The 208,141-nt window shown below is 39.5% G+C and overlaps 3 protein-coding genes across 4 annotated transcripts; 2 read left to right on the top strand and 1 right to left on the bottom strand.

The window, feature by feature from the left end:
• Nucleotides 1-4,776: 4,776 nt before the first annotated feature.
• On the top strand, nucleotides 4,777-188,737 carry LOC131676646 (M-phase inducer phosphatase-like). Of its 2 annotated transcripts, XM_058955859.1 has the most exons (4): nucleotides 4,777-4,939; nucleotides 46,783-47,011; nucleotides 185,146-186,552; nucleotides 186,681-188,737. In XM_058955859.1, exons 1-4 carry the CDS (start codon nucleotides 4,816-4,818, stop codon nucleotides 187,003-187,005), a joined length of 2,085 nt encoding a protein of 694 aa, XP_058811842.1. In that variant the 5' UTR covers nucleotides 4,777-4,815; the 3' UTR covers nucleotides 187,006-188,737. The 2 variants fall into 2 exon arrangements, with proteins under 2 accessions (XP_058811842.1, XP_058811843.1); XM_058955860.1 differs by lacking the exons at nucleotides 4,777-4,939; nucleotides 46,783-47,011 and adding an exon at nucleotides 181,663-182,108.
• LOC131676648 (lateral signaling target protein 2 homolog) lies at nucleotides 107,453-138,338 on the bottom strand. The gene is made up of 3 exons (XM_058955863.1): nucleotides 138,183-138,338; nucleotides 128,629-128,797; nucleotides 107,453-108,004 (listed from the first exon to the last, which is right to left on the bottom strand). The coding sequence occupies exons 1-3, from the start codon at nucleotides 138,244-138,246 to the stop codon at nucleotides 107,962-107,964; spliced, it is 276 nt and encodes a 91-aa protein (XP_058811846.1). The 5' UTR covers nucleotides 138,247-138,338; the 3' UTR covers nucleotides 107,453-107,961.
• Nucleotides 188,738-190,674: 1,937 nt separating the features above from the next.
• On the top strand, nucleotides 190,675-196,539 carry LOC131676645 (uncharacterized). The gene is made up of 7 exons (XM_058955858.1): nucleotides 190,675-191,024; nucleotides 191,309-191,444; nucleotides 191,711-191,818; nucleotides 194,153-194,292; nucleotides 194,349-195,441; nucleotides 195,700-196,069; nucleotides 196,139-196,539. The coding sequence occupies exons 1-7, from the start codon at nucleotides 190,834-190,836 to the stop codon at nucleotides 196,255-196,257; spliced, it is 2,157 nt and encodes a 718-aa protein (XP_058811841.1). The 5' UTR covers nucleotides 190,675-190,833; the 3' UTR covers nucleotides 196,258-196,539.
• Nucleotides 196,540-208,141: the final 11,602 nt, after the last annotated feature.

The raw sequence follows: 208,141 nt of genomic DNA, 5'->3' as shown, positions 1-208,141 counted from the left end.
CAAAGGCAGATGTTGGCTAGGACAAAATGGTTGCCTAGCAGGGGGCTGTTTAAACCGCAAATTGTGTTGTCAGTTAGTTGCCTGCGTAGCAAACACTTTTAAGGTGAAGCGATGCGAAAATCACAACAAAGGTTCGGTTATGTTCGGCTATGTTCGGGTTACGTTCAGCATCCGTGTGCGGCTAGAAAGTGCTATACCGATATGAGATGGCACGCACACAATCGTATCGTTCAGCAATCAGCTGACTGATTTTTGCACCACGTGTTTCATTTGTTTTGAAAAATAAAAAGGTACAAATTTCCCAAATGAATAAAAATTCTGTGAAAAGAATCTATTCATTAGCTTGTGCTAACATGCCTGCATACAGTGATACAATTTCTAAGCAATCTGAGATACGACATTCAAGTTACAAAAGATTTTGTCTTGCGCGCCAATGCAATGTTTTGATTTTGACGATGAAATAAAAAGAAGAAGCAGAAACGACGGCAGCCATTTTAGCTACCACCTCGTGACTCTATTCAGCATGTCCTTAAGGAATAGTTTCAATGATCTAAATTTGGTTCCCTCCTAGGCCCGAATAGAAATGAACAGTAACAAAACTACGATTTTCACTGTGACAGTACAGTAATTGTACAATAATTTACAGTAAGTTTTAGTGTTATGCTACAATACAAAAACAATGAACTTTTTACAGTAAATTTCAATGTAAAATAGACTTTTACAGTGACAAAGGGGGATAGTTATGCATCTTAACATTTAAAAAATCAATTTTTCTCCATACATTTTTTTCTCGAAAACAGTAAAATTTAATGTGAATGCACTGTATCAGTTTTTTGCTGAACAGTAAAATTTATTGTTACATGAAATTTTTTTTGTAAATGTACTGTGAGAACTTGGCATTGAGCAATGTTGAAACAGTAATAACTATAATATTTATTGTTTTATGATTGTTTGTAGGGTAAATGCTATTGTAAAATTCTATCCGGGGGGGGGGGGCATATCACTCCAGGAATAAATAACAAATTTGCAGCAAATTTAAAAAAAGTGCATTTAATTTCCATTGTAGCATCAATTTCGCACTTCCTCGCAGAAAAATTTGATTATGGTGGGGGGAGGGGTAAAGGTTTTAGCATAAAACAACTTTTGCGACGACTTTTTTTTACAAATTTGGATGAAGCGAAATTATCAAAAATCAAAATCCTATAAGCAAATTATTGAAAGATCTATTCACAGCCGCAACATGCCTTTTAACCTCGTGACTAACACCGAACAGAACAGAAAGTTTAGAATTTCAGTCACATTGACTGTATAACCGGTTCTACACACAGAAAAAAAAATTATAGTAAAAATTAGAGTGATTCGCTCTTAGCAAAAAACAACCAACGCCTACTATTAGGTTGAAAGTAAAATTTTTAAATTAATCCAGAATAATAAAAGTTTTCCTTTTAAGCTAATGAAGAATAGTAATTAAAATAAAAGTTTTATTGTCAAACTAAGAGTATGCGTTGGTTGTTTTTTGCTAAGAGTGAAAAACTCTTATTTTTACCTATATTTTTTTTTCTGTGTAAAGACTAATTTTGAAAAATATGCTATAATTATATCCAAGCTGCTTAGAGTTATAAGATGATTCGTCTTTGGCAGTAACTAGGTGAGGAGTGAGGTAAGCGTGCAGCATACTGCGGGGAAGAAAAATGACAGCGAACAACTTTGTTTACCGCCTGAAATCTAAGCAAACATATGGAGAGAAATAGTAAACAATGTTGTTAGCTGTCGTTTCTAAAACCAACATGGCTGATCGACGTTTTTGAGGATCGTATCACCTGAGAATAAAAACTCCTTGATTATATCTTCAACCGAAAAGAGTAAATATTACCTTGAAGATTTTTTTTATTATACTTTTTGCCTATCAAAAAAGCAATAGACTTATCTAGCTGCGTTGGTATTGTGCCGTTTTGACGTTTAATTTGGGAGGAAAACAAATCATTTGCACGGCGAATTGGGAGGAAAACAAACCGCTTCTGGGCTAAAGGGGAGGGCAGTAGTATAAAAATGCGAGATCTCAGTGTGCGTATTATACCTACCTCAATAGAAGTTAATCTAGGGTCGAGGCCGTAAGGCTGAAAATCATAAGGCCGAAATTACATAAGGCCGAATTCAAATGGCTGAAAAATCAAAAGGCGGACTTCCAAAAGGCAAACTTTCTGGAAGGCGGAATTTCAAAACGCAAACTTTTCAGAAGGCAGAATTTTGAAAGGCAAACCTTTTTAAAGGACGAAACAAGACAAACAAAGCAATGATAATAATGTGCTATTATCCATTACCTGATACTGATTATATTTCAAGTGAATACATTTGATAATTGATTTTGCCTTCTTTTAAATATGAGCAGTTCTTTTTAGTTTTATTTTTGAAATTTTTATGCTTGTTCACTTTTGCAATTATGAATACACCCAAGTTTTTTTTTACGCGGTTTTTTTTTGCGCGGTATTTTTTTACGCGGTTTTTTTACGCGGATTTTGAAATTTACGCGGTTTTCATTTACGCGGATTTTGAAATTTACGCGGTTTTCATTTACGCGGATTTTGAAATTTACGCGGTTTTCATTTACGCGGTTTTTGAAATTTACGCGGTTTTCATTTACGCGGATTTTGGAATTTACGCGGTTTTCATTTACGCGGCTTGTATCCCCCGCGTAAAAAAAACCTGAGTGTACTTGGCTATGACTTACGTTTTAGTATAGTATAATGCAAAACTGGGATCCACCAGACGTATGGTTTTGTTTTGACCATTATTATTATGATCGCCAGTGGGTTTTGGTTTTCCATACAGCGCTTCAATAATTTAAATTATCCTTATTATCTTTCTTTATGTCATGAGCTGTTCTTTTGAATTATATACTTCATCATTTGTGAATTACGCTAAGTTTTTCAAACGATGATTTATGGAATGAACTTACATATATTCAACCATCGGTTGTTACACTGCTCTAGCACTTGGGGCGCAGTTTTGCCGCATAACCGAGACCAAGGATCCGAAGCGGCGCAAAGCCGCTGAGGATCCGCCGGGCGAGGTGGCCGCCGACCCGCCGTCGGAAGCGGCGGCCCCTCGCAAGCAAGCCTGTGATCCACTCGTTTGCCAGGATTACTCAAACATAGTGACTATAAATTGGTTTAGGTCCGACGGAGCGACAGCGATGTCGGACAGCACGCGACTCAAAGCCATGTGGCGTAGCCACATTAGGCGTAAATGTTTTTTATTAATTAATTTTATTAAAGAAGAATAATCTAATTTTTGGTTCAAGTACAATATTAGTACTATTAGTAAACAAACTCATTTAAAGTTATTTAAATGTTTAGGTAGTTGCCGTTATGCTCAAACATTTGAGCTACATGCCAGCTGCTTACAACTGCATAACTGTTCGTATTCCCGGTTTACTCGAACATAGGGATTGATTCCTTCTTTCAAATATGAGCAGTTCTTGGAATCTGTATGCCAAATAACTCTTGCATGCACACTTGTGATCACTTCGGCTACCCGGTTTACTCAAATATAGGGGATGATTCCTTCTTTCGAGCATTCTTTGAATCTCAATTAAAAACGCAATGAATGCACAATTTGACAAAGGGTTTGGTGGATTTTTAGAGCATTAATTCTTCTTTTGTATTGGATAGGTTTCGTATGTAAACGTGCGATCCTCCCGATTTACTCAAACATGAGGCGATTAATCAATCAGGAACAACACAATGTGAAATAATCGAATAATAAAAAAAAGTTTGCCTTATGAGATTCAGCCTTTTGGGTTTTCGGCTTTTTGAGTGTTCGCCTTTTAAGTTTTCGGCCATTTGATTTTTCGACCTTTGTAGCATTAGGCCTTTCGAATTTTCGCCTTTTGAAATTTCGCCTTATGTTTTACGGCCTTTTGATTTTCAGCCTTTTGATGCTAAATCGTTAATCTAATAGGTCCTGTCCTAGTCCTCATCGAACAATATTATTCCAAACTCCAAAGGACGCTGCACAACCCTGCTATATTTATATGACATCTTCCCGCCAACCATCTGATTGATCAAAAAACGATAAGTTTCAGATATTTCAACAATGTCATTTCGTTGATCAGTCAGCGATCGGTCAGTTGGTTTTACATTTTCGAGATTTGTGGTCGTTTTTTAAGCTTTGCTCCGTTACCGCGTGTGTATTCTACGGAGGAAAATCGAATAGTTTTGTGAGCATTGGAATAGGTATTGGGGTTTTTCCGTTGTTTTTTATGCCGTTATATTTGTCTACCCAGTTTTGAGGAAAAGTTGGAAGCATTCAGAGAAGTGCAGTGTGCAGTGAAAAAAACCTTCGAAAGAAAGAAAAAAAAGTTCCACCATGTTGAATCTAGTTGCCCTTGAAATGTGATTGCGGCTAGTGCTCATCGGAGCAGAAAAGCGTCTTCACGTAATTATAAATGGTTCAAAATTTATCGATCGTTGAGTAGTTAGTCTAAATTTCTTACATTTGTTCGTCTCCTTTGTAAATTACCCTTCGATTTGTCGGAAATAATCCTGTTAAAAGATAATAATGTCCGGTTCCGTTCCGTTCTCATCCGACGTGGCACTATCTTGCGCTCGCGAAGTACCATTATCTCCGTCTCGGTCCGATTCGACTCTTCCGAAGTGCAGTTCGGTTGTGAGTTCATCCGCGCCTACCGACGATAGTGAGTTTCGGCCGGATTATGCCTTCGAATCCGGTATTCAAACACCCGCTGCCGGTTCCGTGGAAATGATCACAATGAATCAGAACGTGTTTCGGTTGCAAAAAAGCTCCACGCTGGTGATGGGACTATCACCGGTGTCGGAAATCGTCATCACACTACACGATGCCACGCTTGATACACCAAAATCCGTTCGGCCTGGTGGTGGTGGTGGAGGTGTTGGGCGCTGCAAGACGATGGGTAAAGGTAAGTTTTATTGGATGTTGAAAATTCTCTATATTATGGGATAAGCGGTGGTGAGTACTTTCAATTCCTAAGAGGAAATTGAGAAGAAAAAAATCGGATAAGAAAATTGTATACCACCAAGTCATTGGTGTTGTCATTTACATGAACGCTAGAAGTTAGGTCTGCGGGATTAAATCTGAAATGAAACTCCTCGTTTTGGCGTCGACTGAATTTGGTAATTTGAGTGTTTTTCGGTTAACAAATCCCGGCCCAGAAATATACTCATCAATTAATGTGATACGGAACATATCACATTAGGTGATATTTAAACTAGTTTTTATTATTAGCCTTTGGTTAGAGCAGCGTCTGTTATCGTTACTCAAAGTATTGGCCCAAATGTTAGGGCGATAATTGGGGCACTCGATTCGAGTTTTTGTTGTGCACGAGCACTTCGTCGTTTCCAGACCATTTGTTATTATTGACGAACTAGTAAAAAGCTTTATTTTGCTTGGGTTTGATAACAATATAACCAACTGGAAGCTGATAATCGGAAGAAGTTACTATGCGGGGATATGAGCATTGTATGGTATGGTTGTCAAACAATGGCTGATCTTCGATCAAATGAGAATGCGGGTGACGCCGAACTTTTTCAACCGGTATATCCTGAATTCTTTCCTTCATGGGTCTTGGTGGATGTGTATTTCTAGTAACAAAGGATTTATTAATTTCGCTTAATTTGAGTAACTAGTGAGCTATGCTAGTGGCAGACTTTTTTGTTCTTGGGTGTAATAGTTAATTCTGAGATTCGGGACGGCGCCGGTGGTTGAGTGGTAAGCGCTCATTCTAGTTGGCCTGGGTTCAATTCCAGCCGAGGTCGTTGAGATTTTTCTGAGGTGAAAAAAATCTGTGGTCACGTCTTCCTTCGGAAGGGAAGTAAAGCCGTTGGTCCCCGGTCCATGAAAATTAGTGGATTCCGATATCTAGTCCAGGTTAGTGGAATTCCATATCAACATTAGAATAGGGCTTAATTAGATTTGTAAACAAACTTTTGCTTTGCTGATTTCTCTTAATTTGTTATATTTTCAACCCAGAAGACATTTGAAATTGATTCTCCCAATGGTAAAGATATTGATTCATGTGTATCTTTCATGAAATTCTACTCGACAGCGGAGTAATGAGCGAAATAAGTTTGTTTATAAAAATCTCATTAGCCCTTTTGAAGAATTGATATTGAATTCACCTTTCTGGCGTCGGTAAAGAAGAAGTATATCCAACTTGGAGTGCGCAGTATAGTATATACGGCCTCTAGCAAAAGGAAGTATCGGACTAACAATTCCTTCCCTTTCCTTCCGCGATCTACGTTCGGGCCTGGCCGGCGCCGGTATTGATCAGAAACACTTTAGGATTACCAGGAGTTGCACATTGAAAGATGTTTCGCTTATCCCAAAGCATAATTCAATAGTAATTCTTCAAAAGGGCTAATGAGACTTTTGTAAACAAACTTTTTTCGCTCATTATTCCGCTACCGAGTTGAATTTCATGAAAAATACACATGAATCAACATCTTTATCCTTGGTAGAATCAATTTCAAATGTTTTCTGTGTTGAAATGATAACATATTAGGAGAAATCAGCGAAACAAAAGTTTGTTTACAAATCTTATTAGCCCTATTCAAATGTTGATATGGAATTATCTACTGATTCCCTGTGCAACTTTAGCTAGTCCCGATCGATAACGGAGAAGCAGCCAGGGGTGGTCGCACAAACTCAAGCTCAAGCTAATTCTGAGATCGGTGCAACACATGATCATTAAATACCGCTATTTGTTGATGTATTTGATTGTTTTGCTCGACCCCATCCTGATTCATGGACATGACGAGTAACTTTCTCAAATCAATATGATTTGTTTCAGTCAAATGCCTAACCAGTTTAATTCGTTTCAAGCGGATTGGGTGCGCTTGAGATATTCAGCTGCTTTGGAGGTAGGGCCGAATATTTAGCACGCATCTAATGGAGCGGAAAGCTACAAAATACTTCCATTACTATAGCATATTTTCTCCATCCACATAATGAGACAAACATGCGCAAAATTCTACAAATGTTACTTTTTACAAGGACCTTGTTCTAGCTGGTAGACTTTTCCGATGTAGCATTTTTTTCTGCCAGGATCCACTAAGTAATTCGCTGCTTTATTATCATCCCACTTAAAGGGATACCTCTTACTATACTGAACGAAATACGCTTCAAAAACATTGTAACAAATAACTTAGAAATTGTAGCAAATAAAATTTCCATATAACCATTTAATGTGCTTTGACAAGTAGACGTATTTGGGAATAATTAAATATTTCTTTCAATATGTTCATGTGTGTGTGTTTACAATCCATTTCCCATTAACCGGTAGTGTTTTTATGTAACAAGCTTGTCTGTTCCTATTTTTATATACATCTTTTTTTTCAAAATGTAGACATTTTTAATCCTGGAGATGAAACGTAATAGCTCTACTGTAAGTTCAACGACCCAATTTTGTGACTGTCGATCGATTCCTTCGGAAAGTAATGTACATTCCACTAACGAGTACAGTATGGTTTAATTTTCATAAGCCTGTTTAATGGTGATTTTGGTGGTCACGGCTTTCACAAGAGGGCATTGTGTGTCGAATTATCGGTCGACTTTGTCACCGTGCATAAGCAAATACTAGAAATGTAAACGTAGAAGCCTATTAATGATTGGGTTGTAATAATTGTAGTTGTTAGTTTTGTGCTAGTCGTATGTCTATCTGTGTATGTGTTCATCTAAGTATTTGTGACAGCTGGATCAGGGTATGGGTGCAGAACTGGTGCATATGATAGAATTGTGGGTAATCTTTCTTAGGTTCGATGGTCACTTTCCAGGTACTCAATTCAGTTTTAAGCAGTGTTTTAGGGTCTCGTCTGCAATTGTAGTGAGTGATTCTGACGGGGAGCCCTTCCGAGACTCTAGCTCCAGCAGGACAACTCGAAAACAAATTTTTGCCGGGAACAAATTTATACACAGTTTTACACAAACATGAACGCCTTTCATTAAGATAGGAAATATCGATAAACAAAACATCATATTCAATAATGAACTTTTCCGTGTTATCTTATGCATCCTTGTGCACGTATGACATGTGCAAAACAGTGATTACCCTATTTTTCAGCCTCTTGGTGCGCTTTACGCTGATATAATGGGTACAATGACTGAATTGGGAGATTTTCTTTTCTTAATTAATATTTTTTATTTCCTAGACATAACAATTTAATACTTTTTAGTATAACCGGAAAAGTTTAAAATATCAGTGGCCACAGCAAATTCAATACTTGATCCACCCTACTGCGAGCATTCTTGCACTGTGATGTATAATTTTTCCATGTCTAAAACATTCACGTAACTTGATGTTATGCGCAGACGTAGTTCCTTGTGTTGAACATTGCGTGCAATGTTCGCTTTTTGTAGTTGACGGTCAGATGGTGCTTAAGTATCATCTCTGTCTCCTTTTCTTTTATGCTACGTGCATCGTTTCGACGAGGTATGTTATAATTTATTGAAATGTATGAGAGCATAAACGGATCAAAGCAGACGATTGCACATTAGTTTGTTTCATGCGTGTTTTTAAAATCAGCCGCTTTTTTTGTTTATCAAATGTCTACGAATAAAAATTTAGTTAGTGTAACTGAAACTAAGAGTGTTCTCTTAAATCTTAAAATTAAAACAAATCTTTCTAATTACGATTGTGTGTTATTTGTGTCCGTTCTCTAAGCTATTTTTTTGCTTTACAGTGCCTCCCAATATCTAAGAACATTGTTTGAAAAGAAAAAAGAGTTATTTTAGCTGATTCTCGGTCGTCTAACGGTCACAACGAAGCATGCCTCTTAAATTTCCAACCCTTTCAGTCGCACTCGTCTAAGCATAAATCAGCTTCACCGTGACATTGCACTATAAAAATAGTGCCTGATTGAAAGCACCCGGGACCTTCCGGGTGTTAGAACCGATGTCAACCCACACCTCGCACATCAGAGTAGCAGTGTTTTCAATAAACGAAACGAAGGCACGTGCGCAGGAGGGTGCATCAGTTTGCAGCGAGAGAAAAGGATTGCTCATCATCGATTTCCTTACGCCTCTACCGCCAGTAGAGTAGAGACTCCGAACAGGACATGCGACGAAAAGCGAGCAATGAAGTTATTTTTAGTCCAAGTTGCGCTTGATTCTGTGCAGGTCAGTGCAGTAGATGGATTTTAATTTAAGTCACTTCTTGCTGCTGTGATACAGTAGCGAAGGTGAAGCGTGTACCATTCAAAATTTTCCAATTTTCCGGTGAATGGAAATTTCAATGTCGGTCGGTCGGTGGTAATAAACGATTTAGGGAAGCGATTGCCGAGTACGAGCGAACTGAGAAAAACCAGAACTACGCATTTTCTTTGCGTACACGTTTACCGGGTTTCATGTTTTCCGAAAACGTTAGAACTGAGATAAGACCCTTAACATCCATTATTTAACGGGTGAGGGTGGAAACTGTCGCGCTGCAGAGCTAGATCCACTTCGGGGTTCGCCGAGTAGCTAATGGATTTGGCGCGTGCTTGACGACGATCGAGAATTGAAACCTTCGTTGGATTGCTGCTGCGGAGAAGTAGGACGTGCCGGGATCTTTTCGCGCTGCACTAATAATAAGTCAGAGGGAAAATTGTCAGCTGTTCGTTCGATGCTTTCGATTTTTAATTCCTTTCCGTTTAGGGTGACGTTCTACTTTTAGCTCCTCACTTACGATTTGCTTAGAGGTGAATGCACTTTTATCCGTTGTTAGTGGTTAGTATGGAACGAGTGGAATGAAATTAACGGTACTATCGAAAATGAAAATTTGAAAAGTATATTATAGGACGATCATAAGGCCACAGACAAGATTGTAATAATTATCAATAATCCTCTCCAGTACTGATTGTTAGCAATGACATATTCAGTTTTTAAAATTCACGAACGTATAGTTCACGAAATGTATGTATTCAAAAGTGGTGCCATTTGACGTGTTTGCAGTAGTTTTTCGGCAATCGTGATCACGTCATTTTTGGAAAACAATGCATCGAGATAATCGAGTTTAAAAATTTCAATTTACCACTGCTAGACGAGGTGCGCCTCGAAGCGCTGTATCTTTCGATCTATTGCCCGGATCACTATGAAAATTCGAGGAAATATTGGTGGAGTGGTGGTGTGGAGCCCCTTAAGAGAGGATTGGGAATATGTGTCGATTAGTACGAGATGTACGTGCACTATTCGAATTTGTTGCCTCATGATATCCTTCGCAGAAGAATCCATCCTGCCGATGTACCTATTTTTAATAGATTTTGAATTTCAAATAGTTATTTACTAAATCTTTCGATCCCTTCCATTCTTGGTTCATGTAACCAGTAGCTTTACTATAGGCTAATATGGTTTTTACGAACTATTTATAAAACAGCTATGGATCAGTACACGATAGATGAAGTACGAAAAGCATTTAAAATTAGAACTTCTAAAGGATCACAAACTGGAGTGTGTTATTGCACAAGGAGGAGGAACTCTATTCTCACAGTAATGTCAGTTAGTGACTGGAAGAAAATAGGTATAACGATCTTCAACGGTGACTATAAAGTACTCTCCCGTCTTCTGTTTAGCAGATTGCGGTTTGTTGATTGAATTCTTTGTCGACGAATACCGTAGCGGACTTCAAGAAAAACGATCAACAACGGATCAGATTCGTACTCTTCGACAAATCCTGGCTAAATTGGCGGAAAATAAATTGTGGACTCACTACCTACTTGCGGATTTCAAGGCGGCGTACGATTCAGTGCAACAAGTCAAATTGTGACAGATAATGCTTTGGCATGACTTTCCGACAAAACTGATTAAGCCAATTTGAATAACGCTGGATGGGTCAGAATCAAGCGTCAAAATTTGCACAGGGGCATTCGAATCGCTTATGACGTTCATCTGGTTTCTGTTTATTTGAGAAGACTCATCGCGTTAGAATAAATGAGCCGACTATCTTTAATGTATCTTAAAATATCTATGTAAAAACAAAAATATAACGAATATTTTATTTTCTAATCATAGTATATTGTTGACGCAGTTAGTTGCTGCGTGTTGATATACTTTTCATTGGTGATGAGGCGTTAGCTGCGTTGTCCGCCGTATCTTGGGAGTAATTTGGTCCACCTTTTTTCACGTTATCGTACTCATCCATGTTCTCATCTGTGCTACTTTCATGCTGTTCACGGTCGTTTGTTCTAGTTTGTGTCATGTTCTTGTGTGTCTGTTCTCTTCAGCATTCGTTTCATTGTTGTTGTTGCTGGTTGTTAGCTTAGAGATAGACACGATCCTTGTTGAATGGATATTTAGTTACTGCTTGATCCGCAGATGATGGTTTTGCAACTGTTTGTAGTTCAGCGTAAGATGTCTGTTTGCTGGTTTTAGTTAGACTGGTTGGAATTTCTTGAAAAGTTTTTGCGCAGGGTTTTCCGAGGTGTGACGTCTTTGTGCAGAACTGGCACGTATAAATCTGTCTTGGATGCGTGACCAGTGTTGTCTGATTATGTGGAACATTGTCATGTGATAACGCTGAGATGGTTATATATGAGGGAATTGGCTTGGTCATACGCATTCTCACCATACAAACACTGTTGGGTATGCGCGGGAAAAAGTTCCTCCATACGGGATGTCATATCTAACATAGTCCCATTCGGCGGTGTGCATAATAAATGCAATGTTTAATATGATGCATTTATAGGGTTTTCACTTCTGCCAGATTGAGTTCCAGCTGCACTTTTAGTAGGGGACCTGGGGCTATTAAGACCGTGGGGGTAATTCGAACCCTTTTGATTTCTCAGAAAATCGTAGGACTTTCTGACTGTCGTACATATTCGTGGATCAGCTATTCAAAAACATTAATTTTGACAGCTGCATCCAATTCCTTGTTTTTTTAGAAAGGAAGTACAACGTGTTTTATTTTTTTTGCCATCCTCAAAACAAAAATCATTATAATGGTAAAACCGTGATTAAAGCAAAAAATAAAAGTGAAAGAATACTTAGAAATAGAATATTCTAAAATAGAGTATTTTAGAAAGCTTGAGGCTCCTATTTTATGGAATGATTTTTGTTTGGGTTAAAACACATTTTCAAGACCCTCGCCACTATTGTGCGAAATGAGCGTACGGGGCTATTCGGACCCCCTATTCCATCAACCACCGTTTATGGGCTTGCGGCTGTAAGGGCGATTGCCCACGCCACAGCAAGGAATATACACGATGCGCAAATCGGCAGCTGTGACTAACCAGATTAAGTTTTTGCAACGCAATTTTCTTTTTGTTTCTTAAAGAGTTTCACTAATAAATATTTCATAGGTAAACATAATTCCATTGTAAAAAAATGACTGAATGACGCCTTTGGGAGATCCGCTTCACCCCTACATTGTAAAAAATGGAATAACGTAGAGTTTTGCAAATCGACGTCTAGCGCTGCTTTAGAGTGGTGCAAATTAACTCTTATAGCACCAAAATGTAGCTGAGGTTTCAAACTAACAATTGGAAACTCTGGCCGACGATGATTTTTTTTCATCTATCCACTTAAAAGGGCGATTTGCTTAGGTAGGTCCGAATAGCCCCGGGTTCCCTAACTGTTTCAATTCCACTCTTGGAGTACGCGATCTAAAAGATTTTTGTGTGAGTACTTCCACCAATACGAACAAAATTAGTTAGTCGAATCACGGTTATCTTCATTGATTGGAGTTTGATGATGACCGTGTTCTATCTGTAAACTTTCTCGCTCTTGTCTTCCGAAAGCATCTTATGTAGGGGAACATGGGGAGACTTGACCAGGTTTTCAGCTAAAACTGCATAAATCTCTAAAAAAGCCTTCAATCCCCCAAAAATCATTCAGATATAATGCGCAAAGTTATTGCGCGCCTTCATGATTTTTTGCAAAATTTTTAATTTAATTTTTGAAAAGTTACAAAAGTTTTTCTGTGATCGTTTTTTTCTGGTCAAGTCTCCCCATTGCGGGGAGACCTGACCAAGGCGTGGGGAGACTTGACCAAGAGAATTTTGAAAAATCATAACAAAAAATAATGACATAAAACATACTGTAATTATTTTTTCCCCTATTGTCGAGATCCTTAGGTAGCAGTAAAAAATATAAAAGAGTTGCATTTGATAAATTTTGATTTTTTTAAATGCATTTCTTTTTAAGGATTAACTGTACTGCTTGCATTGCATGTTCACACGTCACGAAATCAGTCCTACTATTGCTAACTTTGCATACAAATTTTAAAATATAAAGACTTATGTTTGGTGATGGGATTTTTTTACGGTGTGATTAACATTAACAGTAGATACCAAAGCATAATAAATATTAGGAATTTTGTATCTTTCTTCAGCTGATCGCTACTTGTTCAAGTCTCCCCATAAAATCTTGGTCAAGTCTCCCCAACATTAGTTATTGCGTTCAATTTCATGCGAATTCTAGTAATAACTATTCCAATGTTCCAGTTTATGTAAAATCATTTCACTGCTTCACAAGGATTAAGATGGTATATTAGTCATTTAATAGTAATTAGTAGTCGAGTAGATATGTCCATACAAAGTTTGATAAAAAATTACATCATTTAATGCAAATTTATTAATCACGTAATATTTTCTGCAAGGAAAGGATTTTTTACTCCAAACTTTCATAATTACCTTAAGGGATCGAAACAAGTATAAAAATATTTTTGAAAAAAAAATAAGAATCGAATGGAAGACGCCATAGCCGAAAATAGAATTTTGCGCTTGGTCAAGTCTCCCCATGTTCCCCTATGCCGCAATGAGCAGATATCTTCTTTGATACTTGAAAAGAAACGAAGAAAGTTAAAATGGTGCTTACTTAATGTAATGCTCCGACTCAATTACATTTCCATTGGTACCACGGAGTTAAATCTAAGAATAGATATCAGTTCCGGTTTCACTACTATTGGGCAACGTGGCCTTGGAAGCATATTTGTTATCTAGAAATATTGTTAGTCTTAGAGCAGACGGGCTCAATCTTGCTTAGATTATAAAGTAATAAAATTGCAGAGATGTTAACGGAATTTATTGCAATTGGATTGCTTCCACCAAAAAATACCAGTTATATACTCACTCAAGATTCTATGAAGAAATAAGTTTTTGTGTTTGTATCTTTGAAAAATCTGGAAAATCAGGATTCTTTGAGAAATTTGTCGATATTTCATTGAATCATTGGAACACCTATTACTCTGTTGAGAGATAATAGTAGCTTTAAGAAATTCTCTTGGGATTCAAATTATGAAATGAAATCCATTGAATTACACACACGATGACAGGTCAGTTTTTCGATTATAACAAACGAAGACTCAATCATAACATTAAAATGCATTGAACTCAAAGTAACGCACTCTCCTGCTTGTTGTTCCTCCGTATCCGTACTTAGTGTGCAGAAAAAAATCAACATCATGAAGTCTCAGTAATGTGACTTCCAGAATCAGTGCATATATATTATTGGGAAGCATAGGAACGGGTTGTATCGTGGACACATTTAAGAATTCGACCGGTTTATGTGTTCCATCATTTACCAGGAATGGTGATGGGGAAAACTCTTGAAACTTTGCTGCACCAGGTATCAGAGCTTATTGTCCGCAGGTCGTACAGCTAGACAACAAACGCCACGGGAAATGCTCGGCGCTAGCGACGGTTCGCGCGCGCGAATGTCCTTCTTACCGTCTGCATCTCTGAACACTTCGGGACATGTAAGAGAAATTAAAAAGGAAAAGTAGAACAAATCAGTGCTCACTTGAAGGGCACGGTTCTATGTGTATATGTACAATGAGGCAAATAATGTTGGGAAATAGCAAAGGGTTGCAGTTTTGGCGGTAGCTTTATGCATCAGTACAGGATAGTAAATATAGGAAGCAGAAAATTTAAAGGGACAGATTTTCTTTTTATCGTACTGGAAGTGCCTATGATCAGTTCGTTGACGTAAAGATTTTTTTTGCACTTAAGGCACCAAAAGGACTCTAGCTTTCCATCTCTTCTTCTCGTAATCTCTGTTTCGCCCTGCAGTAGTGCGAGAGGAAAAGAAATAGCGCAAAAATGAGCGAGGGGAATGGAATCGTAAAGGGAGACGCTTCAGAATCAAGATTTTCTGGTCCTGCAGCAGCAAACAATAAGGTTTTTTTTGTGTTAGAAGGGCATTTAAACTTTTTGTGATACACCGCTAGCGAAAAATAATTTAAAAGGAAGCAACATCTTGGACACTAGTGTGTGTGAGAGGAAGCTGTTGGCGCCTCTTTTTTATACGCGTTCGGAAAAGTGCATCTCACTTAGTTGTACGATTTAGAATATTGATATATCAACCATGTGATAGTTGGAGCGAGTCCAATCGTTATGGCATGGTATGCTCAATATAAGGATGTACGATGTCAAATGCTTAGGCTGGTTTCCAAGTCTTTGCAGAATACTTTCACTAACCCTGAAAATATTCTGCTTGTTATTAATGGGCTGCGAAGAATCACGAAACCGAATTTCATAACGAGACTGTAGAACCAAGGCAAACTCTGCAAGGAAACGTAAAGAAAATTTACCCTTTTATCATGTTGAGAAAAATTTATCGACCTACACTGCCCATAATCGGATTCGTCCCATGTTCTATAGAATTTCCTATCAAAACAAGATGTAGATGAGCTATTTGAGGTTTAAGATACTGCATAGAAGCGGATATTGTCCAGCATCAATCAGTCGAATAATCGCAACTTGATTCAATCTCCTATCACTTTCGATTCCAAACCATATCAAATTATCCATCTGGTGCCTACGCAGTCGCAACGTGTGGCGCTAAGAAAAAAAAACACCTACCTTGTCGCACTTCGGAAGAACCACTGAACAGCTGATCCATGAGCACAACGCACGCACTCCTTTCCGCTCCTTATGTGGTACATTTCGGGCGCGGGGATATCCTCGTGCCAAAAGCCACACGAAACAGCAGCCGGCTGTTTACTATAAGCCATTACAGGACAGAACAAAAATCGAGGGCAACGCACGGTGTGCATATAAAGGAAAAAATCTTAAATATAAACTTCGAGCTGTAACGAAGAACAGTTGTTCCCTGGGCATTTTCCTCCCCCTTCTCTGTTTGGCGAGGAAAAAGTACGAATAAATTGGAAAGCTCCGTGCGCCACAGTCTGTTGGTAAGTGAGGAAGACGTCCGGATTCCGGACAAGAAAACCGAAAACAAACGCACTGCTGCAGTTTCCTTCCAAGATTTTGGCTCGTGTTCGACCTCCTTTTGTTGTAATTCCTTCCATTCATTGTGCAGAAGTCATGTCCGTCTGGTTCCGATTATTTTCTTGTTTTCTTTATAACAAAGGCATCAGGATCTTGAAATTTACTGCTTTTATCGTCCAGGTCACGACTGACTTTTGATTTCTCGTGATACGAACAAGAAACCCACAGCCGAAGGAAGTCAATCATTATGCAAATGAGTGTTTTTTTCGTGAAACAACAAGACCACAATGCATTCACTCAAAGTCAAAGCATTATTAGATGTGATATACTCCGTATATGCAAATTCTGGAACAAACGTGGAGTCTCACTCCTTGAAAGTCAACCCCGCATCGAACCGGCTGAAAGGAATCGCATGGTTAAATTCGTAATAATGATAATTATTTGACCTCCTCCGTCTTCCACCGCCTTGGAAAAGGGGTCAACAGAGACCCCAGCTGCGAGCTACTTTTGCCCTCTGAATATACCGCGACAGAAGGTGGTCTCCGGAGAATGGAAAGGGCGTCGAAAGCGGTGGGACGTCGTCTCTATTGTCGTATTTTGACGAAAGGTCATGACTTTAATCAAATCTGTCCCCGGTATGGCCTCTAAAGGCGAGTAATGCTGGCGGTAGGGGTCACCCATCGAGCCGAACGGAGCTGTTGGAATGAAAAGAACAATTGCGATTGTGTAGTGTAGAGAATAATTGAGCATTGTTCGATTTGGTGATCTCGTTCTAATCTAAAAGTGAGGTTATGGGAGGTCATTGGAGAAGGATTAGCGGCTTGGCGGTAGCTGGAATCATCCTGATCTTGTAGTTAGGCCAGATTGAGTAGAAAATACAAAAACATAAATTACTTATTAGTTATGTGGACTGGAGTGGTTTAAAATTTTTAGCTGTGTCACCATCTCATATTTGAATGTCAACATAGCAAATTTATTTGCTTACCCGTTAATAGTTTCGAGTTCCATCACCTATCAGTTTCCCAAAAGTAACTGTCAAGTAGTTAACAGCAGTTAGCAACCCACTGAGTATATCAACACAACAGTTATTGATTTTAAAGGCAGCAATATTCGTCCGCAGGAAGGGAATTTATTTCAAACATTTGACCTTAAAAGCTTACTCTAGCTTCTCCTAATTTGGCAAGGAATTTGCAGTTGTGAATGCAAAATACAAGATTTTGCATGCAGTACAATCTACCTAAGTTTTAATTTTATTTCTATCTCTACTCTACTTTTACTACCACGAAGAACCATACATGTACAAAGATTAAATTAGCTAGAGATTACTAAGTACAGAAAGTTATGAAAATTTAGAGCCATAGTACCATCCATAGGCAGAGTTACTACGAAACGAGTCTAACAACATGTTTCACAGGAAAGTGAGGCTTGCACTTCTTTACCATGAGAATCGGTCGATGAGTACTACGGCTCTAAATTTTCATAATTTTCCCCACTTAGTAATCTCTAGTTAACTTAATGTCATTAGAAGGGAAAAATGAATAATGTGTCTAAATATATTAGTCTAAATAACAAATCAAAAAACAATACGAGAATGTACTAAACACCTTAAATTAATTTACGCTACAATTGCCATAAAATATTGAAAGTACCATAAAAATATAGAAATCTTTATAAATACTATAAAAGTTTCAAAAACCACTTGAAAACAGACAATCGAAATCCCCCCCCCCCCCCAAGGTTGAGGGGTTTGACGGTATTGCAAACATCATCAGGCATATTGCGTGCATCAGCGCTAAAGAACAACTGCTTTAAGATGGTTATTGCATTACGCCTCGATAGTGGTACATCGAGGAGACTGAGAGGGCTTATGCGCCTTTTTCATGTTCTATGTTTCTTCATACTCTGTACCTGCGCATACAAACGCTCAACCACTGGTCTGTGCGCGGTGATGTGGCCAACTGGCGGGTCGTCGTGCATTGACTTTTGCTGTGTGCCGTGTTTGCAAATATTGTTCCAGAATTTGATGGCGGTATTCGTGAACGGAGCTCACAGTGGGAGTCATCGTGGGTCCATTTATCGGTCGAATTCGTCATCGTGCATATAATAATTATATTAATTTATTAATTACATTAATTTAATAAATGCATAAGTAGAAACCTATTACAGTAAAGACCCGTTTTTATCAGCCCCTTGGCGAATTTTAAGCTGATTTAACAGGGACATTGATAAAATCGGGACATATATTTTTCTGTCTTTTTAATAAACCGAAGCTCTTAAAATATTCTTCTTTGTTCCTTAGATATAGCCTTGCAACCTTTTCTGATTATTTACATTAAGTTCCCCTTTAGGGGGCCTGACAGCGCAAAATTTAAAAAAATAATATCTTTATTTTTGCATTTTTCGGATCTCTAAGATAAGAAATATATGTCCGAGACATGATTTACTCCAATTCAACTTGGTTCGTCTGCTAGAGCCCATCAAACTACCAACTATCAACTTTCACATGTAGCTGATAAAATCGGGTCTAAAAGCTGATAAAATCGGGTGCTGATAAAATCGGGTCTCCACTGTAGTTGTCGCTTTGTAATAATCGTAATTTTTCGTACTAGTGTACAATTGATATGTTCTAGTCGTATGTATCTATGTATGTGTTCGTCTGAGTATTTGTGACAGTTGGGTCAGGAAATGGATGCAGAACTGGCGTATATGATAGAATAGTGGCTAATACTTCTGGTGATCAATTTGTGCATTTGGCTCTATTCATTTGGGAAAGTCGGATTGGATAAACTAGGGTACAATGAATTTACCTACGCACGTGAGTCATCCATTCCCGGCCAGCATAGCATGATGAATCAAATATACAACATTTGCTACATTTAGACGAGTTTGATTGCATGTTACATGTGTTTTTCTATTCTACTTCACTAGTCTGTACTTTTGCACATCTATTAATTTGCTTTTCCATTGCTGATGTATACTAAAATAGTATCGGTCAATTTATACACTTCTAATCAAGCTCTTTGCATATTTTTTATGCGGTCTCAAGCGTGAACCTAAAAACTCCCGCGGTCGCACGATCATGAATCGGTCACTTCCGGATGTTTCCATCCTTGGTATCAGCAGACTAGGTCCAAGCTTTCAACTGGACCAATTAAAAAAAGCTCTCATATCCACTGGACACCACGTTACATGGCGACATGACCGTCTAGTGATATGGGGTAACTGACTCCCTGTCAGAATGTGAATTGTACACCGAAAACTATCATAATGAAGGTCCACGTGACCATCCAAGAACGCACGCGTATATAGGAATGGCCACACGGTTACAAAATCCAGTTTCGTACACGCGAAGTCACATGTACGCGATCACACGTGACAAACGCGTTAACATACGAACGCTTTAGCCTTTCGTGATTAACAACACACACTTACGTTCGCGATCGCGCAAACTTAATAACACCCCGGTAATAAGGAGAACGTTTTAGCACTTATGAAGTTGCAAACGCCAACCTACAAACGTCCGTTTTCGCTCGCTCATGAATCGGTCAAAAATAAATTATTAGATTCACGGTCCGCGCGCAATTATCTAAGAACACACGCGAATATGCGAAAGGCACTCGGTTATAAAATAGAATTTATACACGCGAAGTTACATACACGTTAGCACACGCGACATACAAACGCACACGCGATCGAACACGCGATCGAACACGTTAACGTACAAATGCTCGAGCCCGTCGCGATGATACACGCGATCGTGAGTCCCTACGCCCGCACATACCTGAACCATACAATGAATATCACCTTCAGAATCACGGCACGTTACAATTGGCCTAAAGCAGTGTTTTAGTGGCCGACATTGCCTGTCTCGTCTGCAAATTGTAGTATGTGATTCTGACGAGGAGCCCTTCCGAGAACCTAGCTCTACAGCTCCAGTAGGACAACTCTCGAAAAAAAATAACTCCACAGACCGTTTTGGTACAAACACTAAGATTATTACATATTGACCCCAGATGAATAATTTCTCCAAAATTGTTTGAAATATGTGAAACTCGATTACACGTTTGAATTTTTCTTTGGCTACTTCGCGTGGAAAGGCCCAGTTTCATTCATCAAATTTGGTATCTATAAATAACATAATCAATAAGTAAACAATACATGCTTTGTTCGCAGTGGGTTATTATTTTTCCACGCCATTTTTCATTCTTTAAAAGTTCGCCTGTTGTGTTCCAACTACGAAGTAGCATACAATATAACATCAAATTCGGATGAGAAATATTTCGTTCATTCAATGGACTGCTCAACTATTTTGCATACGGTCCGAATAATCAAATCTTCCACAGTACCGGCCGTTGATCGAGATGTTGAACATGTCGTTTGTTTCGAAACATTTAATACAAATTGTTATCCTCGAGATGCTAATCATCTAGTTGAAATTTGACGATGAACGAGAAGTCCTTTCCTTCTTCGCAAGCTCCGGTACGGAAGGGATACATTTCCCGCCAAAAATCAATCGTCTCAGCTCCTCGTCTATCGAAAAATCAATCAATCGAATTCGGGCATGGGTCTCACGCTGAGAAAGTGCGAGGGCCGAATTCCCCTTCGTTTCTTACCTTGGCGAGTGGTTTGCTGGAGTTGTTCTAAACAATCAACAATAACTTCACGCAGTTAGTTACTGCTCTTGAAGGGTGCCTCCAGTGTCCCTATGGCTAAAAGGGTGTATCGAAATTTTTTCTCTGTTTCACTGTGCGGTTGGCCTGATAGACTAGGCCCTTTCCGTTTTAAATTTTGCTATTCACATATTTACAAAATATTACTACATATCAGTGTCGCTTCGGGATTTGGTACAAGCTGCTGCTAGCGTATATTTTACTTTTGGATTTAAGCTTCACATTCGTTCGAGGATTCTTGTTCCGGGAGTTCCCTTTGGCAGTCACAATGACGGTTCGGGATTAAGGGGGAATAGTTTTACTATACGAATGTATGGCAGTATATTTTAACGTTGAGTTATGTGACAAGTATTGCTGCTGACGAAGGACTTACTTTCGGAAACAAATGACATATTTGGAATTTGGAAGATGGGGAGACCCTAGACTGTTTTGATCGAAATAGTTTTTATAATATTCTGTATAAGCGACTATTATGTTTATCTTGTATCAGTATCTCGAAGTACCAACAGAAAAGCTGGCGATGGTATTTGTACTAAACTTTGTGGTAGAATCGGTCCAATCAAACTACGACACTGACGATATAGGTAGCATCAAATGTACAGAAAATCCCGCTCTTTTTGAAACCCCATTGCAGCAAAAAAGGATCGTTTTCCGCATACATTATTAAAACTGCATTGGATAATCACTCGATGGAATTCCTATAGACTTTTCAACGGCCACGTCGAAACAAAAACTAGTCTAGAACCTAGCGAAGTGTGAAACCCTTAACATCCATTGCCTGCTGTACGGATCGTTGAACATACGTTGGCGGGCAACAGGTTGTACCCGCGATAGACACACAATTGCTGTTGCTGAGCGAAGGAAGAGAAAAGTCCTTGACCTTTGCTAGTCGCAAAGGAAAGGGGAACGTCCTGTTTTTGGAATAGATCTAATTCTTCTATTTTCTCACCGAATGGAAAGTTTATTAACCCGTCGATCCGGCCCGGCGAGGACTCCATAAAACCACACAAAAAAGACGATCGGAGAGTACAATATCCTTTCGTCCTGTTGCGGCAGCGAACTAGTTTTTTTTTCTTTCTGCTGCGTACTTTCCATTCCTTGCTTCGCTGGGGGTGCCTTTATCTTCATCTACCGAATTTGTGTAATGCCATACTTGATATTCCTTCACATAAGCGGCAGCAGCAGTAGTTGAATTTATGAATTTCTAATTATCTATTAATTTCTTCAACATCACACAAGCAGTCGAAAGGGAAACGCCCTGGATCTGGTGAGGGGGAGTCGTCCTTTCTTATGGCTTGTGTTTACCGTTCCGGTAATTGGCCTCCGAAAAGGAGTGTTGCGTGCATCAGGCGTAAATGAAAAAAAAACGTATAAGGATGTACGCCGGGCACGAGCCAAAACATATGCGATGGTAATTGGTAGAAGGATCATTGAATCGAGGTCTATGTGTTTTGGCGCCACCGCGAAGCTGTACCTTGTTTTACCTAATTCAATAAAATTTTCATGACATCAGTGTTATATAAATCCAACTGTGTTACAATTGTAAAAACTTCTAGCAGTGCCGGGATATTATTCACCATAATTAAAATTTCCGTTACAACAGTTTAGGAAAAATAATTCTTCCATAAGATTAGCACATAATTCAACCATTATTCTACTAATTTGCATCAAAGCTTCTCCTTGGAGAGCGTCAAACTTTCTACCTGCTTCGAGGACTAACCTCGCGAGGCTCTATTATTCAGGATAATGGCGGTTTTAGAACCTACCTGGATTCAACCCCTTGGGAAAATCAAGATAGCGCAGTGAAATGTCCCACGTTCGTTCATTGATTCAGGACCAACGTCTTGCAACTGCACAATGGTCAACTCATATTTTCAACGGGCCCGCAGGGCAAGGCGCGAAAGACGCTCAAAACACGTTGATTTATTTTTATTACTTATCAAAATAAACCGTAGTCGTGCGCTGCCCGGAACAAAGGAGCGGCGCGAGAAAAGGGTCAGCCGAGCAGAAGAAAGTGATCCGCGATGCAATTTCGTCCCAAATCTTACACAATAGGGTCGACCGGACACTTGAGAGGCACGGCGTGGTCGTTGTTCCAAAAGGGTCGAAAACAATGCACTTTCACGCATGATCGAACAGATTTTCCTGGCCAGAAGGCCCGCGAAGATGATGATGGTGATAAACGACACAAAAGGATTTTCGGTCGGATCGCGAACAAACGCCGCAGGGGTCATGCCGGTGGCGGTGTAAGTCAGTGACCCTTTACGGTTTCTTGCGCCCTGTAGACGAACCGGACGGAACACTCTTGACCACTGTCCGGTGGCATCGGAGCGAAAAACAAACGGCCCGTCTGGCTGGGTGCCGGTTTTACGATTTGTTTGCTGTGCGGCTGGTCGTGGCTTAATGCATTACTAAATGGGTGACCCCTTCTGCGGGAATGTCCCGGGGAGTGCATATTTCATCCAACGCTCATAATGAACTCACTCGACTTTTGGAAAAACAAGATATGATGCTTGGCCGAACAAATGGTCATCGGGCGCGGAAAACCACACACTCAAGAAAGGGTTTCATTACTGAAACCGGTAAAACCTGGCTCTTGGCGATAATGATTCTTTGTGCAGTTAATCGAATTTTACGAGCCACTGGTTTCGTAGAAGTCGAAGTTGGGCTGTAGGAATGGGAAAGTGCAAGAAAAAATAATGTTAATAGATGTCGAAATATTTAGATTTTTTGGTAGTTATGTAAAACGATAAAACCGTATTTCGCTAATTTTACGAAAAGTCGCAATTCTTTAAAACTGATCTTTAGTAAGAAAGCGAATCCCTAAGGTTTTAAGGGGGAAAATTTACTCACGAAAGGGACAAAATGATGAAGCCTATTCGCTATCTCATCGGCAAATCTGTAGTTGCTTACTTAAACATCACTCGGGATAAGCCAGTTTATTTAGGTGTTCACATAAGTTGTGTGACTCTTTGGATTTAGTATCTAACTGGTACACATACGGTGCTAATTTGGAATTATCGTTTGGCATCAAGATGGTGCTAGTTACTGATGAGATGAATGCGAAGCACAAAAATCTTACTTTATTTAGGTTAGCTGTTTTTTTTTTTATTCATTTCGTTTATTTGATAGGCACAAATGCGTTAGCTTGGCGGTGCCAAATGCTTTTGTTTTTACATTTTGGATATCTTAAAACTAGGAGGTTACAATGTTGAAATATTTTTTTTTACAAAGGAAAAGAAAGTTTACAGCTATCTTAAGACTAGAAATAAGATTCAATATACAAAAGAGGGCCAAAAGATTTTTTTATGAAAAAATTTAAAACAAGGGATTCACTTTGATATACAAGAGGGGGAGTAATAGTATTTTACGAAATATTTTACGGTTATCTTAAAACTAACAATATAGTTTAGTACACAAAAGGGGGAACAAATATTTATGAGAAATTTCACAGAAATCTTAAAACTAGGGATTCAATTCTATTTACAAGATGGAGGACAAGAGTTTCAATAAAGAGTAAAAATTATAGCTATCTTAAAACTAGGAATACAGAATATTAATTTGAATTTTTTAACTAAAACTTATGCTTGGTCAAGATATTCAAAGGGTGGCTTATTTCCGCATCAGTGTAGCAGCAGTTGTATCAAGGACAGGGGAGAGACAGGGAAAGAAGAGCAAAACTTGCAACTTTCGCTCGAACGGCGGGGGGGGGGGAGGGAGATCAGCGTATCAAATTTGCGCCTCAGTCTAGTAAGTCGTCGAGTACCGGATTGGCGGATGGTATTCTTCGGACCCGCGGGGAATCCTTCAAAAGTCATCGGACCTCGAGTCGCTCTCGCTTCAGTTTCCTTCTATGCAGGCGTAGTGGTAAGGGCGATGGCGGTTACATAGTGGCACTCTGGAGCTGATCGGTTCCACAAGGCAGGAGGAAACTCTAAAAACGAGAAATAAAAGAGAGGGGCTAAATTGGGATATTTATCGTTTTTATGAAGGTATAAATAAGGGACATATAGGGGAAATCACGAGTTGCCAGCATATCTCGGACTGGTACATTGGGTGGTCTACCTCGGGCCCGAAGGGATTCCTTTAACTGAGACCTGGCGTCACAATACCCGGCGCACACCCAGACAACGTGTTCGATGTCGTGATAGCCCTCGTCACAAGCGCACAGACTACTCTCCGCAAGCCCAATACGCCGCAAATGCGCATCCATGGTGTAGTGATTGGACATAAGTCGGGACATTACACGAATAAAATCCCGACCCACATCCATCCCCCCGAACCAAGGCTTCGTTGATACCTTTGGGATAATCGAATGTAGCCATCGTCCAAGTTCCCCATTGCTCCACGAGGTTTGCCAACTGTTGAGCGTCCTCTGACGACAAATACTAAAAAATTCGTTGAAGCAGATTGGTCTTTCGTATATGTCACCATTTAATGCGCCCACCTTTGCTAATGAGTCGGCCTTTTCATTGCCCGGGATAGAACAATGAGAGGGGACCCAAACAAAGGTAATCTGATAAGATTTTTCAGATAACGTACACAAGGACTCCTGTATCTTCCCCAGAAAATACGGTAATTGCTTTTTAGGCTTCACCGCACGAAGAGCCTCGATAGAGCTGAGGCTGTCCGAAACGATGAAGTAGTGATCTGTGGGCAGAGTGTCGATGATCCCAAGGGCGTACTGAATTGCAGCTAACTCTGCGACGTAAACTGAAGCGGGATCATTGAGCTTGAATGAAGCGGTGATAGTATTGTTGAAGATACCGAAGCCAGTGGACCCATCGAGATTTGATCCGTCAGTGTAAAACATTTTGTCGCAGTCGACTTCTCGGAATTTATTATAAAATATATTGGGGATCACCTGCGGGCGTATATGGTCCGGGATTCCACGAATCTCTTCCTTCATGGATGTGTCGAAGAATACAGTAGAATCAGAAGTATCTAGGAAACGGACACGGTTGGGATTGTACGAAGAAGGATTGATGCTCTGTGCCATGTAGTCGAAGTACAAGGACATAAAACGGGTTTGAGAATTAAGCTCGACGAGCCTCTCGAAGTTTTCAATTACCAACGGGTTCAGAATGTCGCATCGGATGAGCAATCGATATGAGAGTTCCCAAAATCGATTTTTTAGCGGAAGAACGCCCGCCAGCACTTCGAGACTCATCGTATGGGTCGAGTGCATGCAACCCAAGGCAATGCGCAAGCAACGATACTGGATTCTCTCCAGTTTGATGAAGTGTATGTTCGCAGCGGATCGGAAACAGAAACACCCGTACTCCATCACCGACAATATCGTTGTTTGGTACAACCTGATCAGGTCTCCTGGGTGAGCACCCCACCATGTTCCAGTTATTGTTCGGAGAAAATTGATCCTTTGTTGGCATTTCTGTTTCAGATACCTAATGTGACATCCCCAGGTACCTTTAGAGTCGAACCAGACCCCGAGATATTTAAATGTGAAAACCTGGTTGATCGTTGCACCCATTAATAAAAGCTGGAGTTGCGCCGGCTCACGCTTCCTAGAAAAAACAACCAACTCAGTTTTCTCCGTGGAGAACTCAATACCCAGCTGAAGAGCCCAAGCAGACAAATTGTCCAAGGTATTTTGTAATGGTCCTTGCAAGTTGGCAGCTTTGGGCCCTGTAACAGAGACCACCCCGTCGTCTGCAAGTTGCCTTAGCGTGCATGAATTGGCAAGACAATCGTCAATGTCATTCACGTAAAAATTGTAGAGCAGGGGACTTAGACATGAGCCCTGGGGAAGACCCATGTAGCTAAATCGCGATGTTGTTAAATCGCCATGCGAAAAGTGCATGTGCTTTTCAGACAACAGGTTTAGCAAAAAGTTATTTAAAATTGGTGAAAGACCATGCTGGTGCAGCTTCTCTGACAGAATGTTGATAGAAACTGAGTCAAAAGCCCCCTTAATATCCAAGAAGACTGATGCCATCTGCTCTTTGTTAGCATAGGCCATTTGGATTTCTGTAGAAAGCAACGCAAGGCAATCGTTCGTCCCTTTGCCTTTGCGGAAGCCAAATTGTGTATTTGACAGTAAGCCATTTGCTTCAACCCAATTGTCGAGGCGAAACATGATCATTTTCTCGAACAACTTCCGAATACAGGACAGCATTGCAATCGGCCGATACGAGTTGTGGTCGGAGGCTGGTTTTCCTGGTTTTTGGATGGCGATGACCTTCACCTGCCTCCATTCATAAGGGACAATGTTACCCTCAAGAAACTTGTTAAATAAATTCAACAGGCGCCTTTTTGCAGTGTCAGGCAGATTCTTCAGCAAGTTGAATTTGATTCTGTCTAACCCTGGGGCGTTATTGTTGCACGATAAGAGAGCAAGTGAGAACTCCACCATCGAAAACGGTGCTTCGTTCGCGGTATCGTGAGAAGACGCGGCGTGGTACGTTTTCTGTACCGGGACAGAGTCCGGACAGATCTTCTTGGCGAAAGCGAATATCCAACGGTTTGAATATTCCACGTTCTCGTTGGTACTATTATGATTACGCATACGTCGAGCCGTACCCCAAAGAGTGCTCATCGCTGTTTCTCTCGTTAACCCGTCGACGAACCGGCGCCAATAACTGCGTTTTTTGGCTTTCATTAGACTCTTCATTCGCCTTTCTAACGACGCGTACTGTTGATAGCTAGCGGGTAACCCGTCTTCCCGGAAGGCCTTATATGCAGTGGACTTTTCCGCGTACAGCTCTGAGCACTCTTTATCCCACCACAGGGTGGGAGACCGTCTATGGGTATTCGCGCTGGGTACTGGTTTAGTCTGAGCTTGATTCGCACTGTCGAGAATCAAGCCAGCCAAAAACCTGTACTCTTCCTCCGGAGGAAGTTCTTGAGTGGATTCGATTTTAACGGATATCGCGGTCGCGTAACTCTTCCAATCAATGTTCCGTGTGAGGTCATACGATACATTGATTGTTTCCGATGGTCTTGAACCGTTAGCAATTGAAATCACGATAGGCAAATGATCGCTACCGTGGGGATCAGGGATCACCTTCCACATGCAATCTAACTGTAGCGATGTCGAGCAAAGCGATAAATCCAACGCGCTTGCGCGTGCTGGTGGTGTAGGAATCCGCGTCATTTCTCCCGTGTTTAAGATGGTCATGTTGAAATTATCGCAAAGATCTTGGATTAATGTTGATCTATTATCATCATGAAGACAGCCCCATACCGTACCGTGCGAGTTAAAGTCTCCCAGAACTAGCCGCGGTGCCGGTAAGGATTCCGTGATATTACAAAGCGTTCGGTGCCCTACCGAGGCTCTAGGAGGAATGTAGATGGAAGCAATGCAAAGGTCTTTACCTTTGATTAAAACTTGACAAGCGACAATTTCAATGCCTGGTGTCGAAGGGAGGTTAATTCGGTTGAAAGAATAGCACTTTTTGATCCCCAAAAGTACTCCTCCATAGGGGTTTTCTCGATCCAGACGAATTATATTAAAGTCGTGGAAGTTGAGATTTATATCGGAAGTTAACCAAGTTTCACATAATGCGAAAGCATCACATTTTAAACTATTTAGTAAAAATTTAAAGGAATCGATTTTCGGGAGGATACTTCTGCTGTTCCACTGTAGAACAGTGATCGAATCGGTGACCTCGTTCGATGACTTAGCCATCGAAGGATACGATCGCTGCAAGGAGGGGCCATTTAGTAGTCAACTGCTTCAAAAATGTTTGCACTATAGGGAGAAAACGTATCAGAAGGCTTTTAAGAGGATCAGTAACATTGAAAGCTGTGAAAATTAAGTCCACTATGTCAGAAAATTTCATTAGTCCGCTACTGGACTGAGTATCTGTTTGAAAAAAGGGGACACTTGGGGTTTTGGATGTCCCTGGAAGTGGTGGGTACTCCTTGTTAGAATTAATATTTCCAAGTCCTGGAGCAAATTGCTTCGGCTTTTGTGCATCACTTCCGGTGGATTTATTGGTTGTAGATGGCGCACTCTGAGTGGACGACACCTTGGCACCCTTACGAGGCAATGTAGGGGAGGCTGGATTTCTCCTTTTCCTGGATTCCCCTGGGTTAACCAAAGATGTTCCCTCTCGTGGGTCGTCAGATTCTTGCTCAACGTTAGCCAAACCAGCATAGGGATTTTCGGACAGGACAGATGGCGAAGCATTCTTTAGCATTTCTGCATAAGAACGCCTTGAGCGTTCCTTAAGGGAGCGCTTAATTTTATCCCCGCGCTGCTTGTACGCAGGACATGATTTAAGAGCATGTGAAGGGCCCCCGCAGCAAATACACTTTTCAGTTTCTTTGTCGCAAGAGTCATCCTCATGCTCTCCTTCGCATTTGCCGCATCGTTTCTTATTTCCACAATATGTGGCTGTGTGGCCCAACTGCTTGCAATTGCTGCAGCTCATGACCCGCGGTACAAACAGGCGAACTGGTAGGCGAACCCTGTCAAGGAGGATGTAGTTGGGAAGAGAGGACCCGGCGAATGTCACCCGAAGCGAGCCTGATAGAGAGTAGGTAGTCTTACCTCCCTCGGTGTTTGCGGTATACAATTGTTTGCATTCTAAGATCTTAATCTGTTCAAGAGAGGGGTCCTTAAAGCAGCCAACCCCGTGCTCCAACAGTTCTTCGCATTTCAGGCCCGGTTCGGACACTACCCCATCGATTTCACAGGCCACACAAGGCACGTACGCTTTAAATTCCCGCGTAAAGCGCTCACAGCAAGCAATCGCGTTTGCCTGGCCGAGATCACTCACTAGAACACGTATCTTGTTTGCCCGAACACGTGTTATCTGAGTTACGGCCGGGTAATTAGCAGTTAGATCTCGAGAAAGTTTTAATATATTAACCGGTTTCTCTCCGGTCCGAAAATATACCACCCATGGCCCAGAGGAACCTTCTGGGTACTGCTTTATACGGGGAGCAATGCGAGTATTAGGGGGATCAGGAACTTCCATGATTACATCAGATGGTATTTCGCCCTCGGCCATTTAAGCACGAGGTGTCTTATTATTTGATTACAAGGTAGAGTAAAAGTAGGGAAAAGGAAAGAAAGCAAACGAGGAAAAAAAAATAAAGCAAAACTTATCTGCAAACAACGTCGATTGTTCCGCACCAGCGAAAACAATGTACTGGATTTACTGTCGGCACCAGCAGAACGGCTGCTAACGAACGAACAAAGGATGACCTTGACTCACTAAAATTTACACACCGAGTACCACTGTGAAATATAACGATCCGTTCCGTTCAAAGGTTGGGAGACGTATGTAGGTTAGCTGTTGTACTCTTATGCACACATTGATTTACTCCATTTTTTCACCTTTGAGATTAAATTTTGCATATCATAGACAGAGTTTTCTAGGTCAGAACAATGTTTCGATCTTTGAAACAATGGCACAAAGCTTGAGCAAAATAGACAAGTGCCTCTACAAAGCAATTTTTGACATGCTCTTTCGGCAGCGTTTTGTTTATTATGCTTTGAAGAGTGATTTGTAGGATTTTCACCTAGATCGATATACGCGTTGGTAATTGATGTATCATGAAATTCGGAAAAAGGAAAAAAGATCTTGAATAAATGCCAATAAAATCTTTCGGGGTCTGCTCCGAAGATAGTGAAATTAATAACATTACTAAAAGCATATGTGTGTAGTGTTATTGGGCGATACAAGTTTAGTATAAGCGTTGATAGGTCGAAGCGAATGTAGCAGAAAAGTGGTCCAAGAGATAAAAAATTAAGACGAACATTTTAGAGGTATGTAAAGTTCAGTTCTGGTGTTTGCGTGCATGATCACCATCAACTCAAAGTTTTTCAAGGTAAATGCGGATAAATTTACCATAGTTCCGAAATGGTTAATCAAGTGCTCTACACAGGATTGCGGTTATTGGAAGTAGTTTATAAAAAGTTTGGCGGACCCGTTAGCAGAAACACCTACGCGCATTTTGTGGAAGAAGAGTTACCCTTCCAACAATAATACCAAATCGAAAGATAAATATTTTCGCTATACGTGCTTGAATTCGCTGGATAATATGTTTTGAGCAGGGAGTGTCAAACTCATACCCATCCTTTTGAAGGGAACTAATTCCCTTCAAATGACAGGGTGGCTATCCACGTTCTTCTGCCCAGTCTATTCGTATGACACTCTGTAGCGCTCAACGTCATCTAAGTTTTTATTTGGAATATAGTATGTATACTTGAAGTACTAAGATCACTGTAATATTCTGTCGGTTCTCGAATAGGTTACTATCGATAGCGGCTGCCCAGAGTTAAAAAAAACTCAAAAACCAAGCAAGATATTTTTTTCCAGTGACTGGGTACTCGGAGACTAACGAAACAAGTAGATAATAACAGGTCACATCACTTGCTTGATACTTTACAGGACACATCACTTGCTTGAAGCGAATCCTAGACCTTATATCCTCCTAAATCTCCAACTCCGCGAAACCTATGGAAGAGTTTGATGAATCATCGTCCTTCCGTTAAGCAGGTGAAGCATTAACACCTCCCCATTTGCCCTATCTTTTATCCTTCTCCGTAAACGATGGAGATGGAGGCGGCTGGCAAGAGTGGCAGTAATGCTGTTGAGGTTTTAATATAGGGGGATTGGTAAGAATTCCTTCTTACTTATTTTCAAAGCAACTTTTATAAGATAAGATAGTGGTGAAACATGATGAAATCAGTGTGCAATCCGCCAAAATCATCGTAACAGCGCAATACAAAGCACAACATAAAACACTTGTTGAACATTATAGGGTTAAGAATCCAAGCCTATATGGAGAGTGGTGTTCCAGTGGTAAGAATGCGTACAAAAAATAATTGAAAAATGTCACTTGTAGGTGGAATAATCACTAAAATCGTAGCAGCAAATGACAGGTCTTGTTGATTAGTAGCCATAAAACATTATTCAACGCAAACAACCAATCACTATTTGAAACTCAATATTTTTCAAAAATTGTCGAATGAATTCGAAAATACACGAGACCTGCCAATGTTGTAATATAGAACGTTGTCCATTTTGCTTCATTTAAACCGTTTTACAGAACATATCCAACTTGTCATAAATAGTTTTATATTAAAAAAGAATATACATGAATTGGATTTAAGGGGTCGTCAACTAACAACAAGCAATAAGATGAAGACTTTGTGTCTTCGGCTAAATTGTTGGCAAAAGCTTACTCTACAACTTTACTGAAGACATAATCTTAATATATGTACTTGCAAGAAAGCTGATAAATATATCTCACTTTAAGGGAGAATAATTATTGAAATCGCAACACCATATGATAACGCTTGTAATGTCCACAAATTCCTCCGAAGACGTCATTGACCCAAATTCAGCGATTTATGCTTAATTAATAGATCGCACGATATTGGCAAAAAACACTGTGCGAAGGCAGGATTCGAACCTGCAACCCAAGAATTTCTTTTAGATTTTTATGTTTTGAAATTCATCTATTTTCCAAAAAAAAATATTTAGAATTACATATTTAGTTACGGTGTGTTGTTTTTACTGGTAGATCGGATGCAGATGTTACGTTTGTTAATGAAGCACGAACAACGGAATTAGATCCTTCATAATCGCTGCTCGGTGTATTATTATGAGTATTCTAAAAATTATGAAAATGGTCAATGAGTGGTGCTTTTTAGGCGATTTTTTGAGGTACGTGCGGATTTGGCACCTTCTTATTTTGACATCTTTTGTAATGACTAAAATCCTTATATTCATGGATTTTTTGAACAAGTTCCAAAGCTTATTTGAATTATAGTTGCGGATATGTTGTATTTTAGATAGCAACTTACTTACGGTTTCAAAACAATAAGATAAAAATGGGTTCAATACTCTATTTTTTCAGTGTCTTTTTCCTGAATGGAATAATGTTTTTTCTGCTCAAAGTAATATCAAATAAGGATGAATGTCCTCTTTTCAGTGACAACGCACCACCACTATTTTCCGTACAAGCAAACCGGTTCCGAAGGTGCAGCCTAACCTCGAAATCAATACCACCAATTACGCACATCATGTCCTGACCGACCGACCTTCTCAGCAGCATGTCGCCCAAGCGTACATCCTCATTGATAAAAGTTTTTACCGCAAAAAAAGAAACAAAATATGTATACATCCAGAACGCATCTGGACGGTCAAAGACCAAAAGCCATCCGCTTTGGCACGTGCTACTCTAGTCCTGCAACGCAACGCAAGGACTGCGAAAGGATCAATTAATTATTACAACTACGCGGGAGAACGAGCGGAGCATGGTTCACGTTTCGAAGAACTAAATAAGGCACTCCTGCTCTGCCGGCTAGTGTTGCGACCAGGAAGATACGGATAAGCAAACCGAAAACATCTGAATGCTCCAAGTCCATAAATATTGACGAGTCTCGCGTGCGTATGCCATCGTAGTCATCGGAATAATTTACTCCCTTCCTTATTTCGCCATGCGGTCGCTCTTATGTAGGAAGCGGAATAAACAACAGCAACTAGGTCGTGAGGTCCCGATCGTGCCCCTCTGGTCAGCCAGTCAGTCAGTCAGCCAGTCTCCGCGCGGACGATCCAATTCTGATCAAATTCAATTGATAGTATGTGCAAGTGTGGGACCAGCTGGTGGAAAGTAAAGGCGGAATGTGGAAAAAAATAATGCACGGATCACATATGCGGGGAAGGACCTCGCTGACGAAGCCGCCGTTCAATGACTGGAACTCTACATTGCGTGATGGCTATGTATAGAAACACGTTCACACACCGAACGAACGAAGGGTGCGCCTGAAGGATCCTGCCCTATTACCAGCAAAAGGTCCTTGCACCATATGTTATTGTCGTTCGACGTCGGCTAAGCGGGCGCGAAGTTTCGTTCACCCCTTGACGGGACTCTCGTTGTAACTAGTGAAGGTGTGTTACAGTTCTGCGGGAAGTTTTGTTTTAGTCAACGTCGGCGTTGTGTTGGTACCTAATTGCAGTCCATTTTCGCTCCTGTTCTTTCGATGATGTTTGAGGGAGGTCATGAATGGGTTCCAACTAGGGGTGGTTGATTTAGGGAAAATGTCGAGTTGATGTTGTGTTCGTATCGATTTCGGAACCAGACCGGGATGAATCATACTGTTTTTAACGGTTGTTTTGCAGTACCCACAAAAATTCGATAATTACTAAATTGCTTTTAGATAGCTAGAGCGAATGTGTTTTATACCAAATGGTCGTTTTGCTGCCACAATGACAAAGACATGAAAAACTACCCCTCTTTGATAGGTATTTTAAAAATCACAAATTTTGCCCGTCAGCTGTCCAAGGTCCTCACAAGGAATAATTTATTATCATCGGTGTTCGTTCCTCAACGCCATGTGCCTCGGTTAAAGTGATGAACAAATTTTACTACTAAACCATCATTCATTACACGGAGCAGTTCATCGTCCCGGAACCGTTCTCGCCCTGTCTAAGCGAACGGAAAATGTCCTTTTTTGCGCTTGTGATACACCTATCTGATTATGCACACATTCAATCAGAGCGGTCAATCCTGTCCCACCCCGAAATTTTTACATATCCCAGTGCCCGGTGTTTATTCGGGCTCGGAAGAAGATCCCGTTTTGTAACGGTTTCTTGTGATTTCTTCCGTTTCCTTTTTTCTTCGGCTGTGGGATATCCCTCCGGGATTCCTCACGCTGGTTGAAACGAATGTGCGCGCTCCGTGAAGAAAAATCGGAGGGAATCTTAACAGACAAGCCTAGGTGTCCCGAATCAGCTACCCATCATCAGGTAGAATGAGGCGAAGGATGAAATTCGTCCCAAGCGTGTTCCAACTGAGCATGACTTTCTCGTTCGGTACAAGCCCAAGGATGGTTTTAGATACTTTTCATTCGACATCAAAAAGTACTCCGACTGTGTCGATTCGATTCTCAATGATTCACTTTCCTTCGTTAAGGCTTCCTTTCTTCTGATCATTAGATTAATGTGTTATTATTGTGATGATTCGGCAAAAGAAACTGCAGATCTTAGCGCCGGGCCAGTACTGGTTGATTGCGACTTTGGCTGACTGCAGATAATTGTGTTCTTTTCGAAAAGTTAAAAGGGGAGAGAGCTGTCAATAGCAAACGAAGATTGGCAATAAATTTTTCCCCTTCTTCTATCGGGTCTTGCCGTCCAAATGCAATATTTCTTTCTGGTTTCCTTAGATGCAGAACATTAGCCACGCGCCGCCACAACGTCTTCGATTGATTGTGGCACAGCTGGTTTGAAACCCAGTTCTGGGACGGCTGCAACTTATGCCACACCAGAAAACCAGTTGATCGGATTTTCCTTCTGATTGTATCCTTCCCATGAGCAGCATTAGACCCGGACCCGGAGATGGGCTAGCTAAATTTTGCCAACTTCATTTGAATAAAAATCAGTTCGAGTGTGTATGTTTGAAGCATGGGTTTCCCACGAACCTTTTGGTTCCTGTTTGAGAGCTTCCGACCATCGTATCGCACAATGATTGATGGGGTTTAACCTGTGAGTTTTAAGAAACTGGTTGCGATTTTTGGAACAATAATTAGTTGTCAGAATTATTCAAAAGTGCCGAGTAAAGGCTTCGTATTACAATCCCGTTGCGGACTGACTTCGCAGTCAATTCTCGGCGTCGAAGACGGTGCCAAAGTAGCGATCGAATTGGCAAAGGGATCCTTCCTGGTTGAAGCTTGACCAAGAGTAATTAATTCAACATAAGGCTGTTCTATGCATTTTTTTCATCTAAGGGAAAAAAAAGAAAGCGATTGTCAGTAACTGACACCAACTTGACGAGAAATCTAAGCTGACACCAAATTGGCGCCAGTTAGACACAAAATCCAATCAGTTCACACAACATATGTGAATGCCTAAAACAACTGGCTAGTCTCGTCGAAAATTCGTAGACATTTGGAGACTACTTGTCGTCCCATGGTATATCTAGAAACACCTTTAATAATCGAGGCTTTATTCGATAATAAACCAGAAGAGAACAATAACGTTCATGAAAACCTTCAATCAACGCTACAGAAAAGTGCCTTTTTCACACTAACTATTCGAAATGTTGAAAAATGATCGAAAAATATCTATTTGTAACTAGGTAACGAAGGTTTCAGCTCCTTAAGCAGTAGCCATTTAGCCAACTGATGCGTAATAATGTCGGAGCAGAGAGTTAGATCAAGCATCTGCATTGAGTCCAATAAAACTTCATCACTGCCTATTATCAGGGTAAATTGGGGTGCGTCTACTACTTCCCAATCAACAGCAAGTAACGACGACGACAAAGTAGGTTCCACAAACAATCCAAACTGTAAAAGCTGTGAACAAGAAAGAAGATCATTACGCGAAGCAACAACTCGCGTAAACAAGATCCGATGGAAATATAATTGAATTTCGTGTATTTATTTTTATTTACACATTGTAAATATTAAAGGATCCATGGCTTAGTTAAGCTAATGCATTGACCCGTGTGAAATGAACGTAATAAAAATCAGGTCGTACCACTACATCACATCGTTCTTTAGCATGAACCGGAAATCGTTTGGCATAATATACCGCATTTTCATAGTAATATCCCTTTCCAATTGTTTCAAACTGTCTATGTAAGGAACAATAGAATTTCACAGTTTTCCAGTTTTAGCATCTGGCGAACTTTTGAGTCCCTCGAAATTATGGGTGGAGTGAAGCCAACTTTTTTTTAAATCGAGTTTCCCTGACCCGGCACATGCATGATGTCTTATTAATATTTAATTAATAACGCAGCACCCAGGAGATGCAAATCGTAAACGTGATCTTCAAAATCGGAAAGTTAAAAGGTATCATGTTGCCGATGGAGGTCACATTTTTGTGATTTAACGCTAGGAGACAAGAATATCTCCTAAAAATCCTTCCGTCACATACGTTATGGGATACAACCCTTTTAACATCATCAGAAGGTAATCATTCAAATATGCCGAAAAATTGACGTATTTTCTATCAATGCCGTCAATAATCAGATAAACAATTACAGCACAAATATTGCGAGTCGTAAGCTTAAACGCAAAGAATGCTTCAATGGCACTATTCCCAAGTATGCAAACACGGCACGTTTCACGTAGATTAGTCGTACCATTTTAAAACTAGCTATGGAATTTGAGTTTTAACTTCGTCTCATAAGAATCCGACTCTGACGTAATGATAGGGCTAAGCTAGCACTGGATTGACGCTAGCTATAATAACAAAAAAACTATTTGTGCTTTTGAGCAAACCCCTAGTCCTATATGATGTCCCGCAAGAAAATGAATACTGATTTGGTAAAATTCTTTATTGCAGATCAGATATAATTTTCGTTCTTGTGTGATAAACAGACTTCCCATGAACATCGACAATGTGTACTAAATTTCGTGAACGCGTTGAACCTCAAACATGCTTCGTTTCGATGTACAGGTTCGTCTCGAACATCGAACTCAAGCGAACAATGTACAGACTCTAGTTCAAACACCCGTGTACGTACACCGGGAGCGTACACGAGAACAATTCGCACAAGACAAAAATAGTCAACGCTACTGATGATGAAGAATGCGAAAGAGAAAACTGGTGCCACGAACCTATGTGTACTCACATCGTGTACGTACATGGGGCTCGGTTGTGCAGGCGAACATGCGCAGGTGTTTTGGTACGAAATAGCGTGTTTGAGTTCGTACACGAAGTATGGGTTTAATATGAGCACAGAACCAGAGCGAACATTGTGTACGATGTTCATTTGGGATGCCTGGTGATAAATGCACCAGTGTTCTTCTATTTGATTGCTTATCAAGTCAAATAATTACTATGTACTTTGCTATATTTCGACGTCTACGAAGAAAATTATAAATAGGTAATTAACTTGGATACACAGAAATATGTCTACAGTAATGTTTAGCACTAGTCGGATTTCGTTTAAAGCTATGGCACTCCATGTTATTCACTAAAACTATCGCTTCATCTTTTCTTGCACAACCGATTAACCGATCAATACCAGTTCTGCGTCGTCACAGTCATACCTCAATGCATCCCTCAATCACGGATCCTTCATTAATCTATAAATTGCGTCGCAAATTCTCCCCGTCATATTCTTGCGTCATATCCCTGGGAAACCAAAGACAAATTTTCTATCCCAAGTTCTAATGGGTTCCATCGTAGAATAGATAAATCAAACCCAGCTTTCCCCTTCGGATCAAATTCGGTTAGTTTTCCCTTAAAACTGAAAATCGCATCTTCTTCGTGCAGGCAATTCGCCCAACAATGGAACGAAATTTTACGCCATAAATCAAGCCACCAGCTAGCAGCGAAAACTGCATCTTCCCATCTTTGGCAAATATCCCGAAGGCGACAATATGAATAAATTAATGCCTTCTTTGAGAAAGTTGCCGATCCTTCCCGCGTCACCCTTATTTATTGGCCGTAATTAATCCGGAATCGATCAAAATTTTTGCATTTCCCTCTCGTAAAAGAATCGAAGGCGAAAAACAGCAAACAACCGTCGCTTTGATTGCGTAGATTTGCCAGTGAAATTCAACGGTAGGGAGAAGGGTGTGATTATGCTAATCGAACCAATCGTGGTGATGCCTAGTTTCAGTTCTTAAATCTGCAGCGTTGCTGCTTGAGGGAAAATTGAGAACCTATTGCCTGAAAGGTGTAAATCGAACAATGCGGTGAAAGTGAATTATGGCTGCCTGATGCCGGTTGGCAGGGAAGCTGTTTTGCATTTGCTTTGTGTTCGTTAGGCAAATTGTAACAATTAAATTTCGGTTTGATTATTGTGTATAGATTTCAGATAATTTTGCGTGAATAGATTCACGCCTTTCACCGGTGCACTGATTTTTTTTATATTCTGTGATGGGAAAGTTTTCGTTGATATTGAAAAGGCTCTGAGATTAATAAAATCACGCGTTGCCTTTCTGTGAATCTTCTGCAGAAATTTATGTCGTTAGAAGTTTCCACTGACCACCTAAACCGTAATTAATTTCCCCACAAATGACCGTAATGATTTTTCCCAGGAGTCCACTATTTCATCGCAAAATAGAATCACCACCGTCAATTTCTCCACTATTCATGGTTCCATTTTCGCTTGACCAGCGAAGTCGAGGGTCAACATGATCACTTAATCAACATGTTCCGCCTGTCAAATTCCGAATCCTGATATACAGATGGACAGTATTATGTAAACTAACTCCGGGTGCATTGTTTCTGGAAATCGTCAAAAATTCTATTTCCTTCATAAAACAAACAACGATTTATCTCTCGAGAACCAGTTAACCCCTCTCGGATTTGGTTCACTAGTGGTGCTGTGTGTTGTTCTTAAGGACCCTTTGCCGCTGAAAGAAACTGCACTGAGTTGCGTAATCGCCATTATCACCCCACGGTTTCAGCCGAAATTAACAGAAACAGAGGATTTGTCACGCAGCATCCCCGACTCAAGACGGACCATTCCGGATTCTGTCGAGCCAGGATCCGGAATTTGTTCTGTGTAGATTAGTTTAATTTATGTATAACCTCGGGGTCTCACGTGCTGCTTGAAAACTGGAAGAACGGGATCTTTGGGCGTTGGATTTTTTTCACCGAATATTCGGGTAAACCACATCAAACTAATGCCGGCCCAGATTTTCGAGAAGGTTTGAAGTTGTTAGGAGTGGGTTTTTTCTTGAAGAGTACATAAAAAACGTGATATAATTAAAATTGTCAACTGCCGTTACTTGAGATGATCGTGGAAAAAAAATATGAAAAGCCTTTCTTGCAATTTTTTCAACATCACAGTGATCCTTTAGGAAAATAAAAAAAGCGACAGAGATCTATTGCTTTATTTAGATGATGCAATTCATGATAGCACCGAATGCAAATGACTCGAGGATCTATTTCGGTCATGAAAAGAAACACGTCTGACATGGGGCAACCTGGAATTGGCGGTAAAACGATTTACCATCCTAAGCAGGAATCGTATCAGGAAAAAAATTTCCCTCGGAAAAAGCGTCTGCCCGGGCCAAAGCAAAATATTTAGTTTTTCAGTCAACACATCCCAGCCTGAGCCCTGAGGGTTAGTTTTTTATGATTCTTTATTCCTTACCCCTCACCAAGATGCTGCTATTTTTGGAATTTCCTCCCTTCTCGCGATGATGACGACCGAGAAGTATCAAAGAAAGCAACCGGCATGAGTGCATAAACTATTCATTTCCCTACTCCTAAGTTTTTTTACTTTGTTCAAGGACATTAATCCAAAAATTGTCGCACGGAAAACACGTTATGGAAAAAACTGTTTGTCTCACATCCCAGAAGACAAAACTCGTAATATAAATAATGGAGTCACATTCAAAGGAACAAAAAAAAGCTGTATCAAAAAAATTATAACCGTTCGCCTCTATAATCGCTGTAATTATTTTTCCCTGAGTAAATTCGTTACTTGGCGACGGATTTAGGCCAGGGTGGCTCCGATCAATTAAATCCATGTTTCATTCACATAATAAGTATAATAACTTAACGACCTATGTAGATGTGAACTTTGTTGCATTTTCAACACTCAGTCAGTCGGTGGCGGTGAGTTTCTAACTCAGTAAACACCGTGCAACGGAACCTCCGCGATAAGAGCTCCCAATCGGCACTGTATGTAAATTTTACCTACGTCGACCATGGATTTCCCGCCAAAAATTTGACGGCGCGTTCCGATTAAATGGTAATGGTTTGGAAAACTCAATTAGCTTAATCTGTAATTGTAGGCAGAACATTATTGAAATGTTTTGATTTGATTTCCAGTTACCGCTGTAACATGAAAATACGATTAATCATTAACTTCTTACAGTGTATAGCTATCACAATAAATTTTCTTCTACAGAGAATAGCATCATTTTATGCCAGTCTGGTTTCGTTCAACGTCGACAGCAGTCATAAAAAGCATTCAAAAATTTCCTAGTAGAGCAATGAACAATAAACCGTCACGTTCAGTTTCTATGTACTGAGCTATAGACATACAATACAAAGTCTAGAATCGAGATGACCCAGCCTGAGCACCTTTAAGCGTTGTTTTACACCAGTGATTGACTCAAATCCTTAAGTGAAGCACTTGTTAAAAGAGGAAATGCGTATTGCCAATAACAAAGTTCTACTTATTCAGTTCCAACATGTGCGAAATGTCGCTCTGGTACAATTCGACAATCTGATGATGTTTACAACAAAAACAAAACGAAACAATTTGTTGAACACGATAATGTAAAGGTCAAGATTCCTGTCTATATGGAGGATAGTGCAGTTGAGGTATGATGATCTGTCTCCAGGATTACTTGCTAGCGCAATCCGTAGGATCTTGTCGCAATAGGCCAATATTTTGAAACTTACCTCTATTCTTAAATATAGTTTAAGAAACCATCAGTAAATCATCATAAGAAATGTCGGTTTTGAGAACAACAATCCTGTTTACGATCGTATTCCTGTATCGGTTCACACCTCTTTTATTCGGGTTCTCTTATTTATCAGTTATACAATTGCTATAGTTATAGAAAATAGTTTTTGACTTAAACATGGCAGATGTTGATGCTGTACTGAATGAAAAATTAGATTTTTACGCTGCTTGGAAATATAAACAAACAATTTTGTAACTAATTCCGAAGAATGTACAATAAGGGCAAATAGCAGAAATAATGGATATTGTAAAAGCAGTAATTACTTGCGCCATGATTGGTCCGTACTATCCGACCGAAACACCTGGCGTTGCTAGCACGGCCCTTTGTCGTCAAAGAAACTGCGACACGTATAATTTTGCGTTTTTACACCATATCAGTTGTCCGTCAAACGCAGATTTCTCGTTCTCAATTGAATCATTCGTCGTACGCATGCCAAACGAGCGACATCATGATTATAACGTTCGGACGGTGCAATAAGCGGTTGAACACTCGTCTACGAATTTGCACCCGTTTGTTGTGTGCAAAATTCGATTCGCAATGTCGGCGAGTAGGGTGGGTTTGTATTGAGTTCAACACACTGCAGGGTGCGACGTGTGTGTGTGCTGCTTGTGAGTTTGCGTTGGGAAAAAATAATTTATTGTTATGCTTGTGTGTGCTTTGGGCTGGTAATTCTCGTGTCAAAATGTTTTGGCGGTGTGTAAGTACTTATGGTAATGAGCCTATTGACACAAATGTTTAATATGTTTTAAGGCATCTGACAACATGCTTCTGTGGGTATTTCTAAAGCAAGGGCGGATTCAACTGGGTTTGTGCTTAACGGAAAAGATCACATCCCCAGAGAGCGCTGTGTGATTTATTATTTCAAACAGTTCTGTATCGAACCTTAAAACTTATACAAGCTGTCTTTTTCTTTGTTCCTTCATTTGAAACACGTTTATTACTAGAGTATTCAGTACAAACACATATGTTCTAGATTCACAATTTTAACAGTTTTATAATATAAAACTGAAAATTTTAAAACCCTTTGAGAGGAAAGTGTGTCAAGTCGATCGAGCTTTTAGGAAAACATAAGTTTTCGCAAATCGGTTGAGAGATTTCGCGTTATAGCTCATAACTTATTTTTTGGATTTTGGGCCCAGCTCTTACTTTTTATTGTATATTCACTTCTTAGTTTTATCTATCAAAGAAAACTTTTCCTTTCACAATTCGAAATTTAGTGAAAATCAAATAGGAATAACTTTGGCCAAAATAGGTGGTCCGAATTGGAACAGGGTTGGTGTATGTACTTTTTCGCTGAACCATTTATACACAATGCGGTAAAAGATCGGAAAAAGTCACCTTAGAAAAAAAAAGTGCGCTATTGATCAGGCTTTCAGGAAAAAAAAATTATTTGTTCCAGTTCTATGGCTATCCTTTAAGTATTTGTGCTGCTCTATGTATTTAAAAGATAGTACTAAAAGTGTTTCATATTAAGCATCAAAGAGAACGGCTGTGTATGCTAATTCAAATTTTAATACAAAACCTTGAAATTATTAAACAAAGCGCTATACTGGGGTAGAGTTTCAATTCCGGGAATTTATTTTTCAGCTCGTTCGATATTTGTTTACGAAAAACTTATATTCTTTAAAAGAAATTCAGGGAAAAAATCTCAATCGGTGATCATTTCTAATAGGTAGTAATTGCTAATAATACTTTGAACTCTGTAAAATGCAGATTTTGTTGTTTTTAGGTATATAGTCCAAGTCTTATACAAGTCGCCACTAAAGAATAATCATATGTGTATACAATCTATCTCGCACTGGCCGAAAAATTCATATATTTACACAAATGTTCATGGTATCTAGAAATCTAAACATTTCTAGCTCTGGAGATGGAAGGTGATAGCTCTACCGTACATACAACTACATATAACTATTACAAGAATACCACGTACATATGAGGCACCTACATATGCAATAAAGCCTACATCGTCATACCACTTGAATACGTGTAATGCTTTCGCATATTAAGGTCAATGTTTGTTTTTTAGGCTTGAAAATTCGATCTATCAAAAGAAGTGGTAAATATTTATGGAATGCATCTTCTCGCTGTGCTGCTCGCGCGCTATCCGACTGATTTTGATTAAATCTTAATTCGGAGAGGTTCTGAACCCACTGTTACAGAGACGTATTTATTATATAACGCTTTTCACTTGATTAGATATTACCGTATACTACCCTGGAGTAGCTGGATCATTATATGCAATATATTAGATGAGCAAAGGTGTTTTCGATTAAATTGACCAAATACCATCGAAATGTTCTGCCACGAATTCTCGAGCAGCTGTGTTCAGTAACGCTGCAGAACATGCACTAAGTTTGCACGGTAAAAACATTGTAATTTAATAACTAATTTGATTTGTTTAGCAATTAATCGATTAGGAAATACTGAAGCTAAAGATCGTTTAAATCAGTTCATTAACACATTATTAATAGTTTAATTGTAAAATGTAATTTCATATTTTGTAAAAGAACTGAATATCTCTTTAGCGAGCGTGGGGTTCCTCATCATAGTCCTCAACATGGAGCTGCTGGTTTTGAATATATTTTCTGATCGGATCAGCCTTTTTTTATTAGATGGATCAGCTAAATATTTTATTTGAGAGAAATAACTTCACACGAGGTACAAATAAATTAAGGTATTTTTCCACGAAACTTCTGATATTGGCGAAAAATTGGGATGAATATGCGCTTTACACCAATTTTTTGTTGCAAATAATAGTGCTATTAAAAAAGGTACCTGCAAATGACGTCCTGGAGAAAATGTTCATAGTTTCAAAGTATTTCCATATTCCATGACACTGAATGCGATATTTTTTTCGAAGCATTTTGTAATGGTGTTGTTATAATCAAAACAGAAAGTAAGCAAGGAGAATTTTTCATAGTTAAATACGTCTATTTTAAAAAGTGCACGAGAACTGAATCTTTCCACCGGAATTGGCAGTACATATATTTTGGGAACCTTTCATCATCCAACTTCCCGATCAGGAAACATCTCTCAAATCAGGTCAGAATGCTATCAAGAGCTAAGGTTCATATGAAACATGCAGCTAAAAGTAAGACTCACCTCATCCTTTATCTGTTCAAAGTCATAGTCGTGACGGGACAAAGTCATATTTCATGAATGAATACATAGACTGAACCTTATCAGAATTATATACGGCACAAGCGGATGCCGGTGGTCCTTCATATTTAGGTTGTTTTCTTTTTCACCTGAAATTATGACCTACATTTATTTATTACTACTCTTGGGTCAAACTGGTGAAATAACGTAATTCGAACTATACATAGGATTTGTTCTGAGATTTCCAACCGATATTTTGGAGAACTTGAAACGGCGCACGTGTTGAGGAAGTCATCATCTTTCTGTGCTTTAAACTGTCAATCCTCTTTTTTGTAGATTCACCAGATTCTATTGTTCATAAAGGATTGTTCATTTTAGTTCCGCCAGAAAAAGGGAGGCGGATTTTCCTGTCTTCGCAAGACGAAAGTGAAGGTGTTGTTTGTTGCTAGGGCAAAGCCTGTTGTCGGAATGTTGTCTATGCTCGGGTCGGATCGAGGAAGTGAACACTTTACCTTTCGGCGGTTAGATATCCTTTGCTGTTGCCGTTTGAAAGGATTGGTTGGTATCGTACTTCCGAATCTGATTCGTTTAGCGGTGGCTCTGTTTGCGCTTTTTTATTATAGGGTAAAGAGCCTATTTTTGCCATATGACCCATTTGATGGTTAGAGCAGCGTCTGCCATTTTTGTTCAACGCATTGGCTCAAATGGCAGGGCGATATTTGGTGTATCGATTCTAGTTTTCGATTATAGGTCGCGTAATTCATGTAATAGTGCAGCACCCTTCCTAGACTCTTTACCCTACTTCTGAAGTTGTCGTTTTGTTTGCGGAATGCTAACTTGGAATATAGTTTTACAAGCTGCTTTTCAAATACTGATTGGTTCGGTTAAATCGCTGTTAAACTAATTACTCTTCTATCCAAGTGACACAACACCATGATAACTAGTTATTTCAACAATATATATTATCGGTTCCAATTCCCGCGATCGGAACAACCAACCCTCATTAAGCCAACCACCGGTGAATTAATGTCGCAGTTCTAGCTAGAACTCACTCTAGTGTAAAATTTGTAATTTTAATTTTACAATTTTTTTGCCCTCTCGAATTCCTTCCTCGGTCGCTCCGAGCCGTCTCTAATTATTGTCAGCAGGGTTATATGAAGCACGCTGCAACCGCATTCCTCTTCCTGCCACAGCCAAAACGAAGGCCATTACAGTGTGGTGTAAAGCGTAGCATGTAGTGCAAGCATAGAATGTTCCATTGTTACGATGATCGCGAAGACAGGTTCCTTTCGCGACCAGAGACTCCTGCCCCGTGTGCCTTCAAGTATGACGATCTATCCTCCTCCCCCAGTCGTGGCAACAAGTGCAGCAACGCAAAACACGAGGGGGGTAAAATGGAAATGACTTTACCGGAATTGTGCACGGGAGTGTGAAGTGGCGCGAGCGCGCGCACTCGTTCTCGTCCATATGGCTTGCCTGACCCCTTCGGGATTCTTTTTGAGGCTTAGTCCGGTCAGGTGCATTAACAACATTGCCACCGACAACGGTTTTTCTTCTAACGGCCAGCACAGGAAGAAACACGAATCGTGTGTGGGGGGAAATCTGACCGTTTGTACGCAGTCGTTAAACTTTTCCTATTCGTTACGTTACGGTGTAAATGCGACAACGAAAATCATTTCCATACTTCCTGTGTCGCTTTCTGCTTGCTAAGAAGCAAAAATTGAAGTAATACTACACGGTTGAGGACACCCACTCCTTGTATTCGAATGCGTAGAAAAAGGTTCGAAAGGAAGTGAACTCCGTAAAAAGAATATATTACAAAACATATAATAAAATTGCTTTTTATCTCGGAAATTGAGCCTGACGTGACAACAGGGCTTGGGTCTTGTGCTGCGCACGTGTTACAAAAATACAACTTTTTGAGCTTTGTCTTAGGATCGGAACAAGAGAATGACAGCGAAAGCTAAAAACTTTAGAAAATTATGCTAATTTGATTGCAATGAATCTAAATGAAAAAATGTATAGACTCTACAATCGATCATCACACTTCCTTATTTCTTTCCAACGTTTATGTGATGTGCACGAATCTGGTTAAAATCCATCCAAAGCAGTCCCGTAACAAAGATTCATGAGATTCGTCCCGTGCTAGAATACTTGATTTTTGAACGTTACAACATTTTATGTCAATTTTCTTGATAAAATTCACCAAGCAAGCTCAAACCACATACTGTTTACCTTTCTGAACAAACATTCCTGTACACATTCCGGGGATCTCTCGACTAGGCAGCAGGGTAAACAGAGCACACCCGATTGTTACGGCACAATCTTAACCGGAAAACCACCGATGTCGCATAATAGTTCTCATTCATCCAATCAGTTCGAGTGCTGTTATCAATGTATGTTCCAACCATGCTGCGTCGTCTGAAGAATTGATCACTTTCTTCTTACTTTTCGTTTTACTATTCAGTGAAATCAACCGACCTGAAGTCCCTGCTGGATACCAACGATACCGACAGTGACGGTGGTGGCGGCGACGGTGATCACCAGCAGCGGGAGTTCCGTTCGCTTCTGAAGGAGCACCTCCAGCATGATGCAAGTGTCGACCAAGGGATTGACGACGGAACCATCGACGGCGGGGACAGTGGCGTCAGGAGTCTCGACGGCATGGACGAACTCATCAAAGACGAAGACAACAGGTAAGTGCGTATTGTGTGACAGGTCGATAATCGATCCGGAGAAATTGCACAATCAGGCATCGGGTTTCGTTTCGTTTTTTCTGCGTAGCTCAGAGATCAGACCTGGCGCCAAATATCTGAGTGCTTTGTTTAAAGGTCCCGAAAATTGTTCCGTAACAAAACAATCATTAAATGGAAGTCGTTTTTCAACTTTGGGTTCAACATCATGCTGCGCGGGATTTTCGTTTGCAAAAAAAAAACAAGAATCGAACCGCACGGCGCACAAGTGCATGATCTAGGCTGCACCGGGATTTGCCATGGTCATGTCGGTATCCGAAGGTCGGGGGTGGTTGAAATTTTGAAAAATTGATTCTCCGCACTCCGACAGCAGGGTTTTAAATTTAAAAGGGCATGACACGCACGATCGGCAAGTTATCTTTTGTTCGGATGATGTTTTATTTTTTCTAGAGCGCCTGAAATTAGGTCGATTTTAGAGGTGGGATGATGAAAATCGATAGTTGATTCTAATTGTTGTAAAAACGTTTACAAACATCAGCAAGCATATTTGTGCATCAGTTTTAAAGAATTTCTGACAGACCACTGCCTTAAGAAGGTTATTGCATTACGCCTTGATGGTGGTGCATCGAGGAGACCGAGAAGGCCTATGGGCGTTTTTTATGTTTTGTGGTTTTTCATACTGTGCACCAGCCTAACTAACTAACGGTCAATGGTTAACCTGTGCGCACCGGCGTGGTCGACTGGCAGGTCGCCGTGGACTGCCTGTTTTGGCTGTGTTTTTATTGTTCAACAGCTTAGTGGCAGTATTTGTGGAAAGGAAACAACTCGCAGTGTGCCGATTGATCGGTCGACTTCGTCATCGTGTACAGGCTAAAAAACCTATTTTAATCCACCTAGTTGTGCAATGGTGCCTTTCTCATTTCTTAAAATTATGACTATAGCTGGTTGTGTTCAATATAGGGGAACATGGGGAGACTTGAACAAGCGCAAAATTCTATTTTCGGCTATGGCGTCTTCTATTCGATTCTTAATTTTTTTTCAAAAATATTTTTATACTTGTTTCGATCCCTTAAGGTAATTTTGAAAGTTTGGGGTAAAAAATCCTTTCCTTGCAGCAAATACTACATGATTAATAAATTTGCATTAAATGATGTAATTTTTTATCAAACTTTGTATGGACATATCTACTCGACTACTAATTACTATTAAAGGACTAATATACCATCTTAATCCTTGTGAAGCAGTGGAATGATTTTACATAAACTGGAACATTGGAATAGTTATTACTAGAATTCGCATGAAATTGAACGCAATAACTAATGTTGGGGAGACTTGATCAAGATTTTATGGGGAGACTTGACCAAGTGGCGATCAGCTGAAGAAAGATACAAAATTTCTAATATTTATTATGCTTTGGTATCTACTGTTAATGTTAATCACGCCATAAAAAAATTCCACCCCAAACATAGGTCTTTATATTTTAAAATTTGTAAGCAAAGTTAGCAATAGTAGGACTGATTTTGTGACGTGTGAACATGCATTGCAAGCAGTACAGTTAATCCTTAAAAAGAAATGCATTTAAAAAAATCAAAATTTATCAAATGCAACCCTTTTATATTTTTTACTGCTACCTAAGGATCTCGACAATATGGAAAAAAATAATTACAGTATGTTTTATGTCATTATTTTTTGTCATGATTTTTCAAAATTCTCTTGGTCAAGTCTCCCCACGCCTTGGTCAAGTCTCCCCGCAATGGGGAGACTTGACCAGAAAAAACGATCACAGAAAAACTTTTGTAACTTTTCAAAAATTAAATTAAAAATTCTGCAAATAATCATGAAGACGCGCAATAACTTTGTGCATTATATCTGAATGATTTTTGGGGGATTGAAGGCTTTTTTAGAGATTTATGCAGTTTTAGCTGAAAACCTGGTCAAGTCTCCCCATGTTCCCCTACAGTAAGATTCCTTTTTGGCACAATCCATTTTTGGCATGCTCCATTTTTGGCAACAAATAAGTTCCGTTTTTGGCAACATTGCTGTTGTACATAGTAAATCTTTTAAAAAAATACTTAATGCGCATTCACTTTTGGACTTTATTTTCAAACATGAGAGTCATATTTACTATATTTTATGCGCATTAAATTAAATTTGCTGATATTTTCCTATAATTTCATTCCATGTCACATATTCTTATATAATTAAAAATTCTTGCAACATTTTTAATGTCACAAATTGAAAATAAAAGCTTTTAAAATATGGTTTCATTTTTGGCACTGTTTCAGTTTTGGCAACTGAAAAAAATGTTGCCTAAAATGGAATCCTACTGTAATTGTGGAAATGTCGTTTACATTCTTAGTACAGTTTGCACCTACACACAGTGGCTCGCCAGCCGATTGCATGACCTTTCTATGTGAGACAGGCAAAAAATGTGCTCAAATCAAAATATGTAAGTAAATTTTTGTCAATTTTTTTTACATCAAATCTCGACGTTTATTTTAATTTTAAAGATATTTGGCATAAACAAATATTGATTTATAAATTTTTCTTTGTTCTCCCCTTTGAACATTATTTAGTTCCTGCTTCTACGGACACAGGAGCCGTCACACAGAGGAGTAACTCAGGGCGAATCCTGGCTAAAATAATTTGATGCTGCTATTGTTGTTATTATGCCTTATTTTGAACTAAAAATAGACAATAACTAGTTTTTGGAACAATTTGCCATCTATCCGCCTAACAGTGCAGAGTCCATTTTTCTAAACCCTTTCTAATACTAGTAATTTCGAGGTGATCCTTGTAAAGACATTTGTTGTTTCAGTTGCATAACAGATTATTAGCGGAAAAGGGATAGGATATAGGATGCCTGCGCACTTTCTCATAGAGATACATTTTTCCAAACATAGTATTTTTCCGTATAGCATTACGGTGTACCTCAAAGTCGTAAAAAATCAAGTTTTCAAAATCGCTTGAAATTTGTGGATCGGACAAGATCGGAAGAGTTCGAATGTTTTTTGGATAGCTGAATACTTGTTTTGTAATACTGCTTCAGCAACTTTGCCGGATCTCGCCGTATAATGTAACTTTCTTTCATACAAATTTCGAAAAAAATGCTTAAGAAAGGAATTTGTTCAAGTTGGTGCAATACACAGCAAGTCTATTATTTTCAGTTAGTTTTGGCTGAAGTTATACAAACAGTTGTGTTGAACTAGGTTTGTAATAATATTGTCTTGTTTAATACAGTCATCATCACTACGAAGCGATATTGCTGGATATATAATGAAAATGATTAAAAAACGCGTAATGAAAATGATTTAAAAAACCCTAAAATATCACCATTGGGCATCCACGCAAAAATTCTTTAACAATTTTTGTCATACTCCTTGTTTTGCCACGTTATATAGTAGATTTTTAGGTATGTTAAAAAATATAACGAAATTAAAACTCGAAAAAAATATTTTAGTTATTGGCCAAGAATTTGTTCTAGTTACTCCTCTTTTCGTCGTGACCTATGGCAAAGTGACTTTGGTTTGTGATCTAGACTGCTAAATCCAAGTAATTTTGCACCCATTTTCATAAAAAGTTTTGCATCATTTTGATATCAAAGTGGTAACAGTTTATATGGGAAATTTCTGTTTAGCCGCACTCTTAAACGCGTAACTTCGGAACCGGAATTCAGATCGACACAAAATTCAATTGCAGCCGATGCGAAGGTTGTACCTTTCATTTGAGACTAAGTTTGGGCAAATTGGTTCAAACATCTCTGAGTAAAATCAGTGATATTTTGACACATACATACGCACATACAGATTTTTTCCGATTCCGACGAACTGAGTCGAATGGGACATGGCACTCGACCCTCCGGGCCGGGATTAGGTTGACGGATTTATCCAAAAATCGTGAATAAAGTGTTACGAATTCTGGAACAATCTCGTTTTCACTTTACGAAAATAGGACGATGTACAAAAATCATATGTTTTATAATTATGTTTAATTTTCCTTCAGTAGCACCCGCGTAACACTTTTTTTAGTGGAAATATTTATTTTTGTGCTGCGAGCTTCAGTCGCAGTTTCCGTAATGTCATTATCAAATCGATTTTATGTACCTGAACTAGTTCACAACTTTATGAACATTATTTGGCCTGCGTTAAGCCAGACCGAGCTGAGCGCCATAATTTTTTCCGGTATTTTTCATGTTACAATGCATTTTTAGATAACTTATCGCTAACGTGGCAAGTTAAAGACCACTTATTTGCTTTCGTTTGATATTTGTGTTCACAAAAATAATCAAATGTGGCTGTTGCTGGTGCTATGTTGGATGCGATATCGATTTTAGTGCATGTATCTCTAAATAGCGCTTGGTTCTCTTTGTCTTCCCAAAGGCCATTTAAAAATCAAAGGTTGACTCATGATTTTATTTATAGATTTATAGGGACATTAATTAACAAAATCAGAAGTCTGGATATTTTCTTGTGTACTATTTTACGAAACCGAATTTGGACTTCACGAATCCATTCAATCCTCGTGAACTAATTCATGATTCATGCCATGCTCGGTTCTATGGTATTTTTTATTCTTACAACTAACTGTGTTAGAAACAGCTTCTTTTCCTCAATAAACACTAGACTGTTCTATTAAACCCCACGTGCGCTTTTTTACATCTCTGCAATTCTTCATGAAAAACCCTCGAAATTCGAACGGATCTCTTGAGTCGCTACTTAAGTACAGGGCACACTTACGCGCATCTTCTTTGGAGATTTGAGTCCGAAAACAAAAAAAAGCAATCACAATATCAAACTGAAAAGCAATCCTCTTCAAAGCCCTTCACTAAGAAAAACAATTTCCAACCCTAGCGGCTCCATGCTGCAGCACACATTTTTTTTATCGGATCTTTTAACTAAACATCGGGAAAAAAATACCCAAAACACACCGCTGGTCAAGTAGGGGTTGTCTCTAATAAACCGAAAACGATAAATCTAAGCTCTAATTAATCAGCTATTGATTAGCGGCTAGTCACTCCACCGATAGCTAATTAAAGTAAGACAGTTGTTAAATGACTCACAGGAAAAGGATCAAGGACAATTTAATCTAACGTGTGGCATAGCCACGGTTTGGAAGAGTGGCATATGGCAACCGAGGCTAACGGACAGATTTCCAAATCATACGACCCAATGTTCAATATTTATTTTCCGATAATTTGTGGGTGTCCCTAAAGACAGACGACCGCAGAAAGGACGGGACAGAAAGTTTGCGATATCCCAAAGTTATGGAGTAGACGATGGTGATGATGCTGATGGTATATGGCTTATATGGGTATGCAAATGAAGCGGGTCGGACCACCCCGCTGCCGTTGACCGACATTTGGCGAACGGAAAGTGTCGAATTACTGCCAATGTTAGGTCACAAGACTTACAAAGGCGGATCTTCGGAGAATATTTTTTTCGTGTAGGCTTCGTTGGTAGTGGTTTTCCGGGGTTAAGCAAACCGGAGGACCTGTGGGCCGCCACAGATCAGAAATGTGGTAGAGATAAAATCCTGTTTGAGCTGAACACGGGATATGATCAAATTTCTTTGGTTTGAAAGACGGACAAGTGTTTTATATGGCTGCAAAGCGTCAGTTAACTTTGAATCTACTTTCGTGAAAACATAAGATTAAATTTTTTTTTTTTTTTATTCATTTCGTTTATTTGATAGGCACAAATGCGTTAGCTTGGCGGTGCCGAATTCTTTTGTTTTTACATTTTGAATATCTTAAAACTAGGAGGTTACAATGTTGAAATATTTTTTTAAAAAAGAGAAAAAATTTACAGCTATCTTAAGACTAGAAAAAAAAAATTCTATATATAAAAGAGGGGGCAAAAGATTTTTTTTATGAAAAATTTTAAAACAAGGAATTCAATACTAATAGTTTTTTAGGAAATATTTACAGTTATCTTAAAACTAACAATATAGTTTGGTACACAAAAGGGGGAACAAATATTTCTGAAAAATTTCACAGATGTTTTAAAACTAGGGATACAATTCTATTTACAAGATGGGGGACAATAGTTTTAACAAAGAGTAGAAATTACAACTATCTTAAAACTAGGAATACGGAATACAAATTTGATTTTTTATCGGATACTTATGCTTGGTCATTTCCAAAATCGGTGTAGAAGTAGTTGTATCAAGGACAGGGGAGAGAAGGCGTAGATGGTGACCGGTAGAGAAGAGCAAAACTTGCAACTTTCGGGCAAACGGGAGATCAGCGAAACAAATTTGCGCCTCAGTCTAGTAGGTCGGATTGGCGGATGGTATTCTTCGGACCCGCGGGGAATCCTTCAAAGGGAATCCTTCGGACCTCGAGTCGCTCTCGCTTCAGATTCCGTAGCGATAAGGGCGACGGCGGTTACATAGTGGCAGTCTGAAGCTTATCGGTTCCACACGGCAAGAGAAAACTTCTAAAAACGAGAAATAAAAAGAGAGGGGCTAAATTGGGATATTTATCGTTTTTATGAAAGTATAAATAAGGGACATATAGGGGAAATCACGATTTGCCAGCATATCTCGGACTGGGACATTGGGTGGTCTACCTCGGGCCCGAAGGGAATCCTTTAACTGAGACCTGGCGTCCAAATACCCGGCGCATACCCAGACAACGTGCTCGATGTCATGATAACCCTCGTCACAAGCGCACAGACTACTCTCCGCAAGCCCAATACGCCGCAAATGTGCATCTAAGGTGTAGTGGTTGGACATAAGTCGGGACATTACACGAATAAAATCCCGACCCACATCCATCCCCCTGAACCAAGGCTTCGTTGATACCTTTGGGATAATCGAATGTAGCCATCGTCCAAGTTCACCATTGCTCCACGAGGTTTGCCAACTGTTGAGTGTCCTCTGACGACAAATACTAAAAAATTCGTTGAAGCAGATTGGTCTTTCGTATATTTCACCATTTAATGCGCCCACCTTTGCTAATGAGTCGGCCTTTTCATTGCCCGGGATAGAACAATGAGAGGGGACCCAAACAAAGGTAATCTGATAAGATTTTTCAGATAACGTACACAAGGACTCCTGTATCTTCCCCAGAAAATACGGGAATTGCTTTTTAGGCTTCACCGCACGAAGAGCCTCGATAGAGCTGAGGCTGTCCGAAATGATGAAGTAGTGATCTGTGGGCAGAGTGTCGATGATCCCAAGGGTGTACTGAATTGCAGCTAACTCTGCGACGTAAACTGAAGCGGGATCATTGAGCTTGAATGAAACGGTGATAGTATTGTTGAAGATACCGAAGCCAGTGGACCCATCGAGATTTGATCCGTCAGTGTAGAACATTTTGTCACAGTCGACTTCTCGGAATTTATTATAAAATATATTGGGGATCACTTGAGGGCGTATATGGTCCGGGATTCCACGAATCTCTTCCTTCATGGATGTGTCGAAGAATACAGTAGAATCAGAAGTATCTAGGAAACGAACACGGTTGGGAGTATACGTAGAAGGATTAATGCTCTGTGCCATGTAGTCGAAGTACAAGGACATAAATCGGGTTTGAGAATTAAGCTCGACGAGCCTCTCGAAGTTTTCAATCACCAACGGGTTCAGAATGTCGCATCGGATGAGCAATCGATATGAGAGTTCCCAAAATCGATTTTTTAGCGGAAGAACGCCCGCCAGCACTTCGAGACTCATCGTATGGGTCGAATGCATGCAACCCAAGGCAATGCGCAAGCAACGATACTGGATTCTCTCCAGTTTGATGAAGTGTATGTTCGCAGCGGAGCGGAAACAGAAACACCCGTACTCCATCACCGATAATATCGTTGTTTTGTACAACCTGATCAGGTCTCCTGGGTGAGCACCCCACCATGTTCCAGTTATTGTTCGGAGAAAATTGATCCTTTGTTGGCATTTCTGTTTCAGATACCTAATGTGACATCCCCAGGTACCTTTAGAGTCGAACCAGACCCCGAGATATTTAAATGTGAAAACCTGGTTGATCGTTGCACCCATTAATAGAAGCTGGAGTTGCGCCGGCTCACGCTTCCTAGAAAAAACAACCAACTCAGTTTTCTCCGTGGAGAACTCAATACCCAGCTGAAGAGCCCAAGCAGACAAATTATCCAAGGTATTTTGTAATGGTCCTTGCAAGTCGGCAGCTTTGGGCCCTGTAACAGAGACCACCCCGTCGTCTGCAAGTTGCCTTAGCGTGCATGAATTGGCAAGACAATCGTCAATGTCATTAACGTAAAAATTGTAGAGCAGGGGACTTAGACATGAGCCCTGGGGAAGACCCATGTAGCTAAATCGCGATGTTGTTAAATCGCCATGCGAAAAGTGCATGTGCTTTTCAGACAACAGGTTTAGCAAAAAGTTATTTAGAGTCGGTGAAAGACCATGCTGGTGCAGCTTCTCTGACAGAATGTTGATAGAAACTGAGTCAAAAGCCCCCTTAATATCCAAGAAGACTGATGCCATCTGCTCTTTGTTAGCATAGGCCATTTGGATTTCTGTAGAAAGCAACGCAAGGCAATCGTTCGTCCCTTTGCCTTTGCGGAAGCCAAATTGTGTATCTGACAGTAATCCATTTGCTTCAACCCAATTGTCGAGGCGAAACAAGATCATTTTCTCGAACAACTTCCGAATACAGGACAGCATTGCAATCGGCCGATACGAGTTGTGGTCGGAGGCTGGTTTTCCTGGTTTTTGAATGGCGATGACCTTCACTTGCCTCCAGTCATGAGGGACAATGTTACCCTCAAGAAACTTGTTAAATAAGTTCAGCAAGCGCCTTTTTGCAGTGTCAGGCAGATTCTTCAGCAAGTTGAATTTGATTCTGTCTAACCCTGGGGCGTTATTGTTGCATGATAAGAGAGCAAGTGAAAACTCCACCATCGAAAACGGTGTTTCGTTCGCGGTATCGGGAGGAGACGCGGCGCGGCACGTTTTCTGTACCGGGACAGAGTCCGGACAGATCTTCTTGGCGAAAGCGAATATCCAACGGTTTGAATATTCCACGCTCTCGTTGGTACTATTACGGTTACGCATACGTCGAGCCGTACCCCAAAGAGTGCTCATCGCTGTTTCTCTCGTTAACCCGTCGACGAACCGGCGCCAATAACTGCGTTTTTTGGCTTTCATTAGACTCTTCATTCGCCTTTCTAACGACGCGTACTGTTGATAGCTAGCGGGTAACCCGTCTTCCCGGAAGGCCTTATATGCAGTGGACTTCTCCGCGTACAGCTCTGAGCACTCTTTATCCCACCACAGGGTGGGAGACCGTCCATGGGTATTCGCGCTGGGTACTGGTTTAGTCTGAGCTTGATTCGCACTGTCGAGAATCAAGCCAGCCAAAAACCTGTACTCTTCCTCCGGAGGAAGTTCTTGAGTGGATTCGATTTTAACGGATATCGCGGTCGCGTAACTCTTCCAATCAATGTTCCGTGTGAGGTCATACGAGACATTGATTGTTTCCGATGGTCTTGAACCGTTAGCAATTGAAATCACGATAGGCAAATGATCGCTACCGTGGGGGTCAGGGATCACCTTCCACATGCAATCTAACTGTAGCGATGTCGAGCAAAGCGATAAATCCAACGCGCTTGCGCGTGCTGGTGGTGTAGGAATCCGCGTCATTTCTCCCGTGTTTAAGATGGTCATGTTGAAATTGTCGCAAAGATCTTGGATTAATGTTGATCTATTATCATCATGAAGACAACCCCATACCGTACCGTGCGAGTTAAAGTCTCCCAGAACTAGCCGCGGTGCCGGTAAGGATTCCGTGATATTACAAAGCGTTCGGTGCCCTACCGAGGCTCTAGGAGGAATGTAGATGGAAGCAATGCAAAGGTCTTTGATTAAAACTTGACAAGCGACAATTTCAATGCCTGGTGTCGAAGGGAGGTTAATTCGGTTGAAAGAATAGCACTTTTTGATCCCCAAAAGTACTCCTCCATAAGGGTTTTCTCGATCCAGACGGATTATATTAAAGTCGTGGAAGTTGAGATTTATATCAGAAGTTAACCAGGTTTCACATAATGCGAAAGCATCACATTTTAAACTGTTTAGTAAGAATTTGAAGGAATCGATTTTCGGGAGGATACTTCTGCAATTCCACTGTAGAACAGTGATCGAATCGGTGACCTCGTTCGATGACTTAGCCATCGAAGGATACGATCGCTGCAAGGAGGGGCCATTTAGTAGTCAACTGCTTCAAAAATGTTTGCACTATAGGGAGAAAACGTATCAGAAGGCTTTTAAGAGGATCAGTAACATTGAAAGCTGTGAAAATTAAGTCCACTATGTCAGAAAATTTCATTAGTCCGTTACTGGACTGAGTATCTGTTTGAAAAACGGGGACACTTGGGGTTTTTGGTGTCCCTGGAAGTGGTGGGTACTCCTTGTTAGAATTAATATTTCCAAGTCCTGGAGCAAATTGCTTCGGCTTTTGTGCATCACTTCCGTTGGATTTATTGGTTGTAGATGGCGCACTCTGAGTGGACGACACCTTGGCACCCTTACGAGGCAATGTAGGGGAGGCTAGATTTCTCCTCTTCCTGGATTCCCCTGGGTTAACCAATGATGTTCCCTCTTGTGGGTCGTCAGATTCTTGCTCAACGCCAGCCAATAGAGCAAAGGAATTTTCGGAAGGGACAGATGGCGAAGCATTCTTTAGCATTTCTGCATAAGAGTGCCTCGAGCGATCCTTAAGGGAGCGCTTAATTTTATCCCCGCGCTGCTTGTACACCGGGCATGACTTAAGAGCATGCGGAGGGCCCCCGCAGTAAATACACTTCTCAGTTTCTCCACCGCAAGCGTCATCCTCATGCTCTCCCTCGCATTTGCCGCACCGTTTTTTATTGCCACAATAAGTGGCTGTGTGGCCCAGTTGCTTGCAATTGCTGCAGTTCATTACCCGCGGTACAAACAGGCGAACGGGTAAGCGAACCCTATCCAGGAGGACATAGTTGGGAAGAGCAGACCCGGAGAAAGTCACCCGAATCGAGTCTGACGGAGAATAAGTTGTCTTATCATTTTCTGTTTTTGCAGAATACAATTGCTTGCATTCCAGAATCTTCACCTTTTGAAGTGAAGGGTCCTTAAAGCAGCCAACCCCGTACTTCAACAGGTCTTCGCACTTTAGACCCGGTTCGGCGACTATTCCATCGATCTCCACTGCCCTACAAGGCACATACACTCTGAATTGTTTCGTAAAACGCTCGCTGCGAGCAATCTGGTTTGCCTGATCGAGGTCATTTACTATAACGCGTATCTTATTGGCTCGAACACGTGTTATCTGAGCTACGGCCGGGTAGTTAGCAGTCAGCTCCCGTGATATTTCTAGAATATTGGGCGATTTCGTGTTGGGCCGGAAATACACCACCCAGGGTCCATTTGAACTGGCTGGGTATGTTTTAATACGGGGAGGACTGGGGGAATCAGGGGAGGGAGTAATTTCGGGTTTATCCGGTAAATCCATGGGAATATCATTCCCATCCAATGTTACTTCGCCCTCGGCCATTTAGGCACGAGGATAGCACGTGGTGTAAACGAGAGATGAAACTTGTATTCAGGGGAAAGGGAAAAGTAGACCGATCGGGGAAAGGGAAACGAAAGAAAGAAAAATAATACTTAGCTTATATAGCGGCGTGTCCGGCAATTCTGGTATTCACTTCACCAGCCTGGGCACCGGCGAACAAAGACTGCCTCAAACAATAGTTGACCTTCACTGACAATATATATTCTTGTTCACTTTATGCACAGCACCAGAAAACGAACTGCTTCGATCGAGAGCTCGGAGAGTTATCATAAGATTAAATTGTTATAACTCTCATATGAACCAGAAAACTCTATAGTGATGAACACTGAATGTGAATAATTGAAGCCAAGAAATGTTCAGATTTGTAATCAAAATGAAAATAAAACACCGATTGTTGTATTTCCAAAAGGATTCATAATAATAAAAATATATAAGAAGAATAAGAAGGATCCCGAACCTATTAAAGTGTCGCTCAAGTGCCCTCTAATCTCATAAAATAACTAAAAATCATCTCTACCAAAACAATTTCGTCACACTTGCTGAGCAAGTTCGGCCTTCCAGCCTAGCAGAAATAGGCACAAAATTACCAATCGAAACAAAGGATCTCGAGAGCTGCGGGGCAGATGAAAAAAAATATATATATAATTTTTGAGAAAAAAAAGTATCCTCGAAAAGTTGCACCATACTGCGAGTCAAACTTGAAAGGACTCCCGACTGTGGGGTGCAGTGATTTGCAAGAATTGCGAACGAACGGCCATCAATCTCGATGTTGCTTCGAAACGCATGTCGGATAATTACCAACAGATTTGGTGCAGATCCTTGCCAGTCATTAATTTTCAGCTTTTCGGTATGAGTAGCATTTTTGCATAATTTGTGCATGAAATGAACGAGGGAAAAAAGGCGCAAAACTAGAAAGACCCGAACGTGCAATCGGTTTTATGAGGGCAACAGGTCGCACGGAGCAACAGCGGGAAGACAGTTTGCGGTGCGCAAAGAGCGCCGTGTCATAAATTACCTGCTGATTGGCTTTCTTTTACCTCCTGCGAGTTTGGGTGGAAACTAGTTGGGAACCAACCAACCTTTCATGGCGCAATCGAACTCTCAACATACCAAATCTATCACTTCAAATTTGACAAGTTAGCTGATGACCGTTGGAAGTCTTATCTAACGCAAGTGAGCAAACAAGTTATTGATTTCGCAGTTTCGAACATTTCCGGTCGTAGTTTTTTACAGAATTTTTTAATTTCGCAGCACACAGGTGACCGTTAGAATACATTAGAATAAACACCTCTTATCAACTGCGTATGTTCAAGGTTTCTAGCAGAGAAGGTAAATATATTTTATAACACTTTGCTCGTTTCTTCGAGTGCCGAATTTCATCAAGTAAAGATCTCCGGCGCCATGCCGACCGAAGAGAGGCTTCGTTATGCAATAAAATTATGCAATACGCAAATATAAAGAGAGGTAAGTTAACCCTCTATGAATTTTTATTGCCCATCATTATGACCTGTGGAGGACACTTTTGAAGTAGACCTAATAAACGAGTACCTGACGATTGAAGGGGCGGCTGAGTGGTGGAACTAGTGTTAATTTGAAAACTAGCGCCTCCACAAGGAAACTGCAAAGGGATTCCTAGAAGTGACAATGCTTTTATGGGCGCAATTGCGGCTTTAGGAGATCTCAAAGGACCGAGGCAGGTTTTATGATAGTGAGCGAACGTCAGTGTGATTAGAGGGAGTTTTCGGGAGGGTTGACTTCGGGCGAAGTCTTTGTGCGGGTTCGAAGATTAACGAAGACTCAGAAAATAACTCAAAATCATCCCATAATTCAAGTAACTCAAGCTCTAATAAACAGTTTCAAGATAGACGAATCGGTGAAGTAGAGAAGTTTTCGACTAATTTAGAATTGGGGCGTAGAGGACAACTGTCAAAATTTACTTTAAAAGAAATTTCAGAACAAATTGACTCAATCGGCACTTTCCCTATGTAACATGGATTAGACTCATGCATATGGTGCTGCGCACATTGACATTACCTTCAACGGCGCTTCTCACGCAACGAAGGATTACAACATGAACTCGGTCGTTGCTGTTCTTTAATCCTGAAATTATTGTCGTAGATCAAGTTAGTTGGCCATTTCAAACCGAGCTTCGGAAAATCATGATGACTCAAACCCAAGCACATTCATTGGATCTATCCAATAATTGTTAGACCAATACTGGTATTTACGGGTGGTTTGTGTGGTGGCCGAATGGAGAAGTCACAACAATCCGGTTAAAACTAAACCATCTTCAAAGGATGGTACTTATTGCGCGATGGCTGCACTGGCTCAAATCGTAATGTGAATGTAAGGGCTCTTAATTTACATTTTCGTTTCACTCAAACACGAGTATTTTTATTGTTTTAGATGCATCCTCCCGAACCTTGGTCTAATTATAAAATTTACCGATTTCTCTTACAGTCAAACTCATTTGGCATCCAACAACGAATGACTGTCGCGTAGTAGCGCATTTTCGAATTGATGTTGGAAACAACTACGAATACAAGTGCAGTCATTGAATAAATTTCCAATCGCTGCCATCTTTCGGGAAAAATGGGAACTCACTGAATACTTATCCTACAAGATTCGACCATGATTAGACACTCTGTTCAAGCGAAGAATTAAAACACAACCCACCGACCGATTGTACCTGTTAAGAATTTTGTTATATTCCTACTCGATCCTTATTCTGTTGTACGATCCTTCCTTACCGTATTGGAAATAATAGCTCTACCCAGACCATAAACCACTACCTGTTTCCGAACTGATCCTAGATCCCGTACACCAGCATCTTGTTGTCGTTTTTTGTAGGTTATTCATGCGCTTCTGTCCTCTTTACATTCACCATCCCATCACTACACAAACATTACCATAACGCACTGCATAGGCAGGTTTTCATTCACAGATGTGGGAAGAGGAAACCGATACCAGCTCAAATCACACAATCACAGATCTCGGTTGCGGAGCCTTCTACGTGAGTCCCGGGAGCGGGGGTGTGCAGGAATCCTATTGTTGTCCTATTGAACTTTCTGGAGTTTCCTGTTCCCTGTCCTCTTTTCACCTGTGTCAATGCCCTGAACCTGTCGGCTCTACCTGATCCTATACGAACTGTCTAATTGCTCTCTTGGACGATCGATCGGGACTGAAATGGGATTATGACAGGTTCTGGCTGGACTGGAGGTCCTGTTTTGCTGCTCACTTGCCTTTCTCTTCACCAACTTTGGCACAAGCCACTGCAGCAATACTGGCCTCTAGGGGCTCGTGGGAGTATGCGTGTTTTATGATTTGTTTGCATGTGCGGATAGTTTATTTCTCTTGATTTTGTTCTCATTATGTTGCTTCTGGATTTTTGTTGTTGTGTCTCTCGTTGTCTGCACTGCTACCAGACGTTACTTGTGGTAGTTGGTGTCCAACAGGGATTTGTGGCGCGAAAAGTGAGCGTCGGGTAATTTGATGACTTATCAGATTTTTTGTTGGAAGATTAATGTAGCTGGAGTGTTGGAGTTTTGTATACTGTTTTCTGATGTTGATGAGTGAATTGAAAATTTTCATTATAAAGTCCCGAAGTAAAATTGTTGAAGATTTAGGAACGATGTCCTCACTTTTGAACTTTCATTGTGGTTTTCACCCAAATACAACCAATATTCGACCAGAATACTACACAATTTCTGTGGTAAAATATCTTACTTTTAGGATATGACTTCTTTAGCATACCGAGCATACTCATTCGCAGAGACCTCCCTCAAATTCAATTGGACCTCTACCTCACTTGTGAAATTCGGATTCAATTAAGCACTGAAAAGACTCAATCCTTTAAGCCCCATTCGAAAATCGATTATGTGACCAAGAAGTTAATTGACATTCAGCCAACCAAATCCCGAAGTTCGTCGCAAATTGGCAATCAGCAGCGAAGAAAACTAATTAACGATCAGCGGTCTTAGGACGGGAAGCTTAATACAGAAAGAGGATTTTTGCTAGCCAAATCTTCGATCTGCAATTGTCATTCAAATCGTCCAACCTGGTTCTTCTGCTAGACACCTTCTCAGATGTGCTCATTTGCGTTGCTACTTTTCGTCCTGAACTTTTCTGTCGTTTTTTATCATTTGTGGAAATAGGCTTATCTCCAGAATAAATAAACACCGGGCCGAGAAAGCGAGCAGTGACCGACGAAGTTCTGATGGGCACTGGCAGGTACCCACCTACCAGATTTGCTGTTCTGTTCCGAAGGACTTGAGTCGAAAGCTGATTATCACTTGCCAGTTAGCTAGAGTAAACAGCAATGGAGTCCCCCCTGCTGCTAAATCCAGAGATTCTGCTGCAACCTAAAAGATAGTCGTTAGATTTTCATTCATTAGTCTCTTTCGTTCGGGCACGCTATTCTCCTTCGGATTCAGGATTTACGTCTTCGTTTCGGCTGAGTTGCGGCAAAGTTTGCATGCAGAATTCTTTTTTTCGGCTAAAATCAGCTTCACTGCTGCTCGCCGACAGCAATTGTTTTTTTTTTCGGGTTTCTTCGAAACTAAAGGAATGAAACTAGTTCGGGACCCTTTTTTGTCTGGACACGATGCTGGTCCTTGCGAAAAACGTGCTTGGAAGCACAATCGTACGCATTATGGGGTTTACATTTTCTGTAAGCAATTTGAGTTCGATGAAGTTGCATTTGATGCTTTTCGGTAAAATACAAATTTCTTAATCAATGGAACAATTCATCGACAAGGGTTCATCATATTCTACATACACAAAATGTAATGAGACAGTACATTTCATATCACGTACGAGATTGCAGGGACAACCTGCAATTTACTTCAAGATTACCGGTTTTCTTCTGCTGTTCAGGATGCGGCGATTGGTATAGGTGTTTGGGCCAATTTTGTTTCCCACGGGGAGAGATTGTAACTGCATCTCGTGAGACCGAAAAACAGTTATTGCTAATAACCAATAATTGCTGGCCTCGTTGGTCAACATGAACCTTAACCGGTTTTATTTTCCGAAATTAAGTCTCCTCTTGAAGTTGGTACTGCCAGATAACTGCATATTTTTTCGTTTAATTTAATTTATGTTTCCACTTATTCTGTCAATGGGTCTGAAGTTTCGCCAGAAAAGAAATTTTGAACAGTAGCTACAGCGTTAAACACGTTGGACAAATAAGAAAAAAATAAATAATATTTTTTGAAGATATTACAACGTTTACCACAACAATTGAAGAAATTGGGCGGAAAACGGATGGCGTGGCAAACAATTTAATTTTTCCAGACCACTAATAATCGAGCCAATTAATGTGAATTTAGGTAAAACTATGCTAGTGGTTTGCTCAGAATCACAAGTAGTGTTTTCGTTTTTGGAGCTTGCATCAATCCACCGCTATCTTAGTCCTGTAACTAAGTTAGTGTCGGATTCTGATGAGACGAAATCGAAACGCAAATTCCTTAATTAATTTACCCTAAAACTGTTTATATATATCGTAGCGTGCAATACACAGTAGTCTAGAATGTGAATTTAGTAGGAATTAAGCTTTTCAATAAAGCTTAATAACTTATTGTATGTTAGGAAAGTTGCAGAACTTTACAAGGTTTTTCTTTTCATAAAGGTGGTTCTAATTTCGAGTGACCTGGAAATCTAGATTTAAAATTAAAATTTTCAAAGGATCGAGATATAGATATAGGATATAGATAGCTTCACGGACTTGTAGAACAACATGTTTTGAACAAAGTTCCTAAAGATAAAGGAACTTGAAAAGTAAACTGGGGTGTTCCTTAAAAAACGGATTTATTCCTATAACTTTTGTAATTTTCACTCTACACTAAACCTTTAGATTACTCCCCAAATAAATTATTTTAGGGCGCATAATTTGTTCAAATACACAAACTACTAAAGTATTTTCTCAACTTTATTAAATCTTCGATCAAGGCTCTTAACATTTAATATCGTTTCTGCCATATGAAATATCATTCGTTTTAGTATGCATGAAATAATGGCAATGATCTTTTTTTTTATATATTGCAATATTTATTTTAAAAATAGTCTATTTTTTTGTGAAAAGTGCTTTTAACTTGATAACGAAAGAAGTTAAAGGTTCGGTATTTTGAGACAAAATGTTCACCTTCAAAGTATTAACATAGTTCTAAAGTCATCTCAACGAAAAATCAAATCAGCAAAAGTTATAAATAACTCCGTTTTTTAAGACACACCCTAATTTTTAGTTTATTCACTACATAGAGCTACAGCGTCTTAACCAATTTGTTAAAATATATTTTGTTTTGCGTTTTTCTGGAGCGCTGCGAAACTATCTCGAAACATTAAAAGTAAATTTTCAGATCTTGGTAAAATTAGAACCCCTTTGTCCACTAGATGAAATAATGAAAAAAGTCTTGCACAATGCACATTTTCCATGAGAACGAAACTATATCTTTTATATTGTCCCCTGCAAACTATTTTAACATCTTACTAAAGCGTAATTTATAAAAAGCAAATTTTCAATATAATATTTGTAGTCGAACCCGTCGAAACTATCGTTTCTGTTATTAAAAAGATAGACGTCCTTCAATTTCAAAAAATGTTTAGCAATCAATTTTGTGAATGGATGGATGTTAATGGTGCTAATTACTGACGAGATGAATTCGAAGCACAAAAAATGCCCTTAATGCGCAAATTGGTTTAATCCTATTTTCCCTTTTGAGAATTAAGATTGCATATTGCCGGGCGTTTGGCTCCTTAGACATAAGACAAGAGTTCGTTTTCGCTTTCTCCTCAGCAAACCAGAGCTTCTGTTTTGCTTCCTGGGACATCTCCGAGGATAAGTTAGTTGCTTAGACGTTCACATATGTCGTGAAAAATGTTTGAAATTTTGTGTCTAACTAGTGCTAATTTGGGTACTAGTTTAGATACATCGTCTAACTACACACCCAGATGGTACTAGTTACTGACGAGATGAATTTTGAACACAAAAAATAAACACTTAATTTTATGAAGTTAAAAATAAATGTCATCATCGAAATTTTGTCCTCAATTAAACTAGCTTAGGCTTATGGAAGTCACCTTTATTCAATTCCATCTTCTACCTAGTGATGTACTGAATACTGATAACCTTTAACACTTTAGCCACGACGGAAAACTTTGTTGTGTATAATACGTCGTTGAGTATGACACTTTTAGAATCAATATCCCTGTTTAAATGGACCATGACAAAATCGAGGAACGAGTACTCGGTCTATCCCCGCGCACATTGTTGGATACAGAATTAAAGACCTCTCGCTTAGAATTCAAACACAGTTGCTACTGATCGAATTTGAACTGTTGATAGCGATTTGTTTGGAAAATACATGTGTTTCAGTGGTAAAAGTTTAGTTTCGATACGTGCAGTGTTAAACAGTTGAGCTGGATGGAAGATGAGAAAAGAAAATTAAACTGCATACTCACACGCAAAAACCCGGCAGTGTACTGGTCTGGTCATCGGCTTCTTTTTTTCAACAATGAGCCATTATTTAGTGTCCTGAACCACCTTTCGAGTTTTCTTTAACTTCCGCTTGATAATTGCCCCATACTTTTCGTCTGGGCGAAGTTACTAGCAGTTAGGTGAATTGAAGTGGTTGTCGATGAAATTCACTGTAGCACCTCCCGGCTGTAGTAACACCTTGCCAAATCTAGACAAACGTTCACTGGACATTCGTGCAAGCATATAAACAGCCTGATAAAACATGCAGACCACAATAGGCTGGAGATGTAGCGCGAATGTAGGAAGAGAAACTAGCTAAACCTATGCTCATCAGAGAACCCGGAAAAGGTCATCAGGTTTTGTGCATAACTGAGAGATTCTCGTGCGGCAGACGTTCAAAGAATGGCGACCGAAAATCGAGTAATCCGGAGTAATCTAGAATACATTCGGTCATAATTTGGAGTGTCCGAATTGTTCGACCATGATGAAATAAAGCTGACCATAGAAGGAACCCAACTACTAGCTAATATAAGTCTCCTGTGTAACATGAAAAATGTTTGTTAGCCTTTTTGGAAGCCAGTTGCACCCCACTAGTAGAAGACACCATCTTTCTCATTTATTTTTAAGACTCCATACAACGTCTAGTTGATTATAATCAGTAGATGAAGATTGTTGGACTAGTTCATTGCAGTGAAAGTATTGATGGTGGTAGTGTCACATCATATAAATTTAACTTAAAAAATAGGAGACACGCTACATCAAATTGACCGCAAACCCTAACTTTATAATTACCTTTATCAAACCGATACCTTGTGTAGCCAGTCGGTGAAAGAAAACCCATTTCACACCTTTCGAATTATATTGTACCCGTTTGCGACAAGAGATCCAGCACGGTCCGGTTTGAACCAGCGGGCGAAATTTTATGCTAATTTGCGGTTGGTCTGTCGGTCTATTGCCAAAGCCCTTTTTTATGTCCCACCAAAAACCAGCTTCGTCATCGGTGTATGAAAAATCACAATTAATGATGAATCGCCGCCGGTTCCGTTTTTTTTCTCCTTAAGGTTCAAACATAACGAAAGGATTCACCCGAAGCAACTGTCGTTGCAACGCCCGAGACCGGGTTCTCGGATGGTCATTGCTGTGTTTGATGGCGGCACATGATTGATGGAATATGGTTTGATGGCTGTAAAATTGACCATCTGCTACAAATCTTGTTTTATTCCCTTAAAAATTTGAAATTCTTGTTTTTTCTAGGCACACTTGACTACGGCAACATTGTAATTTACGTAACTCGTCGGATGGATCATATTTCTTAGGAATAAAATCCCGTAATGTTTTCTCGTGTTGCTCACTATCTACACCTTCTAAATACAGTATCCTAGACGATGTAAATTCTCTGTACGTCGAATAGTTTTGTATCAAAGCAGGTAACCGAGCGGCCACCTTCAAAGGTGAACCCGTTTTTTAATCCTTTTACCTTTCTCATGTAGGAAGGTTTTTCGTTTGTTATTGTTACCCCGGTTTCAAGTCATAACTGCTCTAGATATTTTTTTTGCTGATGAACCTGTAGAAGTCGGCTTTTAAAAAACGAATATGTTGTTTCGCCAATTTGCAAGTTCATTAGTCAGCTAGCAGAGTTCGTGCTGCTATAAAACAGTAAAAAAGATTCTAGATAGTTTTCGTCGGAATTTTGACTTGTTCACCTGTCTGAGTATTTCATAAAAAGTAATAAATAGCGAAATTTGAGCAGCACTTTTGGTAAATGATTTTATTGTTTTAAAGGATCTCATGTGTATTTGATATTCACACTCTTACTTTGAATCCTTTATAAGGCCCAGAGTTTGAGGCTTTTAATGAATGTTATATTAATAGAAACACGGTTCTCTCACTTAGTTTAGAATATATTTACATTTATTTCGTAATAAAAAACTGTTTTGAAAATATACTGCTACCGCCCGTTAGATAACGCCAGTCTTTGAAATGTTTGATGTTTTTCCAACGAGATTGGTGCAAATATAAAGACATATCGAGCTGGATCAAAAATTCGAAAGGAAATTAAGGTGGGTTACTGGTTTTTACCTCATTAACAGTTAAATAGTAAATAACCCCTGGATTCTGGGGATAAGTTGAAAAATGATGCCACAGATTACAGAAGTTCATTTATTCATAATATTTTTTTCTTTGCAATTTTTACCACTCATAAACAAAATTTTCGGATTAAAAATAGTTGTTTTTACAAATTTGCATCACCAACTTATAGGGTCCAGAGTATTTTTTTTTCAAAATGGAGCAAATTTTATTGTCCAAAAGGAAATCGCCGTATTGTTTTTCAAAAAACTCTTCACCAATCTAACACTTTTCACTGTATCTCAATAAAAAAGTAATAAGAAGAGTTGCCAGACGCCTAACAAGTAGATTTCATAAGATTGGAACACTTCTCACTTCATATTCCTGCATTTTGAACGAAACGAAAAGGTGGCAATATAGTTGCCACTGCCTTATAAAGGGTTAAGATCGAAAGCCAAGTCTTTAATTTGTTGGTTCCAATAATGTTTTGTGCCTACTGAAGAGGTTTGGAAAAAAACCTTGCTTCGATATAGATAAATAAAACCATCATAATAAAAGTCGTCAAACACTCGACTACGTAGAAAGGATATTCATATCTTGGTAACCTACAGATGACTAAATTCGTGAGAGCAGAACAAATTTATTTGACCATCAGTTTCCCAGTATTAATAATAAATTAAAACTTCAAGGGGGTGTACCATAGTTACGCCGACATTCGAAAAATGAAGCTTTTCCTGCTTGAACAACACTTGTTTCGCTATATGTTATTCTCTTTTTCCTGCCAATACTTTGGACCGCAGATCAGTGTTTTGTTTCTCAAGTGCAAAGTAAAAACCAACCTTAAGTAAAAATCACTTCGGTTACTGTTTTTTGGGTCTTGCTAGAATCAGATTAGTATTGTAATTTTAAGTCGAGTGAGTCATTGTAAAATGAAATAACAGACGCTTTCAACTAACTGCTTTAAACATCTTCTGATTATAGAGGCCTCATGCTTTGGGGTAATGCACTTGTTAGGAACTTTATGGTAGTTTTCAGATTCATTTATTGAGCTAAAAGCAGTTTATAAATCACTGTTTATTAACGATACGTTGCTAATTTGAACCAAGTTTCGAGATTAATCTATTTTCTATTGTGCCTCTTGCAACCGACTATTTCAAAGTTGGAAGAATCTAAAGGACTTAACATATTCAGGGTCTAATCTCTATAAATGACCTTAACATTTATTTGTTCGACGCATCGTTAGAAGCAAACGGAAAATAAGATTCAAAAATGCTCATTTCACCCTGTTAGTCGAATTACTCGCACCCCCTCAAAAAAAGAAAACAAACGGTTTTGTGCCGGCAAAAATCCTTTTAAAATTTAAAAACCTCAAACATATCGGTTTGGTTTGTCTCCGGGTTTTCCGGGTTGTGTTTTTTGCGCTTTCTTTTACCCAACCCCGAAACGATCTCGACTTACAAGGCTTTCTTTTATCCTCCCACCAACGAACCGTACCCATCCATCATGGATGATCAGCACTGGGCGACAACGGAAGGATCAGGATCGGACCCATTTCGACCACTTGACGGAATTTTTCGAAACTGCACTAGATGCACTTTCTACACTGTCCCGAGGCGGCTAAAACGATATTGGAAAGCGGTTTTCAAACCGACCGACGATCTTGGAAACCTATTCCCAGAAATCCCTCCACCGAGTTGGTCGTTTTGTTTGTTACACTTTTTCTCGAGTAGTCCTAATTTTTTTTTTAGCGAAACAAGATATGTTTTTGTTGATTCTCCAGAATATTGAGACATACTTCTCCCAGAAACGATTGCGACAATAGCAGCACAGCAAGAACAGGCTCTGCGCCGAAGCTCAGACATATGGATTACATATGTTTGCAATTTTAACGTTATACTTATCCAATTTTGATCCATAAAGATTTGGCTTCGCTTTGTTTATTCATCTTCCGTCACTGCCTACTCGGAGTCCAGACGTTACCCCGAGGGCACGGCAGTGATCCTTTCGGCCGGTTTGGTAAAGACACCCTGCTGCGAAATGCTGAGAGCTGTGACTGTGGTCTATTTTCTGCCGTCCCTTGATACGATATCGCACACATGTGTTTCGCAATTGGAAATGGTTTTTCGTTCATATTCTGTTGACTGAATTCCGTCACGTTCGTACTTGCCGTTTGAGTTATTAATGGCTTAGACATTTTAGCTGTTTCCTGTTGTTTGCATAGGCTAGTCTTGATGTTTGAATTCTGGTAGTTGATTCAAATTGGTTCATTTCCAAACTGCGTTAAAATCATCACAATTGCAATTCTATTCTCTGATTAGCCCTTTCTAAAATTTACCTTTCTTATATTTCTTATAAATTCATTTTTTTTGTTTCTGATTAAAAAAATGAAACTCTCTCGAACATAATTGAGCCGTTGTGTGTCAATGCGCAACACTATGTCTTCTTTTATGTATGTTTTCAAAGGCTCTGTGATCGAACGGTTCAATGCACCCGGAGCCACTATACCAGGTAGTAAATTCGAAGAATCATACATGTTGCAGCGAAATATTCACGAGATTGCGTTGTTTGAATATTAATAAGCACTGTAAATTGATTCATTGTTTTACCGTGCGAAAAATGCACCAAAATGTTTCTGCTGTGCACTCTTTTGTCGTTCTGGACGATAGAGAACTTGGAAATATATGCTTTACTGACAACAGAAAAACCTTGTTCTATCAGGTCTGCTTTGTCGCACAAATGGCGAGCAACTCCCAAACTACAGACAATTACTGAAACAAGTAGAGATTAAGCGGTTACACATCGTACAATGATCGAAAAGAGGTTTTTTGACGTAGGACTACGTCTTTGTTTTCGATATAGGGGTGCACGTTGCAAATTCTCAAAAATGGTATGTAACGAAAAGTGGTCCAATTTTAAACGCATTTAATTCAGCCATCTCACGATTAATTTTCAAATTTTTTGCGCATATCGCCCCGAAATACTTCTAAGAATAGATTCCAATAGATAAACCCAATGATTTTTGATATCATGGCATTAAAAATTTAAATAATGAACAACCTAGTCAACACACAGAAAATAGCGTTTCCCTAGTCCAGCACGACAGATTTGTGTACCTAGCGCGCTACGCTTCTATGAATGACGTCATCATCGACTATTTAAACGGACGGATTTCGCCGAAACGCTCAGATGCCTCTTGAACAGCAAGCGGAGCAGATCACTGCGCTGTGTGTTTTCACAGCCAGTGTAGCTGAGTTAGAAGTTCGTTACACTGCTTGTGGAGGTACGCTACCCAGTGCTGTCCGACACGCGACTGAGCTAGTCTGTTCGAGTACTATGCTTTATTTGTGTTGTGCTCGTATCCAGCACACTTTTATGTATAATTATTCGTACACAAAATCGTTTGTACATGCGAGCTCCATTTGCAAACACGGTTAACATAGTGCCGTGGTATTAGTTGTCTCTTTCGCTCTACCCATCATCATCAGTGTTGATTCATTTTGCTTTGTGCGCTTGGGTTCAATGTTTGAGGCGAATGCGTAGGTAGGTAGATCTAATTTGTTACTAAATTACACAACGAAAGTTTATTATTTACGTTCGATCAATTCATTGATTCATTTGCCTTTCACGTGATTCATTTCATATAGTATTTTGATCCTACTAATAGGTACATACTAAAAAGCCTATGTATGAATGAATACACTTCCACTTGAAAAACCGTTGCAAAAAAGTTTTTACAAGCTAATCTTATGCAATAAAGATTTAGCACCAGATATTGGTTCGGTCACAGTTTTCTGTCTTCTTTCTTCAGATCTTCTTAAATAAGTTTAATCGTATTCGATCACCTTCTACAAATGAAATGACCTGATAACCAAGAAGGTTTGGTTCAATATGTAGCATTCGATGTTGATTGGTTGTGATTAAACCATACGTAAGAAATATGTTTTATTTATTATTACTATAAATGAACTAAGAAAATAAATATTTTACATTAAGTAGTATAGTCCTACGTCTACAGCTCGTGCAACCCCATAGGGCTGCCCCTTGTAGTTTTTTATTTTGCCTAACATCTACTATAAAGTCTTGAAAGTGATATAATATGGGCAAGAATGGTAAAATTTTCAATTCTGCCGCATTGCCTCTTAGGTATACATCAGAATACATTCAAATTAAGTACCGCAGAAATCTCGAGACCCTTATAGAGATAAATGCAGACCCATTTGTAAATCCATTTTTCCTACCTTATTCACAGATAACATCTTCCATATTAGCAGTATTTTAGCAGTGAAAAGACTAGATACCTATTTTGTGGTCTAAATGTGCTGATGTTGTGAACAATTTTGTAGAACATATCAAACCAGTAGAAGATTAAAAAAATTACGATGAAGGGATATCGTGTATTAGATCATAATATTTTGCTGGAAAAATTGATGCTAAATATTAAATATTAAAGAACATAATTTTGCAAACAAAAAGTAACACTCAATCAAAACTCATCATCCAAATCAACAGGTTCAACTCCTTATCCCTCTAGCTATTATGCCCCAACGAATAAACTTTCTTCGCAAAAAACGAAGAATGAGTAACGATTGTACGCACTGGCAGCCTTTCACGAATCGCACCAAGATCGAATCTACAGCTTCCTTTGAAAACAGCGTTGGGCCGAAAACACAGGATGTTTTCGCATTCCGAAGCGTATTTGAGCGGCATTTTTTTATGTTGTATGCATGTTCAAACTATGGTCGGGGAGCTTCCCGAAATTTAATCCTTATACTGTAGCTAGGTGGCCTGGAAAACCCTCTTCTTGGAAGATCTTTTCCGATCTTCCTAAATCTCCCGGATTGCCACAAACGACCTGTTCGGAGGCCATTTTTAAAGGTCTCCGTTTTCCCAGAACTGGAAGATGATATTTAAAGGGCAGATCGTATATTTGAAACTATATAGCACTTGGGAATCATCGTGTGCCATTGTTTGGTATGCGCTTTCGGACAATCAACGCAAACAATAGCACAGAGGGCCCTTTAAAGCACGGTCACATCCGGTGCCGGCATGATGGGCCATAGTTTACAGTTTCATTGTTCCTGCCGCAATGTGCGGCACCAGGACACAGCCGCTGTCTTATCGCTGTCATGGTTACTCACCTATACACAAAGGGCGCTGCTTGGCGAAAATGGAAAGGACAACAGGCACCTTCGAAAGTGTCATTTTCATTCATAAAAATGTTCGGGCTCAGTGGTGTGTGGAGCTTATCTTTTGAGGTCTAGATTTTTTTTTCATTTAGCATGTGCAAAGACCAAAAGCAATAAAACTAGAAACAAAAGTTGAACGTTGTAAAAGTTGTGTTATTTATGGTACGGTTTAAACACCAGGTTTTTGAAAAAGTCTTTCGAGACATGGTACCTAATTTTTTGTACGAAACCTGATCAAGGCTTTGAGCAGAGTGTACAATGAAACTAGAGTCAGGGTCGAAATCAGCATTTGCAACTGGAATGTTATTGTTAGAACTAGCAACTTAAAATGGACATCTCTTCGATTCCAATTTATTCTTTTGCTGAAATTTTATGAAAAAAAAACAAATAATTCAACGTAGTAAATTTATACGTATTCCATCGATTGGTGGTCGAGTAGTCAATGAATCAGTACGGAACTCTCTGTAATAGGGTCAGCATTGCTCTATATGCATTAAAGATGCGTTATATTTTCCACTACTTTTTTTTAGAAATTTACAAGATCCTTCAATAAAATCTGTTAAAAAAAAGTTCGAGCAATCTGGACATATAAAACCGTTTCTCTGGGTCTTGTTCCCGAAACCATCGTCCATTTCATCAATGGAGTTTTCCCTGTGACTATTTCAATATTGACAATCCAATTCCTACAAAAAATGCGAGCGGAAATGTGAGCAGCATCCTCTTTTGTAATACAACTCTTCCACGGAACAAGGGCCAGTCATTCTCAGCTGCTCAGACGAATCAAGTGTTCAAGGCGACCAACGACTTGCCTCGACACAACATGATGCAATTTTTCAACAACAGATAGTAATTGTAGCAAAACTCTTTTTAAAAGATCTCTTCGTTTATTGGCCTGCAATTACCCCAGTTTTCATTCTCAGTAGTTTTTTTTTGTAAAATTAGTTTTATTGCCTGAGCTTAGGACACCGGACCCAGTCAGGGTCCGGAAGTTAGCTTCCCACTTTGATCTGTGGAACGAAAAGCGACCGGCTCGGGCGCAGTTGTGTAAATCTAGGTCAAATTTGAATCTTTTACGGCAGTCAATATTCTGACCTCCATTTATCCATCTACTGACTTCGGATTTTCGTTTTTTCGTTAAGTCGTGACACCGATAGCCGAGCTCGAAGACATTTTCTAAAATCCTTGAAAACTGAGCTTCAACCGGAAAGTGGAAGTCGATAATTCTAGAGCTCAAATTACACGTTTCCTTTTTAAGTTTTTTAGGCTTTCAGGGTCTCCCGTAATCGATTGGAACCTGTTTCTTTCCACCGAGTCGAGTTGTACACGTCCAGCAGCGGGAAAGGGGTGAGCGGTCAGGTGTAAGCCAGGAAATGAGATGAGTGTGAAAGAGGATCTCGTTTTCGAATAAGAAAAGAAGAGTTAAAGTTTTCAACATTTTACTTTGAACATCGATGACCGATGGATGCTGCGCGGGAAAGTTGAATGCCAATGAAGGGAGCTAATACTTGTAAGAAGTTACATCCAACATATAAAAAACCGGTTTCCTACCGTCGGTGAATATCCGAAGATTTGTTAGTTATGTAATGTGATGGATTACGCTGATCCACCCAAACTGACGTTTGTCTGACTGACCACTGAAAGCGGATAGTGTTTCATTGATGGATAAATCTGGGTGATTAGAACATCGTGAGAATCAACCCCTCAGAAAAGATCACGAGCGAATGAAGCCAAAATTTTTTTTTATTGGATCGTGCGTCGTCCTTCCAAGTAATCTCCTTTTCATTCGACACCTTCTCGCACGGTTCGGTATCTGGTGAAGTGCCGGTTTTTTACCCCCCACGCACCCTTCAGAAAGGCCAATGTTTTCGGTCTGTTAAAGAATCATTATTTGTTGGTTTCCAATAAAACATTTTGTAAAGCTTTGTATTCAGGTTGTCTCCCACGAGTTTGCAGTTTACCAACGAGGAATGTCTATTCTTGTGCATGTTCGTCATGCCGACGCCTTCACCCCCATAATAGTTTTTATTTTTATATAAGAATTTTCTTTCGGCTTTCATTGAGAAGTAGCAGAGCTTCCACGAAAATCTTAGTTTGGCATCTCAGGAATGCAGGTCCTTCCTTTCCATTGATGCAGCAACTTCTGTTCCTGCTTTTTTTTGGCACCCAAGCTGCTTCGGGCAAATTCAATCTGTTTCCGAAAAGGATATCATTCTCTTTCTCTGACCAATACTTAGAAAAGATAATCTTTAAAAACTTGGATTGGTGCTGTTGTGCTTGCACCTTATTTTGGAAGGTTCATGGCGGCGCTTTTGAAAGGATATAAACAATATGTACCTGACCTGATAAAAACGCTATCCGGATCAATTCGTACCTATAGTAGGTCCGGCTGAATGGACCTCCTCGGAGCGTACTCCTCCGTGACATCAGGCTTTAAGTGGACTTGCGAGCGATTTACATACTGAAAGTAAACTTTTGATACTTGCAGTGCATGTTAAAATCTACAAGTCTTGAAATTTCATATAAATTTTTGAATAGGGCTAATAAGATTTGTGAACAAACTTTTGTTTTGCTGATTTCTCTTAATTTGTTATAATTTCAACACAGAAAACATTTGAAATTGATTCTACCAAGGGTAAAGATGTTGATTCATGTGTATTTTTTATGAAATTCTATTTGGCAGCGGAAAAATGAGCGAAATAAGTTTGTTTACAAAAATCTCATTAGCCCTTTTGAAGAATTAATATTGAATTCGTTTGCGGTAAGATATGAAACTCATAATTGTTTATTTTTTTTGTTAGTGTGAAACGCATGTAAATTTACGCGTTTTAGGTGGGCTGTAGCATATTTTAGCTCCAAACTTCGTGATACAGTCGTTCCGAATGTGCGAAGGGAGTGACCCGGTAGGTTCGACCCTCAACTTTATAGGTATGAGCATATTTTTTCAGCAAACCATAAGAAACAGAAAGACCCATACCGAGGAAGTGAACCCTTTTTCCACGGTGCGGGTTTTAATATAGGACATTTGAACTCATTGTTTTTATTACCTGAAGCGAATCGCCCTTTTCTTCTATTTCTACATTCGTGCGTCGCTGTCTGTGGCAGTAGTGGCAATGTTCGCTTTTGATGATATGTCTACTGAAGTTTTTGGCTGAACCAACAGCGATTAGATCATGTAACGGTTGTCAAATCTGGTTTAATCTGGAATATACATTGATCTCTCGCGGACAATAAAACAACATTATTTAATCAATTCTGTCAATAATCGAAAAATGTCCTTTCACACAAAGTTAAAATTATGAAGCATATGCCCCTATTCCAAAATAAAACCGTACGCTTTTTTGATTTCGCAATTAGTGTGCGTAAATTGCGTAAAAATTGCGTTTTCGGCGGATTTTGCAGAGATGACATTTTTAATAGCTCATAATCTTACAACCACTGATCGAATTATGATAGTTTTTATTTCGCTTCTTCGGTGATTTTTGTGGAGGACTACGTAAACATATAATATAATACATTTCCATATCAACTTGTGAAAAGGGTTAATAAGATTTGCAAACAAACTTTCCTTTTGCTGATTTCTCCTAATTTTCTATAATTTCAATGCTGACTAATTTGAGTTTGATTATCTAACAAGAGCTGCTTAGGAAATGGGAAGTAGCAATTCATATCAATCCGAGCCCTATTAAAAGCTCAACAGAATGATAGTCACCATTACCGGCCGCCCCCATTTCCATCGTTCACGAGAAAGGATAAGGTAGACGGGAAGCGTTGATGCTTCATCTACTTAATGAAAGGACAGACTTTTCTATAGGTGTCGCGGAGTAGGTGGTTTGTAGGGGTATAAGGACTAGGACTCGCTCCAAGTAAGCGAGCATACATTATTTTGTAGTTGTTCAGTTAGTCTTCGCGTACACTCAAAAAACAAAAGATCTTAAGTTCTTGACCTTTTTTAAACTCTGGGTAGCCGGCTACCGAGAGTATCCAATGTTCTCTAAACAAAGGCCATTTCAACTCCAAACAGCCGGCCGGGAGTATTGCCTAGAAAAGCTAATCTTCTCTGTGAAATTGACCGATTCTCTATTTATTGCACCAGTATTCAAATAGATTTCATTTTTTTGTCTACAATATTTTTATTGGGTTGAGAACCACCGAATGACACGTAGTATAGACTAATAGTTTATACGCAAAATGTTATAAATCAAGCAAAAAAAATCATTAGGTATCTGTAATTATTGTAAATAAGGCACGTAGTATCTGTGTATATGAGTCATTTTGTTTATTTTCTTTTATTTAAACCTAAACGAGTTCAAATAGTTTGATTGTCGGTTACGAGTGTTCAAGGCTAATATTTACTTTTCTGCAGAAAATAAACTTTGGTACATAGTTGACACGGCAGTTTTACTTTTTCAGTCATAGATATGGCATATTCGGGTGCTTCAGCTTTCTGATCAGCTTTCTTGGCAACTATTTAAATTAAACTCTTTTACCGTTGTCTTCCGTTTTAATTCCACTATGACATCATAGTGGAATTAAAACGGAAGACAACGGTAAAAGTGTTTAATATAACATTCCACTAAGTCGCTTAAAACAGTGCTTTTGTTAAAGTGAACTATTTAAATATCATACTCAACTTACATTGATCCCTTTCTTTTCAAGCAGTGGAATTGTTCCTTATTCATCAGTTCAGTGCAAACTGCCAATGGAGAGGTTATTCCAACCCGAAAAACTTTCTTATCATGATTTATCTTAATCTTGGCACTAGATTCCAACCGAAATGTGGCGTTCACTGAACCAGACTTCTCTCAAATAATGCGGCAAGGTGTGAACGTGTTGTAATATTTTGTGTGACAAGTACGGGGACTTATGTAAGTATGGATTGTCGAGAATATTTTTCCCGTGACGATCCACTCATGCCGAGCTCGAAAAATTCATGTTGAAAACATTTCGCATCTGATTGGCACAGCCTCAGATATGAATAGAAAACGCGTAGCTGATTCGATTAAACCTCATTCGACGATCTGCCCGAAGACTCCACAAAGGGCGTACAGCTTCGGTTTCTGTCGCTCATAACAATCCTTCCTACCCCTCGTGTCGGTCCCAGCTATAATGTCTGTCATTCTACAGTCGGCAGTTAGTTGTTATTATTCTGTTCCGAGTGATCGCGATCCACCGCCGAGCCGTGCCACCGCGAAGCATAAATGAACAACCCGAAGACCAAACAATCGTGCAAGGCCCGACAACGGCGCGCCCCGAAAGAATTCTTGCTGTGTCAATAACCTCTTTTTTCTTTTCTGCTCTTGAAGTCTTGCTCTTGCGTAGGAAATCATGATTCCCTGGTTGGTGTCGTACGCTCTACGCCGGGAAGTCGGGACACATCTTCGGGTGCGCTGGGCAGCATAAAAGTAACATGATCAACTTCGGGCGAACTGTGGTTCTTATTGCTCAGTGTTCTTCGAAAATAAATGATTATGTTTCTGGAGGTAAGGATTTTTTTCCATGGTATATTGATCTTAGAATTATATTTTTGAAATATCGATGAGTCTACCAAATTAACAAACCATCCTTTACCTTTCCTTTAAGCCCGCGGTACGATATTTCTCGTCCTTGAACATTTCCTTAAGTCCGTTTTATTTCCAGATAGCTTACAAGAACCACAACCACTGTATGGCCCGAAAGGAAAACATAAAATATGTTGAGCACATCACGATAAAAAATCAACCATTGCGCGTTGATAGACCCCCTTCTTCAATCGCGAGCTCTTCGCCATTTCTTTTCCACTCCTGTTGTTGTCTGATACCGGCTGGTTCCGACCGATCGAGTGATGAAGCGAAACCCCAGCCCTGTTATGATTCGGTTGGACGTCCTGTGTCTGTCTTTGCGAGAGCATTGGCACATCAACATGGACCACTTTTGTGATTTATATCGCCGCTTATAAATTAAACCGGCTCAACCGCCGCCCAACCGAAGGGAGCACAGCGGACGGTAGTGGTTTTGAGGATCATAAGAGGTATCCATTTTCGTGTGCTTTGGAATGGAACGGGACTTTTTTCGAAAGTCATTCCCAGCTAACTTGGAAAGAGTTTGTGGGGATCCGATAAAAAAGGGTGGCACTAAAAAGATAGCACTTTATGCCTTAAAACCGGTTCTTTGCAGCTAACCTGAATATTGTTCCAGAGAATCTCCGTATATTTTGTTTTGACTTCCCCGAAGGGGTTAGCATGTGTCGCGTTGTTTTGAAGAAGTCCGACAATCTGAGTAAATGACACTTAGATTACAAAAAAGAAAACTACCAGATTATCACAGGGTAGTACCTAAGTAACATTTCTTATTTTTCCTGTTCATCAAGGACATTTATGTACCAGTTCTTTCTGCCAAAATTACTGTACATTTTAGAGTAGGGGAACCAGGGGCTAGTGCTTTTAGTTCTTATTTTGTACCTCTTTTGATTTAGGTTGGATCGTACAAAAGAAAACTCCTTGCATCTACATCTCCGAATTTTATTAGTGTTTGATGCATTGTCTGCATTTTTACAGATAGAAACATATGACGCGCAATTTCCGCCAATTTATTCCGGCCTAGGCCTATACTACTGATATTTGTTTGGTTTTATGCTTTCAGTTGAGCTATTGGACTGGATTAATAGTCACGGCAAGCCGGGAATTGTTATAACTTTTATAATTGTTTCATGTTCTCAAGTTGATTTTTGCAAATTAGATATTGTATTACACAAGACGTATAACAAGTATTCAATAAACATATGACTACATACCTTTACAAAAGGTCAAACTTTTCCATATTTTCCCGCACCTCAGCACGTATAACCCTTTAAGTAATTGGGATATATATTGTTGAAAGTATTCTGCAAAGTCCATAAACTCTGAACTAAAGATATTGTTACTATGTTTTAATTACCGCAAGGTTCTACTGTATCGATTTTGTCGGCTATTTTCGGCAACTAAAGATATTGTAAAACATGCTGATTAGTACCTGTTTTAACCTAGTGTTGCAAAATTTATCATTTATCCAAACTATGATTCCATGACTGGTTATGTTTAAATGTCTGTAAAATTTTTATAACGGTGGACACTAGAGCAATGCAAAAAAATCATGCTTGAGATATCACAGTCCCTCTTTATATTGTGACAAATGTAAGTAGTACTTAAGTTCAGATGCCAAATTTCACATCTTTTGGACAATTTAGACGTCCCACTTCGGTTGAGGTAAATTCTATAACTAGTATTCGGAAAATTACAGTTTATATTTTTTTTTTGAAAGGTCTTAGCATTTCAGTGGAAATATTTTCATTTCTCGAAAAATAGGGCAAGTAAAAATGCTCAGGAATCACATGAGTGATGTTTCATTCCAGGAAAAATTCAGGAAGTTGTAAACCCTAATAGCATTTGATGAAAAAATGTGGTTGCTAGAATAAAAAATCTTATGTTTCTGAATTTTAACTACAATCTATTTCTATTTTGTTCCTGAGAATTTTCGTCGTTCAACAAGATACCTTTAATAAAAAATGATTGAAGAATAACAGAGATATATGAAAGAGTGAATGATAAAATTCAATATCAATGTCAAAATTCCATAGAACCCCAACTTCTCGTATTCTGACAAAGGTCGCAAAGGTTTCGTTCATCTTCTAAAAGTTTTTTACATTAGTTTACATTAAAAAACTGCTAAATATGTATATTTGCTGCATAGGACAGAATGGCTACTAAGAATAAAAGATGTTTGAGACAAAAGGTCCCAAAACCTAAATTTTCATAAAGTATTTTATTCAATGCTTCGGGTTCGCCTTGTCAGTAAATAACACCAACTTAATGCTAGTTAGATAAGTCCAAACCAACACCAAATTGGTGCTAGTTAGTAGTTAGACACTAAAATCCAAAAAGTCACACATCTGGCATGAACGCTAAACAACTGGCTTATATCGAGTGATGTATCGATAGTAAGCACAGAGGTTCTGTTTGCCGACGAGCAATGTTAACCGAAACTGTCTTTTGGTATAAGAACCAAGCCCCTCTTACTATGCAAATTTCCCTGATGGGAAAATTTTTGGATAAGACCAAATTGTTGTGCGTAAGTAGAATACACTCAGGTTTTTTTACGCGGGGGATACAGGCCGCGTAAATGAAAACCGCGTAAATTTTCAAAATCCGCGTAAATGAAAACCGCGTAAATTTCAAAATCCGCGTAAATGAAGACCACTTAAATTTAAGAATCCTCGATAAAGGGAACCTCGTTGATGGATACCGCGTAAATTCCAAAATCCGCGTAAATGAAAACCGCGTAAATTTCAAAAACCGCGTAGGTGAAAACCGCGTAAATTTCAAAATCCACGTAAATGAAAACCGCGTAAATTTCAAAATCCGCGTAAAAAAACCGCGCAAAAAAAACCGCGTAAAAAAAACTTGAGTACATTTATTGAGTTGTTTATGTGCTAATTTATTTTGGTATGCGGGGGTGAAAGTGCAAGGGTAGGAGTAAGGGTAGAAGGATGAATGCGTCCGGTTGAGTTGGTGAGGAAGGATGCGAGGGGAATGTAATTCACAACCTTACTCTCTAGATTATTCTGGTGAACGAAGTGGGTGTGTGAGAATAGAGTTGAATGGTGGGAGGGGGTGTGAGAAGAGAAGGGATAACTTAAGAGGGGTGTTATGTGAGGTGATAGGGGTTAACCCCCAACTAGACCCCCTAGTTATGTCCCTGTTTAAGTTTCAGAAAACGCATCTTAGTTAAATAAATAGATTTAGAGATTCGGTTGCTGATTTTTAGAGTTATTGCATAGGATTTGATAGGAGAAAGGTGGAAAGATTTATATAGGGAATTCATGTGTGATCGAATTATTTTACTCATAACTTCGATTCAAATAAACTCTACAGCAATCATGTAAATGATACATTTTTTTATTTATGATTAAGATTGCGAGAATCGAATCAGCAATATATGAGAAACAGGTTTGAATTTAATTTCGGAACTACCGGTATACCTGTTTATATGGAAATTTCGCATGTGACCGCATACTACAAACCGTAACACGGGAACCAGAACTCCGATTAACATAAAATTCAATAGCAGTCAACAGGGATGCTGTAACTTTCATTTGAGACTGAATCTCCTCCAAAGAAATTTTCTCATATTACTGATCGCGAAATCGTCAAAACTCAACAAAAGTCAGAATCTCGTGGATGCACTGTAAACAACTCTTATCCTTACTTTCATCCCATTCCAAAACATTAATCAATATTTCAACTGTTTTGTGTTTTAGCTCAAATACTGTCTAATATACAAGCGAAACATGAAAATCTAACAACAACCAAAAAAACCCAAACAAAACACTCACTCTGAACAATGCAACCAGAAATAGGGCGACAAAGTCTTCCGCGGCTTGATACCATCCAGTGCCTTTGGGCTTTTGTTACCAGCTCCGATGTTACATTCAAATCACTTTTTTCCTTCCAATTTACATTAATTTACAGTATTTGCTTCTTTGCTAACTTCCGTCCTCTGTGCGACTCCCGTGGTGGCGGAACAGTGGTACAAAGTGACATTCACCATGCGAAAAAAATATAATAACAATAGTAGAACAAAGTGTTGCTCGCTCGCAGCACGATTTCGAATCCCGATCCCGAATGACGAACTGTGCGAGTGCGTGAGATCTTAATTAAGAGCTATCTCACGCAGCATCCAGCTGCCGATACGATACTGAGAACAACAATAGGGCGGTTGTTATTTTATTATTTTTATTTTCCAAGTTTTGTGTTGCGTTTTTTGCGTGCGCAAAAAAAACATCTTGAAATGAAAGCATTCGAAAGGGTTCAGAAAAGTTGACGGATCGTGTCGCTACAAAAGCCACACGAATCGGGTCGAAATCCGAAGATTTCTCGAAAGGATTACGGTATCCGCGCGGTGGGGAAATAAATCAATCCGTTCGCGAATGAGACGTGCTGGTGTGTTTTTTTGATCCACTGGTTTAGGAAAATTGAATTGTTGTAATTGAGAAGGTATGTGTTTTTGTGTGGCTTACGGAATTTTTTTCAATTATCCTCAGAACAATAAAGGCTCTGTTTTTCTTCGGCATGATATCGGATTACCCCTACCTGTAGCTTTTGGGAAAATGCGCAGGTTTTGCGCATCAGACATTTGTTTAGATAGATTTGTAACTGATTCACTGCTACGAACAACAATATTCGAAAACATCTGATTAAACAAATTTAGGACAGTATTCACCAGTAGCTTACAGTTCAGTGATGTTCCACGGATGACTTTTGTTTACTAATGCCAGACATTAAAAGCTAAGATAGCATAATATTTACCCTAACGAAAGAGTAAAAAGGTTTACACAACCTTGATGTAGAACGATATATCCAAATTCGATATTAGAGTCGCAGTAAACATTTAAAACGCATTTTCAAAATCATAAACTTTATGATTTTACGCCACATATCAAGATTCTCCCTCGAACCCTAAAGGGAATACTTTACGGCTTCCAAAACTTGCGCGGATTGTCGAAAAGCAGACAGAAATATAAGCGCTACCCAGGGAAACCGGTTTACCCATTTCCTTTGAACCTCGCGGAGGCGTTCAACAATACACGGACGGTAAATAGGATAACAAATCTTTTACTTCGGTCGAACGATGAATAAATGGAACCTGTTTTGTTTACGGTCATATCCCATATTAGTGGTGGTGGTGGTGATGATGCTCGCTCAACCCATCCTCCGCCCGTGCACGTGTGCTTCTCGGCTATGGGAATCCCTTCCAATTCCAATTCATCAGATTAGATAGGCTCCCTCTAGCAGGGGCGGCTTGGCGGGAACCTGTTATTACGTGATCCAGTCGGAGAAGGAGGATAGAAGATGAAAAAAAGTTCCTTTTTAATTACACATAACACTTTATGCGCATTAAAGCACAGCGAGCGCTGGATTCTGGATCCTGTTGGAAGTTTGAGCAACGAATCGATCAGAGACGGCGACAAGTCCTTCCTCGCGTCGCCACGTACCATGAGAACGGCAATCGAGTGAAAGGATTTATTTACGTAGCCGTTAATTACTTTGATTCTCACAGTGAATAACGCGGCTTGCTCGGCTAGAACGAAGAATGTGAAAGGGTGGACGAAAAGCTGTGCACGATTACTGGGGAAATTGGAATTTTGAAGAATGGGAAGCCATATTAGGCAGACTGCTGCTATGCATGGTAGATAAGCAGTTTCAAGCGAGGATTCACAAAGTACAAACAAATCGCCGTAGAAACTGTCGAAATGATTTGTGCGTTGAACGAGTTAATCTCGCAACCCTCTGTAAGATTACTTTCAAATATTGAGCTGGAACCGCCAGAATTTTGTGCAAGATTTTAATCAAAATATTGGGATGGATTTCATCAGAGTTCTAGTGGCACCTAAAGAAACTTTCTTGTTAGGATTCCACTAGAATCCCAAGAGTGATTAGGAATTGTTGGAAGTAGGATTCTATCAGAATGTTGAAAAAGATTTCATCAGAATCCTGAGAAGAATTCTATGAGAATCTCGAGCAGTATTAACTAAACAGCATTCTATCACAACGTCAAAATACTGAGAATCAGATAACGTCAAAACTCTGAAAATGATTTCGTTTATAGAACGAACCTACAGTAGAACGCAGTCACTGTTTAATGTTGTTCTTAAATTCTTCAATGCGAGCAGTTCAACGTTCCTGATATGATGAAACTGTACACAGTTGAATTTCAAATTCAGAAAAGGCCACATTTTCTGTTTTCAATAAACATGACACTTCGCTAAGACATGATAGCTGACAGCATCTTACAACACTTGAAATCAATGGAAACTGTGTAAATTCTAGGCGAACGCGTTCGTAATTTTCGATCATCGCGTTTCTCGCAGCAGGAATTGGAATCACGGTTCTTTGTTACATGTGTTGACCTTATTTTGCACGAACTGTTGTTGCGACAGGTTAATGATCGTTGTTAAAGATTTATCAATTTTCGAAAGATTTAGACTGAGTAGTGTACACTTTAAACTTTAATAACATCTCCCTGCTGAACTAATTTAGCAATCGAAAGAAGTATTTAATATCTTTTTGCTACATAAAGTTTTTTTTTAATTCTTTTTAAAAATACTCGAACTCTGAGGTTTTGAAATTTACATGTCTAATATTCAGATTTCAGTTTTATTTCTCTAGTGCGGGGTCCCTAACATTTCGTGACTTCTGACCCTGGCCTAGTGTACTTTTTAGAATGCCCAAGAAAAAGATTTTTTAAAACTCAATCGGTTCACCCTTGAGGTTATGCCTAGTCCTATAAGAAGTCTCCGCTCCAAATTTAAACCAAAATTGGATAAGTCTAGCTACCGAATCAACGTGTTCAAAGTTCGTATGGATTTTTTGAGAATTTACATGCATAAAGCGCACTAATTTGCATTTTCACTGCTAGGTGATACTACTTTATAACTGCCAGTCCAAGTGAAAAAGACAAGTTTATTGTCTACAACTTTGTCAAATTCCAGCATCCGTAGGAAAAGTTATTGAACTTTTAATAAAGTGATGTCTGAGTCAGTTTTGCATTGGGCCTAACAGCATATGGTGGTGAATCAGTAGTCAATTCCCACGAACTTTTTTTTTCGAAAAAATGGTTGGGTTTGGCTGTTCAGTATTTTTAGTACATGATAAGAGCCATATTTTGACTACAAAATTTTAGTTCAATTTTACGGGCGCCAATACTAACTTCACAAGAAGAGAGAAGGAACATGTTCACAAAAATCACTGGAAAAGCCTTATTCTACAACTTTGTAGAAGACACCTAATTTCTTTCTCCCTCCATTTCATAGTTAGTATTGACGCCCTCTAATAGCGAAATATGGAATTAAAAGTTGTAGATGAAAGATGACTCATATCATGTTTTGAAATTCTTCCAAACATACTATTAAACTAAATCCAACCATTATTTAAAAACAAGTTCGTGTGAATCGATTATTGATTCACCACCATGTACTGTAAGAATCAGAATATATTGGCTCAAATGGCACGTTCCCCGTATGTAGTTGGGAATTAGTGCCTTGTGCTGTTAGTCCCCATGCAAAACTTACTCAGATATCACTGTCGCTATACGCATAATTGTCCCATGGGCTATGAGATTTCATGGGACAATTATGCGTATAGCGACAAATCACTTCATTAGAAGTTTAATAACTTTTCCTATGGAAGATGGATTGATTTGCAGCCTTCTACAATGTTTTAGGCAATTAAATTATCTTTCTTATTTTCATTTGCAATGATAAACTGGTGCATACCTTGTCACCATGAATCGACTCAGGGGTGGTTCGATTGGGGTCATTTTTGTCACTCTAGGATCCATGCTTGTTCTTTAATTTTCATTTAATTTTTCCATTGTCAGTAGGAATATACAGAGGAACTTCCAGAAATTTCCTAGCTTCCTAACAACTCCAAGGTTCGTCATTTATTGATTTGATTTGATGTGTGCTTTTTCAAGTTATACCACCCTAATCCCCTAATCTGACGAAACTGTTCAAAAAGTAAAAAGTCCCACAATCATCAGTCTGTACCCCATGAGGATACGTGAATAGGACGACGTTGATGACTCAAACATTTTCGTTTTATTGTACCCGCGCAATAGACGAAAACCTCTTTTCTATCTCCTTGGAGATAAAAATGGGTTCGAAAGCCTACCTAGTTGAAAGCGGAATGAGTAAAATATTTACACTCTTAGGGATTTATTTATCTACTGCAACGCGTTGCTTCGCCGGACAGGTCATCGTCAGTCTAAAAATAATTTAATCGACTTCTTCTTTCGACCGCCTTCCATAAAGGATCAATCTCATTAGTTACTGACGCGATGAATAGTCATTATCTGCGCTCCTTCGAATCCTGCCCGAGTGAGAGTAGCAATCCCGTTCGAATGACACCGAAAGAATGGGTCGCCGCAGGTTCCCACGACTGCCTGGACGAGCCAGGAATGATAGTCAATTTCGGTGCATTAATTTCGGACCCAATGGGCGGTCTAGTGAAGTACAGCTTACAGTGCCTTATTTCAGTCGCGATCAACTTTTCAACGCTTTCCCAGCAAACGGCGCTCAAGGCCGGTCTGGATTGAGTTCCCCGAATCCTGCGTCAGCAAGTCTGGATACAAACAAGTCATTTAAATGCTTTTCGCAGTTTGACAAGCGACTATAACAACAGTCGAAAATGCCAGACGCGAAAAACATAAGTGTCTACACCAGTGTACTTTCTCGCTGGTGGTCGTTCTCGTCTGACTTAGAACTAAAGTGACACAGTTCCCTGTGTGTTCATTCAGGCAGTGAAATGGGAACGAAACACGCGAAACTGGGTTTGCAAATTTAGCGAATTCCATACATGATACCCCGTGCCTCGCATTCGACCGGTGGCGATACGCGGTTTCCGTTGCAATCAGCTGAGTTGCGATGAGGGACTTTCCTGGAAGTAAAAGCTGGTGTTTTTATGTCTGCTGCCTTTTTGTCGTTCATGTGCCGCCGATAGGTCCGCGAAAGAGGCTCGATTTCAGTCCCACTAACTAAATTTGCAAATTGTGAATTGGAGGAAGAAGCTATCTTGGGGGATCAAGTTTCGATTAGGCTCCAAACAGTCGTATTAATGTCATAAGTTGGTACTAGGGAATTAGGTTTCGGTTTCTAAAAAACCATGAGTTGATTTCTCGGGTAATTGTGATAACTGATCGTCCTTCCGCAGATATCGAGATATTTGAACTGACGAAAAACTTCTCGATTTTAGATTTGAGCTCAGTGCTTTGATTCAAATACAACTTTAAATATAGAACCAATACGACTGAGCGGCCAATTTTTTATATTCTCGCTTCACTGCATTTCTTTATTTTTGATGTTGTTAGGTTACGGTATTGACACATTTATGATCGACTGAAATTCAACTGTTGGAACTCGTTTTTAATAACAAAAGATGTATCAATCCTAGGTTTGAATACAAAGGAAAGTATCGGTTAATAAAAAGGCGAGTGATCAAGCATTATCCCAAGAAGAATCTCAGCTTACAAATCCCGCAGCGAGACCCGAGTGTGACACACCTTAACCCATTCGGAAACAGACGAAATCAAAACACGGGAATGTCCAACACAAACGAGAACAACAAGTCATTAACAAAACCTAATGTCACATTCACTTCTCTGAGTAGAGTAGCCGAGATAAAAGATTAGACGTTGAGTCATTTTTCAACCTACGTGTAAAGCATCCTTCCTCATCCCGAACAGGATCCCGACCAAAGCGACACAGCAAATTAAAGTGTGAGAGAAGCTATTTCCCGGCCAGATAATCATCGTCTCCAATTCAATTTTCGAACCGAGACGGTATCCCATTTACCGTGTTTTTAATTCTCGGAACCTCGACAACTGCTTGACGTTGTTGTTGTCCTCGTTATCGTCATAGACCTATAAGTAGGACTCCCCGAGGCGATCCACTTAAGCACGAACGCATCACCTTTCGTCAATTCCCACGCCAGAAGTCCTTGGCCGTAAGTTGAAACTTTTAAACTCATACGCAAAGCAGTGCCAGTGCGATTGTTTACATCACACGTGTTTCGCAAAAAAAGCGAAAAAACATGACGACACTCGAGAAAATCCACAGGATTCGGTCTATTTACAAGCATTTAACATTGATTAATGGAAGAAAAAAGGACCATGGGAACAAACTTGGGACTATGTCCAGCCGACAAATTCTTCATTCATTAGCTCTCGAGTGTGACTTCTTTCCGGGGAAGAGTGGTGTCCTCTTACGGCCGAAGGAACAAGAAACAAAACGGATCTGTGTGATAATTGACACTGGCGATAAGGATGATGGCGACGAGACGAGCTGAGATGCTTTCTTTTCGCAAAATGGTCAGTTGTTTTTTACTGCTGCTGGTCCTTTTTTCCCGGGTAGACCTCAAACAGGGCATTGTGCATGATGAAAGTATAAAGTAACAACCTTATTGAATAATGGGAATTTTTGTCCTACTGTTCTTTTGCGTCTTTCGAACCAGCCTTTTACGCAAGAACAGAAAAGTTGCTATTCTGAAGTATCAACTTTCGGGCGGCCTCTAGTTTGTAAGTAATTTTCTCATGCGCATACTTGCTATGAAGGAAAAAAATTAAAAAAGGTATATATCAATTTCAATTAATTTTAAATGCAATAAAATTTTCTATGTAATCCAATTTAATTATTAGCCCTACATTTTAGACTGATTCGAGATAAGTCACTGTTTTATTATGTATAACCATTTTGTAGATAGAATTGCCGCCGAGATAGGTATGTTCATTGTAAAATGATTTGATCTTATTTTTTAATGGCTTATCGTCATTTATAGGTGATATTTATAACACAAGTAAATCGTTCCGTGACAAATTTCAACAAACAGTTACTAACCAATCCAAAGAAATATATTTGCTCAATAAAAAAATGCACAAAGAACTATCGTTTGAATTCCGTTTGATCATCAGATATCAATCTTCACATTTCTCATTGTAACGTTTCTTCGGTCGATTGAATTGATGACTCCAACCAGGACACAATTTGAAAGGACAATGGACACCTTGGGTTCTTGAATGAGTGAGTGGCTTGAAAGATTAATGAAGTATCTATGGGATCACACAAAGAGATGCTGTATATCATTCATTTAAACAGTACATCAGACGATTTTGATTTGATGACGTAAACTCCATCGAGCATATTTCTCAGAAAATCAATTTTTGTCTTGCATGGTGCGGGTGAAAGTATACTTTCATCACTTTATTTTTCGCGTTTAAAAGGTCATTTTTTATTTTTATTTGAAGTTGCTTGCACTGAAAGATGCGGATTTATGTCGCGAACTTAAAAATACGAAAAAGTGAAATTTGACCAAAGTGGCGTTTACGTCACTTTTGCATACAATGGCAGAATAGGCATTGTTTGATCTGAGTGGGTTGGGTGGCCAATTGAGTTATCATAAAGAAAGGGACATCTACTTTATAAAACTAGATATGCTAATAGTTTTAGGAACGTGTTGGTGCTGAATCTATGGCCTTCGACTGTCGTAGTGAATACCATTGATCATTATAACTAACAGCGACCCCAATTTTTGCACTATGTTGCAGAAATGTACATTCAATGCAGTTTACAATTTAGAGAAACAAACCGAACTCTGACCGCTCGAAAAGCCGTTGAGACATCCGATTTTTTTGGATCATCAGTTTGATACAACGGGACCTTCCGGCTAGGTCCCAGCCAGCAACCAATTTTATCCCGCAATTTTTCATATTTCACGCAATAAATTACCTACTACGGCATTTTATCGCCCTACCCTGCCAAGTTTCTGTCCTTCGAATCACCATTAATAATAGTCAGACCCCGGGATGGCGAAGGACCTTTAAATTGGTAGAAAAGCCAAAAATCGCACCAACCTATGGAACCCGTTGCAAACAAAAAGATTCCCAATTCGATACGACACTCAAAGTGCGGCGGGGGCCAGCAGCAAGCAGAGGCGAGGTAAAACTGTCAAGCAGTCAGGTGATTTCCCATCATAAGCTTCTGCCTAGGTTTCGGGATCTACCGGCTTTTGGGATCGATCAGCTGAGCTACCAACTCGTCGTCGTCGCCAGCGATTGCAAAACAACAACAAAAATCATATGTTTTTTGTCCGATTCCTTTTTGGTTCTACGGTTCGTTCCCAGAGGATCTTTATCCTTAAAGAACTAGCGGAAAAAAGGACCTGAACAAAAAAGGCGAACATCTTCTGAGATGGCCTTCCTCGAATTTTTGCGGAATGCCTTTTTCCCTTTTTAGCTCTCAGGGATCTTTAAGAAGTTTTTTTCCGGGGTGCCCTTGTCCATTCTTCCCTGAGAACTGAGCCGCACAAAACCCAACCCAAGAATGAACAGATCTTCAAGTCATGAAACGAGACACTTTGTTTGATAAAAATAGTAATGATCTTCGTTCGAGGCGAAAGAATTGAAATGAAAAATTGCTATAAAATCATTCCTAAATTGGTCTAATGGCCATAACTAGCAACCTGCCATTTTTTCCCATCGATTTTTCGCCTACCTACGCAGCACAATCTAAACGATGCGATCAATGACAATAAATTTATTGGGCTTCGGTTTTCTATTATTTCTTCTGCTGAGATTCTTCGGTGTTTACACACAGACTCTTAGAAAGTACGGTAATTCTCCGGTGGGTTTGGAGAAATTGTTTGCGTGATTGAACTCCCCCGGTGATGAATCGCGCAGGGATTTCCTGCGCTATTGTCAAGTGTGAGAAAGTCATCGTTTTTGTTGTTAACTTTCGCTCGCACACGTGAATGATAGTTTACCGAATCATTTCCGGTTGCGCCGGAGTTAAGAAAATCGTGCAGTTGGCGTTTGTGATATTGTGAATTTATTGAAACCGAGATGTGGGAATATTCACAGAAGTTCTTTAAGGAATTTTAGATTATCTTGATTTGAATCTTAGCATTTCAAAATTCTCTAAAGCCTGACGGCAGTTTTTTATGTAAATAACTGTTTCTGTGACAAACACAGTGACATGCTAATTTGTACACCCGCTTTCATATACCGCCGTAAAAATTGACCCAAAACATGTATGAACTGCCAAAAGATGTCTAATTCAGCCCATAATTGAACGGGACATTGCCTTGTTCTTTCTGCATTGTTTGCAGTAGAATAAATAAAGGAAAAATGATTTACTGACGTATTTTTGTGTTTCTCTTGCTTTTTTTCTCCTTACAGGTACGTACGTCACGTGGTATTCAATGGATTGGACACATGAAAAAATGTTCATGATTTTGCAGTTTTTTTTTCGGTTGCTGCTAGATGTTTTCTAGGCTTTTGTAAGGCATGCAAATTTAAAGACCATTTCCATGTCGTTATCAGCTGGACATCGGTTGCAGTTGTTTTGTTCGTGGATTTGGTCGAAACAAGGTATTTGCAAAAAATATTAGATCTGACAATGGGTGTTTGGAACAATTCAGGTTCTTTTGTAGGAGAATGCTTTGTACCTTTTTTAGTTTGTTCGCTTTTTTCGGTTGTGGTGAGATTTAAATGACCATTTAAAGGGACACGTACACTGCCTTTTTTCGTGTACCTGATACTCACAATAGAGAAAAATCATGTACTATCGTGTTTGTGCCGTACTTTTAAATTCAGATCAGTGCAGATTTGCCATTTTTGTAGAGTTCGATTTGTAGTGACGATTGCTAGTTACGGTAAAATATAAACTGTGGTGCGATTTGTGATCAAAGATATTAACTCGTAGTAGTAGATAAAAGGTCTTATCCCAATCGTACGAAACTCAACTCGGATATCAGTTTTATTCCCGTAAAAAGAGCTTTTATATTGGAAAATTAGTCGCACAACAAATCAACGTGAAATACCTCATGTATACTTACGTACAATGTTGTATTGTTGCTTGACTTCTATTCGAGCTCACAACTCGTTATATTCGTTCAGTCTGATTTATTTATTTATTCACTTTTTTATATTTATTTATACTATTATATATTTATTTATCCTTTTTATCATCTGGCCTAGTTGGTCTTATTGAATGTCTAAGATGGGGTAAAGTAAATTTAAGTAAAGTTTCAAAATAAATCTTATTAAATTAGCGCCATCTGTTAGATTAAATGTACAATACAAAATTTCAAAATAAATTAATTCAACTAACAATAGATGCACATTTACAAAGACTGTCTGTCGATTTCTGTATCCTTATTCAGTTAAAGGAGTGTGACGGAATTTAACGGTCGTTCGACTTATACATTTATTCTATTTCCTTTTTAGTTTTAACGTAAGTGCAAATACCTCATCTAAAATTTTTGGTAATGTCCACTGAAATACAGATCGAATATTAATGAATTAAACCGGAGTAATTTTGTGAGAAAACACTCCTGCAGCAGGACTCGAATTTACAACCTTTGGGACCTTTGACCAATGGTTCGAATCCTTGCTCTAGGACGTATCTTTTTCAAGACCTTGTTTCCCCATGCAAACTGTTCGGAAGTACGATCAGCCACCCTACACTACAACCCTGCGACTATATCACACCAGCACGAACGACAGCGAGTAAAACCACATATGGGGATATGTGTGGTGATTGCCATCGCAGGTAGCAGCGCGAGATGTACCAGAGACGATTTCGACGATCACCACCAGCAACACATCGACAGAAACCAACAACCGTGCGTGTGATAAGGACGGCCGATTATCCCGAAGACACCACTGATAAGAGCGGGGAGAGTTGATAACAATCTCCCGCTCCCACACCCGACGGAAAACATCGCATCACTGCTGCCGAAGGTCTGATGATGATCCAAATTTGGAGCACCGATCAGTCACCATCGAAATCATTCTGCAATCAGTTCACCGGGAAGCATGCGCGGTGGATCCGCATGAAATTTTAATTTGTTTGTAACATGTTCCTTTAGTTTAAGTTTAAATAAATCTAGTAGCATGTGTATCCAGTATGTAGCAAATAAAAGCGTTGTTTAAGTTACGCATGGTGTGTTCCGGATTTTAAACCGAAAACCATTTACTGGTGGTTCCACGGTTGGTTGTTCCCCTGGAATAGGAACGAAATTTGGTTGTGCTGTGGCTGGGTTGCTACAGTGCCCCTCGATGTTGGGAATTGGAATTCCTTCCAACGCTACCATTGCTCAGGACTATCGACGGATTGAAGGTAATTGGCCATCTCCCCAACATTCTGGTCCTTCGAACCGGATCGGAACCGCCTTGGAAAGGACGCTATCGACACTGGGTCGACGCTGGTACCACACCGACGCTAGGAATCGCCATTGCTGAAGCCGCAGGAATTCAATAGCGGGCGCCATCGTGCCAACGAACAATTGGCCTATTCAACAACTCGCTTGGCGCCTGGAATTGGCATCGCTTCGGACGGACCGCCATTGCTGCTGCTAGTTTACACGTGGCTTGGACCCAGCGGATTGGATTTTTGTCCAGGTTAGTGAATTCTTGCATGCTATATGTCCAGCCGAACTTGGCAAATTCAACAAGCTAACACATGGTTTTCTATGCCCTTGTTAATCCGAACCCATTCATTGGAGCTGTTGTGTGACTCAACTGGAATCATCTGCTGGAAAACACGGTTGATTGCCGTGGTTCGGCAATTTGGCCTACGATTTCTACACGGCGCGGTTATCCTCGAGTATGAAATTATCGCAACACCGCTGACGGTGAGGAAAGCCGTCCTTTGCAAGGATCAACTAAGCCAATCGACTACGCTAGGAGCAACTCAAGGACACCCGTGGTACGAAGAGGAGGCGCCGCGATTTTTTTGCTCAGGTAAATTTACAATTAGTGTACTACCGAAGCTAGGCATTCAGAAATACACCATTTTAATTTTGAATTGATCCTCTTCGTGTTACCACTACTATTGCTGAGCCCTGTTTGCCTATTCGGCACAAATAAGTCTTCGAACTGGTGATTTTGCAACATTTTTGGAATATTTCACCGTTTTTTTGCATTTGGTTGGAACTTATCAAACAATTGGTGCCGTTATTGGTTTGGGTGGTGAGTTGCACGGTATATGCCCGGCCGAAGCCGGAGGTTTTCGATTACTACACCACGTTCTTTCCTCTTCGCTCCACTTGTTTGCTGATTTGCGAGTTTTAATATCCTTGGAGGATTTGATGTGACGTCACGACGTTGTGAAGACTGATTTATCTGACTGATAGGACTGGAGCGTCGCTATTTGTTCTGTCGGGTCAGTAGCTTCATGCAGTATATGCCTAGCGAAGCTAGGATTCTTCACAGATAACTACACCACGCCTCTCTCTTTCTGTTTACTGTGAAGTGCATGATGCCTGCGGCAAGTTCGTCTTCAAACAAAAAACCACCGTCAATGCGGGCGTTGACGGCAAGGTTGAAGGAAATACAACTATCCTTCAGCGATATATGGCGGTTTGTACAATCCTTCAAGGAGTCTAACACGGTTACTGATATCGAAGTACGCCTTGGTAAGTTGGAAGAATTGTGGGAAAGCTTCAGTGATACCTTTGTTGAAATCCTATCCCACGATGACTACAACGCCGAAGGGTCGGCGTACGAGAAGGAGCGAATGGAATTCAGTGACAACTATTACGAGGTCAAGACCTTCTTAATGGACAAGGTCAAGGAGCTTCAGGAACCCCAGGTTTTGGAGCAGTCTCTTCGAGCAGGTGATGGTGTGCCGCATGGGACCTCAGACCACGTCCGCCTTCCCCAAATTAAACTTCAAACATTCAATGGTGACGTGGACGAATGGTTGAGCTTCCGGGACTTGTTCACTTCGCTTATACACTGGAAGGTGGACCTACCAGAGGTGGAGAAGTTCCACTATTTGAAGGGGTGTCTTCAAGGGGAGCCTAAAAGCTTGATCGACCCACTCCAAATCACCAAAGCCAATTATCAGGTGGCATGGGAAATGCTGTTGAGGCGATACAACAACAGCAAGCAATTGAAGAAGCGGCAGGTGCAGTCGCTCTTTAATCTACCTACACTCTCCAAGGAATCAGTCACAGATCTCCACGTTCTCGTTGAAGGCTTCGAAAGAATCGTGCAGACTCTCGATCAGGTGATTCAACCGGCGGATTATAAGGACTTGCTGTTGGTCAACATTCTCACTGCTAGACTGGATCCGGTCACTCGACGGGGGTGGGAAGAGGTCTCCGCTTCAAAGGAGAATGATACGCTGGTAGATTTGTCGGATTTTCTGCGGCGTAGAATCCAGGTTTTGGATTGCTTACCGTCAAGAGCGGTTGACACTAGGGGTGTTCAACAGGCAGCGCAACAACTGAAGCCGAAACAGCAACCAGTGAGGACCAGCTATAGTTCGACCCAAGCGTCTGGGGGGCGCTGTGTATCCTGTTCAGCGGATCACCTACTGTACCAGTGTAGCGCTTTTCAAAAGATGGCCGTAACGGACAGAGATGCACTGTTGAAGGTTCATGCACTCTGTCGGAATTGCTTCAGGGCAGGACACCAGGCAAGGGATTGCCAATCTAAATTCTCTTGTCGAAATTGTAAGGGTCGTCACCACACACTGGTCTGCTTTAAGTCGGAGAGAAATAAGGATTCTAAGGTTGCAGCAGCTGCTGCGAGCAGTAAACCACCAATTTCCAAGGAACCAACTACCTCTACTTCAACTCAAGTGGCTAATGTGGCTGCAACTGATGTCCTGGTGTCTGGTTCGACTCACCAGTATTCTTCTAAGGTGTTACTGGCTACAGCAGTTGTTTTGATTGAGGACGAGGAAGGTAATCGACTTCCCGCTCGCGCCCTTCTGGATTCGGGCTCGGAAAGCAACTTCATTACGGAGCGGTTAAGTCAGCGGTTAAAGATATTTCGTGATCGTGTGGATATATCAGTCCTCGGAATTGGACAAACTGGAACCAAGGTTAAGCACAGGTTACGTGCGGTGATCCGGTCACGTATATCTTCATTTTCTCGAGAGTTGGGTTTATTAGTTCTACCCAAGGCTACGGTCAACCTTCCAACCTCTACTCTCAACACGGATAGATGGATAATACCGGATGGGATTCAACTTGCAGATCCTGCATTTTTCGAGTCTAGCGCAGTGGACCTCGTGCTCGGCATCGAATCCTTCTTCGACTTTTTTGAAACCGGTCGAAGAATTTCCATTGGGGAAGGCCTACCGACTCTCAACGAGTCCGTGTTCGGATGGGTTATATGCGGCGGCGTTTCGGTTTCAACCCAAGCCCTACACATTAATTGCAACGTATCTACATTGGATGGGCTTGACGAGTTGATGTCTCGCTTTTGGTCTTGTGAGGAGGTAGAGTCTGGTAAGGCTCACTCACTGGAGGAGAAACGCTGCGAGGAGCTTTTTCTACGTACGGTTCAAAGAAATCCAGACGGTCGGTACACCGTCGCTTTACCCAAGAATGAAGACGTACTTCCACGGTTGGGCGAGTCAAGGGACATCGCAATCCGACGGCTTCAGGGAACAGAACGTAGGCTGGCAAGAGACTCATCACTACGGGATCAGTACGCTGCCTTCATGGAGGAATACCTAGCGCTGGGGCACATGAGTAAGGTCGACAATGTTTCTGCAGGATCAGTCAAACGGTGTTATCTACCGCACCACCCGGTGGTCAAGGAATCGAGCACTACCACCAAGGTTCGCGTGGTCTTCGATGCTTCTTGTAAGACCTCTTCGGGAGTATCGCTCAACGATGTGTTGCTGGTTGGGCCAGTGATACAGGAGGATCTACGATCAATAATCTTACGAAGTCGGACCAAACAGATCATGCTCGTGTCCGACGTGGAGAAAATGTTCCGGCAGATCAACGTAAGCCCACAAGATCGACCACTTCAGTGTATTCTTTGGCGTGCCACGCCAACAGACAAGATTGACACTTACGAGCTGAATACAGTTACGTATGGTACCAAACCAGCACCATTTTTGGCTACCAGGACGATTCAACAGCTGGCTGTAGATGAGGAGAACCACTTTCCACTTGCTGCAAGGGCGCTCACCGAAGACACGTACATGGATGATGTGATCACTGGCGCAGACGAGGTCGATACAGCACTGAAGCTACGAAAGCAGTTGGAAACGATGATGTCAAGGGGAAGATTTCGATTACGAAAGTGGGCATCGAACTGCCCTTCAGTGCTAGAAGGTATTTCCGAGGAGGAGCTAGCAATACGGACTTCGGATGGTATCGATTTGGACCCAGACCCGACAGTTAAAACCTTAGGATTGGCATGGATGCCAATTACGGATACGTTAAAGTTCCAATTCACGATTCCCATCCTGGACACTGCAACACCGCTAACTAAACGCTATGTGTTGTCTGTGATTGCCACTCTATTTGACCCTTTGGGGCTTTTGGGAGCTGCTATTACGTCGGCGAAGATTTTATGCAGCTATTGTGGACGTTACGAGACGATACCAATAACAGATTAGGTTGGGACCAGCCACTACCTCCAACGGTGGGTGAGTCCTGGAAAAGATACCACGAACAACTTCCGCTTTTCAACCAACTCCGAATTGATCGTTGCGTGATCATACCGGAAGCCTTGAAGATCGAGATTCACTGCTTCTCGGATGCCTCAGAGAAAGCTTACGGTGCATGTCTGTACTTGAAGAGTCAGAATGCAAAAGGGGGGTTTAGAGTCCGACTGCTATCCTCCAAATCAAAGGTGGCTCCTCTGAAGTGCCAAACTATACCTAGACTGGAGCTCTGCGGTGCTCTTTTAGCAGCCCAGCTATATGAGAAAGTCAAGCAATCGATTAGGATACCTACAAAAACCTTCTTCTGGACTGATTCGACATGTGTCTTACGGTGGCTTCAAGCGACTCCAACCACATGGACTACATTTGTCGCTAATCGAACGGCGAAAATTCAAACAATTACGGAGGGCTGTCAATGGGGACACGTCCCAGGAGTTCAAAACCCAGCAGATCTGATATCTAGAGGAATCAGTCCGGAAGATATTCTTAAGAACACCTACTGGTGGCAAGGTCCATGCTGGTTGGAGAAGGAGCAGCATGAATGGCCAAAAAATGTCGTGGATCAACCGATAGACGAGGGAGAGGAAGAGAAGCGACGCACGGTGGTTGCTGGAACTGTTTCGGTTCACGAGAAGTTCAACCAAGAATATCTAGGAAAATTTTCATCGTATAGTGATCTCATTCGCCGTACTGCATACTGGTTGCGATTGATGAATCTTCTACGAGTACCAGCAAGGGATCGAAATTGCGCAGAATTTCTTACCACGGACGAATTGAGACAGGCGGAGAACACACTGATCCGTCGAGTGCAGAAAGAGGTCTTTGCAGATGAGTGGAAGGCTCTATCCAAGGGTACTGCAGTTTCACGGGGATCCCCGATACGTTGGTACAATCCATTTATTTCGAATGATGAGCTAATCAGACTAGGAGGTCGATTGCGGCACTCTCTCGAATCCGAGAACACCAAGCATCCAATCGCTTTACCCGCACAACATCAGTTTACTCGATTGATTTTACGATACTATCACGAGCGACTACTCCACGCTGGCCCGCAGCTTTTATTGGGAGTAGTCAGACTCAAGTTTTGGCCATTGGGAGGTAGAAGTGTTGCAAGACACATCGTGCATAAATGCCAACGATGCTTTCGTTCAAAACCAACACTAGTTCAACAATTTATGGGAGACCTACCAGCCTCACGAGTTACGGTGTCCCGCCCGTTTTCCCGTTCCGGAGTTGACTATTTTGGCCCTGTCTACATAAGGCCTGTGCCGCGACGAGCAGCAGTTAAGGCATACGTAGCCATTTTTATTTGCCTTTGCACCAAGGCTGTTCATTTGGAGCTCGTTACAGACCTTTCTACCAACCGGTTTCTTCAAGCACTGCGACGATTTGTATCCAGGAGAGGACGATGCACGGACATGTATTCCGACAACGGAACCAACTTTGTCGGTGCGCGAAACCAATTGCAAGAGTTCCTCAAGATGCTAAAGAATCGCGATCACCATGATGCAGTGTCTAAGGAATGTGCGAAAGAAGGAATTCAATGGCACTTTAATCCGCCAAGCGCACCCCATTTCGGGGGCCTCTGGGAAGCTGCAGTTCGTTCGGCCAAGCATCACCTGCTAAGGGTAGTAGGTGAAACACCTGTGTCTCCAGAGGATTTCGTTACATTGCTGGCTCAGGTGGAAGGATGTCTGAATTCCCGACCTTTAACACCAATGTCTGACGATCCCAACGATCTAGAACCACTGACGCCAGCGCATTTTCTCATCGGTTCGTCTATCCATGCTATACCAGAACCAGATCTAGCTACGGTACCAGTTAATCGACTCAACCACTGGCAACTCATCCAATGCAAGCTGCAAGCCTTTTGGACTAGATGGCGTAGGGAATACCTCAGTCAGTTGCAAGCGAGGACGAAGCGATGGAAACCAGCAAGTTCCATTGAGGTGGGAAGGCTAGTAGTCATCAGGGAAGACAACCAACCTCCCATGAAATGGAAGATGGGAAGAATTTGCGAGGTTCATCCAGGTGCAGATGGAGTGGTGAGAGTAGTCACCCTAAGGACAGCCACAGGACTGTTTTCTCGACCGGTGGAAAAGATTTGCATCCTACCACTCTCGGATGAAGACACTGGACCCGATGCACCAAAAACGTCCAACTGAAACCCACCCTTCCACTATCCCATCCCATCGAAGAGGATCCGTTTTTTTTCTTATCTTTTTCAGAAATTTGATGAATTTCTGGGTGGGTGAGGATGTTCGGAAGTACGATCAGCCACCCTACACTACAACCCTGCGACTATATCACACCAGCACGAACGACAGCGAGTAAAACCACATATGGGGATATGTGTGGTGATTGCCATCGCAGGTAGCAGCGCGAGATGTACCAGAGACGATTTCGACGATCACCACCAGCAACACATCGACAGAAACCAACAACCGTGCGTGTGATAAGGACGGCCGATTATCCCGAAGACACCACTGATAAGAGCGGGGAGAGTTGATAACAATCTCCCGCTCCCACACCCGACGGAAAACATCGCATCACTGCTGCCGAAGGTCTGATGATGATCCAAATTTGGAGCACCGATCAGTCACCATCGAAATCATTCTGCAATCAGTTCACCGGGAAGCATGCGCGGTGGATCCGCATGAAATTTTAATTTGTTTGTAACATGTTCCTTTAGTTTAAGTTTAAATAAATCTAGTAGCATGTGTATCCAGTATGTAGCAAATAAAAGCGTTGTTTAAGTTACGCATGGTGTGTTCCGGATTTTAAACCGAAAACCATTTACTGGTGGTTCCACGGTTGGTTGTTCCCCTGGAATAGGAACGAAATTTGGTTGTGCTGTGGCTGGGTTGCTACAGTGCCCCTCGATGTTGGGAATTGGAATTCCTTCCAACGCTACCATTGCTCAGGACTATCGACGGATTGAAGGTAATTGGCCATCTCCCCAACACAAACCGTTTGTCACCCCCTTTAGAAATTGATGAAAAATGAGAGTAAATATTTTTTTGATTTGAATGCAATCTATACTATCGGGATTTACGGAACATTTTTTCAATAAAAAATGTATCAACCGTGCAAAAACGAACTGTTAACTGAAACTTATATGGTCTCCTATCGAGATAGATTTCAATATATAATCCATGAGACGTTTTCTAATCAGCTGATTATTTCTTTTGTTTATTTCTTCTGACGTTACTTGGGTGGACGCGACGTTCGACAAAATCGTCGATTCGATCCAACATTAAATAAAAAGGACTAATGAAAGTTGTTTTTCGGATGGGTGTTTTGTTCGTAGGAATAGATCTAAACAAACTTGTGACAAAATCCACCGCTGAATTGTCAAACAAACGTCTTGTGGATTGCCTAATTTTTACTATTTACCTGTAATGACATGATGTAGCAAGTCTAACCGCTTCAGGGATGCATTTCTCCATATATTTTTTCACATAACAAAAAAGCATAGCCACTATCACATTCTCTGCTCTAAAAGACAAACACTTTTTCTAACTGCTGGATATTTTCCTCTACCAAATAAGCTTCTTATCCGTCTGACAGCTGGTAACAGCAATCACAAGCGCCGCATCATCTCCATCGAACAACAAAAATAACCACTTATCGAAACCTACTACGCATAAACCATTATCAATCACGGGCCATTCACCCACCGAATGAACACCGCTTCTTCCACAACAACAATTTTGTGCACGAACACGATCGAACACGTTACGCGTCCATAATGGCTTCCGCGATATTTGCGCTTTCTTTCGTGTGGGCCTTTACCATTGTATCAGGTTTCGGAACACAACACTTTAACTCTGCCCTTGCACTAATTTTTCAATCGGATATTATTTAACTTCCAATTTAGCAGCTTTTTTGATCCGAATATGGTGCATTTTCGGCATATACTTCTTTAACTGCACTACGGTAGGACACCATAACGCACAGATCGAACAAAGCTCCCGTATGATGAAAGGCGCTCGAAGCCGCTATAAGTAAAAGCACTAAACACTTTAAAAGATCAATGCAAACTACCGATCCGTGATATAACTAGTGCGGAAATTGTGGTTTTTGTTAATCCGGACGCATACGCGATCACAGTTTGTTGCCGTGGGAAGGCTAATTCGAAAAATTAAACCGTACCGAAACGCGATCGCTGATGAACTGAACGAAGTAAAGTTAAAATGTGTGCTATGTGCACTCGCACTCATGCGTGTGCACGAGTGAAACGCGATCGGCTACCTCGCGGTGCAAAGGCGAACGTAGACTATCACACAGTGGTCCAGAATGTAAATTTAGCAGGAATTTTAACTTTTTGCTAAAAGTAGATAACTTAGCCTTACAACGTGTTGAGAAAAGTTGTTGTACTTTACAAGACCATTCGTTTCGTTTAAACGAAATTGGACTTTTCAACAGTTCGAGATAGAGCTTGACTGTCTTCGATGAAGTTGTAGAACAACACATTATAGGCAAATTTTGTTGAAGACACGCAAGCTTTTATATTTTTCATTGCACGAGAAATTCAAATATAAGCTTTAGGGTGTTCCTTAAAAAACGGTTTTATTTTCTATAACTTTTGTAGTTTTTATTTTGCCATAAAGTATCCTTTGAACAACTTGAAAATTATTTTATGGCGCATCATTTGCTTTAAATCACCAACTACTAAACTTTTTTCGTTTCAAAGTGCTGAGAACTTATATAAAAAATATAACTTTTTCATATGACATTGTCTTCGATTAAATATCGTTGCTGTTATATGAAATATGACATGCTTTGTAGCAAAGATCACTAAAAAATGGTAAATACGATATTTTTATATCGTGATTATTTACTGTGAAAAGTACATATAACTTTCAAACGAATGAAGCCAGAGGTTCGGTATATTGAGACAAATTTTTCCCCTTCAAAATATCTAAAAGTATTTCTATAGTTATCTTAATGGAAAATCAAAACGGCGAAAGTTATATAAAGAAAACCATTTTTTAAGAAACACCCAAATTTTTTGGTAAATTTATTGTAAAATGAAAAATACAAGACATGGAGATCCAGTGTCTTCGAGAAAGTTTTTTTTAAATTTTATTTTCAGCATTTTGATAAATTTCGATTTTAATAAATTTGAATAGAAAAGTCTTGTAAAGTGCAAAATTGTATCATGAAAACGAACTAGATCTTTTATGCTATCCACCGTGAAAGTAATTTAAATTTACATTTAAAAGAGTCAATTAATGAAAAACAACATTTTTAATATAACTTTTTCAGTTTTCATTTTTTTCTAACCTACTTATAACATGAATTGATTTTTTAAAATCAATTTTGTGAAATTTTTAAAAATATCGTGTTTGCTATTTTTCGTTCAAATACAACTCGAATCATGATCTTATATGTAGTTGAAAAATAATTATATTTTGTTTGCTTCAATGGGTGATATTGGTTAAAGTTGTGTAAAGACTACTTGGTTTTAAATCAAAATCGCAAAAGTTACATGAATAAATCTGTTTTTTTTTAAGAAATACTAAGAATGACCCTAACCTTTGATTTTAAATTTGTTGTAAAATTAAAGGTATAGCAGATAGAGCTAACATGTCTTAAGCGAACATTTCTAAAATTTGTCGTTCTACAGCTTCGCTGAAGGTCGTTTGACTCTAGCAAGAATGATTAGAAAGTAAAATTAGTACCACGCCAACTGTTGTTTTAACAAAAAAAGAGGCTCAAAAACAACGAAAACTTTTCAAAAGTCTTAATAGGGCTAAGTTTTAGTACAAGCTCAGCTAAATTTGCATTCTGGACCACTGTGCATTGCTAATCCCACCAGAATTGTCTGCTCCAAGATTGAACCAAATCGAAGAAGTCTAGCTACCGGACTAACGTGCTTGATATTTGTAGAGGATTGTTCAACAACTTACACGAAGAAAATTTACTAACTTACATTTTCACCGCTAGGTGGCACTGTATGCTTCAGATTATCGCTGCCCGTAAAAATAAGGAAGATAATTTGTTGGTCTATAACTTTTTCGCAGGCTACAAACCAATCCAACTGTATTAGAAGTTATCAAACCCTTAACGAAGTAATGTCTGAGTCAGTTTGCCTTGCAGCGCATGGTGGTGAATCAGTAGCCCCATAAACTTTATTTTGCCAAAAAAAAATTGTGAGGTTTAGCTAATTAGTGTGTTTGGAACAATTTCAATGTATAATATGCGTCATCTCATAAAAAGAAAAGTTTAGTTCTCCATTCCACCGAATATAGGAAACCCTACACTAACTTGTCAAAGAAGAGGGATTACACATGGATATATTCAGAATAAAAATTCATGCACTCAAACTTTGTTGAAGACACCTAAGTCCTATCTCTCTCCGTTAATGTTAGCGCTCTCTAGGCAGTGAAGTGTGGAGCTAACATTTTATAGCCAAAAGATGTCATATTATGTACAAAAATAATTCCAAATATATGATTCGAAGTACAAAATTGACCCGACATCACTTCATTAACCCTTCTAGCAGTGATTATGGAGACATATGACATAAAAATATTAGAAACTTGTTGTCTTCAGCAAAGTTGTTGAGCATTCTATAACGATTAACTTGGAAGACATGAATGCGTTATATATTTAGGACATCGAGATATATTATGTTACATGCAAAAAAAATCTAAAGCGAGGTGTTCTAATTTCACTGTTAATGATAACCTTGAAATATGGTAGACCTTCTACAAAGTTGTTTATAACAATGAAATGCATATCTTTTTTGAAGATATGAGGATAACACCTGGTGGCAAGATTTTTGTCGAGCGGTATGCAATCTGACGACCAGTATTTTGACTGAAATGGCACAATTATATTGACTTTTTTGCAATTTCGGATCCAGCTTTTCAACTTGCTTTGAATATACGATCACTATTTTTAACCGTGAATAAATCGAACAAAGGCTAACAATGTTTCACAGATTTCCCGTTGGGATACTGATTGCACAAAAGTAAAAAAATATCTATCAATAAATCACCTAAGAAGTGAACACGTGTGCAACGTACTTCACGGACCGGCTAACTTATGGGCCCCCAACGGGGGCCTTCGCACCATACCCAATAGATAATCACTTCGTTTCTGAAGAACAACAAAGACATCCCGTATCAAACGCACACACAAAGCTAAACCTCTCGAGAGAAACCCCTTTCCTGACGATTTCCTAGGACAAGAACAATACCGCGGCTAATGATTACAGAACTTATCGCTTATAATCTGGTCGGATTCGAAACGCTTCTCTCGACACACTCACGGAACGAATCGGAAGTGGAGGGTCTCTCTGACGCAACCGCCTCCTACTACAACAAAAACAAGCATGAAATTTCTTCCCGGCGAGCTCAGCTCGAATCGAACAAAAGAGTTGGAACGTTCCGATACCGCGCCGACCAACAGCACCAGAGGTCCCATGCCGGGGAACAGCATTATTCACATTTGGAACCTGGGACATCAGGACCAGGGCTCAGGTCACGACCGGTCGAAAATTTCGTGTTTTGCGGTACGAAAATTTACGATCCTTATATGTTGGGTGAGCCGAGAAAAAAAATATGCGAAAGGGATGCAATAAAAAGAAACTTTTTGCTTTCAATTTGTGACTTTTTTGTCGGCAGAAAAAAAGGTAATAAAAATCATGCTCGTACACAATCAGTTGTTTCCCGTGCGGCAATTACGATTGTAGGGCGTATTGGCTACTTCTTTGGGCCTTTCTCTTGCTGGTGGAAAGGTTGAAGGTTCGAAAAAGTAGTCCTTTTTGAACGGGTATGAATGCAATACGTGGCAATTTAGTTGCATTTTGGAAAGTGCTTCAATGCACGTTATTTTTTGTCCGACTACTTCATGAGCCGATGAATGGAAAATTTGACCACCTACCTGTTGCATTTTGCGTTATGAGTTGGAAGTCACGAATTTTCGTTTTGCTGTTGATGGCGATTCTTAACAATTTAGAGCTATCAGAAGAACAGTCGAATGAGCATGACTTCAAGGATTCGCATTGTTGTTGATCAGGTTTAAACACGAAAGGATAATTCAATACCATCTAGGATTGTAACGCAAGATTCGTGAACGAACGGATTTTCATTCATTTCGTTTGAATCATGTGACATAACGGAATTTACCCACATTCCGGTGAGTAATTCAATACATTTTCCCTCATCCGAAAGAACCCTTTCGTTCGCATCAATTGAGTCTCCCTGTGTGAGATTTTTCTTTCTTTGAGTATTTTATTTCATAAATTCTTATGTGTATAGCTAGTGGAGTGGCAAGGATGTTAATTGGTGGGCGAGTGACTGACAGTAGATAAATGTGGCTCAAATAAATCTTAAGTTTCTGAAATGATAAAAATGAACCCTAATGAAATTTCGAGATTAGGTAGTTTTTAAATGGAGTTTTTAAACGCCTCAAGATTTTTAATATTTTTTAAGGATCATTTATTCTAGAACTCAAGGATCCTTTATCATAGATTCCAAGGATCTTGAAATTAAAGGATTCTTGATCGTGGAACTCAAGGACTTTTGATAATGAAACTCAAGGACTTTTGATCTTGGGACTCAAAGACTGCTGATCCTGGAACTCATGATTTTTTGATCTCGGAACTCAGATCCTTGATCTCGATCCTTAAAGATCTATGATCCTGGAACATAGGAATCCTTGATCTAAAGCTTTCTTGTGTTTTAGAATTCTTGATCCTGAGACGCTTAAATCACTAAGTAGTTAAAGGAAAAACAATGTTTCGGAACCTCTCTTCAAACCCCACCTCCTTACTGAATAGTCGATTTGATTCCACCGAAAGCTTCGTTTTGTAAAATATTGAAAGCTTTTGAAAACAAATTTATCTCTGCAATGTTCTCCGTACAAGCAATTAGATCGAATACTTACATGATCATGGTCCAAGATTGCGACAACACCAATGTTATTTCAAATTTGGCCATCATAATAAAACTTTAATTAGCCTAATGAGTCTAATACGAATAAAGCAAAGTGCCAGTTAAAAAGAGCGCGGGAAACATCCGCGCCAATGTGAAAAGGCGCCAAAATTTAGGCTTGGCCAAGCTTCTTCTAGTGGCGCGCGCTTCTTTCCTTGTTTCTTCCTCCCGTTTTGCCTTCACCAGTTTTCGCTGTGTAAATGTAAATATTAGGAACGGTTATTTCACAAATAAAAATAAAATCAGAGAAAAAATTTCGTATCCTTTTTTCACACGTACCACCCAGAGGCGCGGGTCGATTCTTTTACTTCTTCTGAAACCTACTTGAAAATTTCTAGAAAAAGACCAACTTTTGCTTTTTTTCGGGCCGAAAATCGAACACTTGAAACACGGACCCCGGGAGCGCGCGATTACGGATCGGAGGCAAAAAAGAAGTCAATAAAAAAATCTTCTCAATCAGCTTCGGTTGATCCTTTTTCGGTCTTTCGTAAAACAACACTGTTTTATAGCTGAGAAATCACCACACCATTAGAACGAAATCTATGACTCCTTTTATTATTAAAGAACAAAACGGAATTCCCTAGGATGGTTGTTCTCTGTAATTCTGCCGCTGCGGCCGTGTCATTGTTTTTATTGCAAACCATTTGTTATCGCCCCTAGATCTGGGATTATATCTCCGTTCGGCGTCAAAACTGCATTCCTTAATGACTAGATAGCTGGAATGCATCCGATAGCATCAATCAGAACGATGGAAGACGGAAGGCGATAGGAGGAAAGTTTATTGATGAAAGTGCTGACGAAAGATCAGCCGAAATGGTGCACTGTAATAAAAATAAAAAGCTGTTCATTGTCGAGTGGGTCTGTAATGGCGATTGATGGAAGTAATGTGGATGCGATGTTTAAATTTACATCAATTTTTGAACTAATCGTCCTAGTTAAAGACAGTTTGTTTTTTTGTACAGTGTATCAAATGCAAAGGCATTTTTCATCACAACTAAACGTATTAATCACTGGTTGGTCGTCAGGTACTTTTCACATCTGGTAATCATTGACTAATTTAGCTTGTGCAATTATCGCTGATCCTGTTTCAATATAAAACTAGTAATTATCATCAATTTAGAATACTTTTTCGCTAGATGAGCATGGTACATATTATTATGTGCGTGTCGTAAGGTAAATAGTGAAAATGCAATAAATGTAGCAGTGCTGGGAAAATCATAATCAAAAAAAATTCAAACCGCAATCATGGCTGATAATTATCGCTTATGATTTTTTCGAAAATTCTCACTGCCGATAAAATCATGCCGTGATCACTCTCTTAACTATCAAAAGATCATCTCACAAAAATCACTACCGATTTTTTCTTGCCCTCTATCAGTGGTGATTTTGATCTGTGGTTGAATTTGATAATTGAGAGGGTGATCACGGCATGATTCTATCTGCAGCGAGCAATTCGGAAAAAATCACAAGTGAGCATTATCAGCCATGATTGCGATTTGATTTAATTATTGGATCAATGATCATTATCTATTTTCGAACATTATGGATATGTTAGGGGTGTCAATGAGTTACTTTTCGGGAAAGTGTTTTATATTGAAAGGCTGGTTGAGGGCTGTTGAAAATCAATAGTTTTGAACATTTTCAATGCACAGGGGGGTCCGCCGATTCATCAAAATGGAATTTTTTTCGATTTTTTGGGAAAGTGTTTTATATTGAAAGGCAAGTTGAGGGCTGTTGAAAATCAACAGTTTTGGACATTTTGAATGCACAGGGGGGGGGGGGGTGTCCGCCGATGTGTCAAAATGGATTTTTTTTCAATTTTTCGGGAAAGTGTTTTATATTGAAAGGCAAGTTGAGGGCTTTTGAAAATCAATAGTTTTGAACATTTTCAATGTACAGGGGGGTCCGCCGATGCATCAAAATGGAATTTTTTTCAACTTTTCGGGAAAGTGTTTTATATTGAAAGGCTGGTTGAGGGCTGTTGAAAATCAATAGTTTTGGACATTTCCAATGCACAGGGGAGTCCGCCGATGTGTCAAAATGGATTTTTTTTTCAACTTTTTGGGAAAGTGTTTTATATTGAAAGGCAAGTTGAGGGCTGTTGAAAATCAATAGTTTTGGACATTTTCAATGCACAGGGGGGGGTCCGCCGATGTGTCAAAATGGAATTTTTTTCAACTTTTTGGGAAAGTGTTTTATATTGAAAGGCAAGTTGAGGGCTGTTGAAAATCAATAGTTTTGGACATTTTCAATGCAGAGGGGGGTCCGCCGATGCATCAAAATGGATTTTTTTTTTAACTTTTTGGGAGTGTTTTATATTGAAAGGCAAGTTGAGGGCTGTTAAAAACAATAGTTTTGGACATTTTCAATTAACAGGAGGCTCTGTCGAAGTATCTAATTGGGAAAGTTTGCAACTTTTTGGGAGTGTTTTATAGTGAAGGGCAAGTTGTTGGCAGGTAAAAATCAATTGTTGACATTTTAAATGAGCTTGGGGTCTGTCAATGTATTACAAATATTAAACAGTAGGGGCTTTTGATAAATGTTTAAGCAAAGGAGACAGACCTCGAACAAATTTTCAAAGTAGATTTGTTTTAAAAAAGATGATTTTTTCACTATGTGAAGGACGAGGTTCTATAATTGGCAAAATAGTAAATCCTTTCTGGAGCAAATTTTTTTTTGTCTTAGAGATGCAAAATTAGCAAAAACCAAAAAATCATTTATTTTAAATTTTGCGCTGGAAGACCCCCTTAAGGGAAATTTTTACGAAATAATCCGAAAGGATTACAAGGCTATGTCTAGGGACGATAGAAGAATATTTTAATAGCTTCGATTTATTAAAAAGAAAGAAAAAATATTAGAGGCGTGCGCCCCGCCGCCGCCGATTGTAGATAAAAATTAGAGGCGGCGCACCTCTAAAAATATTTCCCGAACTGACCTGACCATTAAAACGTTTCTGTTGGAAAAGCCTTTACACCCCGTAACACAATGAAAACTACTTTTAGAAAAATACTAAAACAAGGTGGTCTAATTCTTAAGGCTCAATATCATCAATATCAAGTATATCATGTAGAGCTTTTATTATTACGAGCACTACATTCATTTGCACATAAATAACGAGCATAATCCATAACAATAAATCAAGGAGTTAACATGATCTTGTGAAAAAAAAATTTTGGCGTAAAGTAGCCCCCTTGTGGGGGTGACTTTACGCCAATTTTAGCTCTTTAGATTTCACGTTCAATCTTGATTTTCCAAAAGTTCTTTTCAATGACTTTGGAGGTACTTGTGCCATATGTAAAACATCGAACAGTTTCAAATTTGAAGTTGCGTGATCGTAGTTCTTGAGTGTAATGTACGAAACGTTCTATTTTTTGCGTAAAGTAATCACCGATGACGGTATTTCAAAACCCACTCGTCAAACTCGTTCCAAAAACAAAGATAATTACAAAAATATTGATATCCGTCATTATGCCGACGAACTAGTTATGAAAAAAAAAGTTCAAGACACGTATTTTTGGAGTCAATACGTTTTTACGTACAACGTATCCAACACTTAAATTTATTTAGCGCAGCTCTGTCTACAAATCAATATAATCCTAACAATAGCAAAACAAACTTTAATCTCGTTTTTACTCTTAATTTACTATAATAAACACTTAATTTACTATTATAAACCGAAGCTGTTAATGTATTCTTCTATAGTCCCTAAACAAAGGCTTGAAAATGTCCAAAACTATTGATTTTCAATTACCAACAACTTGTCCTTCAATATAAAACACATTCCCGAAAAGCTGAAATCGTTAGCATTTGGATTATTTTGCATCCCTACATGTGTGCTGGATCGCTCTCATTCCCAAAATCATTTGGGCAAATCATCATCATAAGGAGTTTCTTACAATAATCATGTACAATACCATCAACCCTGATTTTGCATCTTTTCTATCGTACCTGATTTTCTCAACTTAAGAATCCTGATCAAAAAAAAATCATAATCAGGCCGTGATCACAGGCGGTGATTTTGTTGCAATGATTTTTTGCTAGCACATTATCGCTTCAGAGAAAATCACTAGCGATTTTTTATGGTTGTGATCATAGCACTGCATGATCAGCAGTGATAATTATCACTGATGATTTTTGATTTTCGGTGATTTTCCCAGCACTGAAATGTAGAGAGCTTATTTTAATTGATTACAATATAGTTTGTTTTAATGGAATGGCAATTCCAGCCTGGACCGGGGAAGTACTAAAGAGTACCATGGCAATTTGTCCGAAAGGGTCATTTGGCCGAAAAGGTCATTTGGCCGAAAGGGTCATTTGGTCGAAAGTCATTTGGTCGAAGATTGTTTGGCCGAAAGGGTCGTTTGGCCGAAAGGGCCTTTTTGTTGAAAGAGTCATTTGGTCGAAAAGGCCATTTGATCGAAAGGGTAATTTGGTCGAAGGTGTCATTTGGCCTTTCGGCCGTTTGACCGAAAGGATCTTTTGGCCGAAAGGGTCATTTGGCCGAATGAGTCAATTGGCCGAACTGGTCATTTTGACCGAAAAAGAGACATTTATTCGAAAGGGTTATTTGGTCGAAAAAGTATTCATTGTATAATAAAAACAAATCACGCTCGTAACTAATAAACCTATTTAGCCTAATATTTGTATTTATCTGTTTCGGTTATTCAGTCAAATAGAATGGACTTGGACCAAAACCAGTCAGTCCAATGGCCTTCTGTCCAACAGCATTCGGACAAATCGCACTCCGCCAATCGGCTCGTCTGGTCAATTGACATTCGGCCATGTGGTAACTTGCCAAATAACGTTCGGGTAAACAGCATTCGGCCAAATGACCGAAAACTATATAATTAATTCGAATCAATGTATCTCCAATTCAAGAGTTATAATCATAGAATAAACGAAAGATGTTCAGAAAAGTGTTACTGAGCTACATGAGACATTAATTCGCTTCTTGACCAATAATTAAGTTCGTAATACAACAGAAACATTGATAGCCATGGTTCCAACCAATTCGACTGCATTGTCATATATTCTTTTGGCGTGAGCTAATTTTATAGAAACACTAAACGCTTTAGGAATGCGAAGCTAGTAATTCATAATTTCAAGAGCTTGGTCATGATTTTCGTAAATGCTTTCCTACGAAATTGTTATGAACAGAATTTTTTCCGCATGTTGTAACGAATTGAAGTATTGACTATCCTCATTCTCACCATTAAATTTCAAGATGCGATGCAAATCTAACTTTGTTAGTTAATGATCGGTTCCGTAGTATGCCTATACTAGTATGCTAGGCCTATATACCCCATTTCAGCCCCTCTAAACATTGAACTAATTTGAACTCAATATACTTGCTGAAAATGTTTTTAGACTGTATAACTTCTTAATAGTGAATAACATAGATTGATATTAATTTAGGCGCAATGCATTGATTGTAGATCGAATAATTTTTATAAACAACGGATTAGTGTGGCTCACTGACTAATGTGATATATCCGGGACCATCGACCATTACTATGAAGACATATTACTTCAGTTACTATCCTATGGTTTGTCAAAGATCTTAGTTCCATATTTAGACTATATTTCCTGTTGTATTTGTCATTGTGAACTCCCCAGTACTCCTAATTTCCTAATGATAATGATTAGACCAAACCAAACAACCTATTATTCGAAAGATCGAAATTTTTACTGCAAAATAAGTTTATGGCTAGGCCCTCAATATTTTCTTTTTATAGGTCCAATATCAACTAAGATATATTGTAAAAAGAGCTTCCAAAATGGATAAAATCTAGAGAAAATTTTCAATAGGACGTAAGTAATAATGAGAGATTCTCTTTGGAGTCTTTCTCTTCTGTTCATTACTCGGCCATTTCAACATTTACTACTCTACTCTTTGCATAATATTCTAGTAAAAACCGTCGGCTTTCGATATGTACTGGAAAATTAGTGCGAAATGTTGTAATGACGTCGTAATAAACGAAAGAGAAAATAAACAAAGAGATGTTACTTACGTCCTATTGAAAATTTTCTCTAGAAATATTTACCTTAATAAAATAAAACACCCATGAATTAAATAAATAAATCGTAAAAAAGCTGAAGTGAGAGAGTGACAAAATAAAACAAAAAATGATCACAAAATGATTCGAACTTCCAGGAATCATTTTCCACTGAGCCAGGACCCATGTTAGCAATTTAAAGCACCCTGTTATTGTGATTGAACGCATACTAAAACGCTACTATGGCTTAAAAGGCAAAACTTTTTTTCAACAATTTGTTGAAATTGGATGGTAGTTTGCATACTGCGAACGAGAAAATGTTTATTTCGCACAAATATTGATCTTCGCATCGCTTCTCATCGAACTCGAACGAGTTTTGTTTGAAGTAGGAGGAAATTTCACACGTACCATTTGTAGGTGTAGCTCATTGGCTTTGTTCTTGGCCGATATCCGTTCGATTCCTCGAAATAATCTAGCTATTAGAGCAACTTCACCTATTTTAATATTTTCAAAGGTACCGGCCTAAGACAATTATTTGAAGCGTAGGTTCTCATTCATACCAGTGACATCAAAATATTCTTTTTAAAATATTTTTTAAAGTTTTCAACATTTTTTGAATATGGTAATGCTACCAGAAGAAAAAAAATCGCTTTAACACATTGGACACGGCCTCTCAACATAAAAATGCAGAAGTCATCAGCAGTCAACCGCCGAAGATACCTGTCATGCAGTGCTCACCAGTATCACGCTGATTTATTTGTCTTTCACTTCAGAATCTTTCTCCCAGACCCAACACAACTATCTAGCTAGGGAGACGCTTAGGAATGCCCATAAAACGCCAGCCAGGGAAGAAAGCAAACAAAAGATTCGATGCTTATCCTTTCTTTGGAGACTTTCAACATTCAAAGAACACCGACCGAAACAGATCGTAAAAAGAGCCTGTATTCTTCGGTGCTTTCTACCGTTTTATTCCTTCAAAACTGAAGAAAACATCTTCCCAGAAGGTGATCATGACGGTCAAGCTACTACTGAGAGGACTATTTACCAGACATAAAGTGGTCTTCTCGTACAAAATAAAACAATTCGTGGTCTTATAAAGGTGAATCTCTGCGTGAGAAAGACGAGCCGAACCGAAGACACTCGGTTGGAGGTCTTCGCTGATCATGGATTCAGTGTCGCGCCTGATAGGAATCATGAAGAATTCGTCGCATTAAAACGTGATATATCCGAGTGAGCCCACGAGATTCGAAGTGTGCGCTCCGTGCCAACGAGAATACTGACTGACTGACTGATTTGTTAATGAAGATAACAAATCAAATCCTGCCAGCAGAGCAGCAACTTCTGTCGACCGCCACAAAAACAGGATTAGGAATGTTTTTCATTCTCCCGCTTCTCGGCAATCTCGTTATTTTTTCTCGTGTGGTACGAAGCGCAAGAAAAATAAATAACTCAGCTGATTGATTCGAGAATGTTTTTATTTTGACTTTACAAAGGCGAAGCCTTTGCAAGTTGAAAAATTCAACTTCATTAATCATAAGAGCCGCTGTTTGTGCGTCAAAAATTCAGAAAATCAAGTCCTCTTAGTAACGAAAAAAATAAGGAAAGAAGCCTGAATCTCATGAGGGATTATGGCCATCCAGATATGATTGAAGGTTCATCACTTGAAATCGGTTATGGTATAACACAAATTCTCTGGTTCAAAGTCAGTCTTCATAACTTGTACGAGACTGCGAAATTCCTGCTTTCTGTCTCTCTGCAAAGCGATAACACGCCGGACGCCTTCCGGTAGGTCCCGCCGCCGCCTCAAAGTCAACCCAACGCGATTGTGTGACAAATTCATTCATAAAAATCTTGAAACGCAAATGCGAAAACGAATCAACCGTTTGAACAGCCGCCTCCACGGTGCTGTGTTTGCCTATACCGTTGCGATAAGCCTCTGCCCGGAGTGGAAGAAGGGCAGGATACGGACAGACGACCTTTCCTGTCGCTGCTGCTGCTGCTGCTGGGCGACTGCCGAAGGGACACAACGTTGTGCTGTACGATTTTTCGAATGTTTGACCGATGCAGACGTAATCTAATCAGCTGTTCGCTAGGGAGTCAGCTAGAGAAAGGGAACGAGATAGAGCGATTGAGAGTGAGACAGGGAATGTGTGCGTGTGTGTTCATTGTGTTGGGTAAATATTTAAAACTAAGGAGACTCGCGGAGACGACAAAAAACAGCTGAATTTTGTGATAAGACAGCTTTATGAAGGATTGCGGACTCTTTAAAAAAATGCGAGAAATGGTCGTTGGATTAAGAAGTTTTACGATAAGGCTCACAGAACATGACATGGGCAGAACAAGAACGGATTTGGCAGGAGCACATCAGCTGGACGTAAAAAGTGATATACCAGAACAGTTATGAGACCTACACGTAGGAGTTTCCCTTAAAATGAATAAACTCTCAATGGCTTCTGTGTAGCCATGAGAGTCGTTGAAAATATCACCGAATGTTCCCACCATCAGCGACGGCTTAATTAAGCCAACACATTTTTCAATTGAGATAAAATCCTACGCGCATTCCTTTGACAAGAATAACGTAACAAGTAGAGAGACTGTTTTTTATTAAGTTTAATAAACCCAGTAACTAGTCAATGATGATGGTACCAGTGAGTCACTGTAACGTCGGAAAGGATGTCCTCTCGCTTGCGTGGAATGCATTTTCCAGCACTTTCTCCCACGGTTCATCATCATCGCAGCCACAAGTGTCTTTCACATCCACCATCAGATTTTTTTTCTATTTCTTGCAGTGGTTCATCGAACGGTGTTAATCAGTATTCAACGTACGCCCTTACAACTATGTCTCTCTATACTAGCTACAAGTTGGAACAAGTGTAAAGAAGTTTGTTTTTTTTTGTGTTCAGTTCTTTACAAACAGTTTCCTGCTGTTGGTTTCCTTAATTATCGTAAGCATCCTTTCGCCGCCTTCGGAGTGCGCGCGGCTCAGGATGGCTGCTCACTTTAATTGATTTACAGTCTGGAAATGGTTGGTCACGAGGAGTGGTATTGTCTTACCGTGGGATGCAGTAACGTTGCTTGAAATGAGGAGAGAATTTGAACCGAAGGGTTGGAAAGTTACGGAATTTTGAAATCAATTTCAATCGTCAACCTAAGTATTGGTAACTGCCACAATAATTTGATCTTAGTAGTAGTACAAAACACATCTTAATCCCCATTATCAGAACTAATTACCATTGTTGGTCAGTACAGGTATAAGTCGACAGTACTAGAATCTTTTTTGTTTGACATCATCAACATTTTTTTTCGTTTAAGGATAGTCCCAAGGGCTTACTGTATGAAAGTTCTACTTTTGTTTCTCCATATATTCCAATTTTGTCGTTACATCAGGGTTTTCCATTATCGAAATATATGGCGCAGCTCACGTAACGGGTGCTCAATAAAAATGAGAATGATTTCAATACCTTTCTGTAATTAAAGTAAAGAGCGTATTTTTTTTCTCCTAGAGAATTGCTCTCTGCACTCCCTAGAAATGGACGGAATGTTTCTTTTCGCTCGGGTGCTGTCAGTTCAATTGAAGATAGCGCCAAAGCAGAAGGACTCCGCGAGCGTGTTGTATGGTTTTACGAAACGCATGGTCTTCGTGGAAAAAAGTTTACGGTAGACCACTTTCGAGACGAAAACGTACCCGTGAGTACAGTTCACCAGATCCTGGCCGGTAGCTGCCGTCCGGCGAACATAATGACGAACAAGAAGAAGAAGGAAGCGTCGAAAAAACTGTTCGACAACAAGGACGTAACGAGTTTGCGTGACAATGGCCGAAAATATCACTGCTCTCACACCTCGATTCACCGAACCCTCAAGATGGAGGACATCATCAATCGGAAGAGCAGATAGCAATGAAATCGCAGTACCCGTGGATGACGAAGAACTACCACGGGACGTCGTTCGTGCTGGATGACGAAAGTTACTTTCCGCTCTCGAAGACCCACATTCCAGCAAATGACAGTTACTATTCCAGCGACAAGTCAGCTAGATCCCCCAAAGTAAAATGTAAGTTTAAGCATAAATTTGAAAAAAGTATGCTGTACATTGCCATATGGGACAGAGGGATTTCTAAGCCGTGGTTCAAAACGAGCGGTCTTGCCATCAATCAACAAGTGTACCAGGAGGAGCGTCTTGAAAAAATTCTCCTGCCGTTCTTACAGGAGCATCATACGGATTGGAAGTACGTGTTCTGGCCGTACAAGGCGTCTTCCCATTACGCCAAGAAGACGCTGAAGTATCTTGAGCAGAAAAAAGATACCGTACGAAAGAAAGGAACCCAACTTGCGCCAGTGCCGTCCCATGGGGGAATTTTTCGGCCCTCAGTGCCCTAGTGTACAAAATAATTGGCGGATCAAGGATACGAATCAGTTGACCACCAGGAACTGTACCCGGAAGATGGACGCCAGTGCCGTCCAGCGCTCTTGTGAGAGCATCACGGCTAAGTTTCGTCGTACGGCTGACCAGGGCCCCTTCTCCAATATTCATTGACGTTTTTTTGAAGAATAAACATGATTTTAATAAAAATACTAAATTTGTTGACATTTTTTTTTAACTACATGATAGAAAACATTCTCATTTTTTATTGAACACCCGTTGTTGAACGTGCTTCTAGAAATCCATCATCAAGGGAGTTAATCAAATATCAGGAGAATGCTTCAAGCTTAATGGACGTCCTGTAAATGTCAGGGATTTTCGAAGTTTCAGAGATATCCAAAGAACTTCAGAAAGCTTTTACGAGACTCAGGTAACTCTTACCATTTTCAAGAAGTCCAAGAAATTCAGGAAGATATTTTAATTACAGAATTAAGGATACTTTATTTTCACGATCAAGGATCCGAGTTCCAAGATTATAGATTCCGAAAAACCAGGATTAAGGATCATTGGGTTCCAGGATTAAGGATCGTTCAGTTCCAGGATCAACGTGCCGTGAGGATTGCAGAATGTTATAAAAAGGACATACCGGGCCAACGTTCACAGATCCACGGCACGTTTTTTCACATTCTATACAAATTTGGGTGTTTTCACTCAACTCGCTATTTTTCAATCAAAGCATGGAATAAGGTGAATTGATCTCCAATCTCTCTTATTTACTGTCGAAACCATTCGATTCGTTTTAAACAAAGTATTTTACATAATCAATTTCTCCCCACACTCACGCATACGCTCCAAAAGCAGAATCTCCGCACGCACATTCCTTGGATCATTATAAACGAAACACAAATCATACGTCATTGTTCTTCATTCTAATGCCGACAGCTAACAGCAGTTCAGCCTCCGTCGCACTTGAAACTTTTCCCTTTTGATGAGCTGAAAGCTGGGGAGGTTGGAGCCAGCATCCTGAAGCTGCCTCCTGCTGGCTCTTGAGTTCGTCGAGGCTTGGCAGGTTTGCCGCATTACCGCGCCTTCGTCGTCGCCGCTGCCACATGATGGACTCTCCACCAATCAATCGCAACCGGTTCCCCATCGTCGGACTTGGCGGCGCACAAGAGGTTACTCGAGTTTAAGTTGCGTTCTAAGTCACTCTCTTCTGTTTGATACCTTTCAGCTGGATAATTTCTTAGATAAACAATTGACCCGTTGTGGTGCGTTCGGCTGTTCGGTAAAGTTCTGTATTTTATATTCAAACGAGTGCCACTTGTGCAACATGGTTTCTACTCCGCATCGCTGCTTTCCATATCATATGAGACTGTTTATTTTGGGAAAGAGTGAAGTGGAAAATAAACATAAGTAGCTATGCAGTTGGGCACTTGTCCTACAGTTCTCAGTATAGGTTCACGACGAACGGGGACAATGACGGCCTGCAGCTATCACCCGATACAGAATATTTAGCTAAAATGAGCATCGCTTAGCGAAAGGTCAAACGCATTCACACTACCTTGCTAATTCTAGGTGAGAAGTGTGGATTAAAATTTGACAGTCGGCGGCAAAGGTGCGAGAAACGATCTAGCTCCTTCACTTTCCAATACTAGCCAGCAACCAGCACTTTTTTGCGATCTCACACGCACTTCAACTTGATTCGGGCCATTGCTCGCTAGAAAAGTAAGAAAAAACCCATCGTCTCACCTAGCTTTCAACTGTAAAAATGATCTAAAACTCGATACTTATTATTTTTCTTTTTGATTTTGCACTATGTACCATGAAGCTCCGCGAGAAGGTTTGAAAGAGATGCTCGTGACCCTTTTCGGCTGTTTCTTTTCCTTTTCGGAATTGAAGCTTTTGTCTACGGTTTCGACCAGCTCCCCCGCGAATGCGCATCGGTTTGCCGCAGTTTTGTGTGTGCCTCACACCTTTTATGAAGCCGAACCGAGGACGAAAAGAAACATATTCCACAATAGCACTCCAAATTGAAGAGATATTTTAAAGCGTTTTTTCTCACTTCTCTTAGGTCGTACGGAATTTGGGCGTGGAGTCTTGCGGAAAAATGCGTAGCCGCTGGGTCTCGATTCTGTGCTCAAACGTAATCTTAGGGCATCTAAATGAAAAGATTTATTTTTTAATTACTTTTCCGTATGGCGATGAAAAAAACTTTTGCATGTCTTCAAAAAAGTGCGAACATTTTTATGCGATCAAGCTCGGTACCAGTTTTTTATGACCTCCCTGGCAGTCAGCAGAACCTGCTGCCTGGGGATTCAGATAACAAGTTACCTTTCCACCTTTCCGTCTTTTCCGTTCTCGAAAATCACGAAATGACTTCAAGTGCGTGTGAATGGCCTCTTGTCCGGCTCGACAGGACAGCTGAACGTGACCAGCATTGGCAATAATAGTTACACACATAGACAACACACATAGTTTCCGAATCTCAACTCTGACGGTGTGCGGGATTAGATCAGCCACCTTCGAGATAGGATCTTAGCAGCCATTGAGCTGTTGACTTAGGCTGGCGTTGGGAGCACTTTTTTATATCTGAGTCTTCTCCCCCCGAGGAGCTCAACGTTTGGAAAGGAAGATGCTCAACGCAATTATTTCGGATGATCACGGCAGAAGTTAAACCGGCTAACCGACCGGGACAGGATGATCAGGTCTCTTCAGCCGTTTAGGAATTTATTTAAATTTGGCTATGTACTACTATTGAATGAGGAAATGGCTGGCGCACCAAATTTGCTGATGGAATTCCATCCGATGAGGGTAAATTGGTTTTCCATCTCGGTAAGCTACGCACACAGGAAATGATGTTCTTTAGTTGTAGTCGATTTGCTTCTTTGACCTACGCGTACTGTTAGACTAGTCGGTTCGAAGATCAATCTAAATCGGGTTGCTCATTCAATACCTCATATCGATTAGACCATCTCTTTTTCTGTTTCTTTGTTAAACACTGGGTAGAGTAACCCAAAGTACATGGTGCTTTGTTCGTAAAAAAATACTAAAAGTGAACTCTTCTCGTTGGTGAATCTGCAATTCGAGCAAATGATTTATTCCCAATAATCTTAAAGTTAATATAATCGATTACTGGTGGGATTGGATTGAGATAGTATTGCAGTTTACTTAGGTACAGTAAACAATTAAAGTTATCATTCACGAACAAAATAAAAAAAAACAATTAACTAAGGATGCTTCCTTTTAAATCGTCCGGAGCCGTTGACCGTCGCAGAATTCCTGTAAAAAATAACCAACATGTATGCTCGAATAATTCAGTTCTGCTATTGATAGATTTCTCAATTCGAAGATTGTCGTATCCGAAACAAGTCACTATGAAAGGGCCAAATTGCTATCAAGATCTGATCATTTTTATTTATCCATGAAGCAATGTACCTTGTTCGGCCATACTATGGATATCGAAAATTCATTTCATTTATCAAAAAGTAACGGTTTTCACTCGAAAAAGCCCATCGTCCCACTTTCAAAAGCAACAAACCAGTTCACTGCCGAAACCCGTTCTCTGATAATGTTCCCTTCAACATTTCACAATTTAACCGCTCCAAAAAGGACCCGTACAAGAATTTTGCCTCTCAACCACTTTTCGGCAATTTTTATTTACGTTTCGAACAATTTTCCACGATTAACCGCTTTTGTATAGTTTGGTTCCACAAGTTGGATGCTGTCCAGTCCGTCTGAACCAGTCTCTATCGTTGCGGGGCGGAACCGGTTTTCTCTCGGGAACCTTACATCTCTGATATGGAACAACCGCGTAAAACGTAGGCCGAAAGGTCATCGGAGAATCAAAACTTGGCAGAACCGAACCAGCCCTTTCTTATCGCCGGTATTTCTTTCGTTTCCCGAAAGCAGATTTCATCTCAAGTATTTGTTTTCCCCTGGCCAGAGAAGATAGGGGTTATCGTTGCTGCGAGATCTTCGTCGGTCGCTGGCTAACCAATCCACGGAACAGGGAGGGATCGCGAAACGGGACACTCTGTTGACGGAGATAAATCTAATGAATATTCAAAACAAGGATTACATGGTTCATCATTAGGATGGGACGGTTCCTGGCGCGATGATTTACGGGGAAACGGGCGCGTCAACATGGCATCCGGGTCCCGGGCAAACCGAAAGATTAGTCCCTCTAATCACGTTCATTAATTTCTACCATCTTGGTAGCCGGGCAAACACACGGGATGTTTTTAGTTCGGGTTTGAGCCCTCTACAGTTGCAGTGATGGAAAATTTTATTCACTTTTTGTCCGGTAGGTAACGGAAGGGTCCTCGTTCTCATCTCTCGATGTGAACTAGTTTCTGGATGGTTTTTTGCTACTGCTCGGACCGAGCTTTGGGTTGGGAATCAAGATGATGGAAATGAAGTGTGACGAGAGGAAGAAAAATTTCGATCCGGCAAGAGCGAACCAAAAAAAAAACTAGGACTTGAGATGGGTTCTAATCAAGAAATCAATTTGGTTTTAGCCTGTTATTGTTGTATTTCTTAAGAGAAAGCTAAAATGGATTCTTTGTTTCGGACCCTTTTCTAGGAGAGGTTGACCACCCCTCTTCTAGTCGCTGGTAAGAAAAATGAGTACAAATTGGGATATGTTTTCTCAGGGGGCTTTGCAATTGGACAAATGGGACGTTGTTATTGTAGTGCCTTTGCATTGACGACCTAGTGTAATTAAAACAATTATGCCCTATATTATCTCATTAAGGGTTTGATTTTTGTTACCAAGTTCACGGGAAGAAAAACCTCCAACGCGGCATTGAATATGAAGAAATCATGCTCCATCGTTCATTTCTCTTTGCCAAGGCCTAACTCCCGGTCGAACCACACGCGTTACCTATGGAAATCAGGTGATAAGATGTGAATGTTGCAATAAGCCTTACTACTACGATCAGCAATGATTAGAGGAATCCCCACAAATGGACGTACTGTATCATAGTAAACTTTATCACAAACAGTAGAACTGTTATTTCAAAAGGAAATCAATACTTGTTAAACGTCACCAAAGATAATACCAATAGCAATTCATCGTTTTAACCCGTTGAATAATTTTTTAGCCTTATAAATCGGATCAGGTATTCAAGATATTAGTGGCGCCTGTCTAGGTTTACTCTGCTTGACCCAACATTGTCAAGGACAAATACAAAACCATCAAAACTTCCAGGAAACCCGACCGTTTTTTTTCTTTTTAACTGACCCATAAACCACCAACTGACTGCGTGACCTAGATCTGAAAACTTGAAAAAAATCTCCACAGGAAACACCACGACTCGAGACCATCTCTACCGCCCACGATGAGCACTCGCACAGAAACTCCTTCATTAGCGCCATTAATCCTAGCGGAAACCCCGTAGTTAGGTGCGTGTAATTGGAACATTTTCTCCATCCCGAAAATCCTGCGGGCAACATATGTGCAATCCAGACCAGGTTTCTATTCAAATATTTAGAAAAATTAACCAAATTAATAATCTCCTTCGGCTAATCTTCGTCGTCATCGTTGCTTTGAGGTTAGTAGCAGGATCCGACATGTATGGATTTTTTCAATCGTATAGACGAAAACACTCGAAAACGGCGGAACTAAACGGCCTCCGCACTTCCCATGCACCAGGTTCGACAGAAGCACCCGTGTGAATTATGTGTGTTACTCACTCGGGGTCTGGGGCGGTTGAATTGTTTAGATATAATTTACAAGTCATATGGCTCCCTCCTTCCTGTGGGCGATTTTTTCCTCTTTTGCCAGTCTCAACTATTGCGAGGAAGAAGACTCGAAAAGGATCTCCGCTGCGAACCGAAACGCGGAGGGGGTCTTCTACACTCATTTGTATTGTTGTCCAGTTTTCATCAGCAAGCAGGTCTGTCTTTTCTCCTACGTTTATTATATTTTTTCGGTTACGGTTTTTTTTCAGACCGTACAAAGAAACCACTCGAGAAAGTCCGTAGTCTGTGTCTGCGCCCGCCGTTCTGATTCTGGTGGCATTCTGTGGAGATTCCCACGCAGATCGAAAAATTGCACTTGACAACCGAGTCCCTATCTCGTGTGGTGTGAGAAAGTCCTTTTTAAGGTCCAAACGGCGGGCTTTTTCATTAGGAAGTGATGCTGCAATTTTGCGTCCAAATGGGTGATATGAGACTGCAATATTATTTATTTTTTGTTGGGTTGATGAGATGGTGCCAGTCTGGGTCGGACTCTTGAGGTGTCGAAATTCAACAACTCGGAATCACGGATCAAGATATGAATCCGTTGGTTTTCTCGCCTCAACCAAAAGCGCACACCTAACTGGATCGGATTCGGGGAGGAAAAATTATGTAATGAGATCCTTTCCTACAATCATGATTCTTTGGTCGGGACGTGAATTGATTTTTTAAGATAGAAAGAAAAATAGAGAAATTCTTTCCCATGTCAGTAACATTGCGTTTGAGAAAATTGAATGATTGTTCTGCATATTTCATTCATTTTTAAGCCGGCGATGCCTCTTGAATGCGAGTCACACGAATATATCCCAAGTCGATTTTTAACCGTAAATATAAATCGGCCTCAAAAAGGAGGAATTTCTTATCCATTTTACGGCTTTGGTTTCAAAAGGTTCATTTTGGTAGTGTCAAAACATGTAGTTTGGTTTAGAATTATGTAGCCACCAGGAGCCTTAAAAAGTTAAGTACATAAGTTGATGATTCCGCGTTTACATTTCGTCTCACCAGTACTACCTGACACCGACTTAGTGTATACTAAATTAAATACGGAAACACAACAGCTGGTCAAGGGTGACAATCCACTAGAATTGAAGAAACCATCAAAATCGAAACATGGCTCGACTTACTAAGCTATAATTTCCCCAAAGAAGAGAATTGGGTAACAAACATTTTAGCGTGTGAATTCACAACTTTGCTACATTAACCCGTACATATTTATAAACCACAACCTTTTTAAACAGTTAAAATTATTAATTTTGGCTAAATTTGTTCACAAAACAAGTAAGGTACACCCCCATACGCGGTTAGGCCGCATGCAAAACTAACTCAGACACTATTTCATAAGTATAATAACTTCTCCTAACAAAGTCCCCTCCCCTATGCTAATTGAATTGACATCCTCAAATATAAAATACAATACAATACAATACAAATGTCCACGCGATTACAAGAACGCGCGCATCTACATATAAACACTCAAGTCTTTCGCGATAAAACACATCCCGTCGAGAAGGCGATAATTCTCGCACAACTAAGCTCACGATCTCGCAATCATATAAACGTTCTGGCAGTGAAGTCAACGTGCTAGCACTTACGAATTTATAAACGTGGTTTCGTGTACCAACATACAAACACCCGCTCTTGCGCGATCATGAAACATACTCGTCCGGGAGCTCCCAATCTAAAATACAGAACTTATATACATTGGACAACACTTCTCAGGGTACCATAGTTGTAGGCTCCTGTGAGATGGGGTAGCTCACTTTCTTCCTTCCTTCAAAAGCCCACGCAAATTTGCAAACACGATTACATAAAAGAACTCATGCTCACAAAGTTATAAAATGGCTAGCATATCCGGCATAACAACGCCCACGCTATCAAACTCGTAAACATGCAATGATGTAATCGCGATCATCTGTGCACGCCTGCGCCGGCGAATCACGCAAAAATATAAGAAAAATTAATTACATATTTTTTGTTGTTGAAATCAACTGATTAGGAAAACAAGACATGGTTTTACTTTTTCATCGAATGGCCTTCAGTGTACAAATGACGTTATACACTCGAAGCTAGATACATACATAAACTCGAGTCTTGCACGATAGTACAACCATGATAACAAACTCATAGATGAAATTGCGATGATTCACGCAAAACAACTCCCGCGATCTAGCAAACATAAAAACAACCATGTAATAAACAGACCGTTTTAGTACCTACAATTTATGATCATAAATCGGTTACGCCCGGAAGCCGCTACCCTTGATACTAGCACCTTAGGCTAACATCTGAGCCATACACTCACAAATAAACGTCAGACTGGAATATTCAAGGATTGAAATATGCAAATGAACATTGTTATACAATAGAATTTATATACGCGATACACACTAGTACACACGACCAAACACGTTAACTTTCAATCGCTCGAATCTTTAGCGATCATCCTCGCACACTTAGGCTCGCGATCTCGCGCCTTTATAATTAAGTGAACGATTTAGTACTTGTAAACTCAAATGCGAATCTACAAACGCCCGTGTTAGTGCGATCATGAATCGGTCATGTCCGGAAATCTGTATCGTCGGTCTTAGCAACCTAAGTACAGATCTTCAGTTGGCACAAACCAATAAAAAAGGAAAAATTCTCTGAGATACAGTCACATATACTGAACTCGCTCTCTTCTAACATCTGAACCGTTCACTGAAAATTCAGAGTCGGATTCACAGTCTGCGCGATCATTCATGAACACACTCGAATATGCGAATGGCCACACGGTTTTAAAATCGACTTTATACACGCAACTTACAAACGCCCACACGATCGAACACATTAACATACAAACGCTCGTTTGCTTCGCGATGAGACACAAAGGCGAACATGCAATGGGGATTATTCACGCAAGCTACGCCTAAACATAAAAACTCCCCGATGGTTACGTGAACGCTATAGTACTTATAATCTGATCAACACGGTCTCAAATGCGAACATATAAACGCTCATTCCCACGCGTTGACATTTCCCGTCTCGTCTGCAAATCTGAACCATCCACTCAATATCACAATCGGAATCACGGCCCGCTGCAATTTCAGTGTTTTATAGGGTGACTTTTCCCGTCTCGTCTGCAATTGTAGTGAGTAATTCGCCCGACTGAGAGCAAAGTTCTACAAGCACCAGTTGGATCACTCTCAAAAAATAACCTTCCCTAACAAAGTTGCAGTTCTAGACTAAGTTACAGGCAATAAAATTACATATCTTATTTTCGATATTAGTGATTTTTTTCGATACATACAGTGCCACCTAGCGGTGAAAATGCAAACTAATGGGATTTCTGCATGTAAACTGTTGAAAAATGGCATACAAACTTCAAACACGTTGGCCCGTAGCTAGACTTGTCCGATTTGGATCAAATTTTGAATAGACACTCCTGGTGAGATTAGGAATCGACTCAGGGGTGCACTAATGGCAGTCATTTTTTGTTATTTTACCTCTAACTCCACTCTCGAGGAACTCTTGTATTTTATTTTTAACATTAAGACTAGAAATGTTTGTTCCATATTTTGCCGATTAGTTCACAGTCACCGCCAGACTTTGGCAGTATACAGAACTAAGTAGGTAGGGTAGACGTGCCCTTATTCATCTCATTAGTCACGATGTCACACTATTTTGCTGATAACTCAGCCCTCATTGGTTGGATTGCTCTTAAATAGGCATCAACATCTTTGCTTCGTTCTTAAGAAGCAGATCAGTGAAAAATCTGGCTTGGAAAATGTAAAATACTCGCGTTACAGCGAAGTGAAAAGTCGAGTACAACGCACCTTTATTCATCCTACCATTTGAGCTAATGCGTTGAATAGAGATAGCAGACACTGCTCTAACTAATGTGTTCAAATGGGTGGGATGAATAGAGGTGCTAAGATGAATTAGGGTACAGTGACCCTATCTACTTTATGTCGTACCCAAAAAGTGTATATCTGAGAATTTACCCCACACCCCTCCCCACTAAACCTTTTTTTCCGATCAACCGGGGGTTGCATGGATGTGTTTATGCGTCATTTCTTCTTTATTCAAGGAGACCTCCCAGTTTAATCGCTCTGTTTCAAAATTTAATTGACTACGGTGGTCTTTAAATGCGAGAGCGAATTGGGTTTGTTGCTCTTTATATTATTATTATTAATCAGAACTCTTGATGCGAAAACTGAGGCGAGGCCCAAAACGAATTTCAGTGCAGCAAAACAATGAAAAAATAAAGAACCGGCCAGGTCGTCCTTCGTACGGGTTGTTCAAAGAAAACTGAACATGATCTTGAGGCTACACTGGTTGACGGAGCTAACATCTGATTACAGGAGTATGAAGACTAACCTAACAGGGAGAAAAAAGCTTGTAGTTACTTTTACCTCGAAGTTGTTTGATCGTGTGCCAATGCAAAAGAGCGAAACTCTACAATTAGTTAGCTACAGGAGCGCAACACTTTTCTCATACACAAATATGGTATAATAATTTCTCAGACGAATTCCTTTAACCTTCGGAACGATAAAAGCGAGCAATGAGTTTGGGAGATTTTTGTTGAAGAATCCTTCGGGGAAACAACTTAAGCTCTGTTTGCTGATTGTGCCAGAATGCAAAGTGGCGCAAAATGAACTTGATCGAGATAAAAATCAACCGTTGGGCAAAATGCGGGTTGGAAGTTCTTATTTTATTCTATACAGGCTGCGGAATAAAAAAATAAAATTGTATAATGTCTTAATGCTAGTGTATGTACGTGGACGGATATACATCGTTTTACAGGAGACTTATTATTTGATTACGCAATAAATCGGTTTCCTAGAAATATGCAAAACTACTCATTCTTGTTTAAATAACGAAGGAAAGATACCTCCACGACTTCAACGCCGCTTGTTGTGCAAAGCCAAATTGAATTATTTATATCGCAATTTCGCACAAAACTATCGAAACCACTTTCAGACCTTGTCCTCGAACGGTTGGCAAGGTTGAAATATAAGCCGGTGCGACGAGAATCAAATCAGCAAAATAAAACAACATGGTCCGACATGAAAAAGTGCATTCCAACGTCGAACAACCCAAAATTCCCAAGAAATTCAACAGCCAAACGAAAACTGAATGAAAGAAGATCCCCGCCCGACAGCGATACGAACGAGAAATATAAGGATCACCGCTAAAATACGAAGTGTCGGTTCGGAGATTCAAAACAAAAACCCCTTGAGAAACCGGGCGGTACAGAATGAGAGGTGACGGCACATCGCAACGCATTTTGGTATTAGACTCGATCACCTTTACCGGGCACTCATCTTGATACAGGAGTAGATTAGTATGCCAAATGATTCGGCCAAACTTACCACTGACGGTGATAATGATGATGATGACGATGATGATGATGCAATTCTTGGCTCTGGCAGTGTGTTTGTGAGCAGCCTGTACCAGGGATGTTCCCGCGCGTTCCAAACCCGTCAGACGGCGTCCAGGAATCCGTTGTGCACTGATAAAGTCTCGAACTCGACCGGTTCGCTAAAAGGAAAGCAATCAATGAAAAAAGTTACTGTTTGTATAACCATCGTGCGCTTTGGCATGGCGAACGGAGCCTGGTGAGGCTCGACAAATAAGTTTTTATTTGGCTAAGTTAAACTCTAGATTGATATATGTTACATTGTATTATTGCGACCGGGCGTCATCCCAGGCCGCCATTTGAAGTTATCTGAACAGCTAGCGGCCAAAAATCGCAATCTCATCAGAATCGTCTCGTGACTTGATTCTAGTTCATTGTACGTAAATCAAACCACCCGGGCGATCCCACCAAACGTGTGTTAGACATAAACATTTCAAGTCACGACATCCATCAGGGCTGAGCACGAGGCTCGTTCTGAGCTCGTTCAAAAATAACAGCTTCGCTAATGGTCCTACAACGCCTCCGGCAGTGTTCCTTTCATCTTGGACCCTGAAGATGAATGAGATTAAACTTGATCTAGTAGAAAGACTCGTGGATCGGTGAGTTCGTTACCTCAACCAAAGGAAACACAAAAAAACTGTAAGTCGGATCGGTAAACTCCCCTTTGCCTAGCGGAATCATCAAAGAGAGAATTTAGCAATTGCTCTCTAACTACAGAGGATCAATTTAGTGTCCACAAAATCGCCATTTGCTAAACCAGCTTTATTACCTGCTAAATATCAATTATTGACCAAATAAGTACAGCGAAAACAACTTGACACGATCCTAACTTCAACCCGGGCGAGTAAACCGCAAGGCGGAGATGATAATGGTCGCAGAGGGAACAAAGTCTTTAACGATCCACTTCTTGTGCCTTCTGCCGGATGATCGTGTTTATTCTACATCAACATACACTCGTCTCCAGCTAGGCAACCCGAGGCTATTTTTGCTCTCGAACGAGCCGGCCCCAGCCCCCAGCGCACGATTGTCGTCATTAACGTGTACTGGCTTGGCCTGGCTCGACGGGGAGGAGATGTTTGACGATCGCGCGGTCGGAGGTTCTGGGAATAGTTTGGCAGAATTAATTGCACTATTTGCTGATAGTTATCAAATCAAAGCTAAGCAGACAGAGGGCATTAGTTTTATGTGTTGGTTAATTTAGATTAGTTAATGATTCTGCACTCACTTCGTCCACGAGTTTTACAATGGGTGTTGACGTAAATCCATAATTCTGGGACTTTAGAAGCTAATGCTTCGAGATTTGAGATCAGCTTTCTTACCAAAATGTTTTTTTTTTGGGTACTCGGGATTATATAAATGCAATTTCCAATGTTCCATTATCCTATTTTACTCTATAATGTTCCATTATCCTATTTTTTATAGCAAAACTATCTTAGAAAGAGTTACAAGGAATGAATACTTCCGCACGAACAAAATATGCACTGAAAAAAATGTGTCATTTTCCACAATAACAAAAATATGTATTAAAAATTTAAATTACGAATATGCCCATTTTTTTAATTTTTTATATTTTGTCAATCAAAACCTAAAGAGAACAGCTCACGGATCCATACTGAATCTATAAATAATATTCCAAACCTTATGAAACATGAAAATATCAAGACTGAACAAAGTTACATGAAAGTGAAAATTGTTTGGAATGGCTTCTGAATTTCAAGGTAGATCTTGAATAATACACCCAAAACGAATCGTTGAGAGCGGAAATGCATCTGTTTTTTCGTGATGTGAGGTGTAGAAGACAGATACGAAACCAAATACTAACAAAGTTTCCTTGTGTGTGAGTATGTGTCATCGTTTTTTTTTTTTCGTGAGCTCATCTCGAATTATGCGCGAACAGCTCAATGTTCAAATGTTTTGGGAATGATATTGTGAGCCCAAGAACAGAAAATCTGAGCGCGCCGTTCTGAATGTATACAATGAATTAAGGTCCAGTTCATGAATATGCTATGAATTAAGAATTCATGAAATTCACGATTCCATGAATAATATTTCCTGATTTTATGTACTATTTATATGTACTAATTGAGAGTCGTGACTAATATACTAGAAGCCATGAATAAGTTTACGAATTCATGAATAATATTTTATGATTGCATGAACTATGCTACAAGTACGAAAGTTGTGAGTATTGTAGTAGGGTTCATGAATCAGATTACGAATTCATGAATATTTTATGATTTTGTGAGCTATTTCACAAGAACGAATGGTGAAACGTGATTAATATCGTACGAATCATGAACAAGTTCACGAATTCATGAACAATATTTTATGATTTTTACTATTCCATGAGCACGGATGGTAAATCGCGACTAATATACTAGAAATCATGAATCAGTTCAGTGTATTTATAAATTATATATCGAGTTTCGTGAAATAGTTCACGACAAAATATAAAGACTATTTTGATTTTTTGAACTATTTCACAACCACGAAGTCTAGATCATGATCAAGATAGAATAAATCATAAATCAGTTCAAGTCGTATAGTCGGACCGTAAACATTGTTTCTAAATTTATGGATATGGACGAGTCAGTGAGTTAGTCTCGAACAGAAAAAATCACATGGCGGAAACTGTGAATGAGATTTATAAAAAAAAACATCTCCGCAAATAAAAGCATTTTGTACGGGAAAAAATTGAACTCAAATATAACACACCTGATTAATGGTCACAATCCTGTTTTCGTATCCTAAAAAGGTAATTGTTCCAGAATTCATGGCACTTTTCTCACGAATTTCGGAACAATTTTTTTCCTGTAGTTGGTAAATTGATTGCCTTGTACATAAATCACCTGGGCTCTGTTCCGAGCTTCTGCATGTATGGTTAGACTATTTTCAAGATTGATAAAAGTGGCGAATATCCCTAAGGCTAAAACCTCAGTAATCGGATAAAAAATCTTTCGATATCGACAAAAACGCGTTTCCATAGATCAACCCTGGTTGAAAAGAAACACCTGATTGTCACGGTAACCCGGTCATCTTTTCGCCAAGTTCACTGACTGTCTGAGCACGCACAAAAGTGCGTGTCTCTATTAGGCCTATTCAATATTACGCGTTAACTAGGCCTGGGGTGATAAATTTCAGCTCAAGACCGGAAACATCAGGTTCTACAGCCTTTCAAAATATTCCACAGAACACTTTCGAACCCTGTGGACGATATCATAGCAAATGCTTCACTGTATGCGCTTTCATGAAGCTATTTGGATTCGATCATCGGCCGGGGGACAACTCCTGAATACTAAAATGTCGTTTTATCAACCAGAGGTGTGCGAGAGCTGAATGAAAATGACCTCTCGTAAATATTATACAAGCTATTCCTACGTCAAAACTAATCTAATCATTATCGGTTTTCTCTTTCTCTTTCTTCATGTTCGTTTTGAAGAAGCAGATTCGTTTTTTAAATTGACTTCTTCAGTTCGTTTCCAGGCTGGATTCTTGCGGATGGGGCTAGGCAAAGTTTCGCCATTTCTTTCTTTCTCCTCCAATCTTGCCGGCGACCGTTGGAAATCCAAAATAAGCCTGTTTTTTACGTGTTTTGTACGAAGCTGCTTCGCAAAGAAACCTCAAAAACGAAGACCTTCTTTTGGGGCTTGGTTGGGGCTGATCGGGGGCCTGAGATCGGTTAAATATTCCAACCACTTAGAATTTTGTGATGGAAAAGATGCGCTGTTTTGGCGCGACTGCAGCAGCGTCCATTTGGAACAGTACACTGAAGTCTTTTTTTATGCGGTTTTTTTTTATGCGGATTTTTTTATGCGACTTTTTTTATGCGGATTTTCAAAGTTATGCGGTTTTTTTTTATGCGGATTTTCAAAGTTATGCGGTTTTTTTTATGCGGATTTTCAAAGTTATGCGGTTTTTTTAATGCGGATTTTCAAAGTTATGCGGTTTTTTGTGCGAATTTTCAAAGTTATGTGATTCTTTTTATGCAGCTTCCTTTTAATTTCTAGGGCATCACCTGAAGCGACTTTTATCGAAAGATAGATCCTCGTGAATGCACATGCTTAAACAAAAGACATAAAATATTCATATTTTTATTTTAGGTTATAAATTACTAGTCTTTGGGTTAAGGATATGAGAAGTATTCTTGATGCAGTGAAAATAAAAACAGAAAATGACTGAATACCTTTTTACCTTTCTCATAATAAAACTTATGCAATCGGTCGGAATTAACACTTTTTAACCGAGGCCCGCAGAGCCGAATCTCTTATACCATTCGACTCAGTTCGGCGAGATCGGAAAAAAAGTCTCTGAGCGTGTATCTTTTTTTTACTTGGTGATAAAGCTTTTACGCCGACCCGGCACACGTTCAGTAGTTAGACCATACGACCGATTTCGTCCATCATGTGCCAGAGTGAGGGACTCTGAACAGAGAAGATAACTCTCTATTCCTCTAAACTCCACCAAGAAGTCCGACATTTGCCTGATCCCCCGGATTCCATTTGAAATGACTACTTTGGGGGGAGGCGTGTTAATGCACTTCACTTGATTGCAGGTCTAGCTGGTCGTGCTAGATTTCCCTTGTCTCGTAACCGCCAAATCAGTCCTGCACGGCATGATATTCTACATGCCTTCCTCTCTACGTTGACCAGTTGGATGCCGTGGTCGATCTGGCGATTCCGGTTGGAGGGTGGCTTCCGGTTCACTGGTGCCCCAACGACCAGGGTCTGTCGCGTTCGGTGCTACTCGGCGTAGCTCCCGACGGTGGAGCTAGCCTACCTCGGCGGAGAGTTCCGCGACGAAAGAATGTCTCCTGCAACCGTTGACGGACACGTTATTCTTCCTTAGATGCAGTCCGGCAGAATGCCGAGGTTAGTCCAGCGATTCCCGGTGGAGGATTGCGTCCGGTTCACTGGCGCCCCGATGATTCAAGCCGGCGATTCGCTACGGACTACTCGGAATAGTCCCCGACGGTGGATCTTTCCTACTCCGACGAAAAGATCCCCGGCAGTGGAAGATCTTCCGAAACCGATACGAACTGCGATTCGGGGTGGAGTGACTTCCAGTTGTCAGGCGCCCCGACGAGCATCTGCCGGCGCTACTTCCCGATCTATTCGAATTAGTCCCCGGCGGGGGCCTAGTCTACTCCGACGGAGAAATTTCCCGACGTTGAAATTTCTCTCGAAATCGTTATCTCGATGCTGGTCGGTTAGGTGCCGAGGTCAGTCTTGCGATTCCAAGAAGTCAAGGTTCCGACAGCATAAGTCATTAAGTGACTTTACGCTTGTCTGGACATGCCGCAGACTCAGGTGATTCGCATTTAATGCCAAAAGATCCTGACTCCTGCGTTGCAGAAGAAAAAGAGCTAAGTAGCCGGAAAACTCTAAGCTTGCTCATATGACCCTACTCCGCGCTTTTTTCTAAACTTTTTTACTTCAAATCCTTGCTTTTCCTTGAGTACTATGGCTCTTAATATTGAAAAATATTTCACACCTTATGTGTTTTTTTTATGCGGATTTTCAAAGTTATGCGGTTTTATTTTATGCGGATTTTCAAAGTTACGCGGTTTTTTTTTATGCGGATTCTCAAAGTTATGCGGTTTTTTTTATGCGGATTTTTTTTATGCGGTACGTATCCCCCGCATAAAAAAAAACTTCAGTGTATTGGTTCGGAAATCTTTTGGAACTAACACACGCAGTTACCAAGTGAGCTGCCGTGATTTAAAGGGCCGAGTATTATATGAGTTGCATTTTTCGCGTTTGCATCCACACAAACGCAGCACATCTAAGCCATTTGGGCACTTGCTGCATGGTCACGGTAGTAATCTGAAACGAGGAAAGGGTGAGAAAGAGATAGAGCGCTAAAGTATTTGAACGGGAATCACTACCACATGTGGTCAAAGGAGCAGCTACCAACGACAGTCAAAAGCTGATGCAGAAGGAATGATATCTAAGCATAAGCACAAACAGAGTAATGATAAAGGCAGGGTATCCGGTCGTCGGTTCGCGAGAGTGTGGAAACATAAAAAATCGACAAAAAGAGAAGTCTCATGCCATTTTTAAATGCCATTCACACACTGATCGCGAACATTCTCTCCATGGGCACTCCCGTAGGACTGAAAGGGATAGAAGAGAACCTTCGCGATACGAAGAAATGTTTGTATGGTCAAAATCTGGATGCAGGAAAGTGGAAGAAAGAAAAACCAAACCTACGGTTTGAGCTGGGGGCAACAGAACAACTCTCCCGGTATCTGCGCTCCCTATCTGTCCGGGGTGGGATGTGAAACGGGGAGGTGAAAGTAACAGGACTGTAACGGTCGTTTTAGGTTTTGAGTGGGAGGAATGTTCAGATTGCTTTCTTATTCAAAAATCAAATGTTTTATTTTACTTATTTACAGAGTATCTCTTTATTTATGTAAAATGATCATCCTGATTTTAACATTTCATCGTGAAGGTGCAAAACCAATGTTAAATCTGTTGTTCGAGTCTCGAATCACGTTTGTGCTCGTCAGTCGAACTACACCTAGCCAGATTAAACATTTGGTACACATTTTAGTGTCCAAAAAATAATTAGAAATTGAGTTTGTGGTCGTGATATCGCCTGTCCATATACGTTGGGTTTTAAGAGTCTTTCGAGGATTTAAGAATTTCCACAAATTTTAATTTCGTAACTCTACAACCATCTGACAGCAATATAATAATCTACTTTGAATCTTTATTTCTTCCATCGCCCTGCTTATCTTCCTCAATCTCCATTTTTGAAATGTTCACACTACTCACGATAGATTCTTTCACGCAGCTCAGCCTTATCACAAGTACTTGAAGCATTCGATGAGCTTCAGTTGCAGTTTTATTCGAATTGAAGTAGAAACAGAAATTACACCAAAAGGACAAGATCGACACGTTAACAGTTGTCCAAGCTCACTTTATGACCATTTTAATTTACGTTTATAATTTACGATAATATTATGACAGTAATTTTGAAGCACCACAGAAATATTGTTATGTGGTTATGTTATGTTATTTTGTTAAAATTCAAAAATTTACATGAAAGTATCATAAACATTTCCGAGACCCAATTAAATTTCATAGAAATGCTATATTAAAAATAGAAAATATACCGCAAAAACAATTTTAAAAAATTCCACCAACACGCTATGGTTCCAAAATCTTATTTAGGAAGACAATATCGTTTGCGCCCAAATCGTTAGTTATTCATAAAAAGTGTTTTTGGCAAATTTTCTTTGTTCTTTTTTGATGATTTTTTATATTAGTTGAATTAGGGAGGTAATTATGGTTACGGTGTTCAAAGTATCAACCTTTTACATATGTAAAATTAAGCTATGGAATATTTTAATGTTTCAATATTTGAATGTTTCAATATTTAAGGTAGGGTGTTCTCCAAAAATTCGTTTCCGTATATTATCTTTTTATGTGTTAATTTCTCGGGAATACTTTGTTCTAGAGAATTTTAGAGCTCTTCAAACAAAAGAGATGGAAACTTGGTTGTTTCGGCTAAAATATGCGTTAAAATTTCGCTGAAACAACCAAGTTTCCATCTCTTTTGTTTGGATAGTTATTATTTTATTACTTTTATTTTTATTTTTATTATTTAATTAATTATATTCATTTATTTTATTCTTTTATTTTATTCATCGTTTTTAATCAATTCATTTTATTCATTTCATTCGTCTTGGTCATTTCATCGAAATTGTTAGAACAATTTAATTTATAACTTTTTTAATATTGTCTAATTTTTCATTCAATGAGCTGAAATGATTTGATTTATATATTTTATTATTTTGATTTTGTATTATTCATTCTACTCATTTTATAAATTTAACATTTTTTAAATTTTTTTGCATTATTTTTTTTTTGTTCGTTCTGTTGATTTACTACAATTTATTCAATTTATACATGGTTTTATTCGTGTAGGGCTCAAAAAAATGTGTTCATCTCACCTCTAGTTGGGTGCCTTCTACGAACAAAGAAATGATCCAACAGTGATATGTTTAAGAAATGTCTCATCTCTCTCTTAGGTTGATTAAGTCGGTTTTTAATTAATCATATAAATTTAAATAAATCGTAACAAAATTTTACTACACCATGTTTCGATATGTATGCATGTAAATCGTTCGAATATGAATACTCTTTTCGCAGAATTATTTGTCTCCTACGTCCAAACACAAAGTACCTGCGTCAAATATGATCTCAACAATCCATCTGTTTGTGATCAGATGATCCCAGGAGTGCGTGGGAAAGTCGACCATTTCTCAACATATAACTGTTCGCAGTCTTGGTGTGTCTCGCATAGCTCATCCGTTTCGAGATACTGCTGTACCACTAACGGTAACAGACACAGAACAGTTTTTGCAGAATACGGACCCCGGAATCCTTCACACCGGACACCGGAGCAGTTTGTCATTGTAGCTCTCAAATTACCGCTGAGTGCTTGTTGACAAACAAATACATTCCGTTACCGCTGTGCCCCATTATTGGCGAGCAGCGCAAGAAATGTCCTGTCAAATAAGGAAAGAGCAGGTTCCATGTATGGTCCAGCGGAATCCGGTCAGACGGAGGATCGATCATGTGTAGCTGTTTTTCTTTTACTCGATGGCATGAGAAGGGCATATATTTACTTTGTACAACTTGTTCAAACAGAAATTAAGGCTAACCTAGCAATCGGGACTCTCGGAGGGAACGTTTGCTCTAGTGGAGTACTGGTTTCTCGAGAAAATGTCCAGCTTTGCTACTCATTCGAAGTTGTTTTTGCATTTTCTTTTGTTTTTTCTATCCGTTCCAATGTTTTAAACCATAATTCGGCCAAAAATCATTGGCGGCATCCGCTTTGTCCTGGCATTTCCTTGTTGTGATACGGGATTAAGGATTTTATTTTTACATTTCGCTTTTAAGTTGTTCCACCCGCTACGGGTCGAAAGGAAGCAACTTCCGAGCGGAACGAAATTTCCCAATTAGGCTGAATGACTTGTGCAAATATTTTTGTTCCTCCCCGAACCGACAGTTCAAAAAGGCAGTCAGTCAGTCACAATTAGGTGTTGAGATTTTATAAGTGGTTCAAGGCTTTGATTATTGAGCTCTAGATTTTGTTTTGTTAGTGCCCCGGTGAGAAGTTGATTGATATTTCACCGGAGCCACTGTTATTCAGAGAAAATAAGTCGGTAATTTACTCGTCAATAGTTGAACAAATGAATCTTCCCCGTGGATAGCAATGTTTAAATGTTTTTTAAATCCAAAACTCAAATAAACGCTGCAATAGAAAAAAAACTATTAACTGTAATTTTCATGTTCAGTGGATCCGAATCCTTATGAAAAGGATAGTGAGATTTGAAGCAAAATTTATTATAGCGCCAAGCATTGTTTAGATGCAGATAGGATAGGCCACAAAATATTTTCACATTTTGTAGGCGGTTTTGTGCATCTCGCATTATGTTAATATTACAGTGAATCTATGGACTTTGAACGAAATGATCGAGTTTACTGTTAATCTTACTTGTTTTCCGATTGGTTTCCTTAGTACGGTCCTCCACCGATGTTACTTTGCTCTTAAAAACCATAATTAGGAGGACGGTAAAGAACCTCGAAAGTTTTATTCCAAGAACACCAATCGGATCTTTCGAGATCTAATCAGCTAACATGCAGCATCAGTTAATCCTATTTATCCTGTAGAGAAAGAAAGAATATAATGATTGTCTTGAAATTCTAACCCTTTTCAAGTTTTGTATTTTTTCTGTTTCGTTTTTTTGTGTGCAAACCCCGAACAATTGCCCAACAATTCCCCAGTATTTAAAATCCCCTTAACTGAAGCTTTTTTCTTGTTTTCCTTTTTCAGGTGAGTAACAGATTCCAGCCAAACGTGATCGATTGGTCATAAGCGGGACTAGAGATAGCAACTCGAAAGCGGCGCTTCGGAGTACAAGAATCTTATTTAAAATATACAAAGAGGTCTTTTGTACATCTGATGAGTTGGAACAATGGAATGCAAATCGTTTACTGGTAATCCACGTATCCAGAGCCTGTCCATCCTCATATGTTGAAATTTGCTATTATGTTGTGAAAGCTGGATACAATCCTTTTTTAAAGTACGAAGAACATCAAGGTTGGATAGTTTTTCAAAAACTTTTTAGATTTTTTTAAAATCGTTTAGTATGAAAATCGGTATACAAAATAGTACTGACACTTGCCAATCTGAGCATCTATCTTATACATGACATCATTTCTTCCCATTCTGTCTCCTTCCAGAATGGCGATCAGAAATTTTTTGTAGTTGTTTCGGAGCAAGAACTATCAAATAAACCCCTTTTTTTGCTGCGCACACGTTCCCAGAATACATCCCGCTAAACTGCAACTTAACGTCAGCCATCAACAAACCTTCCTCACAAGAGCTAAGAACATCCCGCTGGCCTCAATGGACAACAAATTTGTGTCCATGCACACAACGCGGGAGGTTTTGTTCTCGCTTTGTGGTCAGTACTTTTGTCCTATTGTTGGTCAAACAAAGCTACACCTCTTTCAGCCGTTGTAATATTTCCCCCCGTTTTAGCACAGAAACGGTTCGATTTCGCCCGAAACCTTTAGCCTGCAGAATCTGCCCATTCGATAGGTAATCCCTCTGTATGCTGTATGCCGGCTAGTTTTCAGTGGAAATAGATTGATGTTTTGCGATGAGCTGACTGACTGACCGATCGTAAATCTGACATGAAGTTTAGGGAAAAGGTTCGAATATGCCCGAATCGCACGCACAGGTCTAATCCGCTTATTGTGCAAAGTGACGAGGGCACAGGTTTGAAGACATTCCCTAGCGCAGTTCCGATACCTGCCAAGCAGTATCGAGCGTACAGGGGGAGATTTAAACTTTAAAAAACACCCACCAACTCAAAGGCACAGAAAAAAATACCTTTTGCCATAGTTATCTTCTTTTTGTCAAGTTTTACCATCAAAACCCATCCTGGTCCAATTTCCTTTATATTCCCAACAATTTGCCCGTTTTCGAACAAAAAACTCGTTTTTATAGTAGGCGGCACTTGCCTTTAGGATATTCTATTCAATGAGGCAGATCAATTATTATCGTTCCCGGTGAAGTCCGCCAGCATTTGACCCTGAAGGTTACAGAGAGCTAGAGATCAATAACGATGTAATAATTCCATAAATCAAACCCCCTCTGCTAGAGCGATTTTCAAACGAAAGGTTACCAGCTCAGTAGGAGCTTCAGAAACTTGGAAGATTCTCCGATTCAAATTCCCATGACCGCTTCCGCTTGTTTGGTCACTTTTTTCGCTACATACAAAATCTTCTTCAAACAACATCCCAATCTCGGGAAAAAAAGGTGTGAATTATGATGGGGATTTTTGTCGTCAGCTACATTCTTGTTCGGGTTTTCGGACGTGTGAAAATCAGCTGGAAGGATTGCGGATTAAGGAATTTTGTTAGGTGATCGTTTCCGGGTTCGTTCGAATAGTTCAATTTGTAGCATGGGAAAATGGATGTTTTCTCAAGGGTAGATTTTTGTTCCTGTTACTGTTACATTTTTCAGGGAATTCTTTCAGGTGATCTAAGCTGTTCCTTAATGAAATATCATGTTAAATTCTAGGAGACGTACGCGGATAATAAGACCGCGAAGTGGTGTATTCTCAGCCAATCTTAGCTATATGATAATATACTCTAGAAAAAAAATATGGTCATATATTCCCGATATCGTAGACGGAGCCGTTTATGAAAATCGTGAGCAAGCAAACCACTCGTATTCATGAAACTATTTGTGTTTCTACTAAACTAGTTAACGTCAAAAAATGTGTGACTGTACACTCGACTGTTTTGTTGGGTTCATGACTATCAATGTTTTTGCTGTCGTACAAAGATCCTCCTCATATTTCTTTACATCTTCCTTCAACTAAAAATCGACATGCGTAGTTTTATAAGTATTTTTCGAGTAATTTGTGTCTTACAGTTGTAGGAATAATGGTGCAGCCTCGGTGTTACTTAAAAAAGCCCTAGACCTCAATGCATTCTGTGCGATTAATATTAAAAGGAAAAATAGGGAAATGAGTGAAAGAGAAGCTTGATAAATATTACACAGAATTTATTTAAGTCGATTTGGTTTGTAATGTATGAAGAACAGAAAAAGCTTTATATTTGAGTGAAGTTGATCACAAAGTGCCACACTGACGAAATAGCATGGTCATTGACTTCATATTTTGTGCTATATGACCGAGTCTTAGTGAGATGGAATATTTTCTGCAGATGAAAATGGAGTTCAGGCTTACGGAAGTCGCTTTTATCCAGTTCCTTTACCTAAATTATTCAGTACTGATATCATTGAACACGTTAATCCCTGCGGAAAGTTTCGTTTTGCACTGAAGCACTTGATTGACAGTTACAGCGTTAAGAAGTTACACAACAGTAGAATTTTAAAAAATTCGAATTTTAATCTATTGGTGTAAAATGGGCTTTAGGATGTTAAAAATGATATCTCAAAAAATAGAAGACGAAAACAATATATAAATGTTAAAAAATTTAGTTCTGCCGCAAGGCTTCTTATGTTTACCCCCAAAAAATCCCTGTTAAAAATTCGGCTTCTTGGCCGAATTCCGTCGGCATAATATATATAAGACCTTCTGTCCATTCGGCCTAATGTCCATTCGGCTTAGCGTCCATTCGGAGTAATGTTCAATCGGCCTAATGACCGGACTCCGATGGATTAAATGTTTACTTTGCAAAGAATCCTGAACATGTTTCGAGAATACGACTTACCAAGAATCATTTAAGATAAAAAGTTTTTCTCATAAAATTTTTTCGCCGATTGAATTTTAAAAAAAACCAAAATAAAACAAGTTAATTAAGAAAACCCGAATTGATTTTCATGATTTAACCTATAGATTCACTAAGGCGTTAACATAAACAGCATTTCCTGACAACACTCAACCAATCAAGATCAACAGAAACACTCGCGCTGTCCGGTTGAAATGCATCGTCTGATACTAGCCCGACAATGTCAACACAAATCGCCACCCAAGCGCCTCTGTTTACAAACACCGGCTGGCGCTCCAAAGGGCGACCGGAAATGTAATATCCCTCACCAGACTAATAACATAAATTCTACAAACCTTTGCGTGAACTTATCGGCGCTTTCTTCGCCGGGCCGTTATCAGCTGGTGAGCATTTATGACTTTCGCCGTTATGAATGAAATTAGATGTCCTCCTTGCTCCTTCTGTTCCGTGCTATACCTACATTGCTTACATATTAGCATATGATGCAATCGGTGAAACTAACTCGAAGTATAAAAACGGCGCGAGCTGGCGAGAGATTGCATGTCACTGCCAACGGATTCGATGAACTTTTGAACCCGTGTCGTAGCACACGGGTGTCCGCTTTCTCGGAAACGAACCCGATAGCTCATTTGCACTTCAATGAGTCAGATGCACAATTGAATGGAGAGTGACCGAGTATTTTGGAATTTGACGTTTCGACGCAGATCTAAACAGTCACTTCGGCAGAGAGGATTCTATTATTTTTGCTCTTAGGTCAGTATACAGTTTTCAACTGGTTCTTCCAAAAATCCGAGAATATTAAGCTGCACCCATCATGCATACTAAAGATAAAACTTTATACTCCCATAACTTGCATAAAGTTATGTTTGGGTGCGGTTGTTTAACAATCAAAATTTTTCCCATCGTTTCCTTTTTTACGATTCGCAGCGGATGCCTCATTGTGATTTTATTATAAAACTTGGCGGTGCGATTTCAAAGTCAATCAATTTTTCAAAGTTCTCTTTAGTTCTTGTGTTCAGCCAACATCGAATCTTGAATGGTTAGCTTCTCGCAGAGATCGCCTTGACATTGAAAACATCCATTCCTTTTGAACGAGAATAAAAAGCACTTATCTGGAACGGGTGAGGAAAAAGCAGCCAGCGGTGCTAGACAAGCTTTGCATATTTAACTAGTTCTTTCGTCTGTGATGTTGTTCACGTTCGTTCTCACTGGTTCCTGCCAATGGGCAGAAATCGAAGTCCAGTCAATCGTACTTGGTTCAACTATTTCTTCTGTCGGTTTTGTATTATTTATCTATTATAATTCTAGAATTCAGCAGCCTGGTATTGGTTGTCGGTGGTCTCCTGCTCTTGAGAGAGGTGGCAATGATATGACTTGCTCTTTTACTTTACCGATTCTACGGGATATTCTAACATTTACTAGTTGCGTTCGGAGCGGAAATTCCAGTCCAAATTTGGCAGATGTATGTGCTTCGATTGTTCAGGTTCGAAGGCCGTTTTGGGAGCAAATCGACTTGAAAGATCTATTTACATATATATGGGCTTTATTGATCTTCCCATCGGTGTGGGGAATTGTTGGAATTAGAGATCTGCTTTTGTAGTTGTTTATGGGTCGGGATTAGGTATTGGAATAAACAGCGGTAGTGGGATTATATAAATATTACGCCAAGTTAATGGATTTCTTTTTCGACGAATGCAGTCACAACTATACTAACTTCGTTGGGAAGAATCCACATTTAGCATTTCAAGAATGTTGAGGCAAACAATGTTAAATCAGCAGCTCTCGAGCGGCTCCCTCGAACCATAGATCTTTCTTTTGCACTTAAACGTTGTATATACTATTGCTGAATCTGCTCCCAGCATATTGTGCAAAATAACAATCTTCCCTTCATAATTTATATCATTAAACAACCCAGTCTCACCTTGGTATGTGGATCACTCGCATTTTGCCTTCCCTTTTCCATGTCTCAATCAGCAAATAGAAGCATCAGACAAATATGTTAAACCATCGAATTACAGTAAAATAACGACTGACTGGCATCCATCAGCTCCCGAACGGATATCGGTAATTTTCCATTCGTTTAAATATTTTCAAACACCTTTATTATCTTGCTCGACTTGGTATTATTTCTCTGAAAATATGAATTAAAATTGTCCTCGTACTACAATATCCTCGCGTAACGTTTTCAGCCTCCGAACACCAAGAGGAGTCCGTTTTAATTAACCACGATTTGTGTCTGTCGTTAGGCACGGATCTCCTCCGACTCCAATCTTCATTGCGCTACTCCGGTCGAAGAACTTGTCGGCAACGACAGCGAAGATATTAATCTTCATTCTTAATACCCCTGTTTGAACCGGTCTCGATCACAGGGCTGTGGTATAGCTGTCGCAGGACGAACAAAAAAACCATAACACAATCGCTATAATAAAAATAAAAACCCGTACACAGCAGAAATGGATGCTGTGTATCCTCGGCCTCTGCGTTCCGAGCGACATGGATGGCTCCAGCCGCGGACCAACTCGATTTCTCGGTATGCGTTGCAACCTCCCGTTCACTCGATCTCTTCGTGCACTCCCGATCGTCTGGGATCGTCCGAGTTTATGCTTCAACGGTCGTTTCCATCGTGTTCTGATCGTTATGCAACCTCGGGAGGCTATGTTTATGTTGGCGAGCTTACACTGATTGGATTTGAGACCGGTTTTGGATGCATCCGATGAAAATAGATTGACAACAAATTCTTCCTTTGGGAGCTTTTGAAAATTGTTTCACGAGTTGGTAAAGAAATGATCCTGCTATTAGTTAGTATTATGTGCTTCTATCTGTAAAATACGAAGCGGGACAGCCTGGTATGATCCGTCGTCCACTTTTCTAAGCAACTTATACCAACATTCGAACCCCACAAGCAGGCAATCTTCGAAGCACGTACACACCCAAGTTCTTCTTTCTTTCCACCAACAAAAAAACATTCCCTGGAATTTAGCCGTTACGACCGGTGAGGATGACTGGGGCCCTCCTGGAGCGCCATTACGCTTTCCTTTTGCCCCTTGGTTCGTATTCAAATCAGAACCTTTGTGAAAAGGCGAAGCAATTCCCGAAAAAATGTAATCTATTAAAAATAATTGCGCGCTCTAGCCTTTTAAAAAGTGAGAAGAGTAAGTACCCGCTCTTTCTTTATCTCTCTAGTTCGCCTAGCTACTAACAATAAGCAGAAATGCCCATAAAAAAGATGATAAACACTTCGGATGCCTCACCTCAACTCGCCGGTGCCTATACGCGTACCACTGACCGCCGGCAAGCAGGTCCGAAAATTGTGAATAATAATCACTCGGCGAGCAGCGAAGAATCAACGGCTGTCGCAATCGCTAAAAACATAAGGCTCATCGTTTCTACAAGGCGCGGGTGTCGGTCACATATTACGCTGATAAATGTTAAAATTCAGGGGGTCTATTCCACCGAACCCAATGGACTTTGGCCCATTGAACAGACCTTACATACATGAGAAATACGCATTGCTAGGGCTGAGCTGTTCTGTGTCAGTGTTAGTTTCATAATTTTATTAATTTTGTTTATTTTGTTCACCTTATTACTTTCATTGTTTTTATTTCTTTTAAAATTTTATTCAATGGATTAATTGTATTGCTTAACAATATAATCTTTTTATATTAATCATTTTATTTAAGCAACATTGATTAATCAAAAATTAATTAATTTTTCATTAACAGAATTATAACTTTGCTATTTGTCTCAATTCATGGCAATTCAACTACGATATTCGTATAAAGTATTTTTTTTAATTTATTTATATCATGTCTTACTGGTTGTAAACTAGAACAAAATTGCATACAACTCTTCAGTCCTCATTTTAAGTGTTTGATTACCAAGCGCGGTATAGCAGAACTTATGACATATGTACTTTCAAAAGAGTCTGAGCAAGTTCGAAAATTAAAAATACTTATGAAAATAGAAATTGAACCATGAATGTTGTTTTCAGTGTGCCAAAATTCAAGCGAATTTCGTTAGAATGAATAGATCACAGTTCAGTTTTTTGTATAAACTCATGTAGTTAAACATTCTGCATTAATTCAAGTGTCAATGCTAAATTTATATTAACCTTTACAGCACCAACTTATAATTTTTCTGAAAATTTTATTTTAATTTTGCTCTCATTTCGTCAATTTTTGACCGATTTGGATGGAACCGGGTTTAAAAGATCTGGAGTTCAGTCCAATTTTTGTGTATCTAGTAGCATTCAAGTCCATAAAAGGGTTTCAAGATAGCGTCAATCATCAATTTTCGGCACCTGTTTCACAATGACACATTATTTCTGGCAGTAGTCGCCATCTTGGTTTTCAAAATGGCGTCAATCATCAATTTCCGGCTTTGGCTGATCATCCCCTTTCAAATGACATCCATATTGGTGATAGTTTTCACTGTTTTGTGGCAACCGGAAACCACCATCTTGGTTTTCCAAATGGCGTCAAGTTGTCTTCATTTGAATCCATCCGGAATCGGTACCGGAATGGCCATAAATTGAAGGAGCTGTAAGGACCGTATAATTGAAAGAACTATTTCGTATAAATTTATGAACCCGTTTTCCGATAGCCAAGATTAGTCCAATTCAGCTCTATTGTGAAGGATTAATGGTAAATAGTCATATGTAGCGCATTTCAAAACAAAACTTAAATTTATGAGATGTTTCTTCAAAACTCGTCCGTCATCCCACTGAGATGCTGAATATATCCAACGGGAATTCGGATTAATTTCGGAACCAGTCCATTATGACAGGGATTGCAGAATTTTCTTTCGACTAAACTTTCTGAAAAAATTAATAGTAATTTTTTGATATTACTGCAATTATTTTGGTTATCATTCGTATAACACATATACAATATGCAAATCTGTAGTGTTTTTGAGCGCGCCTTCCGTTCTGTAACGAATGAATGAATGAATGAAGAGTTTTTTTTGTCGATTAGCTGTTCCTCCTCTTTGCGGAGAAGAAGAGAAGCTCCCCGAAGATAAGATCCACTCATAATCGAGTCCGGTTTGGGCTGCCGTCACTGCGGTGTGTTTCGATAATATGTATGTAGATTTTTTTTGTGGTTTTGTATCGATCACCGGAGCGTTATTTTCCTACATGTTGCTGCTCCATTTGCGAGGAGTGGTGGGAAATATTCTTGAATATTGTGTGCTTTTAACTATTTGCCAAACCGTCTGATATGGCGGATGTGGTGATATCCTGCTGGGGTTGTGCTTCGTACTCGAACCGGTGTTTCGCCACAGAGACCGAGAAATCGAAATGGGTAGGCAATATTCGTGATGTTACTTTCTCGCATAATACACCCCCACAAACATTAAAAACATGGCAATAGGATTCACTGAACAACAGTTTTATCAATCGGTTATCCCTGCATCACTGCACGTAAACCGACAACACTATACAACAAATTGTTGATACGCTTTGGTTGGACTGTTTTGCTAAAAGTTTCGTTACATGGGAACCAATCGCCAGATCCTTCACCAAGACTGACCACCGACGAAGCTGGTTCTCCAAGCTCTTCAAGAAAAAAAAACCATTTCCTTCTTAAGCGAATGGGAAAGATATTTGCTGATTGAAACATCAATTATCACTTGTCTATGAAGTGGAAAAAACCGAGACAAACAAGCATAGATCTTCATTTTTTTTTGCGAAAGACGCATTATTCGAAATAAAAGACTTGTCTTCACTTTCACCTTAAAGTTGCCGTTTCAATTCTTATGGCAATGAAACCACCACCATACAAAGCCCAGCGCAAACAAGGAAGCATTTCCACTACCACGTCATGATTGAGATGTCCTTTTGCTTCCTTCCTCGTTCCGTGCCGGTTATTGTTAGAGCGAAGTAACGTAGGCGAACACAAACGAAAAAGGACACACCGCCGCCGTTTGCCGATCTGCTGCCGGAGGCTACAAGTGCAGAAGCAAGTAAAGCATTTCATGCATAATTTCCCGCTACAGTATTTTATGGGTGTTCCACCGGTTCATGGTCCGGTGATCGGGAAGGTCCTTTCTCAGGATCGTGTTTCCGTTGTTTTTGTGCTAGAGGAAAATTTATTAAATGCGATGTATTGCTGGCTAGACCTACCTGGAAGCTGCTTGTCTGGAGAAGATCCGATGCAATTTGATCGTTACTGGAGATAATCCACTTATTGACGGATTGGTCGACTGGGACTGGATTTTTTGGCCTGGTTTTTGTGAGAACATTATGGGGATTGGTAGTTTGCCAAAATATTGGAATCAAAAAATCAGGATCATATAACCATCGTTTAATTTTTATTCGTTTTTATGTTTTGACTTCAATGCTACCTCGATTTATGGTACATATCTTGCTTTTTATATAACCTTTTGTACCATTCTTAGTTGTCCAAGTTTGAAAAAAATCTATTTGTTTAAAACTTTTCAATATTTTTTTCATGAAATAAGTTTAGGATTTGATACTCTTGGTCCAGAGGCTGCGAAAAAGGCGCACATTTCACGTCTTCAGTATTTTTTGTACCTATCTTGTTTATTACAGTACGACTGATAGAATAATTTTTTTTTCAAAAGTGAAAATTCAACATCAAAAAGTCTGCCCACTATTTTCAAATAAAAAATTCGTGTCGAATATTTTTGACCGCGGAACCGAAAAAATACTTGGGAAAAAATTTGGTGGTAAATTTTGCGTGGATGCCTTATATACAGGATAGGTAGAACAGATGCGACTTGCAGCAGACAGGACATCCGAGACAGAGAGAAAATCTAAACGGACAGGAAAGATCGGACATAGATGATGAGCAAGACAGGCAGAACGATCAAGACAAGGCACTGGTCTTTCCATTATAAAAACAGTTGTGTGACCACATTAATAAGTAGAATTCCGTAAAAGTGTTAACATTTTATAGATATCATTCGACTCAGCTCAATTTATTGACAATCGTTGACGATACATCAATGATCTGATGACCTCGAAGGAGCTTTCCTCGTGTCAAGCTATAGATTATGTGAATACTGAAAATTTCTTCAATAAGATGTCAGTTGCAGAGTCCTCAGTATTTTCCTTCATATGCATTTTCAGCATAATTTTTAGCCTCTTTACAATTTGTCGATACGATAAATTTTGATACCTAGTACATTTAACACGCGAATTCAAATTCCGCATATAAACCATATGAATTCTTCCTTTTTTTGGGATAATACATATGATCCTCGCTCCTACCAAAATACCCTCAATTGGTCACACACTATTATCATTATCATCATCACCATCAACGCCGTCGAGTCCAATCGCTAAAGATACGCCAATTGCTTTTAAACAATTTGTAAAGTGATCAATTAATTCACAATTTTCGTTCCGAGACTGGCAGCACTATGACTATAGCGGTGGAAAATTAATTCGATTTATTATAGAAATCAGATGTTGGGCGGGAACAATCGCCCATCAACACACAGTGAGCGTACTTCGCGTTGCCGCCAAGCAGCCCCGCCAGAATCTAATCATCCACAAAACACGATAATTTTTCGGCTCTTCTCATAGCTAGTTTCTTTTTCGGTCAATTTTGCTCGGATTTGCCACGATTTTCGCCAATGGGTGTGGTAGAGAAGATCGTGTTTTTTTTTTAATTTGCGCGGTAAATGGTCTTTTGAAGATGTAAGCTTTAGAGCTTTCAGATATTTTGCGTAATCATGAAAGGAATTTACAATGTAGAGTCAGGGTTTAGAGATCAAAAAAATCTTATAGAGGCTTTTGTTAGAACATAATGCTCCATAATTTATAGTAAGAGATTATAAAAACATGTTGTACTGTAATTACTGCAGATTAGAAGGAACAACCGGTGACTTTGCAATGTCTGCTTTGAATTACAAAATTTCGCAACTGTTTAGTGCCCTCACGCCCACACACAAACGAGCATCGGTACCCAGTAAGAAAATCAATCTATAACATCGCCAATCACCAGCTTGAAAACTTGGAGGCACGCACCGTTTAAATTGACATGCCAAATTCGTTTTCGTAATCCCCAGAGAAGACCAACAATTCAATCGTTATAATTAAAGGGTACATACATTGGACAAACCCGCTGATGGTTCCTTTGCTCAAAGGCAGCGTGAGAACATTCCGTACGTCTGCTTATCTCATCCGCAAATCAGGTGTTCTCAGGGATTCGCATGAACTGAGAATGGGCTTTAAAAGTTTTTTTTTTGTTTTCAGCATCATCCTGATAAGAGGGTATCCTTAGAAACTGAAAGTGGTGATTAAAGAACAAAACCGAGACCTTCCTTATTTTTGGGTAATCCTATTCTGATTAGGCAACCGTCAGCTGGCGTTTCGGACACTGTTGCTATGCGTGGCCCGTGCAACTCCAGGCCGCGCGCAGTAATTTATTCAAATCACCGCACACCGAGTAATGATCTGACGCGCCAGTGATCCTTCCACCCGGATAGTGAACAATTGAACGGACGAACAACAGAAACAAGTAACTTCTTTCAGCGTTGGTTCTACCAGACTCGAGTACTTCCAGACTTTCAGTGCTGGTGCTTGTCAGGTGATGCCGCACGGCGAAGAAGAGCTAATGAGTGCCTCTCGCGGAGGAAATTTTATGCACAACAGCTCTTTTTGTTCGACAGATGCCGAGGAATGTTCGCGTGTGTGTATATGCGTCTGCCCATTCACGGGACAGCTTCCATTCATTCACACCCATTACTCGTTGATCGTTACGGCTGATCGGTGGGCACAAGAAGCTCCAAGATCGACTAAACCTAAGAGGATTCACGGATGAGGTGGTCAGACGTAAGATGTTACTTTTGTTGGCAGGAAACCATTGAAGTTAAATTGTAATTGAATAACAATGTTTTGTAAAGAAATTTCTGATGGCAGCGATTCTGTTCTGTTGGGTCTGCGATTTGTTCGTTTCTTGCGCTGGTTGGTATGGTTTGTTGTGAATTTTATTATTGTGTACATATTATAGCTACTAATAATAAGTACTGCAATTAAGAATGCCACATAAACATGTTCATTGTTTATTTGAAAACTGGATTTTTAGATAAGATCGAAAATATCTTTTGAAACAATGTTTTTTCTGTGCTTTTCGAAGATTAACAAAATTATTCTTTTTTTTTAAATGGATCAACTAATGAAGCTGCTGCTGTATATAGATTCAAAACGATTGACAGAGTTATTTCGACCACCCTTGTTTGACAGACAAGGAACAATAGAATAGAATAGACAATAGAATAAAATCCATACAGTCATGGTGATGTTTTTGATGTTCGGCTTGGAAGGAAATCCGAAGATAAATTCCAGATTTGGGAATCGAATACTGCAATATCCGGAAACTAAGGGTTTCACCCATGATCGCTTCAAATATGATGCTCTTTGATGTGCTGTGTACCACGAATATCGGAATATAATGATACTTATCTATGTGTATAGATTCAATTTCTTTTAGTACGTACCACATGCCAGAAAATCCTACAATTATCATCATTGTTTCACTGTATGGTGATCTGATCCGAATAGTTCTTATTATTTCAAAAATTTAACCCTGTCAGCCATTTTACCGTTAAAGTCACATTTTCAACTGTGATATAACTAATTAGACAAAAGGTTAGCAATTTCTAGAACACTGATCAGGCAGCTAGTTTTTCGGCTCTATCCAAAAACGGCGTTGCAAAAACAATCAAACCAAGTATTGTCTCTTTTTTTCTTGGAAAATTTCTTTCGAAATATGCGAATTCAAAAAAACTAAATATGTTAGTTCAAGCAAATCCCACAGTCCGAACGGAAGGCGTTTTTATGATCCCTGCTGCTGTTACATCCATATAACATTGTCATAATAGCTGAGGTTTTCCGAAAGGACGCACCCCCTTCACTTGAGTACATAGTTCTGTTTGTTGCGTCGCATTTAAGACTAATCCGGTTACGGAAGGACAGGAAAAAAGTCTAGTTAGGAAACGGGTCGTTGGACTAGCAGGTACTTCTAACGGATTTCTCTGACGTCGGGTCGCATCGCACACCTTTTACGACTGGGCGTTAACCGAGCTAATGTTTTAACGAAGCAGCAGTAAAATGAGGAAATCAAACAACACGAACGGATTTTTCGTTTGGTGCTAACGTTTTTTTTGGGGTGTCCTGTGAGTCACCGGAATTGAATGTACAAACATCCTTGACAGATTTTGGTTTAGTATCCATGGGATTTGATTTTAACTTTTCGCGTAAATAAGGCGAATACATTAGAAGAACCTTGTATAAGAAATCACATTCCACGAAGTCCATAAAATTAGTTTAAAGAGTATTAAAAGTGCAAGGGTAAGTGTTCAGCTGACCTTTTCATTCAAATGGAATTAAAGGGATTTCAGAAAGCCAGGTCAGGATACTTTGGAATACGTATATATTGCAGGAGACCGCTATAAAAATGTCTGTGTTCTCCGGTCAGTAACCTCTTGTACCAAGATACCAATATTGTATGCTTTGTGGGTTTGCTGTTCAAGTAATAACTTTTAATTGCAATTTATAGGACAATTATTGCTATAGATCGTCAAAGTTGAGCCCTGAGATTATTTCAGTTGGAGTTGGTTGTTGATTACATACACCCAAACTTATTGGTTCACCGGTGTTCGGGGATCAATCAGATATACTTTTTATACGCACAAAAATATTGGAATGGTTTTTTGTAATCCGTACTAACTTTTTTAGTGTTATATGGGACGAAATAATCGGAGTCTAGGAAGAGAAATGTTGAGAAGTTTCGTAATTCTATCACAACGCGCGGAATTCATCCAATTTTGGCAGCTTGGAGTCCATATAGCGTATGTCATAACAACATATAAATCACATTCACCGTTATAGCAGACCACCATAAGCAAACAATATCATACCAAACAATAACGCCAAATTAATGGACGAATTTTCATGGTGGTGCAAAAACACAGATCACGTGCAACAAATAAGATGATTCCTCAGCTATCTTATGGTGTCTAGGGAAGCCATTCAAAACTTCATCCACCAAATCCTATAGATTAGTCATAATTGTTTTCTCAGTACCTATTTATTGTATATTTGTAAATTTTCCTTCGGCTCAGTTAAGCTATCGCGGTGAACCATTTGAAACGATACATTACCTATATGTAGTGAAAAGGCAACTAGAAATTCGGCCAGCAATATGTAGGTGCGGTCCGTTTTCAATTTTTCTTTTTATGATCACTGTCATAAAAAGTCATTCAAAAGGGTTGCTTTGAAATGAATTACCTTTTCTAGCGTAACAGAAGAGTAATTAATGGCCTGACAAGTTATCACTGGACAAAGCAGTGGCATGAAAATAAAGACCTCTTGTTGTTGGCTATTAAGGGAAACTTTGACATATTAATTATATACATTATGATAATTATTCTGATTATACTTATATATGTCCAATAATTGAAATTATATTGATAGTTATATAATCCCATATTATAATTAGATAACCAGTACACAATTCCGTGGGTCGGAAGGGCTAGCATCCTTACAATTGCAAGACTAGATGATGGAATGGATTGCCAACCCGAACCACCTGAAGAAATACTCCCATTACCTCCTGAAGATATGAAAAGAGTGAGACGTGGCTTTCTAACAAACAGGCCATCACGCGAGTTTAAACTGGTATTGCGAAATTCTTTATTATGTAATTGGATGTTCGTTTGAAGGAGTATCTTTGTTCCAGCAGAATGCTTGTGAATGCCTCTGTTTACGGGTCCGCCCAGCCCTATTTTGGTTCCTCATTAACAGCAATAATATGAAAGTTACCTGATAAACAAATTCAGTCTACTGTAAGTTTACCCACATCCACTGGTAATCCCTTGAACTGATGATGGCTTTTTACTAGATATACACAGATGGAGCATTGGATACAAAATGTGCAGCTAAATTCGAGCTTTATTAATCCTTTCATGCCCAACTTTTTTCTAGTGCATGAAGGATTTCAAAACTACTTTTCTACTTTGAAACCGGTGGGATCAAGAAACACGAAAAGCCATTTTTCATAAAGACAGGTGTTTCCCTCGCAGTGCTAGAAGCTGCTCAATTTTTACCTTCCAATGGTAAATACAATTCTCCTAGAATATTTACAATAGTCCACTTGCGTGGAAAACATAGCCGAAGGCACTCTAAATTGGTATGCTTTATCACTTTCAAATAATATTGCAACTTAACGAAGATATATGAAAAAAAAACATTTTTCGTCGTCAACGTAAACTGTCCACTGGCAGCACTGCTCAATTGGAATCCAATCACACTAATTGCAATAACTTCAGTTCTAGAGCTAATCCTTGTAACTGTTAGTACTCAAATGAAAGGCAATAGTCACATATATTAGCCTTACTGGTTTTTGTGCGCAAATCTTGCCTCAATCAAAAGTTGTAGCTCTTTAAAAACGTTGTTGTCTACAAACAACATGGGCATGAATGGGTTAAAAATAATTTGCTCCGATAAAGTACCTTAACGATTTGCGACGCGAATTTTTTCTTTGATAATGATGTTATTTTAGCTTTATATAGGTTTTTTGGGTCGCTAATTCTGATTCTGACGTCGAAGGTGTAAAATTCAAAATGGTGGATCCAATATGGCGACTGTTCTTGGCTAAATTTCATGTTTTTTATTGGCCTAAAACGTCTTACAAGGGGATTCTCGGGGTCGCTGATTCTGGTTCTAATGTCGAAAATGTAAAATTCAAAATGGTGGATCCAATATGGCGATTGTGCTTGGCTAAATTTCATATCTTTTATATTGGCCTAAAACGTCTTATAATGGGGTTTTTGGGGTCACTAATTATGGTTCTAATGTCGAAAATGTAAAATTCAAAATGGCGAATCCAATATGGCGGCTGCGCTTGGCTAAATATCATGTTTTTATGCTGGCCTAAAACGTCGTACAAGGGGGTTCTCGGGGTCGCTTATTCTGATTCTAACGTCTGAAATGTAAAATTGAAGATGGCGGATCCAATATGGCGAGTGTGCTTGGCCAAATTTCATGTTTTTTATATTGGCCTAAAACGTCTTACAAGGGGATTTTTGGGGTCGCTGGTTCTGGTTCTAACGTCGAAAATATAAAATTCGAAATGGCGGATCCAATATGGCGACTGCACTTGGCAAAATTTCATGTTTTTTATGTTGGCCTAAAACGTATTACAAGGATTGTCGCTAATTGTGATTCTGACGTCGAAAAAGTAAAATTGAAAATGGCGGATCCAATATGGCGGCTGTGCTTGACTAAATTTCATGTTTTTTTATATTGGCCTAAAACGTCTTACAATGGAGTTCTCGGGGTCGTTGACTCTGATTCTAACGTCAAAAATGTAAAATTCAAAATGGCGCTTCCAATATGGCGATTGTACTTGGCCAAATTTCATGTTTTTTTTTTATATCGGCCTAAAACGTCTTACAAGGGGGTTCTCGGGGTCGCTGATTCTGGTTCTAACGTCGAATATGTAAAATTCAAAATGGCGGATCCAATATGGCGACTGCATTTGGCAAAATTTCATGTTTTTTATATTGGCCTAAAACATCTTACAAGGGGGTTCTCGGGGTCGCTGATTCTGATTATATCGTCGAAAATGTAAAATTCAAAATGGTGGATCAAATATGGCGACCGTGCGACCCAAAAAACCCCGCGAATCGAGTTTTTACTTACCGTCACAAAAAAAATGGTTGCCATCATGTAGGCGCCATTTTGAATTTTCGAATTCTGACATCAGAATCGTAATCAGCATCCCCAAAAACTCTTGTAAATCGAATTTTATGCTAGTTGAGAAGTTGATCCCTGTCTCAGATTCTTTTATAGACCAACATAATAATATACTCCATTTTTGTACATTTTGATAATTTTTTTCAAAAAAACTGACCTACGTAAAATTCTGCGAAAAATCTATTATTTAGTTCAATGTTTGAGATACAAGCAAAGATTTTTTTTTTAGATTTCTAGGATTTTTAGTTCAGACTGTAAAAAAACGAGATTTTCGAGTTAAAATTGTTTATAACAACTACTATATACTTAAATTAACAAATTCACATATTTTTTTTGTGCTAGTTGTATTCCAACAACCCCCTAAGTGTTGATTAAAAGAAAGAATTCGTATTTATATGTCAACGCTAACTAGGAATTCAATAAAAACATAGGAGAAGTAGGTGGGACGCATAAGTCCCACTTCGTCACAAAGGGTTAAGGAGAAATATAGCATAGTGTTTTGATTATGTTTAACATATTGCAAATAGAAGACCTTATAAAAAGCGCGTAGTTTATTCGAATTTACAAAAGTTTGTTCCACGGACCAGACCCAATATTGGTCGAACATTATGCTACAATCTTATCATGCAACAAAAAATATTCCAAGAAAAACAGTTAACGGTCACACAGTCATCTGAATTGTGAAACTCGCAAGTGCAACAGTGGGAAATGATGTCATCCCGAAACGATGAATGGCAACTGTTCGCGACGAACAAACATGTGCAATTAACCCGATTCTCAACGCTCTTCAATCTGCACCAAAAATTTAGTGCTGTATGCACACACAAAAAAAGCAATATTATATCCAGCCCATATCGCACGATAGGCCAACCAGCAGCAAAATATTGGCAGTGTAGAGAAAGAAACATAAAACTAAAAACGGAGCATATTCCCGTGCGAGCTGTGACATATGGCATGAATGAGCCCTTATGATTTGCGCGCTCGGCACTTTCCGTTATATCAGAAAATACAGTGGGGAAAAAATGCGCGCGCGCACGCTCGAACGCGAGTAAGTCCCCGGTCGGTGCTGAGGGAAATTGTTTTCATTTGCAGTCACTCTCACGTTACAAAGTCTGCTGCTCGGAGCCCAGCGCGAGGGGATATGTTTTCCGTTAGAAACAGAAGGAGGTGTGAGAGTGTGTGGGTTATCACAATATTTGCATGGCCCACCAGCATGGAAACTTGAAGCTGATGGTGAATACATTGTATTTAGCGAGGGAAGACAACAGACAATGGGAGCTTAGTTAGCTGTTGACAGATGCCAGATAATATGCTTGATTCAACATCAAACCCAACATAAGCGAACTTATGTTCCATGCCTATACGCCCACAATATTCGGCGTCATATCAGCGCACGGTCTGAGTTCTCCGAGGACCCGCTATCGCGATTGGACGTACAACTAAGAGAACATATTACAGGCCAAGGCGAAAAAAGTTCGTTATAACCTACTTTCATTGGGTGGCGTGCTTCTCCACTCCACGGGTAGACGATGCTCATGCAGACACGCAGCGTACATACATTTTGAATCAATTCATCCGGTACACGCCAGGCCTAAATAAGCTGGCCTCAGCACGAGAAGAATCTCAACGGAAAAATTAGCCTTCGAACCGATGGGATAGTATGCCCGCTTATGGGGGGAGAAAGGTTGGGCAGGTTGGTTTATTAATCCCCGATGGCCTAGGGCCAATCAATGCTGGGGGTACTCTGTCTGGGCCACAGAGATGCTGATCCCGACATGGTAGATCGGACGAATGCCTGGAAAGATAATTCATAAAATTCGTTCTGTTATTATTCTACGTAACGGCCTTCCGTGGAGAGGGAGAAAGGGAAAAAATGCGTTGCGTTTATCTCGGCAGTTCGTCGAGGGCGTCGGTCGTGCGCGTCTTCTGGATGTTTAGGGCGAAAGAACAATGTCGGAATGGTTTATACTATTTTTAACCATCATGCCGCGAGAGAACAGAAGATAGTCTCTGCGAGGGCAAATTAGCTAATGCTGTCGGTAGTTAATTTAGAAGGTCTTTGCCCCCGTCCTAAAGATAGAACGTTGATCTTCATAAATTTGGACAAAATGAAGTGCGATTTATGGAACGTGATTCCTTCCGTTTATTCAATTTACCACTCATGAACCAATCTATCATCTCCTTGGGTGCAACTAGAGCGAGGCGTCAATTTCCGATCGATGCTCCATCAGTTGAAATACACAAAACCTAATTCCGAATCTGTTTAAAGTAAGCTTGTTCGATCCGGGATATCGTAATTTTACCTTCGATAAGTTTTCATTAATATATTGCGTGTGGATAGCAAGGTTTCTGTCTCGTTTGAAATGAACAACCCAGCACTGTTGATTTCAACGACTCCCGTACAATCCATCCATTTGGACAAGTTTGTATTAAACATTGCAAACTTGTCCAAAGTGACATCAATTGCCTTTTTCGGATGATGAATGCTCGATTTCGTACGGATCACTCAATTGAATAATTTTCATGGATATTGTAGTTTCCCTAAATTCGTAAATACTGATGATCTAGAAACTTCGGAGTCATATCGAAAAATGAATCTTTTTGAAGATAGCTTTTCAGTAACTTCAATAGATACGTCATGATCTATTGTCATTCCCTGGTGTCCCAAAAAGAGATTTCCAAAAAAACAAATTCTCGGGATTACCTCAGAACTCGACTGATTTAATTTTTGATGATGGTTGAACCAGTAACACCTTTACAACAATTTGGGCTGAAATTTTAGTATTTGTTTTATCTTGGTCCTTGGGCGCTCCTGGCGCAGAATTTTTCGTAGTGAGCTGATTGTTATCAGTACTGACACGTGGAAGACTGATTGTCATAAATACTCAGCGTTGTCCGAGAATAGGCAGATTCAGATTCAGATTGTAGGAAGGAATGTGATGTTATTCTGCTGCACTGTAACCATCGAATCCTATAAGCACAGCATTCTGTATATGTTAAAACTGAATTCTATAAATCTCCTTTTATTCGTCAACATGCGTTCTACTTCTCGAATAGAGGATCTAAGTCTGACGCCGCTGATGTCTACATCAACAATGCACATACGCCATAGAAAAAAAACATCACAATCACCGAAGGTCATCGCGAACGATACAATCTGAATAACTCTTTATCTTTTCTCGTTTGCTTTCCGAGCTTTCCGTGATCAATGTCTTCGATGGATGGAAGCAAACTGAATGCCAAAGTTTTTGAAAAAATTACGATGTCCATTTTTATTGGTACCCTAATGTATCGGACTAACATTCCTTACTTTTTCTAGGCGACTGTTCCTCGGATATGTTCGGCCGATATTAATGAGAATTGCACAATGTCACTATGTTCTTTTCCAGCGTGCTGTTTCAAATGATGATTTTGCAATCTAAATTGATTCTGGTCAATGACGGGTGCTTTATTATGCTTATGCTTTCGTATAACTGAATTTATTGAATTGGATTGTCGTACCTTTAGATATTTCCGTAGATCTTTAGATCGTTGAATCTTCATGTTTTTAGATCTTCGGATTCTTAGATCTTAGGATCTTTTGGCCTCTTCAATTTGGGATCTTTGAATCTTCGAATTTCTAAATTTCCTTCTGTGGATCTTCGGATCTTAAAACTATTGCATTTTTTGTTCTTTGGATTTTCAAAATTTTAGGATTTTGATCTTTAGATTTGTGAGTATACGAATCTTTAGATTTATAAGTACTTGAATCTTCAGATCTGTAACTTAAAGATTGTAAAATCTTCGAATCTTTTAATAAATCTTAGAGGCTAATTTTTTCCAATTTTTTGAATTTTAATGGTTTGGACCTTTCGGATAACTGCGTCATTGGATTCGATCACTGGATCACGAGGTCTTTAGATCTTTGAATTATTGCATCTTTGGATTATTGGATTCACGTATTTGATAGTTTGGATCTTTGGATCATTGAATCTATGGATATTTTGAACCTTGGATATTTGAATATTGCGATCTTTGATACCTTGGATCTCATAATCTTTGTATCGTTGGATCATTGAATTTTTGGATCTTTCAATCGTTGGATCTTTAGACACTAGGATCTTTAAATATTTGAATCTTTGGATTTTAGATCTGTTAAGATGTGGTTCGGTGATTTTTTTTTAATTTTTTGCTCTTTACATATTTAGATCTTTGGATCTTGAACCGTTGGAGCTGGGAATATGCAATTCCTTGGATCTTTGAATTTTGGGATATTTGCATCTGTGAATCTTCGAATCTATGGATCTTCGATTCTTTGGATCATTAAATCTTTGGATCCTTGGATGTTGGGATCTTTGAATTTTTAGATCCTTGGATCTTTGGACTATTGAATCTTTGAATTCATTGGATCTTTAGATCTCCAAATCTTTAGATGCGTGGATCTATGGATGATTGATCTTTGGATATTTGAATGTTTGGATCTCCTAGGATGTTTGGATCTTTGATTCCTTGGACCATTGGATCTTTGGATACTTCGATCATTGGAAGTTTGAATATTTGTATCATTTGATCTTTGAAGTTTAGTATCGTTGCTTATTAAAATCCCTAAAGTTTCAGATGCTTGGATCTTAGAATTATTTAGATACTTTCATCCTTGGATTTCCGAATCTTTGAATCTTTTAACCTTGGATGTATGAATTTTCGAACGCCTCAACGTTGGAGGATTGGATCTTTGAATATATTTTAATTTTTGGATGACTGGTTCTTTAGATATTTAGATTTTTGGATTTTTTATTTTTGGGTCTATTTATCTTTGGATTTCTGAATCTTTGAACCTGTGTATCTTAGAAACGTTGGATCTTGGTTCTTTGGATGCTTGTGTCTCTGAATCCTTGCTACCTTAGATTTTCTGATCTTAAGATTTGTGCATCTTTAGATCTTTGAATATTCACGTCTTTGATCCTTGGTTCTATGAATATTAAGCTCTTTGGATATTCAGATATTTAGATTTGTGAATCTTTTGATCCCTTTGGCTCTGGATCTTCGATTTTTTCATTCTTTTAAAAATACTAGAATGATATAGCTTTTTTTATGCTAAGAATCTTGGACCTTTATCCGTTGGAACTTTAGATTTTTAATGTTAAAATCCACGCGTCTTTTTTCTATGATGCTAAGAATTTTAAACTTCTTTCATATTTGAATATTCGGGCCTTTGAATGTTTGGCTTCTTTGGTTCGTATAATCTTTAGATGATTATACCATCGGATCTTTTGGTTCTTTCAGCTCTCTGAATGATGATTGTCTTGGATTTTTTATCTTTGTGCATGGTATTTTCGAATGCACGGATCTTTGGATCTTTGATCCTTCAATGAATCTTTGAATTTTCGGATTTTTCAACTGTTGGACCTTTGGCTCTGGATTTTAAGACACTTGATTAGATCTTTAATTGAAGTGAACAATAAATCCAATCGCAGAACACTGAGGTTGATAAATCGGATCAAACCATACTGATTTATTTATTGCTGATATAGTTTTGAAAGCAATTGTTTTTTTCTCTAGAGTATTTTTGTTATTTTCCGAAATCGCACTTTAATAAAGTTCCTAGCATCTTAAGCCTTACATGTAACACGTACCATCATGTTAACAAAATGGTTCGAACAACAAGTATTGAAGTAATATCAAATGTATCGTCGGAGACCATTTCTCGGTGGTAGCTCATTCATCATTATCATTTATAAAATATGCCCGCACAACTACTCAAACGAAACAACTTCATTTTATTCAGACAACAACCTCCCATACCTACATACCGACATTCCCAGCTAAGTGCACCACTATAAATGCTCCTTTTCCTACTCGATACTAGAGAAATAGTTCAAAGTTCAACGATCTTTCCGCGACATATTTCCATCTATCGATGTTGATATTTTGGCGCTCCGTCTGAATGCATAATGAATGACGGTGAACCCATACCAGTCGACCCACTGACTCTACGACGATCATCTCCGGGTCTTGGGACAATTGGATTTAAAAATACTGGTACATAAACATTAACCTTTGTCGAAAAACAGACTCGTTTGCATATACGGGACATCGAACAAATATTCAGAAACTACCTCGGTACATGTTCAAGATCATTATCATGCACTTCTTCCTTTACCTTTGCCTTTAGCTGCGGGGAAAGATGGCGATGATGGAACATTTACCGCATGTCATCATTCTGGCGAGTACAAATTATGCTCCCAGAAAGAATCTTTTCAGTCATTACAAATTCTAATCAAATCCTTTTTCGACCCCGAACTTGATTCTCATACAGAAGAACGGCCTTTCGTTGGACTTCCGTAAAAGGTTTCGATGCTGAGCTCGTCTCCCCCTATATCGAGCTGGTATCTTTCTTAACCCATTCATGCCCATGTTGTTTGTGGACAACAACGTTTTTAAACAGCTATAACTTTTGTTTGAGGCAAGATTTCTTCACAAAAAAAGTAAGGCTAATAAATGTGACTATTGACCTTCATTAGAGCACTAACAGTTGCAAGGATCAGCTCTAGAACTGAAGTTATTGCAATTAGTCTGATTGGATTCCGATGTAGCAGTGCTGCCAGGAACAGTTTATGTTGACGACAGAAAATGAATTTTTCATATATCTTTGTTATGTTGCAATATTTTCGAAAACTAATAAAACTTGTCATTTTAGACTGTCTTTGGGTACCTTTTCCACACAATTGGACTATTGTAAATATTCTAAAAGGATTGCATTGAGCATTAGAAGGTAAAAATTGAGCAGCTTCTAGCACTGCAAGGGAAGCATCTATCTTTATGAAAAAAGGCTTTTCGTGTTTCTTGATCCCACTGTTTTCAAGGAAAAACAGTTTTGAAACCATACATGCACTAGACAAAAGTTGGGCATGAAAGGGTTAAAGTGACGAACGTAGTATATGTATAGAAGGACAATTTAGGAGATTAATGCAGGTACATCATCGAGTAGCTTTCTACAATTTATTCGCGCTTCGGTACTTCGATAAATACCCCGCTCTCTAGGTAGGTAGGAAGGAAGGATGTTCTCATCATCCTGTTGGCTATGTGCGCGCGGTCTCTGACGACATGATGTGTGATGCAATAGAATGAGAATCTGGGAAGAAATATGTCTTGCGGAAATTGATGAGCATGAAAAGGGAGAGCCAGAGGAAAAAAGGTAAAACTTTGATGATTTAGGAAGCACTTTTAGATAGAATTACACACCGTCCCGAATGGTGATGAGGATGATTCGAGGCAACTATTCGCCAGCAAAAGGGGGAGAATCCGGTATGGTCCCGAGTCGTCCACCGATGATCACCGAGCCTAGGACCAGGGGACGTACCAACAAACAATTTTACTTCACAAAATTTGACATTTTCTCACAGGAAGGGTAACTTGATGGACTTTGTGGATTGCTTCCTCTCTAGGTGAAACAATTTCGAATGGCTGGGAATCCCTTCGGTGGAAAAGGATAAGTGAGCAAAAAATGTGAAAGGTAATTTAAGATAATAAAAGTAAACTGTATCACAGATATTTTTTGCAATCATTCGAGATTGTGGAAAACCTGGTCCAGGTGTGTAATTCAAACAGTTAAAGGCGTGAGATTCGAACCTGAGAAAGATCGGACGAAGATTCCTGACGAGGGCACGAAAAATATACCTCACCTGTTACACGCTGCACGACCAGAAGACTAATCCCAATTTGGTTCCGATAGTCAATTAGAGAAGTAATTGTCACTTTCACAGTTATGTTTAAAAAAGGCTGCCAAAAAAGGCGTTTCGAGCCAATTTGCGCTGAGCATTGTCGTCAAAATTTTAGGTTTTTTCATCATTTGCTGACCTGCCTGATGGTGCAAGGCTACTTTTGCTTCGTTACAGTGTTACCTTTCTTGTGTCAGGCAACCAAGTTGTCCTTTAATATGTGCAACGGTTTTCTTAGAGTAAACTTAAACTGATGTCGCCTAGTGTCAAACAATAAATGAACACGTTCCAACAAGTTTACACACAGTCCTCGGACAACTAAACATTTGTTCCAAGCATTCTAATCAAGAGGTCGCACCCTGGCGACGGTTGTCGATCAAAACAAATAGAGAAAAGTGTCCCGCCAATTGGCTCCAATTCGTTCCTTTAGCTCACGCCAGTCAGTGGGCCAACTGAGTGAGCGAGTGACAGACCGTGGTGAAGCAGCGAATCCAACGGCTAAATTGGCGTTTCTCAATTGGCTTTAATTTGTTTGTATCCAAGTATTTTCTCATGCTTAGTTAGTCTGTGACTGCCGAGTGGGTCTGCGAAAACGACAAGCGAATAAGAATTGGGATTGGTTGTTTAATTTTCTATGGGTATTTTTGCTTTGGATTTGTATTAGAGATTAATCACTGTACGTTGGATACTCGTTTATTTGTTTTATTTTGTTATTTTGCAGCTCATTTATTAACATTTTTAATCAAATATAAAAAATTGGAAGATTTCTTAGTCAAAATGCTCTAGAAAAAATGCATTAATTGTACCTAAAAAGTTTTAATTGGATACTACCTCATGATCATTATATTCCGCTGAGAATCGTTTCTAAAATTTAGACCGACATTTGTGAAAGCTCATCCCACGAGCATCTGACTCTCGACATGACATGACAGTTCACAAGAACGGTTGATCGAACCACTAAATGTTAGAATATGTCAACGCGGAAGAAAGTATCAAGAAACATTGACGACAATGGGAAACAAGAAACAAAATTACCACCAAAGTTATGGCAGTAAAAAAACAACTCGTCCTGGCACATAGCTTTCGCACACAAACGCACGAGGTTAGCCAAAAATGGAAAGAAAAAAATTCGCCAAAACCGGCTTGATCGCACAACTCTATACCCAGTGAAAATCAGGTTCTGACGGTTCTAGACAATTATATATGCAAACGCAACTATCCATCAGCTGTACAAGGTCATCTTAGAGCGCGAAGTACCTTTTTTGCTGTATAAAATCTCTAATTTCCTTTTGATCCTGTTTCTTGCTCAAGTTCTTTTGTTAGTGTTGCTGTCGTTGTTGTCCATTTCGCGTGTGTGTGCTAGGGTGTTCCTAACATTAAATCAAATTATTCACAATGAATTTTGACTTTCTAAAATCGTTTTGCCAAATCAACGCAAAAGGTTAGAGTAATGTGTTTATTTCAAATCTGCTCGATAAACTATTCTCATGTGCGGATTATCAGATATGTGTAATACTTTTAGTCGCCGACCGATTTTCGAGCTAGCTATTTCGATTACGGAAGTTCATATCAATTGATATGCAACTGCTCTGCAAAAATGCAACTGGAAACTAAAGAGGACTAAAACTCAAGAATATGCTAGGGTGGTAAAGAGCTATAGGCTTTATCAGCAGGGTTCCTTATTCCTCCAGGTGTGGAGAATACAGGCTGTTAACTGTTTTGAGTTATGATTGTATCATGTTGTCATTCACTATTTCTCTACCATTTTCTTCCCTCTCCTTTCCCATCCTTTAGAAGTGAAGAATACATGCTTCTTTTCTTGTGGGAGATCACGCTATACTAGAGCTTTTCTCAGGAACACAATTTATGTCTTCGTTTTTTTAAATAGTGTCTATCCCGGCACTAAGTTAGTCTCGGATTCTGACGAGACGAAGTAGAAACGCCTATTTCATAACTAAGTTAACTGCAGTTTCTGCGAAGATAAACGTATAGTTTGTAACACTTCTTTATATTTCAAATTATGGATTGAAAAAGTGGCGGCCATATTGTAGTTGGTAAATCAAGGCAATCTGTACGCAGCTCATCTGAATTTTTCCAACCAACAAAGAAGCGAGTGACCGTAGGGTTAAAACATCTTTAATCGAAGGAACGGAAGAGCATTTTAAAACTCAGCGGTAATTTTTGCATCTTTTGCATACTCACTCACTCTTCGAGATTTCTAACTCGACTAAATTAAAAAATTGCCACCCTGACTCACTTTTTGGTACCTGACGCACACGAATGACGGGAAATCGCGAGGATTCCAGGCGCGAATTTGAATAGAACCGACAGCACCGCAGTGAAGTCTCGAGGAGGTATACAGGGGCTTTTTTTAATACAAAATATAGGCGCTTAATGTGAATAGCGCGAGTCTTGCAAAAATTTTGCCGCGAATCAAGAGCAGTTCTTCGCTTGTAAGGGTACAGAAAAAGGAATGTCAGAATGGAAAGAAGAGAAGAAACGTAATCAAAGAAAAAATCTCGGACCAACTTGTTTTTTTTTTGGCAGGAACAGGCGCTCTCCAGGATTTTGAGGTTGCCGCAAATCCCGGCTCAGGCATCGCGGGCTTTTGTTTTGTTTTTCAAGTTATGTGCTAATCTTACACATACATATAACTGGACAATTTGGACGCGCAGATTTCGATTCAAGGTTTGGAATAGTGAATCTCAAATTTTTTGAAGCACCCTCGACAGTCAAATGTCCTCATCAAGCTCATATATGAAGCACCCTAATCGACGCACTGTTCGATGCGATCATTCACCTCTGACCAAGCGATGCCGACAAATGCTACCAGCATCAAACCGAGCATAGATTTCTGTTCCGAATGAAAGCAGGTGCGGCGAAGCTGTTGTAGTAGGCGCACACGCAGATTTGCCTCTATGAAGGGTCGATTTTCGTGGATTAAGCTAAGGGTGGCTGGGATTTTTCACATCTGTCCAAATTATGCCCTGCGCGATTGCGTACGAAACGCAAGGGACAAGTAGTTTTCCATTCATCGGAAAATGAGGGATATTTGCTTTACATAGTGCGCGCCATGACGACCTAGGATTGGCGTTTGGGTTTGATATTATAGCCGCCATAGTGGAAAGAGGGTGTCTGATTAGGTGGTTCATTTACAATGGTACATCATTGATGATTAGAGGAACCTCCATGGGTTACGACACTTTTTATTTTTCCACACCTTTACTTATGTTTTTACAAGTACTAAGCCTATAATTTGAAACCTCTAATAGTTGTGCTCGTCTTGCGATATTCGTCCCGTATGCTAATTGTGCCATTCAATTGTGTTTGAGCTTTGAGCTATTAATAATTCATAATCTCAACCTAAGCAATACTTCACGAAATGTACATTTACAATTACTCTGTTTAGCACCTAGCCTCGAACTCGTGCGCTAAACTTTTATTTTCGTTTAACCGCACGTTCTCCGCGAACCTCAATATATCTTCCCACTCACCATTAGGATCCAAGCTAAGAATCAGTTGCTCTCAGCTTGTGTTCCCATATAACTGATTATCAGTCGCGAATCAAAATGCTGGTCCTCATTTCGATTATGTTCGAACCCTGAATTCGGTGTCCTTTTCCCCTATACAGTGCGCCGGTACTACATCAGAACTGAATCCGAATAGTAAAAGCGCGCAATGCTAGAGCCAGTTTCAGTCCCCTTTTGACGTTGACTGTGGCGCTCATGAAAATCCCTTTATGAAACGCCTGGTTCCGCACTTCCACGTTTCCTTCCTGCAAACTGATAAACGTCAGCGTACAGCTGCAGATCCCTCTCAGTCTCCCTCTCTCTCTATCCGTCAAACTCGATCTAATGCAGTAAAAAGTACCAACCAGCGGTACAAACATAAATAATAAAACGAAATTCGTACATCGCTACATATACGGGCACGTGCCATCCGGAGGTCCCTTTTCGTCTCCTCGCACCTACCTTCCTTCCCGCCACTCTCTTCATCATCGTGTACCTGGCGCAAAAATCTCACCCTAGTATTGGAATAGCCCACCGCAGCACCCTAACGTGAATGCCGAAAATTTCACCAACCAGTATAACTTAGTCATTCATACATGCTGGAGAGTCGATTGTTCATAGGAGAACTGCACCTACTACTAACTGAAACAGCTGCTTGCTCGCGCGCCAGGGAGAAACTTTACTTGAAAAACACTTTGAATTGTGACGTTTGCTTCAATGTCAGGTGGAAAATTTGTTCTAGGACCTTTATATATTAGGAATTCCGTCGAAAGGAATGCGCAATGCTTACTTGTTGTAACTTTGGGTGACTTTCGACTAAAATGCAAAATTTAATTCGAACTGTACGAACAACAAACTAGAATAACTACTAAAAGTGAATATGGCGCTTGAGCTAGCGTAATTCCCAGATTCAATCGAACATGTCGAATGTTAGAATCTAAATCCTCATATATGTGGACGATAACTCAGGCACCGTCCGCTTGTACGACTTTAGGCCGTGTACTACCGGATATAAAATCGAACGTATACACGTGCAGTTACAAACACACTAGCACACGGGACATACAAACGCTCGAGTCCTTCGCGATGATACACGCGATCGTGAAGTCCGTACGCCCGCACATATCTGAACCTACACTGAATACCACATTCAGAATTACGGCCCGCTACAATTGGCCTTAAGCAATGTTTTAGTGAGTGACATTTTCCGTGTCGTCTGCAATTGTAGTGAGTGACTCTAGCTTAACAGCTCCAGTAGGACAACTCTCAAAAAAGTAACTAAGGCATATTCGCTTGCACTAACTTGCGCGAACTCTTAAATAGAAAACAGTTCCTCGTCGCCCATTGGAAGCGAAAAACAATTGACAGTAAAACAGACTAACACACCTCCTTTCCGCATGACTTGTAGATGTTTGAACGTTTGTGGTTAGCGTTTTATTGAATTGAGAACTTATTAATATATGCCAACAAACCCTCAATGTTTTCGATTTTTCCACAATCCCAAATATTGTTACATATAGGAACCATTTGTTAATAGTTCACATCATAACAACCATACTCGTTTGTTTATGCGGCCTGTCACTCTTGAACACATGACACCAAAAGGATTCGGTTTTCTTCGCTCGCCCTTAAACACAGGCATGGGAAAATAGTTCGTCTCTGTGCGCCAAAAAGCAGCATAATTATACTTCAAATGTTGCCGGGACCGTCGCTTTTTTCGTTCCTATGTGTATATACCGTGCTGTCGGGTAATTTTCCCGCGCCGTAAAATTCGTTCACATATGGGGCAAGCCAGCAACAACGGATCATATGGCACCGTCTGGATTCCGGAACCGTGTCCTTGCAAAGAAGGGAACAATATTTTAATGAAAGTCATATTTTGTGTCTCGATCGTGTGTTCTAGATTGATTTGCATTTTTCACCTATATGTTCAGTTCAAACATGCCCGGTACCATTCTCGTGTTGAACTGTCATCTGGTGTAGTTCACTTCTCAGTTTTTTTTAAATTATGAGCCGGTTGGGCAACAAAAATGGAATTCCTTTACGGCATTTCGAAAGGTTGTGGGAAATTCTGTAAGCCTGTCCTAAATCCTGTGTGAAAATATTTAAAAAATGTCGGTCTACGTGTGAATTTTCCTACTTTGTCTTGTACTCGATTCTTCGATCTTCCATCTAATTATACTTCTTTGTACACACCAAATCCAGTTCCGCATCGTGATCCGGAATTTTGCCAACATTCAGCACACCCTTGCTCGCTGCAATTGTTGCCGGACCGAAAAACTGCAAGCTGCCTTTCTTCAATCAGCTGACCAAAGCATTTAAATTTCTTCTTCTTCGGATCCATTCCTTTCGACTCATCATCTACGAAACGCATTGCCTGCTAGATCCAGAGTCCCTTTCTTTCTGCCACAGTCGCGCCTTTTTTCATTCGTCCACGACAACGACGAATCTTCCGAGCCCGGAGCGTTCCGCAGAGAAGAAAAGAGGACTCCGAAGAGGTAATTGTTTCCGTATTCGTTACAGAGCTAATTGTTTATCCTCAGATTTTCCCCCCTCCCCGTTCCTGTCTGGTTGACTCTAGTGCCAATCTTACCGTTTCTTCCTAGCACCTATTGTTACCGGTACACAGAGTTGGCAGAATAAAGGACAATTTTCGCGCTCTGATTCGATACTCTTTCGTCTCATTCCTCCGGGTACGACCGAAATCGTAGACGAGTGGCAAACTTGCGGCAGCGCTTGACACGGCGGGGATTCTTTGCCGGCCAAATTTCGAGGTGATTAAAGGGAATCTGAGTAATCGAGGGGTTGATCGCTCAGTTCCATCAGTCAGCATCAGTTCCAGCCGCACGAAGGGTTTTCGGTGAGTTTCGCGCCATTCGTCAGTATATATGCGAAATGTTCTTGACAGTTGGATCGTGGTACAATTCTCCTACACTTCGGGTAAGGTTGCGATACATTATATTTTTGGATTTGAAGCGTCCTAGAATAACCTATAACCTATCGGACAATGGAAGGATGGTTTCTCTTTTATTTTTTGCGCACGCAATTTTTTCAAGCTAATGTATGCAGCTTGAACACGCTGAGTTAGACCTGTTGAAATATTTACAATAATGAAGTATTAGCTATGGTTGAAGTTGGTGATTCGAAAAATGGTTTGATTTAAAAGATTCAGATTGCTAATGACCGATAAAACCGATCAATGAAGTTATGACTGCTGTTTACTAACGAAATTTGATTACGTTGCCACGAATGACAAAACATATTGGAAGGCCACTCCTGCCTGCCTACGAAAGATATAAATTAAAAATATTATTCGAAGTTTTTTTCAGAAATTTCTTATTTGGCAATTAATTTGTAACTGCGGACTAAAAAAGTTCCTTCGCTTGTTAAAGCCTAAATGAAATCTAGGGCTAGTGACCGACAAAACCGATCAATGAAGTCATTGCTCGGTTTTATCGGTCACTGCCAATCTGATGTAACCTTATATATATAAGCTGTTTGCTAAAGAAATTTGTTATGTTATGTTATGTTCGCTTGTTATATCCTTAATCAAATTTATGAATAGGAGTATCGTGTTGGAACATATTATTCCATTTATGCTATTCTATTCTAGTCAATTGCTTTGTAAATTTTATAATTTTTTTTATATTGTTTATTTGGTACGGTTTGTTGGGTTAGCTTCACTGAGTTAAAATACATTTATATATTTACATTGAAAATATAAAAGAAATCGAAAATGTATTAGGCGATCAAATTCTCATGGGCTCAAACACAACACATCCTAATTAAAAGACAATAAATATGGTTCGTGCCAAGCTTTACAACCATCAAAACACTATAAAATGGATACCGGATAATTGTTCAATGTTTTATAGGTCTATCCCGTTTCAAACACTATCAAAATACCGTGCAGTAGCGCTGAATTTGGACCATGATCATGGAGGTATTATGAGCTTTTCGTTTGCTCGGGTTGCTCCAAATCCTGCGCACACAATGTTTCAATACTCGCGGAGACCAACTTTTCTAGGCGGAAGCCATTTTTAGTAACACCAAATGGTGAATGGGTGTTGGTTGACTGGTATTTGCTGGTTAGACACAAGTTTGCGGGTTAAATGAAAACATTTAATCAAGGGGAGTCGTTTAGCGCAAATCGAGTTGTGCTTGCGATCAAGCAGCATGATAGTATGTGTCATGATGTGCCATAGTGTTCATCAAGACAAAAACACGAGTTACTATGATATTTAACTGCACTTATGCGAGAAAGCGAGTTAACAGAGGTGTGTCCCCAAAGTGAATTTGGCCATTTATTCTGCCATTTGCTTTTGAAAAGTACAGATCTATGAACAAGAGTGTGTTTTTTTAAATGAAATAAAGTCATTTGAAGACATTTCACGATACCTTAAATTCATGTCAAATATTTATATCAAATACAGACGTATATCGATTTGACATACTCAAGACTTAATGTAGCGCCGAATGTTCTAATTTTGTGTTGTTTATCGTACCAATCTTTGTACCTGACTAGTCTTGAATCGCTTCCTTCTATCATCAAGCAGCACCTGACAGACAACTGCTTTAAGATGGTTATTGCATTACACATCGATAGTGGTGCATCGAGGAGACCGAGAGGGCTTATGGGCCTTTTTAATGTTTTGTGTTTTTCACCAGCCCAAACTAACAGTCAGCCAACAGTCTGTGCATATTGGCGAGGCAGGCTGGTGAATCGCCGTGGATTGGCCTTTTCTGTGGGCTGTGTTTGCAAACATTGTTCAACAGCTTAATGGTAGTGTTTGTTGGCACGGCTCGCAGCGGGGGTCGTTGCGTGTCGATTTATTGGTCAGCTTCGTCATCGTGCACAGTTCAATAAAATAAATAAAGAAATGTAGAAGTAGAAACCAATTACAGTAGGATTCCATTTTTGGCAACAATATTTTTTTCAGTTGCCTAAATTGGAACCGTGTCAGAAGTGGAACCTTACTTTTAAAGCTTTTATTTTCAGTTTGTGACATCATAGATTTTACAAGAACATTAATTATATAATAATATGTGAAATGGAATGAAATGATAGAAAAAATCAGCAAATTCAATTTTGTTCGCTATGCCCGCCTCCATAAAATATAGTAAATATGACTCCTATGTTTGAAAATAAATATATTATAATAAAATGTGTATTGAGCATTTTTAAAAGATTTACTATGAACAAAAACAATGTTGCCAAAAACGAAACCCATTTGTTGTCAAAAACAGAAAAACGGAGATTTACTATGAACAAAAACAATGTTGCTAAAAACGAAACCCATTTGTTGTCAAAAACGGAACTTTTTTGATGCCAAAAATGGAGCATGCTAAAAATGGAACGTGTCAAAAACGGAATTTTACTGTAGTTAGTTTTTAGTACTAGTTATGTGCTAGTCGTTTGTCTATTTGTGTGTGTTCGTCTGAGAATTTGTGACAGCTGGATCAGGGAATAGTGGGTAAATCCAGTATTCAATATGTAAATTCGGCAAGATTGGATTGGTAAATTAAGGTACAATTAGTTTACCGACGCACGTGAATCATCCATTCCCGGTCAGCATAGCATGATGCAATCCTGTTTTTGTTGTAGTTCTATTAGTTTGCTTTTCCACTACTGATCTATACGAAAAATTATATCGGTCAATTTATATACTTTTTGCTAATCTCCTTGCATCTTATTTCATGTTATTAACCGTTTATTACTATATTCTAAATTAGACTTATACTAACGCTCACTAACATAATTAATTGCATATTCTCTCATATACACTCGCGATCTCTCCCATTCCAAACGTACAAACGCTTGTTTCCTTCGCGATAACACAAACCTGGCCACAAACGCGAACATTCAGTTGCAATCATCTACACGTATTCAAGCAAACCCACCGCTCACGCGATCATGAATCAGTCACATCCGGAAGTTTACCCTGGGTTATAGAAGCCTAGCCTCATACCTTTCGTTAGACCAATCAAACAATGACGCTCATACTCACTATACAAAGCGTTCGGTGGCGACATGACCGAGAACTCTGGTGATATGGGGAAATTGACTCTTCTAGCACTATAGCACTAAAAATTAAGCATCAGACTCATGTTCCGCGCGCAGTCAAGAATACATGCGAATATGCGAGTGGCCGCACGATTATTACATCGAATTTATGCACGCTAAGTTACACGCACGCTGGCGTAGGCGACATTCATATTAGCATACAAACGCTCGAGCCCTTCACAATCACACTATCCACTCCAACAGACAGATATGCACCCCTGGACTCGAACGCTAAAACTCACACCTTCCACGCACACACCATCGCAGGACTCATAATAAGACTTTACATCCAATGTCACACGCAGTAATTACAGGTTTTCGTCTGGCAACTGGGGGAAGTACATCTCAAACGCAGAACTTACCATTTCAATGATGGCCTTGGATCTGCGTTGCCTGTGTTTAAGGCACCATAGCTTCGTCCGTCAGTTCAAGGATGTATGAAATTCGCTAGCTACCACCCTCGGCCCTAGTTGCCCATAAAGGGATAAAAAATACAGTTTTTCGAAACAAATCCCCCCGGTTTGCGCAGAACACAACAAATTTATATTTTAATTTAATGAAAGTAGAAAAAGACATTAGGTCTATTTTGTCAGATGGGGTTAATTGTAATTTGCTTATAATTAGTATTGAAAATTATTTTCCGCACAGTTTTTCCCAAAAAGATCAAACTTTTCTCAGTCTACAAGATCAAAGATCGATCAATGTTAGCTCCCAATATGCAACATATTCATTTACCAGAAGAAATACCTAATAATATATAAACAATTTAGACTAGTACTGGATAGACACGAACATCAATACGTAATAGTTGAAGAATTTTTTCCCAAGAACACAAAACCACTGATATCACATCGATCGATCGGTCTGCACCATTCGGCAGTCGGCACCGATCTGGGTACCTGTCGTGGGCTGAAATTTTCCCAAACCTGTTAGGCCTTCGTTCAGCCTTTTTTCCAGTGAAAGAAAATCATTAGGAAACAAACAGAAGAAAGAAGAACGAAATCACTGGCACCAAAGAACCAAGACAAGGATCATTAGTAATCAGATCTTTGCTTTTTTAATGGACCATCAAAAAGGCGAATCTCTATCCCGTTCTAGCCGGTGTGGGTAGGTAGCTCACTCCCACGCAAGACACGATCAGGCACGGACATATAAACACACACAAATATGTTTCCATCGCAAGTTCGCAAGGATCTTCGGCGATTTCACTTTCACAACAACAGCAGCATAGCTGTTAGCAAAGAAAGAGAACAAGAAAACTCAGAAGGCACGTCTCGAATGCAATCCTGGCGAAAGGACGGAGAAGGGCAAATCCTGATTCTGCTACTACCTCTCTTTTCCACCGTCTCGCTCATCTCTGTTGGTGTGTTGTACTGCCAAACGGAGGCAACCCCAGACAAAGTGCATTTTTTCTGTCCTGGTCAGCTGAGAGGAAGAAAAGGATAACCGTAAAATATAGGCAGAAAAAAACGTGAGGCATCCAGCTGATTGCAATAAGAACATGGGCCTATTTTTGCGCCTTTTTCTTGTCTGGGGTGTGAGACTGTGGTGGTTCCCAATTGGGCTGAGAGGTTTGCGTCACAGTTTTTTTTGGAAAAAAAATCTAGTCAGTTTATCAGTTCCTAGTCGCTCCTTGACAGGAGTGATCGTTTGATGGCTGCCGTGAGATGAGAATGACGAACGAGATCTGGTTTTTTCCTTCGATGATTATATTCACGAAATTATAGCCGATAATTTATTTCTCTCTCATTACGTAATCAGTCACATGCGGGATTGTTTTGGGAGAAAGCTGGTTTCTAGCGCTGTGTTATTTTTACGGAAAATGAACTATTTTGAAGGGATTGGTGGACCTTTTTGGCCTCTGTTGAAAGGCTAGAAAGAAAGCTGTCCAAGAAAGAAAGGGGGTTTGATTTAGAATGGCGAAGAAAGAGGGGTCAACCGGATCCAGTGGACCATTAAAAGTTGCCCGTTCGTAAATTAAATTTTCCGAGGTGATTTTTTATCGCTACTTTCTCATCAACGAACGGTTTTCGGCGGTGTTCACATTGTGATGTGCCAGTGTTGCTCAACTGACAACTGCATACAGATCTTGACTTGCGTCTCCGGTTGACGATTGTGTGACAGATGCTGATGTTATCCGGTTTGATCTCTGGGTCAGTTTTATTGCGCTCTAGAAATTTGTTTGGGATGTGAAGATAACGGTACAAATATTTACTGTTCGGGAAGCGGCGTGTGTATTTTCTTTGCATATGTTTTGCATGAGAGAAAATGCATGAATCTGTGGTTTAAGTAAAAAATTAGTCAAGTATTTTTTGGTCAGTAGACGAAAATATCTATCATTAAGGGAAACGCCTAATTCTAGATTTAGTTTTTTTCATTAGCGAACTTATTTCTTACATATCAAGTGATCACTGCACCGAAACATAGAGATTGCAGCTTAAGTCGCAAATAATAGTAACATTCACTGAACAATCAAATTTCACCACGATTTTGAACACGACATGCTGAAACACGCTTTCGGGGTATGCTAGAGCAGCGTTGCCAACTGGAACCTTTCTGAAAAAAAAACTGGAAAAAATTGGATGCTCGAAAAAAATCCTACTTTAACCTTGTAATGTTTAAGTCAACGATTCAATGAACGTAATTTTAATACGTATGTTTCATACGAGTCAGATTTTTTATATTGTTGTTCAAATTAAAAAAAAAATAATTAAAGATTCGAATTTGATTGTAATTGTAATAGTTACAGTCGAATTTTACTGTCTTGAAGGTTTCAATCTACACATCCACAAAATCCTAAATTTAACACCATTTGCCAAATTTGAGGATGCGCTTAAACTTATCTTACGATACCACTATAGCAACTAGCTGAGAATTCAACAAATGTTCATCATAGTATTTGACACAATGTACTTCCACCTTAACGTTTGAGTAAAAATCATTTGAAATCGAATCAAAATGTGCATTCCCGAACCGTTTCACTCACAAGTGGTATAAAAAGAGTTCTGGTTACGCTGGATTAAAATCTTACTCTGGGAAACTTGGCATCATCACATCGCTTGCTTGAAAGTTCTATGAAAATGAATCATGGTACAATTTGTGAGAAAAAAAAAATATTTAAAAAACTGGATGAAACTGGCTCCAATTTTTCCAATTGTCTGTTTGACTGGATGTTGTAAAACAACTGGAAGAATTCAATTTAAACTGGAGGGTTGGCATCGCTGGTCTTGTTTGTTCATTTAGCTAAAGCAACTAATAATACAACCTAAAAAGTATGTTTACCTGTCTAAAAAGCTGCAGGTAGTGGGAAAATCCCACATGCAGGTGCTTATTATACGGTGCAACTTTTGTTATACAATTAAGACAGATCAAAATTACCTACAAATGGAACTTATAGTATGAATTCTTATAACGGCTAAAACAATTTTGTCTAACGGCTGCCAACACAGATGCGTTTAGATGTAAGATATTCGTCCTATTACTGCAATTAGAGGGTGTTTTTTATCATTTTTAAATTGAAATAAAATGTGCAAAAAACAAACGTAGCACCATGCAAAAATCCAAGGACTTCTAATCGCAAGTTTCGAGGCAGTCATTTGATATTACCATTTTTCGATAAGATTCGTCTATCGACCATCGTCTTCAATAAGTCGATGGTTGTAACAGCCGTATTACTCGTTGCCCCAACTTATTATGTTACCACGCCATTCATGAATCAACTGCACCATACAATCGCTTTATTGCAATAAAATGGGGTCTTTAGGATCTTCTCTCGTTGTTCATCACACTGAATAAGTGTGAGTGCCAAAGTAAACGTTTTAGGAATATCGACTAACGAGAAAATGTATAAAAGTATACTAAAAAGTATGGAATAGTTTTGAGGAATTCAATTCAAAATAATAAACAAATTGAAGCAGCAAAAAAATATTCGCGACGTCAATATGAGAGCATTTTTAACGAAATAAGAAAAACTACTTTGTATGATGGTCATTCTGCCTCTTTCACGAGCACGTCGTTCGTAATGCTAATGACTAGAAGTACAAGCAAGATTGGTTGAAAAGAAAAACGAAAAGTAAAAAAAAAATAATAATAATTTTATGCATCAATTTGCTAAAAGCTACAAAAATCTAGAAGATTCCAGAAATGAAGAGGAGACTTCTGGTTTTGTTGGTTTGCATGACATGGGAGCAGGAACTAATCAATGTTTGGTTGAAGACGCCGGATGCTACACAACAATGTTTTCCTAAATTTTCCCTGCTAAATATTCAAAATTGTGCGAAGGGCAATAAATCTCCAGGAGAACCTCGTAGTATGCGGTGTGCCTCATAACTCAAAATCTACGTAATGAAATTTCACACAAATACTCCTCGCATCTTTCCCCAGATAACTATGAGCGTTTTTTTAAATTTATTATAATATTTTTTGCAATGCGAAATTAACCAATTTTTTAGCAAACATCGGATGTTTTACTTCAAATTATTACGAAAAAATCAAAGATCAAGAAGATAAAGCTCACATATATTTATAAGCTAAATTATGCGAAGGAGTACTGTGCCTAATTTTAAAACGATTTTTACAGTAGATTTTGAGTTACGAGGTAAACCGCAAAACAAACCTCCGGAGGTTCAGTACCACTCGCTCAATTTTCAATTTAAAGTAGGAAATTAAGAAAATATTGTTGAAATGTTGCATTAGTATATTGAATATGAATGAATAGTTCACAAAAATGAGCAGAGAGGCATAAAAGTGAAAATGATTAGGGATATCTTTGAAATCTATTAACTTATTCACGAGAACGCAAGATTGTGAATATCGAATCAACAACCAGTTCATGAAGCACGAATAATATTCTGGATTTCATAAAAAATCAACTATCATGTTGCACTAAATAGCATACTATATGAACTATGTCATGGAAGCAGAAACGTATTTTATGGTTTTGTTAAATATTTCATGAGTACGAATAGTGTATCGATACTAAAATAATATAATTCAGGATCCTTGAATAATATTCTCAATTGCGTGAATTAATTCAAGTGAAAGTAATGAGACCTTGAACTAAATAGCATACTGTATGAACTATATCATGGAAGTGGAAACGTAGGGTTTTGTTAACCATTTCATGAGCATGAATAGAGTATCAATACTAATTTAATATGATCCAGGAACCAATTCACGAGGCAGGAATGGATCCATGAACAATATTTCGAGTTTCGAAAATAGTTCAGATGCAAATAATAGAACCATGCTCAAAAATGCATATTATAAGACTTAGATAATGTATTTAATGATTTTGTGAATTATTTCAAGTACACGAATATCAGATCGTGATTGTTGAACTATGAATCATGATTCAGTTCACGGAGCGAAACTGAATCTACGAAAAATCCTCAGAATTTTGTGCAATAGTTCACCGGACGAGTTGCTTGAACTATGAACAAGATCTTGAAAGCGCGTAAAATAAAACGTGATTAATATGCTACGAATCGAGAATCTAATCACCAAAAAAACACGAGTCCATAAATAATTTTCTCGGTTGTGTGGAATTCTTCACGTGAGAGTATTAAAAGCATTGGAAAGCCTTGGTTTTGTGAGTATATTTTAACCTTCGGATTTTTGATAAGTGATTCACGAGTTTGGAAGCAAATATATTGCATGTAGACTTATCCGATCATGGTCTAATATGGCAGTGTTTTTCAACCAAGGGCGAATTCACCCCTAGGGGTACGCAGATGGTGAATTATGACGGGTACATTTCGACTTGTTATCCTGATATTTCCATCGAATTGTTGTCTTTATATAGAGTCAAGATTTTGATGGAAATGTCAGGATAACAAGTTCAAATTACCCGGCATAATTCACCATCTGCCGTATCCCTGGGAGTGATTTCACTCCCTGTTGAAAAACATCGTAATATGGAAAAGACACTACGGATGGGACTTGTTTAAAATTCGCCATTTTCTTGGTCAGTCTAGTGACAGATGACTTTTAAGAAATTGTCAAAATATTCATAGAAAATTAAAAAAGAATTATGTATACTCCGCTGAGAAAAAAAACATATTTTAAAAAGTATTTTGGCCAAAAATGTTCAGTTCTGAAATTAATGAAATTTGGCATTAAGTTCTGTACATATTGATTGAAAAAAGATTTACCAACAACTTTTCTTTGTACTTTTTCAGTACATGATCCATTTTTTGAATTTTACCTATCTGCCTAAATTTTTAATCGTATACTTTTGACGTGTAATAAACTCAAAATCACTGGAATAAAATTCAAGCTTAAAAATTATTTTGTTTCCATAATGATTTTAGAATTTTTAAATCCTTGGATACTTGAAACATGAAATTATTTAATCTTCTATATTTCCGATTTTTGAAACGTTGGATGTTTAGATTGCCTTCAACTGGCGGTAAACTCATTGTATGTGTGAACTGCAATCATAAAGGATTTTTGTGGTTCGGCAGCGCTAACTCTGCAATTGTCCTGTACTCTAAGAATCGATTGCAAGGTCTGACGAAATCTTTTCTTACTGGAATGTAGTATTGAGTCTTCAAGTTTTGTTTGGTGTTTAGATTTTCTGTTTTTTATTCGTGCGTTGATTGTTAGATCATTCGATCTTTTGGTTCTGTAGATGATATTATTGGATTTTTGAATCTTTTATTCTTAGAGCTTAGGGTTGGTTCTGTAGATGATATTATTGGATTTTTGAATCTTTTATTCTTAGAGCTTAGGGTTTTTTACTCTTTGAACCTATAAAGCTTTAGACCATTGGATCTTATGGATCTCTTGCTCAATAAATTATGGAATGCGCGTTTTGAATTTGTCTCATCAGAATCCGACATTAGTGCCTGACGCTAGCTCCAGAAACGTGTTCCTGGGCAAACCGCTAGTCAAGCGTGATGCTCTGCAAGGTTGGTTTTTGAGTTTTTTTTTTTAATTCTTGAAGCTTTACATTTTTTGAAACATAGGACTTCTAATGTTTGGAGTTTATTATTTTTAGATCTGTTTATTTTTGGTTCACTTGATCATTGAAGTATTTCAAATCATCTTGAATATTTTCAATTTTGGATTTTTACAATATTTGGATATTTTTAAATTGTTAAATCCATCTTTGGATCATGGATAGGTAAATATATCAATTGCTAGGGTTGGATTTTTAGATTTTTGGATATTTGAATCTCTTAGTTTTCTCATATGTAAATTTTTGAGGCTTCGGATTTTTAATCTATAAATTTTCCTACTTTTGCTTCATCTTTGAAAGTTTGGGTCTTGTTTTGATTTTTGGAGATTTGGCTTTTTGTATTTCGGAGTCATTGAATTGAAGTGTTGTATCTTTGGAGATTAGTATTTTTGGATTTTTCCAATGAACCAGATTATAGAAAGTTTAAATAATTTGACCCTTACACTTTTCAATTTTTGTTCTTTTTCCTATTTTTTGAATTTGGATTTTTTAATATTTAGATCTTTGAATTATTTCAATCATTCAATAATTTTTTGGATCTTATGATCTTTTCATCTTTCGGTTCTTTGAAGCTTGTGATTTTGACATTTTTTCAGTTGTAGACCGTAGGTTTTTTTGAATATGTTGATATTGGAATCTTAAGATCTTTAATTTCAAGCAAAACAAATTTAAGGAATCGAAAAAACTTTGGTGTTTGGCTGTAGGTAAAAAAGGATGGGGGATAGATTTCCATCCGAGAAGATGCAACAATCGGACCAGAAACATGTTTCTAAATTTGTGATCGTGTCACAGGCATTGTATCATTCATGAATCTTGTCCAAAATTAGAATTTGGAAACGCCTTATCAAAAATAAGTAAATCTAATCGCTTTGCTTCATCTACGTTAGATAGTTCTTCGTCGATTAATCGTCTGGTCTAGTGTATTACACAGAAACTCACAGTCAGTAGATTCTCAGTCCCAGAGATAAACTCCACGCGGTTTCAAATTCATTCCTAGAAAAGAGGGAACTAAAAAAAGGCACAAACATTGTTCAATGTCTCGACAGAGTCGACGGGCGAGTTAGCCGAGCCGCTCAATGTTTACATGACGATGCCGTTGTTTGGTTTGGAGCCGAACCGGAGGTTTGAAACATTCCTCACGCTACCCAAAAGCAGAGTGATTCGTATTCCATTGCGTACAGCTAGCCCTTTTCGAACTACGGGGTCATGGGCCCCCCAAACACGGCACAGGCTGGAACAACGCACAAAAAATGATCTGCGGACATATACTATCACCGGGTGAAGGGCAGGGGGTGGCGGCCAGACTTACAGTTTGTGATGTCATAAACGAGTTTGGGCTGAGAATGAGAAGACGAACTGATTAGAGCTTCCGCCTCAATCAGATTCATTCAACCGAATAATGTACACCAGGAGAGACAGAGAGGCTCGTTATCAAGTAAACGTTGGCACTAGAAGGGAGCTAAATTTGTTTTGATTGCGGCCAATCTTTTTTTTGAGCTTTGAAGCTGTCATCGCGTCAGTTGCGCAGCATAGAGTTGATCGATCGTTGCGGGAGTTTTGACAGTTGAACCACGTAAACCACATCCCGGGATTATTAAACAACCGAAAGGGGCACTTGTTTTTCTCGAAACCTCGGCTAAAATTCTTAATTATTATTACTAGGGCTAGCAAGTAGTGTGGGTGAATAAGAAAGGGAGATTGGACGAATCTTGGCAGCTAGAGTACAAGACCGGTCCTGGACTTTATGTTGGCTGTTGATGAGCAAAGGCGCATACACTGAAACGAAACCATTTCCACAATAGGAGGATAATGGATTATCTAGCAACTACCTAGTCCAGTAATAGTATTATTATCAGTTTGATTTTAGTAACACTATGTCAAGTGCATAGGTTTTCAGGCGAGATCGACTCGAAATGCGATCGTGTTTTGGTTCCTTGCCAAGGAGAATAGGCAGCAGCATAACTGGTTTGTTCGGTGTGTGCGTGCTGCGTACGGCTATTCACTGTGGAGTAGTATGCGAGAAACATGGTAAATTCTGAAAAGAGGGTAGACTGCTCGCGGATGTGAGTGGGAATGAGAGAACGCGATAACGAAGGACGAGTGTGCCTGAACGGGAAGGAGCAAGTGACGATGTTTATGTGTATATGCTGTGCGGCTTCATCAAGTCCGCATCCAAGGAAAAGGTTCACAAACTATGCGCCTACTGATCGAAGTTGCTACAAGTCAGTTGAGTTCAGTGCTTCATCGCGAGCAGAAGCAGCTCCTGGCAATAAGGAACAAACGAAAAAAGGCAGAAGATTTGTAGCATATAAAAGACTTGGGTGTCTTTGAGCAGATCAAATGATTTTTGTTTTTTTGAGTGATAAAGATAAGTGTTCCGATAAGGCACTTGTTTAGCTAAAGCTTCGAGACAATGTGGTGAAATTTTGAAAACGGAAAGTGTGCCGTATTCTGAGGCAAGAACATAGTGAGCATTTGGATAGAAACCATGACGATGAACCAAGTATAGTGAGTGTGATCGAGTCTAGTTGCGACACTCAAGTGCTACGAGAGTTTGTGCTATTGTGTGATCAAAAAAACGCGTTCCCGAAGCGAATAAATTGTGGATTTAAAGTTGAAATAAAATAAGGACACTCTTTTTTTGTCGAAAATGATGTTGGAAAATATCGACCTCGATCTCTCCGACTGCACAAGGTAAGAACCGTTCCGTAATCAAGAGTCAAGGTGTTCCGCGAGATAATCCTTAATTACCGCTGGTCCTGGTCGATTGATTGAGGATCTCGGTCGCGATAAGTCTATTAATAAATTTATAAAAATATATTCTACGCAGACGAGCTGGACTCGTTTTCCCCCTGCGTCAGAATCGAGCCTCTGTGCGTGCCCTAGCCAAACACCAGAGGAGAAGGAGGAAAATATGGCGAGGGAGAAGAATTGCTATGTGTGGCAGCTGAAATTTGTACTATTCTTTCAAGAGTGCAGTCCCTTGTTTTTTGGTTGCTTTCGAAGTTCCAGTCGTCGACGTGCTCAGTCAGTCATGAGAGAAGAAATAAACACTTCCTTTTCTGACTTTTCTTAGGGGCCCCGGCTTGGTTTTGGTACGTGCATTTCCCTTCTTAAATACGAAGTCAAACGCGCAGGAAGTTGATTGAAAATCACCTAAATTAGATTCACCGGAGATGGGGGACGTTGAACTCTTGCTACCCCATGGGTAATTTTACATTGTTTTAAGAATGGTTATTCAGCGCCCTAAGCTGTTGTTAAGCATGTTTCAGTAACTTCCCATAATTCTCAGCTATCGTTATTTTATATTTTTTTTTCTAAGCCAGTTCCGTGATTGTAATCCTCAAAAATCGCAACCAAAATACGCAAGGAACGCAATCATTAGCGAAATCAATCAGACACGCCTCTGCCAGCTTTTCTACAAATACTGTTCACCCCAGACAATTGCCACAGAAAGCCTTCTGAAGGCCATCAATTCGCGAAAAGCCGGCGAAAACGGAGGAAATAGACCAAAAATTTAAATCACTGCTACTTCTTCTACTTTGCCTGGTTGAGATACCCCAGAGCTCTCCGGGTGTGCAATTTGAATTAGCGGAAAAACGCCGGCTGTTCGCGAGCACCCGAAAAGAATCATCATAGTTGGCTAGTCGGTAGTGCTGCTACGCTACGGACAGAAGCATTTTCGCGCAATGTACACCGTCTTCCGCTCGATCGTTCACAGACGATGATGAGTGGAAAAAGCAGCCGAAGCGAGAAAGAACAGTCTCACTTTCATTTGGTGCAAACCATCAGGGGGATCCGACCCCCCAAGCAGTACCCCACTGATCCTTGCCCGAGTAGCTTGCCCATTTTCGCGAATTCGAGTGGTGGGTAGTGCATGCGCGAGGGGGTTTGACTTTTGCGCACTAGCCCGATTGGCACCACCTGAGGTTTATATTTCGTTTTTTTTGCAATTCGCGCGTCTGGTTCGTTTACATTCTTTTGCGGCTAACGGGGTATTTATGAGTTTTGAAAGTCCATATTTGGGTACCCGGGTGTCGTCGTCCCACACAGGCGTGCGCGCTCTGTCGCACACGGGGTCTTCTACGTTTCGCATTATTGACTTAGGTTATGGCGTTTATTTTGGGGCGTAATGTCGTTTGTTTTGTTGCAGTTTATCATTTTTGGGATTTGTCACTATTTTGAGGTTTGAACGTGGGATGTTCCTAACGCGGAAAACGAAAGAAATACAGACGATTATGTCTGTATTTCTTTCGTTTTGTTCGAGCGTAGGTAGAATTGAACTCGTGTTTCTTATTACCTATAATCGCAAGTCTGTCCTACATACATAAGAATCCCGCTGAGTAGTTGTTCTTAACCTTTTTACTGGGTAACCTTTAATTTGTATGTAATGAGATCAAGTTTCTTCGGTTTGCGGTTTAAATTTTACGATTCAACCACTGTAGGATGTTTCAAATGCGTTCTTTTTTTCAGCAAATATCCTGACGAAGAAAAAAAAACTCGCATTCTTATCAAATTGTCCTATGAGACCCTCTCTTTGTTTACTTTCTTTTTCTCGATGTTAATGTTCGAAATTACCTTTCGAAACACTACGATTTCGACTAGCATATTTTGCTGGAAAGTTACAAACTTATACCGCTTTTGATGGACCCCGAAACTGGGTCAAGTTCTGTCAGTTCATACATTTTGATAGCGGTTCAGGTTCGCCTCAAGCAAAATCGACATTAGAACATAGTGGCGCCCGAAATTATTAACGGAAGAGTAAACAAAGAGAGGCTCTTATTTACACTTAGGACCATTTGACATGTTTGTCTATATTTTAATAGGTTAACTTGAAATGAAAGCTTAGTTATCATTTTCGTCACTGTAGTAGCCCATGAGGTAGAGTCCGTGTACGTAAATTGTAACGATTGTGGCATACTAATTGACATTTTTTTCTGAAAAATTAAGGCATAAATCTCTTCCAAATTATGAGAATAAAAATGCTCGTCGCATTTTCCATGCAAAACGTCGTACTATTTTCTTCCTCTATACTTACATTAAGTTTTGGTCTTCGATACCCTCACGGTACATGCACTCCCTGGTTGAGAACCGCTGCCGTAGAATATGGGACAAATATGCGATTATCGGCTGTCTACGCTCGTCTCAGAACACAAAACGTAGACTCTACTCCATTCAATGCCCTCTCTTTGCGTTGTGCATTCACACATCGCCTTTTGTTGTTGTTGTTTTTGTTGCTGCATGCATGCGTAGTAAGCCATGCCATGATCGTGAACCCCGCCGTAACCGAGGAGACATCGACAACAACCAAATGCGTCCGAAACCGAATGCACAGTGAAGAAACAAGCGCCAGATGTGTGAGTGGAGGGAAATGAAATTCTCCCGTCCTCCCTCCTTTTATCCTCCCGCTCACGTGTAGCCTCTTCTGTGCCGAAGCAAGTAAAACCCCTACTTGGAGGACGCGAAGAGCCTTGCCGTAGCATTGAAAGCAAGGAATATGTTATGACGATAATTATTTACATCGCCTATGTATACTGTACAAAGGAGCTAGCGTAGCCAAAGGGGGTCTTTCTCATAGGGTCCGGAATTGTGCAAAAAATATGATAATAAGCTCGCTACGACGAGACCTGTTTTCCGGTTATCCTCGATTGTTTGACACCGTGCGGATCTGTTGACCCTATTGGCGCTAATAATAACATTTTTTTTTCTCTCCGTCTCCTTTCCATTACAGTCGCATTTCGACCACCTTCTCGATCAACTCAACCGGTCGATCACCGGCCAGTCGCCTGGCGGAACAACGACAACGTAGTATCCAACGCCGGCAGCATATTGCACCACTAAGAATGGACGTAAAATTCCTGGCATCTCCCGGCAAGGAAAATCTTCCGACCGAAGAGGAACTCTCGTTCTATCATGGAAACAGTCCACAGGCCAGTCCACGACCCTGCAGTCCCTGTGATTGCCCCGAAGAGGGTGAACTGCTCGCATCGGAAATCACCCCCAACAAACAAACCATCATGGGTGCATTTACCACCATCGGAAGTGCCAATCGGCAAAGGCGACCACTCGAGGACTACGATCCCAACTCGATGGACTCCGGCTATGGTGCAAGTGTATCCAGCAATGGCTCCAAGAGTCAATCGATGTTTCGCTTCATTCAACCATCTGCCCCACGACAAAACTCGACGTCCACCTCGCCAGCTGCTTCCATGCGCATCCTCAGCAGTATGTCTTCCGGGTCGATGGAATCGATGGACGACATCGATATGGAACTGTTCGATATGGACACCCTCGAAGATGATGACGCCCAATTGCCAAGCAATCTCAACTCACTGATCTGCGGCGACATCAAGGCTACTAAAACCACCCCGGAAAACAAACGGCCCTTTTTCCGACGTTGCCTTTCGGATAACCCAACCGTAAGAAGAGTCAAGAGTAACCTCCTTTTTGAGTCACCCGTTGCTGCCAGTCATTCACCTGTGGCGGTGGTAATTAAAACCCCGGAACGATTCCCGATTGCACTGGACCAGGAAAATCTGAGCCCGAGCCCATTTCTCTTTCGATCGGATGCCGCCCGTTGCTTCAAACGGCCCGAACCACCCGGTGTCAGTCCAATCCAGAGCAAACGCCACAAAACGGAAGTTCTAACCCCCATCAGTTCGTTACGCTCCGCCGAAAATACCACCACCGATAACAATGCCGCCACCCAAACGTTACTGCCACCGAAGCGGCCAATCCTGCAAAAATCAATATCCATGAACGATGCCCAAATCATGAGCGCCCTGTCACGATCCTCCTCCGAACCGGACCTAATCGGAGACTTCAGCAAATCGTACATCCTCCCAATCGCCGAAGGCCGCCATCGCGACCTAAAATCCATCTCCCCGGACACGATGGCAGCTCTGCTGCGTGGTTCCTTCCTGGAGCAAGTCGCTTCCTTCAATGTCATCGATTGCCGCTATCCGTACGAGTTCGAAGGAGGACACATCCGTGGCGCAAAGAACCTCTACACCCAGGATCAGATCCTGGAAGAGCTGATCAAAATCAAGACTGAGCCCCCGAAGGTCGAAGCTGACGGACCCAAGCGAAACATTATCGTATTCCACTGCGAGTTCTCCTCCGAACGAGGCCCTAAACTGTAAGTATTTTTCAACCTCCCATTCGAATGAAATATTTCACACATCCAATTGATGCTAGCAGTGAAATATTTCACAACAGCCGAACAATTCACTAATTTCTTTATTTTATTCTCCTTTTCCCCCTCAGGTCCCGCTTCCTGCGCAATCACGATCGCATTCTCAACTCGGACAGCTACCCCGCATTACACTACCCGGAGATCTATCTGCTACATGGCGGCTACAAGGACTTCTTCGCCATCTATCCGGATCTGTGCGATCCAATCGCCTACCGGCAAATGTTGGACCCGGAGTTCGGTGATGCGTACCGTCATTTCCGTGCCAAAAGCAAGAGTTGGAATTCCGGTGATTCAGTGCGGGGATCGGCCATGGCTGGGTCTAGTTCCGCGACTGGAGCCATCCGTGGCAGTGGTAGCAATCGGCTGGTGAAGTCACGCTCCCGGTTAGTACTGTAGGGTGGGGCGGGTCGTCGTCGTCAAAACAACAAATGCAGCGAATAGATCGATAAGACTGATGGTCAGGAACGGCCGGGTTGTTGGAAGCGAGGCAAAAGAAGTTAACGTTTCCTTTTTTTAAATTTTTTTATTTGAGTTTATATTTTATTGTAAAAACGTTACACACACTTTTCTGTTCGTTTCGACTTTAGTTTCTTTAATATGTTTTTTTTATTTGCTACTGCAACAACTTTTTTTCAATTTGGCAATACTATTCCGACACGGGTGGAAAGGAGAGAGAGAAAGATAAATTTTTGCTAGGAAAAAATTAGACGAAAACTTGAACTCTTTCGACGCGGTTTAGCGATGCCCCCTCTTATATATTTGTTATCCCCATATTTTATCTGTGATTTAGGTTTTGCTTCGTTCTGACTTTCTTTTTTACAACTGTACTAAGTTGCATATTTGTTCGAAAATAGACCTCATATTATAACAAAAAGGCACCCGACGAAAGCCGTTAGGACAATACACAATTAGCTATATTTGTTACGAGATTCGAACACTGAATTAATCGACGTTGCTCGACTAGAAAGAGAAGCAACTGAAGCATTTCCTTGCTAGACAAAAAAGCAAACCCACTTTTCATTTTGGGCAAAGAGAAAAGTTTGTAAAAGACTGTAAAACATTTGTAAATAAGTAAATAACAGATTACTCTGTGTACACTTGAACAAAAAAAAACATTTTTCACGACAACGCACCCCCAATGAACTAACATAAGACTAAGGTAAACCTACGAAATTCTCTATTTTATTTGTTTACTTTTCCGGCAACTTAACGAAAAAGGCTTCTGATGTTTAAAGTTGTTTTACGTAAGAAGTTTTATTTTTTAGTTCATTTTAATCGGTACTCCTGAACATATTACCTATGAATAGTAAACATCAACAGACAAGTGCAAATTAATTAGGTTTAAAAAAAGTTGCCCTATATATTTCGCGATAATCGAAGCCTACCTAGCGTGCCGCTCAATCGTTTTTTTCTCAACATTTTCGAACAGAGTAGAATCCATGGATACGTGTGACCGAGTTCTTTGTAAAAGAAATGGTCACACACTGAAAAAAGCTATATTTTTGTCCAAGACAAACACAGATAGATAAACGTTCGTGGGGCCTAAATGCAGAGTGAGCTGGCTAGCGGCAGGGCACTTATTCGCTGTAAAACAATCCTACTCTTTATATCGTGTTCGTTGTATTTCATTCAGTGTTGCTTTAACCGCGTGTGTGTCGAGTTTGTTTTAAAACTTTTCCCAATTTTCAAGTAACAAAATTATTACAAGAGAATTTCACGCTCTTAATTACAAAATTTTTGGACTGATTTTTTTTTCGATCAAATAAATTACAAAATTATAGATTAATATATTTAAACAAAGAGACTATTTCCGGCAAGGAAGTAAAGAAAATTTGATAAACACTGTAAAATTAACTTAAAGAAAACTAAATGACAAATGTGTGCAAGAAATAAAATAGCATATTACCCTTATTAGATCATAAGCATTATGGTTAAGCGTACAAACAAAAGTCTTAAATTAATTATTTTATGCCTAGCGTAATTGTAAATGTAGTACCAGGCGAGTATGGAAACCTTTGTATATATTTCGTTTCGTTCCACGAGAGAAGAGTGAATGTGTCGCACAAAACTACGAGACCGCGTTTAAGATTTGTCGCAGTTTGGAAATAAATAATTTTGAAAATTAAAACTTTCTCATTATTTCTACCTCTGTACCCGAAATCAATTATTTTGTGGGATTTATTTTTATAATACATAGTAAGGAGTTGAACAGAATGCTCTGTTACTGACATAGTGTAAGGTCCAATTTGAACCGTTTGAAACCTGTGCGACGACCACCTCGCACTCCACAGAAATCAATTCACATGGTTTAGTGGACCTTTCAGATCGGCCATTGACCCGTTACTATGTGATACACATGAACATTAAAATCAATCCAGATTTAATTTTCACGTCCATGTTTGACTAATTCCAATATCTTCGGCTAGACTGTACACGCTTCTCATTTTATGTTAAAATATTTGTAAAGCAATCATCTCACTACCCTTTCAATGTTTCAATAGGGGTACTAGAGCTCGCATGTCGCTAACACTGAAAATTTATCATCTCGCTCTCACATATGCTAAACCCATTAGTTTGACACCTATTGCCCCGGGTACATAAATGTCAAAGTAATGGGATACAACATGCTAGAGCGAGACCCCATATTTCAATCCGTGAATACATGGAAACAGTAGCGCTTTGCTCTCTCTAGTAGTTATAATTTCTTTTGGTACGATAAACGGGAGTTGCATTTCAATAAAAATAATCCAATGGAGAGTCGGCTCTTTATCAGTTCAATAAGTGCATGGTCTCGTAGGATTGCATACTTACAGGCTATTATCCGTTTGCTTGCCGTTCCAGCAGTGAAAGATCCAAGCAGGTATTGGCACGCAGATGGCGCTATGGTAATCGGTTTAACATTTTGCATGTATTTTGGCGTATTTTCACTAAAAAAAAGTTTGTAATAGGAGATACCATCCAACTAAGCATGAATATTTACAAATCTTCAAGCAATTTCGGAAAATGTTTACCCATCGCAAATGCACAGTGGTTCAATTCTAGAAGAAAAGCGTTTAAAAAATAAAATGTAAAACAAATTTAATTGCTCTTTTGGTGAATTCTGTTGACGCAGATATTTTTCATTGCCAGTGCACCGCAACTTAAGGGTCAATCATTGTTTTCTTTCGCTTCATTTTCCATCCTGAAAAAGTACTCAGTTTTTTACTCACTTTAAAAGTGTAAAATGAGCCGCATAGTTCAGAGTCGTTCTTCGTACGTTTCATGTCTTTGTTATTTGTCCTTGTTAAAAAGTGCGAATGAGAGGAAAAACTCAAGGGTACCTAAATTTATGTCAAAAGAACCTATTCTTTGACTTATTTTATTTTTCTGTGTATAATAAATGTCGAAAATTCCCAAGACACTACTTATAGCTATTCAATTTGGGAAGGTTTTCCCTATCATTAGAGGTTTTCCCTCAATCTTTGTTTGTTGGCAGGTAATGAAATTTGTATATTGATAGAGCATAAAACAGAACATATCTCGACAAACATATGATTACGGCCTAAAAGCCAACTGTCACAATCCACTTTGAATGGAAATTCCGGACAAACCGTTACACGCCAATCACAGATGTTGGTAGTAAACGAAAGAGAAAAGTTTTCTCTTTCATAAACTGTTGTGAACTGTGTTCGACCAGTAACGGTTTGTCTGGAATTTCCATTCAAAGTGGATTTTGACGGTTGGCTTTTAGGCCGTAATCATATGTTTGTCGAGATATTGGCAAGTAACTTGCGTTGTAACCAACCGTTGGTTAAAAATGAAAGAAAATATAGTTTGATTAGATGTTAAATTTGCTTTCAGCATTTAATTGGATAAATTAAATTAACATAGCCTTCAAAATGCTTTTATATTATACGTCAGTTTTTTACCAATGAAAGCTGTCGAAAAGAAAACTAAAAGGCTTTCAGGCAATAAATCGATTTACATTTCTTTTCTGTCCTTTATGGCCCATGCACGGCACACTGTGCTGAGACTACCTACTTCTATTCATGCACCCATCATTCCTTCTGTCAGACGACTCTCGCAGTTCCGTGGATTCCTTCAGCCGATTTGGGTGCATGTGTTTTTTTCTATTTCGATTCCGTTTTATTGAAGCTGTTTGGAAGAAACGAATTGTGAAACTTAACCGGTGATCTGTTTGTGAAATAAGCACATTTTCGTTCGACCAGTGCTCTTGTCATCGCAATGCCTCGCAACGATTCCAAAACAATAGACGAATCCCGTATCCAGCCGGGCCGGCTCATGATTCTCCTGCGGGAGCCAACGACCCTCGACGAAGTGATACTGCAGATCGCCAAAAAGTATGGTAACATCAAGACTCTGCATCGCCCGGGAAGCAACCCGCAGTTGGTTTTCGTGCAGTACCAGGACGCCGAGTGAGTATCAAATTTTTGTCTGTTTTATTTTTCTGATTGAATCAGCAAAACGGACAAGTGTGTGTAACTATTCGATATCTATTTTTTACACGGTGGGTTCAATACATTTGGAAGTTTGATGCTAACAATTAAATGATGTGATTACGCCGTGAAACTTCTTATTCACAAATAATCTAGATTTAAAAGCGTTTTAATCAAAAACAACAGGTCTTGGCAAAGAAAATATACCATGGGTTAAGCAACTATCAGTTTAATATAAACCAAATTTTTATTTGCCTATCTAGCTGCGCCATGGAGGCGATGGAAGAACTGCGTAATTATCCAGTTTTTCGGAATGTTGATCTGGCCGTTAAATCCGAGAAGTATCAGAAGGATCACGACAACAACGGTGGGGATTATTCCAAAAACCACAGCGGAGGAGTAAGTTAAAGTGGAATGTAGATTAAGTTAAATGTGGAATGTAAATTAGGAATCTTACAATTTGCGATATTTTGAGTTGAGCGCATGGGCTGTGTTGCCACATGAAGAAATTGATTCATTCTCTATGCCTGAAATGGTCATGCTCATGTCGACACACAGTTATTCTTGGTTAGCGTTACTTCCACAAATCCAGTACAGCTTCGTTTGCTGGATGCCAGATCCGTTCATCTTGCAGCTAATATATTTTTTTTTTCTTTGAATTGCAGAAAAACAAAGGAAACCAACGACAGAATCAGAGAGGACACGGGAACAACTTCAACAATGCCAATGGTAACAACGATCAGTCGATGGAAAATGATATGTCGCAAAATTTGGTATGTATTTGTAATTAGGTTTTATTTTTGGATGAATCAGAATTAAGTAATGTGATTAATGAAAAGTAGGTAACCACCGACACCGTCATATATTACACTCTTGCACTCTTTGTAAAGTGCACACAGTCCGTGATTTGACGTGATATCCCATAGAAGTATAGAATAGAAACTTATACAGATGCAATTTTGAGTACCAAGTTGTTTTCCGTGGTTGTGAAACAGAAAATCGATTTTCTAAATTTGTTATGTTACTATGTTTTAATTGCCGCAAGCTTCTGTATCAAATTGTTGGTTATTTTCGCAAATTTAAGACTATGAGAAACGAAAGCAATAAAATTGAAAGACGAATAGGTAGTCTAGACGCTAGAGCGAGTCAGTTATAAACTAAGAACGGAAAACTAAGACTAGGCAGGTTTTACCGCCGACGCCGGCATAAAATTCTTCACAAATCCTCGCCTAGAACGACAATGTGATCATTCTTTTCCCCTTCTGCTAGCATCAGCTTGGTGTCCATTGAATGCATACGTCACGGCTTGATGCTAGCAGAAGGGGAAAAGTATGATCGCATTGTTGTTCTAAGCGAGAATTTGTAAAGAACTTTTTGCCGGCGTCGGCGGTAAAACATTATGATGAGTTATGTTCTATCAACGACCATGCAGTAGACTTGGATGCAACGCCCAACTCCTACTTAGAAGAAGGCATAGGATTCTTCAAATTTCCTTTTGATGATGTCCATATGAGCCGGCCTAGCCCTAGTTTTCCGTTCTAAGTTTTAAAACTGATCCGCTCTAGAATATCTGTAGCCCCTGACTGCTCAGGGTATAGAATCTAAATTTGGGAAAGGTCAATAAGGGCTTGTAAACCTTTTCACCAGTAGGTACGCACCAGGAGAGTAATTACTCATCAAGCGGGAGCTCACACACGCTTACCCCGTTAATAGAAATCAATCCGAAAGAGAACTGCCAACCAAATCTCACAACTAGGGATGCTCAAAAGCTGCGCTTTTCGATGTTTTCTGAACGACAACCAGGGCGAGGCTTTGACTCCTTTCGAGTCCAGAATTAGCGAACAAGAGACACGTGTAACAAGTACGATAAAAATGGCTACTATTTGTAAGAGACCTACTACACTTTTATAATTTATTACGAATACAGGGCCATTTAACACTGACGTCACAGGCTATACTTGCGGTATCATGTTTAACCGGGTTCCGTTGAAGGCTCCGTCTATCGATTCCTCGGCCCACTGTGTCGAAAACTGGTGTAAACTGGCATCATGGAAATCCGCCGACTGGTCGTTACTGCTACCACTGCTTACTGTTCGCCTTCTCTGCGCCGGCTCGGCACGTCCACGATATGGTGTGCTAGTAGATGCATCCGCTGGTAGTTTCGCTGCTCGCCTTCGCTGTGCCTTCTCGGCTAATCACGTGCGGACTGAAGACACCACGATATGGTGCGTTAATCGGCTTCTCCACTGGTATGCTCAATGTTCGCCTTCGCTGCGCCTTCTCGGCTAATTCGGACGCAGTAGCTTTCCTGTAATTTTCTGTTCGGGACCTTTCGGATGAAGCAAGCTGGAGTGAAGTGATCGGGAAGTGCTTTTATTCTCCTCTTGACCATCTGGTCACGTGTAGCTGACCTGAGAAAGAGGTGGTGTCTGGAAATGGTTCCAGACCCGACAAAAAAAGGTCCGCTGGACCTTTATCTGTTTGGTTTTCTGGCACTAATCCGTACTAGCTATAATTTTTTTTACCACATATTCCGTTTTAATCATTCAACGCCTACTAATCTTTACCACTAGCGCACTATCTTTTCTTCTTCCGCGCTCCTTTCAAACTATCTCCTACAGAATCGTAACCACTTTACATTGCACAACTTTACTTCAATTTGAACCGAAACATTTAAATACCGACGCGCACTTCTACTCCCTTGCGTTGTCCAGAACAGAAAAACAAAGAAAAAAGCGATACGCCGAGCTAATATGCGAATGTTTCGTCCCGAGTTGTGACATTTCTCCCGTTTGGCTGGCACCCCTCTTTCCTGTTGACCTATTTATTAACTGGCTACCAACCTCGAAATCGGGAGTGTTATTTTTTCCCAGTTCAAACAGCTGTGAATAAAGACCAACCGTAGTTACTTGATAAATCCAAACTAACACCAATTAGACACTAAATCTAGTCACACAACTTGTGTGAAAGTCTAAGCCAATTGGTTGATTCCGAATAATGTCTCAGGAATTAAGCACAGAATTCGAAATACGCCATCTTTCTTATTGGACTGTCCATATCACCATATCAGCGCAGTTTCTCTTAAATTAAATTAAACCATTTTCCAGAATCTCTTCCAACCGACGATATATTTGGGCTGTTGGTTCTGTACTAAGATGCCGTGCTTCGAGTGCCAGTGTGGTGCTTACTACTGCGATACCAACTGTCAGCGATCGGATTGGGCCAAGCATAAGAACATTTGCATGCCGTAAGTAGAACTACAGTCAACAGCTTCGCACTGTTCTAATTCGCTCAATCCCTCAGCCGTTTGGTACCAATTTCGTACTCCAACAAGCGTATGCTCCAGGAAGCGGCTGCTTCCATGCAAAATTCGTCTATTTCCGGCTCGAATTTTTCCTCTTCGTCGCAGGACATGAATCACCAACAGCAGCAACAACAGCCCCAGAAAAAGGGAGGAAAGGATTACAATTCTGAAAATCAACAAAACCAGCGCCGCAACGCTCACAATGTTCCGAAAAATTTGATTCCGGATCAAGTTTCAAAATCGATTCAGAAGAAAGAGCAACCACAGAACGGGTTGGATAGTAACAAAAAACAGGGCTCACCGAAGAATGCCACCGACTCCAACAAAATAAGCCCGTTAGAAAATAAACTACAGCGCCTGAAGCTGGCCAGGTCGACTGTGAAAGAGAACGTCCTTCAGCCGGGTCCATTCCCACGCACTGGTAGTCGGGTCAAAATATCAGCATCTCTTGAATCGGGAGTTGTTTACATCTATCACGATAACAGTCAACCAGGCGATACGAGTGATTACTTCCAGCTGGCCAACCGAGTATTCAAGGCGTCCCAGGATGCTCAACCGGTGCATGACATTCCCAAAGCGGACGATGTGATTTTCGCCCCCTTCATGGGTGGATACTATCGTGGCAAAGTGTTGCGCGTAAAGGGCGACCAGCTGGAAATACAGTACCCCGATTTTGGAAACTTGGCAACGATTTCTTGGAAGCAGGCACGCCAAATTACCGATGAAGATCTAAAGTGGGCCAAATATCTTACCCTTCCAGCTATGTTGGAAGGCGTAGGAACGCTCACCAGAGAGCAGAAAAAGTTACTGGAGGAGTATGAGGAATCGGTCGAGTTTGAGCTGGTGAAGGTTCGCGACATGCAGGATTCCGACATGAAGGAAGTCGTGCTTAAGCAACCCAAGGAGACCAATACCCTGAACATGCGGTTGATAGAGCTGAAGGAGAAAGAATCTCGCGAGAGGAAGCAACGAGAGGAAAAAAAGAAACAGGAACGAGCGGAACAAGAACGTCGGGAGAAGGAAGACAAGCAGAAGAAGGATCTGGCTGCTAAGATTGCCGATCCGAGCAATTATCAGCCGGTTCTGTTTGATGTAAGTAGTAATAATCGAAGCAAAGTTCTGGAAGATCTGGATGAAATTAGTAGAATGATTGAGGTCATTGGTTGTGGTAATGTGGATATGGTGTAATAATTTTGTTTCTTTTTAACTTGTCTTCCTATTAACAAACTTCCAACCAGTAATAAATTGCGTTTTCTATATTCGTTGTAACCTTATTCCTGATAATAAAACCCCCCGTAGAAATCTATCGTAAATTGAATGCAAATTTTTATTGCCACAATCCTTTGACAGGAATCGATAGAAACTAAACAGCTCCAAATGGACGCTAAACAAAAGCTTCTAATCATCGATGCCAGCGAGCTGTTGGATACCCGCATCATCTCGGTGATTGCCTTCGGATGCATCGAGCAGTACGGAGAGGTCATACAGGACTGCGGCTTGCTCGGTCCGCTAGATCCGAATCCCTACAAACCCACCCAGGAGGGTGAGGTGTGTTTGGTGCTGCACGAAAATGACTGGACACGGGCCCTGTACGATATCTCCGAGGGAAATTTTATGCTGCTGGACGTGGGCATCCTTGCCAGTGTACCGATGGCTAACGTCAGACGCTTCCCGCCTGGGCTGAGCAAGGTTGTCTACAACAATGAGGTGATCGTTGAGAGTGAGTAGGGAAGCAGCGGTTGTGGTTCGACGTCGGGATTAATGATTGACTTTTTTTTCTTCGTATCAGATTTGCCAGTGCTTAATGCGATGATGATCGACGGGAAGCCAGACAGTATTCATGGTAAGTCGATCGAGGCCTGGGTTGCTGCATCGGATGAAGGCGTCTGCGTTCGGATTGTTCCCTGATTCGGCTAAGTACAAACTATAGCCGAGCAATTGCGCGAAAAAGTTACTTTAGGTGTTAAGCAAGTCAGTTGACTGTCCGAGGGACACTAAGTTTTTAAATTGTGTATTCTGATTTTATTAGTATATTTTTAAATGGCGTAAACCACGCCCATTCAAAATTTTTTTCGGAAGATAAGTACTGTTATTTTACGATTGAACTATAAGTTTTTTTTGTTTGATTTGTTCAACGTAGATATTCAAGTTTTAGATTACCATTCTGGACGCACGTCACTGATGTAATAATTCTTTATCTATATTTCTCCTCTCTCAAAACGATCCTTTCAACGCGTGGTTCGAATATTTACTACCGCTTATTTTGTTGTTTTTTACTTTAGCCACCTAGTGATTAGAAGGAAATTTCCTTCTAATCACTAGGTGAATGTGGGAATAGGGTCTAGCTCGAGCCTTCTTATTCCTCACATTTCTTACCCACTTACGTCTGGTAGATTGATCGCACATTTGCGTCAATATCTGTGGCATTCAAAGATTGATCCAACGTTAAACGATATTTTTTAAAGAGGATTACATCCTAGGGGACATTCTTTTATACTATTTATAGTTTTTAGTGTTTCGGATTCTCCTCATCAGTAACTGACACCAGCTTGGAGCACGTTATATAAGTACAAACCAGCGCCATATTGGCGTCAGTTCAACACTAAATCTAAAAAGTCACTCGTCTTGTGTGAATGCCTAAACACTGGCTTATTCTAAGTCATGTCTCGGTAGTAAGCACAGAAGTTCTGGTTCGCTGATGAGGAAGTTGAATCCAAAACTAGTCTTTTGGATCGAGGGCCAAACGTCTGGCACTGTTTATGTTTACATGGAAATATTTGGCTGAAATTCTAATCAAATAAAATCAGTTTAACTTGTGTTGGAATCAGATCTTGAAACCAAACACTCCTCAAATCTGTTTTGTAACTAAATTTACTTTCTTTCGACACCTTTTAATGTAACAGTCATTATTCTTTCTACTTTATTTGTACATTTTCGTATCCTGTTTGCTTAACTACTCAATATTTCGTCACATCGATTTTTTTTTCATAAAATCCCTTCCTTAGTCCTAACCTCTATTCTACGTATTCTATACACTTACCGTCGCATTTTTCGTCTTTATGGACTGATCTTACTTGTCGTTTCGTTCGTCTGTTCTGCCGGTTCAAATTAGCGTCTTGATACGATTGATACCTACTACGGTTGTCAACCTGCTATAAATTCTCTGGCTTCAACCGACGTTCTGGTATCCTATAAATGAGTAGCACTTTCTGAATAGAGCTCTTAACACTCTGAAAGAAAACTTTTATCAATGACAGCGGTTGAATTGACGAAATGTATAACAGCTGATATCTGACATTTGTCTTCACATAATTCGTTTTGCGTTTTTTTTAAGCTGACTGACCTGGTTGCTTTGATTTGTGATTGGCAACGAACTGAGTACTAACGTTTACCATCTTTGGGATTGTTCGGATAACTCTTACTAGTAATGTTTCTTCTCTATACGCGTATTGTCCATCGATTCGTTGCCCACGTCCACTCAGACAGCTTCGTTTTTCCTCCACTCAGCAAACACCGGATGGGATAAAAACATTAGATGCAGTTTCGAGGCCTTGTTCTAAGTAAAAGTTACCCGCCTCTGCACTGCCTATAATCGCAAGTCAGTCCCATGTAGATAGGGAAACCCATAGAACATGGGACTGACTTGCGATTAGGGGCAGGCCGCAGTTGTCGACAAAGTTTTGATTATCTATTCATTCTCTAGACAATTCATTGCCATCATTTGATTGTTTACTAATAATCGGTTTGTTGTAGTGTCAATGATTGCTCCTATTGATCGTAATGACTAATAGTTAATGAGTCCGTCAAAGAACTTGTGAAATTTAAAGGCGTAAATATTTTGTTTTGGTATACCTTTCTGGTAATTGTAGAAGGGGTTCAGGAAGGTGTGAGCGATGAGTTCCACTAATATTTTTAATCTGTCTGGGAGGACCAGTCCTAAAAAAAATGTTTTGGTGCTAGGTGCGGAGAGATTTCATTTTTATTCGCTCCCATATCTATCAGCAAACGAATTATTCCTAGTCGAGTTTGCATCTCGATCTCGACGTAAGGAAGACAGTTGCTGCTTGTCATTCCTATGGTGGTTGCTTTGCGGCTATTCTATTCTATCCTAATCCTTACACAGCCAGTATTGAAAAGCACCCTGGAAAGCACCGCAGTTATTTTATAGTGTTTTTCTTGTCAATATTAATATTTGAAGCATATTTTCATATGTCGGCCGGGCCTACTGTGCAGAGTTGAGTTTGAAGATGCTTCAAAATTAGACGGCAATTAAATTATTCAATGAATCTTAAAGGAGGAAGAAACGAGGACAACCGTACCGACCGTTTCAGTTTAAAGTGGATATAATAAATCGTTGGGAATGACTTGGCTAAGAAGGTTAATGTCACTCCTGTCATTTGGGAAGGGACAGAGGTATTTACACCAACCCCTGGCTAATACCCCTAGGTTAAAGCGTCTTTCCTCCAGTGTTTGCTCTCCGGCTAACCGAAAAGTCAATTCGTCGATATTATTACAACTGTCAGGACCGTCTTGTTGTTCATCGATATGAGGACTGTTTTCTATTTCGGGTTGTTCAAATATTTCTTCTTCAATTTCATGATAATGTTATTTTTGAAATTTTGCTGGGATCTCCAGTTTGATAGGTCCTGTACTATGATTGTGGCACTGAGGTCTTTGTGGATAAGCCGGCCGGGTGTTGGGATGATAATGTTGGTTTATCTGCATGACGGAGATGTTAGTCGTTGGAAATTTTGGTTCAGGAAATGCTGATTCACTCATGTTAGGTTGCCAGCATATTTAATGGCCCACTAGTGTGCACCAGGACTGAAATTGAATCGTTTAGGTCGTCTAGGAATGAGGTGGGTTTATATGAATACGTCATTACCTTTGCACAAGGTCGTAAATAATCATCGAGTGCAATTTTCGCGCTTATGTCTGACAGTAACATACGACATTAACGGTAATTTTCTTCTAACTCTAATGATGATTGCTTTAAGTAAGGTATTTTGGAAAGAAGTGTGGATAAGTCGCGCTTATCCCTGAAATTTTTTTTGGGGTGGATTGTATTGCACACCACTCAGTTGGTGCATGATTAGTTACTACAGCCTCGTTTACTTTTCCTAGAATTTTGCCACGAATGACCCTAGTCCATAGCGGAATCACTTCGAAGAGGAGTTTTTGGTCCACTGACTCTAGCCAAGTGGCCAATAATGCAAGTTCTCCATTATAGGTAGGGATTAGTTTGTGCTATTGGGAATCTGATATGGGTCATACACTGGCGAATGCGGTGGAAGTGTTGGGGCTAATGACTATTAAGCTTACAGGTTGGTTGAGATTGATTTAAGTTGTGACTTGTTTATGTTAATATTCACTTTGTGTTTTGTGATATTCAAGCCTTTACTTACCACGGGTACGGGCGCCGGCTTCTCAATGAGTATTCTGGTTGTTAGTTTTATAACCGATAGCACTTTTGTTTATTTAAATAAGTGACTATCGTTTTGCTTTTGTGTTATTAAAGAAGTTTAAAATTACTTACTTGACGGTGTTCCTCCGTGTATGGGAGCGCCAGACCTTTACTGCACTAATAGCACAAGTCTTCGGTATCCTGCCGAAGATGTATATATTCCGGAGATTTCACACGTGACGCTAGATCTGTGCCAGTTAAGAACTCTAGCTCAGGTAATCAGCCTTATTCTGGATTACGACGTATCGCTTTTTCGAACGAATTGGATTTGCATTCTCAATAACAACAAAATCAAACGAGAGCCTGCTTTGATCGAACCACATTCGTTCGAAAATGCGATCAGTCGTAATGCAGAATAAGGCTGAATAACATTTAAAAAAAAAAACTAAACACGTCTTAACAGTCCGATCGTACCGAACAATCTGATTTTGTTATTCGTTCTATGATGTACAGAACCCTCGCATGGTTACTCAAAAAGTCCCTACTTCGCGAAACACGTTCGCCTGCGTGTGTAGTTTCGGGTGTCTTCCATGGTATGCTGACGCTATGTCGCCGGTATACACGTGCCTGGTTCTAGTTGTTGTTACTGCTGATGTTGTTGTTGTAGGACGAAAGCTTGACTGTGGACGGCTTCATAACTTCGCTTTAGGGTTTAAATTTGGAAGTCTGTCCTTGCTACCTTAACTTATATACTGCCGCATGCATCAACAAGTATGCGTCCCATATGCTGGGGGAGTAACATCTAGGAATTCTCAGCTACTATATGGTGGATAGTCTGCTCAAATTTTCCAACCTTCCATTAACTCCAAAGATATTTTTTCGACCCAGTCTATACCTTCTTTCCAGGTTTGTTACATATGTGCTGTTAGTCCGAGAGGAACAAAAATTCTAGCGATCTTTGAGAGGACCTCTTTTTGTTGGTATATCACTGGACTTAAAGTATACAACTCTATACTCAATTGTGTTTCGAACGTGATTGCACTGATTTCGTACTGAGGAACATTATTTCAAACGATGCTATATAATTGCTGCCCTCGAATGTGCTCCGACCGGCATCTTCTGCCTTTTTGGGTTCGAACGATCTATTCTATGTTGCGACGGTTTGTTTTGATTCTACCGAAAAGTTTTTATCCGCTTCGAACAGCTGTTTCTAAATTTTGTGATTTGCGTCGACGACAACTCTACTCTTCTCGAACGGCCACATTCGAGCTTTACGAAACAACTGTTTCATTTGCGAAAAATTACTGTCACAGCGCTGTCTTCAGATCTCTGCGTTTTTCAGCAGTATAGCTTCCATTTTGGGAAATAAGAACTTTTAATTTTTAAATGCTAAACTAGTGTATTTGTAACCATCTTTGGAGCCAAGATTAGTGTACATACGAATAGTGAACAAATACTTGTATTAATTGACCAACTCAATATCGTTGCCATTAATCTATATCTGCCGTGCGAGGCGTTCTTTTCGAGGTTTTCAAGCCTTCTGTACTTATGTATTTTTGTTTTCGGCACATTCTGTTTAAATCTTTGCACCAGTCGGATGAATATCTCCCCCGTCGTCTTAATGTTACGTGCCACAATATCTACGCCTGTAAAAAAAAATTACCGGACTTCTAGAAGATCGAACCACTCGCGTCAATCCTCGTTTCTCTTCTTATCTCACCTTTTCACGCCATTGAAATCATAAGTTCAAAGTGGATGAAATAGTATTTTTTAATGGCTTGTTTGGGACTTGTGTAATCTTGAGTTTACACCTCGTGGTCGTACTCCGTGTCGGTGCGAAGCATAATTGTGATATCTCTCTTCTCTACCAACCACCACTCACTTCGTCTCGAGTCTATATTTTCGCAGTTTCTCCCTTGGAAAACAAAACTACTTTTTCGACTGCACTACAATCAACGGTTCTTGAAGCTTCTTAATTAAGATTAAACCGGTTATGTTCCGACATTATCTGTCGCATGTTTACTAAATCAACAAACAAGATAATAGTAATCGTAATACATTAAGTAATCGAACTACAAACACAGACAAAAAATATAGTATCTTTTTAGTTGAATTATATTGCAAAATAATTATATGTACCTACCTATGTATCTAGGTGTCGTATTATACCTTCCCGATAGCTGTCTTTCGGTTAAGGTTCAAGTTACCTTTTTTGAGCATGTGGTAGAATTGAACGTTTGGTGGTATGCGTAGGAAAAAATGTGTTCAGCTTTCCGACCAGATTATCCATTTAAACCTTTTCAATACTCTAAAAGAAGAATATCAGTCGATTTATTTGATCATTACGATTCAACTCATGCAAAATACCTGCTGAAAAAACAATTGGCTTAGCTAAATGGTGCGTTTGAAAAAGTGGCTGTGGTTTTTTCATTACGCAGTTTTGTTGCGTATTTCAGCACGGTGTGGTAGTGTGACAAAAAATCACAGCAACTTTTTCAAAAGCACCATTTAGCTAAGCCGATGGTTTTTCCAGCATGCATTTTGCATGATTTTAATCGTGATGATCTAATAAATCGACTGATATTCTTCTTTTACAGTTTTGAAAAGGTTTAAATGGATTATCTGGTGGCAAAGCTGAACTCAATTTTTCTTACGCATACTACCAAGCCTTGAGGTAACTTGAGCCTTAAATCGATCTTGAATAATGTAATGTTTGTCACAATTATTAAGCTTGTTGCCTATGCAGAGAAGTTGCAATATCTAGCAGTCAAACCTGTGCATCCTTTTCCATCGTCGATAAAACGAGAGGGAAGGAGTCCAACTGTACCCAACACAATGTAATCTTCTTCAAAGCAGACTAAAGTGCGTCTCATTATTTTCGGTAAAATAACCACTCCCTCTCTATCATTTTCCGGCAATGAACTAAGGATGGTGTATTTAACCTTGCTACTGGAAGGTAATTGATGTTGGGGGTTCTGATATTCAGCCTTATTCTGAATTACGACGGAATGCTTTTCATCAATCCGTCGTAATGCAGATTAAGGCTGATCTTTTGTTACGTAATTTTGTACCAGTTTCAACAGTTATTCTAGTTCAGATCAATTTAAAATCAACACAAAGAGTGTGCGAAATTTTAACGGCTTGTAATATCGTTTGCGGAATGCAGTGTTTGTAATTGTTACTCGTAAGCTTATTCAGTGTCCCAATAAAAACCAATGCAAACACTTAGAGGTATTTTATAATGTTTTTTTCACGCGAATAAAATGTAGAAGTTGACACGTGATCTTATACAAAGTTTGTTGTGTATTTACGTTCAAGATGGTTCAGAGGATTGGCGTGGCCTACACTGAGCAAAAAGCATCTGAGAATTTCATAAGTCTCGGCAGAAGAACCAACCTTCTGACGATGTCATTGAACGCTTTAGAATGTCATAGGCAGGCTTATGAATTCATTTATCTTTATTCATGCACTCCATAGACGTACAAATAATGTATTTCATAAAACAGTCTTATGACTTCGCTCCAATATATGCCTTTAAAAATTTCATAAGTTTTTCTCATGAAACCCATATGAGATCTGTTATTGATTCTATAAAATTGTGTTTTGTTTTCATAAACGTCACTTTTGTGAAAAGTTCATAATTGTTTCTTATGAATTCAGTACTGGCCTGGACGGCCAACCAGGAGTTAATAGTTTCAGCACTTTTTGATTACCGCTGTTTGAAACAAAAGAAGTGAGATTTTCAGTCAAATTGCAACAATTTTAAATTGTTTTTATGTTATTAAATAAATTACTGTGAGCATTAAATCTGTTTACATGGTTATGATTTTTAGAGACGATATCCAATTATTTGAAATGAAATAAGTTGTGCATATAATTAGTGTCTGACGCGTATTTTATAATAATCAAAGTCATTTGAGAAGTAACAATCATTATCATTCAGTTGTCAAGTCCAGTTTCCTAGTTGTCTAAGCCCAGTTTCCCAAGAAATATTGACGAAGCGTTGCTCATTATGTACAAATTTTAATATTTAATGAGAGTTTTCTCTTCAATCTTCTGAAGGGATCTATACTTGGCGGTTAATTTGTCCCGAATTGAGTTCTACAAGATGACCACACGAATGAACTCATAAGGAATGACGTTCATGTTTGACAATTGTCAGTGATTTGTTTACTTTGTCAGTTGCGTGAGTTGGAGTGCAACGGGTCTGCCATCTGTTACATTCAAACTCACGTAACTCCCATGTAAACAAACCACCGAGAATTGTTAAACGAAGTTCATCCAGCTCATTTTGTGGGGTTATGTCGGTTGGTGTAAAACCTAATATCCTCTCAAGGTTGATTTTTACTGTTGATTTTTTGTCTACTAAAAATGCTCGAGAAATGTCAGCCATGTTCTTTTTTATATAAATGCACAATAATATCCATAAATAAAAAACTTATGGCATTCATTCGAACATTGTAATGAATTTCATAAGACTGTTCTATGGAAATCGTTACTTCTACTATGTTTTCAACTTATAAATGTCAGCAATTTTCGTAAATGGGCACCTATGTCGTTCATTCGAACATTTTCATAAATTTCATAAGACTGTCTTATGAAAATAATAAGAGATGGATTTGGAAAATTTCCCCTCCAAATCATAAGACAGATTTATAAAATCCATTTAAAATCCTTATGTCTGAAAGTCATAAGACGTTTTTATGGAAATTCAATGTAAATTTTGCTCGGTGTACTGCTTCACTACGAAATTCAACACGCAGAGATATTTTTGCACATTTGAAGCAAAAATAAATGACATTGTTTTATTTAAACCACAATCAATTGCTAATTTCAATATAACATTTCTAATCGCAAAAATTTTAAGTTGACATATAAATAAATTAATTATCAAGAGAACGGTAATATTTTTCTTTATGTTTTTATTGATATCAACTCATATTTTTTCTCCGCGCTTGGGCATGTCTGTAAACTTCGAATATCCAGCATTGGAACCATTCTATATGATTCTGTAGGTACTGTTGTCATTAGTTTTTATGGTAGATGGTCTTATTGTTCCAAATGGAAGAAAAACTAGATTCACAAGTTGCAATCGCAAACCATAGACCGTTTAATGATTGATAAAATTTCAAAACAAAAAATCTCGCCACCCGATAAAACTGCTGTGTGACTACACATACCAACTACTGTACAGTGCAACACTATACACTGAGTATGAGAATGAATTTGAAAGGGTTGCAACGTGACAAAATTATAATTCGAATAAGGCATATAAGAGTAACGTACTCTTTCTCGGAACTACCATGTTTCTGTTACTCCAGCCTAATTATTAAATAAGATTTTCTAGTTTCTATTCTGTCCTATCCATATAGCCTGGGAATATGATCTCCCATTCGGATGAAGCGTTTAAATTTTTATTTTTACTTTCTTGGTGGCGAGATGATGTAATAAAACTACTTTAGCAACGCATTTTTCGGCAAATAATTTTTGAAGCCTGATATTTAGTGTTGACTAAAAACAAAGCGCCTAGTGCTTTCAGGTTCTATTTGACTATTATTTCTTAATAATCCCTAATAAATGAATCCCAGTTTTAATAAAGTAGATTGTAAGAATAATCAATCTGGATTAGTATGAGAAAAGTAACGCCTTTATATATAAACAGTTGCAAGAACTTATTTTTTACCATTTCTCGTGTTGATCTAGACCTAAATAATCTTTTAAAACTAAAATATGCTTTGCCAACATTCTGTAATCCATTTGAAATATATTCCTATGATAAAAATAAAACAAATAGATTCAACAATCAGAAAGAAACTTCCCAATATCCATAACACAAGACTCTCGGTGGCTAAACAAAACAGCAAAGTTGCCAAAACGAAACAAACGAACATGCTAAACAGGCATTGTTCTTCAATATTAACCCATTCATGCCCATGTTATTTGTGGACAACAACGCTTTTAAACAGCTATAACTTTTGATTGAGGCAAGATTTACTCACAAACACAAGTATGGCTCAATAATGTGATTATTGCCTTTAATTTGAGTATTAACAGTTACAAGGATCAGCTCTAGAACAGAAATTATTGCAATTAGTCTGATTGGATTCCGATGGAGCAGTGCAGCCAGGGACAGTTTACGTTGACGACGGAAAATGATTGTTTCATATATCTTCGTTATGGTGCAATATTATTGAAAACTGATAAAACTTATCAATTTAGACTGTCGTTGGCTATGTTTTCCACGTAATTGGACTATTGTAACTATTCTAGGAGAATTGTATTGAGCATTAGAAGGTAAAAATTGACCTGCTTCTAGCACTGCTTTGGCAGCACCTACCTTAATGAAAATAGGCTTTTCGTGTTTCTTGACTCCTCCGTTTTCAAGGAGAAATAGTTTTGAAACCCTACATGCACCAGAAAAAAGTTGGGCATGAAAGGGTTAACCCCTTTATACCCATGGTGTTTATAAACAGTAACGTTTTTATTCAGTGTATCACATTAAAGTATAGAACCAAATTACCCAACATAGCATATCAAGCATTATACAGTAAATTAGTGTGTATTCCAAGTGAACCCCCCGCTTGAAAATCTAGCAGCACTTTTCTACCTTGAACATCAGCAGCTGTCAATCCAGCTTCCGGGAGTACGAAAAAAAGCAGAAAATCAGCAGTAGTGATCAACAACGTTTTGGAACTATCTATCCACCTTGGCACTACCGGTAGCAACCATTTGTCCGTCACAGAGGGCCTAGGACAACTTGTAGTCACCGCAAGCAGCTGTCGAGACGCACGGGACGCGAGTGAATTTTTTATATTATACGTTTATTTGACAGGGCTCATTGCGGTAACTTAATGGGGCCGTGGGTCTTTAAATATTTACAATTTATTGGATTCAATAAAATAAAAGCAAATATTATTGAGTGTTCTTCGGATACCGCGCTCGCAAATTTCTATTGCGTGCAGAGACTTCCTTTCGTGGTGGGGATACATTCGACAGCTGGCCTACTGCATCTTGGCGGTCAATTATTTTTCTCTTGGTCCCACCAGTATCATCATCGTTAAAACTGTCTTGATATTCAGATGTTTTTCCTTGCCTATAGAACTTACGGGTCACTAGTGTAAAGCCGTCGTCATTGGTGTTAACTTCTTCGCCGATGGTGCTGTTGATTTTAAAGGATGCTTTTACAATTGTTATTATGGCCTAAACAGCTGCCACAAAATTTGCAACCGTTTGTGGCTCAGGTGACTGTGTTTCGGCTTGTTTTTTCGTAGATGTGTCGGGACAATCGGTTGTTATGAATTCTCCTCGGCATCTTCCGCACAAGGTTTTCCATGGTGTACCATCTGCATGCAGTATTTGCATGTAGGAATCTGCTCTTCGTGGACACATAGCGTGGTTTGTGAATTGTTCGTTGCGTTATATTTGAGTTGTATAGTCAAGTGGAAGGGAATAGGTCTATCGACTCGCATTCTCACCACAACACCGTTAGGGCAATCCGAATTAAAATGATGTAAGTTGCAACGTGCAAGGAGATGAGGTGTCAGTTCAGTCGATATATGACAAAAAACGTCATGATAGTGAAGAAAGGAATTAGCGAAATCATTATCTTGTCACGATAGGAGGTCGCAGTATCATAAAGCGAAATTGGAAGTTTGAAGTTGTAGGTTTGGTAGCTGATTATCATTTATTATATGTTACCCTCTATTCCTATATCAAGCATACGCTACTTAAACTAAGACACTTAATTTATTTAAATAAGACAACGTAAGAGTTTAGATTAAGATGGTGATCTCGAATTACGTGTGAAGCACGTTACGAGCAAGAAAAGTGAGTTTAAACCACAGAGAACAGACATATAAGCTAGAATAGACTTTCCCGAAAAACCTGTCTAAACATTTAAATGAAAATACGTTGGAAATCACCCTCGCATACAGGTTCGCATGCGTGAGTCACCATAGTATCCAAGGTTGCACACAAGCCCCGTATAGCGATTGCTGGCCGTTCGAAGCGCCGGCCAGTGGCAAGTTGCTACTTTCTGTTTTCATTTAAAAGCGACAGTTTTATTTCTTACACAAGTTGAAAACTTTACTTGTATGTCAGTTCTCAGTGTTTAAAACTAAGCCTAATCTTCTGTAATTAATCTCAATGCACAATTAAAAACCAACATACGAGTTCATTTGAGAAGCTATCTAGAACAGAAAAATGAGAAGAAACTTATTGTAAGATAGGTCTTCTAAAAACTTAATGAATTTATTGAACTTTATCGGGAATCATTGTTATTTGAGATTCAATTCAGATAACTGTTCTTCATACAATATGTTAAAATACGTACCAATTTGTCAAAGAACTTTCCAATAAATTCATTATCGAAGTGTTTTCCAGTTAGTT

Source organism: Topomyia yanbarensis, chromosome 1 (assembly GCF_030247195.1).
Source record: "Topomyia yanbarensis strain Yona2022 chromosome 1, ASM3024719v1, whole genome shotgun sequence".
Taxonomy (NCBI): domain Eukaryota; kingdom Metazoa; phylum Arthropoda; class Insecta; order Diptera; family Culicidae; genus Topomyia; species Topomyia yanbarensis.
Note: the sequence above shows the minus strand (reverse complement) of the source record. Positions and strands in the feature narration are given on the sequence as shown.

Excerpts from the sequence above, each read along its gene's own strand:
- LOC131676646 (XM_058955859.1), top strand. The coding sequence starts at position 4,816 with ATGGGACTATCACCGGTGTCGGAAATCGTCATCACACTACACGATGCC. Across the intron at positions 47,012-185,145 it reads ATCAAAGACGAAGACAACAG|TCGCATTTCGACCACCTTCT; the intron begins GTAAGTGCGTAT and ends TTTCCATTACAG. Across the intron at positions 186,553-186,680 it reads TCCGAACGAGGCCCTAAACT|GTCCCGCTTCCTGCGCAATC; the intron begins GTAAGTATTTTT and ends TTTCCCCCTCAG.
- LOC131676648 (XM_058955863.1), bottom strand. The coding sequence starts at position 138,246 with ATGGTTTTTAAGAGCAAAGTAACATCGGTGGAGGACCGTACTAAGGAA. Across the intron at positions 128,798-138,182 it reads GGAAACCAATCGGAAAACAA|CGAACCGGTCGAGTTCGAGA; the intron begins GTAAGATTAACA and ends CTTTCCTTTTAG. Across the intron at positions 108,005-128,628 it reads CATCATTATCACCGTCAGTG|TGCACCATTTCGGCTGATCT; the intron begins GTAAGTTTGGCC and ends TTTTTATTACAG.
- LOC131676645 (XM_058955858.1), top strand. The coding sequence starts at position 190,834 with ATGCCTCGCAACGATTCCAAAACAATAGACGAATCCCGTATCCAGCCG. Across the intron at positions 195,442-195,699 it reads ATCAGCCGGTTCTGTTTGAT|GAATCGATAGAAACTAAACA; the intron begins GTAAGTAGTAAT and ends ATCCTTTGACAG. Across the intron at positions 196,070-196,138 it reads CAATGAGGTGATCGTTGAGA|ATTTGCCAGTGCTTAATGCG; the intron begins GTGAGTAGGGAA and ends TCTTCGTATCAG.